Below are 257,827 nucleotides of genomic sequence, written 5' to 3' on the forward strand. Positions count from 1 at the left end.
TTTACCTCAGGATGGTTCCTGCTTCAACTACCTTTGTACTAAATTCTCATCAATCACACAAGAGAAGCTAAAAGAAAGTGTTTTTGTTGGACCTGAAATTTTCAAACTGATGAGGGAGCAAAATTTTGAGGAAACTATGAATAAAAGAGAAAAACAGGCATGGATTAGCTTCAGGCCTGTTGTTGAGAACTTTTTAAAGAAACAACAAGAATCCAGACTACAAGAATATAGTTGAAAATACGTTAGCATTAGTAGAGGCATACGATGCAAGAAAGCAAGCTTATGCAGCATCAGCCAAAAAAACAGCTCTGATTTCACCCCACTGTTCGTTCCAAATACCTGTCCAGCTCAGCCTCAAATTTATTTAGGCAATCAACTTCCACAACAAAAGATGGCAGTCTGTTCCACCAATCAACTACCCACTGGCTAAAGGCAAACTTCTGCACATCTATCCTACAACTTTCCTCAATTTGAATTATCCTACAAAACTATCCTACAAATTGTCTTTCCTCAATTTGAATTTATGCCCTCTCAGGTGATTATTCTGAGCAAGAATCCCATCAGCATCGAGCATGCTCAAACCATTCAAGGCTTTATACACCTCAATAAGATCACCTCGCAGGTGCTAGTCTCCAGACACTGTAATATGCAAAACTTAAGATTTTCTTTGTAAGAGAAACCCTTCGTTCCATTCACTAATCTTGTTGCCCTTCTCTATACTCGTTCCAACGGTTCTACATCCTTCTTAAAATGAGGCCTCCAGACCTGTACAGTACTCAAGGTGTGGCCTGACCATTGCCTTATACAAGGAGATGGTCACCTCCTTATCCCTGCTAGAAAAATTCCTGTATATCATTGACAATACACCATGAGCTACTCTTGCAGACCATCTGCACTGCACAGAAAACTTCATATCTGCCTGCACAATTACTCCCAGGTCCTTTTCATTCTCTACCACTGTCAGTGTAGTACCACAGAGTTGATACGTTACTCTAGGGTTACTGCTTCCCATATGTAGTACTTTACATTTGTCAATGTTAAACTTCATTTGCCACCTCTCAGCCCATCTGCTCAACTTTTCTAGATCCTGTTGCAACAGCGTACTGTCATTAGTGTCATTAACAACCCTGCCAACCTTCGTATCATCAGCAAACTTGGACATTAAGCCTGATATACCATTATCAATATCAATTTTTAAATACAGAAAACAACAATGGACCCAACACTGAACCCTGAGGGACTCCACTAATAACATTAGTCCACGATGAGCAGTGTCCATTGATTACCACTCTCTGTCTTCTCCCCCTCCAACATCCCTTTATCCAAAGCAGCGATTTACCTCCAATGCCACACTGCTCCAATTTGTGCAGCAGTCTTCCATGTGCAACAGTATCAAAAGCCTTTCTAAGATCCAAATATATGATATCAAAGTTATTCCCTGCATCCAGTTCCTTTGTGACATCATAGTATCCAATCAAATTGGTCAGGCAAGACTTTCCCTTAACAAAACCATGCTGTGTCCGAGCTATAACTGAAGTCTTGTCTAGATGATCCCGCAGTGCTTCTTTAACCAGTGCCTCCATTAATTTCTCTGGAACAGAAGTTAAACTAACAGGTCTATAATTACTTGTATCGCCCTTTGATCCTCCTTTGTGAATTGGGGTCACATTTGCACATGTCCAGTCCATGGGTACCTCCCCTGAGTCCAAGGAAGCTCTCATAATTATGGCTAAGGGTTTGCTTACTTCCTTTGCTGCCTCCTTTAATGATGGCAGACTTCAAGAAGCTGGGCTGCAACATGAGTGTCAAGGTACATTTTTTACACCCACACACACTACTTCTCAAAAAATCTAGGAAGTGTTAGTGAAGAACAGGGTGAGAGGTTTCACCAGGACATTAAAGACATGGAGATGAGGTACCAGGGAAGATGGAATGTCAACAAGATAACTATTGTTGGATGATTAAGAGGAACTATCAAGTATAAGGATCTGCAAGAAAATCAAAGAAACAAAAATTTTACCCATAATACATCAGTTTTTAAAATGAGAGGCAACTGTTGGTAGTCTTTTTATGGCACTGCCCTTTTTAAGTGTTTTCAACATGAAGTAAAGGTCTGGCAAAAGTAGCATTTTGTTATAATTTCAGTGCACAAATTCTGCCAAAATTAATAAAAATTTGTGAAAAATCCAATTTTTTCATGATGATTAAAGAAATCTGACATGATGGAAAGAAACGGAAGTCATTTTGAAATATGATATATGTTGATTGCACAGATTTGCTTTCATCATTTTTGAAAATTATTTTTATAAGACATCTTTCACAATCAAACAATTGAATGGTATGGTAAAAATACCATGTTCACTTTGAATAATTATACAAAATGATTAATTATTCCTCATTATCTTCAGCCAGCGTTGAACCACTGCAAGATGAAGGTCTCATTAACACATTTCCAGCAACTGCAGTCTTTTGCTTTCTGTTGCCATTGTACACCAGAATATTACACAATTTCATCAATCTACCTCACATCTTAGGTCTTTTTCTTGGGCATTTAGAGTCAAGCTATCCATTCCAAAACATGTTTGGTCCATCTGTTATCAGTCTTTCCTGATATGTGACCTGCCCATTTCCATTTTAAGTGCTTTGTTCTTTCAATGACATGACAGATCTTGTTTGTTGGCAAATCCATGAACAAGCTTTTAGGTCTTCAAAATTTGGCACTCTATACCTTTTGTGTGACCCTCAATCTTTGTCAAGCTTTCAAAGTCTGCATTTCACGACCATGTTAGAAAAGGGAGGATACACTGATCAAAATTTTTTTGTTTGAGTGGCAAGTGGCAATCAATTTTTTGAGTGGCAAGTTTGTCTTTAAGACTATATTAAGCTTTCCAAATGTTTGCTATCCCAATTTTATGTGCCATTCAATTTCCATCATGATGTTTCCACCTGTTGAAATTTCTTGTCCAAGGTAAACATACCTTTCCACTACTTCTAGTTCATCAGCCATGATTTTCTTTGGTCTAGTAAATTTGTTGAACAAAGCCTGTATTTTCTTGATATTCATATTCAGACTGAACTTCTTGCTTTCATGCTGCAATTCTTCCAGATCACCGGCAAAGAGAAAGAGAATGAAAAGAGGATCTTCTGCAAATTGTAAGTGATTCAGATAATTTCCATTTCTCTTGATTCCTTTATTATCCCAATTTAGCTTAAAAGATTTCTTCTAAACAGGCAGAAAATAGGTTTTGGGAGATTCTCTCCCTGTCAGATGCCTTTTTTTTATGTTGATCTGAACTTTATCATTGCTGACAAATATTGATGGAGTTGCCTTTTCATATTGATTGGAGAATACTGATGTGAGCTCTGTCTGCACCTTGGTTGATTAAGGCATTGATTATTGCTTTAGCAAATTATTAGTGAAGTGAATTATACAATCTATCACATGTGCAGAATTCAAAATGCTATTGAAACACCTGTTTCAAGGGAAACCAGTAGTTGAAATAGAAATGAATAGAATGAACTATGCACACAGTAAAAAAACACTATGCTAAATCCACAGATTATAAAACTGTTATTTTATGTATTTTGTCTGCTTATTATAATTTCCCTAGTTATTTCAACTAAACTAGCAAAACAAACTTTATCAGGACTGAGTTCCCCCAATTTTGTCACAGGTCTTCAGCGTGCATAACTGTATCTCATCAGAATAAAATAAAGACAAGAAGGCCCATCTACAAAAATCTAATGTAATTAATTATATTTTCATAAACTTTCAAATTAAGGTACATTCAAACTCAGTGATCCTATGAAAACTCAGCACCAACTATCTTGTCTTGTGCTCTCATTCAATTTGACTAAAAACATACCACTGCCCCAAGAAGCTTTGGAATGGGCTTATTTAAACTGAAACTTTAATCCTTTTTTATATGACCATCTCTAGAATCAACTCCAAAACTTAATAATCATGTAAGTATTTGATAACCTTTTGTTTCCCTTACAACTATGCATATTTTCTCAATACTGCAATGCCTATTACCATAACACTTTTTACTTAAGCCACATGTTAAATTAAACAACAATACTGACTCTGTTTTGCTAAACTCATCCTGAATACACTACACTAACTTTTGGCTTTGTGCACAAAATAGAAAATTAAAATTTGTCTCATTAAGTTTATGATTCCTTTACAAGCCTTCTCCACACAAACTTGTGAAACCAAAATTAATTGTTAGCAACAAAGACTTACAAGGTAAGTCTTGTGATTTACACAACAATGTAAATATCATTGTAATCTATAACACAAAGGCTCTCATTCAACAAACTATAGTGATGAATTAATGATATAATTCATTCAAAAAAATTACTGCTATGACAACTTTATCTTTAGATTCATAACAGACTTCAGCATCTAAGTTTACCATGTGCTGACCTAACCATGTTTTTTGTTATGCTCATTTGTTTCTATTAATTACAGCATGGTAACAGTTAATGCTTAAAACAGTATGTAAATTTACTTAATTTTAAGTAAAATTTAAGTATAAAAAAAAAGCAACTTATACATATTTATTACAAATAAAATTTATCTTGTGACAAGGGTTTGTCAAATTTATTTATAATAAAATTTATCTGGTCAGAAGGGCTTCTTTTATGTACCACTCTGAACATAAAATGAATTTTCTTACAAATGAGATTCATTTGTATCTTAGAAAACAGTATCAATCAGTTGACACTGATTTCTAATGATACTCACCAGGTGTAGCAATATTATAAATATTCAAATTTATCACATGTTAAAAGAATAAAGTCACAAACAGATACTTTATTTCACAATTTAACAGTATGAACCAGAGCTATAATGCTCGATACGATGCTCATATTGAGGTAAACTTCTCTTATTCTTTTACAAATATTCACAATTTAACTTACCACAAATCCATAATTTTTGACAACATCACATTCTTTCACCTCTCCATATTTTTCAAATAACTCCTGAAGAGAAGAAGCTTGGCAAGATTCTGGCAAATTGCCAACATATATCTTTGTAGCTTTCTACCAAAAAAATAAAAACAATATGAAAATAAAATAAAAAACAATATAACCTATAAAATAGCACTACTAAAATTATCATTAGGATTAATGACAGCAAACTTCCACATAGTTTACAGGCCTTGGGAATACAAAAGGGCAAACAGAAAAATATGTGGATTGTTATTCTGAGTCAGAGGAACGCTTGGTCTTGGGAATTTGTTTATTTTTCAAAATAGCATCTGTGAAAAAAATATCGATACATTTACAGAGATTAATAATATTTTAAAGATGTACAAGCCATTTTCCAGAAGCATATTTAGTGCAACAGCCAAAGCAACCTTCACTTTTTTTTTTTTTTTTTTTTTTTTAAAAAGTTAGAGGATCCCAAAGATTACAGGGAGAAAGGTCTGTAATCTTTGGGACCCTCTAACCATAGGAAAAAAAGTGAAGGATGTTTTACGGTTAGAGGATCCCAAAGATTATGGGGAGAAAGGTCTAGGCTATAGAGTGGGTGCTCTAAACACATTATACCAATGTAGAAGAGGGAAATCTCATGCCACTTGGGCAATATCAGATTTGTTATTCTGAAAAAAGAAGCGTTTCTCCTTCAATTTGGGTGTAAATAGCCAAGGTTCACCTGTACAATGCCATGTTTCGTCAGAAATGTCTTCACAAGTGCTTAATGGGTGGGGACATTGTCATGCAATAAGAACCAGATGCCTTCCTCTCAAAATTGCAGCCTTGCCTAGGAAATGCATTTCAATAGTCTTTGAAGCACCCATATGCAGAATGTAGCATTGCCTCTCTCTCTCTCCCCCTCAGGTACACATTCCTTGTACCTGAGGGGGGGGGGAAATCACACCATTTGCCAAAAAACATGATCAGTATCATCTTGATTGTGGACTTCTGCAAACAAAACTTTTTGGGCCTTGGTGATGAAGTCCACTGCATGCTTTGATGCTACATCTCTGGGTCATACTGATACACTCAACACTAACTCAGGTGACAATACAATAGAGGAAATTAGGACTGCCTTGACAAGTCTAGATGAAGTCTTCACATGATGACTATTGCTTCTGCTACTCTGTGAGGCTATGCTGCACAAATTTTGCACAGATCTTCCTTTTCTTTAACTCTTCATGCAGAATTTAACAAATCCTTTCCTTATTCATATACAACTTATTAGCCATTATTCTGAGAGTCAAAGAACACTCTCTTGGCAATATCAAGAACTTTTGTAACTCTGTCCTCGCTGTTGTAAGAGGTTGATGGACAGCCACTTCTTGGGTCATTGCGAACATCCTCCCATCTGTCTCTGCATCACTTTTACCATTCAAACACATTGATATGGCTTAACATTTCCTTGCCATAAACAATTTTTAATATTTCATACATTCTGTTGCAGAATTTCCCAGTTTAAAGCAAAATTTGACATTTGTTTGTCGATCCATTGCAAAATCAACATGGAAATGACTGGTTGTTACTTGAAATTCAATCATGATTAGTTGTTACTTGCAAACAGCCGAGTGGACAATCTCTGTATCACCATCTATTGGAGGAGGTTTGAACTACAACGTATTCAAACTCATAGATTTGATTTGATTTGGTAGTTGTTGGCGAATCGGCTTCTGTGGCCATATTGCACCTCCCAAGGTTTTTGCAGTACTTTGATCCAAGCCCGAGGCGGGAATCGAACCTGCGACCTTTGGGTTGCCGGGCAGGTACTTTACCCACTCAGCTAGCCCGGTCGGCTCAAACTCATAGAACATGACTGCAACAGCACCAGGCTGCGAAATTGTCACACCTCGTATACAAAGTACAGTCAGTTCTACTATAAAACATGTTCCTAAAAATCTCCAAGTTATGGTATTTCGGGAAAAACAGGGACAGAGGCAGAGAACTAAAAAAAAAAAAAAAAGTTCAGTGTGGTAAGTAAAACACTAAAACAAGTTATAAACCTAATAAAATTGCCAACACAGGTTTGAACATCTTCAATTTCTAATAAATAAATATTACAGTAAATATAGCACTTTACCTTGACAAGATATCTTATATTGGTTGGAGACTATGTACACTTATATAGCTTAATACTGTAATATAATAATACTAATTGATATTTCTGTTCTCAATGAGTTTTAAAACACTAAAAAAGATAAGCAATCAACAATGACGAACTCAGCATGTACAAATTGCAAGTGTGATATATACAAGTGAGATATGGAGTAACAAGCTTACAAAGCTTAAAAATTAGGAAAGAAGAAAAGCTTCTGAAAATTTATTTATTTAAGTTTTTTATATGATTGAAAATTTTCATGGAAGGAGAAACACATTTCACCATAATAACATAAAAACCCACAGAGTTCCAGCTAACAGTATTACCACAAATGCAATAAGATAGAGTTTACTACCTGTTTATAATAGACTGCACTAACAGAAAAGCTCAATAAACTGGGAAGCGCAAATTGTTTTTGCTTTATGGTAGTGACTTCCAGAAATGTGCTCATCTGCTCACACTATCACGCCTCATGAAATTTCTGTTCAAACAGCAAAATGAAAGCTCCAAAAACATGAGTCGGCCTAAAATATCACCTGTTATCTTGTGAATACAGGGAATGACAACAGTGTCTCCAACCAATACAACTACAGTAAGTGGGAAATATAGCTTTTGCACATTCGACAATTTTTAGGCTTCATAAACTTGTATATATTGCTGCACAGGTTGTTACGTTCAGTTTGGTGCCAGGTTATGTTCACCTGATGTTGCAGTTGAAATCGCACGAGCCAATGCGAAAATCGCATTAAACTTGCATTGTTAACTAATATTCAGTAGTGTTGGAGCAAATTTTCATTTCTAAAATTCACGTTATAGCAGAACTGACTGTATGGATATATATTGCTGACTGTCAGCAAAATAAAAAAAATAATAAATAAATAAATTTAATGTACACAGTGCACTACATTTCAGGCATATTAGATTTTTTCTTACATTAATTGAAGTTTTCTCTTTTGCTGCGATTCACAGAAGTGAAAAGTAAGTATAGTTATCTCATCAATTAATTACTAAGATTATAATACAGAACACTTAATAAAACTAGTTTTAATTTCTCTAAACTTAGCTGTTCAGTTTAATTATATAATATTTAATAATACTTTATATTTATTACTCTTCTCCCATATACTTTTTTACATCTGTTTTCTCTCTAGATATACACATGCACGCACGCGTGTGTGCACACGCATGCAATTAAGAGGTGCAATAAAAAAATTAAATGTTAATTGCACACGGGGCAATTGCGGGACTAAACATTGCACACAAGAACAACTGCAGAACTAAACATGATGATTATGAGGACTACAATAGAAGAAAAGGTTTTACCAAAACAAAACAATTTTCAAAATGCACAAAAAAATTGTGAATAAAGAGCACGTATAAATACCATAAAAACAGTACCTAAAATTAACAATTCCTGGAAAATCTAATTTCAAACCACTAAAACCTTTAATAAGTGAAGCACCAATCTTCCCAACAGATTTCAGAACTCCACTGGAAGATGGATACTTCAAAAGTTTAAAAGGACATTTCAAATTTCCCTGAACATCAATATGCCATTAACAGCTGCTCGGTTAACACTGCAGAAAGCAAACTAAGCACAAAAGCATTCCATGTGAAATGAAGTGATCTTCATTTCACATGGAATGCAACTAACCTTAAGTGTTAATATTAATGACACTGTGAAGACCAGCTGCCTAATGAAAAATTCAACCTGTAAGCAAATAACAATCAAAGCAGCAAAGAATAAAAAGTACCTGAGATGTCAAATTTCTAGTTATAATTGATTTATGGCTGGAAATTGTTTCCTGTTGACTGCTAACATGACTGACAATTTTCTCCAAATTTAGACACATACACCAACCGTTTATAACTGATTGAATAATGAAATAAAATAAAATAAAATGAAATGATAAAAAAGGCTGTAAAATAATATTTACAAAAAACTTTTAATTATTTACAATAAACTAAACTATAACAAAAATAAAATAAATAAAATAAGTTAAAATGCATTAAAATATAAATATAAAAGCGATAAAAAGACGATGAGAACACTATTAGAGCTTTCGGAGGTGTCTACCTCCTTCCTCAGTAATAGTGAGACTTCAGCGACACATCCTTAAATACCAGGTTCACGGTACACGTGGATGACCAGGCATATACTCAGCATTCCTTTCACTTGTACCAGAACCGGAAGTGGTCTGGGGATGTGGAAAACTAAAACGCTCATCTCTGGCCAAAACCACCGCCTCAAAAAGGGGGTGAAGCCTAACTCCCCTGTCTCTATTCATACTATTGTTGCCAGAGGATCCAATCCACAGACTTTCCAGCCACTTGCGGTCCCAGAATCTATGCGCCCGGTCAAGGATGACAGCGTTGTCGGGGGAGATCTGGTGTTGTTTTTCCCAATAGTGCTCGGCAATGGCGGATTTATTGAGCTCTGCGGTCCGTATCGCTCTTGAATGTTCCCCCAGACGATCCTTGAGACGCCGTCCTGTCTCCCCCATGTAACATTCCCCACAATCCGGGCATGTGATCTCATATACGGCCCCACTACTAGAATCCCTAGTAATGGGGTCTTTGACCTGTGACACTACTGTGTGCAACCTCCGGCCCGGGAGCTGCACACAGCGTGTCTGAAAGTCGCGAAGCATCCTCGCAATGCGATCTGACAGGCCCTGCAATGGCAGATTCAATAAATCCGCCACTGCCGAGCACTATTGGGAAAAACAACACCAGATCTCCCCCGACAATGCTGTCATCCTTGACCGGGCGCATAGATTCTGGGACCGCAAGTGGCTGGAAAGTCTGTGGATTGGATCCTCTGGCAACAATAGTATGAATAGAGACAGGGGAGTTAGGCTTCACCCCCTTTTTGAGGCGGTGGTTTTGGCCAGAGATGAGCGTTTTAGTTTTCCACATCCCCAGACCACTTCCGGTTCTGGTACAAGTGAAAGGAATGCTGAGTATACGCCTGGTCATCCACGTGTACCGTGAACCTGGTATTTAAGGATGTGTCGCTGAAGTCTCACTATTACTGAGGAAGGAGGTAGACACCTCCGAAAGCTCTAATAGTGTTCTCATCGTCTTTTTATCGCTTTTATATTTATATTTTAATGCATTTTAACTTATTTTATTTATTTTATTTTTGTTATAGTTTAGTTTATTGTAAATAATTAAAAGTTTTTTGTAAATATTATTTTACAGCCTTTTTTATCATTTCATTTTATTTTATTTTATTTCATTTCATTATTCAATCAGTTATAAACGGTTGGTGTATGTGTCTAAATTGGAGTATGAATAATCCCAACCTTAGAGGCCTTATTGCAGATACTGACAATTTTGCTAAAATTAGCAAAATGCTTTGAATCCAGCTCCAGTTCCTGTTGAAATTCCTGGATAGCCTATCCAAGAATTTCAACCAGGAATTATAATACATACCAACTTTGATACTAGAGAGCTATTAAGTGCTCGATATTTCCTATATTTTATTATATTATTATGAATCAACAGGGCTTACCTTTATTTTTGATATAGGAAGCTTCTTTTCCAACTCTCCTTGTTTTTTTTAAAAAAAAGTCGGACTAGAACTTTTCGGGGTGTCATGTTCACAGGAAGAGAGCTACTCACAATTAATCCGAAACTTTTGTCTTATGTTGTAGTGTTTGTTCTTCACGCATGTGTATAAATGACCAATCGTCGGACAATAGGAATGGCCTACGGATATTGATTGAAGTTGAATGTAGTTTCATCTCTAAGGTTTCTGCAATAAGTAGTTTGTAGTAGTTGTGTTGAATATTTATAATTTTAGTTTCATTAAAGCCAAATGTATGTCATTCATTTATGGCGTGGAACAAAAGTTCCGATGCATTTGAACAACCTGGCCGCACTGAAGCTTTGTGTTGTTTTGCTCGAAGCTGTGCCACTCCCATGGTCAATCCTACGTAGACAGCGTCACAATTTTTGCATGGTATACTGTATACTAGGTCATGCTGTGATTGGAATGTGGTATTTGAAGGTCGATTTCTGAAGAATGTGTATAATTTGTTCATGGGTTTTGCTATGATTTTCATGTCGGTTCCCTTGCATATTTGGTTAAGTTTTTTGTACCAGTGCTCGATATATGGAATGGTGATGAAATATATTTTGGTCTTGTCGGATTTTTTTGCAATGTTTGTTGTGAGGTTGTTGTTATTTATTTTATCACGGGCTATTGTTTTGACTTTGTTTATATAGGTTAGTGGGTAACCCCTATTTGAGAATCTTCTAGTTAGTTCATTTATTTCAGTGGTCAGAGAAATCTGGGTGGAAGAATATTTAAAAGCATTTTGAAATTGGTTCAGCATGACCGATTTTTTGTATGGTTGGGGATGGTAACTGTGGAAGTGCACAAGCATTCCTTTATTAGTGGGTTTTCTATATATGCTAAAATTTAGTTTTTGGTCTAATCTGTGTATGGTAAAATTAAGGAAATTTATGGAGTGGGATTCTGCTTCAGTTTCTAATTCAAATTTTAGTCTCTGATGGATGTTATTAAAAACCTGTAGAATATTGTTTATGGTCAAGTGATCTGTGATGATTAGGATGTCATCCAGATATCTTCCGTAATATGTGATCTGTGGTATAAATGGATCAAGGTGGATCTTTTCTAATTTGTCTAAGTATAGTTCGGCAATGAGTCCACTAATGTTTAGGCCCATTGGGAGGCCAAAAATCTGTCTGTATATTTTTTCTTGGAATAGAATGTAATTTGCATTTACTAATAGTTTTGTTAGTTCGAATATTCTGTCTTTGGGGAGTTTGGTGTTATTAATTTTTGTGCTATCATCGTTTAAGTAGGCCCAGAGTATGTCTATGGCGTAGGGTACATTTACATTAGTGTATAATGAAGTCACATCGAGTGAATATAACTTCATATCCTCCTTGATATGGAGATCTTTGAGGTTCATGAATAACGCATCGTAGTTTTTTATGTTATATGTTAGGAGTTCTCGGAGTGGTTTTAGAATTGGGTAGATGAACATGGTTAAGGAGGCAAAAGCAGAATTCTTATATGACACGATGGGACGTATTGGGTATCCTGTTTTGTGTAATTTTACTTGGCCGAATAAGGTTGGGATATTGTATGTGCGGGCTTTAATTCCTATATTACTACTGCAAATGCAAAATTGATATCACCTTCCCCATGAATTATTAGCGAGTTGGACAAGGAGAGTTGGAAAAGAAGCTTCCTATATCAAAAATAAAGGTAAGCCCTGTTGATTCATAATGCATACTAACATAAAAATGTCTTGATGGTGGAGAGGAAACATGGGTTTCTCTTTCTATGATCATAATCCTGGTTTCAGGATTGTCCTATATTAATACTGCCAACTTTGACATTCAAAAATCTGAAAATCAAGTAATCATAAGTAGGAGAAAAGCAAAATATTTTTCAGTCAAAGCAGGCAAAAAACCAGAAATTCTTTTTGCAAAAAATAGGAGGAATAAGAAATGTTTCATGAGTAGTGTTTAAAATCTAAACTGCATTAGAAATTATATTTCACTTAAACATACACATTCCACATTAAACAGACATCTGATTATTTACCAGTATATCTTCATCTTCAAAACATTAAAACACCTAGAATTTTTCTTTCTCTGGATTTCTGTTTAGAATTTCCATTAGACAACTGATTTTGATTGTTTCAGAAAAGATACTGTTGCTGATTTCATCATCTTCAGAAATGTGACCCAAAGTTGTGTTTTTAAAAATGGCCCTATTGTCAAGAGCATTTCCAGGCTTCAACAGAAAGAGATCTGAACTCAGTGTTTGGTTATATTGCTTGCCAGAATATTCTCTCACACTCAGCATCACTACAAAGAATTTTTAAAATGCAAAGCACAACTCGAGAAAATTTCTTATATATTTCAAGTTTCCTTGTACACTTGTCAGTTCCCCAAACAAGGAACACTGTACATCAATACTTTTTTCTTGCATAATAGCTTTTATCAATTCTCACACTGAAACTGACAGAAGTGATGCTGCAAAACATCTACTGCTTCATCTACTTTAGTTTTTAACAATGCCAAGAATTACTAGAAACTTGTCCTCAAATTTGAAGTTTGAAAATGATCCACTGCAAATGATGAAATGTGTTAACTTGGCATTTATAAGAACATCCGTTTTCAATAAAAACTTCTGCACCATGTATTTGCATGAACCAATAAAATACTTCCTCATTGAACAAAAGAAGAGAATTGTGTTTTACAATCTCCACAACCTTAGCAGAAATGCCTATGACCAAGTCAGAATCATCCTTCTGACAATCTACTATGGCATTCAACTTCGAAAATGGAAGGTTCAAACACTGTTGGTATAAGAAATTTGCAAATAACATTCTTCAACATATCCAAAAGTAATACATTCTGTAGATCAATGTGATGCACATCAGATTTTCAAATGTTACCATACCATTTAAAAGTAACAAGGAAATTGCTTTATATGATCCATAAGAGAAATGAACACTTGGCATAAGCAAGGGTAATGTCCCTAGATTTATCAGCTGGCACCAGAAGTCAATGGTTCGCCAGTTCTTTTTCTTGAGTTTATCAATTTGTCTTCTTTCAAAACTTTTGGATCACAAACTGGATATGAACATGAATCAGTTCCACTCATTAGTGATAGCTTGTACAGGCACTCCTCTACTTATGTACAATTCGCAGATACGTACAAAGCACAAAGCTGTTGCTACGTTCGGTTATAAGAATCAATTTTGAACACCTTCATGATAATTTTCTAAAACATATTTCTAGAGGTCACTACCATAAAACAATAAACAGTTTCCGGTTTGTTGGGCTTTTCTGTTAGTGCAATCTATTAAAAATGGGTAGTAAACTCGATCTTATTGCATTTGCGATGATACCGATAGCTGGAATTCGGTGGAATTTTATGTTATTATGGTAAAATGTGCTTCCCCTTCAACCATACAAAAAAAAAAAAAATAGATAAATTTTCGGAATCGTCTCTTCATTCCTAGTTTTTGAGCTTCATAAATAAAGTTGGTATCGTGTTAGTTGCAATTTGTGGTGCAGTGTTCTCTGTTATTGACTGCTTATCTTTTTTACTGTTTTAAGTTTTAAACCCCCCCAAATGTCAGTGAACAGAAACATCAACTAGTTATTATGTACATATAACAGTATGTATTAATTAAGCTATGCACGTAAGCATAAATTTATTTGTTTTGCTAACCTGTGGAAAATATTCTTCCGATTTAAATGCATCATTTAATTTTGTTAATTGGAGGAAGTAAAGTGTAAATTTGTGCTCTATATTTTTACTTTTATAGCCTGTGGATATTATTTCTCATATTTTCGCTTATTAGAATAGCAGTTTAATACAATTAAAAATCAGTTCACAAACGTGATCACAATGACCAGCGCTTAATACATATCGTTTAGTGAAAGGTATTTTGTTATGGAATGTCCATCGTAAAGTTATTTGATCGTAGATTAAATTAAATTACATATATTTAGATTAAATTAGTTTTGAATAAATACTATACTCTACATTATTATTCATTGTATGTTTCTTTTTTCAGCTTCATTTAACTTGGTTACAAATCGTAAAATGCTGTACATGAAGATTGTTGGGGGTTATAATCTCAGTGCATTGTACTGTACATGCATTTTGTATCTACAAGACCGAAGTGTTGGACTTATGTACAAAACGGACTTATGTACATGAAAAAAAAACAAACAAAAAAAAAAAAAAACCGATTAAGTACATAAGTCAAGGAGTGCCTGTACTTTCAATTTTGCAATTGTAAAAATTGCTGTTATGGCACTTTCTCATCATCTTCTAACCTCTTCTTCAAATCGACTTATTATTATTATTACTACTACTAGCCATATAGTGCAAGGAAGCCTGAGGCTTAGAGTGCACCAGCTAAAAAAATTTGAGTTACCCTGAGAGAGAGAGAGAGAGAGAGAGAGAGAGAGAGAGAGAGAGAAGTAGAAGGGAATCACGAAGAAAGAGAAGAATGGTGATATCCAGCTCAGGACCCTGGGTGTGCCAAGCCCATACTCACCAGATGTGAGCCCCTGGGGTTAAGGTTGCCACTGTTCTAACAGTCCATTTATCAAAAGACAGCCAACATGTACACAAATGCTTCAAAATCTTTTTTAATTGGTGGCAAACATCAGAATTGATAAAATCTTTCATTTTATCAATTATTTCTAGAGAGTGATAAATTTCCACCAAATACAGTCAGGTATGCTACAACGAACAATGCTACATTGCACGAATTCTTCAACGAACAGTTTTTATCAATAAAATCAGGATGCTACAATGAATGCGGAGGAATACTATCAACCGACATAGCACACGCACGTGCATGACGTGTTGATTAGAGCGCTTTCCGCTCTAATTTCTCGCTTTGATTAGTGTGAGTTATCATCTTTATCGTTTGTAAGGTTCAGTTATCTGCTTATTTGCCCTTTAGCAGTGAAAATATTTTTTAAATTATTCTGCTATATAATTTTAGCCAAGAGCCAGCAAAATACAGTGAGAAAGCTAATTAACTTGGAGATTAAAAAAGAAATAATTTCCAAACGAGAAAGTGGAAAAAGTGTAGGAGATCTAAGATCTGAATATGGTATGGCTAAATCAACAATCAGTACAATTTTAAAAAACAAGGAAGAAATAAAAAGTGCCCAGGTCGCGAAGGGAATCTCTAGGTTTTATGATTTTTATTAGAGAAAGTTTGTTTATATTTTCACTGGAGGAATATTGTTTATGCTTTTCAAATTATGTACAGTGTATAAAAGTTAAATAAATTAATTTTATATTATTTTTACACTTATATTTTTCTTTTTGTATTATATTTCACCTGTGTAAATCGTTGTATTGGATGGTAACTTTGCTCTAGACTGCGGGCCTGGAACGGATTACCCCTTAATACATATATTTCAATGTATGCTAGAACGAACAGATGCTATAATGAACGAGGTTCTAGAACCAATTACGTTCGTTCTAGCATACCCCACTGCATTCATCTACTTTCAAAGGAGATGTGCAGCCTCCTTTTCAGCACAAATCAATAAAAGGACAGTCTTTTACATGAAGTTCTTTTAACTCCCTTGCTGCTCCAGTTGTTAGACCACGCATTTTTTTTTTTTTTTTTTTTTTATGAAAACCCCAAACACGAAAGATATTAGAACCTATAGTACTTAGTACCGTGCTTGGGTTGGAGGTTGAGAAGATTAAAGAAAGACACATAAACATGCACCTTATCAATATTAAGTGTCAGTACCAGAAGAACACCAATCCCATAAACTGTAAAGCAACCTATTGAAAGGTTGCTTTACATGGTGAGAAAAGCTGTTTTTGATGAGACTTTTTTTTCCTAACAAATTTCTATACAGTGTACCTGCACAAGCAGCACAATTCAGAGAAAGATTACATTCTATGACAAAAGATGCAAATAAACATTTGGCACCTGACAGTCACTATGAAAAGATACATATTTTTGCAGTTTTTTTTTCCGCCACAAAAAATTAAAATCATGCCTATATACAATATGCAAGCTGAACACATTACTGTGGTACAAGGAAGCCGAAGGATTATGCTGCACCAGCCCATATATATATTTTATTATATATATATATATATATATATATATATATATAATAAAATAAAATTAAATAAAATGAATAATTAATAAATAATAAAAGAAAAGGAAATAGACAGTATGTATGTATGTATGTATTTATTTATTTATTTATTTCCCTCCTCTTGTAGGTCCAGCTGACCTTTTTATTTTTCCAAACCATCAACCTCAAACCACCCATGTGGGTAACTAATTCCAGTAATTTATAACTCACTGGCTAAAATAAAACTTCCTGCAATCCAGTCTAAACATTAACACCCCTAGTTCTAGAATCATAACAGTGAAAATTTCGTCCTCATTGATTTTACTTTTGCATCTCAGAGCCTTAAACACCTCAATTAAGTCTCCTCTAAAATGTCTAGTTTCCAAGCTGTACAATCCACATATTCCAAGTCTTTCCTCATATGGACATGTTTTTACCAATCTCAACATGCAAGTTACCCATCTTTAGACCCTTTTAAGAAGCTCAAAGCCTTTTTTTTTGTAAGTGTGATCTTCACACTTGAACACAGTATTGCAAATGTGGTCTGACATCTTATATAATGGGGTTATGAAGTCCTTATCTCTACTAGAAAATGTTTGATAAATAATCAAAAAGACACCACAGGACTTCCTTGCAACCTGTCTACAATGCTCAGAGAACTTACAATATGTCTGACCATATTGTAACTCTCAAATCCCTTTCTTTCACTACTGACTTTAGTTCAACTCCACCAAGTATATAAAGTTATTTTGGGGTTGCTGTTCCCCAGGTGTAAGACCTTGCATTCTGCTAAATAAAAGCATAGCTGCCACTTTTCTGATCATAGGTCACTCTGTGATCGTGAACTATTCTACTGATCTTTATATCATCTGCAAATTTAGATATCATGCCCTCTATCCCTTCATTGATGTCATTTAAGAAAATCAAAAACAACAGTGGTCCCAATACTGATGTTTGGGGAACCCCACTTCTTATATTAACCCAATTTGAGAAATAACCATTTATCACAACCCTCTGCTTCCTGCCCTGAAGCCATCCTGCTATCCATCTAAGGATTTTTCCTGTTATTCCAACCTGTTCCAGCTTATAAAGTAACCACTTATGTGGAACTGAGTCAAATGCTTTGCTAAAATCTAAATAAACAATGTCAAAATTATTCCCTAAATCCAATTCATGAATGACCCCATCAAATATAGCTAAGCAGATTTGTTAAACATGATTTTCCCTTTACAAAACTATGCTGCATATCCTTCACAATCCCATTTCTATATAAATGATCCTGAATTCCACCCCTGATCGTTGGCCTCCATGATTTTCCCTACTAGCGAAGTTAGACTGACTGGTCAGTAATTTCCCACTACCCTTAGAACTGCCTTTATATACTGGCAATATGTTGGCACTTTTCCAATCCAATGTTGGGGTGAGTGGAATTAAAAAAAAACATAACACAGTATAAAGGGTTCTTCCATATCAATGGTAGTGAGTCTCTCTTCTAAAATAAAATGGGAGGGAGCAGCCTTTCTACAGTTCCAAGATTAAGATATGTGCATATTGTTTACATTGGAAATAAGAGGTTTCGGGAGTAATAGCACTGATATATAACAAGTACCTAACCAGAGAGGGGTACTTGGAAAAATTCCAGTACTGTAAGACTGCAGTACAATAGATTCCTGATTATCTGAGGTAATGTGCGCCAAGGGAACCTCGGGTAATCAAAAAACTCGGATAACATGGAAGGCTTGGTGAATTATTATTAAATAAACTGGATTTAAATACATTAACATGATGTTCACTCTATTTTCAGGTTAGACCTACCTACTTATTTAACATAATGACTTAAATTATACAATAAAACACTTAATTTTATTTACAACTGTTTTATTACAAAAATTTTAAAAAACAGTACATGTATAAAAATTATAACTCTTAGACAAGAAAATTGTACACTTACAGTCGTTACCTTACTATCATATAAAAAATTCCTAAATGGGTTTCTGTTTCATAGAAGCTACTCGCTTTTTAGCTACTATATTTTGTAGGTGCTAAGTAACAAAACATCGGCAGGTGTTGTATCCTCCTGCTGTACAATTAACGTAAAGCTGACTGAACAGCATTTAGACCTTCCATGTGTGTCATTTGTTTTGTAGTTTCTGTGCACTCAATATGATCAGTAATTTTTTAATATTTTTGTTCATCAACAAGCTTTACGATCACGTCAGTCATTTCCAGCTGTTCTTCCGAATTCATTCTTGTTTCTCTCAATGTGTTGGCATCATACCAAGAACAATCTTTAGCATCATAACATGTATTTTGAATGGTATTTGTATAGAGAGAAAGAGTAACTGTTGCGACTGTGAAAACTTATTCAATGCAAGACTTGCATGACCAAGCAATGTCTGTGAAGTGGTACTTTTTCAGTGCAAAAAGTGTTGCAAATGTTGATCCATGTAAAATTGGAATATGAGAAATGTGTGAAATAGCACTCACGAGCTGAAATATTATGATAACCTACCTAATAGCACACTACGTCACCCTTTGCCGTGAAAAAAACACTTGCACCAGCATGACACTCTCCAAGAGACTGCAGGTGTCTGTAATCTCTTGAAGTGAACACATCCTAGACCAGCTGGAGAGGACACCCAGAAATTCTGCAACAGAATGAGGCACAGATATGGATTGGTGGATGCTGTGTTCCACTGCATTCCACAAATGTTGGATGGGATTGCAGCCAGGAGAGTGAATGGACATGATCCTCAAACCATTCCTGCACAATATTGGCCTTGTGACACAGGGCACTGTCTTGTTGAAAATGTCCAGTGCCACCTGGATACAAAGTCACCACATAGGGCAAAACTTGGTCCAAAACAATGCTAAGGTAGAATGAGGGTGTGTTCAATGGGATTGAGGGGACCCAGAAATTGAGATAATATCCCCCAAACTATGATATCACCACCAGCCTGTCTTTGTCTAACCACAGTCCAGTTGCAACTATTCATCTGCTTGTCACCGAATACACCCTCATCCATCAGCATGATAGAGCTGGAGGCTTAAGTCACTTTCAGTTGTCCAATGTCCAGGCACAGCACTCCTGTGCCCACTTCAGGCAGAGGTATGATGACAGTCGGTCAATATGGGTCCACAAACATCAAGCGAATAGGCTTATCCACAAGAGTACAACTATGGTGTGCTCAGAAACTGTTCTCTGAGTACCCTCATTGTAGTCTGCTGTTAATTGAGGGATAATGAGCAGTCTATTTTCTTAGGTGACACTTGACACCAACCATTCACCTCAACTAACACCCAGTGGTAGTCTCCCTCCTGGCACGGTGGGCAGTTGCAATTATCTCTTCAACCTATACCACACACCTTCAACTATGACAGCATGTGAACAGCCACCTGAAGTTGCTGAGATGCTGGCCTCCACCATCCTAGCACTGCAAATCATTCCCAATAACTTTTTATGTTGTACTATCAGCAATACGTTGGCACTAATGATATCAAGAGTAGGAGACTGGCAGAATTACTTAACAAGTACAGGTCACTGTTGAAAAAAAAGCCGTGAATTAGTGTTGCATTTGAAAGTGTCTGCAATTCTGCCCAGACACGATAGGAGGGAGTATATGATGAGAGCCTTGTCGATCAATTCGGCCCTGGAAAGACTGTGCAAGGCTCAAGGGGTAGAATTTTTTTTCAGCTTGGTCTGTACTTGTTAACAGGAGAGACTGCTTCTACAGGGATGGGATACACTTAAATAGAAAGGGTGCAAGAATATTTGCTGATGCTATCGAGGCAGTGTTAGGTGGGTCGGAAAACTGCTAGCTTGGGGGGGATACAAAGACATAGATTTCCACTCCATTTCCCTGTACAGTTTCTTATCATACTCATCAGAGTCATTAGGCCTATAGCACACTCCTACTCTCAATTTTGATCTCCCAATGCTTATGTCACACCAAAATGACTCGACACTGCACTGTCCATCGATGTCGACTGGCTTCACTTCCTTGGATTTTGTGTTTCTTAACTAATAGCATAACCCCTCCTCCATTCCTATCCTGTCTATCCTTTTTGTAGACGTACTCCCCAAATTCCAGTTCTGCATTCCTTATATCTGTGTGACACCACATCTCTGATATCCCAACAATATCTGCCTTTGATGTTTTGAGCAATACCTCAAATTCATCAAATTTATTTACTAAACTCCTAGCATTGGTGTACACGCAAGTATACATGCACTTGTTTCTATTCTTAGCTACCCTAACACACCCATGTGTTTACTTGTACCGCTATGACTCCCAGCAGTCTCTGAAATATCCTGCATCTTGTTTTTCAGGCTTCTGCTCATTCCAATAGAAGCAGTGCAAGAATTACTTTCACTTCTGCCAGTGGCTACTGTTAATCTAAGAATAGAAACAGGTGCATGTATACTTGCGTGTACACCAATGCTAGGAGTTTAGTAAATAAATTTGATGAATTTAAGGTATTGCTCAAAACATCAAAGGCAGATATTGTTGGGATATCAGAGAGTGGGCCAGTACAGATATAAGGAATGCAGAACTGGAATTTGGGGAGTACATCTACAAAAAGGATAGACAGGATAGGAAGGGAGGACGGGTTATGCTATTAGTTAAGAAACACAAAATCCAAGGAAGTGAAGCCAGTCAACATCGATGGACAGTGCAGTGTCGAGTCAGTTTGGTGTGACATAAGCATTGGGAGGCCTCCGTAGCCGAGTGGGCAGGAGCGGGAGTGCAGTAGCACACGCTCTTCGAGTAGACCGGGGTTCAAGCCCCTGACTGCTGAATACGGTCGATCTGCCAACCCGCACTGGACCAGCGTGGCAGATTATGGTCCATTTCCCTCAGCATGAATTGTTGAGGAGGCTTCCATCCTGCAGTGGATTGATAATGGCTGCACTTTACTTTTACTTTAAGCATTGGGAGATCAAAATTGAGAGTAAGAGTGTGCTATAGGCCTAATGACTCTGATGAGTATAATAAGAAACTGTACAGGGAAATGGAGTGGGCCAGTACATCAGAGTCTTATAATGGGGGATTTTAATTTCCCAAATATTGACTGGAATTTGGGGGCTGTTCACTCACACACTAACAAGGCTTTAGTGGATTTATTGGATGATTGTTTTCTACATCAGCATGTTCAGGAGGCAAATAGAGGGAGTAATACTCTTGATTTGATTATCAGTAGTGATTCTTCATGCATTAAGAATCTGCAGATAAAGGAACCACTAGGTGGCAGTGATCACGGTGTGCTGAAGTGGGATTTACTCAAAGAGGTAACTACCATTAGGAGTAAAGGGAAGGGTTATTGCTTTTGTAGAGACGACTACGATGGACTGAGACAGTATTTAAATTCTATACAGTGGGACCAACTGATGATGTTACCAACAGCAAATGCAAAATGAGAAGCATTCAAAGAACTTATCTTGGAAGTTACTAGGCTTTACATACCAACTAAGAAATATTGTTCAAGGTTTAGGCCTAAGTGGATGTCAGATGAACTAATGAGACATATGGCAGAGAAGAAAAATGCATGGGATACATACAAATTAACATGTGACACAGAAGCCTATGATAGATACAAGTTGATCTGTAACCAAGTTACAAAGGAGGTTAGGCAGGCGAAGGCAGATTATGAGAAATCTTTGGCGAGGGATGGAAAGAAAAACAGCAAAGAGTTCTTTACTTATGTAAACTCTAGAAGAAAGGGGATGAATCAGATTGGTCCACTTGATATCGATGATTCAACTGTTGATGATCCTGCTCAGGTAGCTAACAAACTAAATGAATATTTTGCTTCAACATTCACACATGAGGAGTTATTCAGAGAGGGGAATGCCAGAGGTGTATTCAACTCTGGCAGTAAGCTAGAGAATCTTGTAATAACTGAGAGTAAAGTGGAGGAGAATTGTTGAAGATAAACACAAGAAAGGCACCTGGGGTGGATGGGATCTATACAGTTATATTAAAGGAGGCAGCAAAGAAAGCAAGCAAACCCTTAGCCATAATTATGAGAGCTTCCTTGGACTCAGGGAAGGTACCCACAGACTGGAGATGTGCAAATGTGACCCCAATTCACAAAGGAGGATCAAAGGCTGACACAAGTAATTATAGACCTGTGAGTTTAACTTCTGTTCCAGAAAAATTAATGGAGGCACTGGTTAAAGAAGCACTGTAGGATCATCTAGACAAGACTTCAGTTATAGCTCGGACACAGCAAGGTTTTGTTAAGGGGAAGTCTTGCCTGACCAATTTCATTGGATACTATGATGCAGTCACAAAATAACTGGATGCAGGGAATAACTTTGATATTATATACTTGGACCTTAGAAAGGCTTTTGATACTGTTGCACATGGAAGCAAATTGCTGCTATGGATAAAGGGGTGGTTGAGGGAGAGAAGACAGAGTGGTAATCAATGGACACTGCTCATTGTGGACTAATGTTATTAGGGAGTCCCTCACGGTTGTGTTGGGTCGATTATTGTTTTCTGTATTTATAAATGATATTAATGATGATATATCAAGCTTAATGTCCAAGTTTGCAGACAATACGAAGGTTGGCAGGGTTGTCAAGGACACTACTGACACTATGCTGCTGCAACAGGATCTGGAAAGGTTGAGCAGATGGGCTGAGAGGTAGCAAATAAAGTTTAAGATTGACAAATGTAAAGTACTACATATGGTAAACAGCAACCCCAGGGTGGTTGTGCAGGCAGATATGAAGTTCTCTGAGCAGTGCAGACAGGCTGCAAGAGTAGCTCATGGTGTATTGTCAATGATATACAGAAATGTTTCTAGCAGGGATAAGGAGATGATTATCTCCTTGTATAAGGCAATGGTCAGGCCACACCTAGAATACTGTATACAGATCTGGAGGACTCATTTCAAGAAGGATATAGAGCTGCTGGAACGAGTACAGAGAAGGGCAAGATTAGTGAATGGAACAAAGGGGTGCTCTTACGAAGATAGGCTTAAGTTTTGCAAATTACAGTGTCTGGAGACTAGGCACCAGCGAGGTGATCTGATAGAGGTGTATAAAGTCTTGAATGGTTTGAGCATGCTCAATGCTGATGGGATTCTTCCTCTTGCTCAGAATAACCACCTCAGATTGCATAAATTCAAACTGAGGAAAGACAGATGTAGGATAGACGTGCGGAAATTTGCCTTTAGCCAGCGGGTGGTTGGTTGGTGGAACAGACTTCCATCCCTTGTCGTGGAAGTTGATAGCCTATAAGGCTAAATAAGGCTTAGCTGGACAGGTATTTCGAACGAACAGAGGGGTGAAGTGGAAGTGGTTTTTTTTTTTTTTTTTTGGCTGATGCTGCATAAGCTTGATTTCTTGAATCAAATGCCTCTACTAATGCTAACATTACTCCTTGATACTATAAGATGCATCCACTAATGTTGACAGGTGTGGTTATAATCTTTTTGCTGATGAGTGTGTATAAATTAGGAACGATAAATTTACCTTCCACTGCTAACATGACATCTGACAGGTGCTACTTTTTAATTTTTTATTTAATTTTTAAAGGATATCAAACCCTCATATGTGCCTTTGCTTGCCAGTATTCTCTTAACTGGTTAGACAGTATTTCTGTTTTTATTTCTATATACTATGAATTATGGGAAATTAAATTTTTGTTTAGTGTTTAACAGACTCCAGGTGAGCAAAAAGTGTATCTTTCTTCCATGCAATTCCCATTTGCCTGCAAAAAGCATACAGTCAACAAATATATATACAGTGTGGCAATTGGAAAACAAGACTGATGTTGTGAGATGAGTGCTGGTGCTGCCATCTACTAGACATAAAAGTGAAATGAAAGAGTGATTGTTCCAAGCACCACAGTCAAGGTCAGTGGAAATTGCCATCCATTTCAGAATGTAGTGTGAAATGAACTGCCTGTCTCTCCTGTGTCTGTGATGTGGAGGGACAATGGAACAAAGAACAATGAGCAAACATCAAGTTTTGTGTTCGACTGGGAAAAAATACCAATTGTGGAAATGTTTTAAATGATAAAGCAATTGTATGAAGAGAACTGTCTCTTCATACCACTTGCATTTATCTCGTGCACATGCGTTCGAGTGGCATATACATTTCGCCCATGGGAGAAAATCACTGGAAGACTACAAACATCCAGGTCCAGACAGTTCAAATGCCAGAGTTGATTGAAAAGGTGCAGGAAATAATTACCGATGACCAACGTGCAACACTACAAGTGATTTCTGATCTGTGGATTAAGGAAAATTACCTTACTGTTAGGAAAGTTGGACTGGAGAAAGTCACATCTCAAAGAAAGGAAGACAAAGAGATCCAAATAATTAGTGGAGTTGGGAGAATGATAGCAACAACAAAATTCTTCTGCATTAATAAGGAAACTATTCGACAAATAACCCAAGATTTAAAGAACATTCTGTGCACGGTTTGTTCCACATTCATTGGTGGAGTGTTTTTTTTTTAATAAGAACTTCAAGCATGAGAGGAACTACAGTGATTGGTTGAAGGTTGAGAATATGAAATAAGATACTTGTTGACATTAGACTTGAATTTCTGTAGATTATAATTTTTAGGAAATACAGGATTGTTAATTTTCAGGTATGAAGGGGGTTTTGTTCCAAAAATGGAAGTTGAATGAGGAAGAAGAAGAGTTGTTTGAAGTTGGACAGTAAAAGGGCATAGACTGGTTGTGGCACATGTTCTGACTGCTTTGGAAGAAAGAGCAGGAATTATAGACACCAATTCAGAAGAACAGTACCCATGGACATATCTATAGATAAGGTATGCAGCAGAAACAGAACATCTATGAGACACAGTGGATAGACTTTGTTAGATGAGTCAATTAACCTAACCAAACTTTTCCACTGAATTTGTCCATAGATGGGTAATAAAAAAGCCAGTATATCATCAGTGGATCGACACTGATAGAATCTATAATGGTGATCATTGATCAGATGGAAGTTTTCTAGACAGTTAAGGAGTTGGCAGTTAACAGATTTCTCCATTACTTCAGAAAGAGTAGAAGCAAGTACAATAGGGACATTAATTGGATTGGAGGGATCTGACACCCTTTTTATTGCTGAGGTTTATAGGTGTTGAGCAAGTGAATAAATATTATCAGCACCTGAAGCTTTCTTGGCATCAAGATTGTTCAAAATTCTTGTGACATCCGTTTGACAGAAGATCACAGTGGGAATTGAGTGGAGTGTACCAGAAAATGTACCAAGGTCATCACAATACAAGAGTTAGAAGAAAAGTAGGATGCAAGCAGATCAGCTTTATCTTTAGCTGAGGTGGTAACAGAACCATCAGATTTTAACAGAGTTTGGAGTACAGATGGGCAAAAGTTATGTGCAATAGCTCTGGCAAGATACCAGAATGCTCAAATACCAATTGGACAAGAAGCAAGTTTTCTACTCTTTCCTTGTTTAAAATCTAGTTAGGACTAATTAATAACTGCTTTATAATTGTTGCAAGCTTTGGTGCAGACAAAAAGGAACCTGGAGATTCGGATGTAAGCAAGTTTTGATATGCAACATTCTTATCTTGTGCAACTGCAGCAATTTTTTTTGGAAAACCAAGGTTAAGGGATGAGATTTTAAGGTGAAGTGTGGGATAAAGGATTTCACCCCCACAAGAATAATTTCACTGACACGATCTGAGCAAAAAGTAATGCAACCAAGGAAAAGAATAGAAATCTAGCGGGTCATCTCATTTTTGCAGTCTCGAAATGCCAAACAACACAAGATTGAGAATGGCCACGAGGGAAAGGGTTCATTGGAGAAGAGACCAACACAAAGGGTGTTCTGAAGTGCCCAGAGGACCACTCACCTGGATGAGTTGGGAAGTGTTTTTTAAAAGAAAAAGATCAAGAGCTTGGATTGGCTTAGGATTGCCAGTTGTGTTAGACAAATGAAAAATCTGTGCGAAGTCATTAGAATTGCAAAATCCTCAGCATCGCATCTCAACCAACTGGGTCCGTTTTACTAGAAAACAGAAGCCAGCTGGAGTTATGAACATTAAAATCACCAAGGAAAATTACCTTACTGTTAGGAAAGTTGGACTGGAGAAAGTCACATCTCAAAGAAAGGAAGTCAAAGAGATCCAAGTAATTAGTGGAGTTGGGAGAATGATAGTGACAAAAAATGAAACTGGCAGACTGGGATAGAGAGAGTTTAAGCCAGAGAAGATTGAAAAGAGGAGATTCCAAATTTGACAAGGAATATCAGAATGGACATATATGCTCCATATATGTCCATTCTGATATTCCTTTAAAGGAATCATACGTTAAATAATTATTTGGAAAATTAAATGCACTAGGCATAATCCTTATGGGTTTTGATAATTATATAATATCGGTGTAAATACACCACAGTTAACCCACAGATTTGAGCTACGGTGTATTAACTATGGTGTATTTACACCGATATTATATAGTTAATTATCAAAACCCATAAGGATTATGCCTAGTGCATTTAATTTTCCAAATACATTACCACCACACCTTCTGGCATCTCTCATAATGTGCATATAACTTCGCAACTGAGATGGCTTGTTGTATTACCTACCCGCCCACTGATGATGAAGCAAAAAGCTTCGAAACGATCGTCTGGGTGGTGGTACGCTGAAAATAAATAACAGTAGTCTTCTCTACTAGAGAAGCGTTATTTATTTGAAGTAATTCAATAGTAGCTATCTTGTTGTGAAGGCAACCACATTATGAGATACAATTAAAACGATGCCTTCTACGCTACAATCGTAGCTCAAATCTATGGGTTAACTATGGTGTATTTACACCGATATTATATAGTTATATAATTAGGACAACTGAGATGAGCAGTGGTTGAATCAACCAATAACTGGGATTCTTTCAGAAAAACTAAGCGGGGTTTGGCAGAATGAAAGTGGAAATGAATATCACAGACTAGAATTATGGGTTATGTGATGTAGCCCTCAAGTGAAGAAAAAGGAGAACTCTGGAGGCAGCAATAGATGCAGGATGGGACAAAAAGACATCAGGCTATTTAACATTTGAAAAACACAGAACCAGATTAAGAGTAAATAAGATCAATTTAAAATAAAAACTTGGAAAAAAAAATAAAATAAAATAACATACTACTTCCAAGAGGAGTCATATTTGTTTCCATGAGGAATCTACTCTCCATGAAAAGCAGATGAGAAAGAAACTATGTGACATAATAATAGCAATCTCAAGTGGAGAAATTAAGAGAATTTTGTTTAGAAGCAATTAGATAGTATGAATCAGAGCTGTAATACTCAATACGTTCTACGTTGATAATACTATTTGTAAAATAATAAGAGTTTACCTCAATATAGTACATAGAACACTTCCGCATGATACCCTCCAGAAATTAAAACGGAAAAAACGGAAAAAAAATCGACAACTTACCGGTACATTAGAGTAAAATATAAATAATTAAATAATCAATTTAACACAATTCAAATCAATTTAAAACTATTAAAAATCAAATTAATGCAATTAAAAGAATCTTTTTTTTTTTTTTTGATTTGGTAGTTGTTGGCGCATCGGCTTCTGTGGCCATATTGCACCTCCCAAGGTTTTTGCAGTACTTTGATCCGAGCCCGAGGCGGGAATCGAACCCGCGACCTTTGGGTTGCCTGGCAGGTACTTTACCCACTCGGCTAGCCCGGTCGGCTTAAAAGAATCTAACAAAAATATTCAAAACGATTTTCCTTCCTGAAGCTGACAACACTTTTCGACCGTATGTCATGATCACAGGAATGAAAATTATCGAATTTGGTTAAACCTGAAACTTAAATAGTGATTATTTGTCTTTGCACATACGCTTTTACGCGTATCGGAGATCAAATATGGCCGCCGAACATTCACAGAATTCTCATGTAATTTAATTTCTACGGTTTTTGCAATTAATAGTCACGTATAATTACGTTGAAGTATTTTGGCACCATTAAATAAAAAAGTATGTTTTTCATTAATGGCATGAAAGGCTAATTCTGACGCTGCTGAACGAGAAGCACGAACTGAGGCTTTATGTTGATTTACAAGATTATTAAGAGAAAATCGCATCGAACCTTGGTAAGACGAGTCGCAATCACCGCAAGAAATGTTGTATACCAGAACATTAATTTGTGTTGTGAACGCGGAAAGAACCAAGCGATTGTTCAGTATAGTGCGTAACTTCCGTATTGGCCTGGCTACAATTTTAAATTCGGTATCTTTAAAGAATCTATTAAGCTGTTTGTGCCACTGTTCAACATATGGGACAGAAATAGTATTTTTTGATGTTACTATTGTCTATCTTCTACCCTAATTCGGTTTACTGTGGCAATGGAATAACCTCTGTTTAAGAACCTGCTAGTTAATATTTGTATTTCTGAGTCCAAAGCAGATTCCGTCGTTGAATATTTATAGGCATTTAGAGATTCATCCAAGATAATCGATCTTTTGTAGGTGAACGGGTGATAGCTATTATAATGTAGAAGCATACCGGTGTTTGTAGTTTTCGATAGATGCTAAAGCATGAAATTTAGAAAGTTTAATGACTTTGTATCCGTACCCTCCCTTTCCAATGTAAATTTGAGTCTAGAATGAATATTATTAAACGAATGTAAAATCTCTTGGATAGTACTACTATCAGTAATAACTAGAACATCGTCTAAATACCTCCCATAGTATGAGATACGGGGTTGAAAAGGTGTCAAATGTATATGCTCAATCGTTGAGAGATAGATCTCTGACATTAAGCTGCTCAGGCTCAAACCCATTGGTAATCCAAAAATTTGTTTGTACACCTTGTCTCGAAAGGTGATGTAGTTGGCTTCAACTAACAGTTTAATTAAGTGAAAAATTTCCTTAATAGGTAGCTTCGTATAATTAATCGGTGTCGAGTTTTTATTTAACATATCCCAAATAATATGTAATGTGTATTCAACGTTTACATTCGTATATAACGAGGTAACATCTAGTGAGAATAAATTGTCATTGTTGCCGAGTCTACAGTCTTTAAGATTATTAAATAATGTATCGTAGTTCTTAATCCCAAATTGCATTACCCGTCTAAAGGGTTTTATAATGTTATATACATGTGTGGCTAAGGATGAAAATGCCAAGTTCCTGTAGGAAACAATAGGTCGAATAGGAAATCCAGTCTTGTGTAATTTTACCTGACTGAAAAGTGCAGGAATATTATATGTTCTGGCCTTTAGCCATAGTATGAAGTCGTTTTTTCAATACGTGGTTAACGTTTTATTGTATTGATTGACCAAATTGGTAAACAGTGCCCGGTCTACTTCAAGATAAGTGGACGTATCTGAAACAACTGAATCTAACTTATTAATATTATCAAGTTTATCTAGTATTACCACTGTATCTCCTTTATCTGCCCTCTGTATAATAATGTTCTTATTTTCCCGAAGTTCTTGTAAAGCTGAACTGTCATGTGTATTCAATTTAGGAAGTCACGTTTCTTTTATGTTATTCACTACTTGGTTAACTTGTTGAATAAATACATCTTTTTGTGGAACATTAAGAAGTCCAAATTCAATATCAATTACACACTGTTTTAGGTAGTTTTCGAGGTGGTAAATTATAATTTAGTCCTTTGGATAAAAGTGAAATCTGGTCCTGCGATAGCGTACATGAAGAAAGATTTGTAACCTGTTGATATGTCAGTTCATTGAATTCTGGGTGAGGGGATGTTCGCGAACTAGCTGACATATTCTGTGGTGGTACATTGTGTGTCTGTGTGTGTGTGGGGGGGGGGGGGTTGTCACCCAACTCGTATTTACTTGGTCGCAAGCCCGTGACAATGTGTTAGAATTCGCATGAACATGTCTTGACCTATCCGATAATGTTTGCAATTTATTAACGTGTCTGTTTTTTTTTTTTTTTTATTTCTGAAGCCTGTGCTTCCCGTCGCAAATCTATGGAGGTCTTCAATACAGACCAATCGTTAAGATGTAGATAATTTTTTAATTTATCGAAGCTTCCTAACCTGGGAAAGGTATTTTTGTTTATTCGAATATCAAGATTTTAAGGCAAGCTTAACAATATTACACGATGTCGCCAGTGTTAGTTGTTTTATGCCTGAAATATTTTGATTTAAATTAACCCTGGCAAACTTCGGAACGATGTTGTTTTGAAGGCAATATTTTAGAAAAGAAATATGGTAACTTTGGGCCGAGTACCTTAGTGTAGATTTAATGTAATTTTGCACCAAGCCATTCAAAAAATCTCTCATGATTGTGTATCGATTGTTTACTACTGGAGAGACAGGAAGTGAATGTTGTGTGTTATACTTCTCAACAAGTTTATAACATAGATGAAGCAGAACTTTTGTGGAAACGAATGCCTAAAAGAAGTTTCATATTGAAAGAAGCAAAAAACATGCCAGGTTTCAAAGCGGCGAAGGTTCGGGTGACTTTATTGTTGGGTGGTAACGCTGCGGGGATTTAAAATTAATACCCCTTTTAGTTTATTTGGAAGAGGGCCAAAGTTCAACCCAAAATCGACACATTTTTCATGATTAAGTTCATTAATTAAATTAAATCAATTAAAATTAATTTAGACCAATTAAATTCATGATTTTAATTGGAATTTTAAGTTTAATTTTGATACTAGTTACCACATGATTATATACGTATGTAATGCAGAATATTTTATATGTACAAATATTTGAATATTAAATATTTTGACCGACATTTGTGCATCTTTTCACTACAGTTTATTATTGATTAGGAAATATCCTATGGCACTGACCGCAACTCACAAATACATGTTACCTTATGGGAAACTTAGCGCGGATTCACTTAGCGCTCTGTTTTTACGGAACATATTATCAGCGTTAAGCGGGGGTCACCTGTAAGTTAAAGTAAATTGTACAAAAAGTGAAACAGAGATACACTGAGGCTCAGGTATGTCCAGAGTATCAACATTCTTAAGTAAAAAAAAAAAAAAATTTTTCCCCACTTGAAGTCTGTACCTTCATATAACATATTTCTCATCTACAAATGTTGCATGCAGATCTTGTTCCTCTTGGAAACAAGTATTTGGCTCCTCTTGGAATAAGCTTCTCCCTTTTTGTTCTTTTCATTCCATTCTATTCCTATTTTAATTTACATTTCTACAAATTTTATTTTAAAATTCTCATATGTATGTAATCTGTTTCTCTATTGGGTCAACATTTAGCTCTATACAGTAAATCCCCGCTATTCGCGGGGGTTTCGTTCCTGAGAAATGTCACGAATACTGAAAACGCGAATACTAAGTTATGGCTCCCATAGTAATAAAGGGGTTCCGTTCCAAAGTATGAAATATATAAGAAAAACTAGTCTAAAATTTTGTCTATGTATGTATTATATGTACCTTCATAATATGACTGTACATAGACAGTGCATAGTGAAATGTAAGCATATGGCATCGAAATGAAAATAAGAAACAATTTAATATTAAATGTAATATTTATTAGAAATTTCAAACCAGTGCCTTTGCTAGCAAAAAAACTTATCCCGCCAGTGCTATCACCAGTTTTGCTAAAGTGTTGATAAAGGAGTTTTCCCTTTTCACAAATGATGAGTGAACTTAACGGAATTTTATTTTGAGTTCTGTCTTCTATCCACAGATTTAAAGCTTTTTCCATTTTTTCTAATTTAACATCACGAGTTACAGAGCAAATTTTTGAAGCAATTAGCGCATTTTCACGGACACTATGGCGGATTTTTTCTTCTGATTTTTTGATTGATCGTACCATTGACTCATTGATTTTATAATGTTTTGCCACTAAGGAGACACTTTCACCATTAGAAATTTTATCTAATAACTCAATTTTATTCGCTAATGTCATCACCTTCTTTGATATTTTCACATTTCTCTTGTTATTCGTAGCCATATTTTTGTAGGGGTTAGAAAGAACTTGTCCACAATAAAGTCACTTTCTTCCGTTAAACACTCGAAAAAGTCTGTTTTACACTGCAAAACGGTAGATTTATCACTTTTGTAAGCATATCAATTGTATAAATTGATAAATTTATAAGCACATAAATTAAAAGCAAACGACGAAACCTTCCATAACAAGCGCATAACACATACTGAACAAGGATTAGCGAAAAACATCCACGCTCGTGATTTTGTCATCCCCCCCAACCCACTGAGCGCTCTTTTGACCGGGAAAGATAATTTTAACCACCCCCATGTTTTTTTATGGCAGAAAATATTCACGGCACTTTAAAATTCACATTTTTTTAGGTTTCATTTTATATTAAATCGGCGATCGCGAATACTCGAAACCGCGAATAGCGGGAGTTCACTGTATTTGTAAATGATAAACTTGTTTGGCATCCATTTGGTCTAAACTTCACAATCAAAATTATGTATATTATTTATTTATTACTGGTGATTATAGTTTATTACAGAAACAGGGGCCTGTGTATCTTTCCTCCAATTTTGGTTGTTGACCCTTGAAAAGTCATTAAAATTGAGGTGTATACAATATACTATGTGCGCATATATATGTATATAAGCACTTTTTTTTTTTTTTTCCCTTCTGTGTGCAGCCACTCCCCGACTTGTGTAAGTGTTGCGTTCCGCAGAACTCTGCGTAAGTCAGAATTTCCCTAAATGCTTATGCAACACTTGCGAATTTGATTGAAGCGAAGCAAAAAACAAATGTTCGACGAACATGTAAATAGATTTATTAAATTTTTTTAGGAAAAATTACAAGGAAAAATTTTTTAGGAAAAATTACAAGTGTACAAACTTACAAAAAGAGAGGAGACAGGCATAACGTCAGCAAGTTTTACCTTTCGAGCATCGCTGCCTGAATTAACTCTTCAGCTGATGAGCACGCCGCTGCGAAAGTTGCGGGCTGTGGAGATTTTAGAAGGGGTTTTTTCCAACAACTCACAAAATTTCTCTGCAACTGCAGAATTGACACTGGCAACTTCACTGCATACTTTAATGTTTTGGAAACCAGCGCAATGCTTAAACCTATTAAACCACGTGTTGCTTGCCACGAAATTGGCTTGGGGTTTGCCGTACTTATCTTCATAAATACTTCCTGCTTTTGCTTGAATGGTAACTGGACTCAGGGGTAGCACTTGCTTCTGAATTTGATTTTCCATCGATATTATTAATAGCTTTTCCATCTTCGATATAGCACCAGAACACTGTTTTGTAATCAATGTTGATCTTAAATGCGTTGATCCTTTAACATGTTCTTTTATACATGCACTGTCCCTTAAAATAGTATTCACTGTTGAAGCAGTGAGATCTAATTCAATAGATGCAATAGATGACAAACTTTGTCCTGCTTCGTAATTCTTAATCATTTTTGTTTGGTTTCCTAGCACTGCCACAACATGCACTTTCTGCTGGTCGTTTTTCCTTCACCATTATAATAAGTAAATAGGAATGAAGGGAAGATTCTGAAAATTTGTTTCTTATATGATTGAAGATTTCAGTGAAGGGAAACACATTTCACCATAATAACGTAAAAATCCACAGAATTCCAGTTATCGGTATTATCGCAAACGCTATAAGATAGAGTTTACTACTCGTTTATAATAGATTCCGCTAACAGAAAAGCCCAATAAACCAGAAAGTGCAAATTGTTTTTATTGTTTTATGGTAGTGACCTGCAGAAATGTGTTTTAGAAAAATATCAACAAAGACGTTCAAAACTGATTCTTATAACGGAACATATGATAATGATGAAAGGGTAGCGCTCCATTATAAAAATGACCTTTTAGAGAGAAATAGCTGAGTTATATAGCAAAAATTTCAACTTCCGAGGTCTAGGAATGAATTACCACAAAAAACATGTTAGTGGGTTCACATTACGATATTTCACGATATCTCCATTTATTCCTACAGGATGCAAAATATGTTTCCATGATTTTTTTAAGTTTGCACTGGCCAGAAAAAAACTTACACAAAGTCAAATTTCCATAAGACGAGTATTACGTAAGCCGGGGTGTGGATGTATTACATACTGTATTTCCAAACAGAGATACACACTTACCTCATTATATATTACAACTATATATAGCTACCACTGTAATAATCAAAAATTACCAAATATAAATCAAACTCACTGCTGTAAACTTGCTATTTTTAATGAATCAATTTTTCAATGAATGTTAAAACTTTTAATTAAATATATTGTTTTAGTAAAAAGAGAAGCTGGCATAGTGAGTTCAATTTATCTTTGGTTATCACTGATATTACAGCAAACCTTTTGAGAAATCGTGCATTTTTTATCCTACTGCTAATCTGAGAGACACTTGTTGTTTTTGGCTATTAAGATTTCACTTAGCATGCCTCTGGTGATAAAAAGGGTTGTCATTTTAATAAACTGAAAGGTAAATGTTAGTTCCTGAGTTGGAAGAAGTACCAAAGAATAAATCACAAGTAATCCTTTAGTACAAAATAATCATTTCAATTCAAGTTAAGACATTTTTCTTTTCAGCTCAGAGGCCAGTTCTGATTCAATAGTGTGACAACAAGTGACTCTTATTTCACCTTGTTAACTAATAAAATTAGAATTAAAGATTCTCACCTTTACCATCTTTTAATATCTTCTGGCATGAAGACTACTAGCACCTAAAAAAATTGGATAAAAATAATTTAAAGAAAATATCCCACGTTTATATTTCAATTAATATATTAACAACAAAAGTAATCATTGCAACACTAATAACAAGGTAACAATGTTTATTAGCTGAAACTTTCAATGATTGAATACAAATTTTCAAATTCTTAAATAAGTATACAGAACCATCACATGTAGACTGCATTCCATACTTTTTTTAAGCACACTTCTTCCAATATATGTTTACGGCACCATCACAACTGTAGCAAGGAGTGCATACTTCTGGACAATGCATTCACTAGTGACTTTTAAGTTTGGTACCTTTGAGAAGTAATTTTCAAAACATACACTAATAGCTTTCAAAACCTTTTTTACGCATACCGTCTTTCCTTTTTGCACTTTTATAGATGGCACTAAATGTCTACCAAATATCCGTATAGTTTTAGATGTCTACAAAATATCTGTACACTTTCAGAGAGAGACATGCCATTTTCTCCTTTTCAGCACACAATGTATTCAGATGACAATAACAGCCTATTACCAGAAAGTACTCAATCTCCTTTGTAATGCCTTTGCTATTCCAAATTCTAGGTCTACTATAACTGAGCTATTATCAACAGCAATTGCCACACAATTTTCTAAAGCAATCATACATACCAGTGTTCTCCCCAGAAAATTTTGCCAGCCGGGTGGCATTATGAAGTAGCCAGGTGGGGTAGTGTAATACTTCGCAATATTATAACATCTGTTATTTATAAATAAGCAATCCAGAGCAAAAATTAATTGCATAATTTAACATTATATGCTCCTGTCACATTGACCTTGATCACATAGTGTGTTCAAATTAATACTGATTGAGATCAGTGAGCAGTACCATATGGTACCACGAGAATTGCTTAAGTTTTAGCCGGGCAGTCAATTAAATTCACTGGGCGGTTAGCCCATTCAATAGGCCCTGGGGAGAACACTGCATGCTTTCAAAATGTGCCCAATAGTATATCCTCCCGGGTTGCTGCCCAACACAGTACTGACAGCAAGCTGGTTTCAGTTTGACTCCCGCCCCCTTTTTTTGAGTGAGAATCAACACAATGGTTATAACTTGGAATAATAATTACTACCATCTGTAGAAATCAAAAATGACATATTTCTTCAAATCAATTACTACTTCTGTGTAATTTCACTAACAATACCTGCTGCTTTTGTTCCTCCACATCATTTGACTACTAGAAAACATACTTATTAACAAAACACCTCTATATAATTAAAACAGCGCAGAAGAAATGTTCTATGATAAACATGAACAAGCATTCAGAATGTATGATGCTATCAAGGTCATTTTCTGGATCAGTGCAAAATAATCCCATTTAACAGGTGTTAGTATAATGAAACATGTTGCATGAGATTTAATCTTCAAATAATATTTTAATCATCTTTATAGTTATCTTTATATTTGAACCGATATACTCCCAGTGTACACTGGGAGTATATCGGTTCAAATTATATGATAAATGAGAAGGGATATGTACATAATAACACTGCCTGATCTAAAACCTATGAATCAAACTCTCAAGGACTGGTATCATCAGAGGTTGCTTTTACCAATGAACAGAAGGGTAGATGGATAGTTATTCATCTAGAGCAGCAGTTCTCAAACTTTCTGAGCACATGCCTCCCTTGACCTGTAAATTTTTCCCAGCACCTCCCTTGAGTGCAATTTCTTATTTTTAATAATTTAATACAATAATTATTAATACATGAACTAATAATCAGGATATTATTTTATTCTTAAAAAACATTAATGTGATATGTGTGCTTGCTTTTTATTGCATAAGTCATCAAACCTAGACATCATTTTCGAAATGGCGATACATATTTCTTTTTCAACATTTACTTTTGATCTGTACTTAGATTTAATGACTGCCAATGACAAAAATCCAACTTCACAAAGGTAAGAACATGCAAATGGCACTAGCATTCGCAAAACTTTGCTACATTTTGGGTATTCGTGTTTTGCTAAACACCAAAATTCATATAAAGATAACTACAAAAACTTTACTTTCAGTGAGGTCTGATGTGAGATCAATAAATTGTTCTTTGACAGTAGATAAATTTGATGGGAACTTTGCATTGAAGGGATCTCTAATCCATATGTATTCTTCAAAATTTTCTGTAAAATATTTCTCGAAGTGTGCATGGAGTTGTTGTTGTTATTTGGTTTTTAGGAGCATTAGCAACTAAGGCCATATTGCTCTGGAATATGCGGTGGTCATTTTCTAACCTTTAGCATTAGCATTAGTAGAGGCATTTGATGCAAGAAAGCAAGCTTATGCAGCATCAGCCAAAAAAAAAAAAAAAAAAAAACCCACTTCCACTTCACCCCTCTGTTCGTTCAAAATACCTGTCCAGCTGAGCCTTAATCTTATTTAGGCTATCAACCTCCACCACAAGGGATGGAAGTCTGTTCCACCAACCAACCACCCGCTGGCTAAAGGCAAATTTCCGCACGTCTATCCTACATCTGTCTTTCCTCAATTTGAATTTATGCCCTCTCAGGTGATTTTTCTGAGCTAGAGGAAGAATCCCATCAGCATTGAGCATGCTTAAACCATTCAAGGCTTTATACACCTCTATCAGATCACCTCGCTGGTGCCTAGTCTCCAGACACTGTAATTTGCAAAACTTAAACCTTTCTTCGTAAGAGCACCCCTTTGTTCCATTCACTAATCTTGTTGCCCTTCTCTGTACTCTACATCCTTCTTGAAATGAGGCCTCCAGACCTGTATACAGTACTCTAGGTGTGGCCTGACCATCACCTTATACAATGGAATAATCACCTCCTTATCCCTGCTGGAAAAATTCCTGTATATCATTGACAATACTCCATGAGCTACTCTTGCAGCCCGTCTGCACTGCTCAGAGAACTTCATATCTGCCTGCACAACCACCCCCAAGTCCCTTTCATTCTCTACCACTGTCAGTGTAGTACCACAGAGTTGATACGTTGCTCTAGGGTTGCTGTTTCCCATGTGTAGTACTTTACATTTGTCAATGTTAAACTTCATTTGCCACCTCTCAGCCCATCTGCTCAACCTTTCCAGATCCTGTTGCAGCAGCATAGTGTCAGTAGTGTCCTTGACAACTCTGGCAACCTTTGTATCGTTTGCAAACTTGGACATTAAGCCGGATATACCATCATCAATATCATTTATAAATACAGAAAACAATAATGGACCCAACACTGAGCCCTGAGGGACTCCACTAATAACATCAGTCCACGATGAGCAGTGTCCATTGATTACCACTCTCTGTCTTCTCCCCCTCAACCACCCCTTTACCCATAGCAGCAATTTGCCTCCAATGTCACACTGCTCCAATTTGTGTAGCAGTCTTCCATGTGCAACAGTATCAAAAGCCTTTCTAAGATCCAAGTATATAATATCAAAGTTATTCCCTGCATCCAGTTCTTTTGTGACTGCATCATAGTATCCAATCAAGTTGGTCAGGCAAGACTTCCCCTTAACAAAACCATGCTGTGTCTGAAGTCTTGTCTAAATGATCCTGCAGTGCTTCTTTAACCAGTGCCTCCATTAATTTTCCTGGAACAGAAGTTAAGCTCACAGGTCTATAATTACTTGTGTCAGCCTTTGATCCTCCTTTGTGAATTGGGGTCACATTTGCACATTTCCAGTCTATGGGTACTTCCCCTGAGTCCAAGGAAGCTCTCATAATTATGGCTAAGGGTTTGCTTACTTCCTTTGCTGCCTCCTTTAATATAACTGGATAGATCCCATCCACCCCGGGTGCCTTTCTTGTGTTTATCTTCAACAGTTTCTCCTCCACTTTACTCCCAGTTATTTCAAGATTCTGTAGCTTACTGCTAGAGTTGAATACACCTCTGGCATTCCCCTCGCTGAATAACTCCTCATGTGTGAGGAGTTATTCAACCTTTCCGCATCCTCCGTATTTGGTGGTGACGGGTTCGAACCCCGGTCTAATCAAGAAGCGTGTGCTATGCACTGCTGCTCCTTCCCACCTGGCTACGGAGGCGCGCATGGAGTTGTGATAAATGCTTAGCAATTACTGATTTTAATTCATTAAAATGAACTTCATTTTGATGTAAAAGTGGGAAGCAATCATTTTTACCTTCTTTTATTTTTTAATTCCAAAGTTTTAGTTTCCTTTTAATTAAAGGTTAAAACTTTCTCTGACAGTTGTAGAATATTGGTGTCATTTCCTCGAAGAAGAGATAAATTATGTGAATTTAATTTATCAAAAATATCGCAAAGATAAGCTAGCTTAGAAACAAAATCATTGTTTACAAAGTCTTTAGCATTGCAGTGAGATTCTGTGAGAAGATATGAATGGAGCTCCATTCTGAATTTATATATGCATAAGATATGCCATGAGAAAGCCAGTGATTTACAAAAGTAAAGTATACTCAGCCCCCATGTCAATACACAATACACAGTCTTCTGTGGACGTGTGTGGATGATATTGAGATGCAAGTGCTTCTCTGTGAATAATACAATGTGTCCACACTGCATTAGGTGGTTTCTTATGTATAAGCACTTGTAGTCCACTCTGATGACCTGACATGGAATGACCACCAACTGTACAAACACCAATACATTTGGTCCAGTCAATTTTGTTTTCAGCCATGAAAGTATCTATGATTTCAAACAAATCCTCAGCTTTTGTACTGTGATTAATACTTTTGCAGAATAGGTCTTGAACAAATTTATTTCCGTCTATAAACTGTACATAACATACTAGATGGGCTTCAAGTGTGGCTATCAGTTGCTTCATCCAGCTGAATGCCAAATTCATTGCCTTTTAATTTTTCAGTTAATTGTTCGTTTATATCTTCAGCAATATCTTATATTCGGCAATTGGTAGTGTCATCTGACAACAGCAGATGGCTATTAATGAGAACGGTACCAGATATGAATATCCCAAAAATTCAATTACCCCCCTCCCAATAACAATAATGTTTTTACAATATTTCTATCTATGTACAGAATGTTTCTATTAAAATTCACCATAACCTGCTTATTTTTAGGTGTAAGCCATTTTGACATCTGGACCTTCTTTTGTCATATTTGATCTAAAATTTTTTAATTTGGTATTAAAATTGTACTAACTGTACCATTTACATTTTCTTGATTTCTAAATTAAAATTTTGCCTAATCAAGTGCCTTTTTTTCTCAATGGGAAAGTTTCCTGTCTTGTTATTAGCCTTAAAATGACATCGCTGTACCTCTGAAAGTAACATAAATAGATTCTATTTCAAACTAAAATAAAAATACAATAGTTGCTGCATGAGGAGACAATAAAACTGCAGTCTATAGCCAGCCATTCACAGACAAACATCTGAACTGAAGAGCAAAGATTACACACAACCATTTTGTTTTTCTCCAAATAAACCTGGCTCACATTGGTTTCAAATTACAGAGATACATTTTTTTAGACTAAACTGAAGATGGGTAACAATTGCCTAATTTTAGGAGCTGCTAGAATGAGTACAGAGAAAAGCAATCAGATTAGTGAGTGGAACAAAGGGTTGGTGTTACCAAGAAAGGCTTAAGTTCTGCAATTTGCAGCTTCTAGAGACTGGGCACCTGCAGCAAGGTGATCTAATTAAGGTGTATAAGGCCTTGAATGGTTTGAGCAAGCTGAATATTAATGGGATTATTCTTCTTGCTCAAATTACTCACCTGAGGGGACATAAATTCAAATTGAGGAAAGACAATTGTAGAAGAGACGTGCAGAAATTTGCCTTTAGCCAGCGGGTGGTTGATAGTTGGAACAAACTTACATCTGTTGTAGTGGAAGTAAGCAACTTATTTAAGTTCAAGGCAGAACTAGACAAACATTTGGAGTGAATGGGTGGGTAAAATGGAAAGTTTTTTTTTTTGGCCGATGCTATATAAGCTTGCTTTCTTGCATCATATGCCTCTACTAATGCTAATACTAATTTACCCCCATCAAGAAAAAATTTGAGACAAAATTTTAATTTAGAAATGATAAAATCAAAATGGTAATACAGTAAAATCTCGTTAATACAAAGTACTCATTTATATGAAGCACATACCATTCCCCTGCGAAAGGATAATTTTATGTAAATATATTCATTTATTATAAAATCTGGTTAATATGTATTACAAAGTTCATTTTTACCCTGTGAGAAATAAATATTATTTTTATTACAATATTTACACAGGTGTCCAATTATTGCCTCTTGTCACCCAGTTCCCTTCTTTCCAAAGTATGGCACTAACTTGTTAGAATTTACTTTTGTGTAAACAAAATCAGGTTACGATAGCTACAATGTAAGTGCACTCTGAAAAACATCATTGTGAAGGATGAGCTGCTAAATTAACAAAAGAATAAAAACAGTTTTTCTAAGTTGTTTACATACACTCTCCATGGAATTAAGGTCAGTTGCAATTGTTAAGCCAGTTCAAAGTCTTGCTACAGCATAATCTATTTTTTTGTGAAATTTTATCTGAGCTGTCTTTTTTGGAACTTGTCTTTAAATTAATTTAAATCATTAAATCTCATCTAGCAGTGTTATAGCTACAAAACAAACGGATGCAATTAAGCCTGGAAATTAAACTGAAAATTATACAAGAGCCTGATAGGATGGAATGAAGCAAAACAGCAAGGACAATACAACATCCCTTTACCTACAATACTGAAAAACTGAAAAAAAAACTTGAAGTGTGTGACACTGGAGCAGCAATAAAAAACAGGAAACGAATTTGTGGTACAAAACATGAGGAGCTTGAAGCAAAACTCTGAGCGATACCAAAAAATGCATGCATCTAATTTGCCAATATCAGGTCTGATTTTGCAAGCAAATGCAAATTATCTAGCTCAGCAACATGGAATTAGTGACTTCAAAAACAGCAGTGGCTGACTCCAAAGATTTAAAGACAGGAATAACTTGGTTTCGTGAAATGTTTGGTGCCAGTCTGGATTAGTCGACAAAATAAAGGCTATACTGGTTATGTTCTGTATGGTCCATTCTTGAAAAATAAGCAAAGGATATTTTTAATCTTGATGAGACAAGTTTATTTTATAATTTGCTGCCAAAAAAAACATTTGCTGTTCAAGGGGAGTCTTGCCATGGTGGAAAATTAAGAACAAAGACTCTCTGTTCTGTCATGCCAATTCAGATGGCAGAACAAAACTATGCCCACTTGTGATTGATAAGTTTTCCAAGCCAAGATATTTTAAAGTTAACCAAATTCACCGTGATTGTGAGGCCAATAGAAGTGCTTGGCTAGGGTCAAAATTTTTCAGTGTTGGTTATCAAAAGTGGACAAAAGAATGGCTTCGGAAATAAGGAACATTTTGATGATTCTAGATCATTGTACAGTATCTGCCAAGACACTATAGTTGACAAATACAGTGGACCCCTCTTTACAATATTAATTCGTTCCAGAGACACCATCGTATCGTGAAAATATCGTAATGTGAACCCAACAACACACTGTTTTTTGATAATTCGTTCAAAGTCCTCAGAAATTGAAATTTTCGCTATATAACTAAGCTATTTATATCTCTGTAAAAGATGATTTTTATAACAGAAACTGTATTACTTTTATACAGAATACTGTATTTTCCAGAGTATAACCATGCCTTTTATCTAAAAATAACTCGCCCTAAAATTGTGGTGCATCTTATACCAGAATAAACAGTACAGCATGATACAAGTTTTAAAAAAAAATGCTGATGGTACCATACATTTTTACTTATTACCTCCCCTCCCCCAAAAATGTTGTTTAAAATGATAATTGATAATTATAAACATTAAAAAAACAAAAATCTTAATTTTCATTTAACTTACATTGGAAAAGCGTGTCAATGGTGGTGTGGTGATGGAGCTGAAAAAGAATCTTTTACCATCAAGATATCAGGACAACCTTCGGGATCTGGTGTTCTTTCCGATCACTGCCTCGTGCTATTTATGGTATAAAAACTGTCCAAAGTGGTTTGCTTTTGGCCCTTTCTCTGAAGGTTCTTGAAATAACTTAACACCTGATCTTCAAATTTGCAGGTCATCAATTCAGTGGTTTCAATATCTGGGTTTTTTCTTACTGTCCTCTTCACAATATCCCAAGCAGCAAACATGTCCTTAATTTCTTGAGTTATTGCTACACAGTCATCCTCCTCATGTTCCTCATCTCCACTGTCATGCTAGCCCCATCTGCTTTAATTCCTGGAGCTCCTCTGATGTCAACTTCCTTCCGTTGTCTGCAATTAACACCTCTACATCTGCCGCATCAATCTCTAGAGCCAAAGACTCACCAAGAGTGATAATTTCTTGCTCGAGAACACTTTCAGCTTCAAATCCTTCAAATTCATGGATGACTGAAGGCCATAAGTTCTTCCAGGCTGCATTGAGGCACCGAGCTGAAACTTCATTCCAAGAACTGACAATCATTTGTACACAGTCTAAGACATTAAACCTGGTCTTCCAGAATTCCTTTAAGGTGATGGCTCTGTCTCCTAGTCTCTTCACAAGCATCTTCTTTGTGTAAACTTGTTTTAAAGTTGGCAATCACTTGCTGAAGCAGAGGGGTGGTATTGGGTGGGAGAAATTTGACAGTATTGAAGTTAAATTGCTCCTCCAGAGATCAGGCAAGTTGGGGTTCATGACCTAGGGCATTATCCAAAATTAACAGTGCCTTTAAAGGAAGTTTTTTTTCTAAGTGACCTTTGACTGAAGGACAAAACACTTCAAATACCCATTTATTGAAGAGGTGTCTTGTCACCCAGGCATTCTTGTTACACCGCCAAAAGACATCCAACCTGCTTTTGATGTTCTTTTGCTGTTTAAACACTCTGGGAGTTTGAGTGGTAAACCAACATTGGATTAAGTTTAAACTCACCACAGGCATTGGACCCTAATAGCAGAGTAAGCCTATCCTTCATAGGCTTTTGACCAGGCAACGAGGCCTCTTCTTTTGTGTTGTATGTAAGCCTAGGCATCCTTTTCCAAAAGAGGCCTGTTTCATCTGTATTAAAGACTTGTGGAGGAAGGTAACTCTCCTTTCTCAATGAGCTCTTGAAACTCCAACTTACTTTTCAGCTGCTTCCTGATCAGCACTGCAAGCCTCTCCATGCCTTATGACACTTTTAATATTGGACCTTTTCTAAAACTGTCAAACCAACCTTTGCTGGCTTTAAAGTCCCCATATCGCGTATCACTAGCTGAAAGTGTTTTAGTCTAAGTCCTCAAAAATCTGCTTTGCACATTCACAAATATATTGTCCAGGAACTGTATCACCCTTCATTTGTTTTTATTTTATCCACAGCAACAAAACACTTTCCATTTCTACAATCAGTTCTCTGCCTTTTTGGACTGTGTTAGATTCATCACTCCCTTTAACTTTAAGGTTTTCTTTTTGTTTCACTATGGTAGAAATGGTTGACTGTGAAAAACCATATTCGTGCACCAATGAACTAATTTTAGCACCATCATATTTTTTCACTATTCTTGTTTAATTTTAACTGAAATTTTTTTCTTACTGCGCTCTTTAGGGGCCATATTATGCAATGCTGTAAGTTTAAGAATTCAATACAATAAATTTATGGAAAGTAAGCACAAAAAAATTATTTGAACTAAAAGATATGAAAACAAAACACGTGCCCAACACGTTTACAAATATTGCTGTCGGCTGAGACAAAGGACCATGTGGTCCAGTCGAAGACAATGGTAAGCCATTGTAGAGCGAAATAAGTAGGCATCAGTGATTCCTGGTTAGTAGAATCAGCCGCTCAAATCATTAAAATGCACTACACTTTCACCATTTATTGCTATGTTTTGTTATAAGAATGAATTATCAATGCATTTGTGATATTTTTCTAAAGCACGTTTCTGGAGGTCACGACCATAAAACAAAAACAATTTGCACTTTCCGGTTTATTGGGCTTTACTGTTAGCGCAATATATTATAAACAGGTAGTAAACTCGATCTTATTGCATTTGTGATAATAAAGATAACTGAATTCTGTGGGTTTTTACCTTACAGTATTATGGTGAAATGTGTTTCCCCCTTCACTGAAATCATATAAAAAACAAAAATAAATTTTCAGAATCTTCTCTTCATTCCTATTTTTTAAGCTCCGTTTAATAGAATTAATTAAAATAGAATTAAAATTCAATTCGCAAACGTGATGAAAATATCCCATGCTTACTACATATCGTATAGTGAAAGGTATTTTATTATGGAGTCCATCGTAAAGTGAACCCATTGTAAAGCGGGGATCCACTGTATAGGGCTTTTTTTTTTACCTCCTATACCACCAGTTTTATGTAGCAACTGGATCAAGGCATTATTTATAACCACAAGAGAGCATATAGAGCCCACCTGATAAGGTACTTGATCCACAATATAGGAGGGAACAATTTGCAGCCAAATTGGAATGTTTTGGATGCTATCCGTAATCTTGTTATTGCTTGAGACAGTATTGCATCAAGTGTAATAATCAACTGATTCAGAAGGAGTGGCTTTGGAAAGACTACCATCGAAAAACATGGTCCAGCAGACGAATGTGATAGCAACATTGAGGAATTTGAAGGAGCATATAGATTTTTGTGTTTGGAATTTGTTTATTGCTGCACTTAAGGAAGTTTTCAGAAGATTAGACTGGTTGCAGAAAGGAGTCAGTGTGAATGGAGAGTACTTAAACCATTTACGATTTGCAGATGACATTGTGATCATAAGCCAAGATCCCAAAGAATTAGGTGAAAATCTTAATCATACTAACTTATGCAGTTAGTAAGGATTTCGGATTAAAGATGAATTTGGCTAAAACAAAAGTAATGACGAACAAGTATGCCACAGAAAGGGATATAATCATTGAAAGCAGTAAATTTTTCAGCATATCCAAATACATGATACCGTTTGTGGTTGTCTCACGGAAAAGGGTCCGTAAACTTTTACTTTGCTGAGGGCACAAAAGACATTCACTTTGGGCTGTCACAAACATGTTCCAGATGTACACACGGGTTTTCACCGGCCCAAATCCTGCAGTTGTGAGTGTTAACCCTACCACTAACGTGAAATGTTGACTAATCACTAACGATTATGTTGTCCAGTAATGGCTCGTCTTCCTCTATCCGATGTAACGTGTCTGCACAGAATTCCTGACGAGCAGCCTTATCTGAGTTAGTAATTTGTTGAACCATGGTAAACTGGTATGGCTGCAAGTGTAAATGTCTTTGTAACACACGCCAAACGGTCGGTTGTGGAACACCAGTCTCACAGGACACACGTCGCTTTGATTTCACAGGACTCCGAACAAACCTCTCCCTTACCTTTTCCACGACAGCATCAGAAACACGTGGGCATCCTGGAGATTTGTCAGGGCAAACAGAACAACCTGTCTCAACAAAATTCTTGTGCCATGAGTACATTGTAGGTCTACTGGGAGGCTCCTTTCCATATTTGGCGCGAAAATTCCATTGCACCATTGTCGCAGATTTCGTTTCTTCAAACCAAAACTCACACCAAGCACACTCTGCTCCGTGAAAGTAGCCATTTTTGAAATGAAAGCTTCTGGCGCTTGCGGTGACGGAATTCGGTACTATGGCACTATGTCAGTAAAACGTGGTTTTTTGCTACAATATGACAGTTCAATAAATTATAGTCTCCTGAATAAATTTCTATACACTTACAAAGTTATAAAGTCCTTTTTGAATCACCCTGTATTAGTTATATACACTGGTGTTCAAAGAAAGTGCATCGCCTAGGAATTTCACATTTCTAACCCTTTTTCGCAATGGCATGTTACATTAATGACTAGCATGACAAATAGAAATATAAACAAAAGATATCTATTAATAGTTAATGCAAAGCTAAGTAATATTTGACAAGTGCTCTCAAAATATTCCAAAACGAGCATTTGCAACCTTTATACAACAGTTTTGGTAAACACAATAATTATGGCTGAAATGTTATCAGAAGCCCTCAATTTGCTTCAGTTTATCATTTTAAATGGAAAACAAAATGAAAAGTTCACCAGGTGCAAACTAACATTTAGTTGAACCACCTCTGGCCCTGATGACAGCAGCACACAGTCGAGGCATTGACAAGACAAATTTCTGAAGAGAATCAACTGATAGTTCGTGGTTCCAAACACAAATTATGGCTTCCTGAAGTTCATGAAGGATCTTTGGTTTCTTTCTGGCAACTGCAGAATTCCACACAATGCCAACAGTTCTCTACAGGATTCAGGTCCGAGCTATTTCCTGGCCAGGTAAGAGTAATGGACTGTTCTTCCAACTATTTTTTCACTTGTAAACAAATGTAAACACATTACTGTCGAACCTATAATGCAGAAATGAAGCTAAAGTAACTACAGAAGTACCTATTTATACTTTTTTCGCCTGATGACAAGGAGCAGAGTCATCTTGAAAGGTGCAGTTACTTGGTAGGTTGAAATGGTCTCTAATGGTTGGAAGCAATTTGCCTTCCAATATAGCCAGGTATCCATTGGCATTTGCAGAATCTTTTATAAACTGCAGGTGACCTACTCCGTGATATGAAATGCACCCCCATATCATTTGGCTGGTAGGGAATTTCACTGTAGACACCATATACAGTCTGGATGGTATTCTTCACCATGTCTACAACGTATTGTTTGTCTCCCATCTGAGCCATGCAGATTGAATTTCTTCTCATCTGAGAAAATAACTTGACTTCCACTGCTCAGGGGTCCATTTGACATGCTCCTTGCACCAAATTAATCAGGCCTTTTTCATTTTTTGTGAGGAGGGGCTTCTTCTTAGGATGACGGGCTACAAGTCCATTTTTGAAGAGGTGTCTTCTGACTGTTACTGCTGCACTTTCTACCACTCGTGTATGTTCTTACTGTTCTCTTTTCAGCTCAGAGAAGAAGTGTTACTGTTTTTGAGGCATAAGCACTTCAAAACACGGTCCTGTTTTGGCTTAGAGACTCATTTGCGTCTGGTTCCTTTTTTCCTATCAGCAAAACCAGTATTCTTGGGTTTGGAAAGTAATCTACTCACTGTCAACTGATTACAAGACGCTCTATAAGCAATATGATGGGAAGAATGTCCTTCCTCAAGTAAAGCAACAATAGCACTCTTTCTTCGTGGCGTCAACTGCATGTAACTCGCCATCCTGATACAAGCAAAGAATCACTGCAACTTTTGCAGAGAGCTTATATAGCTGAAAGTAACAGCTGATGCAATATTACATCACTTAGACGTGTCAATCTTACCTGATGCAATCTGTAAGAAATATTGCCATATACGTATGTTATTTGGATGACAATTACAATTTTAAGAGTTGATGCATCAACTCTTAAAATTAATGTTTTACCATTTTCATATATCCTTATTTTAATTTTCTGATACAAATAAATCACTTTGCTTTTCTTGGTAATTTACTAGTACTACTGTCACTTATTCTCTTAGTCGACACCATGATAACAGTTACAATGAAATAAAATTTTGACCATTATCATGATTCTTTACAAAATTTCATTCTATGAAGTTCTTTACAAAATAAAATTTTGTAAAGAACTTCACAGGGTTAAGGCAGAAATGCACTATTATCACCTCACATGCTCTCATTTTACTAACACACACATTTCTGGAGGTCACTACCATAAAAGAATAAAGACAATTTGCAGTTTCTGGTTTACTGGGCTTTTCTATTAGTGCAATTCATTATAAACGGGTAGTTGTTATTTGGTTTTTAGGAGCATTAGCAACTAAGACCATATTGCTCCGGGAATATGCGGTGGTCATTCCCTGACCTTTCCGCATCCTCCGTATTTGGTGGTGATGGGCTCGAACCCCGGTCTAATCAAGAAGCGTGTGCTACGCACTGATGATAAACGGGTAGTAAACTCAATCTTATTGCATTTGCAATAATACTGATAGCTGGAATTCTGTGGGTTTTTATGCTATTATGGTGAAATGTGAAGCCCCTTCACTGAAATCTTCAGTCACAAAAAAAAAAAAAAAAAAATCAAATAAATTTTAGGAATCTTTTCTTCAATCCTATTTTTAAGTTTGTTACTCCGTATCTCACTTGTGTCATTACTAATTGCTTATTGTTATTTTTGGAAATGTGGGTTTTTACGTTACTGATGAAATGTGTGTCCCCTTCATTCAGTGAACTTATAAAAATCAATCATATAAAAAAAAACATTTATAAGTAAATTTTCAGAATCTTCTCTTCATTCCTATTTTTTAAGCTTTAAACTTGTTACTCCGTATCTCACTTGTGCAATTTGTGTCTCGTGTCGTTATTGATTGCTTTTTTTTTTTTTTACTGTTTTAAATTTTATAATCAAAAAAAAGGAAAAAAATTTACTTAAGTCCAAAATTATGTAACTCAGGTGTACGTAAGTCAAGGACTTAAACTGTATATATAATTGTGACAAGAAAAGCAAAATATAAATATTACAGAAGATATTAAATATTTAATACTAAATTCATACAAAACTTTGACATAAAATCTTTACAAATTTTTTTTAACGAGAAACTTCAGCTTGCTTCTGTGAACATAACACTTGAAATGGCTACGTGCAACTCCTGATCCAGACTTTTCAATGATGATCTCTGCTAATTCTTGATAGTCACCATAGACGAGAAACTGTTTGCACAAATAGGTGGTAGCAAGTGGAAGAAATGTCGCTTGCTTTTTCTCCGATTGAAAGAATCCTTTCTCACTATTAACCAAAATTCGGATAACTCGATTTCTTTAAATTGTAGTTGAAGGGTGCGATCATTTATTAAATCTAACAGCTCTTCTTTTAATTTTTGTTGATAAATGTAATGCTGGAATTTCTAGGGATAATACGAATGGATTAAGAATCCAATAAATTTTTTTTACATCAAGTATTCAAAATAGTGAAGTTTTTCCTCAAGCAAACACAAATGTTGCTCTAATAATCCCAATAATTTTTTTTTTGGGATTTAAATTATAACACGGATTAAACATCATTAGTGATCTGTTTTTAACCTCATTTTTCCAAAGTTGAATTTTTTTGTTGAATCCATAAACTTTTTCTATACATAGTAGTATGTTTTCGTGTGATCTTGCAATTTTCGATTTAGCTCATTTGGGTGCTCAAAAATATCAGTTAAGTAAGCTAGTTTTTGGAGCCAATAACTATCCTTCATTAAATCTGCAAAGTAAGAATTATTCAGAAAAAATTTTTTCAATTCTTCTCTTAGCTCAAACTCTTGATAAAAACTCTTCCTTTGGACAGCCAATGTACTTCAGCATGAAATAGAAGAGTGGTATTCCGATTCCATTTCTTCACACAAAGCTGAAAACAGACTTGACTTTAACAGTTTGGATTTTATTAAATTCGCCATCTTGATATCATGCAAACGTGGAATTAAGATTCACAGGCAAACTTTTAGATACCAGAACTTCTCTGTGAATAAAACAATGTATTACCTGAATTTCCAGGTTTTCAAAAGGAACTCTTGAGGTAAAACCTTTAACTCTTCCAGTCATTGCAGATGCACACAAGTTCAGTACACAAGCTTAAACAATCTTTCCATGATATCTTATGTCTCTAAGTATTCATTTACCACTTTGAATATTTCATCCATAGTAGTGTGATTTGACAATTCTTTACAGAACAAATAATGTTCTTTCAAGCATTTCTCTTCAATGATTCTAACTAGTGCTATTAATTGAGCACAGTTACTAATGTCTGTAGATTCATCAAATTGCAATGAAAATTTTTTAGATTTGATAATTCTCTGAATTAATTTTTTTTCTGTCATCTGATGTATCTTCAATGCATCTACTAATAGTGTTATTCAAAAATGGCACTTTTTTAAATTTCCTTTGCTTCTTTTGCCCCAAGCATAGTGTTAATTTCAATGAAAACTGGTAAAATAAGCGATTCTGCAATAGTATGAGGCATTTTGAATTTGGCTACCAATTGGGAGACCTTATAGCTAGCCTCTTGAGCTCGATTTGATACTGTTGCAATCTAATTCATAAAAGAACTTTGCTTTTTATTTTGCATTTGAAGACACTTAAAAAAAATTCAAATCTTTTTCTGCGCATGATGTATGTTTCATGGCAAGGTGCCAGCATAGTTTACTTGGTACCATTGCTTCATTTGATAACTCTTCTAAGCAAATAAGACATAGGTCAAGGAAGAGAAAAATTATCAGAACATACAAATCCATATTTGATACATTCCTCATTATATTGCTTAATACTGGCTTTATCTTTTTTTTTTTTTTTTTTTTTTTTGACTACTTTGTCCTGTGAATCTGACTTTCTAGCTCTCTAAGAAGTTTTCCATTATGGCTGGAAAATAAATATCTACAAAAATTAAATTTGGTTAAATGTAAAGTACTTAATGAAGCAATTTAATAAATATATTTTCAATAATTATTGGTTTTAGATTTTTATTTCTAAAAGTAAGCAATAACTTATTATGCGTATATCTTTTCAGCAGAAAAATGTAAAAGATGCTTAAAAATAATGGGAAAAAACAAAATGCAATTAAAATCTCATTTTTTCGATTTTAAGCGATGATATCGAAATTGATTTTCATTAAAAAAATAGATTTTATCAAAGATAAGAGAAAAAACTATCATATATGGTGGAAATCATTTAACATGAAACCGTGGGGACAGAAATATTTTTTCGTGTTAAAAGAAGTAAACGAAAAAAAAAAAACTCACCAATGTTTTTGATGTTGTAATAATCAAAGGAGTTAAGATAGAAAGTTTAAGAAAGTTAATATTTTATGCACTATACAGGGTGATTCACTACCAGTGCGACAAACTTGCAGGAGGTGTAGGGGGCACAAAGATGAAATGGAATCACATAGCATTGCAGGGTCCGAAATGCCTTCGTCATGCGGTAGAGGACGTTGAACAGGACATCCCATGAACTGCGATCCCGCTGGAAGTCAGCATTTGCGAACCGTTTCTGTTGAAGAAACCAAGTAGCAAAAGTCCTTCAGAGTGGATAATCAGCAGGCTCCAATGATTGGACGCGTTGCAGATGGTACGAACTCATTTGGTTTGTTGACAGTATCCTCCATACAATGGATTGGGAAATACCCAATTGTTGGCCTATCGCTCGAATACGTGTACTCGGATTGCCTTCTGCAAGACATTGGACATTCTCCTCATTGTCTGGCGTCCTTTTCGTTCGTTCTCGATTCATGGTATCTCTCGTGAAACAACCAGTAACCTTCTGTGCACACGTGTGAAAATCGTATGATGAGGAGCATGCCTGGGCGGGAAACGTTCCTGATACAAGCGCAAAGCAGCGCGCCCATTACAGTCCGCAGATCCATACGCGAGGTGCATGTCAGCCAGTTCAACGTTTGAATACTCGTCCATCCTACTGCCTCGGGAACCGGTTCGTAAATGCTGACTTCCAGCAGGATTGCTGTTCACGTGACCTCCCGTTCAACGTCCTCTACCGCATAACAAAGGCATTTACGACCCTGCAATGCTATGTGATTCCGATTCGTCTTTGTGCCCCCTACACCTCCTGGTTTGTCGCACTGGTAGTGAATCACCCTATATAACGCTACACAAGGGGCACTTTACAAACACAATTTATTAAAACTTAACTGTCACTGTCTACATTATCATCGCTATCTTCACCAACGGGATCCACTCCCGTAGGCCATATGACATCCAAAATATCACTATCTGTTAAAATCGGCACTGTACATAAATTAGTATCATCAACTGTGACAAATTCATCCAAAGATAGCGAACTTTCTAAAAGAGATGAAACATGCCCACACATTTCACTGAATGTCGGTTAACTTCTTGTCTTGAGACTCTTGAGTAGGTATTAAATCCGTCATTTTGGAAAATCCCGCATGACGAAAACAATTTGATAGTCTTTGGTGTTACAAGATTCCAAGCAGTGCGCAACATATGCAATGCATCCAATAAGTTGACAGAGAAATCTTCTTTTGCTTCAATTGCGGCCAAATATTTTCTTAGCAATTGTTTTCGGTAATAAAATTTTAAATTCTATATTATGCCTTGATCACAAGGCTGTAAAATGATCATAGTGTTTGGAGGCAAAAATATAAGCTTTATAGATTTTAATTTCACTTCAGAGTTGTTGTTGTTTGGTTTTTAGGAGCATTAGCAACTAAGGCCATATTGCTCCGGAATATGCGGTGGTCATTCCTTGACCTTTCCGCATCCTCCATATTTGGTGGTGACGGGCTCGAACCCCGGTCTAATCAAGAAGCTTGTGGTACACACTGCTGCTCCTTCCCACCTGGCTACGGAGACGCCTGCACTTCAGAGTGACCTGAACAATTATCAACAATCGTGGTAACTTTTTTACTTTTCGCATAAAAAGCACTTATCTAAATTCAAAAGCCAATCAGTAAATGTTGTCGCGGTCATCCACACCTTCTTGTTTGCCGTGTTTTCAACCGGTATTTTTTTTTTACATTTTTAAAACAGTGCAGATTCATGCTCTTCCTGATAACTAATAAGGGCAGCTTTTTAGATCCATCTGAATTACAGCCACCATTACTGTTATCCTCTCTTTGGACTTTTTCCACCAGAACACTGCTGTCCCTTAAACGATTTATCGGGTAATCAGCAACTGAACAACTCCGTTCCGTCGGCATTAAAGACATCTCTCACACTATATTCTTCAAGCACCGTGGGTAATGTAGACTGCAGCCAATCCGATGTCATACTTGGTAAAACTAGATTTGCTTCACCGCAAACATTTTTAAAAACAATGCAGTTTCTTTTCTTGAAACGTTCCAACCAGTCGGGATTTGCAGTGAATTCAATCGCCATTTGAATTGCAAACACATCCGCTTTTTCCATTAATAGAGGTCCTGATTGCAGCATTCTGAGGCCTAGCTTGTTTGAACCAAACAAGCAATGCAGCCTCCAAATCTTCGTGTTTGGCCATTCTCATCCGTTTCCTATCCGGCTTGAACATTGCAGTAAGTTGGTCTTTATTCTTTATGATTGCCGACAACGTAGAGTTAGTGATTCCGAACTTTTTACAAAAGTCTGTTTTCAAAGAATCCCCTACATCTACTGTTTTAAGCAACTCCCTTTTAACTTTAAGCAAAATAGCACTTTGTTTACGCCCCGATTTTTCCATTGTGCAGTTGAGGGTGATAAATTTACGGATTTTTTACTAAACACGAAATTCGCCACTTTATACAGTACGTATCACTCACTTCAAGACTGTAAATGCAATGTTTTGCCCACCGATGGTAATCCCATTTATTTAAAATAAGGGTGGTGTGCAGCAAGTGGCATCCTTATACTATCTACATATTGTTTATTATCAGATGTCTGCCTATTCAATAGCAAGTCGAGTCCTAAACAGTAAAAATTTAGTGAGGACGCAGCAGCCGGTATATTTTTTTGTTCTTCTGAGATGGGAAATCTTTTCATGTTAAAAGAAAATAGATGTATCAAATCACATAGTTTGTCGGGATCAGAATATTTTTTCATGTTAAACATTTTCCAGTGTCTATTTAGTGTTCTGCTGATTTTCTGATTTTTAAATTATAAACATTTTTCTTGCATAACATTAGCATTAGTAGAGGCATTTTATGCAAGAAAGCAAGCTTATGCAGCATCAGCCAAAAAAAAAAAAAAAACCCACTTCCACTTTACCCCTCTGTTCGTTCAAAATACCTGTCCAGCTGAGCCTTAAACTTATTTAGGCTATCAACTTCCACGACAAGGGATGCAAGTCTGTTCCACCAACCAACCACTCGCTGGCTAAAGGCGAATTTCCGCACGTCTATCCTACATCTGTCTTTCCTCAATTTGAATTTATGCCCTCTCAGGTGATTATTCTGAGCGAGATGAAAAATCCCATCAGCATTGAGCATGCTCAAACCATTCAATGCTTTATACACCTCTATCAGATCACCTCGCTGGTGCCTAGTCTCCAGACACCATAATTTGCAAAACTTAAGCCTTTCTTCGTAAGAGCACCCCTTTGTTCCATTCACTAATCTTGTTGCCCTTCTCTGTACTCGTTCCAGCAGCTCTACATCCTTCTTGAAATGAGCCCTCCGGACCTGTATACAGTACTCTAGGTGTGGCCTGACCATTGACTTATACAAGGGAATAATCACCTCCTTATCCCTGCTAGAAAAATTCCTATATATCATTGACAATACACCATGAGCTACTCTTGCTGCCCGTCTGCACTGCTCAGAGAACTTCATATCTGCCTGCACAACCACCCCCAGGTACCTTTCATTCTCTACCACTGTCAGTGTAGTACCACAGAGTTGATACGTTGCTCTGGGGTTGCTGTTTCCCATGTGTAGTACTTTACATTTGTCAATGTTAAACTTCATTTGCCACCTCTCAGCCCATCTGCTCAACCTTTCCAGATCCTGCTGCAGCAGCATAGTGTCAGTAGTGTCCTTGACAACCCTGCCTACCTTTGTATCGTCTGCAAACTTCGACATTAAACTTGATATACCATCATCAATATCATTTATGAATACAGAAAACAATAATGGACCCAACACTGAGCCCTGACGGACTCCACTAATAACATTAGTCCACAATGAGCAGTGTCCATTGATTACCACTCTCTGTCTTCTCCCCCTCAGCCACCCCTTTATCCACAGCAGCAATTTGCCTCCAATGTCACACTGCTCCAATTTGTGCAGCAGTCTACCATGTGCAACAGTATCAAGCCTTTCTAAGCTCCAAGTATATAATACCAAAGTTATTCCCTGCATCAAGTTCCTTTGTGACTGCATCATCCAGTCCAAACTAGTTCCCTGCATCTAGTTCCTTTGTGACAAATCAGTCCAAACTAGAGTTTGAACAGGCTAAAAGTAGAAAACTTGCTTCTTGCCCTAATGGTAGCCGAGCATTCTGGTCTCTTGCCAAAGCTATTGGCCGCAACTTTTGCCCATCTCTGCTCCCACCTCTGTCCAAAACAGATGGTTCTGTTGTCACTTTAGCCAAGGATAAAGCTGACCTGCTAGCATCCCATTTTTCTTCCAGCTCATGTATTAATGATCTTGGTAAAACACCTCCCATCATTCCCAACACGCTCCATTCAATGCCTCCTGTGGTCTTCCGTCAAAAGGATATCAGAAGGATTTTGATGAATCTTGATGCTAAGAAAGCTCCAGGTCCTGATGATATTTCTCCACTTGTTCTCAAAACTTGTGCTCCTGAATTTACCCGTATTCTTTGCCGCCTTTTTTCACTTTCTTATTCCAAAGGTGCTTTTCCTTCTGCTTGGAAATTTGCTCATATCCAGCCAGTTCCTAAAAAGGGTGACAAATCCCTCCCATCCAATTATCGCCCCATTGCAATTACTTCTACTCTTTCTAAAGTTTGTTTGTTTGTTTGTTATTTGGTTTTTAGGAGCATTAGCAACTAAGGCCATATTGCTCCGGGATATGCGGTGGTCATTCCCTGACCTTTCCGCATCCTCCGTATTTGGTGGTGAGGGGCTCGAACACCGGTCTAATCAAGAAGCGTGTGCTACGCACTGCTGCTCCTTCCCACCTGGCTATGGAGGCGCCTCTTTCTAAAGTAATAGAGAAATCAATTAACTGCCAACTCTTAAACTACCTAGAAACCTTCCATCTGATCAACGATCGCCAGTATGGATTCCATCAGTGTCGATCCACTGGTGACATTCTGGCTTATGTTACCCATTTATGGACTAATTCAATGGAAAGGTTCGGTGAAACACAAGTAGTTGCTCTTGACATCTCAAAGGCTTTTGATCGTGTTTGGCATAAAGGTCTTCTAAACAAGCTTCCATCTTATGGTTTGCCAACTGTTTTTAGTAATTGGTTATCCAGTTTTCTCTCTGATCGCTGAGGGTGATGGTAGATGGCTCTCTGTCTTCTAACTTCTCCACTAATGCTGGTGTCCCCCAAGGTTCAGTTCTTTCCCCCACTCTTTTCCTCTTATATATCAATGACCTTCTTCCATTGACTGGAAATCCTATCCACAGTTTTGCCGATGATAGCACATTGCATTCAACTTTCCATTTTGAGAAACCTTGTCCTGCTCAATCAGCTTCAACTTCTCGAAAATCTGCTACCAATTCTTTAAATGGCAATCTTCAGATAATTCTCCAGTGGGGCAAAACAACTTAGTTGATTTCAACCCTTCTAAAACTCAGTCTTGTCTTATATCTAGCAAAAAGGATTCTTCTGCTCCTATGCTTATCTTTAGTGACACTCCAATTTCTAGGCAAAAGGATATATCTCTTTTGGGGATTACCCTGACTTCTAATCGCTCTTGGCACAAGCACATTACAAATATTGCTTCCTCTGCATCTAAAAAACTTGGTTTTCTCTTTCGCTCTCAGCGTTACTTTTCTTCCAAACAGCTGCTCACTCTGTATAAATCCCAAATCCGCCCTGCCATGGAATATTGTTCCCACATCTGGTGTGGTGCCTCCAAAACCTTTCTCAGGCTTCTTGATTCCATTCAGAAGATGGCAGTTAGGTTAATTAATGATTCATCTCTAACAGAGTCTCTCCACTCGCTGTCTCATATACGCACTGTTTCTGCTGCATGCCTCTTCTACAGATACTTCCATGGGCACTGTTCTTCTGAATTGGCTTCTATAATTCCAGCTCTCTCTTTCAAAACAGTGCGAACACGTGCCACCACCAGCCAACATCCATTTACTGTCCAACTTCAAACCCACAGAACCAACTTTTCATCTTCCTCATTTATTCATTCAACTGCCGTTTTCTGGAACAACCTTCCTTCATACATATTTCCTGAAAATTACAATCTACAGAAGTTCAAGTCCAATGTCAACAAATATCTTCTTTTGTCTTCTCAACCTCCAACCCAAGGACGGTACTAAGTACTATAGGTTCTAATACCTCTCGTGTTTGGGGTTCACATAAAAAAAAAAAAAATGCTGTGTCCGAGCTATAACTGAAGTCTTGTCTAAATGATCCTGCAGTGCTTCTTTAACTAGTGCCTCCATTAATTTTCCTGGAACAGAAGTTAAATTCACAGGTCTATAATTGCTTGTGTCAGCCTCTGATCCTCCTTTGTGAATTGGGGTCACATTTGCACATCTCCAGTCTGCGGGTACCTCCCCTGAGTCCAAGGAAGCTCTCATAATTATGGCTAAGGGTTTGCTTACTTCCTCTGCTGCCTCCTTTAATATAACTGGATAGATCCGATCCACCCCAGGTGCCTTTCTTGTGTTTATCTTCAACAGTTTCTCCTCCACTTTACTCTCAGTTATTACAAGATTCTCTGGCTTACTGCTAGAGTTGAATACACCCCTGGCTTTCCCCTCGCTAAATAACTCCTCATGTGTGAATGTCGATGCAAAATATTCATTTAGTTTGTTAGCTACCTGAGCAGCATCAACAGTTGACCCATCGATATCAAGTGGACCAATCTGATTCATCCCCTTCCTTCTAGAGTTTACATAAGTAAAGAACTCTTTGCTGTTTTTCTTTGCATCCCTTGCCAAAGATTTCTCGTACTCTGCTTTCGCCTGCCTAACCTCCTTTATAACTTGGTTACAGATCAACTTGTATCTATCATAGGCTTCTGTGTCATGTGTTAATTTGTATGTATCCCATGCATGTTTCTTCTCTGCCATATGCCTCATCGGTTCATCTGACATCCATTTAGGCCTAAACCTTGAACAATATTTCTTAGTTGGTATGTAAAGCCTAGTAGCTTCCAAGATAAGTTCTTTGAATGCTTCCCATTTTGCATTTGCTGTTGGTAACATCATCATTTGGTCCCACTGTATAGAATTTATATACTGTCTCAGTCCATCGTAGTTGCCTTTACGAAAGCAATAACCCTTCCCTTTACCCCTAATGGTAGTTACCTCTTTGAGTAAATCCCACTTCAGCACACTGTGATCACTGCCACCTAGTGGTTCATTTATCTGCAGATTCTTAATGCATGAAGAATCACTGCTGATAATCAAATCAAGAGTATTCCTCCCTCTAGTTGCCTCCCAAACATGCTGATGTAGAAAACAATCAACCAATAAATCCACAAAAGCCTTGCTAGTGTGAGTGACCAGCCCCCAAACTCCAGTCAATATCTGGGAAATTAAAATCTCCCATTATAAGACTCTCTGATTTACTGGCCCACTATTTCCCTGTACAGTTTCTTATTATACTCAATCATCAGAGTCATTAGGCCTATAGCACACTCCTACTCTCAATTTTGATCTCCCAATGCTTATGTCACACAAAACTGACTCGACACTGCACTGTCCAGCGATGTCCACTGGCTTCACTTCCTTGGATTTTATGTATTTCTTAACTAATAGCATAACCCCTCCTCCCTTCCTATCCAGTCTATCCTTTCTGTAGACGTTGTACTCCCCAAATTCCAGTTCTGCATTCCCTATATCTGTGTGACACCAAGTCTCTGATATCCCAACAATATCTGCCTTTGATGTTTTGAGTAATACCTCAAATTCATCAAATTTGTTTACTAAACTCCTAGCATTGGTGTAAACGCAAGTATACATGCACCTATTTCTATTCTTAGCTACCCTAACACAACCCATGTGTTTACTTGTACCGCAATGACTCCCAGCAGTCTCTGAAATATCCTGAATCTTGTTTTTCAGGCTTGTGCTCATTCCAATAGAAGCAGTGCAAGAATCTCTTTCACCTCTGCCAGTGGCTACTGTTAATCTATTCGTCTTTGTATCCTCCCAAGCTAGCAGTTTTCCGACCCACCTAACACTGCCTCGATAGCATCAGCAAATATTCTTGCACCCTTTCTATTTAAGTGTATCCCATCCCTGTAGAAGAAGTGATTTGAATAGTTTTTTGCCTTGCATTAAAAAGATATACAGATAGCCAAACCACCACTGCCCCCCAAAAAATTACATTATCTACTTTTAGTGCACTGGTTATGCTCAAATATTACTCCTGCCGCTTAATGCATTCACTTCCAATTTATTCGAAGATATATGCAATATAACAGGAGTGGCCAACTTAATTTGTGATGCAATCTACTTTTTTCCTTCAAAATGTGTCACGATCTACTATCTAAAAAATTTCATTGTACAAGGTGCAGAAATTGAGGGATGACTGTATATTTAAAATTGGTTGTGATTGACCGAAATTAAATCGCGATCGACTGGTAGATCACGATCGACTCTTTGGCCACCCCTGCAATATAGCACAGAAAGTCTCCATTTGTCAATACAGGAGTTAAAAATCAAATGTTGGCTTTAACTACTGAGTTATGTCCAGACAGTCTCCCGTGACCTTAATGCGTCACTGTCTGTTGTATTGGTGGTGGGCGGTTAGCTTTCACTCAGTCTGTTGCGAGCCACTGTAGTGTGAGGTTATTGCAGGAGTTTTGTTTCTAATCACTCAATGTTCAAGTTGTTTTTTGTGGCTATTTCAAAGTGAAATACTGTGTCATTTTACTTTTTAATTTTAATACTGCTGCCCCTTTGTGTTAATGGCATCCACAGGCAAATGAAACTCCAATGAGTTGCCAACAGAAGATAAGATAACAATTCTTAAAAGACCGGAAAAGGGCAAAACCGGTGTATCTCTTGCTAAGATTTTTAATGTTGGTACGGCAACCATATCTGACATAAGGAGCAGAAAAAATGAAAATTTGAAGTTTGCTTCAGTTAGACAATGAAGAGGGGTCTAAAAAAAAGTAAAACTATGAAAAAAGCTAGTAATGAGAAATTTGAAGACTATTTATGGTTTCTACAAAAGAGAAGTCAAGGCAAACCTATTTCTGGATTTCTGTTATGCAAAAAAGCATTACAATTGAATAAAAAGTTTAAAAGCCCATCTGCATTTAAAGCAGCACAGGATGGCTGAAAAATTTCAAATCTCACCACAGAATAAGGGAGCTTGAACTTTAAGAAGCTCTATCAGGTGATGTCCTGCGAGCAAAAGCTTTTAAAGTCTTTTCTGAAAATGGTGGAGGAAGAAGGTTTTTCTGAGGATAATGTTTACAATGCAGATGAAACTGGTCTTAATTGGAAGTCACTCCCTTATAAATCACTTGCATCATGATGCAATATGGCTGCTCCTCGTTTCTAAGCTAACAACCAGCATGTTATAGTTATTGTATGTGCAAATGCAAGTGGACAGCATGTTTACCATTGTTGGTGAATGAGAAATCCAAGATGCTTTAAAGGTGTAACGTGCCTCCCAGTACGATACAAAACACAGAAAAATGCATGTATGAATTCAGACATTTTTTTTTATTGGTTTAGCCAAGATTTTATTCCAAGTGTGAAAAGGCATCAAGAAGATGAGAGTACAGCTGGCAAAGTTTTTCTTATTATCGATAATGCCCCATCCCACCATACTCTTGAAAAACTGAATTGAATTGACGAGAACATTGTCAGGTTTTTACTGCTAAATGTTACAGCCCTGCTGCAGACAATGGATCAAGGTGTCATAGAAAAACTAAAGACTTACAAAAAACAAGTTGTTTGTTTTTTTAGGAGCATTAGCAACTAAGGCCATATTGCTCCGGGAATATGCGGTGGTCATTTGCTGACCTTTCCGCATCCTCTGTATTTGATGGTGACGACAAAAAACAAGTCTTGCATCACTTACTGCTACCAGAGAGAGAGGTGAAGAGAGTGTGGTTGAGTTTTCAAAGAAGCTCAACATTGAGTATTGTTGCTACATGTTAGCAGATGCCTGGAACATGCAGTCAGAGGGAAATTTGAAAAAGGCATGGCATAAACTTTAGGGTGCTGCTGAAGAGATGGTCACACATGTGCCAGATTGGAATGAAGACTTAGGTGAAATTGCAACTTTATTTCAAGGGATTCACAAAGTTTTCTGAGAGTGGGCAAGATTATGCAGAGGCATGATTAAACAACGATGCTGATGATCCTAGTTACATTTTAACTAAAGAAGAAATTGTTGCATTTAGTCCAGGACAAAGAACATGCTGACTTTAACCAAGGTGATTCTGATGAAGAGGAAGCGGGCCCACTCACGCGGAGGCCTTCACTGTGCTAGAAACTGCAATGGCATGAGTAACAGTCTGAATGCAGTTCTACAGAGATACTGCTATTAAAGATGATGAGACTGCACTGTGAAAAATAAAAAAAAAACAATCTCACAAATTCAAGGTTACAAATTTCAAAAAATAAAACTTCCCGAGATTTGTTATAACTCTTATTTGTGTGCAATTACTTGTTTATTTCTGTTTATGTAAATAAAGTGTGATTTATTGTTGAAAACAGGTAAAACAATTAGGCAAGTTCAAAATAAATATAACGTACATTATTTCTTCAAAATGTTTTGGTTATTATTTACAAACCATTTCCAAAATAAATTTTTTTATAATACCTTCATATTTCAAAACACAGTGGTAATAACTTTGCATAGCATACAATAATTTAATTGTAGGCCTAATTACACTGTTTTGTATAAACTGAGTAGTCTCATGTATGTTTGATTACCCGAACTATTTGATTGGTCCCAATGAGTTCAGATAATCGACATTCTACTGTATTTCTAATTTAATTTGAAAAAAAGAGGAAATATAAAAAGGGAGAAGAAAACGTGATTTTTATACTTCCAACAAAGGTCAAACTGAAGTGCTTATAAACCTTGTGGCTGGTGGAAACCTCATTCAGCTATATCCAGTTGGCAACGCAACAATTCATTCTAATTAGGCTCTTATATCCTTTTATAATAAAATTACAAACCAATAAAATTTCGAAAGGTTCTACAAAATGGATTTGATTTTTCATAACTATGAAAATTTTATAAAATTAAATCTCGCATGGTATACCAGTAATCTTTCTGCGGCACACCAGTTAGGAAGGTCTATGTTAGAGTAATGCTCTAGTCCAGTGGTTCCCAAACTACTGATATCTATGGACCCCTTCAAGTGTGAAAAGAAGTTAGTGGACCCCCCTATATATGTGTGTGTGTGTGTGTGTGTGTGTGTGTGTGTGTGTGTGTGTGTGTGTGTGTGTGTGTGTGTGTGTGTGTGTGTGTGTGTGTGTGTGATACAGGATGTCTCAAAAATATTGCTACAAACGTTTAGGGGAGGTAGGTAACATCTAAAGGAATGCGAATCGCATAGGAATCCATAACTGGAAACATCACCGTAAGTCGGTACACAGCGCTGTTCATCAGTTCGCGAGAGGGAAAATTTCTGGTTTACTCATTCAAGCAGTAGTCACCGCACGAAGAGCATGCATCGATATACGAATTGTGAGCTGGCAGACATGCACCTAGTGTATGGATTAGCAGAGGGCCCACACATTGTGCACACCCATGCGGCACAACATTGCTTCGCAATAAATGTGTGAGCAGGTATGGTCGGTGACTGCTTAGTCGGCCCATACCTGTTACCATCCCGCATGAACTCCGTTAAATATCGGATCTTTCTTGAACAAGTTCTACCAGGGTTACTTGACGATGTTCCAGCAAATGTGAGATGCAACATTTGGTTTCAACATGACGGGGTGCCTGCCCATTATGGAAGGTGTTCGTGACCATCTGAACAGGCGTTTTGGGCGTCGATGGATTGGCCGTGGTGGACCCATTGCGCTCACCTGATTTATCGAGACTTGATTTCTTTCTGTGGGGGGCCCTCAAATCTATCATGTATTAATCGCCTATGGAGACAGAAATGGATCTCGTTGCGAGACTAGTCTGCGCTGCTGCTACTGTCAAAGAAACTCCAGGTGTGTTCGACCATGTCCGTCAAACCATGCTGCGTCGGTGTCACGCATGCATCACGTCTCATAGTGGAACTTTCGAGCATCTATTGTAACATCATGAAATGCATCCATCTCGTACTCCATTGTTAATATTATGTCAAATAAATGTTTGCCACTAATTACTGTCTTGTGTCATTTTTGCTTCTTGTGCCTCTGCTACTACTTTCCCGTGACGTTTCCAGTTATGGGTTCCTATGTGATTCATATTCCTTTAGATGTTACCTACCTCCCCTAAATACCAATATTTTTGAGACACCCTGTACACACACACACACACACACACACACACACACACACAGTTGTGCCCCATATCCGCTGATTCAGTTACCCATAGTTACCCACGGAAAAAAAATTGAAAAAACTTAACATGTACTACTCGCATGTCCAATACGATGCTTCCCTTTATTTTTTACAATTTTGCGTATGGTTTGGCCACCAACATTATTATGGTTCTTTAGAGATTTAAGGAATGCACCGTTTTCAAACTTTTGAATAATTTCAAGTTTTTGTTTAATTTGAAAGCACAACTCTCGCATTTGCCCATCATTTTTGCAATTTCTAAACACAATGTTCCTATTAAAAAAAAAAAAATTGACAACCTTGACATAAATAACAAAACAAAGTTTGTCCTTTTGCGGTGCAACAGAACACAACAATCAACGCGACGCACTACAACAAACTAAACATTTGGTCTTTTTTTCCTTCTTTTTTTTTTTGTTTAGAACAGTAGGTGTGAAGACGACAGGGGTTGCAAGATAATAGGTACACTAATCTCCCAATGACAAATCAATGCCGGTTCTTGTTGCTTATTTACAACTTGCAAAATATCTGTTTATACCTATTCTAGTTATTACTTGAATTTTCTGACTTCGGGTTGAATTTTTTTTTTTAATTTGGAATCTTGAAATATCCCAGTTAATCCAATCCTAGTAAATCGAGAGTCTGCTGTACTTTATTATTACCGTATTTAATGTTGGTAATGTCTTACGCTATCTTCATTTTTGCATTCTCCAAACTCTATGATTACTTAGCTTCTTAATATTATTCTTTTATTATATATATATGAATACTGGGTTTTCTGAAAAGAAAATTTAAAGTTATGTTAAAAACAACTCAACTTTATTCTTATTTTTACATAAATATTATATATTTATGTAAAATCAATCATCAGTTTATTAATGATTTTTTTAATCATCAATTTGCTATATATACAATGAATAATTTGACCAGTTCTAGAGGGTCATTTTACAGACCCCCTGAAACTGGTCTACAGACCCAGTTTGGGAACTGCTGCTCTAGTCTCTTTTGGTAACACAACTTTTGTGCCATCTTCCTGGAATGCAGATAAAACATGGTAAGCTAATTACTATTTATAGCCACAGGAAACTAATGGAATTTATTTTTTGTAATAATTACCATACAAAAGTGAACTGTGAGGAACTTTTGCATAGTTAAAAACATGTCATTGTGATAAAAAAGCCACCATTTTTCATTACGTTACATAATGAAAGCATTCTGCTACAAAACGAACTGTATTTGGCAGACACAATGGTGTAATGTAAACAACTAATTCCCCACTAATGAGTCATGATTAAATCTTTTCCTGCTGGGCACTTGTCAGGGGATGCAATACTACCAGTGGGTTAATAATTTCTTTTAAGTTCTTCTTGCATGGCATTTACTGTTTTATTTCTCTTGCAATTTAACTGACAGTTTTAACTAACAATAAAGTGTGTACTGATCTGCAATTTCATGTAATTTTTAAAATGACGGGAAACTATCAAAAAATATGGAAGGCATCGAGTATAAGTCATGGTTAGGTAAAAATCCATAATCTACCTGAATAAATAGGATTAAAATGCAATGCTAAGACAAGAAACTAAAAATTCCATACAAAAACCAGACTTTTTGTAGGGAATTGAAAAGCAAAGGAAGCAAGCAAACACAGCCATAATTATGAGAGGATCCTTGGATTCGGGGGAGGTACCAACAGACCTTCCCCTGAATCCAAGAATAAAGGAAAAATATGGAGTCACTGGTTAAAGCATTGCAGGATAATCTAGACAAGACTGCACTTATAGTTCAGACACAGCATGGGTTTAAGGGAAAGTCTTGTCTGACCAATCTGATTGGATACTATGATGTGGTCACAAAGGAACTAGATGCAAAAACTAATTTTAATACATATACAGTGGACCCCCACTCTACGATTGGTTCACTGTATGATCAAATCACTTTACGATGAACTCTCTGTTCACTATATGATATGTGGTAAGCGCTAGTCATTGTGATCACGTTGCAAATTGAATTTTAATTCTAATAAATGGCAATTCCGAATAGCAAAAATATGAGGAATATTATCCAAAGGCTATAAAAGTAAAGATATAAAGCACAAATTTACACTTTATTTATACTTAAAATTAAATGATAGGTGAAAATTGGATTAATATTTTCCACAGGTTAGCAAAATAAAGATAAATTTATGCTTATGTGCATAGCTTAATTACTATTGTAATATGTACATGCTAACTATTTGATATTTCTGTTCGATGACATTTTTTTTGTTGTAAAATTTAAAATAATAAAAAAGATAAGAAATCAATAACTGCACACAAAATTACAACTAACACAATACATGCAAGTGAGATATGGAGTAACATGTTTATGAAAATTAAAAAATAGGAATGAAGAGAAGATTCTAAAAATTTATTTGTTTTTTATGACTGAAGATTCCATGTAAGGGAAAACACATTTCACCATAATAATGTAAAAAACCCACCCAATTCCAGCTATCAGTACTATCACAAGTGCAATAAGATCGACTTTACTACCTTTTATAATAGATTGCACTAACAGAGAAGCCCAATAAACCAGAAACTGCAAATTGATTTTATTGTTTTATGGTCACGACCTCCAGAAATATCACAAAGGCATTCAAAATTGATTCTTATAACTGAACATATAACGATGAAAGTATAGTGCATTTTAATGATTTTAATTGGTTTTCTGAAATTTGATTCTATAAAGTGGCTGATCCTACTAACCAGTGACCATGCTAAGAGGCACCTACTTATTCCACTTTGATGGGCTTGGCTTGCAATTTTCTACTACCAGACCACGTGGTCTTTCCTCTCACAGCCAATAGCAGCCTTTGTAAAAGTGTTGGCTGCCTTTTGTTTTTGCATCCTTTAGTTGAAGCAATTTTTTGTGTTGTGCTTTATTCAATATATTAGCCCTAATATATTTTTTAATCAATACGTATAATTTTCATTAAAAAAAATCACCTTTTAGAAAGATAAATGTGTAGGCCGCATTTTGTTTTTGCAACCTTTTTAAGTGATTTTTTGTGTTGCTTTAATCAATATACGGTATTAGTTTTAATCTTAAAATCAATGTGTACAATTTTCATTATAAAAATCACCTTTTAGAGAAATAAATAGCTTAGTTTTATAAAGCAAAAATTTCAACTTCCGAGGTCTTGGAACGAATTACCAAAAAACAATCTGTTACTGGGTTCACTTTACGATATTTTTGCATTACGATATTTCTATAACACTACTAGGTGACATTTAATATAAACAAACTTTAAATTAATTTAAAGACAAGTTCCAAAAATGACATCAGCTCAGATAAAATAGCAAAAAAAAAAAAATAGATTATACTGTAGTAAGACTTTTTTGAAATGGCATAACAAGTGCAACTGACCTTAATCCTGCAGAGAGTGAGGCAGTGTATGTAAACAACTTAGAAAAACTGTTTTTATTCTTTTGTTAATTTAACAGCTCGTCCTTCACAATGAAGTTTTGGCGCCTCCGTAGCCAGGTGGGAAGGAACAGTAGTGCGTAGCACATGCTTCTTGATTAGACCGGGGTTCGATCCCGTCACCCCAAATACGGAGGATGCGGAAAGGTCAGGGAATGACCACTGCATATCCCCGGAGCAATATGGCCTTAGTTGCCAATGCTCCTAAAAACCAAATAACAAACAAAACAAACAATGAAGTTTTTCAGAATGCACTTAGCTTGTAGCTACCATAAACTGGTTTTTTTTAGACAAAAGTAAATTCTAACAAGTCAGTGCCATCCTTTGGGAAGCAGGGAAGGGAACCCGAGGCAATAATCAGACAACTGTGCCAAGATTTGTATTGCACATATAAAATAACAATATTTATTTCTCACTTTGTAATACATATTAACCGAATTTTGTAATAAAAAATATATTTACATAGAAAAACATACCCTTTCACGGGGGAATGATATGTGCTTCATATAAAGGAGTACTTTGTATAAACTAGTTTGTATTAAGATTACTGTATACAGGTTTTTGTGCTTACCCACAGTAGGTATATCTTACTACAATTTAGGAGAGCATATATCACACTGATCTGTTGTATTACCGGCAAATAATAATGTCTGCATTTGCTCACAGACAGTAATAATGTTAGGGAGGATAAACATATTCAACCTTATGTCTGCTTCCCACCTCTCTCAGTAACAGAAGTCGTAGCATGTGTACACTTTATCTGTGGACACATGCTGTTATTTGTTGTTATTTGGTTTTTAGGCGCATTAGCAACTAAGGCCATATTGCTCCAAGGATATGCGGTGGTCATTCCCTGACCTTTCCGCATCCTCCATATTTGGTGGCTCACGGGCTCAAACCACAGCCTAATCAAGGAGTGTGTGCTACGCACTGCTGCTCCTGCTGTGGACACATGCTACGACTTCTGAATTACATCTGAATCACCCTGACAATTTCTACTAATGAATGAAGAAAAGGAAGAAAATTTGAAGTATATACCAAAATGGGAATATTCTTTGTACTTTGGTTGCAAGACTGGTGATCAGGAAAAAACTTGGGCTCCACATGTGCTATATTACCTGTACAACAAATACGAGGATGTGGCTAACTGGGAAAATTAAAAGCATGACTTCTGCTGTTCCAATGGTGCAGTGAAAACTACACTGACAATTGCTATTTCTGAATGTCAAAAATAGCACCCCAGGGGCTCAACATCTGGTGAGTATGGGAATGGCACACCCAGGGTCCTAAGCTGGATATCACCATTCTTCTCTTTCTTGATGATTCCCTTCTACTTCTGATTCTTGTTCTCTCTCTCTCTCTCTCTCTCTCTCTCTCTCTCTCTCTCTCTCTCTCTCTCTCTGTGATTCAGAATTTTTTTTTTTGACTGGTGCAGCATAAGCCTCAGGCTTCCTTGCACCATATGGTTAATGATAATAATAATATCAGAAAAAGCAAGTATAGCATCAAATATTTAACATATCATCTACAATAAGGGCTGTTCCACATAAAGAAAAAAAAAAAAAAAAAAAGATTTGGTCCACTTCAGCAGATTTAGACTATCAACCAGAAAATAAAGAGCAAGCAGAACGCCCTGGTTCTAGCTTACAACTATGGAAGTTACTTGATTCATTATGGAAGACTGCATCTCAAAGATATTAGTGGTCTTCTGAACAAACTTGAACACAATCCTAATGAATGGAGTACAGGTAGTTCCTGACTTTACGAGTTAATTTGTTCCTTGCAAAAACTCGTAAAGTGTGAATTTCTTTTCCCATAGACGTAATGTTAAAATCAGGGATTACGTTCTCAATAATGAAATTAGTTAGCTAATTAGTTTATGCTGAAACAATGATTGATTTATCCAAAGAAATAAAAACATAGCTTGTAAAATCAAGGAAATTATAATAATAAAAAAATTATTTCTGACTTACAAATGTTAAAGAATGTTTATTCTTCATCATCATCGACTAAATGCACACTCGTTGATCACTCATTGTTGGTCTGTTGTCTCAGCACTCGTTGATTTGTTGGAGGCAAAAGTTGTCTTCTTCAGAAATGCATCAAGAGGTGTTTGTTTCCAAGATAGTCTTCTCTTTTCTTAATAAATTTCATGATAGCATGCATAAGCATTTTTTTAAATCGGTAGCAACTTTCCTAGTACGCTCCAAATATGAATCTTATGAATTGAAAATCTCAACTGCTTTTTCTATGTGCTGAAAAGCTTCGTCTAGATCCTTGAGAGTGAAGGAACGAACAGGAGTTTCAGCTGTTAAATCTTCTTCAGCTTCTTCACATTTTGCTGTTTCAAAGAGGTCTTCATTTGTGAGCTCTCCATTGTGTGCTTGAAACATCAGTGACATCAGTTGAAGAAACGTCAAGCTGCAATTGGTTAGCAATCTGCTTCTTGAAATCCTTCAAAATTATCAATAAACTGAGTACACAGTTTATTCCAAACATCCTTCAAGTAATTTTGTAATCTCTCTAATTTTGTTCCTGGTTCATTGTATTATTTTAATTGCATCTAAAAGTTGGAATTTCCAAAATGTTTTAACAGTTGAACCTCCCTCCTTATCAGTTGCATTAATTAGCATATCAAATGTCTTTCGAAGATAATACGCTTTAAAAAGTTTAAATAACGCTCTGGTCCGTTGGCTGTAAAAGTGGTGTCGTATTTGGTGGCAAAAAATTTATTTTAACATTAGGGTGGTGATGTTGCAGAAATGGTGGATGACCAAGTGCATTATCTAAAATCAGAATCACCAGAAAAGGAATATTTTTATCTTCACAATATTGTTTTACTTCAGACACAAAGTGATGCAAAAACCAATCTTGGAACAGAATAAAGGAATGAAGAGAAAATTCTGAAAATTTATTTGTTTCTTATATGATTGAAAATCTCAGTGAAGGGGAAACGCATTTCACCATATTAACGTAAAAACCCACACAATTCCAGCTATCGGTATTTTCGCAAATGCAATAACATCGAGTTTACCACCCATTTATAATTGATTGCACTAACAGAAAAGCCCAATAAACCAAAGTGTAAGTGTTTGGTCATGACTTTCAGAAATGTGCTTTAGAAAAATATCACAAAGGCGTTCACAAAATTGATTCTTATACCGAAACATATGATAGCAATGAAAGTGTAGTGCATTTTAATGATCTGAATTAGTAACTAATACAATTTACATTATAGAAATGAACTTTTAGAGAGATAAATAACTTAGTTATATAGCAAAATTTTCAACTTCTGAGGTCTTGGAACGAATTACCAAAAAAACAATGTGTTATTGGGTTCACATTACAATATTTTCACGATATGATGGTGCAGCTGGAACGGATTAATATATAAGCGGAGGTACACTGTATTGTATTGAAATGCAGTATTTATGAATATTTAACATTCATTTTTCGCAATTAATGTTCATATTTTCAATTTTGTTGATACTTGAGAAAAAAAAAAACTAGTAAACCCAGGAACTGCCTGTATATTTATTGATGAATCAAAATTAAGTTTAAATGCTATTTTGCTGCATAACAGAAATGCATTCCCATCAGTTCCTCTACTTCATGCTGTTGGCCTAAAGGAAATATACAAATGTATGTTCAAGATCCTGAGTGCAATTAATTACCACGTCTTTGCTTGGAATGTCTGTGGTAATCTTAAGGTAACTGGATTATTCACCAGTCTGAAGGGAGGATTCACAAAAATACTGTTGTTTTCTGTTTGTTGGTCACTCATGCAACAGAAAAACATTACACTTGGTCGTCGACTTACGACCGGCCGCACTTACGACCACAAAAAAAAAATAAATAATAAATAAATTAATAATAAATCAGGAAGTCACTACTGAGCACACCCATAACCCAGGTGAGGAGGCACATCGATGACGGGAGGCCTGAGGATACCACCAGGCACATACACTCAGTTGATTTCAAGCATCTGTTGCGTGTGGTGCATTAATTAAAATTCTACTGAAATACCCATAAAATGTGTAGTAAAAGGAAAATGCCTTCATCTACATATACGCCAGCTAAGAAGTCAGGAAAACTATTGATTTAGAGTGTAAAATGAAAGTTATCCAGCAATATGAAGGCGAAGTGAATATGATAGCACGTGACTTGAAGTTATGACATTTCACGGTATCGACGATATTTAAGGATAAAGAAAGAATTCGGGAAGCTGTGAAAGGTTCTGCACCTATTAAGTCTATAATTTTAACCAAACAACGACAGGGACCCATCCACGAAATGGAGAAATTGTTGTTTATGTGGATGGAAGATTTAATACAAAAAAACACACCCATGAGCTTTCACACAGTGCAAGCGAAGGCTAGAAGTTTGTTTCAGAGTTTAAAATCACACGGCGGAGACGATTACGCAGATTTTCAGGCTAGTACTGGGTGGTTTAAGCATTTTAAAAAAAGATTTGCTTTACATAATGTACATGTCACAGGAGAAGCAGGAAGTGCAGATGAAGATGGAGCCAAAAAATTCGTTGATAGTTTCGACTCTTTAATCAAAGAAGAAGGTTATCTACCGGAACAAATATTCGACGTAGATGAAACCGGCTTGCAATGGAAACACATGCCTAATCGTACATACATACACCAAGAAGCAAAAAGGATGCCAGGATTCAAAGCTTTTAAGAATGGGTTAACTTTGTTGCTTGGTGGGAATGCCGCGGGTTTTAAGCTGAAGCCTTTTCTCATTTATCATTCAGAAAACCCTCGTGCATTTAAGCACATCAACAAGCACACACTGCCCATTTACTACCGTTCAAACCCTAAAGCTTGGATGACTATTCGAAGACTGGTTTCATTCCCCAGGCTCGTGAATATTGTGCAGAGAGAGGTATCCCTTTCAAGATTTTATTGGTTATGGACAACACCTCTGGCCATACCCTCATCTGGACGACCTTCATCATGATGTTAGAGTGGTTTTTATGCCATCTAACACAACCGCACTAATTCAACCCATGGATCAGGGTGCTATTTCAGCATTCAAGGTTCACTATCTCAGAATGACATTTGCACAAGCCATCGAAGCGATAGATGCTGATGCTGATTTATCTTTGCGAGTCTTTTGGAAGCAGTACAACATTCTTCAGTGTATCAAGAATATTTCAACCGCATGGAAATGTGTAACAAAGAATTATGTCGGGAATTTGGAAAGTGTCTAAAATGTTATGCGAATACTACATTTGAAGGATCTGAAAAAGCAGAGGAATTGGAAGTGATTAAAGAAAAAATAGTTAAACTTGCAAAAAATCTTACATTAGAATGTGAAATAGAAGACGTAGAGGAGTTGCTAGATTGTGAGACAAAAGAACTTTCGGATGAAGAGTTGATTGAATTAGAAGCACAGAGAGTGGCACAAGAAAAAGCGAGAGAGGAAGATAGAAAGAGGAGCAAGAAAAGAAATTCACGGCAAAGGGTTTATCAGATTCTTTTTCACAACTGAATAAAGCTCTCACCAGTTTCGAAGCAATGGACCCTAATGTCGAACAATTTACAAAGGTTGAACGTATCATTCAAGATACTGTGTGTTGCTATTGTGAGATATATGAAGGAAAAAAGAAAACTGTTCAAACAAAGCTCAGCATGTTCCTCATCAAGAAAACATCTCCTACCTCAACCGAAGAACATCACCCTGATGATCCACAACCCAGCACAAGCAAAGATTAAAAATTGATTTTGTAAATTTCATTTGTTTTAATTTTTACATTAATTTTAGATTGTATTTTTGTGTTTACAGTACATTATGTACAGTATTATTTTTCAAATTATGTACAATATAATTATAGATTGTAGTTTTGTATTTTTATAAACAGTATGAATAATAAACCAATTAAAATGTAGAGAACGTTAACCTCATAGAGAGAAATAGCCTAGGCGTAGAAAAGAAGGTATGTACAGTATCGCTAAGTAAAAGATAAAAACATTACTGTATTTAAAATGAAAAATAAAATGATAAAAATTTAAAAGAGTATAAAAATAAATTATAAAGATGATAAAAAGATTACAAACGTTAAAAAATACTGTTAATAAATATATGGCCGACATACGACCAGATCGACTTATGACTTGTCAGTCAGAACAGAAGACAGTCTTAAGTCAACGACCAACTGCATATTGTGCAGCAATAAGAATTATGAATTTTTAACAGGGATAAGTAATATAAAATAAGTTCCACTGGTTGAACTAAAAAATGTTTATAGTCCAATTTTGCATATCATCCTTGAGGTTGTCACAGACATTCTCTCAGATATGCCAGACAGGCTGTACTTGCTACCTGGGAGTCTAAAACGCTGATGGAACTGATATTTGGGTAAATTCAAGTGAAGTGGACCGAATTTCGGCTAAGTCCGGACAGTCTGTGACAGCCAAATCCTCTGCTTGCACCTTCACGATGATGGGACTGTTAGTAATCCAGGGTATTACCTCCATGCACAAGCACACTGTGGGTGACCTTCCAGGTGAACCAACATAAGCAGGGGTCGAGGTGTGGTGCCCACACCACATGGAGTAATCCACTCCTCTGTGTTACCAGGCACAATACTATGTGGTAGATGACTCATCAACCGGTGCAATACCACCACTTTGCTTATTGGAGGCTTGAAGTGATGGAACCCATGTTTAGTCTCCAGAGCTAAGTTCCGGGCAACCCTTCCACACCTCTTTCATCATGCAGTGACTGATGACTTTTGAGGTTATGATGAATATCATGGTGAAATCCAACCTTCCTTCATTTCGAAGTTACAGCTCTCAAACTGCATTCACAGGCTGCCCTAGTTAGTACACCGGACTGAACCTATTTGTAACTCTTGAGGAGGCTTCCGGATCAGCTAGTGCATAATCTTGCTACCTCTACTCTGCCAGATAGTGATTGGAGAGGGTCCAAGTAGTGTGTATGCAGGGGGGGGGGGGGCATTGTCGAGGCCACGTTATGCCAAGGATCTAGTTATATTCTTACGATGTGCATGCCATATCCAAAAATTTCATTACTTCATACAGCATGTCCCACTAACTTTTTCTTACTATTGAATACACCATGAATTGTCAAACTAATAGAGCAAGCTTATCTGCGAAAAGATCTAAACCTCCCAAGTACTTCCTAATTCATTTCATAAATATACGTGATCTCAATTCTAATCTCAACGATGTCCATTTCCACTTGCAGTCTGCCAAACCCCATGTTCTTTTTCTGACAGAATCTCAGTTATCGGTTGATTCAACTACTGCTAGTCAAAGCTGCCCAAATTATTTGCTGTATGATTCCTTTCACCTCAAAGGTGGCACTTGTGCATACATCCATTCCGATATTCCCTGTCAGAGACTTGGTAATTCGGAATCTCCTCTTTTCGATCTTCTCTGGCTTAAAATCTCTCTACCTCATTATGTCAAATTCATCTGTTGTCTCTACCGTTCTCCCAACTCCACTAATCACTTGGAGCTCTTTGACTTCCTCTCTTTGCAACTTGACTTTCTCCAGTCCAACTTTCCTAACATTGAGGTAATTTTCCTTGGTGATTTTAATGTTCACAACTCCAGCTGGTTTTCTAGTTACACCGACCCAGCTGGTCAAGATGCTGAGGCTTTTGCAATTACTAATGACCATGCACAGACTGTTCATTTACCTACAAGAAAACTGGACAATCCTAACCATACAGCCAACACACTTGATCTTCTTTTCACAAACAACCCTTCTAAGTACATGGCCGAAGTGAGTGGTCCCTTAGGCACCTCAGATCACAACTTGGAGATTGTCTCTTCTCCAATGGAGCCTTTATCTCATGACTATTCCCAACCTCATGTTGTTTGGCATTAAAAGAATGCAAAATGGGTTGACCTGTGAGATTTCTTCTTTTTCTTGGTCGGACTACTGTTTCAAAACTTCTGTTGTCAATGTTTGCTCAAATCGTGTCAGTGAAATTATTCCTGTAGGAATGGAATCCTTTATTCCACACTCCATTTTAAAATCTCATCCATTATCTAAACCAGTGGTTTCAACCTTTTTTTTTTAATAACGGCACCCGAGTATACTGTATATATATACAGTATATAATAACTTTATTTTTTATACAAAGGTACTAACTAAGTAAACATCAATTATAGATCACCACAAAATTAAAAAGATACTGACTATACACCTTTTTATAACGTATTAGAAGAATAAATGTACAAGGCATAATTCCTTATGGGTTTAAGTAATTAACTATATAATATCGGTGTAAATACACCATAGTTAACCCATAATTTGAACTACGTATGTAGTATAATAGGCATTGTTTTAATTGTATCTCATAGTGTGGTTGCCTTCACAACGAGATAACTGCTATTGCATTACTTCAAATAAATAACGCTTCTCTAGTAGAGAAGACTGCTGTTATTTATTTTCAGTGGATACCACCACCCAGACGATCGTTTTGAAGCTAGTGGGCTTCATCATCAGTGGGCAGGCAGGTACCCTGGTAATTAATGCAACATGCCATCACAGTTGCAAAGTTATTTCTACAATGAGAATTGCCAAAGGGTGTTGTTTATAATCAATTAGAAGAATAAATGCATAAGGTAATTCTTTATGGGTTTAAGTAATTAACTATATAATATCGGTGTAAATAGGATAAATGAGATACGATTAAAACGATGCCTATTACACTACATACGTAGTTCAAATTTATGGGTTAACTATGGTGTATTTACACCGATATTATATAGTTAATTACTTAAACCCATAAGGAATTATGCCTTGTGCATTTATTCTTCTAATACATTATAAACAACACCCTTTGGCATCTCTCATATTGTGGAAATGACATCGCAACTGTGATGGCATGTTACATTACCAGGGTACCTGTCCGCCCACTGATGATAAAGCCCACTAGCTTCAAAACGATCGTCTGGGTGGTGGTATCTGCTGAAAATAAATAACAGCAGTCTTCTCTACTAGAGAAGCTTTATTTATTTGAAGTAATACAATAGCAGCTATCTCGTTGTGAAGGCAACCACACTATGAGATACAATTAAAACAATGCCTATTACACTACATACGTAGTTAAAATTTATGGGTTAGCTATGGTGTATTTAAACCCATATTATATACTTTTTTTTATAATGAAATAAAGGTATAAAATTTTTTTAAAAAAATAAGGTTTTTTTTTTTTTTATGTAAACCCCAAACATGAGGTATTAGAACCTATAGTACTTGGTACCGTGCTTGGGTTGGAGGTTGAGAAGAAGAAAGATATTTGTTGACATCGGACTTGAACTTCTGTAGACTGTAATTTTCAGGAAATTCATATGAAGGAAGGTTGTTCCAGAAAACGGCAGTTGAATGAATAAACGAGGAAGATGAAAAGTTGGTTCTGTGAGTTTGAAGTTGGCCAGTAAATGGATGTTGGCTGGTGGCGGCACGTGTTCGGACTGTTTTGAAAGAGAGAGCGGGATTTATGGAAGCCAATTCAGAAGAACAGTGTCCATGGAAGAATCTGTAGAAGAGGCATGTAGAAGAAACAGTACATCTATGAGAAAGCGAGTGGAGAGACTCTGTTAGTGATGAATCATTGATTAACCTAACTGCCCTCTTCTGAATGAAATCAAGAAGCCTAAGGGAGGTTTTAGGGGCATCACCCCAGATGTGGGAACAATATTCCATGGCAGGGCGGATTTGTGATTTATACAGAGTCAGTAGCTGTTTGGAAGAAAAGTAACGCCGAGAGCGAAAGAGAAAACCAAGTCTTTTAGAAGCAGAAGAAGCAATATTTGTAATGTGCTTATGCCAAGGGAGATTAGAAGTCAGGGTAATCTCCAAAAGAGATATATCATTTTGCCTAGAAATCGGAGTGTCACTAAAGATAAGCACAGGAGCAGAAGAATCCTTTTTGCGAGATATAAGACAAGACTGAGTTTTAGACGGGTTGAAATCAACTAAGTTGTCTTTGTCCCCACTGGAGAACTACCTGAAGATCGGCATTTAAGGAATTGGTAGCAGATTTTCGAGAGGTTGAAACTAATTGAGCAGGACAAGGTTTCTCAAAATGGAAAGTGGAATGCAATGTGCTATCATCGGCAAAACTATGGATAGGATTTCCAGTCAATGGAAGAAGGTCATTAATATACAAGAGGAAAAGAGTGGGGGAAAGAACTGAACCTTGGGGGACACTGGCATTAGTGGAGAAGTTAGAAGACAGAGAGCCATCTACCATCACCCTCAGTGGGCGATCAGAGAGAAAACTGGATAACCAATTACTAAAAACAGTTGGCAAACCATAAGATGGAAGCTTGTTTAGAAGACCTTTATGCCAAACACCATCAAAATCCTTTGAGATGTCAAGAGCAACTACTTTTGTTTCACTGAACCTTTCCATTGAATTAGTCCATAAATGGGTAAGACCGTGGATAAGCCCGTGGATCGACACTGATGGAATTCGTACTGGCGATCGTTGATCAGACGGAAGGTTTTTATGTAGTTTAAGAGTTGGCAGTTAATTGATTTCTCCATTACTTTAGAAAGAGTAGAAGTAATTACAATAGGACAATAACTGCATGGGAGAGATTTGTCATCCTTTTTGGGAACTGGCTGGATATGAGCAAATTTCCAAGCAGAAGGAAAAACACCTTTGGAATAAGAAAGTGAAAAAAGGCGGCAAGGAATAGGAGTAAGTTCAGGAGCACAGGTTTTGAGAACAAGTGGAGAAATACCATCTGGACTTGGAGCTTTCTTAGCATCAAGATTCTTCAAAATCCTTCTGACATCCTTTTGACGGAAGACCACAGGAGGCATTGAATGGTGTGTGTTGGGAATGGTGGGAGGTATTTTACCAAGATCATTAATACATCAGTTGGAAGAAAAATGGGATGCTAGCATGTCAGCTTTATCCTTGGCTGAAGTGACAACAGAACCATCTGGTTTGGACAGAGATGGGAGCAGAGATGGGCAAAAGTTGCGGCAAATAGCTTTGGCAAGAAAGTAGAATGCTCGGCTACAATTAGGGCAAGAAGCAAGTTTTCTACGTTTAGCCTGTTCAAACTCTAGTTTGGACTGATTAATAACTGCTTTACAATTGTTGCAAGCGTTGGTGTAGGCAGAAAATGAAACTGAAGAATTAGAAACAAGCCAATTACGATATGCAACATTCTTCTCTTGAACAGCCTTAGCACATTTATTGGAAAACCAAGGTTTAGATAAAGGACGAGATTTTAAAGTGGAGTGTGGGATAAAGGATTCCATTCCTGCAAGAATAATTTCACTAATACGATCTGAGCAAACGTTGACATCAGAAGTTTTGAAACAGTAATCAGACCAAGGAAAAGAAGAAAAGAAGTCTCTCAGGTCATCCCATTTTGCATTCTTGTAATGCCAAACAACACGAGGTTGGGAATAGCCATGAGATAAAAGTTCCATTGGAGAAGAGACAATCACCAAGTTGTGATCTGAAGTGCCTAAAGGACCTCTCACTTCGACCATGTACTTAGAAGGGTTGTTTGTGAGAAAAAGATCAAGCGTATTGGCTGTATGATTAGGATTGTCTGGTATTCTTGTAGGTAAATGAACAATCTGTGCTAGGTCATTAGTAATTGCAAAAGCCTCAGCATCTAGACCTGCTGGGTCGGTGTGACTAGAAAACAGAAGACAGCTGGAGTTGTGAACATTAAAATCACCAAGGAAAATTACCTCACTGTTAGGAAAGTTGGACTGGAGAAAGTCAAGCTGCAAAGAGAGGAAGTCAAAGAGCTCAAAGTGATTAGTGGAGTTGGGAGAGCGGTAGAGTCAATAGATGAATCTGACACAATGAGGAAGAGAGATTTTAAGCCAGAGAAGATCAAAGAGAGGAGATTCCAAATTGCCAAGCCTCTGACAGGGAATATCAAAACGGACATATGCACAAGCATCACCTTTGAGGCAAAAGGAATCATACAGCGAATAATTTGGGCATCTGAGATGAGCAGTATTTGAATCAACCGATAACTGAGATTCTGTCAGAAAAAGTACATGGGGTTTGGCAGACTGCATGTGGAAATGGACATCATTGAAATTAGAATTCAGACCACGTATATTTGTGAAATGAATTATGAAGTGGTTGTGAGGTTTAGATCTTTTCGCAGATAAGCTTGCTCTATTAGTTTGACAATTCATGGTGTATTCAACAGTAAGAAAAAGTGGGTGGGGCATGCTGTATGAAATAATGAAATTTTTGGATGTGGCATAGACATGGTAAGAATATACCCATATTCTTGACAATGCTCCCTGCATACACACTACTCGGACTCCCTCCAGTCACTATCTGGCAGAGTAGAGGTAGCAAGATTATACACTAGCTGATCTGGAAGACTCCTAGAGAGTTATCAATAGGTTCGGTCCGGTGTACTAACTAGCGGCCGGCCTGCAAACACCGTTATAGAGCTGTACCTTCGAAATGTAAGAAATATTGGATCTCGCCACGATGCTCATCATAACCTCAAAAGTCATCAATCATACTGCATGATGGAAGAGATGGGGAAGGGTTGACCGGAACTTAGCTCTAGAGACTAAACATGGGTTCCACCACTTCAAGCCTCCAATAAGCAAAGTGGTGGTATTGCACCAGTTGATGAGTCATCTACCACCTAGTACTGCCTGGTAACATAGAGCGATGGAATTCCTCCATGTGGTGTGGGTGCCACACCTCGACCCCTGCTTATGTGGTCACCCACCATGTACTTGTGCATGGAGGTTATACTCAGGATTATTAACAGTCCCACCATCGTGAAGGTGCAAGAAGAGAATTTGGCTGTCACAGACCGTCCGGACTTTGCCGAAATTCGGTCCACTTCACTTGAATGTTACCCAAATATCAGTTCCATCAGCGTTTTAGACTCCTAAGTAGCAAGTACAGCTTGTCTGGCATATCTGAGATAATGTCTGTGACAACCTCAAAGACCAGTTTAAGTTTAAGCAACTTAAACCCAAAGTATGTGGAACCCCTGGAATGTTGTTGTGGCACCCCAGTTGAAAACCACTGATCTAAACCTTGGTTTTCCAATAAATGTGCTAAGGCTGTTCCAAGAGAAGAATGTTGCATACCATAATTTTCTTATTTCCAATTCTTCAGTTTCATTTTCTGCCTACACCTAGCTTGCAACAATTGTAAAACAGTTATTAATCAGTCCAAACTAGATTTTGAACAGTCTAAGAGTAGAAAACTTGCTGTTGCCCAAATGGCAGCCAAGCATTCTGGTCTCTTGCCAAAACTATTGGCAGCAACTTTTGACCATCTCTGCTCCCACCTCTGTCAAAACTAGTTAGTTCTGTTGTCACTTCAGCCAAGTATAAAGCTGACCTGCTAGCATCCCATTTTTCTTCCAACTCATGTATTAATGATCTTGGTAAAACACTTCACAACATGCTCCATTCAATGCCTCCTGTGGTCTTCCGTCAAAAGGATGTCAGAAGGATTTTGACGACTCTTGATGCTAAGAAAGCTCCAGGTCCTGATGGTATTTCTCCACTTGTTCTCAAAACCTGTGCTCCTGAACTTACTCTTGTTCTTTGCCGCTTTTTTTCACTTTCTTATTCCAAAGGTGTTTTTTCTTCTGCTTGAAAATTTGCTCATATCCAGACAGTTCCTAAAAAAGGTTGACAAATCCCTCCCATCCAGTTATCGTCCCATTGCAATTACTTCTACTCTTTTTAAAGTAATGGAGAAATCAACTGACCGGAAATCTTAAACTACCTAGAAACCTTCTATCTGATAAACGATCGCCAGTATCGTTTATCAGATGTTTGTTTCTGTTTGTTGGTCAGTCATGCAACAGAAAAACATTATATTGTGCAGCAAATAAGAATTATGAATTTTTAACAGGGATAAGTAATATAAAATATGTTCCACTGGTTGAACTAAAAAATGTTTATCTTCCAATTTTACATATCGTCCTTGAGATTGTCACAGACATTCTCTCAGATATGCCAGACAAGCTGTACTTGCTACCTGGGAGTCTAAAACGCTGATGGAACTGATATTTGAGTGAGTGCCAGTCTACTGGTAATATTCTGGCTTATGTTACCCATTTATGGACAAATTCAATGGAAAAGTAGGGTGAAACAAAAGCAGTTGCTTTTGACATCTCAAAGGCTTTCGATCGTGTTTGGCATAAAGGTCTTCTAAACATGCTTTCATCTTATGGTTTGCCAACTGTTTTTTGTAATTGGTTTTCTCTCTGATCGCTCACTGAGGATGATGGTAGATGGCTCTCTCTTTTCTAACTTTTCCATTAATGCTGGTGTCCCCCAAGGTTCAGTTCTTTCCTCCACTCTTTTCCTCTTGTATATTAATGATCTTCTTCCATTGACTGCAAATCCTATCCATAGTTTTGCCTATGATAACACATTGCATTTCACTTTCCATTTTGAGAAGCTTCGTCCTACTCAATTAGATTATGCACCAATTTCGCAGAAGAAGGAAAAATACAGTAAACCCCCACTATTCACGGTATCTGTATTCGCGGTTTTGCGATCGCTGATTTAATATAAAATGAAACCTAAAAAAATGTGAATTTTAAAGTGCCATGAATATTTTCCGCCATAAAAAAACATGGGCATGGCTAAAATTATTTTTCCCGGTCAAAACAGCGTTCAGTGGGTGGGGGGAGAGGGGTGACAAAATTGCGAGCATGGATGTTTCTCGCTAATCCTTGTTCAATATGTGTTATGCGCTTGTCATGGAAGGTTTGGTCATTTGCTTTTAATTTATATGGTTATAAATTTATATGTTTTTTTTTTATGTTTTGTATATTTTTTAGATTTTGTATATTTTTATATATTTTTTTATATTTAATTTATATGTTTTGCAGTGTAAAACAGACTTTTTCGAGTGTGTTAACGGAAGAATGTGCCTTTATTGTGGACAAGTTCTTTCTAACCCCTACAAAAATATGGCTACGAATAACAAGAGAAATGTGAAAATATCAAAGAAGGTGATGACATTAGCGAATAAAATTGAGTTATTAGATAAAATTTCTAATGGTGAAAGTGTCTCCTCAGTGGCAAAACATAAAATCAGTGAGTCAACAGTACGATCAATCAATAATTCTGAAGAAAAAATCCGCCGTAGTGTAAGTGAAAATGTGCTAAGTGCTTCAAAAATTTGCTCTGTAATTCGTGATGTTTAATTAGAAAAAAATGGAAAAAGCTTTAAATCTGTGGATAGAAGACCAAACTCACAATAAAATTCCGTTAAGTTCACTCATCATTCGTGAAAAGGCAAAACCCCTTTATCAACACTTTAGAGAAACTGGTGATAGCACTGGCGGGATAAGTTTTTTTGCTAGCAAATGCACTGGTTTGAAAGATTTGTTTGAAATGTCTAATAAATATTACATTTAATATTAAATTGTTTCTTATTTTCATTTCGATGCCATATGCTTACATTTCACTATGTACTGTCTATGTACAGTCATATTATGAAGGTACATATAATACATAGATAGACAAAATTTTAGACTAGTTTTTCTTATATATTTCATACTTTGGAACGGAACCCCTTTATTACTATGGGAGCCAAAACTTAGTATTCGCGTTTTCAGTATTCGTGACATTTCTCAGGAACGTAACCCCCGCAAATAGCGGGGGTTTACTGTAATCACAAATCTCTGATGTCAACTTTACAGCAATGTTATCAAGATATGGGCTACAGAACATCACTGAAAATTCATTTTCTTCATTCCTAAGTTTTTTTTTTTTTTCCTCCTCAATATTTTTGTAAATATAAGTGAGGTAACACATATGATCAGGACACATTTGCATTGCAAAGGCAATATCAAGGTCAATGGAATACTGCCATGATAAGTGATTACTGTTGGTTTCTTAACAGAAAGCAAAATGGACTATAACAAAAACTTCTCAGAGCATACATTTCAAGGAAATGTTTGCTCTGAGAAGCAAACATTTCTAAGAAAATTGAATTAATATAGTACATTAATGTTGATTGATGTAATTTAAAATGAATTCATTTTTAAGATAATGTTTTATTATAGGATATTTGAAATTGGTCATTCATTAATTTAATAAAATTTCAATATATTTTTCAATGGAAAGAAGACATATATTATTTTTAGAATCAACAGCCAAATTCCACATACAATTTCCAACTTTTGCTCCAGATGTACTTTTTCTTTTATATGCCAGTGTTATTTAGAGGAAAAAGAGGGGTTTTTTTTGGCTGATGCTTGCTTCCTTGCATCATTTCACACTAACAAAGAATGACAAGCTATCATAGCCAGTATTTTACTCACCTCCAGAGGCTGCCCTGAGGACTGCAATGAACAAAATCAATATACTGTAATATGTTCCCATTAACAGTATATTATTATTAGTACTTGCAAAGGAGTGCAAGATAGCAAAGTGTATACAGCACCAGCCAAAAAAAAAAAAAAACCCATCCACTTCACTTATCCATTCCTTCTAACAATTTATTTAAATCTTCTATAAATGTATTCAAACCAACTACTTCGACCACATCAGGAGTCTTACACACCTCAATTAAACCACCACACAGTTGCCTAGTTCCTAAACAATGCAATTCACAGAATTCTTCTACTCCTTGGTAAGACTATCACTTGTGCTACAAACTATTCTTTTTGCTCTTCTCTGCCCTAAAATGAGGTTTCCAAACCTGTATGCAGTAATCCACGTGGCTTAACCATTGTAATAATGGGATAATCATATTAGTCCCTGCTGGCAAAGTTCCTGTGTACCACTGACTGCCATGGGCTGTTCTCACAGACTTTGCACTGCTCAGAGAATTTTTTTTTTTTATCAGAACGTACAATTACCTACAGGTCTTTTTTTTTTTTTTTTTTAAATCAGCTACTTCACAGTTTGGTACTACCCAAATGGTAGGTTATTCTCAGGTTACTGCTGCCAAATAAACTGATAACCTTGTAGTTATCAATGTTAAACTAACTCATATTTTGCCCATCCTGGAACTCCCGTTTCCACTTTTTTACAGTCATATATCATCAGTAAATTTAGCCATCAAGCTTTAAATACCTACATCAATATCACTAATAAATATTAAAAACAGTATGACTTATGGCTACAATCCTATCAAAATAACCTTTCATTACTTTAACTACTGATTCAATTATTTTACCTAGTACAGAGGTAAATAAGTCTGTAGTTACCCACTTCACCCTTCAAACTGCCCTTGTGAATAGGAAATATACATTATTCTCAAATATTTTTCTTCTTCTATTCTCTTCTCAAATATTTGATCACTTTTTGTGAATCTAGAGGTTTGTTTGTTGTTTGTTATTTGGTTTTTAGGAGCATTAGCAACTAAGGCCATATTGCTCCGGGATATGCGGTGGTCATTTCGTGACCTTTCCGCATCCTCCGTATTTGGTGGTGACGGGCTCGAACCCCGGTCTAATCAAGAAGCGTGTGCTACGCACTGCTGCTCCTTCCCACCTGGCTACGGAGGCGCCGAATCTAGAGGTAATCTCATTCTCGCAGTCAAGGGCTTAACTATCGCTTTTGCAGTTTCTTTTAATGTGACTTGTCACATTCCATCAGCTCTAGGCACTTTCAGCTGTAGCAGTTTCCAGCTTCCTTTCCATTATTATAAAATCATATTACTCTTGAGTCCATATTAGGCAGACTTCTGCTAACGCTGTCTCAAAAAACTTCATGTGTGAACGAGACTCATTCAGCTTATTAGCAATTTCTACAGGATCAGTAGTTTTGCCATTTATATCCGCCAAACCAATTTGATTCAAACCTTCCCTAGTGTTTCCATAAGCAAAGAATTCTTTGCTACCTTTTGCATTCTTAGCCAAAGACTGCTCATAATGTGCATTAGATTCCGTACATCCATTAGTAACATGACTGCAGACTAGTTTATACTTAATGTAGGACTCACTTTATCATTTTATAATCATCCCATGCTACTTAGTTCTTAAGGTCATCTGAGATCCATTTTGGTCTAAACCTTGAACAATATCTCTTAGCTGGTATAACACTTAGTAGTCTCCCTGATTACCTCTGAACAATTACCATTTGACATTTAAAAATTTACCTTTTTTATAAACAACTGTTTCTATTGAAAAGGGTTTAAAAAATATCTGAGCGCATTATAATCATCTTTGGCAAAACAAAATCCCTATCCTTCATCCTTGACAGTTATTTCTTTGAATGAATCCAACATCAAAATGCTAGCATCACTGCCACCTAAAAGTTCCTTTACAATGAAAAGTCATAATAAATGAATCACTACTAATAACCAGATCGGGGGGGGGGGTTATTTTAGTTTTTATGAATATCCCAAATTATGAAAATTATGATATTGCCTTTTCATGTTATCTCCCTAACATGGTGTAGAAACAGTCATCCAGCAAATCAAGAAATGTTGTGCTAACTAAGCAAGCTACAAATCCACGAGATCCAAATATCAGGAAAATTAATATCTCACAGGACAAGACATTCTGATTTGTAGGCCCACTCTAACTCTATTAAGCTATATACAGTGGCAGACAAAAAAAAACTGCATTACTTGTAAATATTGCAAATAATGTGTTTTGCACTGCATTGTGGGTTACAGAAATGTTTGAAATGTATTTGTTAGATGGGATATATATCTCTGTGAATGAAATCCAATAAAAAGACTCCACCTGATATACCTAACTGCCATAAATATCTTCCCAAAGTGTAAAATGCGTAATTAATGGAAATATGAGAAATCGTGCAAATGGCAATCATGACAACCAAACATACATTTTATTGCATTTACGTGTACAAACTGAAATGACAAGTTAACGTAATAGTATTGTGTACTGTAAATCAGCAAAATAAGTCCTCAATATTTTGTTATTCCTCCTCGAACTGCAATTACAGCCTTACAAAGATCTGGTATAGTTAATGAACTTCCGATATACGGTTGCCCAATTTCATGGTACCACACCCTTACAATGCTCTCCTGCAGCTGAATCTTACTTGTTGGCTTCTTCTGAGCAATTTTAGACGACATTACATACCAGCAATTTTCAATAAGGTTCAAATCTGACAGGTCAGTCCAACACGGTAATGCTAGCATTTCTGAGGTATGACTGCACCTTAAGGGAGAAAAACGAGGGAAAACAATTGATGTATATTTTAAGCCTTGTGAGACAAGAAGACAAACTCAAGAAGAAAAACTAAATAGCATAAAACTTTTTTCTGTACACAACTTTCAATTTTTCTGGCAAGGTGCTGAGTCCTGTTGAAAAATGCAGTTTTGGACTTCTATGTGGTGATCGCTAATAACAGGTTTCAGGCACTCCTCCAAGATAGCAGTGTAGGTTTCTGCATTCACCGTCCAGTTAATAAACTTAATTCGCCCCACCCCTTTGCTTGTTATGCTTCCCCAGACTATCTGACTAGCAGGGAACTTCACAGTCAATGTTATGCAGTTAGAATGGAATGCCTCCGATTTTCGTCTTCTGACATATCGCTTCCCATCCAAGCCATGCAGGTTGAATTTTGATTTGTCAGAAAACATGTCCCGTTGCTATTTTGTCCATGAAACATGCGTTTTAGCCCAAGCAATTTGCTTCTTCCTCATTTGTTGGGCCAACAAAGGCTTCTTTTTGGGCCGATAGGCATGCAGACCACATTCCGAAAGCATATTACCTTGCTATTACTGCCTGATGCAATAGAAGCATTATCTGATGCAATACCTTTGCTTTGTGACAAACAAAATAACTGTAATCAAACAATATCTTATACGGTTCACTACAAATGTTACTTTTTTTAAGGTGATGCAGTTTGTTTGTCCGCCACCGTTCATTAATCTTCACAGTCATTTGGCCTACAAAACTTTTTTTTTTCTTTTTTTTATCTATAAAGACAAAAGTAGAAGTTACCAGTATTAATAATAAACCAGAATGACAACAATTATATTGGCCAGTGTCTACTGGTTGAATCGTTTCAAAAGCTATGTGCTTTTTAAAGAAAAGCTTAAATCCCCTCCCATCCTCATTATGTCTGTCCTTTCTATACAAAAGTATATCATCTGGAAAAATTTACTATTTTTTTTTCAAAATTTTAATATGGAACCATCAAAAAAAAAAAAATTAGAGTTTAGAATACTATAAACTCTAAAAGGAAGGGGATGAATCTGATTGGTCCACTTGACACTGATGGTTCAAGTGTTGATGATCCTGCTCAGATAGCAAACAAACTGAATGAGTATTTTGCATCTACATTCAAACATGAGGAATTATTAAGGTTTGAAAATGGCAGAAGGTTATCAAATTGTAGCAGGATACTTATTGATTTTGTAATAAATGAAAGTAAAGCGGAGGAGAAATTGTTGAAGTTAAACATAAGAAAAGCACCTGGGGTGGATGCGATCTATCCAGTTATATTAAAGGAGGCGGCAAAGCAACTAAGCAAACCCTTAGCCATAATTATGAGAGCATCCTTGGACTCAGGGGAGGTTCCCACGGACTGGAGATGTGCAAATGTATCCCCAATTCACAAAAGGGGGGATCGAAGGGTGACATGGGTAATTACAGACCAGTTAGTTTAACTTCTGTTCTGGGTAAAATAATGGAGTCACTGGTTAAAGATGCATTGCAGGATCATCTAGACAAGACTGCAGCAATAATACATGGGTTTGTTAAGGGAAAGTCTTGTCTAACAAATTTGATAGGATATTATGATGTGTTTACAAAGGAACTGGATGCAAAAAATAATTTTGATATCATATATTTGGATTTCAGGAAAGCTTTTGACACTGTTGCGCATGGAAGACTATTGTACAAATTGGAGCAGAATGGTATTAAGGATAAGTTGCTACAATGGATAAAAGGATGGTTAAGTGGGAAAAGACAGAGGGTGGTAATCAATGGGTGCTGCTCTTCGTGGACTAATGTTATTAGTGGATTCCCACAGGGTTCGGTGTTAGGTCCACTATTGTTTTGTATATTTATCAATGATATTGATGAAGATATATCAGGCTTAATGTCGAAGTTTGCAGATGATACAAAGGTTGGCAGGGTTGTTATTGACAGTAATGGCAGTGTGCTACTGCAACAGGATCTAGATAATTTGGGCAGATGGGCTAAGAAGTGGCAACTGAATTTTAACCTTGACAAATGCAAAGTACTGCATATGGGTAGAAGTAATCCCAGAGAAACGTACCAACTGTGTGGTACTACGCTTAAGGTGGTAGAAAATAAAAAAGACCTGGGAGTAATTATACAGTCAGATATGAAGTTTTCTGAGCAATGCAGACAGGCTGTCAGGGCAGGTCATGGGGTTTTGTCAATGATATATAGGAATTTTGCTAGCAGGGAAAAGGAGGTGATTATCCCTCTGTATAAGGCAATGGTCAGGCCAAGCCTTGAGTACTGCATACAGGTCTGGAGGCCTCATTTTAGGAAGGATGTAGATTTACTTGAGCGTGTACGGAGAAGGGCAACAAGATTGGTGAGGGGAATGAAGGGATCCTCTTACCAAGAGAGGCTTAAGGTCTGCAAATTGCAATGGCTGGAGACTAGGCACCTGCGCGGTGATCTGACTGAGGTGTATAAGGCCTTGAATGGGTTGAGCACGCTGAATTCTTGTGGGATCCTTCCACTTGTTCAGATTACGAACCTAAGGAGGCATAAATTCAAATTAAGAAAAGACAGATGTAGACTAGATGTGTGGAAATTTGCCTTTAGCCAGCGGGTGGTTAATTGTTGGAACAAACTCCCATCTGTCGTTGTGGAAGATGATAGGTTGAATAAATTTAAGGAGGAACTGGACAGGCATTTGGAGGGAATGGTGTGATTTTTTTTTTTTTTTTTTTTTTTTTTGGCTGATGCTGCATAAGCTCATACATTTGCTTTCTTGCATCACATGCCACTACTACTAATTCCATTAGGACCCCAACAAGCGTTGTAAACTCCTGCACCTTACAATCCGGGCTACTGAATGTCCCAAGTTGGGTAATTTGGTGTTTAATAGCACAATAGGTGTGTCCCATGAGAAGTGCTGCAATAATCAATCTCACCGACACTTCTGGATACAACTAATTAATTCATTTTTTTTGTATATGTTATCATTCTTTATTAATACTTATAATGCAGCAATCTCAACACTTTTTTTTTTTTTTTGATGGTTCAAATATTGAAATAAATCGTAAATTTTGCGATATGATATTATTAACTTTTAACGCATATTAGGAAAACTCATGCATGATAAAGCAGTAAAAAAAAGCTGTCCTTATTTGCGGTGAAGGGATGATTTTAAGATAACTTGATGCCATAAAAGGCGTGAATTATCATATTCGAATTTTAAATTGCTGCGGCTACACCTGATATCAGCAACAAAAGCTAGCATGATTTAAATGCACCGCTCAAAACCATAAATTGGATATATACACGCTTCAATAAAAAAAAAAAAAAAAGCAAGCAGACTATTTTGATAAAAATTTATGGAAATTTTAATAAGATATGCTAATAAACAACAGCATTCTAGATACACACTGTATTCTAAAGTATACTTTCGCAGCTGATGTTCCTATAAGCCAAGGGGGGGAGGGGGGAATAACACACACAAAGATATTAGGAAAACCTTTTATTATTATTTTTTTTTTTTTTTCGTTTTTATTTTTAAATATCCAGTATATTTTAGTGCAGCTAGAGAACCACAGTTTACATTAAATGCCTCTTCAAACAGACTCATAAAATATAACACGCTGGTGTTATACTCAGTATTTCCTGGAAAGAAAAAAAATTTATATCGAAATCGAAAACGCTATTCACATCCTGGACCTTATATGGCATCCTAACGTCTAACGAGATCAAGGGAAAGTTATGGCAAAATGCATAAAAATATAATAGTTAAAAAAATTAACTTATTAAATTCAAATAACACACATACACAATGCTAAACTGATAATGTACCCAACCATTTAGAACTGACGCCAGAGAAGCCGATACTAGTGATTTTGCAAAATGGAAATGGCAGAATTATAGCTTTTATGCAGTCTAAAAATAACAGTAATGTTATACACATTAGCAACTTACAGAACTGATTTTCTTTTTTTATTTGTTTTTTGTGCTTTCCTCTTTGTCCTAAGGAAGTTGTGGCTGCAAAGATGAAAAACTACACTACTAAAACCAAAACGCCGCAAAACACCAAAAATGGCGACGCTTCCACGAATATTCCAGACAGAGAATAGACAGTTTTCAAATTCTATTGAAGGAAACACATACACCGGTCATACTGTTACTGAGATTAAAAAAACAAAAAACGCCCAAAAGCGACAATAACCAGCCCACAATTAAACATGCACAAGCCAGAATTTTTAAATGATGGATAATAAAAATGATAAAAATTAAAAACTAACATAATTAAATTAAAATAGAAATAGTCGCCTATCATAGTTGTAAGCCTTTGATTTCTATTATATGAAAATATCTTAATGTTAAAAATAAGACTAGCAATATATTCATCTTGTTTCAGAACTCGGCAAATTAAATCTTCAAAAAAAAAAACTCAATGAAGAGTTTTGGTGAGAATTCTCATAATAGAGCTTTTGGCTGTGGTTGACCTGGCACTGCCAAGTCAACCACAGCGGGTGATGCGAAGGTCTATGGGGCCGACTAGTCAGTTTGGCATTCATTATTTCATAACTTTGTAAAATAATTGAAAAATAATAAGAGAAGTTTACTTAAATAAATATGCATTACAGCTCTGGTTCATACTATCTAATTATTTCATTATATATATGCTTGTCTAAGGTGGCGCCCAGACTAATGTCCATCTCCACCTGTATATTCTGGGTTCAAGTATTCTACTAATGGGCCTGTAATGTAAAGTGTGTGTAATATGTTATAAGAAAAAAAAAAAAAAAACAGGCCTCTCTACCATCCCCAGGACTATCCCTACGCACGTGAAGCCCGGTAAAGGGTCTCCTTCACTGTCTGTGCTGTTTGCACTAACACCCCACACACACATAGTGCAATACCGGTGGGTGCACCACCATTCCCACAACAATCTCACTACCAGGCTCCCCATACCTGAAAGTCTTAAAAAAAAAAAAAAAAAAGTCAGTTTGTCAATTGACAGATCTGGAATTGCAGCAACGGTAGTTTTGCTACTGTCTGTTGGAATCGTCAATGGAAATTATGTTGTGAGGAAACATCACCGTCCACCAAATATTCAATAAATAGTAAATTTTATGTAGTCGATTTACTTCTATGCTGGTGAAAAAATCCGGGTTTCCGAAAGAAAAACCTTGTAATACTCGACTGGGGCGATTAACTCCACTATTTTGTGAAAAAAGCTTCGCATCATACGGGATTCCAATCAGGGCCGATTCGAAACCGAATCGACCCTGATTGGAATCCCGTGTTTAGGCGTTTACCACACGCTCGAACACAATGCTGTGTGCGAGCGTGTGGTAAACGCCTAAAATATTACAGCTATCACGATTCATTATAAACTGACATGACTTGCATTACAAAATTGCACACAAATGGACTGGTCTGTGACTCAGTTAAAAATTCAAATTCGGGAACGGCTGATACAAGATTCTCGTTAGATTTTAGTTCCCATAAGCAACGATCAGGTTTGGGTGTCTGTGAGAGCGGACCAGCTTTGAAATCTCTCCGACCTGAAAAGTGGCATTATTGTGTGAGAAATGGTGCAAGAGCAAATATGGTTAAGTTCAACACAGAGTAAAGATATTGCTTTTCGTGATATGTATATTTTGGAAAAATAATAATATTTTATTACAGTAATTATGCAGAATATTTATTGAAATGTACACAGGGTGTCTCAAAAATACACGGCATAACTTCAGGAATCAGTTCCTCATACGTAGACAATAAAAATATTTTATATCAACATAGTTCCAGAAATGTTTGGTTCTCGAGTTATTAACCGGAATGTCTTATCTCCCGCAGATGATAAGCACACTTCATTGCACGATGGCGCTCACCCACATTTCATCCATTAGCCAGCAATTACCTGAATCGAAGGTTTCCTGGTCGGTGGATAGGTAGAGGTGGACCAACTGCCTGGCCTCCCTGCTCAGCTAATTTAAACCCACTAGATTTCTTCTTGTGGGGCCATTTAAAGTCATTGGTGTATTCGACTCTGGTAGATGATGTGGAAACTCTCCGCAGTCGAATTGTGGCAGGTTGTGAGACAATACGAAACACGCCAGGAATTTGGCATAGTCTTCGCGAGTCCATGAGACGTCGATGTGAGGCAGAAGGTAGACATTTTGAACAATCACTATAAGGTAATGTGAACAGTTAAGTGTCATAGGCAGCAATTCAAAAATCGGAAACCAAGCATTTCCGGAACTATATTGACTGTGTAGACAGCCCACTATGGTTCTGTCTAGCACTCAATCTGCTAACCACCATGCTCAACGGCATCAAGTATGTATATAACCTCAAAGAATGAAAAATGAACCTGTACACCCTCACCCACCTGATGTACATGGATGACATCAAGCTCTACGCGACATCCGAGAAGCAACTACTCCAGATCACTGAAGAAATCAGGATGAAATTTGGTCTAGAAAAATGCAAGACTCACATACTGCACCAGGGAAAATTAGTTGGCCGAAACCACCAACTACTAACTAGTAAAGAGATCGAAGCTATGACAGAAGGAGAGACCTACAAATACCTAGGGTTGAAGCAGGCTGAGCAGTTAGAGCACAAGGAAATCAAGAAGGGCCAGACAGAAAAATATCATCAGAGACTCAGAAGCAAAATTGAACGGAGGAAACACAGTTAAAGCCATAAACACCTATGCAGCTCCAGTCCTAACATATACATTCGAGGTCACAGATTGGAATAACACCGAGCTAGAAGATATCATGCGAAAGACAAGGACAATGATCACCAAGAGTCGCCAATACCACCCGAAGTCAGCAGTGCAGAGAATAACAATACCTCGGAAAGAGGGAGGAAGGCGCCTGATAGACCTGATAGAACAACAGAAAACAGCGTTAGTTAACCTGAAGGATTACTTCGAGAACAACGCAGCACCACTCCACCAGGCCATAAGGAAGATAGATAAGTGGTATACTCAACTCAACCTGAGCAAGGAAATCCTTCCCGCCCAGACGGTACAAGAAACGAAGTTAGAAAGATTGGCAAAGAAGACACTCCATGGCAGACACTACAGTGACCTTCCTCAAGATGACATCGACACCATTGTTTCCAATGCATGGCTCACATGCGGGACGCTCTTCCCCAAGACTGAAGGATTCATGCTGGCCATTCAAGACCAGGTAATCAACACCAGAAACTATAGAAAATACATCGCAAAGGAGCCCGGAATGTCAGATGACACATGTCGACAATGCCACTTGGCCTCAGAAACGATCCAACACATCACCGCGGGTTGCAAGGTGATCACAATGGCTAAGTACTCTCATAGACAGGACCAGGTAGCCAGGATAATACATCAGAAGCTAGCGAGGAAATACTAGTTGACCAAAGAAATTGTGCCATACTACAAGTACGAACCCCAGGCAGTACTAGAGACGCGAACTCACAAGCTGTACTGGGCCTGTGCAATAATAACGGATAAGACCATCCCGCCATAATAACGGGTAAGACCAACCCCCATTAGGAAAAAAATATGAAGTACACGAACCTGAGACATGAAATCAAGATGTGGCATATGCAAGAAGTATCAACCATCCCAATCATCATGTCGCCCACCCGTATGGTATCAAAGGCTCTACATAGCAGCAATAGGTCTCCAAGAGAACACCTACAAGGAACTCCAGAAAGTCGCAATCCTGAACACCTGTAGGATAGTCAGAGATTTCCTCGACCGACAGTAACATCAGACATTACAACCAGCCTGTGTACTTGGTCGCTGTACCCGTCACGGTGTGGAACCCCCCAATCAGGAAGAAATAATATAAGAGCGAAAATAATAATAATAATAATAATAATAATAATAATAATAATAATAATAATAATAATAATAATAATGTGCAATGGAGAGGAAAATAATAACACGATTACTCTTAATATGACCATTCTCCTCCATGCCAATTTGTGTACAAATTGCTCAGAAAATAAACTTCCAGCTGCCCTTTATTCAAGCAGAAACAATAAATTACCTTAAGATAGTAGTACTAGAGACGCGTGATGCAAGCGTATGAACTTATGTAGCATCAGCCAAAAAAAAATTCACACCTTGAATTTATTTAAGCTACCAACTTCCACAAAGACAGATGGAAGTTTGTTCCAGCATTCAACTACCCGCTGGCTAAAGGCCAATTTCCGTACATCTATTCTACAACAGTCTTTCCACAATTTGAATTAATGCCGCCTCAAGTTTGTAATCTGAGCAAGAGGAAGAATCCCATCAGCATTAAGCCTGCTTAACCCATTCAAGGCCTTGTACCCCTCAATGAAATCATCTCACAGATGCCTAGTCTCCATACGCTCCAATTTGCAGAACTGAAGCCTTCCTTGATAAGAGAACCCCCTTCATTCCCCTCACCAATCTTGTTGCCCTTCTCTGTACTCGCTGAAGCAACTCCATATCCTTCCTAAAATGAGGCCTCCAGAAGTGTAGGAAGGTGCTGAGAGCTGCACAGCAGAAGCGTCAAGTGCAATAACCGTTAATTGTCACCAATATAAAATTTCATGAATGACTATTTTCATCCAAACGGCTACTGAGGGGTTAAATACGAAGTACAGAGATCACAGTATATGGAATACTTTTCCTCGATGGACTATGGAGCACAGTACTACACTGGTGTACAAAACTTAAAGACCAACACTATTTCTAAATGTTACAACCACAAAATCTTTACTTAAGATACTCTTTAATGATGAGAGTTTATTCAGTCTCAGCAGCTATTCTGGACGTCAGCTAATCTGGCGATATTTTGGCACACGTTATCACCCCGCAAACATCACGGAAAGGGATCGATATGGCGGTCGAGGTTTTCTCGTCTGGGGAGGCGTTATCTTGAGTGGACATACACAACTCCAGATACTGGAAGGTGATATTGTAATGGGTGCACGCTACTGTACTGAGGTAATCCTTCTCAATGTGTGTGTCTGTTCCGAGGTGCCATTGGCCCCAAATTCGTGTTTATCGAATGATAACGCCACACCCCATTGCACTGCAGCTGTTGATATGTTTTTGGAAAGTGAGGACCTTGTTCGTATGGATTGGCCTGCCCTTTCAACCGTTCTAAATCCCATCGAACACATATGGGACGCTTTAGCGAACCGCCTAGCGGCACATCCACACCCACCAGAAAATATTCACCAGCTGAATATGGCGCTGAAAGAGGAATGGACGATGGTACCGCAAGAACTTATCAACAATATTGTTTTAAGTATGGATAGGCGGTGCGAAGCCTGCATCGACATTAGCGGAGACCATATCTCTTAATGAGGACCACCTCTTTCCTTAGTTCCATCTTTGGCAGTGATGCATCCATATCATGGCAGCCAGTGCTACATTTTTGAATAAAGTCCCTCTGTACCGTTTTATCTCCTTGTTGTGTCGGTGTTGTTTCCTTCATCATTTCTGTACCTCTCAAAGTTCGTTTGGTATGCTTTTTTCATATCCAGGCCTATGAGAAGCTACAGGTGAAAACCTGACTGATGCTTAAATTTTGCACAGCAGTGTACTATGTTCAGGGTTTCCTGATATGTGCTACTGCAGCACATTGGTGAACGTTCTTCAGTGAGACATGATATTGCCAAAAAGCTTAGCGAATTTTTGATGTAAAGACTGACGAGAACAAGCCGAAATTCAGCGTTCTGAAAGACGAATATAAAAGGTTGAAGAACATGGTTATTGCCCCAGGAGTCTGCGCGAGTAGCACAGTGATATCGGAACCGTCCTCCCCCACACCGTGTCGAAAAGGCCCAAGTTCGAATCTCGTATGACGCGAGGTACTTTAGTGGGCTTTTTTCCACTCCGTGGCTGAGTTAGTCGGTCTCAGCGTATATACCAAGGATTTTCTCCAGAAATTGGGGTTTTTTTCGTCCAGTATATAGTCAAATCGACCAGAGAACACATGCAATTTACAGACAAAATAAATACATGGGTATATGTAATCATTTACAAGGGACCCTAATATCATAATTTGTTTGGTTTTTGTTTTTGTTTGCCCTAGAAGGAGTTAAAACGAGGAACCTATCCAGCACTCAGCCGCTCTACTCAAAGCTCAAGCACACACCCATGCATCAAACACCACAACATAATTTACAAAGGCCAAAGACGCCGATCCCACATGCAGAGCAATTGTCAGTGACTATGTTTTCGGGGAAACGGGAAATATATTGAGCAAAATGGATAGGTGGAACAGGAGAAGGGTGTGTCTTCTAGGAACAAAAGCTAATGTTGTTAAAGACATTATCACCTTTTGGAAGGCAAATAACATGATATTGTACACATTACAACCATCGTATTAAGAATATGCGATCGTGATAAGAATAGTTGCCACATTACTGCTTAGGATATTTCCTAATAATGTTGACGAAGCCATATCAACTTATTTTCAAAGTTTTTGATACAAAAGCTGACAGGATGCTAAATAAGAGGAATCAAGGTATACTGCTACAGGAAAGTCTAGAAAATTTAAGCAAATTTCGGGAGAAATAGCAATTGAGGATTAACATTAGTTAATGCAAGTTACTATATATGGATGGCAATGATCCCAGAATAACATAATTAAGTAGTACCACAATCATTGTGGTGGAGATTTAAAAGAGACCTAGGGACAATTGTTCATTCCTGCATAAAGTTCACCGAGCAGCGCAGAGAGGCTGCAAGAGCAGTTTATGGAGTTCTCCCAATGGTATACAGGAATTTTTCCAAAAGGGACAAAGAGGTTTCATTGCATAAGGAAAAGAGGTTTCGTTTTATAAAGCAAAGAGATTATTCTTAGATAATAAGCATTATCTTGTTGTATAAGGCAATGGGTAGGCTGTGTCTCGTGTATACTGATTACAACACTGGATGCCTCATTTTAAGAAAGAAGTGGATCTCTCGAAACGAGTGCAGAGAAGATGAAAAAAAGTAATCTCGAAAACAAAGGGTACTCTTACCATAAAAGATTTCGATTCCGAAAACTGCAGCCTTTGGAAACTAGACATCTGCTCTAAGACCTATTTGAAGTGCTTTTTAGTATTTAAATAGATTTAATAAACTTAATGATGATGTCATTCTTACTGTTTCTGGGACACACGCATACAAAGGGATATGAATAAATTTCAGCCAAAGAGGAACTCATTATTAGAACATACTACTACGTGCCGTTTTGGAAATGGGTAGTTTGAATAAATTTAGGATGAATGAAACATTAATACGGCGGATAAACAGGTAGTTTTTTTTTTTTTTGTATTGTTTTTGATTGGCTTTTATTTTGCAAATGATGATTCATTGCATCATTTACTCCTAATAATAATAATAATAATGATAATTAAGGGGATAATCATGTGTTGTTGAGGCGGATCCCACGGTCCCCCCCCCTCTTCAGCTCCCATTGTACATCTTGTGGCTTACGCCAAAACCGGCCATTTTTATGTAATGTGTTGAACGTGTACATTTAGTGATATGGTGTGTTGTTATGTTTTCGGCCGGTATCTGGCTCTAAGCAGATGGGAAGTAGCAACACCTGGTCACCACGTCCCACTCCCCATCCCCACCACGTGGAGGTGGCCAGGATCTACGTGCTGGACTAGTTCAGGCAAAAGATCCGAGAGTGCCCAAATTAGGATGAAATGAAAAGGCTATAGAAGGAGAAGTTTGGGAGTATCAGTATCGTCACCTGATGATACTGTTATTCCCAAACTGATGATACTGGAGGACAGCAAAATTCTGTCTGAACCAAGAATCAACTCCAGCAGCTACTCCTGATTACGGGACGATTCAGCACTGATATCAGGATGCAATTTCGACTAGAAAAATCCATGGACTGCCTCAAGTAAATCCAGTCGGCCAATACTACCACATGAAGAAAGAGCCATGACACACTGAGAGTCCTTCAAATATCTGGGCATGATGCAGACACAACAGCTAGACTACAAGAAGTTAAAGGATGGTATATCTCACTGAGATATACCATCCTTTAACTGAGAAGGGTGGTATATCTCACTGAGATATACCACCCTTCTCAGTCTCTGATGGTATATCTCACTGAGATATACCATCAGAGACTGAGAAGCCTGCAAAAATCAAATCTGAATGGTGAAAACATGGTAGCAGCCATAAGCACATACGCAGTTCTAGTACCAACATGCTTCTTCGGGATCGTAGATTGCATCAACACCAAGCTGAAGAAGATTATTAGAGTTAAAAGATTTGTCGTTAAAGCTTAAAATGCTGTCTATTTACTCAATAATTAATTTATAGCAAAAGCTTAATTGGTTCAGCAAAAGCTCCTAATCCGTATTTTCTTATTGAAGTTCGAAAAAAGAAAGGTAAGGGTAACGTGAAGGTTTCACTACATTAATAACTAAAACTATGCTCAGATGGAAAACAGTGCATCGCTTTTTTCTCTGGTTGTCGTCAATAAAATCTCACGTAAACGATGAAAAATTAAACAGGTACAGTTAGGAGCCAAGAGTCTAAATGGAGGACATCCGATGTACTCGTCGTCAGTTGGCTAAGTGGTAAAAATGAAGGCAAGATTTATATAGTAGTTCCAATTCCCATGGTGCGTCACGCTACACAAATGGGAGTCTGAAGTGCGCGAGGTTCTCTATTGGTAAAAGACCAGCTGGTAATCTCGTGTTTAATATTTCAAGTGACGTATTGTTCCAAAACCATTCAATCGCTAAGGCTTCATATTGATATATCCTATAATTCGAATTTAATTTAATTATGGTGATAGTGGTGCCAATTAACAGGTTGTGATTGCACGTCATCTAAGCCCAGTGCCTCCTTGGTTGGTCTTAAAACTATTCAAATGGTACGCTCGTTTTTCCCCCAGAAACTGGAGTTTTTCGTCCAGCAAAACAGACAAATCGACCATAGAACACACGCAATTAACAGACATAAGACACACAGCACGGCAGATGAATTTAATTATTCGAGTGGCCTAAATATAATAATTTGGTTAGTTTGGTTTGGTAGTACGCTCTCGTATTCGCCATTTTCGATGAGCCGTATTTCGTGGTGGTGCTGCCTATGTAACAGGCTTTATAACCTGATTGACATTTAATGAGAGACATTATACTAGTTGTACCCGGCGTGACATACGCCATCTTTCTTATTTTGACGTAAATAGCTTAATATAGATCCTTCAGTCTTCACCATTCTTGTTTAGCGGTGATATAATTATACAGCAGTCACCTGCGGGATCTATGCATATGTGTCTATTTGCAGGTGGTTCCACGTCTTCTGCAACAAATATTGCAGCAACCACCATTTTGGATGTAGATGCATTATATCGTCTCATATCTAAGTCCGGGTCTTCTATAAATACCATGTGCACATTCATTTTTGGATTGGCTGGGTTATTTGACGCATTTTGTTTATATGACTCAGCAAATGGGTTAACTTGTCAAAGCATCTCATCCAATTGTTGCATTACTTCGGCCACACACTCGTGGTTTGATTGTTTTTCAAGCCGTTTTTTTGTTGCTTCAGCAGAATCGAAAATATAAAGTTGTCCATATTCTGGCTCATTTGCTTCGTTTGGATATAGCGGTGAGATCAAATGGTAAATCTGGCCGTGTATTCTAAAACAGTAAGGACCATTTCCAAGCGGTGATTTAATCTCTGCGCCCATTAGTGCGAATGCCATTGCTGAGTTGAACTCTCGTATACGTTCTCTGTGGTTATTTGCTTCATGTATATCCACTGTAAGCAGCTCTCGTAATAGAGTAGATGTCTCAGACAGGGAGTCAAATGAAACCTTTCCATTATGACACATTAAACACATTTCATTCTATGTGTTTAACTCTTCTCCCCAATACCTTGCATTTCAATGTTCACAGTTGTAACACATATTTCGTATTTCATGATCTTCCGCATTAATTACAGCTTGTTGATTATTAGCATCCGGTACTTCCATTTGATTAGTCCTACGCGTTTCGCCCGTCTTTTCATTTCCAATGTTGCTGATCTTTCTTCAATGTGTTCTCTCCATCTTCGTAGTCGTAGATGGAGAGCAAACATTGAAGAAAGAGAAGAACTAAGAGATCTAATAAACTAAGAGATGTTTCGTTCTCTTAGTTTATTATATCGCTCCTCTAATGTTTCATTAGCATTTCTGCTATATTTTCTCCAAGTTTTTACACATTGTTCAGCCATTTTTACACTTCTTAAAACTTAGAACGGTTTATTAAAATTGAAGACAGATAAAATACACAGTTAAAATAAACATACATTGAAAGCTTTCCGGCAGAGGTTGCTTTTCTTCAGTCGAAAAACGTTAGTACAAAAATTAATAAAGAATGACCGGTATGGTGGTCATGCGAGGTGAACCACTTGAATTGGTGCTGGCAACAATCAACAATTGAAAAAATTGGGCAGCATACCTAAGCGTTTTATATATATAAATTGTTAATGACTTGTATTTCCTTAGCAATAGAATAGTTCTGAAACAATACGTCACTTGAAATATTAAACACGAGACTCCCGGCTGGTCTTTCACCAATATGGAACCTTGTGCACTTCAAACTCCCACGTGAGTAGCATAGCGCACCATGGGAACTAGAATTACTGTATAAATCTTACCTTCATTTTTACCACTTAGCCAACTGACGACGAATATATCGAAAGTTCTCCGTTTGGGCTTTTGGCTTCTAACTCTACATTTTTATACTTCTTTGGTTTACATGAGATTTTATGGACTACAACCGAAGAAGAAAAAAAGTGGTGCACTGCTTTTCTCTCTGGGCATAGTTTTAGTTATTACGGTAGTGAAACCTTTACCTGCCTTCTTTTGAAATTCAATAACAAAATACGGATTAGGAGGTGAATGCAGACCGTGGATGGTCGTGTACGGATTTGGCGTCAACAACATGAGGCTCTTCATCCATCATGCATGGTATCAAAAGTGCAGTTCGGTGGAGGCAGTTGTTTGGTTTGGAGCATGTTTCACTAGCAGGATGAGTGCTGAACCAATTCAGCTTTTGCTATATATTAATTATGAAGAATATGAGACCGATCAGGATATTGATGACTAAGAACCGCCCACACAACAGGAAGTCGGCCAACGAAAGACTTATCATAGCCCAGAAAGAAGGAGAATGGGGTTTTGAAGACCTGATTAAACTTCAGAAGAAGGCGATTAGCAACCTGAGGGATTACTTCCATTAAAATACATCGCCAATCTACCAAGCCACACGGAAGATAAACAAGTGGCATATAACACACAACCTAAGCGAGAATACCCTTCCGCTCAGACGGAAGAAACGAAGGTGGAAAGATGGGTAAAGTCTTAGATGATACTCCATAGCCAGACACTACAATGACCTTCATTAAGACTACATAGATAAGATCGCTTGGAACGCGTGGCTCACGAGCGGGAGGCTTTACCCCGAGGCAGAAGGATCCATGCTCGCCATCTAAGACTAGGTAATCAACACCAGGAATTACAGGAAATTATTCATAGCCAAGAACAGCGGAGTGACAGACGACATGTGTTGATGATACCACCTGACTCAGAAAAAATCCCAGCCTTCAGCTCTGAATGCAGGGTGATCAACCAAAAGAATATACTCACAGACACGACCATATAACTCATCTCCAGGAAAACTCATCAGAAGATAGCGCAAAAGTACCAGTTGATCAAATAAACTGAGACAGCGCATTAATAACAGACAAGACGATTCCGCAAACAGGCAAAACATAACTGTCATCAAAAAAAGCAAATGGTTACCTACCTGATCGACATAGCGGTGTCCAACACTAGCAACCTCCAGAAAACCAAGGAAGAAAGATAACGACGTACACAATCAAGATCCAAGACAGAAAGTCAAAGAAACGTAGAATTTGCAACTAGGTATATTACAAATATAGTGAGATATCATATATCTCACTATATTTGTAATATACCCTGAGTGATCACTGAATTGTGACCACCCCTATGAAAACTGAATGCGACCCGTTGACCACTTGAGATAGGAGAGTGCGCAGTTAGTCGCCCTACGTAGCATAGATGAAGTGTCAGTGGTTCAGTTGGTAGTAAAATTCCGAGCGTGATTAGTAAAAGGAAGGATTTATTGGACTTTGATAAAGGACAGATTGTGGGTAGTCGACGAGCTACTGCCTCGATTTCCCAAACGGCTGAACTGGTAGGGTGACCCAACGGCAAAACAGCAAAAAAGGTTGATGTTTGATGTGAATGCCGAGGACTCGTACAGAACAGGCGCAGCACTGTTGTAGAGTTGACTACCAAAAACAACATGGGACAATTTGGAACAATATCTGGCATGGCCATGCGTCACACGCTCGCACGTGTGGGCTATACCAGCAGACGACCCTACGACATCCTCTCCTCACCAAGGTTCGTCGGCGTAAAAGACTCACCTGCTGCAAAGAGTATGCAAGTTGGACGGTAGAAGACTGGAAGAAGGCTGTGCTGGTCGAATTAGTCACGTTATTTACTACAGACCGTGGATGGTCGTGTACGGATTTGGCGTCAACTACATGAGGCTCTTCATCCACCATGCATGGTAGCAAAAGTGCAGGTCGGTGGAGGGAGTTGTATGGTGCGGAGCATGTTTCACTAGCAAGAACTTGGACCCCTGGTGCATGTGGAACAACGTATCATTGGTCTTCGCTATGTCATCTGCTTGCTGACTGTGTACACCCCGCTATGTCACACTTTTTCCCGAATGGCGATGGTATCTTCCAAGATGACAATGCGCCGAGCCATCGAGCACTTGTTGTGCAGGAATGGTTTGAGGAACACAGTTCTGACTTCCAGCATATCGATTGGCCTCTGAACTCCGCCGATATCAATCCCATAGAGCACTTGTAGGACACTATGGAAAGGCATATCAGGCGTCTGGATACACTAGTCACCTCCATACCTGCATTGTTATTTGGTTCTTTTTTTAGGAGCATTAGCAGCTAAGGCCATATTGCTCCAGGGGGATGCGGTGGTCATTCTCTGACCTTTCCGTATCTTCTATTTGATGGGCACGGGCTCGAACCCCGGTCTAATCAAGAAGCGTTTGCTACACACTGCAGCTCCTGCCTACCTGGCTACGGAGGCGCCTATACATGTATATACCTGCATTGCTGACCGTATTACGCACAGCTTGGTTAGCCGTACATCCCGAACGCTTCAGACATCTTGTTGAATCAATGTCACGTCGGATAGCTGCTGTACTGAGGTCTAAAGGAGGACTTACGAAGTATTAGATAGGTGGTCATAATTCAGTGATCACCCAGTGTATTTATCTATATTATTATATTGATAAATATATTTATCCAATATGTTTATCTGTTTCAAAATAAACTAAGGATCTAATCCACTTATTTTTTATTTTATTTTTTATTATTATTATTTTTCATTTTTTTTTTCTGTGTACCCGTGCCCCCATTGACGACCAGAATACTTCTCTGAAGTCACAAATGCGCCCTCATCATGGCTGAAAAAGTTGAAGGCCCTTGTGTAAGAGTGCCAGCTGCTAATTCTGACAGCCCGCAATGGATATTATATCCGGTTTTCAAACAAGGGAAACTGAAATAAAACAGTCAAATCAAATGAAGTTCAGTAACTTAAGCCCATATCAAAGAGTCCATATGTTATACACATTTAGAAATGATTTTTCCGAAAACACAAGTTACAATTTGAGTCTGTATGCAAAACATCATACATTTAGAACGACAAACACTTCAAGAAATTTTCTTTGGGAACCCGCCAAACCCGTGTCCGCTGAATCGTCACTCCACAAGAATATGCACGGTTTTCGATTCTGATGTACGCGATCAATATACCGTGCTCCAGTCCATACTAATATTATTATTATTATTGCTCTCATATTATTTCTCCCTGACTGGGGGATTCCACTCCATGACGGGTACAGCTACCAAGTACACAGGGTGGTTGTAATAATTTCTAGTGTTACTGTTGGTCGAGGGAAATCTCTGACTATCCTACAGGTGTTCAAGATTGCGACTTTTTGAAGTTCTTTGTAGGTGTTCTCTGGGAGACCTATTGCTGTTAGGTTGCTATGTAGAGTCTTTGGTACTATACCGGTAGTCGACACGATGATCGAGATGGTCGATACTTCTTGCATATGCCACATCTCCTTGACCTCATATCTTATTATTATTATTATTAGCCATATGGTGCAAGGAAGCCTGAGGCTTATGCTGCACCAACCTAAAAAAAATTTTCGAATTACCCACAGAGAGAGAGAGAGAGAGAGAGAGAGAGAGAGAGAGAGAGAGAGAAGTAAAAGGGAATCACCAAGAAAGAGAAGAATGATGATACCCAGCTCAGGATCCTGGATGTGTCAAATTCATACTCACCAGATGTGAGCCCCTGGGGTTACGCCAGACTTCACACGTAGGAAGACAAACAGTGCAAATAATTTTCTCTGGAAATGCGCTAGACCCGTGTACGCTAAATCGTCACTCCATAAGAAGGTATACGAGTTTCTGATCTGATGTACCTTATAATGGAGGAAGGATTTATTTATTTTTATTATTTTTTTTTTATGAAAACCCCAAACACGAGAGATATTAGAACTAATAGTACTTAGTACCATGCTTGGGTTGGAGGTCGAGAAGACGATATTTGTTGACATTAGACTTGAACATCTGTAGACTGTAATTTTCAGGAAAGACATATGAAGGAAGGTTGTTTCAGAAAACGGTAGTTGAATAAATAAACGAGGAAGATGAAAAGTTGGATCTGTGGGTTTGAAGTTGGAGAGTAAATGGATGTTGGTTGGTGGAGGCACGTGTTCAGACTGTTTTTAAAGAGAGAGCGGGAATTATAGAAGTCAATTCAGAAGAACTGTGCCCATGGCAGTATCTGTAGAAAATGCATGCAGAAGAAACAGTACGTCTATGAGAGACAGCGAGTGGAGAGACTGTGTTAGAGATGAATCATTAATTAACCTAACTGCCCTTTTCTGAATGGAATCAAGAAGCCTGAGAGGTTTTGGGGTCACCACCTCAGATGTGGGAGCAATATTCCATCGCAGGGCGGATTTGCGATTTGTGCAGAGTGAACAGCTGTTTGGAAGAAAAGTAATGTCGAGAATTTTTTAGATGCAGAGGAAGAAATATTTGTAATGTGCTTGTGCCAAGAGAGATTAGAAGCAAGGTTAATCCCCAAAAGATATATCATTTTGCCTAGAAATCGGATTGTCACCAAAGATAAGCATGGGAGTAGAAGAATCCTTTTTGCGAAATATAAGGTTTTAGAAGTATTGAAATAAACTAAGTTGCCCTTGCCCCACTGGAGTAATAGTAGTAGTGGGATGTGATGCAAGAAAGCAAGCGTATAAGCTTATGCAGCATCAGCCCAAAAAAAAAAAAAAAAATCACACCATTCCTCTCCAAATGTCTGTCCAGTTCCTCCTTAAATTTATTTAATCTGTCAACTTCCACACGACAGATGGAAGTTTATTCCAGCAATTAACCACCCGCTGGCTAAGGGCAAATTTCAGCACATCTATTGTACATCTGTCTTTCCTTAATTTGAATTTATGCCCCCTTAGGTTCGTAATCTGAACAAGTGGAAGGATCCCATCAGAATTCAGCGGATATTCTAGAGATTGAAGCTGATTGTGCGGGGCAAGGTTTCTGAAAATGGAAAACAACGTGCTATCATCGGCAAAGCTATGGATAGGATTTCCAGTCAATGAAGAAGGTAATTAATATACAAGAGGAAAAGAGTGGGGTAAAGAACTGAACCTTGGGGAACACCAGTACTAGTGGAGAAGTTAGAAGACATAGAGCCATCTACAATCACCCTGAGTGAGCAATGAGAGAAAACTGGATAACCAATTACAAAAAACAGTTGGGAAACTAAAGATGGATTTATGGTACACTGTTCAGCCACTGTTGCTCGCTGTAGCACACTGAATGTAATCACCATTCTCCTCAAACTGGGTAAAAATGTCTGAGTTCAGAATCCGCCAATGAGGTATGGAATATTTATGGGATCCTTTCATGACGTGGGTAATTTAGCCAGTCTGAAGTAATTCATGGTTTTTCCCTGGAAATTCGGGTATTTCATCCAGTAAACAGGCAATCGATCAAAGAACATACGTACTTAATTCACTGACGTCATGAGCCTAGTTGCATTGGCAAATATAATAGACACACAGAATTCCCGATATAATGGCGTATTTAGATCTCGCTTCGAAACGCAACATTCGGTTATCCGGGTTGTGCACAAGATAATTCAATGAAATGTGCTTCGCGTTTAGGGTGTCATGTATGACGTGCATTGTGATACTGTTTTGTAAAATGCTATGCAGTGCATCTCTCCACCTTCCATGCTTGTACTAATATCACTTCATGGGGGCATTCGTGAACTACAAGATAAAAATGTTCCATGGGGACTCACGTAATTTGTGTATCACTCTTCTGAGCATCTTCCAGTCTCTTTTCACCAATTTCAGCGGTTTTCCCAAATTGAACCATTGCTGCTACTACATGAAACCTCTCTGGAAGTTTTAACGTTGTAGTAGAAGCAATGTTTCAATTTGGCGATCACGTCAACTACTGATGACGTTGAGGGCTGAAAACGTCGAATTAACTCAGGGAAATCTGCTCCTTTCATATTTGATCCGCAAATTACAGCCCCCGATTGGAGAGACAGCATTTTACAAATGCTAAACAAAAAAAAAAACAGATTCTGTTTTTTTTTTTGTTTAGCATTTGTAAAATGCTGTGCAATGCACCTCTTCACCTTTCATCCTGTTATAACCAAAAAAATGATCAGGAATACAATACTATTATTCAGGTAAGTTAGATGGATTATTACATAAACAAATCTAATATACATTTGGATGATACATATTCAGCCAAAGGGGAGAAGAGGGATCGAGTTACGTGATAATGCATAAAAAATACTAAAATGTTTTTGGTTTAAGCGTAGTCATGCTAGATTAAACTCGCACGCGCTTTGTTTATCTAGTATGATCACGAGGTACCATTCTTGATTTCCATACGTAATGTATTTATGTATTCATAGCTGGGGAAGTGACACACAGTGTCGAAAGCTTTTGAATTTTATTTTATCAAAAGGAGCGAGTAGGGGACGAAGTCCCCTTTTTTGTTTGGGGATTTATTAAGCGCATCGGCATTTGTGGCCATAGTGAGTGCCGGTTGATATCAGTTGATAATGATTTCAGTTCAGTTCATAGAATTCAACTTATCTATTTTTTTAATACAAATATGAGACTATTTCAGAAATTTACGTCCGATGCAACTTAAAAAGTCCATTCATTATGGACAGTAATGGGGTAGGAGGAGGCAGCTGGTACGACTATTAATCACCTTACAGGTGATTGCTGGACAATTACTTGCAGAATTGCAATTATAATTTATGCTCAAAAGAAACCTTCCTGCAGTAACTTCCATGTGCCAAGACTGCAGGAATTCAAACATGTTAAAATTCTCCTGTTAAAAGCCAAAAAAAAAAAAAAGAGCAGGGTGCGCTTTGGTCTTTGTGCATCTAGTTTTGGAGCAAATATTGAAACTAAAGTTATATGATTTAAATTATCCGAGGATAATCGTTGACTTCGTAATATGACAAAATCCAGCATTCACTTTACGTTAAATGACTATTACACTGACTTCAGACACTATCTCGAAATGAGAACGTGCTCTCTTTCAATAATGATAAAAAAAAAAACAAAACTGGAAAATCAAAGGAGCAATGTAAGGTTCTTTAAAGTGCGAGTAAAACGCATAGGGAGAAAGTTGACCTGTGACTGAACTTACTTCATGACCCGCTCTGGCGGAGGAACAGAGCGAATCATGGAGTATTGTCAATGATATACTGTACAGGAATTTTGCTAGTAGGGAAAAGGAGGTAATTATCCCTTTGTATAAGGCAATGGTCAAGCCACACTTTGAGTACTGCGTGCAGGTCTGGAGGGCTCATTTTAGGAAGGATATAGAGTTAATTGAGCGAGTACAGTAAAGGGCAATAAGATTGACGAGGGAAACAAAGAGGTCTTACGAAGGAAAGCTTAAATTCTGCAAGCAGCGTCTGGAGACTAGGCACACCTGCGAGGTGATCTGACTGAGGTGTATAACGCCTTGAATGGGGTAAGCACGCTGAATTCTGATGGGATTCTTCCACTTTCTCAGATTACAAACCTGAGCGGGCATAAATTAAAATTGAGGAAATATAGTTGTAGAAAGAGTTTGAAAGTATAGATCTTTGTGTTAAACGATCCACGACTTGTTAGTTTTTTGGGAGCATTAGCAACTAAGGCCATATTGCTCCGGGATATGTGGTGGTCATCCCCCGACCTTTCCGCATCCTCCGTATTTGGTGGTGACGGGCTGGAACCCTGGTCTAATCAAGAAGCATATGCTACACACTGCTGCCCCATCCCACCTGGCTACGGAGGGCCTACTTGTTAAGAGAAATAAAGTACACAATCATGGTGAAAACCACTTGTCCCATATTAGAAGTTTGCCATGTTACGTTGGGATAGAGTTTGGTTACTACCCCTTTGGATTTAATTCTCCATCTACTATAACAACAGATAAGTTAATCCCAGACTTTGTACTTTCCTTTCTTGGGACCAGCAGTTTCGTGAACTGTACTAGATGATATCAAAATGTTGTTTCCACTTACTTTCTGTGTATTCTATGAACTCTGTTTTATTGATTGTATTGCTTATCTAGTAATACATGTCAGACGTTTCATTGCTCTTAGGTTTATTTTATTGCAGAGCTGAATGTGTGACGCTGTCATCATGGATAAAGCTAAATATCGATTCAATATGAAATTCTCGATTTTGCAAATGAAATAGCCAAGTTGTTTATTTGGTTTTCAGGAGCATTAGCAACTAAGGCCATATTGCTCTGGGGATATGCGGTGGTCATTCCCTGACCTTTCCGCATCCTCCGTATTTGGTGGTGACGGGCTCTAACCCCGGTCTAATCAAGAAGCGTGCGCTACGCACTGCTGCTCCTTTCCACCTGGCTACGGAGGCGCCTAATCCTGCAGGGCATCAATCAATTTCATTTTGGATTGAAAGAAGATACACTATTATTTTAACACTTAATAGCATCTCAGGTACTATTATCAGATTATTTTTACAATTATTTGAAGTGCTATTCTTGTACCTAAATGCAGACCTTGACCTGTTGAATTAGGGACAATGGATATTGTTATTGTAGTGTTTTTCATGCATGAGTGACTCACCATATATCACATGTTCTCTGTAAATTGCATGTGTTCTGCACAAAAACCAGTTTCCAGGATGGGGGAAAATGCTACCCTCAAACTCAAAACTCCAATCATGTTTTGAAAAAGGGTCAAAAATTTCTCACATCCAGGGTTTTGGCACCCCTAGGCAAAAAATGTATTTGGGACCCTTGAGATACTTTTATTAAATATTGTTAAAAAAAAAAAAAAGTTTTGAATTTTGGCACCCCATATATCTGGCTTACCATGTTCTCCCAGCCCTGTTCACATCATTGACTGCCAGTTTTCCACCCAGTGTAGGGTTGGCAACATCAACTGTACTAAGATTGATTGCCCCTCAGCAATGGACAGACAGTAGAAACAGAAGATAATTTTAATGGTTAACCTGATTAGTGAGGAACTCGGCAAACCTGAAAATAATATAAATTTCCAAGTTGACCAAAGCCAACCGACAAGCCGAAACCAACATGCAATTGCATTTTATTGTAATAAGATTAATTTATTTGGTAATTTTTATTTCTAATTGTCACTTAAATGCAGTGGTATACAACTTGAGTATTCTGTTGCAATCTGCAACAATTCCTTTAATTATGGTATAATGGTATTCAATTTTAGAATTCACCAAAAGTCCTTTTATAATGGAGATGACATCAATTGCAGACTGTAACTATGCTATTCACAATCTGTATTCCAGTTTTTAAATCTTTCAGATGAAAATTTTTAGCTTTCACCATATTATATCCACATTTTAGATTTTGTGTATGATTTAAAATATAGTATGATGCAAATTTCCGAATCTGTATATTTCTGCACAAAACAGGTTCCATTTCATAGAGATTCTTTTTTTTACACCAGTAATTATCCAAGGTTTTACATGCATATAGAAAATGCTCTCATTTCATGGAAGTTGTTTTCCATAATTTTGCTGTATTTGTATTACTTTTGTTTTATTATTATAAATGACACTTCTTCGGGCATATTAATTCCATTTTATGGAAAAATAAATTTATTTTAAAAATGGTGTTATAAAAAGGTGACAGGCAAGATAGCAATATGCTAGATGTATATTTTTAACAAAAGAATACAACAGAGATTGAAATACCTTGGTAACACTTTTCCAAGATTTTCTATCCAATCCAAAAGGAAAGTTTACTACATTAAAGTGTGTGGACTTATTTTTATAAAAACGTTTTCCTTCACTTCATTTTCTTGTTGTCATTTATTACCATTATAGTCTTCATCATGACAATTAAACAACTTTTAAAATGTCATGTTCAAATAATCACTTGAAATTGCTGGAAGCAACACACAGTGATGGTGGCATCTGTGTGCACATGGTTCATTTAAATAAATTTTAAAAAAAATCTAAATGGCCAGTGTTACAGTTCACAATTTTGTGACAGTTAAAGGAGAAAGAAAAAAATTGTTTATCCAAGAGGTACGTATCATGAAATTGCTCACAGGGTATAAGCAAACCTCCAGTAACACTATTCAGACCATTCAATGTAAAAGAAGTCGCAGATAAATAGAGATGAATATGTGCAATTCAGTGTGAGAGCGGGCCAGGTGTAAGGCTTAGGCGACTATGAATATGGCATGGTATTAACTGCCAGATGTTCTACTATGAGTATCTGAAAAACTGAAAATTTGCTACGATTTTCACACGACTGTCTTGGGTGTAGATTTAAGTTCAATAACCAAATAGCATCCAACAGCAAACAGTGAGTCAAATAACTCAGCACATGAACCAAAGATGGTATTTAAGAATGTGGAATCCTTCATACCTTGTCATGAAAGGAGTATCACAGCCAGTGACCAAACTGGATTCCATACCTGTCAGCAACAAACAAGAAATTATTATAGTGGGCTCACAAATAACAACACCAGCAAAAAATGGTCTGACAAATCCCAATTCCTCCTATTCACTAATAGAAGAAACAGAATATAGTGAAAACAACATGAGCCCATGGACCTGTACTGGCAGATGTTAATGGTGCAGGCTGGTGGTGTGACTGGAGGGTTTGTGGGCCCACAGTTACCATTAGAGTAACATGTGTAAGGTGTTTCTCATCAGTAGAGTTCGGATTTTTATGACCTTAAAAAGGTCAAAACATGATGAAAATGTCATTAGATTTAACCAAATATGACTAAATAATTTACCTTTACATACCGTATAAATGATATTTACTTTTTTTATTCTTTTAAAGTTGTAAACTTGTTATACAAATTTCTAACAAGTAATATAATGAAAATATCACAATTTGCAAGGTTTTTTTTTTTTTTTTTGAAATATAAACATTAAAATAATTTTTTTAAACATACAAAAACCAAAATGTACAGGCTAGGGCTACTAACGCTTAACTTGCTAAGTGCTTTAGCAACTTAAGTACAAGTCATGCATATTAAAACTAATATATGCATGAGCATTAAATTTGGAATGTCCATATATGGAAGCATCCAAAAATATAAATATTATGATAAATCTATTACCAGGTAATTAATTAATTTACTTAAATAAACTAAATGCAGCAAGGCATAATATTTAAGATTATATATAATATCGGTGTAGATACACCATAGATTACGAACAACTACGATAATAGTGTTAAAAGCATCATTTCATCTGTATCTCATATTGTGCTCTTCCTTCAAAACGAGTTGCCTATGTATTGCACTACCTATAACAAGTAACGCTTCACTAATAGAGAAGACTACTGTTACTTGTCTTACCACCATCCACCGATGAAAAGTCAACTAGCTTTGAAACAGCGCCGACTGGGTACTCACTGAGAATAAGTAACAATAGTCTTCTCTATTAGTGAAGCATTTACTTATTTGAGTTAGTGCAATACATGGGCAACTTGTTGTGAAGAAAGAGCACAATATGAGATACAGACAAAATAATGCTTTTCACACTACTATCGTAGTTGTTCATTACGAATTATCTATGGTGTATCTACACAGATATTATATTTATATAATTAATTTCCGTACGTCTTTATTGCACGAATTGCAATATTATTTATCCATCCGTTTGGTATATCTTTAGACTCTTCTACAGAAATCTATTTTCTAAAAAGCTCAATTTTGGCTTCATTTCACCAACAGCTGAAGTTTCTACTGTATAAAATAAGTTGAACGAATAACTTGCTGAACTCAGTATAAGGCGAAACTACTGTAAAGCTTTAAATTATAGCTAAGATTACACTACAATGTCTTTGTGTGAGTGACTAAAGAGCCAATCAAAATAACTTTGGGATTTAGCCACTTGTGTCCACCCATGCTGGAATGTGAAATGATTAAATGTAAATTCCCATGGTTTTTAAGAAATATTTTAAATCAATTTGATAAATAATTTGTTGATTGTCGTAAGACGAAATATAAAAATTTTATGTAGACAAGTATGAAATATGCTATTAAATATGATATTTCATATATATTTTTTGAAATTATGATGTGTAAAATATGATGAAATATGAAATTACAAACACGCTTCTTTGAGATCTCGGACCATGTAACATGGACACAAGTTTCATGCCTTTATGTAAACGAAAAATGAATATGATGATACATAAAAATCCGAACCCTACTCATCAGGCACACACCTTCTTTACCACAAGATACCCATCCCAGAATGGATTCTTCCAATGGGATAATGCACCATGTCATCAGGCAAGAGCTGTGCAGAAATTGGCTCCAGGAACACCAATGATTTCAGACTACTCTGCAAGCCCAGTCAACAGATATCAGTCTGGCTGAACACTTTAGTTATGAGGTTGAATAAGCTTATTGGGGAAGATATCCACATCTATCCAGTTTTCAAATGTGGGAAGCAACTGCATCAATTCTTTGGAACGTGTAGCAACTCAAGTCCATGTGACAATAAATTTGGGCTGCACAGCAAACATTGGACGACAGTTGGGAGGAACTAAAATGTGAATTAAGTGTGGAGTTACAACTTTCAAAAGTTGTTCAATACCACCAGCAACAAAGTAGACTAAGTAATCTTGAAAATAAAGATTTAGAACAAAACTATTTCACATCTACTCTGATTACTTTCCTTGAAATTGATGTATATTGATAACTCTGTTGCTCTGTTAAGAACTCTTTTGAGCTACTTACCAGTTTCTGTAGGTTAAAATCTGTATAAAGCAGCATTGTTGAAATGACATCTGGCCCCATTATCCGTGCTTTTTTTTGGACAGCAACACATTTCTTTAAAATGAATAACAATTCAGCACAATTTTATATAGCCTTAATGTCTGTATTGCCATGTGCTTTAGTATTTTGAAGCACAATATGCAGTATTTAATAAAAAGGAAGAATTTTTAATTTTTTTCTTCTAAAAAAAAAATTACTGAAGCTGAACAAGTGTAGCTTTGATTAAAATTGTTAATATTCATTTATTAAATTAACTAATATTAAAAAGTTTAATGTAGTTTCTAAGTTACTCGATGCTAATTCTTCCTCACATCATACACCAAAATTGAGTATTATAAATAAAACTATGAATACAACTTTCTTCACTTTATCAAAACTAATGGTTACAATGCAGTTTATTATATATATCATGCAAACTTTTCTTTAGCTGTAGAAATTAAAATACAGATGACTGTACAGTGGTTGCTACCATCTCCTTCACTGGAAGATGGACAAACAATGGGTTAACAAATATGTAACTGGACACGATTTTATCGGCTTCACCTTGTTTATTCAGAAATTATAGTATACTAGGCTTAAAAGCATAATTACAAAGTGTATAAATATATCAAAATACCAAACATGTAAGATAAAGATGATCTTGATGATGCTGAAAAGGAATGCATGAAACTTAAACCAAAGCAGCACAAAAACAGCCGCTTTGTCAATAAGTTATTCTCCTTTGAAATAAATATACTGTTTAGGAGAGAGGGAGGGGTCAAGAATGTCAGACCATCACAAAAATACTGTGGCAGTAGGCTGTTTTTCCTGGTGGTTACCTTCCTATTAAAATAAGTACAATCATCATACTTTGGCTGCTGACACATTCACAATGTGACCTGGAGGGAGAACTTTATTAACCACAATGAATTAAATTCCACTTAATTCATTTTTTCCATTTTACCTGGTGGTAGTGGTGTTCTGAAAATTACATAAAACAGAATAAACACACAACTACAAAAAACACTTTCAATGGCTGCTCAAATAAGATATCTGTTGCAGATGTTCTGCAACAGATATCTTATTTGAGTAGCCTTAGCAGAAAAATATCATAAATATCAACTTTTATAAAAAAAATTTAGTTACAGGATAATGTGATTGTTTAGAGAAGAATTGTGTGTGTGTTTTTTTTTTTTTTTTTTTTTGATTTGGTAGTTGTTGGCGCATCGGCTTCTGTGGCCATATTGCACCTCCCAAGGTTTTTGCAGTACTTTGATCCAAGCCCGAAGCGGGAATCGAACCCGCGACCTTTGGGTTCCCAGGCAGGTACTTTACCCACTCGGCTAGCCCGGTCGGCTGAATTGTGTGTGTAGAAGTTGACTTGCTGCATGGGTAGAAGATTAACTTGCAATCTTTTGCAAGTTATTTTATCTTCAATGTTTTGCAATGATCCTGTATCAAAGATAATAATAAAAAAAACTTTGAACATTGTGTAATGCAACTGTCAGTGTGTTCAAAAGTAAAGGTGAAAATCAATATCCTCCTTTTCTTTTTATATCTGTAAAGTGATGAGTCAAAAATTGTTACTGTCATGTAGAAACCAAAATCTGGATATTTTTTGTATTCATGAAGTTCCTTCCTTTTTAAATTAATTTTCTGACTCTTTTCAATGTCCATTGTGTAGCTGTCTGTCTTGTAATGCTGTTTGTTGTAGAAAACAGCATTACAAGACAGACAGCTACACAATGGACATGTAATGCTGTTTGTTGTAGAAAAGCATTTGTCAACCTTATGAAAGCCTTGATGGCCAAATGTTAAGTTATATTATGCCATAAAACCTCCTGAAAGGCAATACTCAGACAGGGTATACTTAGTATAGGGTATAGACAGGTTCAACAGACGTTCATTAGCCATTATGGAATGCAAATATACAGGTAATCCACAGTTACTATAGCTGGATTTTGGCAACTGAAGTAACATTTGCAGGCAAATGTACAATATAATGGTTATATGACAACCTAACCAGTGGACTCCTTGTAGGACAAATATGGAGGGGGCAACATTTGGTAATAAGTAGGGACTGTTTGCGTGTTTCTTTAATACTTTTGTTATTGTTCAATTGTGAGAAACACTGAGAACTGAAAACTGCAACATTAACTTAATTTTGTTCTAAAATCTCAGAAAAGACTGTCTATTATGTGGCATTCCATAGAAACATGACAACCACAGAACTAAACTGGAAAAATGAAACATTTCATGCACTTGCAATCAAGAAACAAATATGCAAACTACTTACTTTATAAAGAACCTACACATTTGGTAAGGATTCTTGAAATGTATACTGGGAACAAGACTTGTTGTAAGACTGAAATTTGCAAAAATGGTCAACAAACTCAAATTACAAATGCTGTTATTTGTTAAGTTTATTTGATATCCTTTTGGATTGGTTAAGATTTGGAATACCTGAGAAATAATGCAAGTACAGTTGTCCCCCCCCGTATCCACTGATTCAGTTACCCAGGATTAACCACATTTAAAAAAAAAAAAAAAAAACTTAACACTTACTACTCACGTCTAATATTATGCTTCCCTTTATTTTTTAAAATGTTGCATATGGTTTCGTCACCAACATTATTATGGTTCTTTAGAGATTTAACGGATGCACCGTTTTCAAACTTTTGAATAATTTCAAGTTTTTGTTTAATTTGAAAGCACAACTTGTGCATTTGCCCATCATTTTTGCGATTTCTAAACAAAAAAATAAAAATAAATAGTTACTATTAAAAAAAAATAAATAAATTCCGACATCCCTGACGTAAATAATGAAACAAAATTTGTCCTTTTGCGGTGCAACAGAACACAATTGAAGCAATGCACTAAATCCAACTAAACATTTGGTCTCTCTTTTTTTTTTTTTTTTTCTTTTGAGCTGTAGGTGTGAAGGTTGCAAGATAATAGGTACACTAATCTCCCAATGATGAATTATAATGCCAGTCCTTGTCGATTATTTACAACTTTTAAAATCAGTTTACACCTATTCTAGTTATTACTTGAATTTTATGACTTCTGCTGTACTGTCTGCTGTACTTTATTACTGTATTTAATGTTGCTAATGTTTTACTGTGTTTAATTTATCAATTAAACTGTATTATGCATACGTATAATACAGTTTAATGTACAAGAAAATCACAGTTATATATGGGGTCAGCAGCGGTTAGCTTATATCCATGGTAGGTCTTGGAATGTATCCCCCGCAGATATGGGGGAGTCTTACTATACATCACCAACTTCAATTAAAAGTATCAAAGGCTTTTCAGGGTGCATTCAGAGGAACTCCAGATTCATTATTTTTCCCATTAAAAGAAAAAAACCAACTCATTATAGGGAAAACTAAGCAACCAATTATACTTTCACCTTTGTAAGGTTCTTTCAGAGTTCAAAGACCACTCGAAATATGCATGGAACCCTAATTTTTTAATTACCCTAAGCAGTCCCAAAACAATTTACACTGTTGTTTTAAGTTATTTTTTTAGAAATTAAGTGTAGTCTGGTCTATTAAATTTTTATTTGAAAACACCAATTTAAAACATCTACAATTCTTGTCATGAATTTTAACAATCTCTCAAAAACAACATATCATAGGGTAAACTTACTAAAAATCTTATTTTATGCAAGGATTCTTGGAATCCTTGCAGAAAATAAGCACTTCTTGTCACATACAAACTGACTGTCTGACAGGTGTGCTTGGATAGAATGTGATCAACTGTTAGAATAAAGTGCATAAGATACGGATATTTTAAACTACAGGCAACTCCCCGTATAACATGGTTCTTCAACACGGTTTTGCTCTAACACGATTTATCAATCGTGATAAATTTTGCTCTATTGCTCTATAATTCTCAAACTTTGCTCTAACACGATTGATAAATCGTGTTAGAAAAAAGTTTGAGAATTGCGGGAAATCGTGCATAACACTGTATTTTTGAGCTTTTGTGCTGGGATTTGTCATTGCTATTATGTTTGATGAAATTTTCAATGTTTCCATTCCTTTTCGTGAATCCCCGCTGTTGACTCACTAGTCAATTATTGTCTTTGTGATATTTTTCTAAAGCACATTTCTGGAGGTCACTCCCATAAAACAATAAAAACCATTTGCAGTTTCAGGTTTATTGGTCTTTTCTGCTAGTGTAATCAATTATAAATAGTTAGTAAACTCTATCTTCTTGCATTTGCTATATCACCAATAACTGGAATTGTAGGTCTTCACATCATTATGGTGAAATGTGTTTCCTCTACTATGAAATATTCAGTTTTCAGAAACTTATTAATCAGTATCATGTTTGTTGCAACTTGTTCTCGATTATACATATTTTAATACATAAATATGTTGTTGTTATTAGGAGCATTAACAACTAAGGCCATATTGCTCCGGGATATGCGGTGGTCATTCCCTGACCTTTCCGCATCCTCCGTATTTGGTGGTGACGGGCTCGAACCCCGGTCTAATCAAGAAGCGTGTGCTACGCAAGCGCCAAAATTTGTTGCAACTTGTGCATGCAGTGTTCTTTGTTATTGATTGCTTATCATTTTTACTGTTTTAAATTTTACAACCAAACAAAAAAAAAAAAAAAGTCAGTGAACAGAAATCTCAATTAGTTAGTATGTACATATTACAGTACGTATTAATTAAGCTTTGTATGTAAGCGTAAATTTATTTTTATTTTGCTAACTGTAAAATATTCTTCCAATTTTCATGTATCATTTAAAGCAGGGTCCATTGTATTTTGTTGTAAAATCCCTGGATGAAAGATTCTGTGCTATTGAACTTGTGCTTGTTTGAGATTATAAAAAATAATTGGCTTTGAAGAGTGCAGTTCGTGACTTTTAAAGAGAGCAGAAGGTACACTAAATCCAAATGTTGTACAAGAGATTGTGCTTAGCAGCGATGAAGAAAATTAAACAAACTTACATTATCTCAAATATAAGTATCACAGTTTTTAAGGTAAGACGTTTGTTCAGTTACTATTATAAAAATAATAGTTAAATATTTAAGTTATTACTACTATAAAAATTAAGTATCTGATAGTTATAAAAAAAATACGCCATTTTTTTTTTTAATATATATATATATTTTTTTTTTTTTTAAATGTAACCCCTCTTTTTGTACTGGTTCTTAGTCCCGTATAACACGCTTTCACATTACACAAGATTTTGTAGGAACCAAACTACCGTGTTATACGAGGGTTACCTGTATACATATTTTATCAGAACATTATATATTAATATAATAAATCATACCTGAATCCTCCATTTACATTTCTGAAACCGCCAAAAGGGCCAGCAGGATTCCCAAAATTTCCATTGAACATACCGATATTCCTTTTTGGGAAGAATCCACTAGAAGAAAGGAAAACAGTTCACATTTAAACATTCATTAAAGATATTTCTGCAAAATCAAAAGTGAAACATAACTCAGGACTGAAATATGATATCTTTATATTACTAAAGATGCAAAAACATAATTGAGAGAATGGTAACTGAAGGAATAATACATCATAGTGAATCACAGTAAATTCAGTGTTTTTAAAATTATGTCCTTTGAAAAGAATATTGGCAGACCTCTGGATATTTGGTTTCACCCAAGGTCCAGCCTAATGGAACATGATGCTGCTGCTGCTTTAACACAGTCGAGAAAGCTTAATTAAAAGAATTACTCGGGAGAATCACAGTACTCGTGTTTTTGAAATAATATACAAATATTCTCAAATATGAGGATTGTATATTATTGTACAAATGCAGCTTCCTTTGCTTTTAAATAAAATGTTTGGTACAGAAATTCAATATTTTTGCAGTGTTTTATGACTACAATATGACCATCAAAAATCCAGGAAAACTCAAATATCTATTGGTGCCAGATTTAGGATGTTCTATTGTACATGAAATGACAATGCGGTTGAACTTAGTTATAATGAGCATGGAAATAAGATCACGGCTGTAATGAGCAAAAAAAAAAAGCCATGATTTTAATTTACGCATATTCCCAAACAATCACTCACTGCTAAACAAGTGTACTACACAGATATACCATATAAATTTTGGTAACTGTGTAAATATTCTTAATTGCTTGGGTAGTCGAAAAAACCCAATTCTTGGAATAGATGAAAATGAAATTCGTGATTTAGCTTTCTTGACCATCCGCATCAAATTAGCGGCTGGTTTATGACCTTCTCCTTTCTGGGACAGGGGTTATAGAATAGTGCATTGCCATTCCACTTGTCACATTACCCTAATTACAGATTGCCTTTGTAGTCATCGAACCATAAATGTATTTCAGAATTAAGGATTCTGGAAAAGGGACTTCTAAAAACTTTGTATGCAGATCACTTGACTGCGATTTTAGAGTAAAATTGATTAGAAACAAAACCTTCCGTCGGAAACAGGTCCACTAACAAAGAAAGTCTCTCAATTCGTGAAAAGATCGAAATTATTCATGAGTTACATATTGCAAAAAAATGTTGAAGTGTGTAAAGTTTACTCTGTTCCTCTTCAACAGTATCGACATTGAGAAAGAATAAACATGTTTACATATCAGCACTGGAAAAGAACGTAACAAAAAAAAAAAAAATTAGAAAGTGTGAGGTTACAAACTTCAATGAAGCATTGCTTAAATGGCTCACTACACAAAGAAGTGCTGGATTTTCAATAGACATTCTGATCTTGAAGGCTCAAGCAGAAAAATTTGCTAAACAATTTGGACGCATAGATTGTGTGTGACAACGGTTGGCTGGATAGATTTAAAAACCAAATCAATGCACATTAATACAATTAATGTAGGTACATACTTTTGTTTTTTTGAATCTGACTTTGTTTTATCAAGTTATTGAGAATTTAAAAAAATTCTTTTTTTTTTTAAGGAGCATTAGCAACTAAGGCCATATTGCTCCTGGTATATGTGGTGGTCATTCCCTGACCTTTCCGCATCCTCCGTATTTGGTCATGGGCTCGAACCCCGGTCTAATCAAGAAGCGTGTGCTGCGTCTGGCCCAGAGAATTTTAAAAAATAGGAGGTAGATTTCACTACCGCTGATACTGAGCAATGGTTATAACAAGGAAATTGTGTCCCTTGGTGCTCGTTATTACCAAGTTCAACTGTATTTTTTCGATGTGCACAAAGAGCAAGAATATATCCGGCAACTTGACAAAACTGGCTTCAGCAGTAGCTTCTAAATATACATTACTTAGAGCTAGGAGGATAATACACTAGCTGTTACAACGTATCCTAGAACCTTACCAACAGGTCCAAGTGGCCAAACTGACAAAATTATTTTAAATCTGTATTCTTAAAACATTAGGAATATTGGATCTAATTCATTCTGTTCATACAATAAGACCACAATAGTAGCAATGTAACATTACAAAGTACTGGTCTTATCACCAATAAAAGAATTGCCTTCAACAAATCTATTCTTGAAATTACTGCTTGACATGAGAAAATCATGTGTACCTTACATCTGTTACAATAGCTGCAGGTTAGAAAAATTTTTTCCATTGCAGATTGACCTATAATTTTCAAGCTCACTTTAAAAGAAGAGTTCAATTAACATCTCAGTGATGCTACTTAGAATGGTGGGTATTTCCACGTAGGGCAAGCCCTCCCTTGAACCTAAGCTGGGCAGTTGGGGTTAATGCAACCCTACATATCTCTTTCAACAAGGTGTGCTCCATCCGAACTAGGGCTTACAATATCGGTCAAAATCCTAATACCAGTATTTCGGTATTTTTAATTTATGAAACTAGGATACCGGTATTTCATAAACAAGCGTTTTTCTCAATAAATTTTGATGACAATTAGTGCAAAAAAGTAAGGAAAAAAACAAACAAGTACTGTAATTACTTGAATTCATGTTTTAAATAAACTTTTATTGCAATAATAAATATTCTGAAGGAAAAAAATAAAATTAAATTAAAATACAGTTATTCTAAAAAAAAAAAAAAAATACATATTGTTACTGCAAAGTTTAGTTATGTTTAAGCATCCACACTACCTGTTGGAAAAAAGTGAGCTCTTAAGAAACAAACAATCAATATGACTAAGGCGCATTTAGGGCTAGAGCCTCAAGCTGCGAACAAATTTAGACTATGTATATAAAGTGCTTAGCATCATAATACACAGCCATTTCTGTATAAACAGAAAATTTTTAAGGTGGCATCGTTTTAGGTTATATCTCATATTGTGAATACCTTCACAACGAGTTGCCATGATATTGCACTACTTCGAATAAGTAACGCTTCACCTAAGGAGAAGACTAGTGTTACTTATTCTCAGATAGGTACCACCACCCAGACAGCACTGTTTCAGGGCTATTTGGCCCTTCGTCAGTGAGTGGGTAGGTACCCAAGTGATGCAATGATGGCAAAAACAGTTATGAAGTATAACTCCACAATATGAGAGATGCCTGATGGTGTATGATGTATTTAGACTAAGGCGCATTTAGGGCTAGAGCCCTAAATGTTTTCTGTTTATACAGAAATGGCTGTGTATTATGATGCTAAGCACTTTATATACACAATCAATATGATCGTTTAAAAATGGATCTAATTTTGGTTCATACAGTATTTGATTAGCGGCAGGAAACGCTCTTTCGGATTCTATTCTGGTACTATTGTACCGAGATAATGTAGATGATATCAGTCCATATTTTCTAGGGTTTGAACTTTTTTTTAGCAAAAATAGTTAAAAGTATTTCATTAACTTTTTAAAGAAGTTCATCTTTTAAAATCTTATTGGACTCAGGCAATTTCTTATTTTGGAAAGAAATTATGGAACACTGTTCTGTTCCACTTTGGTTTCCCATGGTTGAATTATGTTCATTTTCTGAAGGAGAAAGGCGTTTTATTAAGCGAAGTAAAATTTTCAGTATAGTATCTTTACAGAGTCTTTGAGAGAGCAAAGAGTGGGGATAAGAAATAAAGAAGAGAGCAAAGAGTGCAGATAAAGAATTCTTCACATATATAAATGCAAAGAACAGAAGGGCAAATCAGATTGGACCCTTATGTAATGGACATGGGATAGTATTAGATAACATAGCTGAAGTTGCAGATGAACAGCTACTTTGCATCGATATTTACAGAAGAAAAACCCTTTGTATCAATGAGATATTGTGGAAGTGAAGTTGAAAAAAATATAATTAATGATAGTGACAAATGGGCCTGGAGTACTGGGGTCCATAGTTTAACAGATATTTATTTAAAGTATACCCAGTAAAATAAAATAAAATAAAATATTTCCAGAAGCTTTCGGAACTCGTGTCCCTTTCTCAACTTGAGAAAGGGACACGAGTTCCGAAAGCTTCTGGAAATATTTTATTTTATTTTATTTTACTGGGTATACTTTAAATAAATATCTGATAATTAATGATGTTGAAATTTCAAATGATTATTTTTAATGAGAACTTTTGTAAGGCTCCTGTGGTTGATGGCATATACCCTATAATCTTAAAGGTGGCAAGTGAGTGCATTGAACCATTAAGGCTAATTATGAGAGCACAGAGGGAGAGATTCCATTGGATTGGTGTAAATTGGAACATTTTACAGGCAGTTCTAGAAGTGTAACAGGAAATTACTGACCGGCCAGTCTAACTTCAGTAGTAGGGAAACTCATGGAGGCAATGATCGAAGGTGGAATTCAGATTCATTTAGATGGAAATGGAATTCTGTAGGATACACTGTAGGTTTTGTAAAGGGAAAATCATGTTTAACAAATCTGGTTAGCCATTTTGACAGGTCACTCGTGAGCTGGATTTAGGGAATAATTTCAACATTAATTATTTGTATTTCAGCATTAGCGGCAGATTGACTCAGTCCCATATGAGTGGTTACTTTATAAGATGGAGCAGGCTGGAATCATTGGGAAAATCCTTAGATGGATAGCACAATCGCACCAGGCAGAGGGTTGTGATAAATGGTTATTCCTCAGATTGGGTTAATGTAAGAAGTGGGGGTTCCTCAAGGATCAGTATTGGGACCACTGTTGATTTTGATTATCTTAAATGACAACAATGAAAGGATGGAGGGCGTGAGGTCTAAACTTGCAGATGATGTAAACATCAGTAGAGTAGTTAATGTCGCCACCAAGCAGAGCTTCTTCACAGTGACCTAGACAGACTTCCGGGATGGTCAGAAAAGTGGCAACTATGCTTTAGTTCAGCAAAATGCAGGATCTCACACCTGGGGAACAGCAACCCCAAAATAATGTATACACTTGGTGGAGTTGAACTAAAGTCAGTAGTGGAGGAACGGGACTTGGAAGTTACGATACGGTCAGACATAAAGTTATCCGACAATTGTGGACAGGTTGCAATGTTGCGTGGTGTCCTATTGATGATTTATCGAACGTTTGCTAGTATAGATAACGACGTCATAATCACACAATGGTGATTTTACAACCTTAGTGATTAAATTATAAACAATTATTTTTTTTAAATTAGTGCCGAAAACCGATATTTTTTGTATCAATACCGGAAAACAATGACCAGGATCCTGGTCGAGATCCCAGTATTGTAAGCCCTAATCCAAACGAACTCCTAATACCTGCCTTTGAATGTTATGTTTTTCCAATGAAAATTCTAGAAATCTGTTAATTATTAGGAAAACATGCAGGAATCTGGTTATGCCTAATGATATGCATGCATTCAATGGCATCTGCCATGTATAACTGACATGTGCTTTACACTTGATGCAATGGTGCTTGTGTTCTTGACTGATTGGCACCAATTGCATGCACTGATTGAAAATGCAGGTGTTTTTCAGTTTGCAGTTTGCTCACTGACAAGATCTAAAGAACTTTTACTTTCAAAAAATTAAATATGGAAAGTTTATAGTATATAGCCCTAGTTCCACATAGGAAAAGCCTTGCCAAATTCCAGTAAACTAGCCTAATAAAGTGGAATTGGGAAGACTACTTGGAAATCTGTCAACAATGTCATGGTTCTGACATCGATGAACCACACAAGCAAATCCCCACATATCTATAATCAAAACTTTTCACAAAATTCCCAACTAAAGTTTAGGCCTAATGCAGAGCTGCTGGTGTATCATGTAAATATAGTGGAATTTAATGGAACCTAGTTGAAAGACATCCAACTATATATAAGGGCCCACTTATATATCTTTCTATGCATTTACTCATCCATTGAGGACTGTTCAGATAGTGTTTATAGATAAGTTGGCATCAATCATACTGATGACTGTACAGCTCAATGAGAAATCTGTTCTCAGAGGCACAGCTTGGTTTTTGGCACCCTGGGCAAATTTGTGGCTACGTGCCTTTTTATTATAATTAGTAAAATGATCGTAAAATGGCAAGTAAATAAAATTACCGTAATAAATAATAAGTACAGTCTGACCTTTGTTTAACAAAAATTTTTATACCAAATTTTTCTGTTTAGCAAATTTTTGATTCCCCTTCGCAATTACATTTAAAATTGTTTGTAGAACAAAAAAAAATTCTGTATGAGATTACGTGGTTAATGGATTACGAGAGACTTATTATTATCATTAGCCATATGATGCAAAGGAAGCCTGGGGCTTTTGCTGCAGCAACAAAAAAAAAAAAAAAAAATTCTGATTTACCCTGGGGGGGAATCACCAAGGAAGAGAAGAATGATATCCAGCTCAGGATCCTGGGTGTGCCAAGCCTATACTCACCAGTTGTGAGCTGGGTATGCATTGTTTGCCCCTATAGCCTTCAAGAAATTTATGCAATAGTGCTGTTGCTACCATCGGCTATCTTTTAAGTTGGATAGGTTATTACTTAGTAAAACCTATCCAACTTCCTGTCACACATTTCATTGGATACTATGATGTGGTCACAAGGGAGCTGGATGCAAAAAATTATTTTCATATCATAAAACTTTGATTTCAGGAAAGCTTTTTTTGACGCTGTTGTGAATGGAAGACTACTGTACAAATTGGAGAAGTATTGGATTAAGGGCAAGTTGCTACAATGGATAGAAGGGTGGTTTGCAATTGAAGTTGCAATTGAAGTTTAGCATTCACAAATGGAAAGTACTGCATATGGGTAGAAGTAATCCCAGAGAAATATACCAACTGTGCAGTATGACACTTAGCGTGGTAGAAAATGAAAAATGGAGTGATTGTGCAGTCAATTATGAAGTTTTCTGTACAGTGTGGACAGCCTGGCAGGCCAGGCCATGGGATCTCATCAGTGATATACAAGAATTTTATGAGCAGGGATAAGGAGGTGATTATCCCCCTTGTATAAGGGCAATGGTCAGGCCACACCTTGAGTATTGTGTACAGGTCTGAAGGCCTCATTTTAGGAATGGTGTAGCGTTGTTGGAGCCAGCACAGAGAAGGGCAACAAAATTGGTGAGGTGAACGAAGGGGTTCTCTCTCTTACAAAGAAGGGTTGAGTTCTGTAAATTGCAGCTTCTGAAGACTAGGCACTTGTGAGGTGATCTGATTGAGGTGCGTAAGGCCTTGTATAGGTCCGAAGAATTCTGATGGGATTAAGTAAGATCTTCCAGATTGCTTAGATTATGAACCTGGGGGAACATAAATTCAAATTGAGGAAAGATAGTTACAGAATAAACATGCAGAAATTTGCCCTAGCCAGCTGGCAGTTTATCTGGAACAGACTTGCATCTATTGTGGAAATAGCTTAAATAAATTCAAGGAACTCGACAAACTTTTAGAGGGAATAGGTGTGTGAAAGGGGTTTTCTTTGTTTGGCTGATGCTACATAAGCTTGCTTTCTTGCATCACATGCCTCTACTACTATACCGAGAAATTGAGCTGGTCAGCTACTTTATGTATCCATAGCCAGTGGGCAGATAGGGGGTATTCCACATTTGGACAATAGGCTCTGGTCAATCTTCTACTGTAAGCACCCTGTTTGTTAGAGTTTTATGAGATAGTAGTTTTCCTGTACCCTAACAAATGGTGATCTGTTGTTTCGCTGAAGTGAATAAAGACACTTTGCTGTAAATTTCCTCCCTTTGTGTTTATATGGTCACAGTAATTGAATATCTGAGTGTCTCCAACATTCCGTACAGTTAAAAAAATGATAATTATAAGAATAATCATAATAATAAAATTGAAATTTAAGCCAGTTTTGTACATGAGGTGTTTTTTTTTTTTCTTTAATTTCCTCTTTATGCAGTATGCACTTCTTTTCTTTGGTGGCATCAGCCAAAAAAAAAAAAAACCCTTCCATTCGCTCCAAATATTTTATTTGTGCCTTGGATTTATTTCAGCTATCAACTTGTCAAGATCATTGTCTATTGATTACCATTCTATCTTCTCCCACTCAGCCATCCCTTGATCCATTCTAGCAACTTCCCCTTAATGCCAGACTGCTCCAATTTGTACTCTTCCATGTGCAAGATATCGAAAGCTTTCCTAAGATCCAAGTATATGATATCAAAATTATTTTTTGCATCCAGTTCCTTTGTGATAACATCATAGTATTCAATCAAATTGGTTGTATACTAGGACAAACCCCTTAAACCCATGCTGTGTCCGGGCTATAACTGAAGTCTTGTCTAGAGGATCCTGCAGTGCTTCTTTAACCAGTGGCTCCATTAATTTCCCTGTAACAGAAGTTAAACTAACAGATCTTTAATTACTTGTGTTACCCTTTGATCCTTCTTTGTGAACTGGGGTCACATTTGCACTTCTCTAGTTCATGGGTACCTCCCGAGTCCAAGGAAGCTCTCATAATTATGGCTAAGAGTTTGCTTACTTCCTTTGCTGCCTCCTTCAATATAACTGGATAGATCCCATCAACCCGAAGTCTCTTTCTTACATTTATCTTCAACAATTTGTGTTCCAGTTTGCTCTCAGTTATTACGAAATCATTTAGCTCATCGCCAGAGTTTAATACACCTCTGGCATTCCCCTCCCAGAATAACTCGTGTGTAAATGTAGATACAAAATACTGATCCAGTTTGTTAGCTACCTGAACAGGACCATCAACATCAAGGGGACCAATATGAATCATCCCCTTCCTTCTAGAATTTACATAAGTTACTCTTTCCATCTTTTGTCAAAGATTTCTCGTAATCTGCCTTTGCCTGCCTAATCTCCTTTTTGACTTGATTATAGTCCAGCATATATCTACCGTAGGCTTCTGTATCACCTAAATTAAAAATCACAATATTCACAATCGTTTATATAACAAGCAGAAAAACAGTATACATACATTATTTATAACTTCAAACTTATTCAGTCTCTCAGAACGTACACAGTGCTTGAATTGCGAACTGCTGTGCACTCGAGCATTCGCCTGATTGGTCCCTTAAGAGTTGCATTCTGGATGGCAAATAGATGCATGCTGCTATGCAGTATTATTTAAGGGTGCATGCAGGCTTGAATCGCTTTCTGAAAACACGGCATTTGGCAAAAATTAATTTTCACCCTGCCCTCTGCTCTCATCCTGATGCGAGATCTAGGTGTGCCATTTCATCAGCTAGCCTCCGGCTAGCTGATGAAAATAGCTTGACAGGGAACTGATGTGATCTGTCAGTGGCAGCCTCTATGATTATCAGCACCCTTGGCACCTGCGCCAATGGCAAGGCATTCCTATGCTACTATCTTTTCTGCTTCAAAACAGGAATAAATTTAATTTGTTTGTTCAGTTCATATGAAAGAAAGCTAAGAAAATGCAAGGAATGCATGGAGAACAATTATGAGTGCTACAAATCGGTCGGTGGAGACTTCAAGATGAGCATTACGGTTTGGCTTGCAAGCTACTTTCACTAAGTACCCTTACTGCCTTGTGTCGGTGGGCCAACAAAGCAATATGCTAGCAGAATGTTCACATGGTTCGAGTTTCCATGTGCAAAAAAAAAAAAAAAAACGAGTCATGCTGCACCAGTTCTGATACCAAGTTATGCATCTTTTGACAACTTGTCATTATGATAATCCATGATGATGTCAAAGATCATACAATGATGGACAAAAAAAAAAAAAAAGCATCACTTGTGAATTTTGCAAAATAATGTGTTTTGCGCTGGATTGCGGGTTGCAGGAATGTTCGAAATGCATTTGTTGGATGGGATATATCTCTGTGAATGAAATCCAAATCGAATAAAGATCCACCTGATATACCTAATTGCCAGAAATATCTTCCCAAAGGGTAAAATGTGTAATTAGTGGAAATATGAGAAATCATGCAAATGGCAATAATGACAACCAAACATACATTTTATTGCATTTACGTTGTACAAACTGAAATGACAAGTTAAAGTAATAGTATTATGTACTCAAAATCAGCAAATTAAGTCCTTGAAATTTTGTTGTTCCTTCTCAAGCTGCAATTACAGCCTTGCAACAATCTGGCATAGAGTTAATGACCTTTCGGACATACAGTTGCCCATTTTCGTGGTACCACACCCTTACAATGCTCTCCTACAGCTGAATCTTACTTGTTGGCTTCTTCTGAGTAATTTTAGACATTATGTACCAGCAATTTTCAAGAGTTCAAATGTGGACTGTTGCCAAGCCAGTCCAACACATTTCTGATGTATGACTGCAACTGAGGGAGAAAAACGAGGGAAAACACTGGTGTAGTATGTTTTAGGCCTTGTGAGACAAGAACTCATCATTAAATCTAAATAGCATAAAACTTTACCAATTTTGCTGTGTGGTAAGTTGCTGAGTCCTGTTGAAAACTGCAGTTTTGACCATCTGTGTGGTGATCCCTAATGAGGGTTTCAGGCACTCCTCCAAGATAGTAGTATAGGTTTCTGCATTCACCTTTCCATTAATAAACTTAATTTGCCACACCCCTTTGCTTGTTATGCATCCCCAGACCATCTGGGAACTTTACAGTTTTTGTTATGAAGTCAGGATGGTATGCCTCCGATTTGTCTTCTAACATTGCTTCCCATCTGAGCCATGCAGGTTGAATTTTGATTCATCAGAAAAGATGACTGTGACCCATTGCTCTTTTGTCCGTGAAACATGCATTTTAGCCCAAGCAAATTGCTTCTTCCTCAATTTGTTGGGCCAACAAAGGCTTCTTTCTTGGGCTGGTAGGCATGCAGAAGCAATCTCAAAATCCAGTTTTAGATCAGGAACACTAGCATGGCCATTACAGAAGCATATCCATTTCAAATATTGACCTTGGTAGGGCGTAGTCACACTCTCTTACGGCCTGATCCAGGTCTTCTCTTCACATCACCAGTTTAATGCTTTAATTTCAGCACCCAGGATACTGACTGGTGGCAGCCCATTTTATCAGCAATATCACTCGTAGAAAGCACTTCCTGGGACAGAGCAACAGCTACACTTTTTTTTTTTTTGCGGAGGTAGAAGCCATGCTTATACCTCCGCAAAACAGGATACTAATGAGCGTGTATGTCCTTCCAATGTTGTATTTATAGAAACAGCTGGTGCAATACCTTGCAATTGCTGCCTGATGCAATAGAAGCATAACTACAAATGTTACTTTTTTTTAAGGCGATGCAGTTTTTTTGTCCGGCCACTGTAGAAGTGATAGTCTTATTACATTGTCTCTTGGGATCAGTGGGGATGCTTCTAGCACGAGTTGTTCGGTATTATATAACAAAGTCAATTCCAATTATATTTTGGTTTCATAACTGAACATTCCTCTTGGGAGTGTGCTATTCAATTAATGTACCAAGGCAGTTAAAGATCTGGGAGACTATTTGACTTTATAGATCTGGTTAATAAAAGAAACATTGCACAAAAGAATTCAATTTCAAAAGACAAGTTCTCACAGGCTTCTAAATCAACAGCACTAGTGTAGGGCAGATCCGAGTTCATTTCTTGTTGCAGTTCAGTTTTGTGGAGTGTAAAAAGGTGCGCTCTTGGCCTAATTGAGACAACCTTGCTTTTTGCCTGTTCATGAGCTAGACAACCAGTTTTTAATCTTAAGTTTGACATTTGTTCCTGTCATAGGGTGCTGCCTTTACCATATTAATTTTAGTTTTGTAGACTTTTGTCCCTTTTTTTTATTACATCTGATATTAGTTGTCTAATATGGCAGTGCACTACATTTGAATAGTTTATTACAGGCTGGGAGAAAGATCTCACTTTTCAGTTCCAGTAGGAATGATTTAATATTTATGATTTGGATTCTCATTAGGAGAATTCAAAGCGATGTGGAGGCTATATGACAATGTCAGAACTGATGCCATTACTAACCAACTTTCTGATTTACAACCATTGGCAATATAGGAGCATGTAAAATTTGACTCTGTGGGTTGTATGTAAATGCTTAAAGCTATAGTGTACCATGTCTTGTTTGATCCAGCCATGTAAAGAGCAGTCACAGGTAGCACCATGATCATTTCAGATTTTTTTTTTTTACATTATCCATACCATTCAGTATGAAATCTAACCTTGAATATGGCCCCTGTATGGGAAAAGGTTGGACACCATTGTTCTAAATCAGTGTGATTAGCTTGAAGTATATCCTAAATATTTTTTGTAATATGGCAAAAGTGGGTTGCCCGCAGCCTCCCCCCATCCACAAGACTCCAAGACGAAGAGAATTTAAGCAATATAGAATGTTCCGTTATAAGAATCAATTTTGAACAGCTTTGTTGATATTTTTCTAAAGAAAACTTCTGGAGGTCACAACCACAAAACAATAAAAACAATTTGCACTTTCTGGTTTATTGGGCTTTTCTGTTAGTGGATCTAATTATGAACGGGTAGTAGTGACCTCAATCTTATTGCATTTGTGATAATACCAATAACTGTAATTGTGTGGGTTTTTACACTATTATGATGAAATGTGTTCCCCTTCACAGAAATCTTCAATTATATAGGAAACAAATTTTCAGAATCTTCTCTTCATTCCCATTTACGTATTACAATGAGGACGGGAAAGCAACCAATGGAAAGTGCAAGTGATGCTAGTGATTTAGAAATGAAAATGAAAATGATTAAGTACGAAGCAGGACAAAGTTTGTCATCTGTTGCAAGGAAATTAGGTCTTACTGCTTCAACAGCAAATACTATTTTAAAGGACAGTGTGCGTATAAAACGACAGGTCAGAGGATCAACAGTAATCGCAAAACAGCATTCAGGTGCTATATCGAAGATGGAACCGCTGTTAATAATATGGAAGGAAAATCAAATTCAGAAGAGTGCCCCCGAGTCTAATGACCATTCAGCAAAAGCTACAAGTATTTATGAAGATATTAAGGATGAGTACGGAGAACCCTAACCAAAATTTGTGGCAAGCAACGGGTGGTTTAATAGGTTCAAGCGTCGCGCTGGTTTCCACGTTAAAGTATGCGGTGAAGTCGCCAGTGCCGATTCTGTAGCTGCAGAGAAATTTTGTGATGCGTTGGAAAAAATTGAAGGCAGCTATTAATTAAACGCAGCAAATTTTTAACATTTACAAAACTGCTCTGTATTGGAAAAAATGCCAGATCGAACATACATTGCCAAAGAGAAAAATACAATGCCAGGTTTCAAGGCGTCAAAAGATAGCGATACGCTCTTTCTTGGAAGTAATGCAGCAGAGATTACAGATTAATACCACTGCTTGTTTGCCATTCTGGAAATCCTTGTGCATTTAAGGGCATCAATAAAGCCACCCTACCCGTACATTTCTGATCGGACCAGAGAGCATGGATAACAATCTCTCTGAGGATTGGTTTAAATGCTACTTCATTCCCAAGTTTGAAAAATATTGTAAAGACAACAATGTTCCTTTCAGGATTTTGCTTCTATTAGATAATGCTCCTGGACATGCTACACATCTAGATTATTTCAATTCGAATGCGAGTCATATTTCTATCACGAAACACTACTTCACTCATCTAAACTATGGATCAGGGTGTTATTTCGAATTTAAAAGCGTACTATTTACGCACATTTTCTCGGGCATTGTTTGCAGTAGATGAGAAAAATTTTGCGATAACAATATTTCAATAACAATCTTACAATATTTCCCACGCCATCTTAAACATTAATAAGGCCTGGGTGTAAATTACTAAAAGTTGTTTAAATGGCACATGGAAGAAAATATGCCCAGGGAACATTAAAGGCTTTGAAGGGTTTGAAAAAGACAAATCACGTGAAGAGGTTACAGATAAGACTGTAAAGGTTGCAGAGCTACTTCAGTTGGAGGTTGATGCCAAAGCCATGGAGGAGTTAATAGAGGAAGAGAAGGGATTATCTAACAAAGAACTTGACTTGCATGCAGCGTTAGTGAAAGAAGATTTTTTTTTTTTTTTTTTTTTTGATTTGGTAGTTATTGGCGCATCGGCTTCTGTGGCCATATTGCACCTCCCAAGGTTTTTGCAGTACTTTGATCCAAGCCCGAGGCGGGAATCGAACCCGCGACCTTTGGGTTGCCGGGCAGGTACTTTACCCACTCGGCTAGCCCGGTCGGCAGTGAAAGAAGAAAATGCTGACAAAGCTCAAGATGAACCAAATGAGGAGTCGAGATGCTACATCACCACAGAGAGATGGCAATGGCATTTTGTGAAATTGCATCAGAAATGGCAAGGTTTGAGAAGATGGATCCTGACAGCAAACGATTCTTAAAAGTTAACAGAGGGGTGAATGATATGCTTGCTACAAAGAAATCTACAATGAAAAGAAAAGACACCGTCCAATTATCCATTAATACGCTGTTTGTAAGGTTGAGCAGCCGACCCCTTCTAAATCCCATAGCACCTTACTTATCAGCTGAAGAAGTCGATTCTGGCAGCAATGCTCGATAGGTAAAACTTAGTGACATCCCCTTTGCCTGTCCCCTCCCCTTTTTTGCAATTTTATTATTTACGATTTTTTTTATAAAGTGCATGCTTTTGTTATTTTCCTGCACACGAGATAAAAATAAATAATTAATAAATTAATACAATAATTATAATTAATAATTAATACAATAAATAATTTATTTACATGTTCATCGAATATTTCCTTTTTGATTCAATCAATTCAGCGAGCACAGTTTGGAGTGCTGCACAAGCATGGGGGAAATTCCGACTTATGTAGCATTCCGCAGAACACAACCCTTATGTAAGTTGGGGAGTTTCTGTACTTTAAAAGCAAAATTTACTACTTATGATAACGGTAATCAAACTTTATAGTTCACTATGCATTCTTATCCAAAGTTTAGCAGCTGTTGTTTTTATTCAGAAAGTTCAGCAGGTTACAGTGATGTCAATAAGGATTTGCTTGAAGTTACCCTTCTGTATCTGTTAATGTCAGCTGTCAGGATATTTCCTGAAAAAGGCCTCTGAGGTTGGGAAAAATTCATATTTTAGCATTAAATCAGCTCACACACCAACCATAAGAATAAGTATTTACTCTAACTAAAATATATACGTATTAAAATAAAATAAAATAACTATTTACAAAAACTGCTATTATATTAAATTAAATTATATACGTGTAAAAACATTAAAACTGTGATAAAATCCTTAAGATAAAATACACTAAAATAAACCGGATTAAAAGCGATAAAAAACAATAAGTCTCTGGAGCTTTCGGAAGCATCGGCTTCCTTCCTCAGCAGTAACAAAACTTCCTGCAGCACGTCCATATATAACAGGCTCATGGTACCTATACACGTGGTGCAGTCGACGCATGGTCTGAACTGGAAGCGGAAACTATCATCCTAAGTACGGATGAACGGTTCTGCTTAGCACGTTCCCGAGCTATTTCCGCTTCCAGTTCAGACCATGCGCCGACTGCACCACGTGTATAGGTACCGTGAGCCTGTTATATATGGACGTGCTGCATGAAGTTTTGTTACTGCTGAGGAAGGAAGCCGATGCTTCCGAAAGCTCCAGAGACTTTTATTGTTTTTATCGCTTTTAATCCGGTTTATTTTAGTGTATTTTATCTTAAGGATTTTATCAGTTTTAATGTTTTTACATGTATATAATTTAATATAATAGCAGTTTTTGTAAATAGTTATTTTATTTTATTTTAATATGTATATATTTTAGTTACAATAAATACTTATTCTTATGGTTGGTGTATGAGCTGATTTAATGCTAAAATATGTCAGGATATTTGGAAGAATAGAAGCCAAATTTAAATTTGGTGGGATTTCCCTCCCACACACACATTTCTGTGTCACGCTTTCAATTTGATTTTTGGAAACTTCACTATAAATTTGGGCAATCAAATCAAATTAATTAATATTTAAAAGCATTTATATACAAATTGCTCATTTTTACTAAATTTCCATTTTAAAAACTCAATATGGGTATAGATACAAATTATTTTAAATGCTGGAGTCACTCATATCCGCTGAGTGTGAAAAATCCGAATGAGCCAGCATTTATTTTTTATGCTGGTGCCATAAAATAATTATGGTAAGCACTGGTTGTTGTGATCACGTTTGCAAACTGAATTTTGATTCTATTAAACGGCAATTCTAATAAGCGAAAATCGGAGGAATATTATCCAGAGGCTATAAAAACAAAGATATAAAGCGAGAATTTACACTTTTATTACCTTGCCAATTAACAAAATTAAATGATACGCGTAAATTGACAAACAACTGAATCGACAAATGATCAGATTGAATGCTGTCCAACTCAAGTACTCTTGCTGAAAAGAGAGAGATCTAGCAGCAAAGAAACTAAGTTCGAAAATGGTGCAGCAAAAAAAAGCAAGCACATACAGCATCAGCCAAAAAAAAAAAAAAATCCCATCTCACATGTCATTGTGGCTGAAAGTTCCACCAGTTTTGTTGTTACCTATGAATAAAAATATTTAAGTACAAACTTAGTGTTTTTATTTATAAACTTACTTTTTTTTTGTCTCCGGAAGAGTATTTTTGAAAAGTTCAGAAATCCAAACAAATCAGAAGTCTGAACTAAGTTCCTCCCCATCAGAAGTCCCCTCCATCCCAATTAGTTCAAATTATCAACGCTCTACTGTACTTTGAAAATGTGTGTTCATAGCACAGTCCAAAATAAAAATCTAGCATTTTTTCCAAAGTATACCATATTCCCCCTACCTGAGATCATTTAACTACAGCCTCCACTTTAGAAATTCCTTACTAATTGCCACTTAATCAAAGAGGTCAAACTCTGACCTCTCCAAGTAGCAGACAATGATAACACTGGCTAGCTGCCATGGAGGACCCTAGTAGGTTATTATCAAAGCCTTAAAAGGTCCCAACATTTTAATAGGTATTATGCAAGTCAGCAAATTATTATTAAAGCACAAAAAAAAAGAATGAAATATTTCTACCAGCATTTTATCTACTCAGGAAAAACTTGAAAAGATGCCAGTGACCAATACACCAGTGGCTCGATGACTGAGGTCCATTCCACAGAATTTCAATGACCAATTTCAAAAATTGCCACACAAACAACCATAACATCTATGCTATGGCCATATCAAGATATAAAAAAAAGCTAACAGAACTTAAAAAAAAACAGAAATAGTAATGGCAGGGTGGGTGGAGGGAGCCTGGTAATATAAAAATCAATGACAGCATTTTGCTAATCTCAATAGGGCACCAAAACATATATAATGCAGAAAATTAAATGACACTCATTTACATAGGAAATACTTATAAATTATGCAAAATTTATTTTCACCATAGAATTCCAAGTCGCAACTACCCAGGGGACATAATTGGACAAAAACTATCCCGAATGCAATAGGAAAAAACATAGGCAGCATTTATTACTGATTGTTGAAGCAGCCAACTATATTGTGTGTGTATAGTAAACTGAAATGTAGATCGGTGGATGAAAACTAAGCAGAAATTTCATGCAATGGAAGATGAATACAGGCAAAAGCAAGAAAAGTTAATGTGGTTTTGACATGTTAGAAACATGTCCTACATTTACAATGTTTTGTGCTGAAATTTTCAGCAAAGTATAGAGCCTGTCCTAGAGATGTGATATACAGGTAGTTCTTGACTTTGAGTTAATTCGTTCCTAGTGCATGCTCTTAAAGCGAAAACTTGTAAAGCAGAAATTAAATCGCGTAGACAATGTTAAAATTAGGGGTTACATTCTCAACAATGAAATTAGTTAGCTAATTAGTTTATGGTTAAACAATGATTTATCCAAAGAAATTAAAACATAGCTGGTAAAATCAAGCAAATTATTTGTCTTACAAATTTTAAAGAATGTTTATTCTTCATCATCAACTAAATGCACACTTTTTGATCACTTATTATTGGCTTGGCACTCATTGGTTTGTTGCACAAGGAGTCTTCTTCATAAATGCTTCAAGAGGCATTTGTTTCCAAAATAATCTTCTATTTTCTATATAAATTTCAATAGATGCACAAGCATTTTTTAAAACAGAACACACAAATTTCAACTAACACGATTTGTGCAGAGTAACAAGTTTACGAAGCTTTAAAAAAAAAAAAAGGAATGGAGAGAAGATTCTGAAGATTTATGCTTCCCCCCCCCCCCTGGATTGAACATTTCGGTAAAGGGGAAACACATTTCACCATATTAATGCAAGAAACCACAAAATTCCAGCTATCAGTATTTTCGCATATGCAATAACATCGAGTTTACTACCTGTTTATAATTGCTTGCAGTAACAGAGAAGCCCAATAAACTGGAAGATGCAAGTTGTTTTTGTTTTATGGTCGTGACCTCCAGAAATCTGCTTTAGAAAAATGTCAAAGGCATCCAAAATTTGTTCTTATAACAGAACATATAACGATGAATGGGTAGTGCATTTTAGTGATTTCAATTTGGCAACTAATACAATTTGCACTATAAAAACCTTTTAGAGTTATATAGCAAAAATTTCAACTTTTTGCTATATTTACGAATTATCGAAAAAACAATTGTTATTAGGTTCAACATTGCAATATTTTCACGATACAATGGTGTCTCTGGAATGGATTAATATCGTTGGGTACACTGTATGTACAGCTACACACATGATTTGAAATGTGGTATTCATGAATGTTTAACATTCAATTTTTTCAATTAATGTTCATATTCTTGATTTTGTTGATACTTGATACTTTGAAAAAATTAAAAAAAAACTGGAAATACGTAAATCGAGAATTGCCTGTACATGATATGCAGCGTGGCATCAGTACATGTACATCAGTACATTTTACTTATTTATATGGAGAATTCTTTTATCCTACAAACTCCCAAGATAAGTTGCAAACATGATCTTCCAATAAGATAACACCTGCTCCTACTACCATTATATCAACAGATACGAATGACTCCGTGAACCAGTCACACCAGCCATGTTAAATGTTTGCACAGTTAAATGGCAATTACCCTTTTGGGATGTGAGGGACATCCCTGCTGGAGTCATATCAAAATGTAGCCATCATTTCCTCTTCATTTTTGGGTTACTAATTTTCTTCCAATGCACTACTACTTCTATGTAAACATAATAAAAAAATAAGGTACACCAAATGTGTGCAGTGAATTTTCACTTACCCTGATTACGTAAACCTTGGTTAATCAAAAAACAAGTTACCCAATATTATGCAATGACTATTTTTGCTTTATTCATCAGTCAGATATTACAAATCTGACCTGCATACATATATTAATGCAATCAACTTCTTAAATTATATCTTATATTTTTTTCTAAATCCTATAAAGTGAGACCAACCGATGATGTTACCAACAGCCAATTCTAAAAATTGGAGCATTCAAGAAATTAATCTCGGAAGCTATTAGTCTTTTCATACCAACTAAGAAATACTATTCAAGGTATTTCTTAGTTGGTATGAATGGATATAATAAATGGATATTCAATGGATATAAAATGAAATAAGACGTGTAGCAGAGGAGAAAAATACATGGGATGAATGTAAATTATCAGATGACACAGAAGCCTATAAGTAGCTATAAGCTAATCAAGTCACAAAGAAAAACAGCAAAGACTTCTTTACAGTAAACTCTAGAAGGGGACGAATCTGGTTGGCACCATTGATACAAACATTGATGATCCTGCTCAGTTAGCTGACAAACTGAATGAGCATCAAACTCTAACAGAGAGCCAAATGATTTTATAATAACTGAGAGCAAAGTGAAAGGAAAATAGTGGAAGTTAAACATAAGAAAGGCACCTTGGGTGGATGTGATCTCTAAGGTTATATTAAAGGAGGTAGTAAGCATGCCCTTAGCCATAATGATGAGAGCATTCTTGGATTCAGCGGAGGTCTCCACCTACTGGATTCTGCAAATCCTTTTCCCAATTCACAAAAGGTGACATGTGTAATTACAGACCTGTTAGTTTAACTTCTGTTCCGGTAAGAATAATCGAATCACTGGTTAAAGAAGTATTGCAGGATCATCTAGACAAGACTGTAGTTATAGTTTGGGCTTGTTAAAAAAGGGAAGCCTTGTCTGACCACTGGATACTACGATGTGTTCACAAAAGAACTGGATGCAAAATATAACTTCGTTGATATCATACATTTGGATTTCAGAAAAGCTGATACTGTTGCACATGAAAGACTACTGTAGTAGTAATTGGGCCAGGGTGGCATTAAGGGCAAGTGGTTGGGTGGGAGAAGACAGTGGTAATTAATGGCTCAGTGTTTTCTATACAACAGGCCCCCGTTATAACATGGTTCGCTTTACGCTGATTCGATATAACGCTGTTCTTATATTATAACCCGTATCTGACTATAACGCTGTCACAGATCACTATAACGCTCTTTTACAGATTGCATTTTTGGCATATTTAACAAAATCGTTTCGTTTGATGGAGTCGTTAGCTTGAAAATGAATAGCAAACAGCATTAAAACGTTTCCCATGCAGACTTGAAATTTTCCCACGCTCAGTGAAATTTTCTCACACGCTAATTTAATTGCAGTACAGTGACTTGTTATGTAGTTCCGAGATCAACATTTTAAAAAATGATCAAGTATATTGCTTGTAATATTTGCGTTATATGCATTTATCTGAAGTCACTCAGTACAGTATTACACATTGTGCGTAACAGACAGTTTACTTGAACCTTGTATCATAATTAATGCAACCAACGCAGTTACATTTTCAAAGAGTTAATAATGGCCAATAAGAATGAAAACGCAACGTCTGGGCGCAATACGAAGACTATAAATGTAAGAAAAATACTACTGAATTTGAAAATTAAATTAAATTAGACATTTTGAAGCAAATCGATTCCGGTCAACGACAAGCGGATGTGTGCCATAATTTAGGACTTGCAAGTTTAACTGTAAGAACAATTTTAAAAAAATAAAGAATTAATTTTAGCAGCGGGAAAGATAGCTGTTCCACTGCAAGCAACTAGGACTAGGTCGGCTATTAGGATTGAAATGGAAAGACTAATTTTATTGAAGATAATATCCAATGCAGAATTCAGTTAAGTTAAATATCATAAATAATAAAAAAGCGAGAGAGATTAGCCTATATGATAATCTGAAGAAAACTCACCTTAAAAAAAAAAAAAAATGTGGAACCATTTAAAACTAGTAAGGGCTGGTTGAATAGATTTAAAATCCAGGGAGAAGCCGCAAGTGCAGATCAAGGAGCCGAAACTTTCATTAAAGAACTTGTAAAAATTAATGAAGAGGAATAGTGTGTGTTATACTGCTCAACAAGTTTACAACATAAATGAAGCAGGACTTTTGTGGAAACGAATGCCTAAAAGAAGTTTCATATTGAAAGAAGAAAAAAACATGCCAGGTTTCAAAGCGGCGAAGGATGGTTGACTTTACCCCTTTTAGTTTATTTGGAAGAGGGCCAAAGTTCAACCCAAAATCGACACATTTTTCATGATTAAATTCATCAATTAAATTAAATCAATTAAATTCATTATTTTAATTGGAATTTTAAGTTTAATTTTGATACGTGAGTAGTTACCACATAATTATATACGTAAGTAATATATGTACAAATATTTGAATATTAAATATTTTGACCGATATTTGCGCATCTTTTCACTACCGTTTATTATGATTAGGAAATATCCTATGGCACCGACCGCAACTCACAAATACATGTTACCTTATGGCAATGCAGTGCTCGCTTAGCGCAGATTCACTTAGCGCTCTGTTTTTCCAGAACAAATTATCAGCGTTAAGCAGGAATCACCTGTATTTATCAACGAGGCTGAAGGTATATCTGTCTTTTTGCAGGGTTGTTAATGATAGGTTGTTAATAACATGTCCAGTTTGCAGGGTTGTTAATGACAGTAACAATGATATGCTGCTTCAACAGGATCTGGAAAAGTTGGGCAGATGATCTGACACATGGCAAACTGAAGTTTAACATTGACAAATGCAAAGTACTGCATATGGGTAGCAGTAACCCCAGAGTAATGTACCAAGTGTGCAGTACATATACTGCACACTACACTTGGGGAAGTAGGGAATGAAAAAGCTGGAGGGGGGGGGGGATAATTGAGCAGTCCAGACAGCTCATGGGGTCTTGTCAATGATATATAGGAATTTTGCTAGCAGGGTCAGGCCACACCTTTAGTACTGCACACAGGTGCAGTACTAAAAGGTAGCCTTTATTTTTGGAAGGATGTTGAACTGCTGGAATGATAACAGAGAAGAGCAATGAGATTGGCGAGGGGAACAAATGTTGCCCTTACTAAGAAAGGCTTTAAGTTCTGCAAATTGCAATACCTGAAGACCAGGCACCTGCCAGGTGATCTGACTAAGGTGTATGTATTGAGCTTTCTCAAACCTTAAATGGTTTGAACAATCTCGATGCTAATAGGATTATTCCTCTTGCTTAGATTATGCATCTGAGGTGGCATAAATTGAAACTGAGGAAAGTCAGTTGTAGAATAGCTGTGTGGAAATTCACCTTTAGCCAGTGGGTAGCTGATTGCTGGAACAAACTTCCATCTGTCATGGAAATTATCTTAAATTCAAGGAAGAACTCGACAAACTTTTGGAGCAAATAGATAGGTGAAATGGGAAGGTTTTTTTTTTTTTTTTTTGTCTGATGCTGTATAAGCTTGCTTTCTTGAGATGAGGGGGGGAATGCATGTGTAATAAATGGGCATTTAATCATAATCCGTTATGAATGTTAATGAGATCATTATATTGGTTTCTTAATCAGATTGTCCGGGCAAAATGATGATTTGGAAAAGCAGGTTAAATTTCACTGACAAAAACAATTTTGATTAGAATATAACAATAGGATTGGGGACCAGTGCCTTTAAGAAAATCTTATTAAAAATAACAAATAAGAATTAAAAGCAGTTATTTCACTTTCAAATAAAAAAATTGTTATTCAAAACTGAAATTCACTTATTTACTTATTTGTTATGCAAGCAATTTTTATATATAGTGTTATATTCAAAATAATTATTTAATAGGCATAACAATTGCAAATTAAAAGGAAAAAAATCTGCCAATTAAAATTTGAGGAAATGAGTGTTTGTGCATTTTTGTGAATTGCAAACATTCATTTAGTTTTTGACAGCCATCCTTCTTACCTTATGGCATTTTTTTTTTTTTACATAAAAAAAAGTAGGTTCCTGTATGTAAATTATATTCTGTAAATATGGTAACAGTGCATTCCGGTTAATTGAGGCACCGGTTAATCGGGGCAGCCGCTTATTTGGGGCAAATTATGAAGAACAGAAAAAAAATATTTAGCCTGAATTTGTTCCGCTTATTTGGGTCAACTCGCCGCTTCATTGGGGGCAATGAAGGTCTTGATCGAACAATAAACTCATTTAGATGGTTTGTAACAAAGATCATGCGGGCAGCAGCCGAATCAGTTATTGCAAAGTCGTGCTGTACAGTGGTTGTTTCACATTCTGTGTCGTGGTAATCGGATTCTGAAGAAATTTTGCTTGCAGTTGTTTATGATCACACTAGGTACATATGTATACATCTTGTGGGTTAGAATAGATTAAAAACTCTACCAAACAGTGCACTGATTTTGGTTTCCCCTCCCCTTTTTTTCAGTACATTTAAGACCCTTGTCAAGATGCCACGTAAAGATGTCGCTTTCAGAAAAAAATCTCTATTCTTGACAAGATAAAAAGTCAACCTCCTAGCATCAGTCATCGTCAGCTAGCGGAGATAAGAGTGCCAAAATCTACAATTTCATGACTGCTACAGCAACAAGAAAAACAAGGAGTGGACATTGCGTGTGGAAACATCTCATAAGCGAAAGAGGGAAGGCAAAGATCCAGACGTCGAAGATGCTTTGAATCAATGGTTTACTACTGTATCTAAACGAGGAGTGCGTGTAAGTGGCCCTATGCTAAAACCAAGTCAGAAGAGTTGGCCAAAAAGCTAGGTCACGTAAATTTCAAAGCGACGGATGGCTGATTGTCTCGATGAAAGTGTAGACATGACATTAGTCACAAAAGGACACATGGCGAGAAGGACAGTGCTAAGCAATGGAAATCTGAAAAACTGCCAGAGTTGCTTAAAAATTTTAGTGGGGATGACATTTACAACAACAATGAAACAGGTCTGTATTATCGTGCTAGGCCGGATGGTTCCATCAGCTATCAACACATAACACTGTCCCGTTCAAAGGAAGCAATGGATCGTGTAACAGTGTTGTGCTGCTCAAATATGTCAGGAAATGATAAACTCAAACTTTTGGTTATTGGTAAGTGCCAAACCTCGTTGTTTCAAAGGGCTTACAATAGGCAGCTTTGCCAGTTTCGTATTATGCCAATAAGGCGTGGATGACCACATATTTTTATGGAATGGCTAATGAACTGGGGCACAGAACTGCAACGGAAGTTCAGAAAAATTCTGTTGATATTGGACAACTGCACCGCACACTCTAATGTAAGTGGCCTAAAAAATATTGAACTGGAATTTTTACCCCCTAACACCACATCACTGATACAGCCTATGGACGTGGGAATTATAAAAAATTTGAAAATCTGAAAATCGCGGAAAATTTGAAAATTTGAAAATCGCGGAAAATCTGCTGACATCTTCGAAATCAATAGAGATTAGTGAAAAGGTTTCAGTATTAAAAGCTGTACAATTTATCGCCAATAGCTGGCGAGGAATAAGAAGCAAAACAATTCGGAATTGTTTTGCTAAATGTGGTTTCATGACTAATTGTGATTCAGACGCAATAAGCTGTACAGAAACTGAAATGGCTTTGGAACTGCAACAGGTCCAAAATTGTGAAGAATTTTTAACGATTGACGATAACCTTCAATGCCACAATTAAAATGAAGATTATGAGGAAACGATTATTGAAAAAACAGCAAAACACTCAGAGACACCAAAAGACGACGATGATATACTAGCGAGTGACTAACCAGGATGCCAGGAAATGTATCGGTGAATTGAGATGTTTTTTCATGCAGGAAGGCAATGAAGGCAGTCCTTTATCAGCATTAGATAGCTGTGTCGACTTTGTTCAATTGCATTCCATAAAGAGAACATGTCAGTGTACAGTTCTTAATTTTTTTTCAAAGTAAGAACCCTTAAGTAATGTGTAACATTTGCTTGACACGGACTGTACTGTATCTTCATTTTACATATGTACATTTTGTTTAGCTTTTAAATAAATGTTTGCAACAATATAACTTAAATACAGTGTGCTTTCTTTAAATACCACATTCCCTTTATTTTATTCATACCTTTTTGCCTCCGTTACAATGTGCTTTTCAGCTCATTAAAATTTCGGTTAATTGGGCCAAAGTGATCTGTCCTGATGTGTCCCAATTAACCGGAATCGACTGTATTAATATATTTTTTTTTTTAAATTGAGTTATTTTTCAACGTCAACTAATTCCTGACCATTGTAAAAAAAAACCAAACAATGAAGAAAAAACTATATTCTGCATTCTCTATAACAAGAATAAACAGAAGATTTTGGTTAATGCAGTATGTGTCATGTATTACATGATATTAGGGGAGTATAAGAAATATGATAATTCATTCTAAGTTCAAATAAAAATAATGAATAACTCCTCCACCAACAGATAACAATTAACATAAATAATGAACTAAATAAGGAATAATTTTTTATTCCTATCCACATAATGCCAAACTATTTAACAGTACAATGTGCCTTTGCTTCTCTAACCATTTTTCTCACTGTGCATATCTTTTTAGATGTCTTTTATATATCAACTGATGACTACTTCAAGAAAGATATGTAGAAGACTTCACACCTCTTCAGAAATGTCAATCTTAGTTTTGGCATTGGCTGCCAAGGGTATTCAAAAGCTGCACCAGAAAGAGATCTGAAGTCCCTGAATTGCTCAATTATTAAAGTTCTAATAACTTGGGATAACTTGTTATATTTCATGCTGTTGAAAGCACTGGTAAGTTCCCTGTCCAAGAACTCCCTGCCCATCAACTCATTTCGTAATAGCATCTGGTAGTTTATGTTGAAATTGTAAGAACCATAACATATGTACTTAACTTACCTTCAGTGATACTGAGTAATACTGGAAACTTCACACACACAAAACTGATGTTTATACTTAGTTCTAAAACTTGTTTTCTGAATAGTGATATTTTGTGACAAACTGGTTCATGAAATACAACTATAGTTAAGTTACTGTTAAATACTGTTACATTTAAGGCTTCCAATAACCCATATTGGCAACTTGCTATCTACAATGTCTTTATGTTGCTGCCACAGTGCTGTAAGGAAACACAATTTGGTCTTAGGAATTCAGGATAGAAAGCTGTTGTGCAAACTAAGTCCATAATTTGCCAAATTTATTCAAAGCTACAGCAGTACCGTATAACTTTAAGAATGAATTAATTTTCTGAAGTTATGGTAATCTTGCTATCAGCATAAGTCACTGACAGTAAACTTTTTCTGTTACTTTTTTAATGCCTTTTTGCTGTATATATAAAAACAAACAGCTTATGAAATAAAGTGGTTTTACCATGCCACCCTGTTGAAAATCAGATCACACCTCATTGGCTGGCTTTTTTTGTTATTGTGATTGACTACAAAGGTAGCCTTGAATAATTGTATGACAGCAGAAGAAACTAGTATCTTTGCTCATATTTCTTTCCAATTAAGCATTGCAAGTTACACTGTTTTCTTTAAAAATAAATTGTTAGTTATAATCGTTTTTAATAAAGTTAAATTTTTGTTAATCTTTATAGATTTCCAAACTGAGAGGTTTCATCCTTTGCGTTGGAAATAACCTGGCATAACTGTTGATGGTGGCTGTTTTAAAAAGAAAAAGACCTAGAAAGTGTTCAGCAAAAATAAACTATGGTAACAACCACAGTATGATTGGTCAAACAATCAAAATGTGATTCTCTGTCACAAATCTGGCGTTTCCAGCTACAAGTAGAAATCAGACATTTCATGAATAAGGGAGACAGTTACCTAATTAACTCATTGTTAAGAGGGCTATACACTGCCAACATACTGTTTTTTGTTCAGCATGCACACACATTGTGTGCATGCTGAAATGTGTTAATGGAATGGGATTGAACTCCTGTGGCAAGCCTGGTCAGAAAAATGTTTGAAAACTGAAAGGGTGGACATGCATTAAACTTCTGAATACCTACTTCACCTAACATAGCTTTTATGTCAGTACCATCATATAATAATATACTCCTCCTTCAGGATCTATTCAGATTCTCACTCAGGTAAGTTAACTGTGACAGTTTGAATGTTATATATTCTGGGCTTCCTAATAATTTTAAATGTTACTCTTGAACTGATACAGACTTTGCTGTATCAGTTCAAGAAATGATTCTTAAAGCAGCACTAGGAGAAAAGTTCACTTCTAAATCTACTACTTATTAGATAACAATTGATTCATCTTCCAACTAAGTATTCCGTGATCACTTCCTATTAATGGTGTCCATACTACAAGCTCTATGACATCTCAATTGTCATCTAGAAGCAGATCTAGAGTACTCATACTCCTAGAATTTTCTCTAGCATGGTGATGCAAATAATAATCACACAGTTTATTAAAAACTACATCCTAACAAATTGGGTTCCCCTTCCACTTGTTTCAATGCAAAACTGAAATCGCACATGATTGTCTTGTCAATTCCACCTACATGTAGAGGCTCTCAATCACACTCTTTGATCTTTCATAAAGTTTCATGCCTCACTCTCATTTTACCTTTGTATCTAGACTATTTCAGACCAAAAAGATTTTATGCTGGGTTGCATAAATTGAGGCAAAAGTTGTTCTCAAGGTCATTTTGATAAGAATCCCACCCCTTGTATTTCATCTTTCTAAAAACATTATACATGCTGCAGTGAAAATATTTCCGACTCACATTACATATCCATCAGTCCTGCTGTGTTGGCATTATCATGAGTCACTTATTTTTAGTGATGCCACTATATTCCCACTAGTGATATGTTTAACTCTATTTTATGTTTTAATCCCTGCAATCATGAAGATTTTGCAAGTTTTGAGATCCTTGTTATATACTGTTGAGACTTCAGAGATATTTAAAAAAAAAGAAGTCTATTCTTGTCACAAACTCAAATTTCTTAGAACACTGAAAATTTAATGTGGTGGTAATGCTACTGCATTGTTTCTACATATTATAGATAAAAAAAGGCAGGGAGGTTACAGTTTCACATAGGACAGTTGTTTATAATCCAGCATCACTACCTAAGGCCAAAGGAGTTTGATAATGAAATAATCATACTTTGCAGGAATGCTGCTTACTGCACTCTTGACTACATCAGCCCATTTTAAATTACATATGAGAATTCAAAAAGAAGGCAATCAATTTGAATGAATAAAAATTTAATTCAATAGCAAGCTTCTCAATAGATGACAGTTTTAAAATTTTCATATTGTTTTATTTCATATTACAAGGGCACATACACAAGTACATATTCCGGTTAACGTTACCGGGGGGAAATGCTTTTTTTAGTATAGGAAAATCATGGAAACTTTTTTTCTAATTCTCATTCCATCAGTGATGGTGAATGAGAATAGGTTCCTTGCATGCAATAAAAGGAACAGTTAGGTTTAAAAAAAAAAAATTACAGAATAGCCAGTTCGAGCATTCATTCAAAATGCCAAAAATCATAAGGATCAATCTTTTTTCAATAAGGATCAGCCTTCTTTTTGAATTGTCATTTGGAAAATGACAGAAATTGAATCTAAATGTAAAAAAGCACCATAGGATCATCCTATTATATTAAGCAAGGAAGCAAAACCTTTCAGCCACGGTTATGAAAGTACCCTTGGTATTGGAGTGGGCCAACATCTCCCCAATGGCAGATCAAAGGGTGACATGAATAATCAGACCTGTTAGCCTGACTTCTGATAAAGGAAAATAATGGATTCACTGGGTATTAGATATAGAAACTTGACTAAAATATATAAGTTTCAGGAAACCTTTTCTTACTGATCAGTAGTGTGCTTGTATTTATGAAAATTTTCTCTTTGCTAGTAATATTAACTAGTTTGATTCTTTTTAACTGAACCAGGTTTTATCTTAATTGACGCCAGGTCTTCTATCCACAGATTTAAAGCCTTTTCCATTTTTTTTAATTTAACATCAAGCAATTAGCGCGTTTTCACGGACACTACAGCAGGTTTTTTTCTTCCGATTTCTTGATTGATCCTACCATTGACTCATTGATTTTATAATGTTTTGTCACTGAGGAGACACTTTCACTATTATAAATTTTGTCTAATAACTCAATTTTATTCACTAATGTCATCATCTTCTTTGATCTTTTCACATTTCCCGTTATTCGTAGCCATAAAAATATGGCTACGAATACGGGTTAGAAAGAACTTGTCCACAATAAAGTCACTTTCTTCCATTAACACACTCGAAAGAGTGTTTTACACTGCAAAACACACTTTTTGCAGTGTAAAAGTGTTTTGATATGCTTACAAAAGTGTGATATGCTTACAAAAGCATATCAATTTATAAGCATATAAATTAAAAGCAAACAACGAAACCTTCCATGACAAGCACATAACACATATTGAACAAGGATTAGCGAGAAACATCCACACTCGTGATTTTGTCACCTTCCCCCATTCAGAAGAACAGTGCCCAAGAGGCATTCAGCAGAAAGTGAGTGGAGAGACTCTGTTAGAGGTGAATCATTAATTAACTTAACTGCCCTCTTCTGAATGGAATCAAGAAGCCTGAGAGAGGTTTTGGGGGCACCACTCCAGATGTGGGAACAATATTCCATGGCAGGGCGGATTTGCGATTTATACAGAGTGAGCAGATGTTTGGAAGAAAAGTAACGGAGAGCAAAAGAGAAAACCAAGTTTTTTAGATGCAGAGAAAGCAATATTTGTAATGTGCTTGTGCAAAGAGAAATTAGAAGTCAGGTAATCCCCAAAACAGATATATCATTTTGCCTAGAAATCGGAGTGTCACATAAGCATAGGAGCATAAGAATCCTTTTTGCGAGATATAAGACAAGACAGTTTTAGAAGGGTTAAAATCAACAAGTTGTCTTTGCCCCACTGGAGAAAAAAATACATGAAGATCGGCATTTAAGGAATTGGTAGCAGATTTTCGGAGAAGCTGAAGCTGATTGAGCAGGGCAAGGTTTCTCAAAATGGAAAGTGGAATGCAATGTGCTATCATCGGCAAAACTATGGATAGGATTTCCAGTCAATGGAAGAAGGTCATTAACATACAAGAGGAAAAGAACTGAACCTTGGGGGACACCGGTATTAGTGGAGAAGTTAGAAGACAGAGAGCCATCTACCATCACCCTCAGTGAGCGATCAGAGAGAAAACTGGATAACCAATTATTAAAAACAGTTGGCAAATCATAAGATGGAAGCTTGTTTAGAATACCTTTATGCCAAACATGATCGAAAGCCTTTGAGATGTCAAGAGCAACCACTTGTGTTTCACCGAACATTTCCATTGAATTAGTCCATAAATGGGTAACACATAAGCCAGAATATCACCCGTGGATCGACACTGATGGAATTCGTACTGGCGATCGTTGATCAGACGGAAAGTTTTTATGTAGTTTAAGAGTTGGCAATTAATTGATTTCTCCATTACTTTAGAAGTAGTAGAAGTAATTGCAATGGGATGATAATTGGAAGGGAGGAATTTGTCACCCTTTTTAGGAACTGGCTGGATATGAGCAAATTTCCAAGCAGAAGGAAAAACACCTTTGGAATAGGAAAGTGAAAAAAGCGGTAAAGAATAGGAGTAAGTTCAGGAGCACGGGTTTTCAGAACAAGTGGAGAAATACCATTGGCACCTGGAGCTTTCTTAGCATCAAGATTCGTAAAAAGCGTTCCGACATCCTTTCGACGGAAGACAACAGGAGGCATGGAATGGAGCGTGTTGGGAATGGTAGGAGGTGTTTTACCAAGATCATTAATGGATGAGTTGGAAGAAAAATGGGATGCTAGCAGGTCAGCTTTATCCTTGGCTGAAGCAACAACAGAACCATCTGGTTTGGACAGAGATGGGCAAAAGTTGCGGCCAATAGCTTTGGCAAGAGACCAGAATGCTCGGCTACCATTAGGGCAAGAAGCAAGTTTTCTACTCTTAGCCTGTTCAAATTCTAGTTTGGACTGATTAATAACTGCTTTACAATTGTTGCGAGCTTTGGTATAGCCAGAAAATGAAACTGAAGAATTAGAAACAAGCCAATTATGATATGCAACATTCTTGGAAAACCAAGGTTTTCCAAAAATGTTAATAAACGACGAGATTTTAAAGTGGAGTGTGGGATAAAGGATTCCATTCCTGCAAGAATAATTTCACTAACACGATCTGAGCAAACGTTGACATCAGAAGTTTTGAAACAGTAATCCGACCAAGGAAAAGAAATCGAAATCTCGCAGGTCATCACATTTTGCATTCTTGTAATGCCAAACAATGTGAGGTTGGGAAAAGCCATGAGATAAAGGCTCCATTGGAGAAGAGAATCACCAAGTTGTGATCTGAAGTGCCTAAAGGACCTCACTTCAACCGTGTACTTAGAAGGGTTGTTTGTGAGAAAAAGATCAAGCGTGTTGGCTGTATGATTAGGATTGTCCGGTATTCTTGTAGGTAAATGAACAATCTGTGCAAGGCCATTAGTAATTGCAAAAGCCTCAGCATCTCGACCAGCTGGGTCAGTGTGACTATAAAACGGAAGCCAGCTGGAGTTGTGAACATTAAAAATCACCAAGGATTGAATAGATTTGTAATAATAATATTTACATTTTAACTATTCTAATTGGTAGATCGCGATCAACTTGTTGGCTACCCCTGGTATAAGACAATGAGTACGGCATACAGGTGTATGCCGTACTCATTGAATACAATGAATTTTCAACGCATTGAATACAAGAATTTTCTTGAAATTCTATGACCATATGCATGGACCACTGAACTTTGGCTGCCTAACACAGGCATATTCCTAACACAGACATTGGTTTTGGTCAACCCATTTTCTACTGTAAGAACCCTATTAGAGTATTAGGAGAGGGTGATTTTCCTTTATCAAGGAAATACACCTGTTTCTGTTTACATGGTGGATAAAAGTGGCCCCAAAATCAGTTTTTGTTTTAGCTTCTGTGCAAAAAACCTTGCAATGTCTAAGAGAAAATCCTTGAGTGTAGTGAAAAAGTGCTTAATATGGTACATCGCAATATTAAAAAAAAGACAAGGAGTATCACTTTAAAATCTGAAACAGTGTTTCAATTCTAAAACTGAGGAGTGTGTTGTGCTTGGTTTTTAGGAGCATTAGCAACTAAGGCCATATTGCTCCACCGATATGCGGTGGTCATTCCCTGACCTTTCCACATCCTCCGTATTTGGAGGATGTGGAGGGCACGGGCTCAAACTCCGGTCTAATCAAGAAGATTGTGCTATGCACTGCCGCTCCTGCCCAGCTGGCTGTGGTGGCACCTCAAACTGAGGAAATGGGAGCCAGCTGGAAGCATGCAAAATTATACCTATATTAAGATTAGAGTTGATTCGAGACCAAAACATGCCAATGTCAGGGCCATTAATAAAAGAAAAGGCTATCTTTGCTGGGGCATAAAACATTCCAAGCCAGTTCTGGTTGGCTGGACAAATTTAAAAAAGCCTATGGGCTGTCAAAAAAGTATTTCCAACAATGGAGTTATAATCAAAGAAAACTATACCCATTGGAAAGAAATGGTTTTGATAAAAAATTATGGCAGGACTAAGAACCAAAAGACATTCAATGTTGATGAAACATCTCTAATTTTTTTTAAGTGTTTGCAGAACAAGACAGGCTTTAAAAGGTGATGAAAATAAGAATTAGTGTTCGTTGGTGCAAATATAGCTGGTAAAGACAAAGGCAAGGAAAATCCTAACTATAGGAACTGGTTTCCAACCCCGAAATACCCTAGCCCAACTACATATTTCTACCATAATCATCTTTCCACTTTACTAGCCTCTACATCTTATGCCCTGTGAGCCATTAGTTTACCGAACGCGAAATCAGGGCTCTATTTTTCTAACTTTACCCAACCTATTTTTCACCTTAAACAAAGTTTAGCCGCCTTCTATCGCTACTTTGTCAGCTATTATATTTCTTAACTATCCTGGGCAGTTTGAGCATCATGTACTTAACCTAGCATAGCTTCACCGTCCACGTTATTTCAAAAAACACACCGAAATTTGTCTAACGCTAGGCACCGCTAGCATACACATGCATATATACACTGGCAACCCACTGAGTCTTTTCTATCAGTCCAACATGTAGCGGTAAGTTCTTGTCATTCAGATTTTCTTTGCCTTTGTCTTTTCTACTTTCATAGCATTCCACTTACTTCTGTAAGGTCATCCATGTTCTGTATGCTATAACTTATTAACACATTATGTAATTGCAAACTTGGTATAACATTATTCCAACTTTATTCAAAACTTTAAAATTGATATTACCACGTGGACTTTCACATGTGTACTTTGACATACAGAACATGTTGGAAACAGAAGTAAGAGCATTGCTGTCTTTTTCATGATTTTGGTGATGACCTCTGATGAAGACACAAAAATTATGAAAGACTCTGCAATGCTATCTCCACCTAGGTCGTCTCTTCAAAAATATTTCTTTTGGTTTACTTCTCTATCGTTACAATTATTTTTCCGGTTCCTTTCTTCCCACCTTCGTTCGCTACCAGGGTACACCGTATTTTCATCAGTTCATTTCCATGCATAAACATTTACTTAATGTATTTTACACTAGTAATATTTTATATATATATATATTTTATAATTATCAGTATTTCGAAAGGCAAGTACTTCTAGTATAGCAAACGTTGTAAATGATAATGAACACAATATGGTCAGACTTCAAAGTGAGGGTGAACAATCACAGCCTTTTGTTCCCCAAAAATCTGCAGTGAAAAAAACAAGATCCAACTAATAAAAGAACAAAATGAGAGTACGCAGCTATTGTAATTTCAGCTTTACATGTGTTGGAAATAAAGATGCTCCTTTTGCACAGTGTTTCGTGTGTAATAAAATTACCAAGCAGTTCTTTGGTTCGCGCTAAACTTATGTTTCATAAGCGTTCCGTGACTAAAAGAGATTGGGAAACGCTGACTTAGATGATGGGTTCAGGGAGTATATTTAGGTTCTGACCACTTAAGACACTGTTTCAAATGCATCTGCAAGATTACTATCAAGGTTAGTTAGTACTCTTGCATATATAAGAGGTGACTGAAAATAGACTGTGCATTACTCAGTTAATATTACAGATTGACACTTTCAGTACCTTATTTAAATAGAAAGTTTTACTTTGGCTTGTTTTAGAAGTGAATAATTAAGTTTACTTGATACAAATGAAAATCCAGTCAGATGTTCGGCGATGCTTCTATTTTCCCTGCGCACCTTCATGCTACTTTCAGTTTCGGTATTAACATAAATACTTTTCTTGCCTGCAACAGAATTAATGCTGTTTATTGTAGAAAATCTTTTTTCCCCTCTCTTATTACTGAAGTAGAATGGTTTCTTGTGCCTTGCTTACTTAATTCTTTGCCAAAATATATGCTTAAGCCAAACTGAATTTTCACAGGATGAATTTAATAAAACTGAATAAGTAACATTAATATATATATGTATCAGATATTATTGCATTGAAGAGCATTTACAGGTTTTATTAACTTTTTATATTTAAATTTATAAATTGGAAGTGATTAACAGTTGACCAGTGCTTTTTTTGAGACAGTATGCAACAGCACAGCGTACCAATACCTTTATTAACAGTGATGTGTGACATTTGGATGCTGTACACTTCGAAATATGTAATATTCCGTAATTTTTTTTCGCATGTTTACTTATTTTTCAAATAAGCTTAAAGTCATTTAACTAAATTTGCATCTCACTATCAATTGTTAAGAATTCTGAATTACCAGTTGGACCTCTGTTTAACAAACTCCTTTTTGAGCGATTTTTTTTAATCCCCTTGGAAATTACATTTAAGACAGTTTCAGTTTAGCAAAGAAAATAAGAAGTCGCGCTGGTCTACAGTGAGCAGACCAAGGGGTATTCCCAATGAGTTCTGGTTCACCTTCTACATCAGGGTGTCCAACCATTTCTCGTACAAGGGGCATATTCAAAGTTAGAATTGTTTTGGGGACCGCTGTGAGTGATGAGAAAAATTAGTGTTACATTTTTTTTCCATATATTGTTACATGTAAAAGGAAGTTTGTTTTCATGTTACCATTTTTTTATTTCAGGTTATATAAAAAATGCAAATTCCCAATACTTTTGTGTAACAAATATGTCACTAATTTATTTTTTAGATTTTATTATAATTATAAAAATATGACCGTTTTTCAACAATCCTTACTTCTGCCTTTATATGCTCACTTAATGAGAATTTGACAATTAACAAAATTTAAAATGCTGTTTTATTTCACTTTCTGCACAGGCCGTAGGTTGGACACTGCTGGGAATCAACTGTAAGCACCACATTCGAGAATTAGGAGGTAATGATTTTCTTTTACCCCAACAAATAATCATCTGTTCTTTCACGGAAATGTGTTATCCACATTTTTCTGTAAATTTTCCCTATCTCTGTTTACATGGCCACAGTAGCTGAATATACAAATGACAGACATTTTGGACAGTTTAAAAAAAAAAAATCAAATTCAAAAACTAGTGACAATATCAATGATGAGAGAAGGAAAATGAGGACAACGAAAGTACTAAACTTTCTAAACATGAAATGTTGGCATTTGGTGAGAATGAATTTAGAAAATTGTCAATTAGGCTTAAGTTAAATGAAAGAGATACAATTCGTCCATACCTAATCGAAAAGACGGTTTTTGGAAAAATTGAAGGGCATTTGATGAACGCTCTGAGTATGATACAATTTCATCGAGTGAATGAGGATTTTCACAAATGAATCTGATTGTCAGCTCAACCAGAACTTCGCTGATAACAAAAACTGTTTCTTAAAATTGCGCCCGACCGCTGACCTGCTTCGATCCAACAAAATATGTCGATTCGTGGCTGCTTCGGAAACTCCATTCACCAACAGACACAAACAGTAAGAAACATAGGGTTGGATGAAAATTTGGAATATTCTATAAAAACTTTGAAATTATTTTTACATACTTGAATAATAAATTTATGCTTAATAAACTGTGTTAATAGACGTAATTTGTTCTTTTGCTAAAAACATTACTACTAAGTAACAATATCAGGAAATAATTTTTCGTGTCCTTTTAATTTTCCTGATAGCAAAGAATGAGTACTGGCACCTATTTTTTTTTTTTACAAAAAAAGCACTGGTTATGACTAAATTAACTTGTTGGAATATAATTTAGCTAAAAAGTTAAACCAAAGTTTTCTTTTAAAATGGCATATGATATTTACTGTTTCGATCCACTTGTAGAGTACTAATGTAGCTTGTTCAAGCTATACTAGTACTCTATCTAGTCGGTTCATAATTACTAATTTATTCACAAAGGTGAGTCACTGCTGCCACTTATCTTTTCAATACAGTTGTGACCCTGTATCCGCTGATTCAGTTACCCACAGTAACAGAACGGGATGTGGGGGGGGGGGGGGGGGATGAGCTTAATACATGCTACTCGCATGTCCAATACGTTTCCCTTTAAATTTTACTATGTCGATTTAATATCGAATAGTTTCCCTTTATTTTTTACAATGTCGCGTATGGTTTGGTCACCAACGTTATAATGGATGCATTGTTTTCAAACTTTTGAATAATTTCAAGTCTGTTTAATTTGAAAGTACACCTCCTGCATTTGCACATATAAACAAAAAAAAAGTTACTATACAAAAAAAAAAAATTGACATCCCTGACATAAATAATGAAACAAAATGTCCTTATGCAGTGCGAAGGAACAATCGACACACTAATTTTTTTTTTTTTTAAGCAAGATAATAGGTAAACTAATCTACCAACGCCAGTTCTTGTTGCTTATTTACGACTTGCAAAATGTTTATACCTATGTCTTGAAGTGTCCCAGTTAATCCAATCCTGGTAAGACGAAAGTCTGCTGTGCTGTATTTTATCATTACCATGTTGGTAATGCCTTAACTATGTGTTTTGTTTAATTTAACAGTTAAACTTTATTATAGATATGTATGTAAAGAATCCTGTTTATGGGGTCAGCAGGCGTTCGCTTATATCTGCAGTTTCTGCCATCCGCGGTAGGCCGTGGAACGTATCCCCATGGATACGGGGGATTACTGTACACGAAATCACTAAAACACCTTTAAAAAAAAATCAAAGAATGCATCAGTTGACTTTGTTTTTCAAAGAGATGTTTGAGAATCCACAACTGAATTTGTGGAATTCAATAAAACTGAGTAAATTGGGTTTAATGTTAATTGTTTGCCACAATTAACTTTAAAATAGCTGTATAACATGCTGTTACATTGAAAAATGTAACTAGAGGTTTTATTTACTTTTTAGATTTAAATTTAAAGATTCTGATTGATTGACAATTTTACTGTAGTGGAAAACCATAAAGATCATATTTGAAAGCATTTATGCATATTTTCATTCTTAGGAAAAATTCAAGTTACTCCACACAGACCTCTACTAAATGAATAAAAAAAAAAAAGAAAATATTTCACTGAAATGGAACCCCCACATGGTTCAGCAAGACTTCCCCATTCACAAAACTACACCCTCATCCATTAAGAATATTATTCATATCAAGTTGGTCCTTTTAGTATCCGTAATCAAATTCCATTGTTTCCTATGACTAAAAATTACAAAACAAATGAGAAGACACCCCTGCTGAATGGAGTGGGTTACTTTAAAAATATTTTTACAGCTGAAAGATTGTTCAGGCCATTAGGAAATAATGACACAGAATAAGAGTGACAAATTGCAAAAGCAGTAAACTTGGAAATTAGTCTATTGGATATACCTTTAGGATTTCCAATAAACTAATTTCAAATTATGACTCCAGGGGTGGACTGCAATAGCCTGTTATACTCAGAGCCTACATGTGAGCGCATCATCTGATTAGAGATGTTAATGAATTAGACCCATTGTACTATTCTATTTAAAATTGAAAAAATTCAATTTTTTTTTTTTAATGTAAACCCCAAACACGAGGTATTAGAACCTATAGTACTTTCTACTGTGCTTGAGTTGGAGGTTTAGAAGACGAAAGAAGATATTTGTTGACATTGGACTTGAACTTTTGTAGATGACAATTTTCAGGAAATATGTATGAAGGAAGGTTGTTCCAGAAAAAGGCAGTTGAATGAATAAACAAGGAAGATGAAAAGTTGATTCTGTGAGTTTGAAGTTGGACAGTAAATGGATGTTGGCTGGTGGCAGCACGTGTTCGGAATGTTTTGAAAGAGAGAGCGGAAATTATAAAGCCAATTCAGAAGAACAGTGCATATGGAAGTATCTGTAGAAAGGACATGCAGCAGAAACAGTACATCTATGAGACAGCGAGTGGAGAGACTGTTAGAGATGAATCATTAATTAACCTAACTGCCCTTTTTGAATGGAATTAAGAAACCTGAGAGGTTTTGGGGGCACCACCCGAGATGTGGGAATAATATTCCATGGTAGGGCGGATTTGTGATTTATGCAGAGTGAGCAGCTGTTTGGAAGAAAAGTAATGGCGAGAGCGAAAGAGCAAACCTAGTTTTTTAGATGCAGAGGAAGCAATATTTGTAATGTGCTTGTGACAAGGGAGATTAGAAGTCAGGGTAATCCCCAAAAGAGATATCATTTTGCCTAGAAATCGGAGTGTCACTAAAGATAAGCATAGGAGCAGAAGAATCTTTTTTGCAAGATATAAGACAAGACAGATTTAGAAGGGTTGAAATCAACTAAGTTGTCTTTGCCCCACTAGAGAATTACCTGAAGATCGGCAAGGAATTGATAGCAGATTTTCAACAAGTTGACGCTGATTGAGCAAGACAAGGTTTCTCAAAATGGAAAGTGGAATGCAATGTGCTTTCATCAGCAAAACTATGGATAGGATTTCCAGTCAATGGAAGGTCATTAATATACAAGAGGAAAAGAACTGAACCTTGGGGGACACCATCATTAGTGGAGAAGTTAGAAGACAGAGCCATCTACCATCACCCTCAGTGGGCAATCAGAGAGAAAACTGGATAACCAATTACTAAAAACAGTTGGCAAACCATAAGATGGAAGCTTGTTTAAGCCTTTCAGATATCAAGAGCAACTACTTGTGTTTCACCGAACCTTTCCAGTGAATTAGTCCATAAATGAGTAACATAAGCCAGAATATCACCAGTGGATCAACACTGATGGAATCCATATGGCAATCATTGATCAGATGGAAGGTTTCTAGGTAGTTTAAGAGTTGGCAGTTAATTGATTTCTCCATTACTTTAGAAAGAATAGAAGTAACTGCAATGGGACAACAATTGGATGGGAGGGATTTGTCACCCTTTTTAGGAACTGGCTGGATATGAGCAAATTTCCAACCAGAAGGAAAAACAACTTTGAAATAAGAAAGTGAAAAAGCCGGCAAAGAATAGGAATAAGTTCAGGGGCACAGGTTTTGATAACAAGTGGAGAAATACCATCAGGACCTTGAGCTTTCTTAGCATCAAGATTTGTCAAAATCTTTCTGACATCCTTTTGACAGAAGACCACAGGAGGCATTGAATGGAGCGTGTTGGGAATGGTGGGAGGTGTTTTACCAAAAATACATGAGTCGGAAGAAAAATGGGATGCTAGCAGGTCAGCTTTACCATTGGCTGAAGTGACAACAGAACCATCCAGTTTGGACAGAGATGGGCAAAAGTTGCAGCCAATAGCTTTGGCAAGAGACCAGAATGCTCGGCTACCATTAGGGCAAGAAGTAAGTTTTCTACTCTTAGCCTGTTCAAACTCTAGTTTGGACTGATTAATAACTACTTTACAGTTGTTGCAAGCTTTTGTGTAGGTAGAAAATGAAACTGAAGAATTAGAAACAAGCCAATTATGATATGTAGCATTCTTCTCTTGAACAGTCTTAGCACATTTATTGGAAATGCCAGGATTTAGATAAAGGATGAGAGGTGTGGGATAAAGGATTCCATTCCTGCAAGAATAATTTCACTGACATGATCTGAGCAAACGTTGACATCAGAAGTTTTGAAATAGTAATTCCATCAAGGAAAAGAAATCTCAGGTCGTCCCATTTTGCTTTGTTGTAATGCCAAACGAGGTTGGGAATAGTCATGAGATAAAGGCTCCATTAGAGAAGAGACAATCACCAAGTTGTGATCCGAAGTGCCTAAAGGACTTCACACTTCAATTGTGTACTTAGAAGGGTTGTGAGAAAATGATCAAGCGTGTTGGCTGTATGATTAGGATTGTCTGGTATTCCTGTAGGTAAATGAACAATCTGTGCTAGGTCATTAGTAATTGCAAAAGCCTCAGCATCTCAACCTGCTGGGTTCTAGAAAACTGACGCCAGCTGGAGTTATGAACATTTTTACAAAGCTCTTTCAAATATAAAGTTAGTTTCATCAGGTATTTTTTTCTTTTCTCTATTTCCAATAGTTTTGGAAATTGATACAATTCACATTGCCCTACGTTGCGCATAAAAAGCTTTAATTTTGAAATATATGCTGAAATTTGAGTTTCCCTTAAGAGTTACATCTTGTCCTTAGAAAGGTAAATTCATTGAGTTGAATACAGTAAATAAATCTGCAAGATAAGCAATATCAGTTTTCATTTTCTTGAGGTCATTACTAAGGTTCTTGTTCCTATCTTCAAAAAACTCTACAACAGTATCAAATAATTCATAAAATCTGTTGAGACAATTGCCTTTTGACAGCCACCAAACTTCAGAGTGAAGTAGCAATCTTGATTGTTTTCATCACAAAGCTTTTGAAATATACAATCATTCAAAGATTGTGCTTTTTGTTTATAGCAGTCATAACAGTTCGTAGAGAATTGTGCAGTTGATCAAATTTTTTTGAAACTAAATGCTGAATGACACAATGAACAGTAATATTTTGCACAGCATTTTTTTTAAATAAGCCATAAAATCCTTGTAACGGCTAATCATTGATGATGCTCCATCCATTCCACAAGTACATTTATAAGTGGAATTTCCCTCTAAAAAACTTTTTAGTAACCTGAGATATAGACTCCTTTGGTATGTGTTTCTAGATATCTTGCAAATAATTCTTCGTTCAACTTTCTTTTATAAAACGTACATATGCTAGTAGTAAAGATTTGTTACGTGGCAGAGTTCTTCTATTTGTAAGGCAAATTCTGTTGTTCGTAAAATGTTGCATAGGGTATTTTCTGTGTCTTTGGCCATTTCGTCTCTGAACTGTATCATTGCTAAGTGGAATAGATTTTATTATATTCTGTGGTGATTTGGTCAAAGCAATTATCACAACTGCAGTGCGATGGGGTGTGGCGTTATCATCCATAAACACAAACTGGGGGCCACGATCATACCTATTACCTCCTTTCATGCCTAATGCCCCCAGGGAGCAATATCGCCCACTTTGAGAAACACTGGTCTAGTCTAATAAAGGAGGTAGCATTCTCATTTTCTTCAAAATTATAATATAGGGGTATCTATGACTTGTCTTTCCAGTGCCCAAAACATTGCCTTATGCTGTATGGAGTCAAAATGCCTTTTCATAATCCACAAATGCCAGGCATAATGGTGTTTTATATTCATTTGCTTTCTCCATTAGCTATATTACATGAAGGTGATCCATAGTTGAGAATCCCAATCCTAAAGCCAGCTTGCTCTTTCAGTTGATTCTCATCAAGTATTCTTTCTAATCTGTTAGTAATGACCCTTGTGAACTTGTAGATGTGGGATAACAAGCTAATTGGCCTCTAATTTCCAATTTCTTTCTTATGCAGCAAAACTGATTGCATTATTCCACTCTTTAGGCATTCCACCTTTTCTATGCATTTTGTGAAGAGTCTTGCCAGTTTTTGTGCTATGTCTCTTCCTCCCAATTTTTAGCAACTCTACAGTAACTTCAATTTCCCCCTGGGGCTTTCCGATTCTTCAACACATGTTCTACCTCATCAGGTATGTGTTACTAATTTGCAATCCATCTTCCCCACTGCTGGCATCATTCCCTCTCTCCTTGTATAACTCGTTATAGTAGTCTTCTGCTATTTGAATTATGCCTTCTCTGCAATTTATAAGTAGAGTACCACTATTCTTCAGTTTCAGTATCATTTGTCTTTCTGTATTACTGCTCATAGATGCTGATTTAAATCCTTTGTTTTCCCTTAATGCTTGTTCTACTTTTCTTGTGGAGAATCTACTTATGTTCTCAGTCTTTCTAATGGCTTTGCATAACTTAGTATACTCAATTTTCTCCTTGTTAAGTGTTCATCTTGCTCTTCAGTTCATCATGACTAATTTTTTGTCTAATATCAGAACTATAGCCTTTTTACAATTAACTAGAATATCCATGGTGAACATTTCACTATTTCAGAGAAGGAAAGATCAAAGTAATTACAAAAACCTTTCCCCTTGGCTCCTTTGCTGACGGGTCATTGGAGCAGATTCGGGTAATAACATTTAAATTTTTTTTTTTTTCCACATGTAAGACTGTTGTCCTTGAAACAAGTTAAAAATCATTGCACAAAAATTATCTGGACCTATAAACTGCTCTGTAAACTGTCCAAGTGCAAAAATGCCAACATTGTTAAGTCTGACCCTGAGTTTTGTTGATTGTGATGACTAAAGCTAAAAAGTTGTCTTCTCTTATAAGTTAAGAGAAATTTGGGTCCACTGGGAACTGTATCAATTCCCAGGGTTTGATTTTTAATTAAATTTAAAAAAAAAAAAGCATTTCAATCTTATGAGTGAAGACATCTTTTTGTGAACCCTCACATATAGGCAGTGGTGAAATGCTTTTATAATATTTAATAGCCACCTATTTATAACATTATTTGAGCCTTCCATAAATTGTCTAGATCTTTGAGTTTTATTTTGATGTATCTAAAATCAATTGTTTCAAAATAACTTTTGTGAATATTTTATAAAAATGTTTTTTCATCAAAAATTAACTTTTTTAAATGAAAAATATAAGTGCAGATCACAGAAGCAATGAATCCATCAGTGCACACCTGGAATGATCACAACAACTGACAATAACTGGGGCAAAAAATAAAAGTGCTCAGGTTTTAAACATTAAAAATAGCCATTCTGGTAAAATGGGGGGGGGGGGGATTAAAGTATTTGGGACCTGGAGTTTAGGGAATTTAAAAGCAATTCTACACACATCAACACTAGTGAATGTCATAAGTAATCACCTTTGGAGGATTATCAAACCACCATACTGAAAGGTTACAAACTAAAATATTCTTATTTAAATTGGAATGCTTTATTAGAAAGGCAAATATTTCAGACAAAGAAAATGTTTGTTTTGAAGTTTAAGATCCCACTTTGTCCTACTAAAGTAAAGTAGGAGAAAGCTTTTATTCTTAGTATTCTGTTGTGCATAATTAAAAATGCAAACTTTTATTTAATTACCCACTATTAAAATCTATACATATTTCCAAAACATGTTTGCTGCCACTTATATTTGGAAGTGTCCTTTTTATGTTCATTTTGTGAGAATATAGTTTTATGTTTCAAGCTGTGGATCCACTATAACAACAGTTTAGGGTAAAATGGTTAAGAAAACCATTCTTGCACAATTTTAACCATAGACCTGCACAAAGGATGTTTTGTTTTCCAAAAAAACATGAAATCTTCAAAAATTTTTACCTTTTTTTCTTCAGGAAAATACTAAGTACATAAAATATTTTCAACATATGCTAGGAATGACACTAAAAATTACAGCTTTTATAGGGCTCTAGAAACTTTTGTCTCACAGCATCAGGGGTTCCCCCAATGCTGTCAGACAAATTTTCAGATGTCAAGATCAGTAGGGTATTGGATTGAAAGTGCTAAAAGAGCTGCTTCAGGATGACTTCTGGGACAGTTGATGGCTATTTGATCCCAAAAAGTAGTCTTGGGATCAGCACAACCCATTATTATGTAATTGGTTTGGTGAAACTAAAAGCAGCAGAAGAAAAGATTTTGAAGAAGTGGCAATATGGACATACATTGAGTTAGGTGTGAGAAGCTAGTGGTGTTCAATTTATTGAACATCTGCTGGTAGAGATGGGGCTATTAATATTGCTCCCTGTCTCTATCAGCAGATGTTGAAATACTGCACCCATGCATGGAAAGAACACTTGGAAGAAAAATAAATAAAGAGACCAAGCTTCTTGAAGAGGCCCACAGATAAACTGCATGGTCCATTCATTGGAATAACTTGTTTTCATGGGCAGGTGATGAGCAACAGCTTAGGGAAATTCCAAACTAAGCTGGAGAGATTTTACAGCCAAAGCACACACTATTTAAATACCAGCATGCAATTCCATGAACTTTCTGAATGTACACATTAATTTACCTTCTGGGCTAAGGTAGAGCCAACATGAGAACCACAGGAAACTCTTTTCCCACTACCACTGTCTCCCTGCATCCTTGGTAAACAGATCGTACATGTTATTGGTTAGTTTTCTCATCGATAAAAGCAGATTATTGTAGTTCACAAGTTGACTAAAATTTACTCACAGGTACACCCTCCAGACTGCCAGTAACTTACACCATCTGTAGATGTCATTTCCCTGTTTTAAAATAGCCGGAAGGGGAGATAAATGTCCTAAAACTGGGGCAGTCTGGGGGATGTACCCATAATTAAATTCAGCTGCAAAGGCATTACACTCATGAATTCCAATAATGGGTAGCAGTATCCCCAGAGAAACATACCAACTGGGTAGCATTGCACTCAGGGCAGTGGAGAATGAAAGACTGGGGGGGGGGGTAAATTGTGGAGTCCAATGTGAAGTTTTCTGAGCAGTGCAGCCAAGCTGCCAGAGGATTTTTCTAGCAGTGAAAAGGTGATTATCATGTCGTACAAGGCAATGGTCAGGCCACAACTTCAGTGCTGGGTACAGGACTCAAGGCTTCATTTCAGGAAGGATGTAGAGTTTCCAGAATGAGTAAAAAGGGCAACAAGATTAGTCGATTGCTGGAACAAACTGCATCTGTCGTTGTCCAAGTTGATAGCCTAAATAAATTCAAAGCAGAACTAGACAAACATTTTGAACAAATGGATGGGAAGGGGTTTTTTTTTTTTTTTTTTTTTTGGTTGATGCTGTATAAGCTTTCTTGCATCATATGCCTCTGCTAATGCTAATTAGTCTGCAGTTGCAAGGCAAGAACTGAACAGTGACAAGCACAAATTTCAAACATGGGATGCATCCAGAAAATAAAGACCAGACACCTGACAAAAAATAAATTCTGGGAAACAATTTTATTTAAGAATTTAGTGTTGCATATTTTACCTCTTTTTGTCTGCAGTTGGTAGAACAAGTAAAAGAAGGGCAACAAGATTACTTGATTGCTGCAACAAACTTCCCCTCTGTTGTTGTGGAAGTTGATAGCCTAAATTTCAAGGCAAAAACTATACAAACATTTGGAATGAATGGATGGTGAGGTGGAAAGGTTTTTTTTTGGCTGATGCTATATAAGCTTGCTTTCTTGCATCATATGCCTCTACTAATGCTAAAACATCTGTATGAACACTGATATACTGTGAAAACTACAGCAAGTCATTCAGAATAAAAGGACATTCTCAAAGGACATTTGTTTACTGCATAATAATACAAGATCTCACTGCCATGCAAGAACTTTTCAATTCAAGAAATTTCAATGGCAAATTGTCAATCACCTGCCAGATTTTGCACTTCTCACCTAGGGATTATTACTTTTTTACATCTGAATAGAAGAAAATGGGGGAGATAAACTGGTCCTTGGGTACAATAAATATGCCACTAACAAGGTCTCTGATTATGGAAAAGAGGTGAAATTTGCAACACTAAGTTTTTAAATAAAATTATTTTCCATTATGTTTATCAGGTGTCTGATCTTCATTTTCTGGAAATTCAAACATTCCATGTTTGAAATTTGTGCTTGTCACTGTTCAATTAAATCTTCTCTTCCATTTTCTGTTTTTTTTTTTTTTTTTTTTTTTTCCAGCTGGCATCCACTGGGAAAAATGGCAGCTCTTTGTATGACAGAGGTAAATTAAGAATGCAATGTAGTGCTGCTATATTACCCATAATTTATACTCTTATCCACACATTAATCTGGGTCTGAAGCTAATTACAGGTGCTGGATGTGGATGAACTACATCTAAATAATTAGAAAGTAAACACCTAGCATTTGATGTCAAATAATTAAGGCTCAACTACTGAAAATATTCTATCACTTAGAATTAGTAGGAAGGGTATCTGAGTGCAATCCATGACATTAAAAAGGATTAATATTGCAATATCTTACTAACACAAATATGATAGCCAAGTAATATTAAATAACTTCGGTAGCCACCCAGTGACAAGTTTTAGGCATAATTCACCCACCCATCCATGCTGATAAAATAGCCAATGTATATAAAAACAAGACTTCAATTAAAAAAGGAAACTTTGAACACTTTTGGAAAAGTTAACATTCCCTTTATGAAGTAGTAAAAAATCTGTACCATAAATATTTAGCATTAAAATAAAACTACATGGGTAGCACTTGGTCAATATCATTCTAGCTTTACTTCTACAACACCAAGAAAAGCAAGAGTCCAACTGTATCAAACCCCATTTCCCAACTCACTTTAGGTGTTATCAAAACTTTACAGGATGAAAGAATTGAACATTACTTAATAAGAATACATGTAAGTGGTAACATGTACAATGGGGAAAAAAAATTATAACAAAAGGCACACTGAGGGACAAATTATTTTATGGATATCATTAATTGCTACTAATATTTGAGTGTGTGTGTTCAACATTTTTGGAATGTTGTGAGCAATGCCTTTAATATTTGCCTAAAAATGCCTGAAAACCAGAATTCATAGCTAAAAGCAAATATTTTCTTTTGGGCTTAGCTACAAATAGCAAAACTCAACACAAGTACAAAAAAATGATCTGTAATAAGCATGTAACACAGTTCATAAGCCTAACTTAGTTTCTAAAAACAGCCTAAGTTAAGTGTGCCAATAGAGCAGTTGTTTGACACTGCTTTTACAGAACTTATTTTAATAACCATTTCAGAATGACCATGCCCCAAATGTGCTAACTTAAATGTGGCAGAAATGTTTCATTTTTCTTTGTTATCTAAGAGTTTCTGAAAATTCAGCTATTAATAAACCATTGTTAAAACTGAGTATTTTTAGTTGAAGTTTTTCCAATCATTCAAATTAAATAAAATTAATAAACACTGTAATTACCAGTAAATAGATCCAAGGATTAGTACAATTCAAAAACAAAAAAACATCTTTTTCAGATAAAGTTAAAATCTGGAACCCACATTGCTTGCAATGCCACTTGCATTGCAAAATGGTGTGAAGCTATTGCTGCATAAAAAGGACCCACTAAGTACAAGGATGCCCCACCTCATTCTTACAACTGGTTCCTAAGATCAACTCCAAAATCCCATATTTTAGGTTCTACTCTTGGAAGCACACTGCAAATGGTAAAATGCAATGGTGGCTAGTGACATTCTATATCATAGGCACATGCTGATTGGTAAACCAGCTCAGCACACATGCCTCTTGTGATTAGCATCAAATGGCCTTACTGCTTGAAAGTAAGATGGCATCACCAACCACTGCAGCATATGCAGAGATTTTACTAAAATTATAAATTTCACACCATTAAATTACAAGAAAGATTAAAGCCAAAAACAATGCATTTAAAAACATGTTAAAAGAAAAAATTGCAAAGCAAACCATAAAAAAACAAGTGTGCATAAAGTACTTTTAAAACCCTCATCACTTAGGAAGTTTGTGGGGCTTAATAAGACTGCCAGTCTGGAGGAAGGCAGACTGAATGGACTGTTGAAAATCCACTTTAAGTGAACAGTGATTTTTTTTAACTGCAGTACACAATCATTCCTTATTATTGCTACAAAAGCCTTCAAACTGCATTCAAAATTTGTCATCTGTTTCATCTTTAATACCAATTTAACATGCTAAAATGTTTCTTTCAACGTTGAAAAATCATTCAACTCTAAATGCAGGCGTTGCAACTTCCAATTCTTTCTTGCATCCCCTGCTCTACCACTTCAAGTTTCATTTCTAGGATCTTTGTGGGCATTTTAACACTGCAGTCATCTTCAGGATGTGACAAGAAACAAAAACCTCTAGTTGCAATAGAGGTTTTTGTTTCTCAACCAGTTTCATTTGCACTTCTTCAAAATTATGAACAGAGCAGTTTCTTCCACACACCCAACATCTGGTTTTTGTACCAGCCTACTAAATGTTGAATTTATTCAAAAATTTTATATATATAAATTCCATGTTGTTCTGTTTTCCTCGCAAATTGCTGCAACCAGATTTACAAATGTGAAGAATGCAAGCTTGGTAATCAACCAGCTCAAGAGTTGTCCTGGGGGGTAGGAAAATGATATTGGTGTTTAGGATGGCCTAGTGCATTGTCCATAAGCAGCACTGCTTTAAATTGGTCACTGTCAACGGAATACTGTGACCTCTGGAACAAAATGCACAAACCAATCTACAAATACTGCTTAAGTCATCTAAATATTAGATTTCCAAATTACAGGGAGGTCTTTTTTTTGGGTAAACTCCTAGCACAAATTAGTAAGGGTTTCAACATACTATCAGTTTCTGCATTTGAACTGTTTCACTTTGAACTTTGTAGCAGGTACCAACTCTTTAACAATGTAGCTTCTTGAAGGCATCCATTTGCAAAATATACCTATTTAGTTGACATGGAATACCTTTTAAATTACTTCAGCCAATTTGCAACTCCCCAGAACTCAACATTTTGGCAGCCAGCACTTTTCTGGAAGCAGCCTTAACCATAAAATAATGGCATTCCTTGTTGCAGACAATTTCAAACTTATTTGATCCAGAAGTAAAGAAATGGCTTGTCTAACATTACATTTAATCCATGCAATAACTTTTTTCTTATAACCTACAGTAAACTAGAGCCTTTCACTTACTTTGGGCCACCAGTTAATCAGTGCAGCTGTTTGTTTGGGGCAAATCTGAAAAAACAAAACCCAATTGAGAAAACAGCCAGGGTTTACTTTGCTTAATTGGGACATGCCATTTAATTGGGGCAGGAGGCGGCAGCACTGGAGATTACACTAAGATTGTCTCCAACAGTATGTGGTTTGGTTGGATTTCTGGAGGTCACAACCATAAAACAGTGACCTATTTGCGCTTTTCTGTTAGTGTAATCTATCATAAACAGATAAACTATCTTACTGAATTTGTGATAATACCAACAGATGGAATTCTGTGGATTATTATGGTGAATCTTCCATGGAATCTTCAATCAACATTAATTTTCAGTATCTTCTCATTTCTAAAGCTTCGCAACTCTGTTGTGTGCCCTGTTCTTTGTTATTGATTGCTTATCTTTTTACTGTTTTAAATTTTAGCCCCCACCCACAAATGTTGGTTAGCACGTACATATTACAATGTATTAATTATTCCGATTTTCGCGTATCATTTAATTTAATTGGTAAGGTATAAAAAGTAAATTTGCGCTTAATATATCTTTACTTTTATAGCCTGTAGATAATATTTCTTGTATTTTCACAAATCAGAATCTCACGTTTGTGATCATAATAACCGGTGCTTACTATATATCGTATAGTGAACGGTACTTTACTATAATGAGTCCATCATAACATGATTTGGTTGTATAGTGAACCAATTGTAAAGCAGGGTCCATTGTATTTTTTTTTAACTATTTACGTGAAACTTCGGATAATTGATGCAGTTCAATTGGGCCAAAATGCACTAGTCCCAATGTGTCCCAAATAATCTGAACAGACTGTAGTTTTCTTTATTCTCCAAAATTGTGCTTAAAAAAGATCTTTTGGCAACTACTTTCTTTGCAGTTGTATTGGATTGAAATTCGCCGTATTAAAGCCATTAAGATTAAAACATCACGTGAAGGCTGATGTTAAATGCTCACTTTGTACCTGGCTGTGATTGTATTCACTTTCATTTCCAATTCCTTGTGGATTTAATATTTCAACATTAAATTGTAATGGTATGGTTTCCTAAACTGGAATGAATCATTATTTTGAGTGTTAGTTCATGTTTTCAGACATAGAAGAGATAAAATTTCAAAATTTGAAAAAAAAAAAAAATTATAGCTCTGCAAAAGAGATGCATTAATTTCAGTCAATCTACAAACTGCATCACCTGTTGCATCCACTAAGTATTGCCAAACCATGGTCTCTATATACTAAATACTTATGGGAAAATATTTTACCAAAACTGTTAGAAAAACCTTTCCCTTGGCTCCCTTCTCTACTACCATCAGTGGGACAAACTGTTAAAAATGCACTTTACATGTATGACTACATCGTCCTTTAAATATTAAGTATTGCACAAATTACCTGGACATGAACAGTTACATAAAGTTGTCCATGTTGCATTTTAGCTCATGGATAACTGACCCCGAGACCTATCGATTGTAATGAAAAGGCTAAGAAACTGTCTTGTGTTCTCTTCAAAGTAAACTAAATCGATTCTCGGGATTCAAAAATGTTAATTTTTTTGGAATCTCCCAATTTTATTGCTAAAAAACCTATTGCAAAAGGAATCAGGTCAAAAGCCTGTTCAGTCTGATTTATTCAAGTTCAAAGATCATTCCCAACAGAGGGATGGAATGCTCTTTAAACATTATGTAGATAATATGGCATGTTGCAGAACTATAAGTATGATTATGCAAGTATAAAACTTATTTAAAAAAGAAATTAGAACAGACAATGCATGGGGCATTTGAACAGTGAAGTCAGAAGTCTGGTGTATCTTATCTTAATTTGAATTGGGGGATTCATTTACTGTAAAAGAGAAACAGAACACCGTTCCTGAGTAGCATAAAGCCTATCATATACTAATCTTAATTTGGGATCAATGTCTTTTCATATAAACAGGATGCATATCCTGTAAATGGTGCCACACACTAGTGTATTGTGGAGTTATCTGATACTATGACTGAGACGGTCTTATACTATCTGAATAGTCTTAAACAAAAACATGTCACCAGGTCATTATAGAATTCACTCAGTTCACACTACAAAGATAATTTCCAAATAACACATTTATACATACTGAGAATAAGTGTGTTTTAATATGGGGCTTTGGAATTACTGTTACCACACCCACTGGTGCTTTCTGTAGAAGCCATGCAAACAATGAAAGCTTACCAAAGAGATTAATCAATTATCACAAGTCATAAGGCAACACAAACAGAAATATTACAAGAATTTAAAAATTCATATAAGCTGAAGTACACTGAAAGGACAGAATTTAGAACTCTATTGCATACAAAACACACATGCCATACACAATACCCTTCCAGCTAAAACCCAGGGGTTATGGGATACCGGTCCCTGACGCTGTCACCTCTTTTGCTAGGGGACAAACACTGCTTTGGCAGTGTATAAGTACACTGCATTCACACAGACGGTAATTCGATGTCGGTATGATTAAGTTATAAGGTCTTGAAAGGGGAATGATAATGGGTGCCCAATGCATGGGTCACTATTGCAGAGGTGGTACAGAAATTGCACTATCCTTTTTGATTTTATCGTAGTTTCTGGAATCTCATCGTGGACAGCGCTGTGGGCAGACAAATGTGGTCATTAATGTGTCTTGCATTGTTTCAGCCAACCAGAGCAACAGCAGCACAAATCACCAACTTCAGAGGTGACAGAAACATCTCTACCAAGACCATTAGGTGATCATTGGCCACAATGGGTTATGGGAGACACTGACTCACCAGAGCCATTACTAACACCACAACACAGGATTACACCTCAAATGGGCATAAGAACATTGGAATTGGACCTTGGATGATTGGAGAAGTGTCATGGTCCAAGGAGTCCAGTTATTTTGAGTGGATGGGAGGGCTATGCACCTCTCATGTCAGCAAGGAACTGTTCAGGCAGGTGGACAGTCGGTAGTGGTCTGTTCAACTGGCACACGTTGGGACCTCTGAAGTGTCCAGGTTACATGTCCGTTCTTGTAGACCATCTTCATGGTCATTGTACACCCACTGGGCATTGGACTGTTCCAGCAGGACAATGCACCCCACCAGGCTGTGGTGACTAGAACATGGTTCAAGAGCATTCCACATATTAACATCATGGAATAACCTCCCCATTCATCCAACATGAACCCTGTAGAACATCTTTGGAAAGCTGATGAAAAGGTCAGTTTGAGTTTTGGATACTCCACTCCACCCAGGAATGTGATGGAATTATGGACAGCAGTGCACTAAGAATGGAAGGAAATACCTGTGGAACCAATGCTTTGCTGTGTGACTGCCCTTAATCTGGGCCTACCCATTACTTGGTAGGCATTCCATGATTTCTCTACTCAATGTACTTCAGAAACAGCTTGCTCTTCTACAGACCTTGTGAAAGCCAATAATTGTGTATTTAAGCACAGACCAATGAAAAACTACTATAGACAACAATCTGGTCAGGCATAGCTGTAGTACAACAGCATGTTATAAACTTTGCCATCACAAGGTGGTGGTCAGATATTATGGCCAAGGAATATACAGTCTTCATTAATTTAGAGGGAAACACTGGCATATGCTAAGTACCAGGGTTATACCATGTCTTATGTGAATGTATTTCAAAAAGTTTTAGGTGTATAAATAACATGCCAAATAACCTATCCAGAATGAAAGGGAAATAAAAGGTCAAGATCAGCATTGATACAGCAGTTTTCCATAACAGGAAAGGGATTTTCTTACTGTGGCACCACACTATCGACCTAATTCTAACTAAAACACCAACGCCCTCAAATATAATTTATATTTTGTGGAGTGCTTGATCCTTTCTAGCTTTTTAGTTTAGTCATTTTTCAACCGAAAAGATACGCAAGTATTGTTTCCTGAAAATGTTTTACTATTTCAAACTACAGAGATTGAGATTTTTATCTTGTATAAAATAAAACTATGAATGTTGAATGAACTTCCAATTTGTTCTCACTACTTGCACATCAATGGGTTGAGTAGTGTGCAGCTTGAAGGATGTTGGTAAATTTGTGAACTATAAACTCCTTTAATTCAAAGTTACAAAAATGTAACACTGAATATTTAAAATATTTATATTACAATGGAAAAAAAAATATGTGTATAAGTTTCGATTAAAATTTCTTTAAAATGACAGCCAGCATATTTATGTGTTGGGGAAAGGTTGTACACCATATTATGTTATCTTGTCATTAAATGATGCAATAGAGTAGAGGTTGTATTTTTTTTTTTTTTTGCCTTGTCTAGGCAGCTTAGCACCCTGCACCCATTCCCACTTTTGGCTTTAAATGTTTTGGTTAATCACATTTTACTTTACAACTCATGTTTTTAACCCATTGGCACTTATAGATTTAACGTTTTGTGAAACGTCACTTTCACACAAGTAATATTTCCCATTAATTTTTAACTTTTTAGAATGCCACTAATTATGAAACAGTCCACCATTTTAACTGGCAAGTCTGGGACTATTTAGTACTGATGAAACTTCAATTTATCATTCATTCTCACTACTGACTAAAATAGAAATTAAGATTTTGCTGACAGGCCAAATGGCAGGAAAGATGTTACAATGAAAGTGCTTCCTTATATTTTATTCCACAATTAAGAAAATCTTTAAAAAACCCAAATAAATCACTAAGTTAGATTTCAATATAGTGTCTAACTTGCCTCAGGGTAAGTGGACCATACTAATTTTGCTCTCTTGCTCCACAAGTCCATTAGAAATGTGAGGGTGAGGTCTTCATGTAGAGGGGAAATAACAAATCTATGGTATCATAAAACACTGATACAAGGATAATTCTTTGGACAAATTACCTGAATAAGATGACTGTAGAACAAATTTTGCATTTAAATTTTCTGTATCAATCCACTTCTCAATATCCATAAAACACCAATTCACAGAACAAGTCAATTTAAAAAGCATCCCAAAAAGTAAGATACATCACAAAAGGGAGTACATACTTTTACCTGCTCTATGGCAGAGTGAGATTTAGATCATGCATTTTTATGCATATCAAATTATAGGAAAGGAGCAACTTAAACCAACAGTTAAAAACATTAATTCCAATACATGGACCAGATTCTGGCCAACTGTATTACTTTCTAATCAATCCTTTTAAGCTCTCTTCAAGCAAATCAAGCTGATGAACTGCACATTTACTCAAATTACTGAACTCCTATTTTAAAGGAAGACTGCATATTCAATGATATTCCGTATGAAAATCTTTGTAAATATTTACATGTCACCAAGTTTTTCTCAAAAAAAAAAAAAAAAAAAAGGCTAGAGATCACCCAGTTTAATCCATAAACTGCTATCCCAATTTTACAGTTTAAATGACTGTCTCAATAGATGGAGAAGGCCAATGCATTCCCAAAGCATGTTTTTCAGGTACTCATTCTTTAATGCAGGTTGTGAATACTGGTTAATAGTTACAAAATCCTGCCTACTAGAAATAAGTAGCAAGTCAAGTGTTTAGAAGCCATTGAATCTCTCATATTATTGAGTAGCAACATCTACAGACTGAGTAGCACTTGTAACAACCATATAAATTTTTAGCAGTAATAACAGTATTGATATAGGCTATTCCTCGAGCAAATTTTATAGATATTTATTACTGCTTTCAAATCTGTAGAAGTGGCAACCTGATTTTTAGCTCCCGTTTACATTACAAATGGGCCTACAGACTGCAGCATTATTAGTTAATGCCTATACTAAATTAGTGGATCCACTAGTTTCTCATGGGAAAGGTATCAGAGCAGATATTATACACAAAGATTTGTCATTAACAATCTGCTATGTACAGGCTTTTATTTATTTATTTTTTTTGATAATATTCACTAATTAGCCAAACAGTTTCTAAAAGGATCCCAAATTAGCTCCAAGAAAATACCAACTGCACAAAAAGCAGCATTGCAAAGTAAGCTGTTCTTCAACATGAAGCTATGTAAAAATTTAGTTTCTTCACCGAAAATAGATCTGTTACAAGTTTAAAACTGCATAAAAATCAATGATAAATTTGAAGTCACAGTAGTTAGTGCAAAACAAGTTCATCTAAAAAAATAAATTTCAAAATACTCAATAGTGACAAATTCTGAATATGTATTTCTATGATGATTTCTCTCTACAATTTTACTCCATACAACTTGCTAAGTAGAATGTGTTGTAACCCAGCACTTTGGATTATTGAAAATGTGCAGTCAAATCATTCAACATAAAATTATTATGTAACAGCTTGCAGTTCTTGAATGAAAGTGACTAATAATGTATCTCTATAGAAAGTGGAACTTCATTATATGAAAATGTCACAAGTAGATCAATTAAACTTCTGAAATATCAATCATTAGGCTCTTTAAACCAAATGCTTTTTACTAGAAATTTATATACCACAGATTAATATATATTTTTTTCCTTGTTTGTTTAAAAGGACCTACTCATATTTTATGGTATACTAAATCTTGACTATGAAATTATTGAAAATGTAGCATCCTATTTAAATGAAAATAAATTTTTCTAGACACTAAAATGCTGAGAATCTGGTCAGTCTAGGAACTTATTTTGCAAAGATGGCTATGTTAAACAGTTAAACAAATTTAATGCTGCACTGTTGACTTGCATTCAAACAGAAACAATTGCAAATAACTCAACTTAATCTGTAAATATCTCCTTATAAACATTTGCCTACTAATGGAATTGTGAATGCAGAAATTACCAAATTAAGTTTCTGATAATTTACCAAAGAGGGTTTATATTTTAACATCATTAATTACTTCTAGCAAGCAAGTATTTCTTGAATAAATTGCCAAGTTGAATAAATAGCACTAGGACACAGTTGGATATGAAGTTCAAGTAGTATAGACAGTTGGCAGAGCCCATGGTCTTATTGAATGCTTTTCATTATTTAACACTGTTAAAATTTGAATTTTTTTAAATCTGATATAGAACTTATTCAGACTTCTCTAAAATATATAGAAAACAGTGAAAAAAAATCATGGGATCTAGGAACTTTAGGACCACTTAACCTAAAATTGTGAATAAAGTGATTTTCATAATGTTCATTTTGTCAAATAAAAAGCAAATGTCAATTATGAAGCATGGTGTAGAGTGAAATGTGTAAGCTTCAAACATTCTACTTATATCAATGCATTTCCTGTAAATGCACAGTGGAATTGCTCATCATTAGAAAAATTTCAGTATGGTTCAGATGGGTGGAAACCATATTCATATGCTACCAAAACTATATGCTGGCAAATCTTCATTACCATAATACAGCCTAGCAACTGTAGTTCACTGCAGTAGCAAAGTAACTCTGATAAAATTATAAATCAGTAGTCTGACTGGAAGTCATCTAGAGACAAATCCTAACAAAAAGAAACCAAGGAGAATTCCATCCAGCTTCTAGTGGCTTAAATAGGATTGAGGCCTCTTCAGGAACTATAAGGTTATAAATTCATCAAAAAGCATTCAATTCAATCCATTTAAAATAGTTGAACAAATTTTACCTAACCCTAGAGTGCAGATAATTAAGTTATCAGTTGTATTACCATATCTGAATCTAATGTAGTTCCACAATCAAGAACTATTTAAGGAGAGTAAGATAAATTAATTTCTTGGATGGAAACTACATGAAAAGTTCAATATACAAAAAATTATACAGTTGAGAAGTTTGTAAAGCATGGTAAACAGGGATGCCTGCTACACACCAATCCATTTCATGAAAATGTGATTAACCAATTTCTTGGATAGGCAAGATTTTACTATAAGATTTGTATTATGTAGACAATCTGTCTTGTCACTTACCCCCCCCCCCCTTTTTCTATCATAAGGAAAGCAAAGTTTGGTAAAATTAACTGTGGTTGCAGTGATGTTATTTTTGGCAATTTGTTCTGCACATTAGACTTGCATGGACTGGATTACAAGGAATACTTTTAAACACTACTTCAAGTGAAATGAATATCATTAGGGTGTTACATTAGGAGTGTTACAATAGTTAGAGACCAAATAACTGATTTGATATTAATTAATCAGCTGGGAAAGATGGCAAGTTACTTTAACATAAAGTAAAAACAAAAAATGTTTTTAAAAAAAATGAACAGCTAAAGCAAATTAAAAATTTTACTTTAAAATGTTGAACACTTTAATTGTACTTGCCACCCATGGGTCACTAGGCTTATAAAGATTGAAAAGCTATTTGAATGAAGAAAGCTGTGTACATGTGAGTGTGTATCCAGAAGCAGGCATATGTAAGGATGCATGTTCAAGTACATGTAAACCTGTATGCTTAAGCACTTATCTCAGATGGAATGATAAAGATCATATGCCCAGGACAGACCACTGGAACCAACAAGCAATAATTGAAGAGCTGTACATATTACTTCACAAGATAACATAATATTTCCTTACTTTTTCAAATGTTTTTAGATGTTTATAGTTCTAATAAACAGTTTGGGTGAATATTACTCTTGCACTCATGAGCAAACTGATCAGTTATTTCTTACATTTAAGAAAGTCTTCCTAAGAAGAGAGAAACCACAATGACAAATTTTACAATTTTGCTAAATAAATGTATTGTAGTGTTCTGATTAACAAAGAATGTTTAAAACTGTTTTGGAATTATAACAAAGGCATGTTTAGTCAACATGATAAATGTTACATATGCCTGCTTAAAAATTTATTCCAAATTAAATTGAGCTGTTGTAATTGGAGGGAGAATTACCAGTAATTATAGCACAATATTGAAAAATACTACTTTAGTAAAATAAAGCCAATTGTGTACATGCATGGTTCTTATCAAAGCAAAGGCCATGAGCATAACTCCCATCTTTTAGAAATCTGAAAATTTAAACCATTTTTTTTTATAATACAGATTCCTGGATCTTTATGTAACTGCAAAAGGTATAACATGTGAAAGGAGGCCAAACTGATTAAACTAATTCCAAAAAATCCCAGACATATTAGCTTAGGTAGAAATAAGATTTCTATAAAATACTGTGTAAAACACTTATTCCTGTTCATAACAGACAATTACTTTCATTTAAAGCAGAAACAGATCAAGTTTCTTTTTGGCATATTTCTCCAGAACCCCCCCCCCTCAAATTAAAACACCCTATCAGATCAGAATTTCAAACACATCAATAATACTGGCTAATATATAGCCCATTTTGTATAAATACCATCCTCTGGTGTAAATGGATGAAATACCAGTCTGAAGATTCTTTTATGGATATCCCCATATTATATAGTCAATTTTATTCTGTTGCAGGAGTAATGATTAAAGACAATGCTCAAAAATTAACCTCTTGAAAATTAAGAATTCATGTAAATCTGGGAAAGCTAAAACATTCTCATGTATTAGATATATGTAATGAACAGATTTTTCAGAGATTGGTTTGTCTGGGATAAGATCCTATAACTCAAGCTTCAAGAACACTCGAAAGAATCAAGATCTTTTCAAAAAGGAAGTGCCCACATTCCTACCATGAAAACAATTAAAAATCCAACAAATATTCCCCTTAATAATAATGTATCCAGTTTATTATATCTTTCATTACACTGAAGCTGTTTGAATACTTACCAGAGAGCAAAAATTTAACTTTTCCAGAAATCCCTGACAAAATGTCAGGCCTTTTTCCCCCTTGTTACAGAGCACTGCTGTTCAAACATATACGTGCGATTTCCAATAAATCAGTCCCAAAATTTATCAGAAATTTCTTCCAACTAGTAATGCGAAAGTTACATGATACTATTACTTGAACACAAGCAATAGCATACATCATACCTTTTAAGTGGCACCAAGAACAAACTGTAAATTCAGCTGCTGTAATGTGTTGATTTATGTCACTGGAAAATACCATTCAGTGAATATATGCCATCCCTAGATTTGCATCTGTTTTAGTATGAACAGCTTGATGTTACACGAGTAAAGGTTTTCGGCAAAGCAGTCAAATTATACATCAGTAATTAATTTTTTAAACATCAGTAATTAATTTTTTAATCAATAATATGTATGGATAGCATCATAATAATGACGACAAATGAAAAGCAGGAAGTGACAAACATTCACTGAAAAACCGGTAAGTGTTTTTTCGAAAATAAATTTCTGGGCCACGAACGCATCAGTTTAAACGGACTTTATTGTCTTAAAAAATGAAATGACAATGTTTAAGATCAGCATTACTCTACCGCATGCTAACAATGATATATGAAAACATTAACAGAAATGACGTGCTTTAATGTATGCTTAAGTAGAGTACATGCGACAACACTAAACTAATCGCAATGTCCACAATGTTACGCAGGTATGGAAGCCTGTATTTTCTAATATATAAACACACATTACTATCTGCATTATAAATTGATCGAAACTATTGCATGGTTTTTAAATAGAGAGCACAAAAATGACGTTAGTAAAGTTAATACTACAACTAGTTATAATCGCCATCAATGAAATAAAACAGCGAGTTTTTTTTTTAAACACTTCCGGAAGAGCTATACGAGTTGACTATTTTTATTGTTGGGAAGTTTGAAGCACGATGATGGGAAAATCAATCGAGTGGGTCTCTTCATCAGCATCGCGATCGGTCAGCGCAGGAGTACTCAGAAATAAACGGGCCTTCGAGCGGCTGTCGGTAGGGGCGGAGCACGGCCGTTGCTGTGGAAAACAAAAGAGACGTGTTAAGGGTTAGCGTTTATGCTTTCTACTCATAATTGCATATTTAGCTGGTTTCCCTCTATTGTGTAGAACGAAGTACTAATTTTCTTCCCTTAAACAGATGCAGACTGAAAACAATCAGCACTGCAATATATAAAATAAACTAAAACTAAAGCATCCGTATTTTAAGTTAAGAGAAGGGTCCAGACATAACTTTATTCATGTCTCAATTTTGAAAGTAAAAAATTGATAGTATTAAACTACTATAAGTTTTCACTGCTCAAAGAAATTAAACACTGAAGACAACCTGAAATAATAATTTAAAGAAGATCACAGTATTCGTAGCTCAATTCTAAAAAGTATTATTTCGAAGAATTTTGCCCGGAACTCTTCTCTAACAATCATTTCGCTATTGTGTGTGTGTGGTTTTTTTTTTTTTTTAAATAAAAATCTGTCATAGTATACAAGATCTGTATGCTATAACAGTATTATTATGCTTTCTAAATCAGGTTAAAAACAATTATTCTTATCCAAAGTTAATTTTATTATTCTTATAATAATTTTCAAAGTATATAAGCTAACCTTTCTGATACATTGTGTTTTAATTTGTATAAGGATTTCTTGCTTCCATATACAAAACGAATTCTGGTAATCAGCCTTCTCACTTGGAGAACACTATCAACCTGGTTCAACAGTTAGATTATGTGAGGCATGGCAAAGGAAGAATTGAGCACTTGAAGCATTTGTGATAATGCTATTCACAGGGAAATTACAGTAATACAAAATCTGATGTGAAATCAAATTCAAAGTTGCATTTCTGCATATTTATCACTGAATCAAGTGGTCCCAATGTATTCGACATAAAGAAAAGGGAGAGACTAAACTGTCAATCTGACAGCTTCATTATGAAGTATTACACTGAAAGAGTTGGAGAGTCATGAAATCCCACAATAAGGACTGGTTATCAGTCAAGACAACTCTGGATTCCACCCAAAGTTGAAATGGATAATAATTCTTTCAAAGAGGAAATATGCTGTACAATTTATAGAATTACCCATGTATAGCTGGAACAAATGGGAGACTGGTGGAATAAATCCATTGTAGGCCACCATAACTCATTCTCCCAATATGAAAAGTGATTTAATTCAAGCAACAAGAGAATAATAGCACAATCAACAAAGTAGTGGACAGTTCTCTGTATGAGAAGCAAAAAATACTAACATGAAAGTTAGTTTTTTTTTTTCTTCACATTTATAGTCACTGGTATAAAGAGCTACTGTACAAACAAAATGGCATTGTTTTGCAATGCTTGTGAAGTAATTAAATTAAACCCTTTACTATTCCTGGAGTACATTGCATAGACAAAGTATGGCATACAAAGACTAACATAGTACTATTCCTTGTATCAGATGTTACATTAGATAAAATGATTTTCTGCAAATACTTTTTAGAGGCTACTACTGTAAACCTGTCTTGTCCTAAGAAAGCAATATTGTCAATGTTGCAGACAAACCCTGAATTGCAACAACATAATTCCACAGTCTTCGGTGATAAAACCAGAATATGGAGAAGCCATATTGGCAAAGTTACCAATAACATCTTTATTTCTGAGAACTTAATTTTCAATCAACAAGAAAAATTGACTATTCAGTCAATCCCAATCTAAGTTTGAAGGAATGTGTTAGAAGCCAAGTTTATAGATGTCCTAGCACCTACAATTCCAAAAACTTTTAGAATGTGCCAAAGTGCAGGGTCATAGTGGCAACAAAGAAAAATACTCAGATCTACTGGGTAAATGGGCCAGAATTATGTGAACATGGCCACTGCCTTCCTTCACTTTTTTCATGGCTTTCTGTACCTGCTTCATAGTGAAGTAGATACAGCAAGTTTGTGTTGATTTATGTCACTTTTTGTTACAAACAAGTCATTTGTTTTTATGTTACAAACCATAAAACTTAAAATAACACCTAACCCTAATGAATCTTATTAGGGTTGTTTTAACAGAATTTAAAATACTGACCACAGTCACTTATTTTATTGTAATTTAAATAATGGAGAGTTGGATTTATAATTAATTGACAAGTTAATGCACTTTAGGGGTAATATCTTCACTTTTATTCTACAGGGGAAACCAGTTTTCCAGTCAGGAAATCTAATCTGTTCTTAAGGTCATTAAGTGTACCATTTTACTGTTAGAAATAATATCTGCACCAAAGATTAAGTTTGTACAAAAATTTTGTTGCCAGAAAAAAAATAACCCTTGAATTAATTTCGGTATACATTTTTCCTTCCCAATTTTACCAAACCAGTAATTCCCTTGTAACAAAAAAAAAAATTACTAATTAATGTATGTTTACAGCAATGTTCCCAGCTTATTTTCTATGAAAGCTTTAATAAAAAACTGGTATTCACTGTAAAAAAAATAGAGTGGATACTAGAAGAGCTGTTATAATTTATTACAAGTAAGAATAGTTTAAAAACTCTACTGAAAGAGGATGTTTGGGAATTATGGATCTAAAAAGTCACTGAGATATTCAAAAGGTTTAATTTCTATTAGAAAACATTGCATTTTATCTTTTTAGAGCCATGATTCCAAGACACCTTGCATATAAATAAACAATCTCAATATTTTCAGAAATTAAAGTTAAATCTTTGACAATTCAAGTCTTTAAATTATGTAGAAATCAGAACCAGAATATTGATGAAGGAGAGCTTTCACACCATCTTAATACATCCAATTTCATATAGATAGGGAGTGGCAAAACATACCAAATCTAAACTGAAGTGAAGAGTTAATGACATTGCAAACCAGTAATTTATAAAGAAAGATTTCTTGGGATTCAAAACAAGATATTTGAGAGTTCATTATCTAGTGCAAAAAATACTAAAAGATCAAGAACAGAAGACCACCAAATTAACAGCATATTCAACTACATCAACACACCCTATCACCATTAATATTGTGTCAAAAATACAGCTTCACTCACTTTTCTTTACCATCAACCCAACTTAAATCTAGTTCAAATTCAATATCACATTAACAATGTGTTTTTTGGACCTCTTCAAGCTGTAAATGACATTTAACAATTCAATCTGCCTAGTGACACTTAAAAACTGTAGAATTACATGATCTATCAATTGTCCATGAATATAAGAAATTATTCAAAATTTACATCTCACAGTATTCTTTACTTCTTCCATCCTTTCACATCTAGTTGTGAATCAGCACATTCACAACTAGTTGTAAAAGTAATACACAAACTAGTTGTGAGTCACTAATTTAGTTGTTACATTTAAACTAGTGACTGAATTCACAATTTTAAGGTACATGGATAGTACAACACTACAAATTTCATTGAATGTTCAATCTTCCTCTTTAATTAGATTTCCTTTGAAACCCCTCCTCTTTTCTCTATGTATATTACTTTTCTTGAATGATACATGGTTGCCAGTATACTCAATTCTCCTACTTGATATTACTGTACAGCTTAGTTGGCCAGATGTGGTAAAATGATCAAACAAGCATGCACGTGTGGACCACAATTCAAGCCCATGTGATTGCTCTTGGAATGATTAACTGTAAACTCCTCTGACCTACTGGTAATGTCAGCATAAAAAAAATTAAAGCTGTCCAAATTGTAACGCAATGAAAGACTTATCTCCTGCTCGGGATCTACTGGCACAATTTACCATTCAACATATCAGAGATGTCAATACAAATATGGTTTGCATCATACTACTAAAAGGGGGCTGCAGTTTACAGATAAATATGCTGTGAATGCTGATGGAACAAACTTGTCACAGAAGTGAAATACATACTCAAATATGCATGCCTGCTTTGCCAAATTTTTGCATTGGCTTTCTTTAGAAAAGAACGAGAGGGCATTTGGGTAATATTTTTCCCATGTATTTTATCTATTAAGTAGTAACAATCTTTACATCAGATCCCTATAACAATATTTGAACAGTGCAGTACCACCAGCTCACAGATCAGATAAATGGAATAAGCATTATTTCCAGGTTGTGGTACATCAGACAATGCCCTACAATTCATGAATGTTAACCCTACTCAATCCAAACTTAACTAATGAAAGTTGTGACAATGCCAATCCACTCACTGAACTTTTTCTAAGTACATATAAAGTATGTGTACCTTTATTAAATGCAACTCTGCACCTGATCAACTACAACAGGGGTCACCAAACTACAGCCCACGGGCCAGATCCAGCCCGCGTAGTCTGTTCATCCGGCCCGCCCCTGCTACAAATGATCAAATTTTCTAAAATATATTGTAATTATTTATGGAAATAATAAATAGTGAATCAACGAAATACTACTGTTTCGATGACAGCTTGTGAGTGGGGCTTATACCTTGGCAACAGCGAGCGGTGGTGCCGCACGTGACATCACAAAAGGGTGTTTTGGCAGAAACACCCGCCATTCGTTAACGTAGTCTTATCTACTGCCCATCTCCGTCGATCATGGTTATGATCACTAGGGTGCAGCAGGGGATAGATGTTAGCGCTGTCAAAAGTTAAGAGTGCAGTGCAACATTCGGCTGCATATATTTGGAATATTTTCTGTGAAGATGAGATAAACTTCTGTTAAATAAATATTTGTTTTCTTTATTTTTCTATATATTTTTTATTTTTGCATATTTTGTGTATTGGTAAATAAATATATTTGTTGTCTTCATTTTTGTTGTATTTACTGAACTGTACATATTGAACAAAATTATATGGCCCACGCTCATCAATCTCTTGGTTATCTGGTCCATCGTGAAAAAACATTTGGTAACCCCTGAACTAGAACATACTGAAATATTTAATAACTGACATCAGTACATGCTCTGGATTAACAAAAATGGCAGCTTGCTTTAATGCACTATCCTATTGGTTTCCTGTCAGCTCAAACATTGTGTAAGTTATTACTACTTACAAAAACTTTATGCAGCCACAAACCCTAAGTGGGTCATACTATTTTTATTCTGACAATATTTATAGTAGTTCTTCCCAATGCAGTCCAACTGAAACAGGCATGTCATATCCTCTCACCCTATATAATTCATGGCTCTTCATGTTTGAAAATTATTTCCAGGTCAGCATCATAAGCACTATCAATGAAATATTCAGGACACTAATCTTAAGAAAATTTCATAACCAAACACATTTCACTAGTTACATCCTTCTGCTGGACTTGCACATAATTATGTGACAAATATATACTTTGTGATCAAAAAGTTCAGGAACTGAACAGTGCTTGGGTAATTAAGCAAGAATACTTCAAAGGAGATCCATCCATTATTTGGATGGATCTCCTTTGAAGTATTCTTGATGCACATGCCAAATGCAACTAAGTTTATCACTTTTCCAAGTTTCCCCAATAAGCTTCTTTTGTAATTACTAATTGCTGTATAATGTGTTTTTTTTTTTGGTAGTTGTTGGCGCATAAGCTTCTGTGGCCATAATGCACCTCCCAAGGTTTTTGCAGTACTTTGATCCAAGCCCGAGGCGGGAATCGAACCCGCGACCTTTGGGTTGCCAGGCAGGCACTTTACTCACCCGGCCAGCCTGTATAATGTTCTGAATAATTTCTTATTCATTGCAAATTGGGTCCTTTCAAAGGAGTTTTCAAATTTGGTGGGCTCTGGGATCTAAATCTGGTGAATGTGGAGGATGGAGAAACACTAATGGAGTGCTTCACAAGATTCTTGAATGGGAAGTGAAGGTGTGCACAGGCAATGTCTGTCACAATGCAAGTACTGATTCCTTGTAGTCCACTTTCTCAAAACAGCATTAAGTTAATGTAGAAATGGTTTTGTATTATGCAGAGCAAATTCATAATGAACAAAGCCCTGAGACTTAAAAGGGGGAGGAAAGAGGAGAAAAAATGTTTAACATCTGATCAATATATCTCTTGCAAAGTAAAGTCTTCCACTATGAGTACCAGGCCTTTTTCTGTATCATAGCCATACAACCATGATTATGATGGAAATGATGCGAGTCATAAGTAGCACAGGATGATGTTAATCAACAAGAACTCTAGTATTATAAATGAACATAAGGTAATAAAACTCATCTGACATGTTTCATTAGCAAATCTTATTAAAATTTATTGACTTCTCTTATTAGAAATAACTTCACTAGCCACTTTGTAGATAACACCAATCACTCCCAATCAGATAACAAACCTAGCTACTGACTCAAATGGTTTTTGGGTGGCCAGAGCTGGAATCACTTAAAACAAGCTGCCCTCAACTTTATGAACCAGTGAGAAGTCTTTAAAATGCATTTTTCTGCAATGCTGTTTTGTAACAGCATTGCAGAAAAACTGTTATGCAAATTTCATGACTTTGATGTACTTTTCTCCAATTTTAAAATACACTGAAAAATTATACCCATTCAATTTGCACTAATTCTGGCTGGCAGCACAGAAAATGATTCGTGCTTTAACCATGTCTAGATGAGTGGCAAATCATGTTAGAATTATATACGATCCATTACTTCATATATTCAGTCCTCAAACTTTTTGATCACACCTCTTAGTTTGTGTACTTCAGTACAGTTCCTACCAGCCACTGAGAAGCAAGAATGTGCTGTTTTTGTGGTATCTGTACAAGGGAGATCACACAAGTTATGAAAATTGTTATATTGGAAGTGGGTCTTAATCATTTTGAAAATGGTGAGGCTAACTTTGCATGATGAGCATAACAAAATGCTAAAGTACTTTAATTTTGGTTAAAAGGTTTCATGTTACAATCCAACTTCCAACACCAAGCAAGAGGGATGGAAAAGGAATCCCTGAGCCAATAGATATATACATTCCCAATTCGTTAAACTGGACAAGAAATCAAGGCACAAACCACAGTTCACTTATAAAAAATACAGCTTAAAGATTCCAGTTGCATATGAAAAAAAGTGTTTAACAAATAATTGGCATGAAAGTCTCTCCTTCACAGAACTGTTGGATACAACTACCTTTAAATATCAAAAGACACCAAACAAAATCCTGTAGAGATGAGTTTGACAACAGCACCATGATTTATCAAAACACTAGACATGCTCCAATAAAGAAAATTGAAACCAATACCAATAAATACACAGACCACTTTAAATTACTGAACGGGGGTTGAGGAGGAGGTTGCATGCAGGACTTACCACTTACCAGTCCCCAACAGGTTCATCATACCAATAGGATCTGCAAAGAAAATATTTAATTTAAATAAGACCAATAATCCCATTAAGCAGTTAATACTAAAATCAGGACTATCAAAACAAGTTATCAAATTTATTTTTTGATGGTCCTGATAGTTCCAATGAATACAGATTATACTTTATTTAGTTAATTCTATATTGTAATTGTTTTAATTAAATTCTGTTATTCGTGTGAACTATTAAATTAGCTCAAAAAAGCATTAAAATACCAAACCTTTTAAGATGACGGCAATTTTTGCTGCTAGTCTACCTATCCGTGAAATTTAATTTCCTTTTCAGTGAATAGCAGCAAACATGCACATCACAGCTAATGAAAATGTCTGAAGCAGAAAAATGGAGTTGCAATTTGATCATAAAACTATTTACACGTTGCCTGAAGTGTTAAATGTTTTCATAACAACATGACTGGGTTATGTAATTATGAATGACTGGGTTAAGTAATTTTTTTTAGCTTCGTTCATATCATCCAGAGAAACAATTATTCTTCTGACAACTGATCAAGAACCCTTCAGAAACCAGTCAGAACTGCTGATCATTAAACTTCTTTCTCTGGCAAAACATTTGGAACAAACAATTCTGACCAGTTGTCTGTGATGTGAGAACAGTGGTTACCCAAGATTCAAATTCTGGCAAACCAATAATAGAATGATTCTGATTCATCTGTTTATTATTATTAAATAATATTGTATTTAGCTGTAGCTAGAAGACTAAGAATGTAATATATAAAACAGAATAAAAATTTTGGAAATTACTACTTTCCATAACTTTTTAAACTTTTCCCATACCTTAACTGTTTTTATCCTGATATTTCATTTTTATAGTACTTACAGTATCAACGATGATCAGAGAAAACTCCAGGACATTTTGTAACAAATCAATTTAAATCAATCTGGGGTGTGCAAAAAATTAGGAAAATATTCAAATACTAGTAGTCTGAATATCATTTCCCTTAAGAGTGCATAGTATTTTTCACCATTAATAAAATTATAACAATAAGTTAAACAGCTATGCATTAATTCTTTTTCTTATTACTTTGTAGAAAACTTGTTGGCATAGAAAATAAGTGTAGAATAAGTTTACTTAACTTATTCAAAGTTGTTTTTCAAAAACTTTGTGGAGGTAATATTTTCAATGTGGGTCTGCTGATATTAATGGGAGGAATGAAACTACTAAATAACACCAGTGCTAATATTTGAGGTCTGAAAAAGCAACCAGCATGCAAAGTCAATTATAATTACAGGTCTAATAATGTTTTTTTAAAAAAAATCAATCACTAGCAATATGGCACAGGATTATGATGCTACAGGGAGATTTCTTGAGGACTACCCATCTACAAAATGTTGTAGTCTAATAATAGACAGGCAACATCATTTGAGCACTTTGGCTATCAGCAAAAAGTGCTCATTCTGGTAATGTCTTTGCAAGGCTTAAAAATGAAGCCTTACACCTCTTCATACCATGGTTTTGGATATACCAAAGGCATGATAGTGGTCCCCAAAACAAATGAAAAACAGCATGTTGAAATGACTAGCATTTTTGTATTTTAAACTGGAAATGGTGAATACTATGTATACTCTTATCTACTATCTTACTACCACACTTCCAAGAGGAGGGAAATTGGCTTGATATTCACTTTAATATATTCAGCCACAGAGTAAATTTTGCTAACAATGGCACTCAGAGTAATTGCATACCCACTGTAGAAACCCATTTTTTCCCCTCAACTAGAGATGCAATGAAAGTATACCAGTGGAACACAAACATCTAGCTCTGAAGGGGAATACAAGTACTAATAACAAAAAAATTAGTGAACTAACAAGCAATTTGTAAAGACTTCACTTTGGCACAGTGGTAGGCCAGTCAGTTTGGTTTTTTATTTAGCTTTCTCAATACACAGAAATATTCTATGGCATCAGAAATAAACATACAGCAAAATAAATTAGGACTGAAGTAATAGCCACAAAAATAAAAAAATTATACAGCTGATGAAAAGTTAAGATTATCAAGAGTTGAGTGGTGAAACAAAATGCAGTATATTACAGAAGTGTGGAATTTCAGTTGGATGAAATTATGTGTTAATTTGTAGACTATAAATGAAGTAGGCCTCCTCACTTTGTGATGGAGACCAATGATTCCCCACTTAATACAAGTGGTTCCTACAAAAGTATAGCGAAAGAGTACCAATAAATAGCATAATTTTAAAGATTACAAGACTCTGGAGATGGAAGCCATCAATCGTGGAAAATCCCAGGTTAGTCTTGTATGCAAATCTCCTTTTGGTGAGATTACAGCAGCAGAAATGTTGCCTGTATGCATGTGATTCAAGATGTGGAATTTACAAATGAATAATTGTACAGCTGTGACAAAACAGCACTGTACTATTAACTTCTCCCCAACAAGTACTGAGAAAAAATAAGCTCAATGGCAAATTTCTGGGAAGTATAGGAAGGAAAAACCTTGAATTATCAGGACAAGTAGGGCTGCTTGTAACATACATTGTGGCTGTCTTAGAGACCAGACTCCTTGGATTTTGATGGATGCAGAGGCTCCAGTTGCACATTACCTAAGCAATGAAGAAATCGCAGCCTCTGAACAGTGGGAAGACAATTAACAAACAGAAGGCCATTAGTGACAGAGGGAGCAACTCAGAAGTTAATGTAGCTGATTCACGTAAGGAAAAAGCACCAGAAATTAACAAAGTGCTTGGAAAATATTAATGAAATGGCATGGTTAGAATGCTAGAGTGATAGTGAACACCTTAGTTTGATTCTGACCAATGGGGGGGGGGGAAGAGAGACATCAGTTCTGCCAAACATTTCTGCAGTCAATTATATTATCTTTGATCATATATTTTCAATATAATTAAAACAGAAAGCCAGTGACTGAGGGAGCAGAAATAGATCTCATGACTATTTCAAATGGATGTGTAAAATGTAAGTCCAAAACAGCACTGTGTATTAGTAGAAAGTAAAGTGCAGGATATAAATCTTTGATACTGTCTTTTAGTGTGTATAATTATAAAGCATTACATATATAAAGTTTTTATTTACTAAATATTTAGGTTAACAGACTAGGGGTAAATTTTTCAGGAATAATGCACTTTACTTATAACAGCTGTTTCCTGACCCTAATGTTATATTGAGGTTTCACTGTACAGTCACTGCCACCAAATGCAGGGCAATTTTAAATTATTGTCAGGGTTTCTGTGGCATATAACTTTCTAACTGGAAACAACAAAATAAAACTGCTTATAGAATACAAGTGTAACTCAAAAAGTTTTTATTTCCTATAGAATCAATACTGCAGAATGCTAAACTTCAACATGTGCCTTTCATTGGCACGTAAGATGTCCAGGCAATATTCAATTTCCCTCCAAGTGTTCTCCAGCATTTGCAGTGTAACTGTTTCGATCACAGCAACAATTCTCAGCTTCAGTCTTGTACACAATGTTCTTCACAATCCCTGCAGGAAGCAATCAAGCAGTGTAAGATTGGTGTGCAGAGGCCACAGAGGTCCACCACATCCAACCCACCACCCAGGGAAATGCATGTCAAGAAATTATCAGCCAATAAGAGCCCAATGTGGTGGTGCAGCATCTTGCTGGAACACATTTGGCTAATGATTTTCCAACTGGTGTAACAGATACAGCTGCCACTTGTGCACATGACAACGCACACCAGATATTGACCTTTGGACCATCTCTTTTGAATTCTTGAATGGCACGGGGGTTTTCTGATCCCCATATTCTGCAGTTATAATTTACCCTCCCTGATAGTAAAACGTTGCTTCATCACTAAATCTCCCGAGGTAATTTTCATCAGCTTTGGTTTTTGATAAAAACGTCTTTGGCAAACTGGAAACAGTGGGGGTTATCATTTGGCTTAAAGCCTGCACAATCTGCAGTTTGTGAACATCGAGGTGAAGGCGGTTATGAACAACCCTATAAACACTCGTTTGTGTTATACCGAACTGTAAAGATTGTTTCGTTGATTTTTGTGGGCTTCGAGAAATCACTTCTTGGATTCTATCAACATATTCTGCGAAGAATTGTCTTCCCACTCCTTTTCAATACAGAAAACTACCAGTCTCTTGTAATTTAACCAAGATCAGATAGCATTATCTGAAGGTGAATCTTTTCCATGCTGAGTTCAGTAACAATCTTGCATTGTGATAACAAACTGTTTCAAAAAACCGAAGTATACACTTCTCTTGAACGGTCACCATTTTGAAGTAATGGCATCAATACAGTGGGTACAGCATTGCTAGAGAACAGCTGGAAGATTGTTCCAGTTATCCCCCACCCCCAAAACTTTCAAATTTGAAGTAACACTGTGTTTATTGGAGAGAAGAATGGAAAGTCTTCTGAGATATGCAAAGCACCACTGCTGGACTTTCTCCTAGGCAGAGAAGCAATCTTACTAAATCCCACTGAATAGAACTAAGGTAAGCAGCTAATATCCAAACAAAATTAAAAAGGGAGGCAGGAGAATTTTATTATCAGGCTCCACAATACCCCCATATAAAGCCACCATGAGATGGATAGTTACAACATCTAACATTCTCTTCCTGACAGAATCAAACTGTTACCAAAAAGAAAAGCTAAAATTTCTCAAGTTTTATTGAAACTGCCCACACAACCACATTTGATTGTTTTTTCTATTTGATTATCGAAAATCTACAATCAATTCTGACCTCTCAATTATGCCCATCTAGTGGGAAGTGTCTAATCAGGAGTGGTGATACAGAAAAACAATTTGCAGGCAATTTCTGTAAAGCTTATTACTGCAAATAAATTAACTTTCCTGTGTAACATAAATAGCCTTTCTGCTAGTTCTATTACTTTATAATGTTATCACTTGGGCAATGACCCTTCCTATCAGCCATTTTAGAGAAAGAAAAGTCTAAATTCCAAAAATATATCACATTTATGACAAATCAGGATATTGGAAATTGATTGGTTACATGCTGTTTTATAGCAAACTGGCAACTGTACCAAGACAATGTACTAAGTGATAGCACTTCCCAGAATTCATCCAAACTACAAGCTTTGATAATGTAGGTTGTTATATAGCCTAAATGATGTAGTATGGTATGACTTCAGATTCTCAATAGCACAAATACATAGATTCCAAAGACTCCAATGTCAAATGAAGTTTACCACAAAATAGTAAGGATACCATTGATTTGTATGCAGTACTGGAGAGCCAACTTCATGCAAGTGCACATCCAACTACTAATTAGTATATTTTTAAGCTTTAAAAAAAGTCCAGACTGCTGGATTTAAACTCAGACTGGATGAAAACTTGAAAGCAGATACCCTAAACCAATAGTTCAACCTTTTAGGACTTGTGGTATACTTCTAAAGTAATGCAAATTTTGCAGCACCTTATTAAATGTGGTGGTTATAGCTTAGAAAAAGCTATATTCAATAAGGATATTTTAATAAATCCCAACCCAAAGATTTTTTTTTCTAAATACAGTCAGTCCTCGTATAACATGTGTTTACACTACACGAATTCGATCATACACGATTTATAAATAGGGGAACAATATCTTATATAACACAAACCGAACTTGTTTATGCACGATTCGCCTTGCTGTTTACAAGAAATGGCAGTTGAACGCAGACTCACCCCAACCGAATGCAACACGATAGGAATGAAAAGAAGATTCTGAAAATGTATTTGTTTTTTATATCAGTGAGTGGGAAACACATTTCACCATAATAAGGTAAAAACCCACACAATTCCAGCTATCGGTATAGTCGCAAATGCAATTAGATCTAATTTACTACCAGTTTATAACAGATTCCACTAGCAGAAACACAACTGGAAATTGTTTTTGTTTTATGGTAGTAACCCCTAGAAATGTGCTTGAGTAAAATGTGGGGTGTTAATATTGTATCTCTGCCTTTACGGTGTTGTTTATTCAGTTGCTACACGCACGCAGCTTTGTTTATGTGTATCAAGCGTGCCTCCTCGTTTTGTAATTAAAATGAGTAAAATACTTTAAAAGGTGTAAAAAGGAAGCATCCTGGCAAAGACACTGCAGATTCAGAGAGAAAAAGAAAAGCAATATCGATAAACAGAGGCGGACTGGGTCAAAAATTCTTACCCGGGAAAATTTATAGTGGCCTCATACTATGGTTTGTGGCCAAAATCACACCTTTTTCTACGGTAAGGCCGCTTCTGTCAATAGAGAAAAAATATGAAATTGTGAAATGCTTTGAGCGAAATGAAAGACCATGTGATATTGCACGTGCTACAGACCTAAATGAGGCAACACAAAAGAGAAAATTAAAACAACTTTCATAGCAGGACCAACTCAAAGTGTAATTAAAATCCATTAGATTAAGACACAGAATTGGAATAGATGGAACGGCTGTCATCTGTTTGGATAGAAAAATCAGACAAAAAACGAGTTTGCTTACGACAGAAGCAAAAGCATTAGCAATATTTTGACATAATAGTCGTAATAAAATACGTATTTTATTCAGAAAAAACACGTATTTTTTATTATTTTATTTTTTATAATTTATATTATAATAAAATAATAAAAATTATAATATTATTTTTTATTATGTATTTTAATCGTTATAAAATACATAAGTATTTTATTACTATTATTTATTGTTTGGTAATGTTTTGGTTATCAATGTGTGTTCAATCTTGGGTGGCCAGCACCTAACCCTATTTTTCCCATAGGCCCTGTTTATATTGCACGAGGGTTTCTAGGAACACAACTATCGTGCTATACAAGGACTGACTGTATGCAAATCTGAAGGTTACACAAATTTTAATGAGACAACCAAGCTTGATGCTTTTGAGCAATTTCCTTATGTTAGGAGATATTTTGCATAAACTTACTCTCATCTTCAATGCAGTTTTCCCCTTTTATCAGATTTAATGTTTGTTAATGTCAAGAATCTCAACTTGCAACAATAAGTAGAAAATTTCTCAAAGCACAATTTGTGTTCCAGGATAATTATATTTAATTGAAATTCAGAATGCATCTAGGGGTACCTCAATATTCCATTTTAAGACTTCAGTCACATGAAATTGATGCTTCTTCAATCACTGAACTCTAAAGCCAGATAAACTGACCTAAGAGGTTTGTACCCAGACAAATCTATATTTATCAACACAAAGTATTAACATTTTCCAATGCTTCAAAGTGGTCAGTTACAAGAGCAGAAATTTTATTGGTTTCCGGTACTAATGAATATATCAAGGTTCCATTCAAGCTGTTCAGATTGACAGATGCCTGCTATATAAGCTAACCTCTCAAGCTCATTTAGTTATTCTTAAAGTATTTTTTTGATTGAAAGAACTTTCATTTTGTCTTCATAGACATAAAATACCTTCTACTTGACCGCCATCTTATCTCTTTATGAAAAATTAAAGGTTCATTTGGCACTACAAAACTGATTAAAGAGATGAATTTATTGGTGTTGATTTAACATAACTGACCTAATCTAACACTCATTTCCTTGTCCTTCCAACAAGGTCCACTGTACAGACCAACATTTGCTTTCATTTCTCTACAAATGGACCCCATCATTGATGGAGCACCAACATCAGCACTCACCCAACTTCCATAAAAGAAGTTTTCTAAGTAGCCAGTCAAAGTAGTATCAGAAACTACATTCTTTAAGCTCTTTGCAGCATCAGAACTGAGTTATAATTTCAGTTCCACAAATAAAACAAACAGGCTAGTAGATGTACTAATATCACTAATATCAGTAGACTCATCTGCTTGTAACACAAAATCAGATTTAGCCTTTTAGATGCTTGTTTCTTGATGTTAGAAAACATCAACTATTCTTGTTTGAATAGTGTCATCCAATACACATTTTAGCAATCTTTTTCAGCTTCTGCACCAAAAACCATTCTGACAATCAAAGTGAAAAATTTGGGACTTGGCTATGGTGTGCAGTTCTTTGCATTGTAAATAATTTCTGCTAATTGATAAGTGATCTGAGCTTTTTCAGAAATTTATTTGTTTCTCAAAATAGTTGGCTTTTGTGTTGTGCAAGTAATCTTTTGAAATAGCTTAAAATCTTTATCCACAAGATTTGCATGTTTAATGTTAAATATCTCTTCAATTTGCTAGGAACCATGGTATCATTTGAAAGTTTTTCACCAGGCACAATACAGAGGGCATCTTTTTTCACACAAAGAAAATCCAAAACTTAAATAACTATGTCTATATACTTTCTACCTCAAATCAAGCTGGCTTTTATCACTTGTGGAGGCTCCCAATATAATCATTGTTGCAGCATTCTCTCACATCTGATGAAGTTTTCCATTTTACATTTAGGGTGGCTACTTAAGCATGAAAATGGTTAAATTTAAAAAAAAAAAAAAGACATCTAACATGGTTTACATAATTAGATGTAAATGCTCAACACAGATTATATCTCTGCAAATTGCAGCAGAACAATTTATTCCTTAGGTGAACTTGCCAATGGGCATAACTTGCTAGATAGTGCTTTCACCCAAACAGCTGGCACCATATAGAAGGTATTACAATGTAATGCACATTGTAATAATTATACAGACAGCTGCATAGACTTTATACAGGTTAGTGGTGAGAACTCTAGTGAATTCCCACTAATTGCTTTCCTTCCAAGGCATTATGGAAAATGCAAGTCGAAACAGCTGGAAAGAGATTATACACAAATCATAACTGGTTGTTCTGGCACCAAATGGGTGTTCTGGCAAGAATTCTCCACACATGTTGGGACCACAGATAGTAGATAAATTCTCTTTATATAATTTTTTATTATACCTGGCTGGCACTAATTCCTGACAAACAGTGCATAAACTTATTTTTATTACAAATTAAAATTTGTCCTTTTATCTCAGAGAACATTTAGAACAGTGCTCCAGCACACTGAGAACCACTGTTCTGAAATATACTATTATGCAAAAAATTAAGTTGCTAAAAGACTAGTCCAAATTACTCTTTTTCCAAACAGCACTGGAAAACAATGCAATGCAAATGTGTTCATCTTTAAATTATATATATGACTCACATTTATCTAGTTTGGTTTTAAGAAATAAGAAAATTCAGTCCCAACTGCCATATTACATAGTTGTCTGACTAGCCATTATGGCTAGTCAGACAACTGTAATACAGAGTGACATCTCAAACTGCCAACTGTAGAAGTACTGCTCTAAGGCTTCAATTTATATTATATAAATATCAATTTAAGTTTTACCCATAACAAAGGAGAAAATTGCTTAACCCCTTTTATAAGAAAATGAGTGGAAAAAGTCCACTCTGTATAAATAATTCATTAAATTCTACTAATATCCATTTAGTACCCACAATTCAGTTTTACTAAAGGTTCAATCATTTGTCAGGCAACAGGTTCTTAAATTCATTTTTTTTTACCCCACTACCATTGTTAGAGCTCCATTTTTCTGTAGACAGACATTTCAACAGCAGGTACCATCTGTTTATATCAATATGGCTTCAAATAAAAATATCTTGAATAATTTGTCCAGCTCCAGAACTAATGAATTCTTCATTAAATTCATTAGTTTTGAACTAAATATTTCTTTTAACCTAAAAGTATACTGAAACAATCAATATAATGGCTAAAAACAGAGCACCCACTTTCAAACTGCTATTGTTAAATTTGGTAGGTCCACAAGTGGGAAAGGAAAGAAAAAGAGCTGCACATCTGAAAAAAAAACAGGCTTGACTACTAAAGTTCAGTTTAATTTCTTCTCATTTAGGTAATAATTGATAATTATTACCTAAAATGACCTTGATAATTTTAGATGGACAGTTTTAGGTTTAGGAATTAAGTGTATGAAGTCATTTCTAAAGTAAACAGGCAGATAGAAGAAAAGCTTCCTAAACAAAATAGAACACAGTAGCACTCAAAAGCATTAAGTATCCTCAGTAAATGCTATTAAAATATTTCCCATGAATTTTTTTCATCAGCATCATTATTAATATTTCTCAACAGATGATTAATTTATAAAGACAAAAGATACCTGTGAGTCATAGATCCTGGTGGTGGTGGAGGTGGTGATCTTCGTGAATACAAATAATCATTTCTATCTCCCATAGGTCTTCTTTCATACAAATCATCTCTGGCACCCATTGAAGGTGGGAGTGGTGGGCGTATGTAATGATCGCCAGCATTTGGTGGTGGTGGAGGAGGAAGTGGTCTACGGCCAAATGGGAGATCATCTCTCATGGGTGGTACTGAAGGACTACGACGTTCATATGGTGGTGGATATGGTCTTACACGATCTCTACCATACGGAAGTGGTCTGTCAAAGTAAGGATCAACTGAGGGGGATCCAAATGGTGGTTCAAATCTACGAAAACCATTACTAAATCCTCCATTGAATCCTCTGCCAACCATTGGTGGTGGAGGTGGTGGTGGAGCAAATCCATTCCTTGGAGGCATTCCTCTTCAAAATAAAAAAGGGGGAAATTAAACATATCATGAAAGTAAAGATATAGGCATATGCTAGTGAAAGCATGATGCTGAATATCACTAAGATTTTAATTAATGATTTATGTAAGCTAATTTATAACAAGCTTAATCAGTTTAGATACCATTCCCAAAAGACAGCTGAGAAAATACATAATGAGGTGCAATAAAAATTTAATTATTCTGTATAATATATAATCAACATTTACAGAAGGCTAGGCTTTCTTCTGATAATGGATTCTATACAGTGAGCTATTTACCATTGATTCAAGCATAAGTAGACCTTTAAAGCATATCTGAAATTTCAAAATATAGTTAGATGCAAAGTATAGCATCCTAAGATTGAATTAAACACTTAAATCTTAGAGTTAGAACAGTATGAAATCTTGATTAATTCTAGCCTTTCACTTTCTAATACCCAAGAATTGATTGATGAAAAACAATTCAAGTGGGAGTTGATTTACTTGAATTGGGGGGGGGGGGGGGTTCAAATTTGCTAAAGAAATTCACTTCCATATTGAGGCACTGTTTAAAATTCCAGTACAGTATTAAACAGGCAAAACAGAATTTTAGAATGGTGGTTACATAAAGAATCCCAGGTTTTCATAAAATGTATGTTTGCCTTTAGAAAAACTTTGTCGAGCCAGCTGAATTTTGTTAAAATCTGAACATATTAAATATATTAATAATTAATACAATGTATTAAGAACGATACTTACAGAGCTGTAAATGTACACAGCATTATTCAAGTGCAATATAACATTACCTATGTATTACATTTTTGGTCTCGTTATCTACAATAAGGGGGAATCATGTCCTTACTGCTTTCTTTATACAGCATAAAGAAATGTGCAACATGACATTTTTAAAAGAAAAGGCTCAAGTTATTGAACTAAACAGCAGCACTGGTTCTTAAGATTGTTTTTGTTATTTGGTTTTTAGGAGCATTAGCAACTAAGGCCATATTGCTCCAGGGATGTGGTGGTCATTCCCTGACCTTTCCACATCCTCCGTATTTGGTGATCACAGGCTCGAACCCCGGTCTAATCAATAAGCATGTGCTATGCACTGCTGCTGCTCCTGCCCAGGGAGTTGCCAATGTTCTTAAGATTAATGGAATTCAGTGACTTAATGAATAAAACATGACATACCCCAAAATATAAGCTTAACTAGCAAAAGAAATATCACTGAAGAGAAATCAAATATACAGACTTCTAATTGTCTTATGTAAATTTCAGTTGTAAAATGTGCACAGCATGGGACATAGGCACATTTTACAACTTCCATCATCATAATAAAGATCTTTGAAATTCTAGACTTCAGTTTGAGCATTTGATTTAAGTTGTAAACAATACAGAATATTGCTTGATTATCTGTTTTCATTCATTCAAAAACTTCATAATTATTTTAATATCCCAGAAGAAACTGAGCTAATGAGAAGTACAACCAATGGAAGTATTATAAAAGAAAAATAATAAAAGCCATGTTTATCTAAGTTTTAAAAAAAACTGATATTTTTCAATAGCTTTCCAAGTTTTGAAAAGAATTTCTGAAACTGACATTTTATCAAGGAATTCAAAAAATATAAACTTGCCACTTCAGTAGTTTGGAGCCTAATATTCTAGAACTGACATGTGGCTATTAAATAACAAGATTGTTGCCTTGGGCTTGCACACATTTCTTCCAAATGCAGAAACATTTCTGGAAATCATTTTCTGCAAGACAGTTTAACGCTTTAGTTGTAGCCTTTCCAAATGTCTTCAAGGGACTGAAAATGGGTCTCTTAAGTACCTTTCAGTTTAGGAAAAGGTCACAATTCTAGCAAATAGGGTGATGTTCACTAGTTTATTTGCCATAAACTAGCCCATTGTGTGCTGGTGCATCCAACTATCCTTCCATAATTCAGGAAGATGCTGAATTATGGAAGGATGCATCTTCCTTGAATTTTTTTCAGACAGCTTGTCAGAACTTCAGCATAGTATATTCAATTGACATTCTGATGTGGCAGAATATATTTGGCCATAATAATCCTTTAATATCAAAGAAAGCAAGCATGGTTTTCATTTTTGATAGTTTTTGTCTAGACATTGTTCTGTCTTTCCTTGCACTGTCTTATCTTTTTGGTTATGCTAGAACAGCTAACTTTCATCACAAATACTCAATCTGGCAATACTCTTGCTCAATCTGGTACTCTTGCCATACTCAATCGGGATCTTCAATTTTTTTTTTTTTCAAACATCTTCACAAACTCTGAATCTCGTTCTTTGATCTTCACTCAAATTTGGCACCATCTTGAAAACACTTTTTGCGAGCCTAAATTTAGTTAATTTTTCTGTTTCTTTGTCTATATTAAGTACTGGAATTCAGTAATGCAAACTATTCTAATGCTTAAACAACAATCACTTTGAATCAATGTCCTAACCCAGTCCACAATCAGTTTTCATGGATAACAAATGGCTGATCATTACTCTTTCATTCTAAATATCTTTTATGCCATTCAAACACACAAGCTCTTGGCATAATTAGCTTTCCTCATAAATATGACAATTTTTAGTGATTAAAACTTTTGCTGCTGGCTTTTCCAGTGACCCTTTTGACCCAGAATTGAAAACGACAGGATCAATTTAATTTCAAAGAAAGGCCAAAAGGAAAATTTTTGGCCTTCTCACTATGACTAAATTAACCAGTCTCTGGTAAAGGTTGACCAGTTTTTTTTTTTTGTGAAATTGGAAAGTTCTGAAAGCAGGGTGGTCTCCCTCCAAGCAGATTAAAAACCCAGTGCCACATGTGAGGAAGTGAATGTATTAAAAAAGCCATTCCTCAGTTCTCCATCCCACCATTTTAAAATTTCCAATAGGAGGTTCATGGAAGCAGCACATAGCAATGCAAGCCAACCATTTTGAGAACTGAGCAAATAAAAGGTCATGAAGGTAGGAAGAAAGCATATCCCAAGGGAAAGCATTTAGTTGAAGAGCTGCTGGAATGCAGATATTTATGGAAAAGGTTTTGTACTTAGGTAAGTACAAAAGTACATCAGTAAGGAGAAGGATACAAAAGGCAGTCAAAAAGGAAAGGAGATATACAAGAAGTTAGTAATATTCTTGAATAACTGAAGTCTAGTCTAATAGGAAAGGTAATTTGGAATAAATTAAGAGTACTGAAATATCAAAGCACCTGTTAATATAATTCAGCATAAGTATGGCTGCAACCATATAAAAATATGGGGATTGAGGGCATAATTTAAAAGCCATTAACCAACATCTCACATTACAGTATTGTCACCAGCAGAGATGGCAGGAACCCCATCTGTGCCATCAGACAACTAACATACAGTATTGTTGCCATAAACAATTTTGATAGGTGTCGGTTCTTCCTTGGTTAAAAAATTCAATCACCACTCTGCTTTATCTGTAGCATTCACCATTGAACTATCCGTGTGCTGCAACTCACGAGACCGATCACAGTGTCACTCAGTATTGTAAAACTGGAGACCTCTAGTGACACAAAATGATCTACGACACATTTGAAAGCAAAAAATTAGGCCAAACTGACAACATTACCTTCTTTTCCCTCCTATTAATTTTATGTCCTAACAGAGGAGATGCCACCTGTCATTATTTCTCACTGTGGAGTGCAGCACCGCATTAATATTTTTATTTTAGTGCCAATCAAAAATTAGAAGTGATAACTTCTAATGAAGCTTTTTATTTAAATTTATTTTTACCAGCAAAGAAGCAAATCACTGTTATACACTACATGGCTTCAGATGTGTAGAGCATATTAATAATTGTCATTTATTGGTTGCATGCAGAGACCCTTATACCATTCTTGGTAGTGTCAACTTGGGATGAACAGCATAAATCAGATTATTTTGCTTAGTCAGTCTAACAGTTATGGGGAAATTGAGATGCAAGTTATGTGATGGTTTTTTACAATCTGTTCCATCTCTATCGGGTTAAGAATTAGCACAACTTTTGGAAGATAAAGGCAGAGTAAGATGAACTCTTAATATATAGATGATATTGCCACCATTTCAACCAATCATGTTTGATTACAAGAGAAATAAATCTGATGATTTTTCATTTGTAAAAGCATTCCATAGCATAGAATGTTTATGCATAGAGTGGTGTTACTGGCCACTGTATGCCAAACGTGGTTATGTGCTCCTGGATAATGTTAAAGTTTGTGATATTAAGAAGAGGAATTTTGATTTTCTTAGTGATCACCTTGTTAACAAAGTTGCATTGTAGTAGGGTTTTCACAATATCAGGTAGTTTGACTACTTATAGACATGCATTTGTTTTGACAGTTGAAACATTCTTAGTTCTTTCTGTCAGCTGATTGTTTCCCTATGCTATAATTTAATTTATTCACTGGGGCAAAGCAAAAGCCTGTACAAACCAACATGAAAATGTTTAAGAAAATTCAAGTCATTAATACATTGGACATTAGCTAGATATTTTGAGAGAGGAAGAAGGATAATAATGCCACCTTATTGAAGGTAAAAAAAAATTAAATAGTGCAAAACTAATTGAAAAGTGTGCATGTGCGATGCTACCCTGTAAATAAAGAATATCCCAAGAAATCCTATGATGGGTGAGCTAGAGGTCCAAAAGAACTGGCAGCTACAAAATCATCTCAGCACAACACAATGCTGATGTCTGGCTCAGCAGGCATCAGGGCACCACAGGTTGTCAAATTGAAAAATTCCTGTTGTGGAATCAGGACATGGTACTTAAGAACAATGTTAAAATGTGGAAAGCTGGAGTGTGTCAAAAGAGAAATGCACAGGAATGGTACTGATGTGCTTTGGGTGGCAGAGACAAGATGGAGAAGTAGGCACATTTGTAAGTGAATCTGTAAGTGAATGAAGTTGTGCACTCTGGGACTAGTGATAGTCAGGTGGGGGGGCAATAATTATGATGAGAATATTCATGAGCACTAGTAGATGTGGAATTGTTGCAGCATAGACTTATCATGGTCAGATGTGGCAAATCTGGTCAATGTGGTAATTATACAAGTTTATATGCCAACCTCAAATAGTGCTGACAAATTAGTTGGAGACATAGAAACAGTTGGAGGAATTAACATAACATGGAATACCAGATCAAGAGACAGTTATGGGGGATTGCAGTGGTTGGAGAGAGAAGGGAAGAAAAGACTTGGGAAATTTGGTCTGGTTGTGAGAAGCCAACACGTACTAGAGTTTTGTACAGAAGAGTCTAATGGTAGCAAATATCTGGTTTAATGCACCACTCTGCAGAAGATATACATGGAAGAATCCTGGCAACTCAGATACCAAATTGATTAAATCTTAGTTAAACATACCATAACCAAGTGAAGAAAGCATCATCCTATCTGGGAGAAGAGATTCAGACCATTCACTAGTGAAGATGAATGTGGAACTAAAATTTAAGCACCTGAATAAAAGGAAATCATTCATGAGATGGAATGTTAAGAAATTTAGACAGGAGAGTGCAAAAAAAAAAGTTTCAGGATCTGACCAATGTTAATTACTGCTGTGGAGACTACAAACGATCTAGAGCAAAATTGGTCTTTAATCAAGTAAGTAACTCAAATCTGCATCAGTGGATCTGAAGTGAAAAAAAAAAAAAAAAAATTAGAAGCCTTGTATCATGGATATTTTAGTGCAGAAAGTGGATGAGGAGATTGAAAGGCCAAAAAAAAAAATGATCAGAGATTGAAATTGATAGGGAATGTAGCAAAGGCTAAAGTACAGTGGTGGGCAGAGAACTGTCAAGAGATTGAAGTGCTCAAACAACAAGGTCAGGCAGACTTGCCATATAAAAAAGAGTTAATAAAATGTAGCAGAATCAAAAAGAGAAATGTGGGACGAAAAGGGAAGGACAGTACTGAACTTCGAAGAACAAAAGGAAAGATGGAGATGTTGAACTATGATGATTCAAGCACATACACGTGGAGGAATACAGCACTAGAAAGAAGTACAAGGGGAAAAAAAAAAATGGAGGAAATATCTAAAGATGAATTCATTCAACACAGCCTTAGTCCCTTAGCAATAACAAAGCACAGAAATTGACATGCCTGTAGAGCTTTTAAAATACAGTGGAGAACATCTGGAGAAAGCCTTATTTGAACTGATAGATATAGTGATGAGCGTTGGCTGGAGGAATTCTACACAATCCCCATACCCATGAAGATAACAAGGCTAACAGAACTATAGGTCTTATTACCCAGGCATCCAAGATTCCTTGTTTAAATCTATCAGATTGTATGGAGAGTCAATGTTGAACAATTTCTGGATGACTGCGGTTTTCAGAGGCGAATGTAGTGTTTTGGGTGAGAAATGTAGAACGTGGGAAGAAACTTCATGCATGTTTGAAACTGCATTTGATAGAGTAATCTGGAGAAACTGTTCCCATTGCTTTAGAAATCATATGCAAGAAGATTATTGCACTGATCTATCACTTATATAGAAGGTAAGATGTGGTGATAAGAGTGAGGGGTGAACTGACAGAAAAAGCTGAAGTGAAAGAGAGCAAGACAGATGCTTACTGCTGACTGGGCTAGCCAGGTGGGTAAAGTGTCTGCCTGGTAACCCAAAGGTCGTGGGTTCAATTCCTGCCTCGGGCTTGGATTAAAGTACTGCAAAAACCTTGGTAGGTGCATTATGGCCACAGAAGCCTATGTGCCAACAACTACCAAAAAAAAAAAAAAAGATGCTTACTTTCACCTGGTTTGTTCAATGCTTTTGCTGAAGTGATAATTAAGGAGGCACGTGGAAATAAGTGGGGATTTAAAATAGGTGAAAAGTACATACAGGCTATTAAGTTTGCAAACGATCAGGCCATACTAGATGCTGGCCCTTCTACACTGCAAAAAATGATCAAAAGACTAAATAAGAGAGCTGAATTATGAAATTTAGATAAATGTGATGAAAACAAAGGCAATGATTCAAATGATTGGTAAAAGGTTAATTCCCTTCCAAATTGAGATCTACGGAGTGAGTATAGAACAGGTAGAGCACTTTAGTTATCTGGGGCAGTTATTTGCACATGACATTTCATGTCAAGTAGATTCAATCCAGAATTGCAATGGCAAAACAATCTTTCATGAATAAACTGATTACACAGAAGATGCCACAGGAAATTAGGAAGATAAATGACATCTGTTTAGTGGCACTATGCATCAGACAGATTTTAACAAAGAGACCTGGATTCAAGATGGAAAAAATTAAATGGACCAAAAAAATGTGGAAGTATTAAGACATGTCCAAGAACAAAGGTAACTTGTAGGTAGAATTACATCAAGTAGAGAAAGCTTCTGGGTGCAATGGAGGGAAAACACCCTAGCAAAAAGACCAAAAATACCTTGATCAAGACATTACTGGACAAAGGACTTTGATATTTTGAGGAGCAAAAACAAACAGCACAGGAGAGAAAGATGACAGGTCAGAGGAACTGACTGGCACTAGACTGCAGTACTGATGAAAAACATCCCATTTGTTTTAAAGCTTTGTTCTTTTTATGGACCAAATTCAATTTCAAACACTAAGATTTAAGCTATGCATTTGGAACCTGTGGACTGACCCAGTAATTTAACATATCTTGTGGTTTACTGATTTGTATTGCTTTGATATGGTAGTAATTTATCACTCATAACTGTAACACAGTTCAACATGAAGAAATTTAAGCTTTTCACTGAGTTTAATTTAAAACTATCAATCAATTTTATATCAGCTGCTTTGGGAAGTAAGCATGACTAAAGCTAATGGGCAAAGTAAACTTGCATATTTCCACTTCATCACATGAATTTTTCCTGCACAATGGTCATTCCAGAAGCTTGACCATTTTTCCTTCTTTAATATGGTGATTAATTTTTGTAGTAACTACTCATTTTATCAAGAGCTGTTCTAGTTAAGTAAAAAATAACTTAAAAATTTTAGGTATCTTAAAAGCAAGTAAGTGGGATTACAGATAAGAGCAACTGTGAAAAGTCTAAATCTGATCACTTATTTACAGATGTAATCTTTCATATTTATTTAGAAAATAATGCACAACTTTTACTAACTCACAGAAAGTTATGGGCACTGACTACTACTGTCAAAGCAGATCACTCAGGTAGGTGATATCTTCATTTGAATGTATTTTCTAAACAAAAAAGTTATCCACCATGAGAATTCCTTGGTCTTTTGCTTTTATGGCTAACTTAATTTATTTTCCAGAAGTTGATACAAAAAGTATTACCCAATGCAATCTTTAATTTTTTAAGATTTTTTTGTCAATCTTTAATCTTTTTTTTTTCTTTTCAACTGAATGTAATCAAGTCTCTGCAGGCAAAATTAACTTAATGCAATAATCTATTGTTACAGTACCTCTGTATATATAAAAATATATCATAACTCACCTCAGAGGACCACCCTTTGCTCTTCCAGGTGCTCCAGGTTCTGGATGAAGCTTGCTTTTTGATGGCTACATAAAAAAAATATATATATATAACTATAATTTCTTATCCCAAGTAATAACTTAGTCCTACTTAGTGGAGTGTACTACTGCTACTTAACTAGCAAGTAATGGTAGTACACTGACAAATGTACTTAAAACAAAGGGGGGGGGTGAATTTCCATATAATCCACAGCCCACATTTCTTTGATTTCTGAAAGATGTGTTCATCCCTTTTTATTCTGAAATAACCTTTCAAGTAAAATTGATTTTCTGAATTGGGAAGGGTTTCATATCCTTACAATTGGTCTTACATTTCTTATAATCAGACTAAGATTTCCCTAACCAAGGGTACATACAAATGCAAGTACATTGCAAAAATAAAGAAAAAATAAGGGGGGAAAAATTTACCAGAACTCCAAACTAACTTACAAATAGCCAATGCAATCACTTCCTAAGCATGATACTTGAAATGTCAGTCCAAATGTTAATTACATTAAGATTTATATGTGCAAAAGTAAGTGGTCATGATTTCAATCTATTGGCTCTATTTAAACTATGACTGATCAACAATTATTTTAATTATAGTAGTCTCAACTTTTCTGGGTTTGATTAGGACATGCATTTCCAAATGCTAACAAACTCCAGCTAATCTACAAAACTCAAATGTGGGATGGAATAGGTTTATTTATATAATAAACTATAAAAGTATATTACAGCATGTCATACAGGGAAACTCAAGCAAACCTTTCTGTAAACAAGGTGTCATGATTGTGCTGCTAAGTTGACACTTAGCACCTTTTTCATGTTTATTAATGCTCAAATTCTTGTCAGTAAGAAAAAACTCATTTCTAAAAGCATCTCATTTGAGAAATGTTTTTATAAATGCACAGGTTGAAGAATGGAGGCAGAAATTAATTACTGGCATAACAAACTTACTCTAACACATCAAGAAATAATTACCTCAATTCCTCAATCTGGCATTTGAGGTGCACTATATAGAAGAAATGTTAGGATTTTCAAATGGTAGCATAACATTTAAAAGCAAGTTGCTTTATTCAAAACAACCCACACTAATAGGGATAACATACCATGTAACCCATTTAAGAATACCCAGAATTCCACAATTCTGTTCTGTTCCTTAATGTGCCCAATTTTTCTCTCAAATCTTTTGGATCATTAACTGGACTGAATACAACTTAATGCCACTAATAGTGAATCATTGGTAACCTTGGAAAGTGCTCATATGGCTTTTCTCACCACTGTTGAGATCTTTCAGATTCCACTAATCTCCCAAGTCCAGTTAAATACTCAAAACCCTGCATTTATTATTTTTTTAAATTCAGTGGCATATATTAATTGACACTATTTAAACCTTTCCTTTTAGCACTGCCTTATAGATAACAGTAAATGTGCATTTAGTAACTTTCACTTAACTTTTCACCCTTTTCAGCTCATAAATCAAATTCAAAATACAAACTTAGCACCAAGTGCTCTATCTTTTTTCAGAACCTTACTACTCCAGTTTTTTTTTTTTTTAATTATTATTATCATCACATAAGTGAGTAATCTAACACTCTAATCTAATACTTTTTTCCTAAAAGGAATCTGTGCTTTCAAGTTCCTCAGATTTATAATACTGTACCCTATAGAGACTCCAAAACTAGCACTGAAAGCAAGTTGCTTTCAATCAGAAAATTCTCTATAAGAATATTTCACCAACAATGATACAGTTCAAAGCATTTCTGCATTTTTTTCTCTGTGCAATTTCCATAGCAAAGCCTGCTCTTCAGTTATATTTATTTTTTTTGATATTTCACAATTCGGAAACATTTCCCCTTCATTTTATTTCACAAGTTTACGTGAAAATAATAAAATGATACCTCTTTTTGAAGGTTTTTTTACACGGTACATTGTCTTTATGCTTATTTGTTTATAAATGTCTGATTACATTGTTTTCTACCACTTCAGTTTACAGTCACATACATGTAACAATACTGGGAAAATCTTGTCTGGAATTTTTGCATCATACTTCAAGATCTTGATGAATTTATCTCATTCCCTCTCGGTGTAACAAAACAAGGCAGTCTAGTACACACAAAGATGCCAAAATGGGTCACAAAGCCAGTTCACCTTTTATTACAAGAAAATGAAAAACTGTTTGCAAGAGCAACAAAAGTTCTCATGTATGCTAAGTTTCTAAACACAAGTGCAGTAAGTATCTGAATCAAACACTGACTGGACACACAACTCAATATCTTACAAGGTCACCCTATTGACAAGACATCTGTATACTTTAGTATACTGATGCTTAAGGATAAGAAGAAAGTGTCTGGGGGAGAGGTATTATTATCCAATAATGCAATTACATCTCATCTGTTTAGTCCAGTTCTGAACTTCACTAAATTTTGGACAACTGAAGAACTGATCTGCAATCTAAATCTGCTGATATTACACAAAGTAAAGGTGCAGAATACTCAAAAGGCACAGCTATTGCTTATAACCAATATACTACATTGGCCATTGCTTATAATCAACAATAATAACAAACATACCACATTGGCCATTACTGCATGTTGGTATTGCTCAAGGTAATACCTCACCTCCGTAGCCAGGTGGGCAGGCGCAGCAGTGCATAGCACACTTCTTGATTAGAGCAGGATACGAGCCTGTGACCACCAAATACGGAAAGGTCATGGAATGACCACCGCATAACCCAGAGCAATGTGGCCTTAGTTGCTAATGCTCCTAAAAACCAAACAGCATCAAGGTAATAACCAATGATATCACTAGTGAGTGGCACTAAGTTGTGTTCAATCTAGTTAATGATCCAAAATATTTAAGAGAAAAACTTAGTGCATCTAACACAACTTGCATAAGAATAAATCCTCCATCATCTAAGATAGATGAGGGTTTGAAGCAAAACTAGCAACCAGACTCTTGAGGGGGGGAAAAATAAACTTTTAAAGGGGAAAAGGTGTTGAAATCACATGGATCAGCAACCTTTTGAGGGAAGAGCCATTTTTGATATAATCAAAAGAGAATCTGAAAAGTTGCACCTCAACTCAAGTTGGAAAGGGTGGGGGGGGGGTTAAGAAATGGCATGTTTCATTCAAAAAATATTCTGAAATATTTAATGCAACTTTTGGGCTGAACTTCTTCAGAGAGTATCTCAATATCAGGCAAGTATGCTGTAATTTATCTTTAAGCATGCTGAGAGACTCAAGGTTCAGATGGTTTCTTGATTTTTAATATAGTTCATGTTTGAAAATATTTGCCTGCAGAAATTCAAACCAAAAACTGAAGTCCAAACACAAATATTTTCAAATTTATATGAGTGTCCAGTAATCTACTCCATGCATCGCAGTTTGGTCTTGCTTTTTCAACTAGTCTATCACCATTCATTTGTGTAGAATTGCATGGGCAGCAACTCTCCAAATGCTCAATTTCAGTTTTAAGGCATTTTGGTCTTGCACTCCATTTCAAATATTTTGATAGGTGATTTTTGATTTTGGTTTTTTCCATTTCAAATTGTGCTTCACGTGGGCTAAAAGTTAGAGCCACAGTTACATGCTCAAAGCACTGCAGATTGCCAACCCCAGCTATAAAAAAGGAACAACCTAAGAATGGAAATAGTGACCTAGGAATGGAAATAGTGATGTATAAGCTTATAGCTGTTGTAGGCCAGCAGAAAGCTATGCACGGGAGGGACAAGGCAGAGTACATATTATACTGTCTGACACTCACCTGTATGTGGTGGATGCACAAAGAAAGCTACCTGCTGGAGTGAATTGTTGCATAAATGAACTTTTGCAAGCAGCATAATGGTTTGGGGCTCTTTTTCATGTCTTGGTCTGGGACCATTGGTTGTTTAACAAAATGTGTCCTACAAAGCCTAGAGAAACCTCACCATGAATGACAAGGTCTAGCTAGATGAATAACAATGCATTACCTATATTGCAGCAGTACATCAGGGAAACAGCATACCTCTATCAGAAGGACAACACTGTCAAATTGCTTACATTACAACAGACTAGTCTGAGGAAATGAGCATCACAGAAGTTGGCCTCTCCAACCCAGGACTGTCAATCTTATAAAGACCCTCCCCCCAGGGCAAAATGGATTATCAAGCATGTGTGAAGAGATACTGCCCAAAAAAACAGAAGTGGAATGGTTCCATTTTGAATGCCAAATAACAGAAAATACTGGCCTTTTACAACACAACTAGCGGAGTGTTCCACAAAGTAGAGCTTGTCATAATGGGTAAAACTTTCACCCCACAATTTCTTAGATATGGGTTATTTATGGACATGTAGGTGTTTGTATATTAATGGTAGGTCAGTGCACACATGTCTAAACTTTAAACTAGATTGCAGGAAGTTTAGCTTTTAAGTTTAGCCAGTGAATTGTAAGTTACTGAAATAAGCTATCTCCATCAGTGGTGCAGGCAGAGAGCTTGGGGAAACTAAAAGATCGGCTGGATACGTACATGAGGATTTTTTTTTTTTTTTACTTCCTTTCAGCAACAAAGCCCTCTTGCATCTTTTTAACAGGCAACATGGAATGGTTCACTTATACAGATCCCTCATATATACACAATGGCATTAATAACAGCAATGCCACATTGCCACCTAGGCCTAAAGGGGTTAGTTTTGCAACCCAGCAAGGAGCACTATGTACACTTCCTTTACAGTTTATGTTGCAGTAATGTAAAGTCAGTTTTTAAAAGAACAGAAATAACTGAGTTAAAACTGTATAGTACTTTTAATGCGGATTTCACTATAATAACATCTGCATTAAGAACTATTATAAGTTCTTGGTAATGTGCAAGAGACTAAACTTGTATAGCACATATTTAAAAAATTTAAGGCAAATAGTCTGTGCCAGAACATATGCTTAGATAAGTGCAGGCAACAGATATCATGCACATAAGTTCCTTTTAGGAAAAACTTATGCAGGGAACCAAAACTAAAAACATTAAAAATACTAATTTTAAGCACAATTTCATAGATTCTAAACTTTGACCCTATCACAGAAAATGGCAGCTTTAATTTTTGAAAGGAAAATATTAAGAAAAACATGGACCAATTCATCTTCTTAATAAGATGTGGAGAGTAAGACTACACCATGAGTTAAACTGATGTTAGGAGAAAATATTTTGAACTTTATTACAGCCCATGTAATAGTATGAATTAGTCATTGAAAAAAAAATTTGAGTATGGAATCCAGTTCACAGATCCAGAAGATGACTAAAACTAAGGTGGCAAAATGTTGTGCTGGGGGAATTGAAAATTAAAAAGGCAGAGGAAAGGGAAAGCTGAGAAGACAAAAATCCTAAAAGGCCAAGCCTCACTTCAAAATATTTACAAATCAACTCTATATAAAGGCAGATTGATTAGAATGAACACTCAAAGCTATTAATAGTGATAAATGCAGAGCAGTTTGTACTACAAAAGCTTTTAGTAATAATCATACATATATAGCAGTAATATATAAACTTAAAAATGTATGCAAATTATATAGCATACCAACATATTGAAATTGTGCACTACACATTAATTTCTCATCCTTACTACCAGAGAAAATGAAGTCCCAATCAAATGTAACAATTTTGTACAGGGATAAAACTTTCTCAAAAATTTGAGAAAGTTTTATCCATGTACAAAAGACCACCATTAGATTTCAGTAAGGGAATCTACGTGCTGCTTAGAGAACAGTGTTCCTAAGTAATTAGAAAAATATTACACTAAAATAACATTTTGTTAAATCTGGTTTTTTGGCAGCTGGACCAATGTAACAAATTCATTTGTCAGGATAGCTGTCCTAACAGTTTTAAATTTGTGTTTAGCTAATTCCTTTTCAACTATATGATTTAGAAACATATCAGCAACATGAAATTCCAGTTTTATTCAGCCTCTGTGTAATCTGTTTTACTTGTTCTTCAGTGGCAAATGATCCCTCCCATGATCAAAATTTAAATGCATTTAAGGCACAGATGAGATTTTAACCTTTACATTGAAACACCCCTCTGCAATATTAAATCAAAACCCTCAATTAACATCCTCCACTGCAGTATCTTTATTTCCTTCAAAGTTTTTGAACATCCTCTTGAACAATTGGTCAAAATTTTGGAATACCGAGAATGAATGCAATTAGTGGCATCCTTATCCTTTAAATATGTAAACATTAAATTTTATGGATTCGATTAATGCATAAGACCATTAAGTCTGAATAAGATACACAACCAAAGTGACTCAGGAATAAAGAAACTGACAGGAATATAAATAAACTGAAAGAATTCAGTTGCCAAATAAATATTCCATGGTTGCTAAAGTGGCCCCAGACAATGTTACACACTGCTGGAGCTTGCTAATGACCAAGGTTTTCCAGTTTACCCTCAGTTTTTTTTTTTAAATCAAGGTACTTTAATGTTTTAGTCATTTTAAATAAACTATGTAAATCAGGAAGACAGTCACACTCATAATTATGTAATACAGAGGTTCCCAAAACTAAGTTCACAGCACCCCTTAGCCAAAAGAAATGTTGAAACTGAACTACCTCAAGCTAGTAGTTTGTGCTGTGTCTGACAGATGTCAAGTATCACTGTTTCCCTCAAATTTAAAATATCCTGTGGTGCTGCTGCTGTAAGTTCGCTGCAGCACCCTGATAGTTTGTGAACTACTGATGTAGTACAAATAGAACTTACCTCAACACTGATTGACGATCCCATCAAAGTGTAATTATTCAGAGCTTTTATTGCTGCATCCGCTTCTTCAGGTGTACTCATGTGCTAAAATAAATAATATCACTTTACTAATATGAAGGACAAGGCAAGTTGTATAGCAATGTACCCACCCTATACAGCTGTAACCAGATGATGGGAAGGGTACAAATAAGTAAATTGCAAAGCACAGTAAGTAATAATACAACATTAAGGAATTTATACTTAGCACATTTAATTTCTAAATAGACACTGACAGTAGCATCTTTAAGATACTCAGGAAAACTATGGCAAATCACAGGAGAGTGCAGTATTAAGAATCATTCAGAATTTAGGTTTAGATTCTCCCTAGGCAGGTACATCCCACTTTGTTCAACAGTTGCCACATGACCAGAAATGAAGTTTAATCAAATTCATTCATGCAGTCTAGTGTGTCATTATTAAATTTAATAAGCCATTAAGTCCATGCTAATATAGGTATATAAGCAGACATTTCATTATTCAAGAACCATGTGTATAAAAATCTCAGGTGAGCAAAAATTCACATTTTGCTCATGAACTAATAATAGTGGATAACACTGCCCATGATGTAACCCATTTTAATCAACCCTTTTAACAAAGGGTTGATTAAAATGGGTTCCTTCAATTGGACACTTCCTCTAGCAAGTGTCCAATTTAAAGGGGCTACACTTAGTAGAGAATGTGCTACATCTGACATTTCTGCTTTATACAGAACAGAACAAAAGATAATGATTTTCAAATATTGAATTAAGTCAACTTCACTCACCACAATTAACACCAACAATTGATATTAACCCAATGACTGCTAGTTCCTGTGCTATACTAATTTAATATTAAAAATAAAGTCTAACCTGTTAAGTATGTATTTCTAATAAAGAGCCAACAATGTATTTTATCTACATCAACATACAGTACAATTGTCATAGTATAACTATTGTACACTGCACTGTTTTTGTTATGATACAATGTAAGAAAATATAGTACAGTATACAGAAAATAAAGACACTGACAAGGTCTGTTCAATATAGTGATGCAGTATGATTGATGACTTTTGAGGTTATGATGAACATCGTGGCGAGATCCAATATTCCTTACATTTTGAGGGTACAGCTTGAAAACTGTGTTCGCAGGCCAGCTGCTAAATAGTACACCGGACCTATTGGTAACTCTCTAGGAGGCTTCTGGATCAGCTAGTGCATAATATTGCTACCTCTACTGTGCCAGATAGCGACTGAAGGGAGTCCGAGTAGCGTGTATGCTGGGAGCATTGTCGAGGCCACGTTATGTCAAGAATCTGGGAATATTCTTACCATGTGTACGCCATATCCAAAAATTTCATTACTTCATACAGCAGGTCCCACCCACTCTTTTCTTACTAATGAATACACCATGAATTGTCAACCTAATAGAGCAAGATTATCTGCGAAAAGATATAAACCTCCCAAGCACTTCCAAATTCATTTTGCAAATATATGTGGTCTCAATTCTAATCTCAACGATGTCCATTTCCACTTGCAGTCCAAACCCCATGTACTTTTTCTGACAGAATCCCAGTTTTCGGTTGATTCAACTACTGCTCATCTCAGGTGCCAAAATTATTTGCTGTATCATTCCTTTCGCCTCAAAGGTGGTACTTGTGTATACGTCTGTTCTGATATTTCCTGTCAGACTTGCAATTTCGAATCTCCTCTCTGATTTTCTTTGGCTTAAAATCTCTACCTCATTGTGTCAAATTCATCTGTTGGTTGTCTCTGCTGTTTCTCCCAACTCAACTAATCACTTGGAGCTCTTTCACTTCCTCTCTTTGCAACTTTACTTTCTCCAGTCCAACTTTCCTAACAGTGAGGTAATTTTTCTTGGTGATTTTAATGTTCACAACTCCAGCTGGCTTCCATTTTCTAGTCACACCAACCCAGCTGGCAGAGATGCTGAGGCTTTTGCAATTACTAATGACCTTGCACAGATTGTTCATTTACCTACAAGAATACCAAACAATACTAATCATACAGCCAATATGCTTGATCTTTTTCTCACAAACAACCCTTCTAAGTACATGGTTGAAGTGAGAGGTCCTTTAGGCAATTCAGATCACAAAATGGCAATTGTCTATTCTCCAATGGAACCTTTATCTCATGGCTACTCCGAACCTAGAGTTGTTTGGCATTACAAATAGGATGAACTGAGAGACTTCTTTTCCATGGTCGGATTACTGTTTCAAAACTTCTGATGTCAGCGTTTGCTCAGATCTTGTCAGTGAAATTATTCTTGCAGGAATGCAATCCTTTATCCCAACACTCCACTTTAAAATCCTGTCCTTATCTAAACCTTGGTTTTCCAATGAATGTGCTAAGGCTGTTCAAGAGAAGAATGCTGCATATCGTAATTGGCTTGTTTCTAATTCTTCAATTTCATTTTCAGCCTACACCAAAGCTCGCAACAATTGTAAAGCAGTTATTAATCAGTCCAAACTAGAGTTTTAACAGGCTAAGAGTAGAAACTTGCTTCTTGCCCTAATGGTTGCCAAGCATTCTGGTCACTTGCCAAAGCTATTGGCCGCAACCTTTGCCCATCTATGTTGAAACCAGATGGTTCTATTGTCACTTAAGCCAAGGATAAGGCTGACCTGCTGGCATCCCATTTTTCTTCCAACTCTTGTATTAATGATCTTGGTAAAACACCTCCCACCATTCCCAACACACTTCATTCAATGCCTCCTGTGGTCTTCCTTCAAAAGGATGTCAGAAGGATTTTCACAAATCTTAATGCTAAGAAATCTCCAGGTCCCGATGGTATTTCTCCACTTGTTCTCAAAACCTGTGCTCCTGAACTTACTCCTGTTCTTTGCCGCTTTTTTTCCCTCGCTTTCTTATTTCAAAGGTGTTTTTCCTTCTGCTTGGAAATTCTCATATCCAGCCAGTTCCTAAAACGGGTGACAAATCCCTCCCATCCAATTATCATCCCATTGCAATTACTTCTAATCTTTCTAAAGTAATGGAGAAATCAATTAACTGCCAACTCTTAAACTACATAGAAACCTTCCGTCTGATCAACGATCACCAGTATGGATTCTGTCAGTGTCGATCCACTGGTGATATTCTGGCTTATGTTACCCATTTATGGACTAATTCAATGGAAAGGTTTGGTGAAACACAAGTAGTTGCTCTTGACATCTCAAAGGCTTTCGATCGTGTTTGGCATAAAGGTCTTCTAAACAAGCATCTATCTTATGGTTTGCGAACTGTTTTTTGTAATTTATTATCCAGTTTTCTCTCTGATCGTCCACTGAGGGTGATGGCTCTCTGTCTTCTAACTTCTCCACTAATGCCGGTGTCCCACAAGGTTCAGTTCTTTCCCCCACTCTTTTCCTCTTGTATATTAATGAGGCTCTTCAAATTTCTGCACTATTTCAAATTTCTATTCTATATGTCTTTTCTTAATTTGAAAAGATGCCCCCTTAGGTTTGTAATCTGAACAAGTGGAAGGATCCCATCAGAATTCAGTGGGCTCAACCTATTCGAGGCCTTATACACCTCAATCAGATCACCACGCAGGTGCCTAGTCTCCAGCCACTAAAATTTGCAGAACTTGAGCCTCTTTTCGTAAGAGTATCCCTACATTCTCACCAATCTTGTTGCCTTTCTCTGTACACACAAGAATCTACATCCTTCCAAAAATGAGGCCTCCAGACCTGTATGCAGTACTCAAGGCATGGCCTGACCATTGCCTTATACAGAGGGACAATCATCTCCTTTTCCCTGCTAGCAAAATTCCTATATATCATTGACAAAACCCCATGACCTGCCCTGGCAGCCTGTCTGCATTGCTCAGAAAACTTCATATCTGACTGAACAATTACTCCCAGGTCTTTTTCATTTTCTACCACCTTAAGTGTAGTACCACACAGTTGGTACATTTCTGTGGGGTTACTTCTATCCATATGCAGTACTTTGCATTTGTCAAGGTTAAACTTCAGTTGCCACTTCTTAGCCCATCTGCCCAAATTATCTAAATCCTGTTGCAGTAGCACACTGCCATTACCAACCCTGTCAACCTTTGCATCTGCAATCTTCGACACTAAGCCTCTTATACCTTCAATATCATTGATAAATATACAAAACAGAGGACCCAGCACCAAACCCTGTGGGACTCCACTAATACCATTAGTCCACGAAGAGCAGCATCCACTGATTACCACACTGTCTTCTCCCACTCAACCATCCTTTTATCCATTGTAGCAACTTACCCTTAATACCATTCTGCCCCAATTTGTACAATAGTCTTCCATGCACAACAGTGTTAAAAGCTTTCCTGAAATCCAAATATATGATATCAAAATTATTTTTTGCCTCTAGTTCCTTTGTAACCACATCATAATATTCTATCAATTTTGTCAGACAAGACTTTCCCTTAACAAACCCATGCTGTGTCTGAATTATTGCTGCAATCTTGTCTAGATGATCCTGCAATGCATCTTTAACCAGTGACTCCATTATTTTATCCGGAACAGAAGTTAAACTAACTGGTCTGTAATTACTCGTGTCACCCTTCAATCCCCCTTTGTGAATTGGGTATACATTTGCACATCTCCAGTAGTTTTTTTTAGATACAGAGGAAACAATATCTGTAATGTGCTTGCACCAAGAGAGATTAGAAGTCATGTTAATCCCAAAAGAGATCATTTTGCCTATAAATCAGAGTGTCACCAAAGATAAGCATATGAGCAGAAGAATCCTTGTTGCAAGATATCAGAGAAGCAGTTTTAGAATGATTGAAACCAACTAAGTTATATTTGGCCCACTAGAGAGTTACCTGGAGATCAGCATTCAAAGAATTGGCAGCAGATTTGAGTAGTTGAAGCTGATTGAGCAGGACAAGGTTTCTCAAAATATAAGGTGGAATGCAATGTGCTATCATCAGCAAAACTATAGGTAGTATTTCCAGTCAGTGGAAGATTATTAATATACAAGAGGAAGAGTGGGAGAAAGAACTGAACCTTGGGGGACACTGGCATTAGTGGAGAAGTTAGAAGACAGAACCATCTACCATCACCCTCAGTGAGCAATCAGAGAGAAAGCTGGATAACCAATTACAAAAAAAAAAAAAAAAAAAAAAAACAGTTGGCAAACCACAAGATGGATGCCTATTTAGAAGACCGTTATGCCAAACATGATAAAAAGCCTTTGAGATATCAAGAGCAACTGCTTGTGTTTCACTAAACTTTTCCATTGAATTTGGCTTATGTTACCCATAAATGGGTAACATAAGCCAGAATATCACCAGCTGATGGAATCCATACTGGCAATCTTTAATCAGACAGAAGGTTTCTGGGTAGTTTAAGAGTTGGCATTTAATTGATTTCTCCATTACTTTAGAAAGAGTAGAAGTAATTGCCCTTCCACTGCTTTCCTCGGCCATCTGTTTTCCTACATTTGTATCACGTGGTCTGCCCAAAGTCTTGAGCTCTTTATCACTCCTACTATAACTGGTTTTCCATACAGTTTGACATATATTTTATGGAAACTGGTTTAAAAATGCCCAAGTTCACTATTTCTAAGAATGAAACTATTGCTTAAATTGTAGCTGTTTTTCTAAACTTCATTCTGGAGTGTGACTCAGGTACATCTGCCATACAACTTACATGGGGTTATGTCCAGAGGTGGAGGGGCTTTTGTATGAAAAGCTTCTGGATTGCAAGGTTGATTGGAGCATAAAGTTGAAATTTAAACACATTATACAAATGCCTGTTTCTCCATTCTAACTAATGCCTCTGGAACTGTGTACTGAGGTAATGGATGTGGTTAGAAAATCACTTGTAAATGTAATTAATCATTTTCAGAGGTCAGCCCTTCTGGGAATAAACAACTTTTAGAACTATTTCTACAGACCATACTGCTTCTTGGCTGATGAGGGCACCAAAAGCACTCCTATCTCAATGACCTGATTGAAACACAGCAAAAATATTTGAATTGGGAAAACTGCTATTTTGGGGGGATACGAGGGTAATATAGATAGTGTTTATGATAATATTTGTCATATTAATGCCTGCACATACCTAAGAGTTCTCTTTTGTTACTGCAACAGAACATTAGCAAGATGGTTCTGAGGGCAGATACGTTTCAAATGACTGGGCAGCTAATGCCAGGGAAGCAAGCCCTGACACACCCCTTAAATAACTTTAAGGGGTGTGTTGGGGTAGTTAACTATGCAAGAATAGTCTTAATTGTTTATACAGTAAGGTCAGACTGTGTCATCAATAAAAATGACTGAATTCAAACTGTTGGTTAGGAAAAGTGACCCTGACATAATAGGGCTTAAAGAAAAATGATGCCCAGAAATGGGGGATGAGTTTCGGTACAGTATGTATAATGTATTTAGGGAGGATAGAACGGGTGGTGGAGTCATTAATAGCAGCTTGAGCGTGACAAAAGCTTTCCCAGATTCAGTTTTGACATACTAGTATCAAATCTGTATGGTGCAAGATAGTCGGAAGCAAAAGGTATGATCAGAGTGGGAGTAATCCACAAACCAGGTGATTGTGAAGGTGAGAGCCTCTACAGGCAAATGGTATGGGCAAGTAAGCATATGGGCGATTTTAATTTGCCTCTAATTGGAGCAAATGGGAGGGAAACTCCACATGGGGACAAAAAATTAAATCAACTAGATGATTGCTATTTGTATCAACATGTCATGGAAAGTACTAGGGAAAACTCTAGACATCATCACCCATGAATCAGATGACGTAATAGGACTGACAGTACAAGAACCAGTAGCAGGAAGGGTTAATCAGAGTTCTATGGTGGAAAATGAAGAGAGGTGACAGCAGATAAAGGCAAAGGAATGGGTTATAATTTCAGGAGAGGAAATTACGATAGCTTAAGATGCTCCATGGCATGTGTAGATATCTCACAGAGAGGGAATGCAACTGAATTATGGTATACCTTTAAAACAATCACAGGAGCCTTGAATGAGTAAGTAAATACCATTAAAAAAACTCCATGAGGACTCCAAGTTGGATGAATAATGAAGTTGCCAGATTACTTGAGCAGAAAAAGACAGCATAGAAAAGTTAGAGCAATAAAAAGTACTGAGGCATATAACAGCTACAAATTGATCTGTAATAATAGTGCAACAGAAAAGACTGGCAAAGGCAGATGAGAAATCACTGGCAAAGAGGGACAGATAAGGAATTCTTCACATATATAAACACAAAGAGAAGGACAAACCAGATCAGACCCATATGTAATGGATGTGGGATACTATTAGGTACCCCAGCTGAAGTTGCAGATGAACAACAGTTACTTTGCATCGATATTTGCAGAAGAAAAACCCCTTTACATCGATGAGAAATTATGGGAGTGAAATTGAAAAAAAACATGGTTTTTTTTTATGAAAACCCCAAACACAAAAGGTATCAAAAACCTATAGTACTTAGTACTGTGCATGGGTTGAAGGAGAAGTATGGGGGGGGGGGGGGGGTGCCAGAAACTTTGCTCTAGAGACTAAACATGGGTTTCACCACTTCAAGCCTCCGGTAAGCAAAGTGGTGGTATTTCACCAGTTGATGAAAGTCATCTACCACCTGACTTTAATGATGTTGAAAAACAGTAACCCCAAAATAACTTATACTTGGCATAGTTCAACTAAAGCCAGTAATGGAGGAAAGGGTATTATAGGTATTATAATAGTCAGACATGATCTTCTCTAAGCATTGTAGACTGGTTCCAAGGAGTGGAATGTCCATTGTGTCCTATCAATGATTTATTGAACAATCACTAGTAATTGTGGTGTCAATCCCATTATATAAGGCTATTGTAAGACCACACCTAGAATACTGTGTTCAACTATGGAGACCACACCTAAAAGAAAGACATTGTGCTTCTTGAAAGGGTCCTAAGATGGGTAACTCTTCTTTTGAGATCAGCAAAAGGGCATCCATATGAGAAAATACAGTAGACCTGATTTTCCGGGGCAGATGGCAAAAAAAAAAAATAAAATAAAATCCCGGATAATCGATTTCCTGGTTAATACAAAAATTGTTAATGTTTGACCATTTTCATTTTCTGATCCAACTCTATCGCTTCCTTTTTTTTGGTAGATTTACTAGCACTGTCACTTATTCTTAGTTGGCATCATAACGGTCAAATTGAAATTTTCTGTAAAGAAAATTCACAGGGTTAAGGCAAAAACTCACTATTATCAACCCCAACACAAGCTCACATTTTACTAAAGCACATTTCTGGAAGTCACTACCATAAAACAAAAACAATTTACACTTTCCGTGTTATTGGGCTTTTCTGTTTGTGCATCTAATTATAAATGGGTAGTCAACTATCTTACTGCATTTCCAAAAGTACCGATAGCTGGAATTGTGGATTTTTAGATTATGGTGCTAAGTTCCCCATCACTGAAATCCTCAAAAAAAAAATAATTTTTAAGAATCTTCTTTCATACCAACCGTTCAACTATAATGCTGTGAGCCTGTTACTTAAGGATGTGTTGCTTAAATATCATTGTTGTTGAGAAAGGAGGCGGAAGCCTCCGAAAGCTTTTAATTTTATTGTATTTTAAATATTTTATTTAAATTTTATTGTATATTAAAATTTTTATCGTATATTTTAATTTTGTAAATCAGTTTTTTGCATATTATTTTATAGTGTAGTATTGTTTGGTACATAATTTTCAGTATTAAACCATTATAGTTAAACGGTTGGTGTATTTGTTTTAAATTCTGGATATGCATTACTCTCCCAACCTTAGAGGCCTTTTTGAAGATATCATTGATTGCTTTTTTGTTTTAAATTTTACAATCCTAAAAAAGGGGAAAAATTTACTAAGGAACCTACGTAAAAAATATGGCGATAGATTAAAAAAAATGCAAAAATTTACCATGCACTATTTTTCGATGTCAAATTTAACTCTAATAGCTTCCCTTTATTTTTTAAAAGGCCGCATATGGTTTGGTCACCGACATTTATAATGGTTGTTTATAGATTTAACAGATGCACTGTTTTCATTTTTCAAAAACTTTTGAATAATTTCAAGTTAACTGAAAGCACAATTCTTTTGCATTTACCATCATTTTTGCATTTTCTTAACAAAAAAAATTTTCTATAAAAAAAAATTGGCATCCCTAACATAAATGAAACAAATTTTTGTTTTTGCGGTGCAGTGGAACAACAATCGACACACACTAAACAATAGGTTTTTGGCTTTTTTTTTAAATCAAAGTAATTTAATTTTAGTATTTTAAATTAAATCAAATCATTAAAATCAAAGTGAATGAGGAGTGATTTTGCTGATGTTGTAAATGGTATGGAATTATGAACTTATGGAGAAGCACTTTGAGTGCTCCAGCAGAACAGACAAAAAAAAAAAGACAGATGACAATTTTCTTCAATATACAACATGGATGAGGCTGGTTTGTTTTGGCATTCACTTCCAGAAAACATGAAATGTTGGCTCCTGGAAGAAAAATAAGGATCTTGGCACTACTTTGTGCAAACACATCTATTAACACCAATTAATATTTAAAGGCACATCGCCCAAGATGTCCTGAAAAACTGCATATACCAACTACCAGTCATATATTATAATTCAAAAAAGCTTGGTTTACAGACAATTTTCACGAATGACTTTTTCAACATTGTGCCAGAGGTAAAAAGACAAACTGAGGACTTGGTCACACCATCAAACCCTTGGTTATATCTCCACGAAAAAGCTCTTTTACTATTAGACAATGTTCCTGCCATCCACAAGTTTTGTGCACCCAAGATGCATTTTAGGCAAAACAAAGCAAAAAACACAATCATCCAATCCAATTCTTGTAACAAAGACTAAAGGAAGAGGGGTTTTTTTGGAGGTGATTGGTGTGTTAAAGGACGAAACTAATGAAGGCAAAGACAAGAGGGCAATGTATACATTCCCAAATCTGAGGAATTACACCCTAAGATCAGCAATTTAACTTTGCAGCAGCTTAAAAAGCAACCAAAAGCCAAATACTCAAATGGTTGGGGGAGGGGGGTTTAAATACCATGGATGCCAATTAACAGTTTGAAGGTTGAGGTCAGAGTTTCACAGGAAAATTAGGAAGGCTAACAAAAAAGTAACAGAAGATGCTATCGTGCAGTGGCTAGAGTCAAAGATGAGGGTGATCCTGGATAAAGTGATGACCAAGAGGGAGATAACTGAAGTAGTCTCACAATAAAATGGACAAAGAAAGCAATGAGGACGAAGGGCCACCAATTTGCCAAATCAAAGTGTCTGAATTAAGATCTGATTTCAATGACTATCACCTGATCTAAGTTCAGCTATATTATTATGCTGACCTTTCAGGGATTTTATCATTCACAAGCAAACTTCCAAAATGCAATAGCAATTGCATGCATTCTTCAAGAAAATTAGCTGACCAAAACCTGTGTTACCTTAACCTAGCACCTCTTCAGCAAATGGTGTCAATTTCTTCCCAGGGCTGGCAATAAACATTAAAGAGGAGCAAAGTGATTCCTCTTCTGAAGACTACATGTTCAGTTTTTTTCTTGCTAAAAGAGACTAATTTATTATTTTCTAATGCATGTGTAGCAAAATTCTCATTTTTCATGTAAATACAGGTTGCATTGTACTTCAAAATATCATTTATTTAACAGATTTTGGTTTCACGTAGACTTTTACAGACATTTGGATTTAATGGTCATTTGGCAAGATCAGACATCCTTCTGCCCATTTAGTCTGTTAAATCAATGATATACTGTACTATTCATTCTATACCTTTAAACAGTGAAACAAAGCCAATGTGTAATGATCGAAGAATGTAAATTGTTAGATCTATAATTGACAATTTTCTAAAATTTCAATAGACTACAACATTTATTATTAATTAACTAGATAACTTAAAAGCTTTAAAAATGTAAAATATGCATTTCATGATAAAATAATCGCAAACTTCACTTTCGGGAGAAACAACAAAAATCACTTACAACAAATCCATACTTGTTGATGACATCACACTCTTTTACTGTACCATACTTCTCAAATAATCCTTGAAGATCAGATGACTTGCATCCATCAGGTAAATGTCCAACAAATATTTTTGTACGCTGGGTAAGAAAAACATAACATGTTTCACAAATTTATAAAAATTATATAAATGTTATATCAGTTTATGATCAGTGTCAAAAAAGGCTCATTTAGATCTAAACTAATTTAAATAGTTGTTAATAAAAGATTTTAGTTAGATGTGCAAGTGTCTAGATGAAACCACATAACATATCAGCAAAAACTAAATGCACTGAAAAGTATTCTACAAAGGTAAGAATTCAAAAGGTTTATTTTTTTTTATGCTGACTCCAAAGAAAGTTATTCAAATCTTAAGTACACTACAATTCCAGTAATGCTACTTTTCAGATGCTAATTTCAGGTATTTTAACCTTGAATAATCTCAGCTGGCATGAAAAGCTTCAGAACTTTTGATTTCTTCCTAGAATGCTTTCATTTTAGAATTTGAAGTTGGTATCAGATGGCACCACTAAAATGAATTTGAATTATTTACTACCACCAAGCTCTGGCAGGGATATTGGAACAGACATGCACAAGTACCACCTTTGAGGCAAAAGGAATCATACAACAAATAATTTGGGCAACTGAGATGAGCAGTACTTGAATCGACGACTGAGATTTGGTCAGAAAAAGTACATGGGGTTTAGCAGACTAAGTGTAAATGGACATCAAGATTAGAACTGTGACCACATATTTGTGAAATGAACTAGGAAATGTTTGGGAGGTTTAGATCTTTTCACAGATAAGTTTGCACTATTAGTTTAACAATTCATGGTGTATTCAATAGTGAGAAAGTGGGGGGGACTATATGAAGTAATGAAACTTGGTTAAGGTTTACACACGGTAAGAATATACTCAAATCCTTGACATAACATGACCTTGACAATGCACCCCACACACACTACTGACTCCCTCCAGTCACTATCTGGTAGAGCAGAGGTAGCATGATTATACACTAACTGATCTGGAAGCCTCCTAGAGAGTTATCAATAGGTTCAGTCTGGTGTACTAAATAGCAGCCAGCCTGCAAACAGTTTTAGAGCTGTACCCTCAAAATGTAAGGAGGTTTGGATCTCACCATGGTGTTCATCATAACCTCAAAAGACATCAATCATACTACATGATGGAAGAGGTGGGGAAGGGTTGACCAGAACTTAGCTCTGGAGAATAAACAGGAGTTCCACCACTTCAAGCCTCCAATATGCAAAGTAGTGGTACTGCACCGGTTGATGAATCATCTACCACCTAGTATTGCCTGGTAACACAGGGGCAGCATTCCTCCATGTGGTGTGCATGCCACACCTCAAACCCTGCTTACATTGGTTCACACCTGGGTGGTCATCCAGCGTGCCACGGAGGTTATACCCAGGATTACTAACAGCCCCACCATTGTGAAGGTGCAAGCAGAGGATTTGGCTGTCAGACTTCATCGAAATTGGGTGCACTTTTCTTGAGCATCACCCAAATATCAGTGCCATCAGTGGCAGGTGGCAAGCACAGCTTGTCTGGCATATCTGAGAGAATGTCTGCAACAACCTCAAGGACCAACTTTCTTTTTACACTTTCCCCAATTATATTCATATAATTGTATACAAATTTGATATACTATTTATGTTTTATTATGCATAAGAAAAGCAATAACATACTATGTTTTATTACAATTAAAAAATTTTAAATACATTTATACATTAAAAGTATAAAATGTTCCTGCCACACATTGTTATATAAACAAATTGTAGCTTATAATGAATGCTGACCTTGCACCAGTTATTTATGTTTCTTATGGATAAATGTCCCCCACAGATTCACTCAGCACACTTTTTTATTACCCAAATTAAGATTGCTAAACAGCAGACACCCAAATTACTTGTTTAAATGGAAGAGGAAATGTTTTTTTATATATATAATTGTTTTTACCTAATCCTATTGGGATTAGTCTTGCCAATCAGTTTTGCTGTAAACTGTACTTTACATAAAACTCCACACTTGACAAGGAATTGTTGTAAAATGGATAAAAGTTTATAACCCACAATTTAGTTAATTTTTGAGTGGGAAAGGACTATAATTCCTACATCAAAACTGATCTACATAATCAATACCTAGCATGATATTCACAAAACAATTACAATCTGTTCTCCCAGTTTTATCAATTGATTTTTTTTTCATTTGCTATAAATTGCTAAGAAATTACAACTACAGAAAATATCAATAGAAAAAAAATCAAAGTTTAAAATTAAATATATAATGTTACTTACAGGAGCCATATTATCCAGTATAAAAGTATTCAAAATCCTAAAAATAAAAAATAAAATTTTAACATGTGAAATATTCTGATTAAAAATAATTCAATAATTGGAAGTCAACATATGAATTAATTTTAAAAACTAAAGGTAGAATAAGAAATGTAAATAAAATCTAAATAAAACAATTTGCTTGATTTATTTTAAATTATTGCTAATGAAAGATGCTTGCATTAATGTATCTGTATTCTTATTAACTAACTTCATTACTTGACTGACACCAATATGACTGCTAAAAAGACTGTTACAGCCAATATGACTGCTAAATATGGTTGATTGTATTTGTAAGTTAATTTACATCTATCTGCAGAAGCATTTAATAACAATATGCAGAATTACAAGCAAAAATCTGGAAATCAATGGTGGGCATCTCAAAATGCTCACTTATTTTGCAGGCTGGTGCACAGCACATGGATAGCTCAACCCAAAAATGGAAAGTGGTCCAGTGGCATTTATTCAACAATTAAGAATTACAAATTTTATAAAACTAATTTTTCAGCTTTGATGAAAAAAAGTAACTTTACACAATGTTTCTGTTTGAGATTTGCTCTTTTACTCCTACACTTTTTGCTGTTGCATTCCCTTACCCATTTTCCAACTAACCCAGAAAATTCCTCTTTGAGGGAAAGGTGAGGGGGAGATCCTGAGAAAATACACATGTACAAAGAGGCAAATTATAAAATTTAATTCTATAGGCTAGATGAATTTGGCATTTGTACACTCCAGCACTCTCAACTTGTGAAACAAGCAAGGGAGTTTGTACAAATTGCTGACATTTCCAATATGAGCTGCCATCTGAACATGCAGCTACTGTTCAGAATTATCTAAATGACATTTGCCAACTGGTCTTGAAAAAAAAAAATAATAAATATTGTGGTGGCCTCCATTGCAAGCAATATTTGACAACTCCCAATAATTCTGTGGGGTTCTAATTGTGCTTATTTAACAAGCTTAAAGTGCACATTAGAGAACTGTACTTCAATAGTCACCCATAAAACACATTATATTACATGCCATCTCTTCACACTGGATGATAATTCACAACCATGGCCAGCAAAGAAGGCAAACTTTTTCTAAGTCAGCATAATAATACTTAAGTAATATGCCATAGTTCAAGAAAGCCACAGGTGCTTTTTTTTATGAAAACTGGAAACATGATGTATTAGAAACTACAATACTTGGTATCATGCATGAGTTTACAGTCAAGAAGGTGAAAGAAGATATTTATTGGCAGACTTAAATTTCTGTAGATTACAACAGAATTTAGAGCTAGAGCCTCAAGGTTACAAAAGAAGTCTCAATTTACATACAAATTAGTGCAATAGCATCATTTCCATACACAGCCAACTACTTAAGTTACAAATCGACATCAAGTATATCTCATTTTGAATACCTCCATGAGTTACCATGCTATTGCACTACCTAGAATAAGCAGCACTTCAGAGACTATTGTTACTTATTTTCGGTGGATAGGGCACCATTTTGGAACTTACTGGCTCCTCATCGGTGGTCAGGTAACCTGGTGTTGCAATGATGACAATCCAGTTGAAGTACATCCTGAGAATAAGTAACAATAGCCTTCTCCTTTGGTAAAGTGTTACTTATTCAAGTTAGTGCAATATCATGGTAACTCATTGTGACGGTGTTCACAATGAGATAGATACCAATTTGTAACTACTTAAGTAATTAGACTATGTACAGAAATGATGCTATTGCACTAACTTGTACATAAGTTAAGTTCTGTAGATAGTAATTTTCAGGAAATACATATGAAGGGAAGATTGTCCCAGAAAATGCAAGTCGAATGAATAAATGAAGAAAAAAAAGAAGTTGCTTTTGTGAGGTTGTAGTTTAACAGCAAAAGGATGTTAGGGTCCAGCACATGTTTGGACTGCTTTGAAAGAGGGAGCAGGAATTATAGAAGCCAATTCAGAAGAATTGGCACCCACAGAAGTATCTATAGAAAAGGCATGCAGCAGAAACAGTAGCAAGTGGAGAGATTGTTAGAGATGAGTCATTAATTAACCTAACTGCCCTCTTCTGAATGGAATCAAGAAGCCTGAGGTTTTGGGGGCACCACACCAGTTGTGGGAGCAGTATCCCATGGTAGGGCAGATGTGATTTGTACTGAGTGAGCAGCTGTTTGGAAGAAAAGTAATGCCAAGAGTTTTTTTTTTTTAAATGCAGAGGAAGCAAATATTTGTAACGTGCTTATGCCAAGAGAGATTAGAAGTCAGGGTAATCACAAAAGATATATGGTCTTATGCTCTTGCCTAGAAATTGAGTGTCATTAAAGAAAATGCACAGGAGCAGAAGAATTCTTCTTGCATGATAACAAGGACTGACATTTAGAAGGAATCAAAAACTAAGTTATCTTTACCCCACTGAAAATACCTGGAAATTTACTAGCATTTAAGGGATTAAGGAAAATACCAGTATTTAAGGAATTGGTAGTGAATATTCAACAAGTTGAAGCTGTTTCAGCAGGGAAAGGTTTTCCAACCTGGAAGGTAGGAATGCAAATTAGCAAGACTATAGATAGGATTTCTGGTCAGTGGAAAAAGGTATTAATATACAAGAGGAAAAGTGGGAGAAATAACTGCACCTTGGAGACCCAATCACCAGTGGAGAAGTTAGAAGACAGCCATCAACCATCACCTGCAGTTCAAGATTCAGTTCTTTCTCCCACTCTTTCCCTTTTGTATATTAATTACCTTTTTCCATTGACCAGAAACCCTATCCATAGTTTTGCTGATGATAGGATGTTGCATTCTACCTAAAGATTGGGAGAAAGAACTGTATCTTGGGAAGCACCAGAATTAGTGGAAGTAGTTAAAGACTGCTATAAACCATCACCTGCAGCAAGCAGTCACAGAGAAAACTGGATAGTCATTAGAAAAAAAGTTGGCAAAACATATGATGGAAGCTTATTTAGAAGACCTTTATGCCAAACATGATCAAAAGCCTTTGAAATGTCAAGAGAAACTGTTTGAGTTTCAAAATTTTCTATTGAATTTTTTGCTAGATGGGCACAACATAAGACAGAATATCACAAGTGGATCAACACTGGAATCTATACTGGCAATCATTTACAAGATTGAGTTTCTAGATTGTTTATGAGTTGGCAGTTAACTGATTTCTCTATTACTTCAGAAAGAGTAGAAATAATTCCAAAAGGGACAATAATTGGACAGAGGGATTTGTCTCCCTTTTTAGGAACTGGCTGGATATGAGAAGTTTCCAAGAAGGAAAAACACCTTTGAAATATTAAAGTGAAAAAAGGCAACAAGTTCAGCAGCACAGGTTTTGAGATCAAGTGGAGAAATATCATCAGGACCTGGAGCTTTCTTAGCATCAAGATTTGTCAAAATTAACATTTTTTGACAGAAGACCATTGGGAATTAAATGGAGCATACTGGGAATGGTGAGAGATGGCTTATCAAGATCATTACTACAATGGTTGGAAGAAAAATAGGTTGCTAGTAGGTCAGCTTTATCCTTGGCTCTGGTTTTGACAGAGGTGAGAAGAGAGATGGGCAAAAGTTGCAGCCAATAAATCTGGCAAGAGACCAGAAAGCACAACCATTTGGAGAAGGTGGAGTGTGGAATAACAGATTATATCCCTAGAAGAATAATTTCAACATGCTCTGAGCAAATGTTGACATTAGATTTCAAGCAGTAATGTGACCAAGGAAAAATCTTGCAGATCATCCCAATTTGCATTCTTGTAATGCCAAACAACCAGGCTAGGAATGGCCTTGAGAGAAAGGCACCATTGGAGAAGAGACCATCACCAAGTATATCAGGCATTTACACCTCTATCATATACGTAGGATTTTTTTTGAGAAAAAGATCAAGTGTGTTGGCTGTGTGATTAGGATTATCTGGTAGTCCAGTAGGTAAATGAACAATCAGTGCAAAGTCACTGGTAATTGCAAAAGCCTCAGCATCAACCAGCTGGGTCCATGTGACTAGACAAAATGGAAACCAGCAGTTGTGAACATTAAAATCACCAAGGTGATTTTACTGTTGGGAAAGTTGGACTGGAGAAAGTAAAGTTCCAGAGAGGAAGTCAGAGTTCCAAGTGATTAGTGGAGCTGGGAGAACAATAAGAGGGAACAGATGAATTTGACAATGTGGTAGAAAGATTTTAAGCCAGTGAAAGTTGAAAAGTGGAGATTCCAAATTACTGTCTCTGATAGGGAATATTCAGAACAGACATATGCACAAGTACCACCTTTGAAGTGAAAGGAATCATACAGCGAATAGTTTGGACAACTAAGGTGAGCAGTGGTTGTATCAACTGATATTCTGCCAGAAAAAGTATTAGGTTTAGCAGACTAAATGGAAATGGACATCATTAAGATTAGAACTGAGACCACATATATTTATGAAATTAATGGGGAAGTGTGTGGGAGGTTTAGATTTTTTTTTTGCAAGTAAGTTTGCTCTATTAGTTTAACAATTTGTGGTGTATTCAGTAATAAGAAAGGGTGGGGGGGGTGGACATTCTGTATGAAGTAACAATTTTTGGATATGGCATACACATAGTAAGAATACAGCACTCCCCGGCTAACATATTACTCTACTTATGGAAATTGACTTTACGTATGTTTTTGCCGGCCAGTGCAAACTTAATAGTGGAAACTTATTTTGCATCCTGCAAGAATAAATGGAGGCTGTTATGTTATCTGGTTTTTAGGAGCATTAGCAACTAAGGCCATATTGCTCCGGGATATGCGGTGGTCATTCCCTGACCATTCCGCATCCTGCGTATTTGGTGGTGACGGGCTCGAACCCCATAAATGGAGGCATCGTGAAAATATTGTAATGTGAACCCAATAACAGCTATTTTTGGTAATTCGTGCAGATAAAAGAACCAGTAAGTGGCAGTGATCAGTGTATCAATGAGGAATTTACTTAACATAACTATGAAAATGTATGTTAAAATGAAGGGAAGGGTTTTTGCTTTCATAAAGATGACTTTAATGGACTGTTTTTAAATTCTATATAGTGGGACCAACTGATGTTATCTTCAGTCAATTCTAAATGGAAAGCATTTAAGGAATTAATCTTACAAACTACCAAGCTTTTCATATTAACTAAGATACACTCTTCAAGGTATATGCCTAAATGGATCAGATTAACTGATTAATCTCTTGGCAGAAAAATGAGCATGGAATACATAAATTATAGGCAATACAGGAGTCCATGGTAGATTTAATCTAGTCTGCATTCAAGTCATAAAACGAGGACAGGCAAGAGAAGCAGATTATGAGAAATCTTTGGCAAGAGATGCAAAGACTTCTTTACTTATATAAACACTAGAAGGAACAGGATGAATCAAATTGGTCCACCACATTTCAGTGTAGTGGTGACTTATGTTCCCATGCACTGAATGTCTTTTAGTTTGTGGGCCATACTGAAACAGCCAACTTTCATCACAAGAAATTACAAGATCAATTTTTTTTCAAAATCCTGCTCAGACAACTGACTAGCTTAACTAAACTGAGTATTCTGTATCTATATTCACACATAAGGAATTCTTTAGGGAAGTAGAGACTAGAAGTTTATCAAACCTTAACAGGGGACCAAATGATTTGGTAATAACCGAGAAGAAAATGGAAGAGAAATTGAAGTTAAACATAAAAATGGTACCTGGAGTGGATGGGATATATCTAGTTATATCAAGGGAAGCAAAGTAACAAAACCCTTAAGCCATAATGAGCATCCTTGGATTCAGGGCAGGTCCCCACAGACTGGAGATGTGCAAATGTATCCCCAATTCAAAAAGGGGGGATCAAGGATAATGAGTAATTACAGACCTGCTATTTTAACTTCTCTTCCAGGGAAAATAATGCAGGGTCATCTAGACAAGACTAGTTATACTTCAGAAACAGCATGGGTTTGCCAAGGCAATATCTTGGCTGATCAATTTAATTGGATACTGTGATGTCTCAAAGTAACTGGATACAAAATACTTGGATTTCAGAAAAGGCTTTTGATACTGTTACACATAAAAGACTGCTGTACAAATTGGAGCAGGGTGGCACTGAGGGCAAGTTTCTGTTATGAATAAAGGGATGGTTTACTGGGAGGTAATCAATGGACATTGCTCTTCGTGGACTAATATTATTTGTGAAGCCTTCCAAGGTTTCAGTGTTGGGCCCTTTACTTTCTATATTTATAAATGACTGATGAAAGCTTAATGTTCAAGCTTGCAGATGATAACAAAGATTGGCAGAGTGGTTAATGACAATAATGATGATATACTGCAACAGGATCTAAAAAAAAGTTAGCAGATGGATCAGAAGTGGCAACTGAAATTTAACATTTACAAATTACTGCATATGGGTAGCAGTAACCCTACAAGAGGGGTCAATTTGTTTCCATCAGGATCCATATTAGAAAAAAAAATCTTATCAGGATGCATAATTAGAAAAATATCTTATCAGTCTTGAAATTAGAATAAAACTAGCAGTACCTCTTGCAAATATTTTGCAATTGGTAGCAGAGTTTTTCTCTCTAGCTGCCGTAAAGAAATGTAGGACGTGTTTAAGCCAGTATGCGTAGAGTCCTTTTCTCATTTCTCTAAAAGGAAACTATTCTTTCTTTCAAGGTAGCTTAGCCCATTCTGTAAAATAAAACAGTTGATTTTTTTTATTATTCAGAATCAGAATTATATTTTTCCCATGTTTCTGCACACCTGGGAAGAACTATCTTCAATTTGAGACCAAATCAGTTAGGCCTATAGTACACAATAGCTACAGCTAGTTGTACCCACTAGCAGTTTTTCTCTACTGTCCTAAAGAAATGTAGTATCCACATAGTATCAATATATATGTGTAAATTGTATTCAGGATTGTTTTGAAAGAATAATTCTGAATACAATCTGCAGAAACACAAAAAGGTGCATTTCTCCTTCGATGCAAGGAACGTTCAACACGACCAGTCAGTTTTTTTTTTATGTAAACCCCAAACGAGAGATATTAGAACCTATAGTACTTAGTATTGTGCTTGGGTTTGAGAAGAAAGATTTGTTGACACTGGACTAACTTCTGTAGACTAATTTTCAGGAAATACGTATGAAGGAAGGTTGTTCCAGAAAGATGGCAGTTGAATGAATAAACAAGGAAGATGAAAGGTTGGTTCTGAGTTCGAAGATGGACAGTAAATGGATGTTGGCTGGTGGCGGCATGTGTTCGAACTGTATTAAAAGAGCAGGAATTATAGAAGCCAATTCAGAAGAACAGTGCCCATGGAAATATCTGTAGAGGAGGCATGTAGCAAAAACAGTATGTCTATGAGACAGCGAGTGGAGAGACTGTTCGAGATGAATCATTAATTAAACCAATCTGCCTCTTCTGAAAGGAATCTAGAAACCGGAGGTGTTTTGGGGGCACCACCCCCAGATGTGGGAACAATATTCCAAGGTAGGGCAGATTTGCAATTTGTACAGAGTGAACAGCTGTTTGGAAGAAAAGTAACACTGAGAGCAAAATAGAAAACCAAGTTTTTGAGATGCAGAGGAAGCAATGTTTGTAATGTGCTTGTGCCAAGAGAGATTAGAAGTCAGTGTAAGCCCCAAAAGAGAGATCAACTTGCCTAGAAATCGGAATGTTGCCATAGATAAGCATAGGAGCAGAAGAATTCTTTTTTGCATGATATAAGACAAGACAGACTAGCTTAGAATGATAGAAATCAACTAAGTTGGCTTTGCCCCACTGGAGAATTACCTGGAGATCAGCATTTAGGGAATTAGTAGCAGATATTCGAGAAGTTGAAGCTGATTGAGCAGAGCAAAGTTTCAAACTGGAAAGTGGAATGCAATGTGCTCTCATCAGCAAAACTATGGATAGGATTTCCAGTCAATGGAAGGTCATTAATATAGAAGAGAAAAAGAGTGGGGGAGAGAACTGAACTTTGGGGGACACTGGCATCAGTGGAAAAGTTAGAAGACAGAGAGAGCCATCTACCATCACCCTCATTGAGTAATCAGAGAAAACTGGATAACTAATTACTAAAAACAGTTGGCAAACTAAGATGGAAGTTTGTTGATTTCTCCATTAGTTTAGAAAGAAGTGCAATGGGACAATAAGGTTGGAGAGATTTGTCACCCTGGCTGGATAGGAGCAAATTTCCAAGCAGAAGGAAAAACATCTTTGGAATAAAAAAGGCAACAAAGAACAGGAGTAAGTTTGGGAGCACAAGTGGAGAAATACCATCAGGACCTGGAGCTTTCTTAGCATCAAAATTCGTCAAAATCCTTCTGACATCCTTTTGACAGAAGACCACAGAAGGCATTGAATGGAGTGGTGTTGGGAATGGTGGGAGGTGTTTTACCAAGATCATTAATACACAAGTTGGAAGAAAAATGGGTTGCTAGCAGGTTAGCTTTATCCTTGAGTGAAGTGACAACAGAACCATCTGGTTTTGACAGAGGTGGGAGCAAGCACAGATGGGCAAAAGGTGCATCCAATAGCTTTGGAAAAAGACCAGAATGCTCTGCTACCATTAGGGCAAGAAGCAAGTTTTCCACTCTTAGCCTGTTCAAAATCTAGTTTGCACTGATTAATAACTGCTTTATAATTGTTGCAAGCATTGGTATAGGCAGAAAATGAAACAAGCCAATTACAATATGCATCATTCTTACTCTTGAACAGCCTTAGCACATTTACTGGGAAAACAAGGTTTAGATGAAGGACAAGATGTTTGTGGGATAAAGGATTTCATTCCTACGAGAATAATTTCACTGACATGATCTGGACAAATGCTGACATCAGAAGTTTTGAAACAGTAATCCAACCAAGGAAAATAAATGTTGCAGGTCATCCCATTTTGCATTCTTGTAAAAAGGGATGACCTCTTATAATGCCAAACACAAGGTTGGGAATAGCCATGAGATAAAGGCTCCATTAGAGAAGAGACAATCACCAAGTTGTGATCTGAGGTGCCTAAAGGACCACTCACTTCGACCATATACTTAAGAGGGTTGTTTGTGAGAAAAAGATCAAGTGTGCTGGCTGTAGGTTAGGATTGTCCAGTATTCTTGTAGTTAAATTAAGAATCTGTGCAAAAGCAGTAATTGCAAAAGCCTCAGCATCCCAACCAGCTAGGTGGGTGTGACTAGAAAACAGAAGCCACCTGGAGCTGTGAACATTAAAATCACCAAGGAAAATTACCTCACTGTTAGGAAAGTTGGACCGGAGAAAGTCAAGTTGCAGAGAGGAAGTCTAAGAGCTCCAAGTGATTAGTGGAGTTGGGAGAATGATAGAGATATGAATTTGACAGACTGAGGTAGATTTTAAGGCAGAGAAAATCAAAAAGATTCCAAATTACCAAATCTGACAGGGGATATCGGAATGGACATATGCACAAGTACCACATTTGAGGCAAAAGGAATCATACAGCAAATATTTTGGGCAACTGAGATGAGCAGTAGTTGAATCAACTGATAACTGAGATTCTCTCAGAAAAAGTACATTGGGTTTGGAAGATTAAGTGGAAATGGACATTGTTGAGATTAGAATTGAGACCACACATTTCTGATTGCCTAAATCAATCAGTACAAACGTGTACCCAGTTAACTCTCTCAATGCGTTCATTATATGGAAATTTTCTTCATTCTACAGAAACTATTTTAAATGTAATTACCAAGGGAAATTCAAAAATATTCACTAAAACCTTAAAATTAAAATTCTCTAAAATTAAAGATTCTTAAATTTAAATTAATGATCAAGATTCATTTACCTCTCAGTCTGCAAAAAAAATTCCCTGTCCAGATGCAAACTAGTCTGCTAATCCATGACCCCTGCCCTAGAGTAATGTACCACCTATGTAATACTGAGGGTTGTGGGAAGTGAAAGACCTACAGGTAGCTGCAAAGAGGCTACCATAACAGCTGATTGGGTTTTGTCAATGATATACAGCAATTTTGCTAGCAAGAATAAAGGCATGTTTATCCCATTGTTAGGCCACATCTAAATGTAAATGAGTACTACATACAAGTCTAAAGGCCTCATTTTAGGAAGGATGCAGAGCTGCTAGAACAAATACAGAGGGGCAACAAGATTGGAAAGGTGGAGAAAAGGTTGCTCCCACTAAGGCTTCTGTTCTACAAATTGCATCGTATGGAGACTAGGCATCTGAAATGATCTGATTGAGGTGTTAAGGCTTTGAAAGGCTTGGAACAAGCTCAATGCCAATGGAATTCTTCTTTGCTCAGACTACATATGAGGGAGCATAAATTTAAGTACAGTTGCAGACTAGATGTGTGGAAGTTTGCATTTAGCCAGCGAGTGGTTTTGATTGCTAAAACAAACTTCCATCTTTTATGGAAGCTAATAGCTTAAAGAAACTTGAGGAATTTGTGACTATTGGAGAGAATGGATAGGTAAAAAAATTTTTTTTGGCTGATGCTATATAAGCTGCTTTTTTTTGTATCATATCCCACTAATGCTAATTCAATTCTTCCTTTGAATCTTTTCATGCAGCCTTGTCAGAACAGCATGTAGTATGTTTCAGTGACAGTCTGATTTCATGGGGCATATTTGCCATAATTCCTTTAACATTGAAGAAAACAAAATCGGTTTTCATTTTTAACATTGCTTTTGCTTTTTTTAAATCAGGGGACTGTTTTATGTTCTCATGCATTGAGTGTCCTAGTTACTGGACCATACTGAGACAGTCAACTTTCATCACAAGTAATTACAGTACAGTATTCAGAAAGTCCAGATCCAATTTTTTTTCAAAATATCTTCAAACTTGTAGAAGTTTCACTCTCTGATCTCCATTCTGGCACCATCTTGGCACTCACTTCTCATGATTAAATGTTTGTTTGGTTAAAGTTGTCTGTTTCTTTGTCCATAATGAGTTCTGATACAGTCTGTCTATACTGAGTTCTGATACAATCATTCTAATGCTTAAACAACAATTACTTCCAAATCATTATCCTTACCCCAGTCCACAGTTGTATCAGTCTTCAAGCATACCAGACTGCTGACCATTCAATCTTCCACATTCTCTTCCTTCTAAGAATCTGTCATTCCTATACACCAGCTCTTGACATATCTTTCCCATAAACTTAACTTTCTGTTGATGTTTTCTCTAGTTTTGTTAAATTCCAGGTTGATTCATTGTTCTTTTGTCTGTCATTTTTCCAGAAAACAATAAAACACAAAGTAATGAAAACTTGTCTCACTACAAAGCAAATAGGCATGCTGGAACACAACTTGGCAGACAATTAGGGAAAGGTTTGAGGCCAACTTCTATGCCTTCACTGGCAGTGCTAATAGCCACACCTTATGTTTCTTGAACTGGTTTATTCTCTCACCCTCAAAGCTTTCAATCTTGCTTTTTTGAAAAAGTCTGGTGACTTCACTCCCCTCTGACTTTTCACACAAACCAGAATTACATTTTTAGTGGGGGAACCCCTACACCCCTTCTAATAATCAAAAGATGTACAAAAATTATATTATTTTATCTAAAAGCAAATTAATAACAATCTTATTTGATTATAAACATTTCTTGGACAATTTTGTTTTTTGATTATTTTCCATTAAGAGATTTTTAGCTGCCTTCACTCTTCTTAATGCAAAGTACAACTGTCCGTGTTTTTTTTTTTTTTATGTAAACCCCAAACAAGAGGTATTAGAACCTATTGTACTTAGTACCATGCTTGGATTGGAGGTGGAGAAGAAGAAAGATATTTGTTGACATTGGACTTTAACTTCTGTAGACTAATTTTTAGGAAATATGTATGAAGGAAGATTGTTCCAAAAAACAACAGTTGAATGAATAAACGAGGAAGATGAAAAGTTGGTTCTGTGAGTTTGAAGTTGGACAGTAAATGGATGTTGGCTTGTGGCAGCACATGTTCAGACTGTTTTGAAAGAGCACGAATTATGAAGCCAATTCAGAAGAACAGTGCCCCTGGAAATATCTGCAGAAGAGGCATTGAGCAGAAACAGTACTCTATGAGACAGCGAGTGGAAAGACTGTTAAAGATGAATCATTAATTAACCTAACTGTCCTCTTCTGAATGGAAGTGTGAGAGGTTTAGGAGGCACCACCCCAGTTGTGGGAATAATATTCCATGGTAGGGCAGATTTGTGATTTGTACAGAGTGAACAGCTGTTTGGAAGAAAAGTAACGCCAAGAGCAAAACAGAAAACCAAGTTTTTTGGATGCAGAGGAAGAAATATTTGTAATGTGCTTGTGCCTTTCGGGGATTACCCTGAAGTCAGGGTAATCCCTGAAAGAGATCATTTTGCCTAGAAATCGGAGTGTCACCAAAGATAAGCATAGAAGCAGAAGAATCCTTTTTGCAAGATATAAAACAAGACAGTTTTAGAAGGATTGAAATCAACTAAGTTGTCTTTGCCCCACTGGAGAATTACCTGGAGATTGGCATTTAAGGAATTGGTAGCAGATTTGAGAAGTTGAAGCTGATTGAGCCAGGCAAGGTTTCTCAAAATGGAAATGCAATGTGCTATCATGGGCAAAACTATAGATAAGATTTCCAGTCAATTGAAGGTCATTAATATACAAGAGGAAAAGAGTGGGTGAAAGGACTGAACCTTGGGGGACACCGGCATTAGTGGAGAAGTTAGAAGACAGAGCCCATCTACCATCACCCTCAGTGAGCGATCACAAAGAAAACTGGATAACCAATAAGTCAACACCAAACTTGGATAATGTTTTGTTATTGTAATACTAATAGCCAATTTCACAGTAAACTGTTTGTGGAAAAATGAAATTATATTCCCCTTCTTTGAATACATATGAAACCATGGAATGCTTTCGATCCAGATCTGTCACCTGTGATGTGTTCACAAACCAAATATTTCTTCCTTATTTCCACTACATGTAGTCTTGTACCATTGCAAATTCCGTTTTTTTTTTTTATATCTAAGTTTCTTAAAACCATAACAATTGCATTTATAAGTCCTTTATTCAGATGTAAACCTGAAGGCTCCAGAGAAGTGTTTCAGGAATTTTATTCTTCAGCATTACAACTATCTGGCATAATTTGGTCTGATGAACAAAACTATTTTCAATTCTCCTGGAATCTAAATTTTGGATTAAATTCTTTCATTCAGCAAACAGTATTATTTGTTGCAGCAACAAATAGGAGTTTCGATACTTCTAAAAGCATCATGTATTAAATTTCCTGAACTGCAAATATTTTCAGGAATTTTATTTGATCATTTGTCTTTTACCCCTTTATCACTTTTGCATTTTTCTTTTTTGAATCAAAAATTGGAGTTTCAGTAGAGCTATCATCAATTTGTGATTCATTTTTTTTATCTTTCCTTTCTTAATTGTGAAGTCTAACTTATTATATCACTGTTTTCCTTGATATCCAGATCAAGTGCTGCTTCATACTCTTCAATATCTTTTCTTTTCAGCCTTTCTGATATGATCTTTCTTTTCCACAACACAACTGCCATTCAATAGCTAAAGAAACTTGAAAAAAATTGAATTGCTGCCTTGAGACACGTAGAATTTAAAATTAAACCCCACAATTAACATCCAAACTGTCAACATTGTGACATAACACTACTAAATGCTATCAGGTAATGAATCATCAATATGGTATATGCAGCTTAATTTAAGAGTGAGACAGACCTGTCAATCATTTTGTTGCAGTAATGTGCAATAGCAGTTAGCCTCATTATGGAAAGCAAAAAGTGTGCATGTGAAAAGGAACTATTTTCCAAAATATTCTTTTATATATAGAAGATAGATTTCCTTTATTACCTTCTTGCGGACTGTCATCCTGTAAAATGCCTCAACCTACATTTTCACACTTACCCTAATCTCTAATTTAATAGAAGATTCTATAGCTCATTTCAATATCTTCAAATGAGAAAAAGAAACATACCATCCGGTGCCATATTTTGCAACAAATTGGGTACCATTCCCATTTTTAGCAAATTCAACATTACATACACAGCCTTATATACAAACAAGATTAGTGCATACATGCAAAAATTATTTCTTGGGTGGTTGGTGGAGGGAGTAAACCTATTGGTTTAACATGACCAAACAAGTTTCACTTATTGCATATGATGTTCTCAACTAAGTTGTGAACAAAAAAAAACCATAGCATTTCACTTTAATAAATATACCAAAAATTTAGTACACTTAAAAACCTTGTATCAATTTTTGCAAATATTCTATCAGGTGTAGCACAACCATTACCAGGTTAATCTGCACCATTCAAAAAATAAAGAACAGCATTTTCTCAATACATTTTTTGGCCTCAATGCATTTTTGGAATATGTACAAATATGCTCCCAAATCTAAAGTATAAGCTGTACTGTTTTTTTTTTTAAAGAAAAAGAACTGCATATTAGTGCATATCAACAAGTTTCATTTTGAAAAAATGAAATGAAAAATGCAGTTTAGCTAAGTACAGGTTCAACATGTAGATTCACTGATGTAATTACTGATATAAGTTAAGACAATTCAAACCTCAGGTGAATACCTATGGGAAAAGTGAAACTTTGTTTTAATTTTTTGTTGGCACTGCAAAAGCCTGGACCATACCTGAATTTAAAGGAAGAAATAAAATAACTATTTCTAATTTTGGGAAGTAGAAGATAGTTATTACACTAATCCCAAGTCTTATGAAACAGACATTTCACATTAAAAATAATTATTCATTTAATTTCTACATATGACACTATTTCTTTCCATTTACCAAGCCTGTTGTGCAGTGGTTAATGAGACCCCAGAAAATATTTTAGCAATTTGTGCTCCTTACTCCTCCATCCACAGTTCAAACTCCCAATGGCTGTTTTGATTTCTGCACTTAAAATTCAAGAAACCTGTTGCAGGTTTCTTGAATTTTAAGAATTCCCAAAAACTTGGGAATTAACTTCATATATATGAATATATTAGAATGCATGTTCTAATTATATACATGTTCATTGGCATGTCAATTATTAGCAGCATACAAGTTTTATTGATATGCACTATCCTCCAATCAGTAACACTCCCTGACTTCATGAGATTGAAGAATCAAACCATTAATGATGCATACACTTTAATGCAGCGGTGCTCCCAGTCACCGGTTGGCATCCAATTACATACATTTGAATGCATGTAAGGTTTTCAATTTGAATTTTGCTCACTGCAGGTCTAAATCTCAAATTTAAAATGTTTTTAATATAGATATGGAATTTACTGTTGCATTCAGAAAAGATTAAAAGGTGGCATCAAAAAATTGAATGGAATTTTTCTTTTTTGCAATTTTACAAATGCACTCTGGTCAAAGTAACCAAGTGTGGCAAAAGACACTTGTTTTGACATTTCTTCCAAAGAAATCCAATCTTACCAAGAATTTCTTTCTGCCAATTTTGTCTTATCACATGTTACAACACATGTTATAACAAATAATTTATAGTACTATTTTTTTTAATCAGATTCTGTGGATTGTTTTACGACTGTGATCAAAATTGGTACAGAGAATAAGTGTTTAAGTTTTTTCGGTGTGATAAGAAAAATTTGGAAAATATTTACCTTGACTTTGAATCTATTTTATGAATTACACTAAAAATCTTTCTTACATTAGCTTGCTTCATTGGTATTAGTATACTCAATTTTACTATTTAATAGTTTTTTTTATTCTGATCAATATGGTCAATAACACAATACAATTTTCTTGAATTGCATTTTATTTTCCTAATGCTGGTTCGTTAGTTCCATTTTTATAATGGCAGTCACTTGTATATAACCATGTGCATACAAGACAGTTAATATTGTGCTATGATGGAACTTTTATATTCCTTGCATGTTGCCAGCAAAACAAATTATTGAAACAGGGACATAGCAGTTTTGGTTTCTTTCAAATGTGTTTTGAATCTGGGTTTTGTGACCAAAACCCAGATTCATAACACAATTGAAAGATTGAAAAATCTTATTATCCAATAAGATTTCCACAGTGACCATTTTTGCTCCTTTTCACCTGTTCTCTAAAAAAAAAAAAAAGAAAAATGTACTGAAGTGACCATATTGTGCCTATTATTACAATACAGCTGATTTCATACCTCATTGCATTATTAGTGTAAAGGTACATAATTATAATCAAAAACTACCAGCTCATCCATAACTTGGTTATGGCCCTACTCATGGTAATTAACTGATGTGCAACTTTCAAAAACTTTCAAATTCCAATGTGCTGTTATGAAAGAATTTGCTCTATACCTGGCAAACAAGGGAATGAACAAATTATCTATAAAAAAAAAAAAAAAAAACTTTTACTCCAAACAGAACTATACTATGATTTTCAGCATGCAGGATTGTAATAGTACCCACAGCATAGCCAGTTATCATTAAAATTAATGCAAGTATTAATCATACAAGAGTGCCTCTTTTGCAGCAATACATCAAAAAAATTTTATTAAGTGTTTATAATCATCAGTTCACATAGTTACATTTTCATTTAGGAAAAGGGAACAGAAAAATTATCAAAATTTGAGTTGTTCCTTAACAATTCCAACATGAAAAGTTAATGATACACAGGATTAGGGCTCACCTACACAGCAAGTGAAATTGTAATTTATTTTTAAATTTATTTACATAAATTTTTAAACGCATTTTATAAAATTTCCCGGTCTATACATGAAAATGCCCACCCTCCCGTAATATAACACTACCAGAATAAGTCTTTGGTCTTCTAACAAAAGAAAGAAAACAATCAAATGATAATGACACCATCTTAGAATCAAATTTTACTTAAAATACACCTTGATTCATTAACAGAGTCGGAAAATTCTCATCGCACCATTTTATTTAAACTGCGTATGACCGCGCAAGGATTTCTCGTCGTCAAAAATTCGTTATGTGGCAGAGAAACTTGCTCTAGCTAATGCGCGGCCATTAGGGCTATGACAAATGACAGTCATTCCATGTTTTCACGGAACATCTAAATATGCAGTCAAGGAGTCAAATATAGAAGTTGTTTTGGTTTATGATTATCCCTAAACACACGTTATTCAACTGAAATGTAAAATTTTGACCAAGCAGCACAATTAACATTTTAACGCACGCGCACAACCTGTCGGACATGAAGAAAGGAATTGCAAATGGCCGAAGAACTAAAGATGCATACCCTATATGAAAATAGGTAATAGCTACAATGCAACTCAAAACGCAAACATTAAGTACCAAGGAGGGCGAAAAGAAACAAAAGGATGAAAAAAAAAAAATCGGAACGGGAAATACTTCAACCGAAAATGAATTTCAGCCAATACTTCGAAAATAATTAAGAAATTACAAATAACGTATATAAGTTGCAAAAATTTATCAATTAAAACCTAAAACAATTAAAACTTTTCAAAGCAAAAGCATCGGAATAAGTTAAATAAAAGCTTCAAAATTAAAAATCACTTTCTGCGTGGTTGAAAAAGTAATTTGGCGACACCATTGAGAGTGCATACGCCTGGGAACGAGAACAAAGAAACTGGGAGTATTGATTTAAAGAATCGCAAATAAATATGTTATATACAGCAGTTACAAATTATAAATACATCAGATATACACTAAACAAACTTTGTGGCAAACTGAAACAAAAATCCCTTAATTGTCATATATATAATCAAAATTAACAAAAGAGTAAACCACGGTACTTACCACACTAAAACACTACTCCGTTACCACCCTCAGCAAAAATGGCGCAAATAAAGCTACACAGAGGCTATGAAGGACAAGGGGTACACCAACGACATCTTTCGGACATAGATATGAAAATTGTAATTGTGTACTTCAAATTATAAACATTTATTAATAATGTCTGATTGAAATTTAGTTTAACCTTAAGATGTCCAATAAGTGTGCTGTAAATATTTACAGCCCGCAAAATATAGCTAAAATTGGGTCTATCCTTAAAATTTTTAGGCGTCAAAAATATTTTGTCTGTAATAATACTACGATATGATACTAAGAAAGTGCTCTGATTATCATTAATTCCGTTAATTAGCTCTTAATCGAGAATCCATACATTATTATTATTATTATTATTTATTACAGCGGTCCCAGCCAACCAATGGCAACCCCGCTGTCACTTACACATAATTCAGCAGTAGCAAAATTTATCTCAGTAGGATAATCGACAGTCGTTGATTCGACTGTTGATGATCCTGCTCATATACCAAACAATCCGAATGAGTATTTTGCATCTACATTCACACGTGAGGAGTTATTAAGGAAGGAGAAAAACAGAAGTTTATCAACTTATAAAAGGGTGCTTAATGATTTTCTAATGACGAACAGAAAGTGGAGGAGAAATTGTTGAAGTTAAGCATAAGAAATGCACCTGGGGTGAATGGCACCTATCCAGTTAAATTAAAGGAGGCGGCAAAGGAACTAAGCAAACCATTAGTCATAAGTATGACAGCATCCTTGAACTCTGGGGAAATCCCACACAGACTGGGGATATACAAATGTCTCCCCAATTCACAAAGGGGGACAGTGTGTTATAGGCCTAATGACTTGAATGAGTACAATGAACAATTGTACAGAGAAATAGAGTGGGCTAGTAAATTGGAATGTCTTATAATAGGGGATTTTAACTTCCCAGATATTGACTGGAACTTGTGGGTTGGTCACTCACACACTAGTCAGACTTTTGTGGATTTATTGGATGATTATTTTCTCCAGCAGCATTTTCGAGAGGCAACCAGAGAAAGTAATACTCTTGATCTGGTTATCAGCAGTGATCATTCATGTATTAACAATTTGCAGATAAAGGATCCACTAGGTGGCAGTGATCACAGTGTAATGATGTGGGATTTACTTAAAGATTTAATTACCATCAGGAGTAAAGGAAAGGGTTTTTGCTTCGTAAGGGTAAGTACAGTGGTCTCCGACAGTTTTTAAATTCTGTACAGTGGGATCAGCTGACGATGTTACCAACAGTAAATTCTAAGTAGGAAGCATTCAAGGAATTAATCGTGAAAGCTACTAAAAGTTTTATACCTATTAAAAAATATTGTTCAAGGTTTAGGCCTAAATGGTTGTCAAATGAACTAATAAGACTCGTGGAAGAGAAGAAAAATGCATGTGATGCATATAAATTATCAAGCAACTCAGAAGCCTATGGCAGATATAAGCTAGTCTGTAATCAGGTCACAAAGGAGGTTGGGCAGGCGAAGGCAGATTACGAGAAATCCTTGGCAAAGGATGCTAAGAAAAAACAGCAAGGATTTCTTTACTTATATAAACTCTAAAAGGAAGGGGATGAATCTGATTGGTCCACTTGACATCGATGGTTCCACTGTTGATGATCCTGCTCAGAGAGGAAACAAACTGAATGAGTATTTTGCATCTACATTCACACATGAGAAATTATTAAGGTTTGAAAATGGCAGAAGGTTATCAAATTGTAGCAGGATACTTAATGATTTTGTATAACTGAGAGCAAAGTTGAGGAGAAATTGTTGAAGTTAAACACAAGAAAGGCACTTGGGGTGGGTGGGATCTATCCAGTTATATTAAAGTAGACGGCAAAGCAACTAGGCAAACCTTTAGCCATAATTATGAGAGCATCATTGGACTCAGGGGAGGTTCCCACGGACTGGAGAAGTGCAAATGTATCCCCAATTCACAAAGGGGGATCGAAGGGTGACATGAGTAATTACAGACCAGTTAGTTTAACTTCTGTTCCGGGTAAAATAATGGAGTCACTGGTTAAAGATGCATTGCAGGATCATCTAGACAAGACTGCAGCAGTAATTCAGACATTGCATGGGTTTGTTAAGGGAAAGTCTTGTCTGACAAATTTGATAGAATATTATGATGTGGTTACAAAGGAACTGGATGCAAAAAATAATTTTGATATCATATATTTGGATTTCAGGAAATCTTTAGACACTGTTGTGCATGGAACACTATTGTACAAATTGGAGCAGAATGGTATTAAGAGTAAGTTGCTACAATGGATAAAAGGATGGTTAAGTGGGAGAAGACAGAGGGTGGTAATCAATGGGTGCTGCTCTTCGTCGACTAGTGTTGGGTCCACTGCTGTTTTGTATATTTATCAATGATATTGATGAAGGTATATCAGGCTTAATTTCGAAGTTTGCAGATGATACAAAGGTTGGCAGGATTGTTAATGACAGTAATGGCAGTGTGCTACTGCAACAGGATCTAGATAATTTGGGCAGATGGGCTAAGAAGTGGCCACTCACGTTAAACCTCGACAAATGCAAAGTACTGCATATGGGTAAAAGTAATCCCAGAGAAACGTACCAACTGTGTGGTACTACACTTAAGGTGGTAGAAAATGAAAAAGACCTGGGAGTAATTGTGCTGTCAGAAATGAAGTTTTCTGAGCAATGTAGACAGGCTGCCAGGGCAGGTCATGGGGTTTTGTCAATGATATATAGGAATTTTGCTAGCAGGGAGAAGGAGGTGATTGTCCCTCTGTATAAGGCAATGGTCAGGCCACGCCTTGAGTACTGCGTACAGGCCTGGAGGCCTCATTTTAGGAAGGATGTAGATTTACTTGAGCATGTACAGAGAAGGGCAACAAGATTGGTGAGGGGAATGAAGGGATACTCTTATCAAGAGAGGCTTAAGTTCTGCAAATTTCAGTGGCTGAAGACTAGGCACCTGCGCGGTGATCTGATTGAGGTGTATAAGGAATTGAATGGGTTGAGCATGCTGAATTCTGATGGAATCCTTCCACTTGTTCAGATTACGAACCTAAGGGGGCATAAATTCAAATTAAGAAAGGACTAATGTAGAATAGATGTGCGGAAATTTGCTTTTAGCCAGCGGGTGGTTAATTGCTGGAACAAACTTCCATCTGTCGTTGTGCATGTTGATAGATTGAATAAATTTAAGGAAAAACTGGACAGGCATTTGGAGGGAATGGTGTGATTTTTTTTTTTTTTTTTTTTTTGCCTGATGCTGCATAAGCTCATACACTTGGTTTCTTGAATCATATCCCACTACTACTACTACTTCTGTTCCGGGTAAAATATTGGGGTCACTGTTTAAAGATGCATTGCAGGATCATCTAGACAAGACTGCAGAAATAATTCAGAGACAGCATGGGTTTATTAAGGGAAAGTCTTGTCCCACAAATGTGATTGGATACTATGATGTGGTTTCAAAGGAACTGGACGCAAAAAAGTATTTTGTTATCATATACTTCAATTTCAGGAATGCTTTTAACACAATTGCACATGGAAGACTACTGTGCAAATTGGAGCAGAATGGTATTAACAGTAAGTTGCTACAATGGATAAAATGGTGGTCGAGTGGGAGAAGACAGAGGGTGGTAACCAATGGACGCTGCTCTTCGTGGACTAATCTTAATAGTGGAGTCACCCAGGGTTCCGTGTTGGGCCCAATGTTGTTTTGTATGTTTATCAATGATATCGATGAAGGTATATCAGGCTTAATATCGAAGTTTGCATATGATACAACGTTTGGCAGGGTTGTTAATGACAGTAATGGCAGTGTGCTACTGCAACAGGATCTAGATAATTTGGGCAGATGGGCTAAGAAGTGGCAACTGAAGTTTAACCTTGACAAATGCAAAGTACTGCATATGGGTAGAAATAACCTCAGAGGAATGTACCAATGGTGTAGTACTACACTTAGGGTGGTAGAAAGTGAAAAAGATCTGGGAGTGATCGTGCAGTCAGATATAATGTTTTCTGAACAATGCAGACAGGCTGCCAGAGCAGCTCATGGGGTCTTGTCAATGATATACAGGAATTTTGCTAGTAGGGAAAGGGAAGTGATTATCCCTTTGTATAAGGCAATGGTCAAGCCACGCCTTGAGTACTGTATACAGGTCTTGAGGCCTCATTTAAGAAGGACGTAGATTTCCCTGACGTATACAGAGAAGGGCAACAAGATTAGTGAGGGGAATGAAGCGTCCTCTTACCAAGAGAGTCTTAAGTTCTTCAAATTTCAGCGGCTGGAGACTAGGCACTAGCGAGGTGATCTGATTGAGGTGTATCAGGCCTTGAATGGATTGAGCACGCTGATTTCTGATGGGATTCTTCCATTTTCTCAGATCACGAACCTAAGGGAGCATAAATTCAAATTGAGGAAAGACAGTTGTAGAATAGATGTGCAAAAATTTGCCTTTAGCCAGCGGGTGGTTAATTGCTGGAACAAACTTCCATCTGTCGTTGTGGCAGTTCATAGCTTAAATAAATTCAAGGAGGAACTGGACAAACCTTTAGAGGGAATGGTTGTGTGATTTTTTTTGGCTGATTCTACGTACGCTCATATGCTTGCTTTATTGCATCACATGCCTCTATTACAATTACTATTATATACTCCGTCTTATGTTTGCCCAAGTACAGGGAGGAAAAAACTGCCATGACCAAAAAAAGATTGATATGAACAAACTGAGAATAATCAAACTACATGAAAAATAAATATACTTAAAATAATATTTATGACAAAGTCCAAACTTCATTGGAAAGAGCTGCATCTCTTCACAGTCTGTTGGAAAGACTAAAATAGAAATGCCAACACAAGGAGCTGGCAAGAACAGAAATGCTAACACAAGCAGCTTCTGGAACAGAAATACCAGCAGGAGAGAAACACCAAAGGAGCTGGAGTTGCAGTATAGCAGACTCATGCGTCCACTAAAGCAAAGCCTTTAAGAACGATTTCACAGAACTTTAGGTAATCCGGCACTACACCATATCGCATTACAAATCCAAGGCTGCAAAGTACTGCATATGGGCAAAGGCTTGGAAAGCCATGAAGTTCTTTGTTTATCAATTAGAATTGTCTCGTAGCCTTTTGCCATAAGAATAAGATTACTAACCCGAGATACCAATGCAATTCCTAGATCACTGTACTCTTCACAGTTGTAGATATGTTCCCATGATTCTCTTTCACCAAAATGCCAACTAGACCTTTCAGTGATTCCTAAATCATTCAACTTTGCATTAATCGAACCATGACCAGTCAATAAGAACATAGCTTGTAAGTTTGGTGTAAACCATTTGAATTATATCGAGGCTGCATTTCTTAAATCTGTGAAAACATTTTGATTAATCTGCCCTTTATCACAAACACTCCAACGCGTTAGCTATACTTTTACCAAAGCATCCCAGATTCTTGCCCTTTCCTTCCTGGGATCTGTCAAGATGTCCACCGCTATATTCAGAAAAGAACAGAGAATGCCACGGCGGACGAAGTAAGCCAACGCACAATATGCCAAATTCTGATCAATTGGCAATTTTCCAATCACAAGATGCAAAGCTGGGGTCAACACAGTTCTGCGCGGTAGCACAGTGGTATCGTCACAAACCTCCTCACACCGGGTGGAAAAGGCCCGGGTTCGAATCCCGACGATTACGCGAGGAACTTTAATGGACTTTTTTCACTCTGTGGCTGAGTTAGTCGGTCTCAGGCGTAGATAGCAAGTTTTTCCCCCAAGAAACTGGGATTTTTCGTCCCGCAAACAGACAAATCGACCATAGTACACACGCAATTAACAGACAAAATACATATATGGGTATATATTAGAAATAATGGGTGGCTCTAATATAATAATTTCAGTTCTGCATGCCATGCACATCCTAAGGAGCATTACTCTTTGAATGGAACTCAGCTTTCTAGTAAATACTTTTCCATTTATACGCTCAAACCAAATCGGTACACCATACGTTACCATGGGAATAAATACACATTCCTATAGCAAGTTCATCACCATATCTATTATTCCCCAGCCAACCCTAGTGATTCGAGTAATCATCCCAATAAATATCCTCACCTTTTTTGATAGATATGTAACATGTGAGTTGAAAGTCAAAGATCCGTCAATCGTATTGCCATGCACATCCTAAGGAGCATTACTCTTTGAACTAAGGACCATTGCCTTGCCGATTTTAGGCTAGACCCATTCATTCTCACAACTGGGGGTTTTCTACTTAAAAAAATGACCCTTGAAGACCCTTATCCTTGTTTTGTTTCCTGATACAGTCAGGTTATATAACTACACCAGTTATCAAGTGCAAGCAAAACATGTTGTAACCTGGTTTCTAGTTGCATCCATGAATTTCCTTAAATAGGCAGGAAACTGGGTCATCGCCATATGCCAACATATCTGTATGCTCGAAGTCCCTATGCAATCAGTCCTCCAAAACTACGTTCCACATTACTGGTCCAAAAACCGATCCTTGTTGGCATCCCCTGGTCATCTCTCGTACAATAGAACCAACCGATGACTTAACAGTCACTGCACAGAAGCGTAAAGTAGTCCTTTATAACCATAAAAATCTTAGTTAAACAGCCTGCAAGTCACATCAAAAAAACGCTGCTCCATTGAAGGAGTCAAAAGCTCCCTCAAAGTTAATAAAGATTCCAAGGACATACTTATTGTTCGAGGCTAATATATAGTTTTGTAATGCCCGAAGCTCATCTTCTGTTCCAGTGTAAAAACTTACACTGGCAGACCAGTGTAAGTTTTTTTTTCAGTATAGTCAGTAATCCGTCTGGCCAGCAATCTTTCAAACACCTTTCCTAATCCAAGGAGGAGGGCAATAGGTCGATCGTGGATCATTCTTTGGCCTAGATGGTCGCTTCAGTATCAGCTTTAATAAGGCATCCTTCCATGGTGATGGAAAGACCCCATCATACAGGCAGCTATTAAAAACTTCAAGAAGGAGCCTTGTACCCGGACTATAAACAGAAATTTTATTTATTTATTTTTAGTATCAGTCGATGAACCCGTTTAATGACCTCTCCTTCAATGAGGTCCATCCCTGGGCATTTATTTTTCCTTATGCGGAGTATTGCATCACAGAGTTCAAACAGGCTAAAGGGATCCTCGTCATGTACCCCACAGTAAGCATGATTAAGCCTTTTCATTAACAACTGTTCCTCATCATCTTACTTAGGAGTCCATATAATACAGAGAGGCAACATAAAGACAAACAAGCCAATGGTTGCAAGTTTGTTAAGAGGCATACTGGACAAAGAGACAGACCAACGTAGCCGTGTCGAGATGTACCACCTATAATGATCAGAATTAAGCTGACAATGTCAAGCATGCCCCAGCCAATGAAATAACTATAGGGACTTACAAGATAGAAGAACATAAGCTTAAAATATAATAAAACGAATAGTAATAATAATAAAAATAATGACATGTATAGTATAAACAAGTACATAAAATTGACATGAAATGATTAATACATAATTCTCCAGATTTTAACATTGATGATAAATAAAATGTAGTTCAGGCAGCGCAGGATCAAGATATTTCCGCACCCCGGGCAGAAAGATTTTTCGCCCCCTTTTTACTAAGGATATACTGTATATATTTCTTGCCTCATCGTTCTTCTGTTTTTGGCACCCCTTAAAAAATGGCGTTCCAGGTAAGAGCCCTACTAGTCCGTACCTTAATCTGGCACCGAGTTCAGGATACATTAAACCGGAAATACATAATATGCAGAAGGTAAGCGACCATACAATTACCTAAATTGTAAAGTCCATGTGAAAGAAAGTAAAAGATACAACATGATGGTTATTTTTTGCTTGGTTGAGATTCCTTATTACTAGTTTAGCAGCCTGGGACAAAAGACTATTGTTTTGAACTATTAAAACAGGGTCTAAATTCAATAATTTGATAAATAAAAGTACATTGAAGTAAAAGTGCTTTTCGGTCAAACAAAGTCTGGTTAATAAAGGGAAAGTGTGGGTTTGGATCTTGCAGCTTTCCTAGAATTTCTCGATGCTATGAATTCTCAATTTCCTGGGCAATCAATGGCCCAGAAATCTCCACTTCCTCATTCTTTGCCAAAGAATGAGAGATTGGAGGTGTTGTAGTATTTTTAGTACTAGTGGAAAATGATGCAAGAAAGCAAACTTATACAGTATAAGCGAAAATATGAAAAATAACATCTCTCATAACCTGTCCATTCCCACCAATAGTTTTCGTAGTTCTTCCTTGAATTTATGCAACCGACCCACTTCTACAACAACAGATAGAGGTTTGTTCCAAAAGGTTACATTAAGTTAAGGAAGAATCATTCAGAATCATCTGTGCTCTGTTAGTTATCATTACTTTCATCAATGATAACGAGTGGAACAAGTTAAGACCACATAAACCAGGCCCATATAATCAATTGTGGTGGTTGTTGGATTTTAGGAGCATCGACAACTAAGCCATGTTGCTCCGTATATATTGTCTGTAAATTGTCTGGTTTTTCATTCAGCAAACAGAAAATTTCTGTTTGCTGAATGAAAAACCAGAGTTTCCGGGAGAAAAAAGCATTCTACCCTCGCCTGAGAGCGACTACCTCACCCACGTTGTGAAAAAGACACATAAAATATCCTCCTGCCATCGACGCAATTCGAACTGAAGTCTTTTTCACGTGTCGGGAGGACGGCGATCCTGCCAACTGTGCTACCCTCGAGGGCCTAATCAATTGTATATACGTTTTTGCCAACTGTTCATGCAATGATTTCATTATACAGGGTGATTCACTACCAGTGCGACAAACTTGCAGGAGGTGTAGACGACACAAAGACGAATCGGAATCACATAGCATTGCAGGGTCCGAAATGCCTTCGTCATGCGGTAGAGGACGTTGAACGGGAGGTCGCGTGAACAGCGATCCCGCTGGAAAATCATTTGCGAACCGGTTCCCAAGGCAGTAGGATGGACGAGTATTCAAACGTTGAACTGGCCGACATGCACTTTGCGTATGGAGCTGCGGACTGTAACGGGTGCGCCGCTCTGCGCTTGTACCAGGAACGTTTCCCGCACAGGCGTGCTCCTCATCATACGATTTTCGCACGTGTGCACAGAAGGTTACGTGAAACTGGTTGTTTCACGAGAGGTACCATGAATCGAGAGCGAACGACGAGGACGCCAGACAGTGAGAAGAATGTCCTACGTCTTGCAGAAGGCAATCCGAGTAGGAGTACTCGAGCGATAGGCCAACGATTGGGTATTTCCCAATCCACGTATGGATTGGGAAATACCCAATCCATGACAGTATGGAGGATACCGTCAACAAACCAAATCAGTTCATACCATCTGCAACACGTCCAATCATTGGAGCCTGCGGATTATCCACTCCGGAGGACTTTTGCTACTTGGTTTCTTCAACAGAGTGCAGCAGACAGCGCATTTGCTGCGTCCGTATTGTTCACGGATGAGGCAAGTTTCACAAGAGAGGAAACCTTCAATCAACATAACGCCCATTTGTGGGCTTTAGAGAACCCCCATGGTACGCCAACACGTGCAACTCAACGCCGTTTCTCTGTCAATGTTTGGGCCGGCATTGTTGGAGACCACCTCATTGGACCGGACCTTCTGCCACCTCGTCTGAACGGTAGGGCATACTTGATCTTTCTACAGCAAGTCCTGCCCGAACTTATTGAAGAAACACATGTTCCTCAGTCGTTGCGCCGCTCAATGTGGTTCCAGCATGATGGGACTCCTCCACATTACACTAATGATGTCCGCCAACACCTAAACGTTACATTTGGACAGCATTGGATAGGTCGTGGTGGTCCGTTTCATTGGCCTGCTAGATCGCCGGACCTATCATGCCTGGACTTTTTATTATTATTATTATTATCTGTTTATTTCTCTTTCGAGACACCCATAGACAGCACGTGGCTAGAGGGTGTGGTTACATTATAGTATTTACAAGCATGTTTACATGAACTTATTTACAAAATTTGGAGATGCAAAAACACAGAATATGTGGTTAATGAATTAATTGTTAAGTTGATTTAATTAATTGCAAATGGTTGTTAAATGCTAAATATTATTATATAAATTATTAAATTAGTCTTCTTATTATATTTATACTTGCCGGTACACATTACCAAAGATTTCTGTCCTATACATTTTGTCTGTACATAGTTTCTCTGGATCTATATTTAAATTATTAAAATAATTCACAGTATTTGCTGGGAAAAATCTCCCCAGAGAGTCCAATTGAGTCAGTTGGCACTTGAGACTTGGTTCTTCCCTCTTTATTCTCGGTCGTATCATCCGGGGGCGAGTGATCACGTTTCCCACTTTCGGCGAATCTATTCTCTCCGTTAGTAGCTTTGCCAGAGTTAAGATGTTTCTAGTTGTAATGATATACTTCCAGGGTGTGATGTCCAGATTGGCAGACAAGACCGCTCTTGAGATGGTAAACGGTTTCCCGGCAATCTTGTTTAGCCATCTCAGGAGCCAGTATTCTACTCCTAAGAAGGCCTTGATGTTGCTCTCAGGGGCTGATGACCAGATAGTCGATGCGTACAACGGAATCGGTGTAATGCATTTAAGGATGTATTGAATCATGAGATGAGGGCTTCGGAGACCGGTGAGTTCTTGTCTAGTGCTCCACAGTGCTGCGTATGTCTTTTTCCTAATGTGTTCGAAGTGAGGTATGAAGTTTAATCCTTCATCCCACTTAAGGCCAAGGTCAACATGTGCGGGGGAATTTTGGATTCTGGTATTGTTCACAAAAATCGTAATTTCATTTTTCTTCTTTTTGTTGGTGAAGGTCATTTGGGCAGTTTTCTTTTCATTAAGTTTCAGGCCAATGTAGTGCAGATATTCTTCTAGCTTCTTGATTGCCTCGTTTGCTTCCTCTGATAGATGGGGTGCAGTTTCTTGTTCTTTAGATGTTACAAAAAATTTCAAATCGTCAGCATATGTAATAAATTGTTCACAGTTTTGAGCTAAAAATGGGGCTAGTGCTATTGCAAAGAAGGTGGCGGACAATACGCCCCCTTGAGGTACTCCCCTGGAGATACAGTAAGATGCTGTTTGTTTCCCGTTTATTGTGATAATTTGTCTTTCTTGAAGGGTGTTAGTGAGAATGCATAAAGTGCTTCCTGAAAGAGGAAATACTCCTTGAGGATTACTGTTATAGCTGGGATTGAGACGTTGTCGAAGGCTGCTGCAACATCTAGAAAAACAATGTCCAACTGTTGTTTATTGTTTAAAGCTAGCTGTATTCGGAGTAGAGTCTCCATTAAATTTGTAATAGTCGACCTTCGAGGAAGCACAGAATGTAAGTATTCTGGTCTGTCCCCAAAGCAGTGCTGATTGATGGTGCTCAGGATTGCTTTTTCAAATATTTTTTGCAGAGAGCATCCGATTGCGATGGGCCTGAAATCTTTACTGGTTTTAGGATTGCTTATTTTTGGAACTGGTTTTACGTAATATCTCTTCCATTTTTCCAGGATAACCCCCTCACTTAGTATTCGCTGGAAGAGGTGGTGGAGCGGTTCAATTATGTAAGCGCTACATATTTTTATCATAAATAGCGGGAACTGGTCCGGCCCAATCGTTGCTTTACTGGGGAACGAGTTATTGAGCGACTTCTGTGGCCAATTCGTATCTGTACTTCGTCGAAATTAGAAATCGGTTAAATTGAAGTTTAGATTATACCTCAGTGACAACAGAAATGTGATTATATACTTTATATATAAAAGTCATGCAGACTAAGATCACGCAATGACACGTCTACTCCATTTTCAGTATGAAAGTTTTCAGAACAGAAACGATTTGCTCATTCTACTGAACTGAAATTTTGATGCGTCAGTCGATTTGCAATGCACTCTGTTTTTATATTGGTTTGAAATGGGTACTCTTGAAAAACTCTGTTGACACAAACAAATGCAATTCTGTCTGAAAGACATTAATGATGGTTAGGATATACTGTGTATATTACCACTGTTCAATCGATAATTTGGTAATGTGGTTTGTAATGCAGGCGATGCTTTCTTCCATCATAGTGCAACTGAGGTAATAAAAAAGTACTTTGCTCCTTTATACTCTACTTAAAAAATGGTGTTCTACACTATAAACAAAGTGATATGGGAGTAAGAATGTTTTTTAGGCGCGTAGGCATATACGTATGCTTAAAGAGTTTATTGAATTCTATGTCCTCCATTCAGCATCTAATAATTCGACTCCAATTGGATGAATTCTCATAAAAATATTTTTATATTTCGATCTTTTAGAAAGATTTGTTGAGCGGCCGAAATTTCACTGAAATCAGAGGAATAGAAATGCAGAAATTATTATTATTTCGTCCGTCTGTTCGCATGTAATATTCTACTTGTAGTGGAGGACATTACACGAAAGTTTACATCTGGCTGAGAGTAATTTGTGGAGTAATTAAATCTAAATAACATAAAACTTACCAATTTTACTGTGTGGGAGGGTGCTGAGTCCTGTTGAAATATGCAGTTTTGGACGTCTGTGTGGTGATCTCTAATAACGGGTTTCAGGCACTCCTCCAAGATAGCAGTGTAGCTTTCTGCATTCACCGTTTCGTTAATAAACTTAATTCGCCCCACTCCTTTGCTTGTTATGCATCCCCAGACCATCTGACCGGCGGGGAACTTTACAGTCGGTGTTATGCAGTCAGGATGGTATGCCTCCGATTTTCGTCTTTGACATATTGCTTCTCATCCGAGCCATGCAGGTTGAATTTCGATTCGTCAGAAAAGATGACGGTGTCCCGTTGCTCTTTTGACTATGAAACATGCGTTTTAGCCCAAGAAAGTTGCTTCTTCCTCATTTGTTGGGTCAGCAAAGACTTCTACTTGGGCCGATAGGCATGCAGACCGCATTCCGAAAGCCGTCTTTGGATAGTTCGTGCACTTGTTTCAGCACCAGAGGCCATCTCAAAGTCCAGTTTTATGTCAGGAGCACTAGAATGGCGATTACGAAAGCATAGCTGTTTCAAATATCGATCTTGGGAAGGCGTAGTCACTCTCTTACGGTCTGATACAGTTCTTCTCTTCACATCACCAGTTTCACGCTTTAATTTCAGCACCTGGGATACTGTTTACTGGTGGCAGCCTATTTTATCAGTGATAGCACGCGTAGAAAGTCCTTCCTGGGACAGAGCAACAGCTACACTTTTTTTTCTTGGTGTCAACTGAACCTTCGCAAAACAGGATACTAATGAGCGTGTATACCCTTCTAACGCCGTATTTATAGAAACGGCTGATGCAATACCCTTCAATTACTGTCTGATGCAATAGAAGCGCTATCTGACGCAATACCTTTGCTTTGCGACAAACAAAATGGCTGTAATCAAACAATATCTCATAAAAAAAGGTAACATTCACTACGAATTTTTTTAAGGTGATGCAGTTTTTTTGTCCGCCGCTGTATTAACAACAGCGCAGTAATGTTTGAAAAAAAAAAAAAAAAAAACAAGAAAGAAGATTATTAGGATATTTCTAAACTACATCGACAAAATCACAGTGGCACTTTTAGGTAGCAAATGCAATGCATTTACTTAACTTACATTTCAGAAGATTCCCATATTTTTCTTGAATTAATTTCTTATTTTTTTTTCTTTTTCTGTACTTAATAGAAATGAAAAGTAAATATATTTATCTTCACATCAATTAATCACAAAGATTGTATAAATTTATAGAACATTTAATAAAACTGTAATCCTACATTCTCTAAACAGCGCAGTTCAGTTTAATCACGACAGTGTTTATACAATTCTCCCGTATGCACTTTTTTAGGATGGGGGTGGGATGTAAATGTTTTTTTATTTTACCCTCTTTGTTATTTTTGTATTATATTTATTTTCCCCCTAATTCTCCTCCTCCCACATTAACACCTGACTTGTTAATCTCTCAGAAGATTCTAGATTTCGGGGGGGTTTCCAGAGGTTATATTCCTCACCCGGACTCTAGGCTCTGTGTTCAAAATGACTGACACAACTCATATGCATTATATACGATTTGTTTATTAAGATTATTTACATGAAATAAATTGGTGAATAATTAAGTACATATAACAGTTGATAATATTATCTTCACCGTCCAAATATAAAATGTTTGGCTAGGTTAAGCTATACTCTTTTACATTGTCCTTCACTACATCACATGGATAATAATACTTCATTAATTTACTTAATACAAATATTCTCTAAGTAAATCACCCTTATATTCTAATAGGTCAGACTTATCTTCCACTCTTCCTTTGTACAAGGCTATTCCTCTGTTAGCAAGATTTATGATAAATCTCTCTTATTTAGATTTTTATCTTAATACATTCGCATTCATCCTTTAAATCAATATTCATCTCATTGCCTAAGTTTATGCTAACAACTTTACTTCTGACTTGTCATTCTACCACATTTTAGACGTCATATATATTTATACAACATTCTCTATATAATCTCCCTTAATTACTCCCCTCCAAAACTGTTAACTTTCGGGAACACACCCTATCAGGAAAACTTTCGGGAACC

General features: G+C 36.3%; 2 protein-coding genes across 7 annotated transcripts in view; both read right to left on the bottom strand.

Annotated features, from left to right (window-relative positions):
* Positions 1–91,014, bottom strand: part of LOC150077004 (RNA-binding protein 4-like) — a 335,818-nt gene extending 244,804 nt beyond the window's left edge. For all 3 annotated transcript variants that reach the window (XR_016547727.1, XM_090386802.1, XM_090386803.1), the window contains exons 1-3: positions 90,879–91,014; positions 35,279–35,322; positions 4,927–5,049 (exon numbers count right to left, since the gene is read on the bottom strand). Coding sequence is in view for 2 of the 3 variants with exons in the window: in XM_090386802.1 (XP_090242928.1) it covers positions 4,927–5,049; positions 35,279–35,287 (132 nt within the window). In the remaining variant the exon portion in view is untranslated. The remainder of the gene's footprint in view (positions 1–4,926; positions 5,050–35,278; positions 35,323–90,878) is intronic.
* A 23,680-nt stretch (positions 91,015–114,694) lies between these two features.
* Positions 114,695–243,312, bottom strand: LOC150077005 (RNA-binding protein 14-like). Of its 4 annotated transcripts, XM_090386930.1 has the most exons (9): positions 243,231–243,312; positions 225,546–225,582; positions 223,212–223,331; positions 212,203–212,286; positions 205,462–205,526; positions 196,628–197,053; positions 186,568–186,600; positions 119,621–119,719; positions 114,695–115,303 (listed from the first exon to the last, which is right to left on the bottom strand). In XM_090386930.1, exons 2-9 carry the CDS (start codon positions 225,552–225,554, stop codon positions 115,264–115,266), a joined length of 876 nt encoding a protein of 291 aa, XP_090243056.1. In that variant the 5' UTR covers positions 225,555–225,582; positions 243,231–243,312; the 3' UTR covers positions 114,695–115,263. The 4 variants fall into 4 exon arrangements, with proteins under 4 accessions (XP_090243056.1, XP_090243059.1, XP_090243057.1 ...); XM_090386933.1 differs by lacking the exon at positions 114,695–115,303 and having other exon boundaries at positions 186,561–186,600; positions 243,231–243,311; XM_090386931.1 differs by lacking the exons at positions 114,695–115,303; positions 119,621–119,719 and adding an exon at positions 178,868–179,403 and having other exon boundaries at positions 243,231–243,311.
* Between the last annotated feature and the right edge of the window lie 14,515 nt (positions 243,313–257,827).

Source organism: Mastigoproctus giganteus, chromosome 12 (genome assembly GCF_048544385.1).
Source record: "Mastigoproctus giganteus isolate SK-2022 chromosome 12, ASM4854438v1, whole genome shotgun sequence".
NCBI lineage: Eukaryota > Metazoa > Arthropoda > Arachnida > Uropygi > Thelyphonidae > Mastigoproctus > Mastigoproctus giganteus.

Bases quoted from the DNA above. Each gene is read 5' to 3' on its own strand.
- LOC150077005 (XM_090386930.1), bottom strand. The intron at 197,054-205,461 runs GTGAGTTATGAT...TTTATTTTGAAG, and splicing joins GCAAAGGGTGGTCCTCTGAG to AGGAATGCCTCCAAGGAATG. The intron at 186,601-196,627 runs GTATCTTTTGTC...TTTTCTTTGCAG, and splicing joins CCAGGATCTATGACTCACAG to ATCCTATTGGTATGATGAAC.